Below are 288,358 nucleotides of genomic sequence, written 5' to 3' on the forward strand. Positions count from 1 at the left end.
GGAATAAGAAAAGCCATCGCAAAAACTTAACAACTAACTTTCTTTTTGCATCATCTATGAGGGAAATTCAAAACTTTATGGACAGATCTACGGCATACAAATGAAAACATTTGCAGCATTGTGCAAATAACAATATTTAACTGACTATCCTTCGCCGAAATATTGGTGTTGCGCGTTACTTCAGCTAATTTCAGAGCGCGCCCAAAAGTACGCAATATAAAAATTGAGCAGCAGCGAAGTAGAAAGCGACAAAGGCTTCAAAGTTTCCAACGTTCGAGACGGAAATCATCTGATGATGGTAATTTATAAACTGAAACGTTTCCGCTGAGCAATAAATCGTTTGTGAGCAATTTTCGCTCTTCAAGTATTATATGTACATATGTATGTACGTTGCAACGTCATTTGTATTTCTTCAGATAGTGCACAGTGATGTCATCTCATAAATATTTAATGTTTAGACAGGTGCTCCAAATTGATATAAATCTGGCATATGATGTTTTATATGACATTCATTTTATTTCCTCTCAAAATCTGTGTATAGAGAGCCACTCTTTATTATAAGTTATGGTGCCTCCCTTTTTAATAATCCAGAACTACGATCAAGGAATTGAACCCAGCAGTAAACTGCGCGCCAAATTAAATGTAAAAAGTAACATAGCGACTTATATTACTTATAGGAATTTGGTTTTTGGTATTTACAGATATTTACATGCCAAAATCCGACTCCAAAAAATCGCAGAGAATTGCGAGAAGCTCGACCGCTAAATCCAAAATACTGAAATGCATTAATGAGGGTTCACATTTTTTAACTATTTTTCGAAAATTAACAAATTTTGATGTTGGTAGTACCACCCAGCTCAAAGGCAATACAATATCTCCGATTTTGAGAATAACTCACGAAAAGCGGAGAAATCACTCTTTTCACCTTCGGACTTATGTTTTATACAATATATAGTGTCCCACAGTGCAACGTAAAAAACTTTTGCTGTCTTAACTCTCTTCTTCTTGAAACTTCATCACAAATGACTTTCTTATTATTATGATTTTTCATAATGATCGAAATCAGAAAAAGTTTTTCCTCATTGAAAAGTCACTACTCATATCCATGGTAGCGGAACGCAGTGCACTTCATAGTAAAAGCTTTTGTACTATATTACAGTGTGCATCATAATTAGATAATGAACGAACAATTAGCTAGCGAATTTTCGGCGCCAAAAATGAGCATATTTTTGACTTTTTCAACTTTTGTGAGTGTACTCGAAAGTTTATACTCTGTCTCAACTGGATCTTCTGTAGTTTTGTAGTAAAAGGCGAAGGTTAAACTGGATTCCAACATTTCAGTATTTAAAGTGGAATATAATAGGAAATATTAATTTGAATGAGGAAATATTTAATTAGTTTGCATATGAAATCTGGGCATCAGTACAAAGTAATTATCATGTATTCGCATGAAATGGTGGGACGCTTACTTATGCTGTTAGTAGAAACAAAGCTGAAGAAAGTTTCGTGGAGCTTAAACCTTGACAGAGGAGCCACTTTTTATTGAACACGTTTTCGTAACAAAGCTCTAATCAAAAAAAGTGCACACTAAAGATATTGAGACAATTGCGACTACACCAGTTCAAATATACAGTAGTTTTGGTCTCCTAACAGTTGTTTGTGAAGCCTGAAACCAATTGAGATAGTTATAGAGTATATAAATTATATTATTATTATAGATATAAATGAACTCAAATTCGTAATCAGGACACATCAAATACCCCTCAACATCTTAGCCCATTTAGTCGCAAATTTTCCTTCAAGATTTGTTGGACAGTGTAATTATTTCAAACAGATACCGAATATGGTTCTCCAGTGCCTCTTGCTTTACTTTTTACGGAAAATATCCGGTCCAATAGGACTCTTATGATATTTTATAAAGAGTTAGCCTAGTAAAGCCCAACTAGCTAGAGATGAAGGTCGTAAGGGGAACCAAATGGAAAAAAATATCAAAAAGCAACAACAAAAGTGACTGCAACGTGCCAATTGCAGATAACAGTGGCTCAGTAGCTAGGCGGAAGTTCAGATTTCTGGACGCTCTTTGCACAGATGAACTCCAACTCTTCGAAGAGCATGCGCGGGGCGATGACGATGTGATCTTCTATAGTTGCTCTCAAAGAAGAGCGTCCACTGCGTTTTATTGCACGTGTCCATAGAAACCCGCCAACAACAACTCCTTCAAAGGCAGGATCAGCTGCACGAAGGCGGTCGACACCAGGAGGGCCAGAGATCAGGTAATGGGTAGAAAGGGAGTGCAAAAAGGAGACGACGAGGTGTCGAAAGTGCGGACCTCCAGATGCAACGGACAAAGATAACGCTTCAAGACCTCCGAGTTCTAAGAAGGGCTAAAGGGAGGACAACGTTTCGCTCTCCATATCCCCACAGAAGGTGACGAGTCCAACACCAAATACTAGGATGCCTTATGGATGGCGGTACTGCCCCACAAGTACCTGGCGAAGATTTTGGGGTCAGAGGAGCTTACTGCGCTACTAGGACAGCATCATGGAGGAGATATACAGGGGTGCAGGCCACGCCGGCTCATTCCATGGTGCCTACTTCCGAATCAGGTCGCTCTAGTTGACTGCAAGGTTGAAAATACTGACTTACTGACTCCTAAGCTGTGGAATGATGGAAGGCACCAGTCCCTATGCGTGAAGAGGGATGAAGAGATACCTTTCCACGAGTAGGTAGACCATACGAGTTCACTTGGTTTAATTAAAAAATAAAACGAGGGCATCAGTTTCTCGGCTGGCAGGGTAGTTGAGAGTAGCGTTGAGGACGCTGGTTGGAGACTCAACATCACAATTGAAGATGGATCTTACAAATTCATCCGCCAGCAGGAACTTCGGCTGAACTATAGATTCAGCACCCATCCACGATTCACTGATTGACTAGCTACTGCCAAAAAAACCAGTCCCCAATCACATTGAGATGCGATGCTAAGGGGGCATCATACGGAATGGGGCAACACAGACACAACGCAGGCGTTGAGTCTCTGCTTGGTATAATAAGAAGCAATTTAAACATCGAGAATGTGAGCTGTGAACCCACCTTCGTAACCAATATACGTAGAAGGCCCTGGCATAACCTTATGCAATGAACACATGACCGATCTGATCTCACTGGTATCCCTTAATGCCAAGATACAAGATCACGGGCACTGCACTGAAGGTGAAGGTCAGAGATTGACCGCCGATTCGTATCCCAAATACGAATTGGAATGTCTTTAAGGCACTAGGGCTAAATATGGTAAGTGAGACCGGTAGTTAGAGATGCCACCGCAGCTGGATTGGAAACAGGCGGGCTGTGTCAATACACAGTTCATAATGTACGCTTATCATGCGCCTGTCCACTAAAGTTGACCAGCAGGATACAAACTTGTTCATGGTGGTCTAGTAAACTTTCGGTGCTTAGGCAATCGTTTCGCCGGCTTTTCAACAAAGCCAAAACGCTCGAGCAAATGGAAGGAATACAAGCAGCTCCTAACAACTTATAATAAGAAAATTAAGTCCGCGAAGGTTAACAGTTTTAGAAAATTCTCTCGCAACGTCTCCTCGGCCCCAGAAACAACCAGACTGCATAAGTTTTTGCCAAGAAGCATTAGAATAATCGATCGGATTGGACAGCTGCAAGGAAGTTGTTCACCGCAGAGTCAATCAAGAGGGCACTGGCCTCCTTCTCGATTCTATAAATATCTATATACATATCTATAAATCAGCAGGGGCGGACGGCATCTGGCTAACACATTTGAGACATAGTGTACAGGATCTCTTGCAACATTTTATGAGCCTTGCGATGTCGTATATCCCAGATCCGTATACAATAAGAAAGGCAATATACTGCCCATTTGTTAGTCTTACTTCCTTCTTGCTAAATAACACTGCTCTTTGCCAACTTACGGATAAACTCCAGAATTCGCTGGAAAATGAATCTGGGCGAAATTGCGATGCGCCTTTTTTGATATCTAAGGTGCTTTTGAGAAAAGGAACGTGGCGACTGCAGTATATAGATGGATAGAGGCTGTACTGCATACTAGGATTGCTGAAACCACTACGGGGGAGAGAAAGATTCGTGTTGGTGGTGAAGTTATATTCCCTCTATTATGAAGTCTAGTGGTAGACAAGCTCCCAAAGAATGGGATGCGGTGTCAGGGGTGCGCCGATGACATTGTCATAATGGCACGAGGTAAATTTGAGAATACTATCTGTGACATATTCCAAATAGGCTTAAGTCTAGCTAAGGGATGGTTCAATATGGTTGGATAAACATCAACGCGTTAAAAACAACCGCCGTCCCTCCCACGTAACGAAGATCTCTTCCGGGCTTGAGGTCCCTCACACTTGTTGGCAGTGTGTTGAAGGTGTCTAAAGATGTCAAATTCCTAGGTCTCACAATAGACTCTACCTCACCGTGGAATAGGCAATTGGAATTACCATTGTCCAGAGCCACCAAAGCACTCATAGTCCAGTCATTTAAGCTTAAATTAGATAAAAATCTCGGAATTCGATATACCCATTTATATGTCTGTAAATACTTGTAGGTATACACTACCATATGTAGGTTTTGAGACAACTTTAGGGTGTCAATATACAAGTATTTACAGACACATAAATGGGTATATCGAATTCAGAGGTGAACTTACTACATATAATGACTGGATTTCATTAATCATGCGACTTTTTCTCCCGCAACTAATCGCAGTGCAACACCACACATAACCCACAGTACAGTACCTCATAACATCACGCAATGCAACACACCATATCACCCAACAAACGCAACCATAACACGTCATACAGCTAACCAACCACACTAGACACCCACACTTCAACCATTTGTTTTTTGTTTCACCACCCAACCGATCAAAAAGGATCATTAAGGACGATATGGACATCTTTTTTCAATCTCTACATTCGCGTAAGCTATTTTCGACGCGTGTGTGTGTTAAGGAGGGTTAAAACAAAGTGAAATATTGCTAAAACTCAAAGTAAATTACGGATTGTAAATTGAAAAATAAAAGAAAACCAAAAGATTAAAAAAAATGTGAATCTTTAATTTTTGTCTTCAACCTCAGGGTGAAAAGAAAATTAGCGAAACAAACCGATGGCCCTTCGAGCCTCTTTGAAAAGCACCTAAAGAGAAACAATTCAACATATGTACATACATAAGTAATACAACAGATAATCCAGGTGGAGGGAATTTTTTCAATAGTCTTGTCAAGCATGTCAAGCTGTCATGTTACATGTTTTTCAGTATTGTTTGGCATTTCATCGTGGAAAGGCTTACAGGTCAACATAATCGGCCTATTAGCAACACCATCACCCATCTAGAGACCCAGCATTCATTATTGGATAATATTCAACTGAACAGACTACGTTCAGCGCGCAGTCGTAATGGAGAGTCGATTCGCCGCCGTTCGCAGAAAGTCGGATTGACGTATGGAACGACTTGGCGCATTTTACGTTGAACTCTTAAATTGAGAGCATACCAAATACAACGTGTGCAAGAAAAACGCCACTCGACTTTCCCAAGCGCTTTCGCTTCGCTTTATGGGCTCCTGAAAATTCCAAGAAGATCCGTCGTTTTCGAGCCAAATTTTGTTCAGTGATGAAGCCCATTTCTGGATCAATGGGTATGTAAATAAGCATTTGACTGTAGCATTTGACTGTAGAATTTGACTGTAGCATTTGAGGCGAAGAGCAACCGGTGGGGCCGGTGCATTCATCGGTCCATATTTTTTAAAAAATTATGCCGGTGAGAGCATTATCGTCAATGGCGACAGTTATCGCATCATGATAACCGACCATTTTATGCCTGAAATTGAAGCAGGTGATCTCGGTAAATTTTACTTTACGGCGCCATTCCCACACATCTCATCAATCAATAGATTTATTGAGAAAACACTTCGGTGTGCAGATAATTTCACGTTTTGGGCCAGTCGATTGACCACCAAGATCTTTGCCTTGGAACAAAACATCATGCATGTCATTCGCCAGTTACCAGTCGAAATGCACGAAAATTAAACGATGACTCGAAAATTAAATTCAACGGATGGACCATCTGAAACGTAGCCGCGACCAACATTTGAAAGAGATAATCTTTAAAAAATAAAATCCAAAGAATTTTCTTCCGAATGATAATAAGCATTCCCATTGCGTTTCTGTTTTTTTCTTTAAAAAGTTCCCTACTCTTTAAAATTCGAATTGGCCACCCTATAAATTTTTAACCGACATATTCGGTATAAGGTAATGTTAGAAAAGCGAAAATCAATATAAGTATGTTGTATGTTGGGTTAGTATCGACCCGATTTTATCTATTGACTATTATCATGCCACACACTAACCAAAATAATGTTCCCTGGATTTCGTTAAGGCACCACACATATAATCTGTAAAGTAAAGTCACCCGGAAGTTCGAAAATCTTAATATTAGGTATATGGGACCTCAGGGAAGTACTGATCTGATTCAAACTATTTTAACATACAGACATACCATTGTCAGAGAAGTACTATCCCTGAATTTGAATTATACATATATCTATATAAATATTCGGTACCTAGGGGATTTAACAGTTTTTGTTGGATTTGATTAATTATTGATCGTAAGGTGGCGCACACTAAAGGCATTATTCGTCCAAAGTTTAATCCCGTTATATCAATTGCTTTTTGATTTGTGTACTGGAAACTGAACGAACTAAAATTGTGCTATGTGGGAAGTAGGCGTGGTTATTGTCCGATTTCGCTCATTTCCACAACGTGACATAGGAAAGAATGCCATGTATTAAATTCTGTCGAAATCGGTTGATCGGGTCCCCAGATAAGGAATTTCATCAAAAAGGGGGCGGTGCCACGCCCATCTTCCAATTTTCACGCCAGCTCCCATAAAACTCTCTTATACCATCTCAATGGTAAAATTTAATGTCTCCGGCATATTTAGTTATAGATTTATAGCGCTTTTAGTAGTTTTTAAAAGTAGCGTTATATGGGGAGTGTGTCGGGTTATCCTCCGATCTCATTCACACACTGTCGGTAGAAGTTCTTAGAATATTTGCAGTCAGCAAATTTGGTTGTTGTAGCTTAAGTGGCTTAGCAGATACACAAGTATACATACATAAAACTTATTAGAGGGCGGGGTCGAGCACTTTTTCAAAATTTATTGCCAACAGGTGCTTCTTGATACTGCGACCCTTTGTGTCAAATTAGAGTTTTATATCTTAGTTTAGTGCTTATTTATGGCACTTTCAGTGATGACGGCATACCAAGATATCTAAATTTTTACTCAAGATACAGCTTGCGCTGACGGACAGACAGACACTCACCAGGATTTCTCTTCATCCTGATCATTTATATATATAATGTATAACTCTATATCTATCTCGATTAGTTTTAGGTGATACGTACAACCGTTAGGTGAACAAAACTATAATACTCTGTAGCAACTGGTTGCAGTAGTATAAAAACAGTAAGTAACAATAAGTTATTCATGTATTTACCGAGATAACAGAAAAACACGCGGTACCTGTCTTTGTGCTTATTGTGTGTCTCTAAACACAACGTAACAATTATCAAAAAAAATTCAAAGTGGAGTTTCTTGGTTTCTATTTTTCCGGCGATACCAGGCTTTGTATCACTTGTAGCCTTGTGTTTTTGATAAAACTGAATCACCGTAAGCCCTTTCCAAATCGCAACACCCTACTGAGGTTTTCGACTTAAGCAGGACAGTCCTAACAACTTGCCAAAATACAGTTTTTTGAAATAACATTTACCCGGGGAATTTGAATTACAATTTCGTGGTAAGTTTTTATCAAAATGTACAAGTTGTTATATCCGCGGCTGAATAAGATATCATGTGCTTTAATTGTAATGTTTTACTATATACATATATTCAGTCACTATTCTCTATGAGTTACTATTCTGTATAAGTGAGCACTCTTTGTAAGTTTACACTTACTCTTTGAGCTATGTAAGTTCTTGGAAAATATATTGAATGAAATAAAAATTGAAATAGCCATAAGGGCCATTTAAATAAAAGAAAAAACATTACTAATAAATAAAGACAATGTGTTTCCCAGACCCCAATGACAAAGGAACTTAACAACAAAAAGAGACAAAATGCATTAATAGTATTTATAACAAGTCTCAATTTTTCTAAATTTTCACTAGCTCCGCCAGATTTGTCAAATGCATTAGCAAACGCTCAAGAAATGGAGTCTAACACCCTTCGAACTAATTTCGCTCTACAATTCACTAGGAATGAAAAAGAAAATAATACAAGAAAAATATGTAATATACGATTCAATTAAACAATCCTCAAATGGTGTACTAAACCCCAACACAAATTTCCATCATGGTTTCCATAGAACTCCCAATATGAACTTTAATAGGCCCGAACCTTTAGATAGTTTATGGAAAACTCTGAAATATTATAATATTAAGGACACACGACGACTGACAAATTTAGTAATTAACATTGCAGGAATTTCCCATAACAAAAATTTTCGAAAATATAGATTCATTCTTATATTTAATAACTTTGGCAAGCCAATATCCTTAACTTCTCTACACTGACTAGACAAAAATACAATAATAAATACTTAACACCAAGCCTACCGACAATTCTTATATACTTACGTATTCCTATCGCACGCGGTCAATGTAGATAATTGTTGATTTACCGTGCGATTCTGTAACTTGAGACAGTCTCAAGTCTCTAAATTTGAGATTTTAAGTTAGAGACAATTTTTGAGACTTGAGATGATATTGCTATTCTGTAAGTGGCAGTCACAAAATCTATTACATTTCATTATTCAGAGATGTTTTTACACTTGAATGAAAATAAATATGTCGATAACAAATATTACATTTTCTATAACATAGTCAAAAAACATAATTATCAATGAAAATAAAAATATATGTTGACTTTGTATCATAATATTTACGAAATTTATGTAAAATTTATTTATTTTTAACCTTTTCGTGTTTGAGTTGCTTACAAAATATAAAGAAACGACAATCGATTAATATCTATGATGATCTCTATTCAGTATATTCAGAATGGCAAACAAGAGTTCTTTCTAGTTTTGTGACCTGCTAACTATCAGGCCTGAAATATGTGTCAATATTTTGAGACTAACGCTAGAGAATGTTTAGTGAATAGTAACTAATCACAAATTGAGACTTTACCTCAAATTGTCTCAAATAGTGACTAGAGACTGCTTACAGAATTCCGCTGATAATGTTTATCGGTATAAGTCACTCTTCTCTACAACTTACCACACTCTGTGTAAGCCCTAACAAAAATCAACACCCTCACTAAAGCGAGGTTTTTGTTACTTCTGGGGTTTTCCGTATGCTGACGTGATTTCAAAAGCTCAAATGCTCACAATTACCTCAGAAATTTGTGATGTGTGAAAGCAAACAACAACCGACCAGATATTCACCATGCGCCAAATCTTGGAAAAGACCCGTGAAAGGAGAATCGACACACACCACCTCTTCGTCGATTTCAAAGCTGCTTTCGACAGCACGAAAAGGAGCTGCCTTTATGCCGTGGTGTCTGAATTTGGTATCCCCGCAAAACTAATACGGCTGTGTAAACTGACGTTGAGCAACACGAAAAGCTCCGTCAGGATCGGGAAGGACCTCTCCGAGCCGCCCGATACCAAACGAGGTTTCAAACAAGGCGACTCCCTATCGCGACTTCTTCAACCTGCTTCTGGAGAAAATAGTTCGAGCTGCAGAACTAAATAGAGAAGGTACCATCTTCTATAAGAGTGTACAGCTGCTGGCGTATGCCGATGATATTGATATCATTGGCCTCAACACCTGCGCCGTTAGTTCTGCTTTCTCCAGACTAGACATGGAATGCAAAGGGGTCTGGCAGTGAACGAGGGCAAAGACGAAATATCTCCTGTCATCAAACAAGCAGTCGTCGCACTCGCGACTTGGCTCTAATGTCACTGTTGACAGTCATAACTTTAAAAGCCGTAGATAATTTCGTCTTTCAGGAACCAGCATTAACACCACACCAACAATGTCAGCCTGGAAATCCAACGCAGGATTGCTCTTGCCAACAGGTGCTAGTTCGGACTGAGTAGGCAATTGAAAAGTAAAGTCCTCTCTCGACGAACAAAAGCTAAACTCTATAAGTCGCTCATAATTCCCGTCCTGCTATATGGTGCAGAGGCTTGAGGTTTTCGAGAGAAAAATTCTGCGAAAGAATTATGGTCCTTTCCGCATTGGCCACGGCGAATATCGCATTCGATGGAACGATGAGCTGTACGAGATATACGACGACATTGACATAGTTCAGCGAATTAAAAGGCAGCGGCTACGCTGGCTAGGTCATGTTGTCCGGATGGATGAAAAAACTCCAGCTCTGAAAGTATTCGACGCACTACCCGCCGGGGGAGGCAGAGGAAGAAGAAGACCTCCACTCCGTTGGAAGGACCAAGTGGAGAAGGACCTGGCTTCGCTTGGAATATCCAACTGGCGCCACGTAGCGAAAAGAAGAAACGACTGGCGCGCTGTTGTTAACTCGGCTATAATCGCGTAAGCGGTGTCTACGCCAATTAAGAAGAAGAAGAAAGCAAACCTCACAAAATAAAATCGGTTGTTGTTGTTTTGATAAATTCAATATTATTTGCAATTATTTTATTGAAATGGAACTATTCTTCCTAAGGCATTATCTGTATATATAAAAATTACATGTCACGTTGTTTGTCCGCGATGAACTCCTAAACTACTGAACCGATTTGAGCAAAATTTAGCACACTGTGTCCAGTTCAAACCAGTTTAGATGATAGGCTAGTAAAAACAATTCATAAATAAATAATACAGTTAAAGCTCTATTAAATGGACGCTCTATTAAGAGGACATCTCCATTAACAATGCACATTGGCCGGTCCCACAATTTGTTGGTGTTTATTAAGTACAATCAAAGTGTGCGAGGATATCTTATTAACTGGACAGAAAAGCTGGTAACCAGACATTTAGAAAGCAGTCTTAAATTCGTTATTCGTTCCTCAAACGTTTTCGCCTTTATTCGTAAATATAATTTGTACTATATTATTAGTTTATTATATGTATGTACATTAGGGTGGCCCTTATTTTCCAAAGTATTCCGATTCTCGATCGCACCCCCTAGAAATATGAGAATAGCCAAAAAACTAGTATATACAAAGTTTTAGGTCAATCAAAAAAGATTTAGAGTTGCGCAAGGAGCTTGAAATCCTGAAAAATTACGAAATTTTTCCTTTTTCTTAAATTTAGTCTACCCTACTTCATTTGTTATGTGCGAAAGGTAATTTAACTCTCAATAATAAAAAAAATAATATTATTTATTATGATCTAATTAAAGATGATTTAATATGTGAATCAAATTGTTTTTTATAATCAGTTACAACTTGTAATAAAAATTGTTTTTCTTGTTCGTCATTTGTTAGTATTCTATTATATTCTTCCATAAGTTTTACTCCACGTTCTGCTGTGTCGTTAACCACTTTTATATTTATAACAATATCCTTAGCTTTTTGATAGGTTTCTGTATCCTTCCAATAAAGTGGATCTACCTGCAGAAATTGAGGTAAAATCCCAAACCGTAAAAAAAATCAATTGTATTTGCTGTTAGAAAATCATGTAGTTCTTTTCTTATAAATTCATTGATTTCACTAGATCTTACGTGTACCCTCTTTACATTTTCCGTTTCCTTGTCGCAGTTTTCGATGTTTTTAATTTTTTCCACAAAATTTTGTTTCATGGCATAAGAAACGTCATCGTCGAATAATGTCAATGCAATACATTCTTCAGACAGGTACCAGAGGTGTTTACAAAATTTTTTTATTGCAATTTCAGAGATTATTTTATTAACATTTCTATACTCGTGAATTTCTTTAATAAAAGATAAGTCTTGAAGAGGTGCTTTAGATGGATTGGTGCAGTTAAACCAAAGCTTAACGTAGAATCTTATAATAAATGCGCATATACTTGCTAACGAATTCTCTTCATATTCCGTTAGTTTGAACTGTTCACGAAATAAATAGATCTTTAAGCAATATAATGCCTTAGCCATCCACCGCGCATGATGAGTTGGACCTGGTACACGAAATTTTACGCCGTTATTTGCTCCTAGACATATAGACGTCAATTCCAATAATTCCCTATAGTCATCTCTAACTATTTTCTTTTTCATCTCTTCCTTACAAAAATTTAAAATAGTATCTACGTTATCATTCAAACGTAAATTTAATTCATTGTTTTGTAACAAGTCTTTAAAATTGTGTTTATCAATATTTTCCCAATTCTCTTGAAACCGGCGAAACAATTGGACGTCTTTACTTGTATTTACGGGAAAATATCACTCGAAAACCCCTCTCAACAATATTTCATATATATGATGCCGACAAGGTAGATACAAAAGCTTTCGCTCAAGTTTTTTTCTAACAACGTTGCAGCTCCTTTTATTACGCCCGTGTTAGTCGATGTCGTATCAAAACAACAGGCCACAATATGATCCTTCAAGTCCCATTCAAATATCAGTTCGTACAGCGTATCAGCTATTTCTGAACCCGTTGCAGCATATAGTTTTGGAGCCCCTATTAAATGTTCGCCATTCCTGTCAGTAACAACAACTGGAAGTCGTTCCACCTTTTCTCGACCTGTTATTTCCGGAAGGAGTTTTCCATCCCAATGCAAAGAGCCACAGTGTATCTATTTAAAAAAAATTTACCATTCAAAATTTGTTCATTCAAGTGCTATATAGATGTAATATATATTTTTTTAATTAACAAATTTCAAGGGATATACATATGTAAGAAAATTTGTTTGAGAGTTTTATTACCCGAATACCGCGATTCAATGATCTAATCCGTACCCGACTTACCTTGAGGTTTTCTTTGTTGTTTTCTGATTTTTTTAACCGATTTAAATGCCTTTGGCGCTGCAATGACGTACAGTTTATTATGAGTTCATTTGTATTATGTCCGAGTGCTTCAGCAACGGCAGTGACAATATGCATTGCTGAACGATCACTAATTTTGCATTTATCTAGGGCAGATACGACTCTTTCAGTGAAGACGTACTTCGTTCCTCGATTTTTGATGGAAGTGGAGCATGATGGATGAGAATATTCTTCCATCCCACTTTCCAAACTTGTATGCACATCATCACTGTCTGAAGACAATTCTCCTGCTACAAGTACATAAATGTCACCCCATTCAAATTACAGTTTCATTCAAATACATACCTGTGTTAATTGCCTCAATTTCGTTTTCCATATTGTCTACCACTCGTATCTTTCTTCTCATTTGTTCTTCTAAAATCGCTGCCTTTCTTTTCTCTTTTTGGCCAGTTTTGGTATCAACAACACCAAAACATCGTGGTCGCCCCTTTTTTCGTTGATTTATCAAAAACTTTTTGTCGGTGTCAATTTTAATTAGTTATAATGCATTAGCATGAGCAATATCAAATAAATCATCTAACATTTCACTAAATTGGTTTACTTTTTGTTTTTGCTTTTCACTAGACCGATTTTTACTTTTTCCAATAGCTTGCCATTCTCTATGCATATTTTCCAACTTGTCAATGCAGTGTTTTTCTTCTCTAATTGGTATTCTTGCTTTTTCCCAAAATACGGACACTTCTTTTATAGTCAATCTAGCACTCTTACGAATTGATAATTTCACTATGTTATGATTATGAAAAAAACTGATAATACTTGTTGCACCAAGATGATGGTAGTTTTGCACCAAGAATTTGAGAGCTTGACGTTCCAATTAAGTAAATTTTCGACCGAAAATTATATTCACTCATTTTTATAATATTTTGCAAATTAAATTGTGTACACGCCACGATTTCTCTGTACTCACTTTTGCGACTACGTTAGCACACTAGCTTTTAGCAATACAGAATATAAATTTTTATGACATTAGAACCGTTATAACGGTTTATCACGAGCATGCGACGCTTGAGAATGCACGTGCAACACATTTAATTTACTTTCATATTTGTATTTCTGTAACTTTATCATCAATCAACCGATTTTTAAGATTGTGGTAATTTTAGAAAGGTAATAAAATGCAGATCTTATTCCGGTATGGAAAACCAGCAAGGGATAGTGTGGCTTTGAAATATGGAAGTCTGAGACATAAAAATGGCAAAAATTCTTAATTTTTCAGGATTTCAAGCTCCTTGCGCAACCTCTAAACCTTTTTTGATTGACCCAAAACTTTGTATATACTAATTTTTGGGCTATTCGCATATTTCTAGGTGCGATCGAGAATCCAGAAACTTTTTTTTATCCTCCATACAACTAAGGGCCACCCTAATGTGCATATGTATAAAATGTATACCACCGCAACGCGTGGCCGGATCCACTAGTCTATTATAAATATAAGTATTTGTCTAATACAATAGGGGTATTCGCTTGCTCTTGCAAGATTGCAGATTGCAAAAATACTATACCGAAATACACAAGGGCACGGGAGCACCCATTTCAGAATCTAGTGTTATATGAAGGGCTGATTCAGTCAATTTATTGTGAATTACTATTGTGCATGGCTATTGTGAATTGGCGCACCTTCTGCATACTTTTTTCACAAAAAAAACTGTAACAAATCTTTATAATTTAAATAGAAATTATAAAATGTATTTAAAACTTACCTTCCTCAACAATTTAACGACGTAATATGTCTTTATGTAAAATTACAGCTAAAACAGGGTTGCAATTATATTTTTGCGTGACATTGAAAGAAAATAAACGTGGGTTTTGGTCTGACATATTTTACAGCCATTTCAAATAATTTTCTGTTGTGCCGTTGCACCAAGAGGAAATATATGCAATTCTTGCACCGGGCAAGGGTTTTGCAAGAGCAAGAGAACCCCTAATATGTAACTACACCGTAAGGTCCCAGGATTAAATAATTCAGACAAAATGTTATGTGTAAATATTTATGTATATATTTAATGCAAGTGCGGATAAAAAGATATTTATGTTGAAATGAGCTGCAGCTCCCCCTGAGTTGTTCCTTCACATTTTGAAAACCTAAAAAGAAATGAATTTATTATTGTATGCACCAAATTTAATAGATTTGCAGAATTACTCACTGTTCTTGGTTGTCCATTTCTTTATTTTGTTTTGTTTGTTTTTGTAAAAAAAAAGTTAAGAAACAAATTAAAATTTTAAGTGTGCTTAAATCGGCTGTTAATAGCAGCAAAATGAATTTCCAACAGGATACCGACCCAAAATACACATTGTATCTTGTACGTGCAGGGTTGTTATGGAAATAAAAATAACTACATAGGTCCCGCAATCACTAGACATTAATCTTATTCAAAATATCTGGAACTTTTTGAAAAACCGTATTCGAGAACATCGAATTTCTTCAAAATAAGGCCAACAAACTGGATCATCGACTTAGTGGGTCAAAATATCCCGAAATAATACTAGAAATCGAGTGGGGAGCATTCGTCGACGTCCAGGGATAATAATAGCAACAAAATGTAGGTCAAAAACCGCTAAAACTATTGTAACTACTTTTGATTTATATAAATAATCATTGGTGTAGGTAAACTTTTTTGATTTTTTTGTAATTTTTTTTATTTTTGTAAAAAAAAAATATTTTGATATGCTATATTTAATGTTAAATATACATTTCTTGAAATGGATAGAAAAACTACAAAATCTATTAATTTTAAAACAAATAAACGTGTCGTAATTAATAGAACTAGGCGTATGTAAACTTTATTGGTCCACTGTATATAGGGTTTAGCATTTTAAGAACAATTGTAGTAGTTGTTACTCAACTCTCGTATAAATATGGACGTGTTGTCAAGCAATTTTTCTTAGCTCGATAAAAACTAACTTGTATTTTCTTTATAAGGATATTCCAGCCTGTACACAAGTGCCGCATGTGGGTATTTTCATTTTTCGAATAGATTTTAAAATTCTGTTATTGCGCTACATGCTATTGGAGCATTGAAATAAGCCGTTTTATGCTTAACTTGATAGCTAAATGCTTTGTCATTGCTGCTGCTCGCTGGTATCTACGTACATTTTGTTCAATATTCTCTTCAACATCGTTGGTATTTCCTTATCCTTCCCCTCTAAAAAGTCATCGCGCATCCGAAAATATTTTTTATTTATTCAAAATATTCACGTGCGAATATACTTGCATATCTGAGGCATGTGTGTGAGTCATTTCTTTTCGTTTTCTTCTTCTTCTTAAATCGTATTTAAATGCGGCATTAGTCTTTCGCTTTGATTGTGTTGTAATTCCGTTGTGTACTCTGGGTACTTTGCGTGCCGCAACATCCCCACCCCGTTCAAGTGCGGGAGCATTTCGATATTTGCCTGTTATAGCAATTTGTTTGTGGAATCATAAAAATAGAGAGTTTCAAATATTTTTTTTCACACGTCTTCACAAATCAATTTGGCTCTTCAGATGCTGCTTGCTTGCACATCCACCCTTCCTCTTCATGGTTCTTTAACTGGGCTTATGAGCTGCTTTGTCCTCTTCATAACTTGCACACGCCTTGTCGATTGTGTGTTTTGAATAAAAACGTGGGACGCCTATTTCCAATGCTTTGATTGTCATTCCTTTGATTTCGAAGAATTGCTGTGATCGCCTTCTAAATAGCCTTTTGTGTCGTGGCGAAAAGATACAGTTGAGTGTGGATATTAAAATTGGGAACGGCACAATGGATCTGGTATTTGTTATCAAGGGTATTTGTGTATGAACAGTTTTGATTCGATTATGAAGCAAGAAAAAGATTTCTTGGTTGTACTGAAGGTGTTATAATGAGTGAAACGGAAGAAAGATTAGTGTTTCATTGTTCGCATATTACTAATGTACCTTCATATGTATACAACCACACTATAAACATACTTGTACATATACATATGTATGTTTCAGGTGTGGATAAAGCTATTTTGACAAATTTTTGTACTTGTATTCTTTAACATTCTGAAGTTGGTGCGGAGAGTTTTGACAAGTGAACGTGGCATTATTAGCAAACAAAGCCATACCAAACAAACTTAGCTTAGCCATTAACAAAAATACTGAAACGAAATTTATCACAAATCATCTTACTTCCCTTAGGTCTATATTTTCTTTAGGATCTGTGTCCTTACTTTTACCCAATATAATGAAAATACGCAAAATTGTGCATTTTAACGCCATTTCAACTCTAGTCTAAAGTTGTTATATCGATTGTCGATGTCTGCCAAACCTATATTATCCCTTTCACCAAATGCAATCGCAAAGAAAAAGTAATTGCGTCTAAACGAAGTGTGCCACCCTATAACCAAAATTTGTTCAAATCGGACCAAAACTATTCAAGCTTTTAGGTACCAAATATGTTTACCCCAGTTCCTATTGCGAAAAGACAGGCCAATCTGTGAGATATTTGGTTGTCAAATATCTCCCTTCCGCCTTTTTGTCTTTTGAATTTCGCGGCTATGTATAAAGCGCTACAGAGCTTGTATCTGGCAATACTACACATCTTTGAAAGGTCTTGACATAACCTAAAAATTACGCTATGCATGATTAGTTTGGATATTGTGTTCAATAGTTATAGACATGTAAACATGGACAACGCCGAAATTCGCGCTATTTTAAAGTTTTCCTTCGTTAAAGGCAAATCCGCTAAAGAAACGTGCCGTGAGATTAATGGTGTTTTGAGGGGATGGTACTCTATCACTTCGAACTGCGGAGGAATAATTTCGACGATTCGATGCGGGTGAAAACGACACCATGACGACGAATACCGATCAAATCATGGAAAACATCGACTTAGACTGGCATGTGGCATCTCGTAACATCGCCCAGAAGATGGGAGTTAGTCACCAAACCATTTTAAACCATCTGCAGAAAACTGGTTACACAAAAAAGCTTGAAGCTTGGGTGCCGCATGCTTTGACGCAAAAAAACCTTCTGGACCGAAACAACGCCTGCGATATGCTGCTGAAACGGAACGAACTCGACCCATTTTCGAAGCGGATGGTGAATGGCGACGAAAAATGGATCACATGGTGGGATTGGAAAGAAATCATTCACTATGAAATGCTCCCATATGGCCAGACGCTTAATTCTACCATCTACTGCGAACAACTGGACCGCTTGAAGCAGGCGATCGACCAGAAGCGTCCAGAATTGGCCAACAGGAAGGGTGTAGTGTTCCACCAGGACAACGCCACATCACACACTTCGTTGATGACTCGTCAGAAGCTACGGGAGCTCGGATGGGAGGTTCTATCACATCCACCATATAGCTCGGACATAGCGCCAAGTGATTACCACAAGTTCCTGTCCATGGTGAACACCCTTTTTGGTGTAAAGTTGAACTCAAAAGAGGCTTGTGAAAAGTGGCTGTCCGAGTTCTTCGCAAATAAAGAGGGGGGCTTCTACGAGGAGGGTATTATGAAGTTGCCGTCTTGATGGAAACCGATTATCGAACGAAACGGCGCGTATCTGAACTAAATCCGATCACCATAACACCTTTTATAAAGCATTGAATAAAGAGCAAAAAAGCGGAAGGGAGATATTTAACAACCTTATATTATAGAAACTCAGAGTTAATTCTTATCTAATAATTGTTTGCCCGTGTGTCAAAAATGGGTTGAATAGGAACTTCCGGCTGAATACTAATAAAAGAGAGTGAGCGTGTTTTTCTAATAACGGTGCGTCTTTGTGCCCAAAATTAATAAAATACGGTGAAAACTTGCCCTTGCACCCACATAACTACATAATATAAAGATTTTCCAACATCTGGTCGACATTATCCCGCATATAGTGCTTATGGTATGTGAGGTATCTTAATGAAACCCAGATATCATCTTTTTCTGTTAATAAAAACGGAAAAGGGTAAAAATAGATAAAAGCGCTTCATACTCTAACATAAAATTTTCAAACCTCCGGTGGGCTTTATACCTAAGTATATACATATACATATGTCGGTCTTAACAAAATTAACCAAAGGTAAAATATTGGATATACTTGTACTATAGAAATGTACGAGATACTGCGTTACGTATTACCCCATATAATGGTTTACGGTATTCTAACAAATCCCATACTGAATATGTCGGCTAGCGTATTAGTTATATACAATATTATAAAATTGCTTGAAAATATGTTCTTGAATATAACTGAGCAATGTTGAAAGTAAATCATCTTTCTCTGCCCCCAATATATTCTATGGTATAATGATTTCCGTCTTTCCAACTCACTTAACGACTTTTAATGAAATTAAACGGACAAATTGAAAATAATGTGGTTTACCACTAAATATGAAAGGAATTGGTCTAAACCTCATATCTCTAATATAAACATTTTCGATTCTCTGTGTTGAGTCAAGCAACCTAAAACTAAATTTAAGAAAATGAAATGTAAAAATATTAGAAATTGAATTTATAAATATTGAATTGTAAAACACAATACTTTCCTTAATAATACATTTACATTACCTTAATTTATTACTTACCTTAATTTAATATATTACAATATATAACGAAAGTTCGAAAAATAATTATACTTACCCCTTTTAATACGTATCGAGGCTCCCCACTCCAACATAGAAACTTTAAATAATTTAATGGGAAATCTTTATCGTCATTCGAAAGAAGGTTCTTTGGCATTTATTTTTTTAAGATTATTGATTTCAAATGTTGGCCGAAGCTAGGCCTCAGATCGTCCATTCGTGTAGTCCAATTTTCAATTACCCGTTCGAGCATTTTGACTGGTAACTGGCGAATGACACGCGTGGTGTTGTTTTGCTCCAAAACCTGAATGGCCGCATAGACTGTAAACTTCACATATTCCCACAGAGAAAAGTCTAACGGTGTGATGTCACTCGATGTTAATAGCCAATCGACCGGTACAAAACGTGAAATTATCTGCTCACCCAAGTGTTCTTTCGATAAAATACTTGATTGAAGCGATGTGTGGCTAGTAACGCCGCCTTGTTTAATTCAGTTTCAGATATCAAATAGTCGGGCGATAACGGTCGCCATTGATGGTTACGTTCTCACCGGCATCATTTTTGAAGATATAGTCACCGATGATTCCACCGTTCTATAAACCACATCAAACCGTTGTTTTTCTGGATGAATGGCAGCTCTTGAATCTTTTGAAGTTGCTTTTCATCCCAAATACGCCAATTTTGCTTGTTTACATACCCATTGATCTAGAAATGGGCCCCATCGCTGAACAAACTTTGTCTCGTAAATTGAATCTTCTTTCCAAGAGCCCATAGGGCGAATCGATGTCGCTTGGAAGGTGGAGCGGCTTCAGTTCTTGTACAAACTTTTTTTGTATTTCAATTTAATTTCTCAACGTATCTTATTTGAGGCTCAAAAAAATTTGAGGGTAATTCTACGAAGTAAAGTATATTTATGAATTTAAGTGATTTTATAACCTATAATATGTGTTAGTAAATAAGATATCACATATTAATGTAATTCTTTCATTCTTCCTTCGAATAATGAATGTTACCTAATTTATTTTTATTTCGCAACATGTCGTAACAGAGTATTATAGTTTTGGTCACCTAACGGTTGTTTTAACACCGAAAAGTAATCGAGAGTGATATAGGGTTATATATGTAAGTATATACAAATTAAACTGTAATTTGGAGAGGAGATCACATTATCAAGGGGCCACCTGTGAACACTAAATTTTGAAAAAGTAGGAGTGGACCCGCTCTCTTTTAGGTTTAATACACATACATATCTCTTAAACTACTAAAGCTACAACAGCCAATATAAGAACTCCTACCGACAGTGTGAAAATCGGAAGATAACCCCACTCACTCCCCATATAACGGTACTGTTAAAAACTACTAAAAACGCAATAAATCAATAATTAATTACGCCAGAGACATTAAATTTTACCTTTTAGATCAGTCTTTCCCAAAGTGGGCGATAACGCCCCCTTGTGGGCGCTGCAGGTGTCAAGGGGGGCGGTAAGAGACCCAGAAAGAAAATGGGGGCGTTTTTTAGAGGCAACGACTGCATGAGCTCTCGACTCTCAACAACAACTTGTGAATATCAACTAATATGAATTAAAAGATTGCTCAAACTCGGTTCTATATTTCTCTCCGCGTAGTTCATATATCTGTCCTATTTAACACTTTCGCATTTTAATAGTTATTAGTACTCGTAGATATCTATCATGTTTTAACAAGTTTCTGTTAAATAACTCAAATTGTGCATTCCTGTATCAATCGGCTGGTTCATTGAATACTTGTTCGGACTTGTTGTGTACGATTGAGCGTCGAATGAGATAAACGAGTTTATGCATGTTTGTTTTATTCCTGTCGGTGCGTGCTGCTTAAGCATTCCTATATAAACAATGTAATATTTATTTTATTTTCATTTGTGGTTTTGCGCGCAATATACATATGAGCAGTACTTACGCCTCCTTTACACTACTCGCGAAGTTGAACGTATTTCTCAAAGCAAAACAATGTCGGAAGTAAAAAAGAAGAGACGGCAATACTGTGCGGAATATATTAAATTCGGATTCATTGAAAATTCCACAAATCCATCGCCGCCTTTGTATCTTCTATGTCTAAAAACATTTTCGAATGAAGCAATGAAGTCGTCAAGACTGCAAGATCATTTGAATAAAATGCATCTAGATAAGAGAGACAAGAATGTAGCAGATTTTCAAGACCTAGAGAAGAAGCATAATACTCAGCCAAGTGTGGCAAAACTATTTTCGGCGGCTGCTAAGCAAGATGACGACGGACTTCGAGCTTCGTACAATATCTCTTTGTTAATTGCTCAAAAAGGCAAACCACATAACATCAGAGAAGAGTTAATATTGCCAGCAATAAATGAAGAAATAACTAATGTGTTTCATAAACCAGCCGCAGATATTATCCGAAAAATTCCTTTGAGTAATAATTCTGTGAAAAGACGAATTGATGAAATGGCTGAAAACATTGAAGAATCATTGTACGATCACCTGAGGTCAAGTCAATTTTCAATTCAGCTCGATGAGTCCACTTTACCAACTAATGAAGCATTGTTGTTGTCTTACGTGAGTTTTATTAAAGAAGAGAAAATATGTGAAGAACTATTATTTGATAGAAATTTAGAGACCGATACAAAAGGCGAAACCATATTCAATATATTGGAAAAGTTTTGCGATGAGAAAGAGATTCCTTTGAAAAATATTGTTTCAGTTGCTACGGATGGCGCTCCGGCTATAACAGGGTGCCATAAAGGCTTCATAGCGTACTTAAAAAATACAAGTAAGGAAGGGCTAAGTTCGGGTGTCACCGAACATTTTATACTCTCGCATGATAAAGTGATAATCGAGTTTTCATTATACGTCATTTACATATTTTTCAAATACCGTATTTTTGTAAAGTTTTATTCCGCTATCATCATTGGTTCCTAATGTACTAAGGCATCAGATGGAATTCAAAATAGCGTTATATTGGAAGAAGGCGTGGTTGTGAACCGATTTCACCTATATTTCGTACATGTCATCAGGGTGTTAAGAAAATATTATATACCGAATATCATTGAAATCGGTCTAGTAGTTCCTGAGATATGGTTTTTGGTCCATAAGTGGGCGAGGCCACGCCTATTTTCAATTTTTAAAAAAAGCCTGGGTGCAGCTTCCTTCTGCAATTTCTTCCGTAAAATTTAGTGTTTCTGACGTTTTTTGTTAGTCGGTTAACGCACTTTTAGTGATTTTCAACATAACCTTTGTATGGGAGGTGGGCGTGGTTAATATCTGATTTCTTACATTTTTGAACTGTATATGGAAATGCCTGAAGAAAACGACTCTGTAGAGTTTGGTTGGCATAGCTATAGTAGTTTCCGAGATACGTACAAAAAACTTAGTAGGGGGCGGGGCAACGCCCACTTTTCCAAAAAAATTACGTCCAAATATGCCCCTCCCTAATGCGATCCCTTGTGCCCAATTTCACTTTAATATCTTTATTTATGGCTTAGTTATGACACTTTATAGGTTTTCGGTTTCCGCCATTTTGTGGGCGTGGCAGTAGGCCGATTTTGCCCATCTTCGAACTTAACCTTCTTATGGAGCCAAGGAATTAAATGCGTGTACCAAGTTTCATCATGATATCTCAATTTTTACTCAAGTTACAGCTTGCACGGACGGACGGACAGACGGACGGACGGACAGACAGACATCCGGATTTCGACTCTACTCGTCACCCTGATCACTTTGGTATATATAACCCTATATCTGACTCTTTTAGTTTTAGGACTTACAAACAACCGTTATGTGAACAAAACTATAATACTCTCCTTAGCAACATTGTTGCGAGAGTATAAAAATTCCAGATGTCATTGGTGTACATTGCGTTATTCATAGACAACTTTTAGTTGCTAGAAACTTAAGTGAAAAACTATTTCAATCACTGCAATATGTCATCAAAGCAGTCAATAAAATCCAGCTTTGTGTTACTAATGACGAGGATTTCAATCGTTTGTTGTTTCATACTGAAGTTCGTTGGCTATCAAGAGGCAATTGTCTGACACGATTCTACAACCTGTTTGACTCTGTTATAGAGTTCTTGGAAACTAAAGATACAGAATTTCAAGACAAGCTCATAACATCAAAGAATGATATAGCTTACATGACAGACCTGTATAAATTGTTCAACGACATGAATCTCCAACTGCAAGGCGATAAACTAAATTTAATTAAAACAAAAAACGTCGAAGCGAAACTGCTTCTACACAAAAAGAATCTGGGCAGACGTGAGTTTCACAATTTTCCGAATTTATCAGTACCATTCAGTATCGACGAATTGTTTGCCTACTGCCAACATTTGGAAAACCTCCACATTGACTTCACCGAACGATACCAGGACATTTTGAACTTGGAAATACCAGACTGGATGTTGGATCCGTTTTCAAATGTCAACACAGCAATGTCACCTCAGCTGGAAGAAGAACTTATAGAATTGACAACAAACGAAGAAATAACAAGTAAGGAAGGGCTAAGTTCGGGTGTCACCGAACATTTTATACTCTCGCATGGTAAAGTGATAATCGAGATTTCATTATTCGTCATTTAAATATTTTTCAAATACCGTATTTTTGTAAAGTTTTATTCCGCTATCATCATTGGTTCCTAATGTTTATACTCGTATTATACAGAGAAGGCATCAGATGGAATTCAAAATAGCTTTATATTAGAAGAAGGCGTGGTTGTGAACCGATTTCAGCCATATTTCGTACATGTCATCAGGGTGTTAAGAAAACATTATATACCGAATTTCATTGAAATCGGTCGAGTAGTTCCTGAGATATGGTTATTGGTCCATAAGTGGGCGGCGCCACGCCCATTTTCAATTTTAAAAAAAAGCCTGGATGCAGCTTCCTTCTGCCACTTCTTCCGTAAAATTTAGTGTTTCTGACGTTTTTTATGAGTCGGTTAACGCACTTTTAGTGATTTTCAACATAACCTTTGTATGGGAGGTGGGCGTGGTGGTTATTATCCGATTTCTTCCATTTTTGAACTGTATATGGAAATGCCTTAAAAAAACGGCTCTGTAGAGTTTGGTTGACATAGCTATAGTAGTTTCCGAGATATGTACAAAAAACTTAGTAGGGGGCGGGGCCACGCCCACTTTTCCAAAACAATTGGGTCCAAATATGCCCCTCCCTAATGCGATCCTTTGTGCCAAATTTCACCTTAATATCTTTATTTATGGCTTAGTTTTGACACTTTATAGGTTTTCGGTTTCCGCCATTTTGTGGGCGTGGCAGTGGGTCGATTTGGCCCATCTTCGAACTTAACCTTCTTATGGAGCCAAGGAATACGTGTACCAAGTTTCATCATGATATCTCAATTTTTACTCAAGTTACAGCTTGCACGAACGGACGGACAGACGGACGGACAGACGGACAGACAGACATCCGGATTTCGACTCTACTCGTGACGATCACTTTGGTATATATAACCCTATATCTGACTCTTTTAGTTTTAGGACTTACAAACAACCGTTATGTGAACAAAACTATAATACTCTCGTTAGCAACATTGTTGCGAGAGTATAAAAATTAAGTTCAAAAATGGTTACCAAGAATTTTGGCTACAAAAACCGATCCCGCAATTGTACCCTGGATTGTGGTCAATCGTTCAACAATTCTTGATAGCATTCCCATCGTTATATTTATGCGGACGTGGATTTAGTGCTGTGACAACACTGCTTACTAAAAAGAGAAATCATTTGCTTGTTACCGAACGTGGCGACATTCGACTGTTCTTGAATAAATTGGAACCTGATATTAACAAACTTATTAAACAGCATCATATTCATCCTTCACATTGGTTTTTATAAAAGGATCGATTATTTTAGTTTTATTTTTAACTAGCTGACCCCGCAGCCGTTGTCCTGCGCGAAATTATGTCTTTTGAATTGAAAAGACAAAAATTCATATTGCGTTGATTATCATTTATTTGAGATTTTTGTACATTTTTTTTCAATGTAACGCAGCTTGATAAACAACAATTTTTGGTTTCTGTTCCGGTGTACAGAAAAGATGGTTTTCCAACTCCAACGATTCCAACGATTGTCATTTCAAATGCAATTTTCCCTGGAAACGGAATACGTTTGAACTCAAATGGCAAATCGTTAGAACTCAAAAGAAATCCGTAGAATCAAGCACTCTGCCCCATGTATTTGATAGGTGCGTCACAATCATATTGCGAAACATAATAACGACAGATCCAACTTTGAGATGCAAATGATGCGGTGGCATACCAAGCCTCTCCAAAGAATTTATTTAGAAATTCCACTGGATAAATCATGGTGTTGTCTTCATTGTCAAGACGATCGATCGATTTGTATGACCGCAAGTCTCCCGGATTTCGACTTTGAATCTTCCAGTTTAAGTCAACAACATCGGTATTTTTGCCAGCTAACATTGCGCATGCATTTAAGGAATCGTACTAACGATAATTTGTCCAATGTTCGTATAAACATTCCTGATGAGTCCATCTTTCGTGAATTGATAAACGGCATATAGAATTGATATCAAACCACCGGAAGTATCAACCGGTATTGACCCATTCCCAATTCTTAGCGTAAACGATGTAAAATGTCTTCGACAATGTAATTTTTTGTCGTATCCCATAATTTGAAGGCTGATCATCGCGAAAAGTGTGTGAACTTCATTCCAGTGATTATCATGTTCCAGCAATTGTAATTGTAATTGTATGTATAATATCAAGGTATTTCCGAATAGAGCAACTTCTCGCAAACGGTTCACTGACGAAAGTTGAGAAAAAACTCGTAAATGTCAATTTTGTTGCCCTGTCTCTGTGTTGAAATAGACTATCTGGTCATTCTCCAAATTAACTGCGAGACGCACAAAGTCGGAAAACGTTCATGAATCGCAAAAGTAAATATCATACAAAGCGCTTTATTGCAGTTCATGTATCGACCGTATCGTTCAAGACCAGTAACCGCCATGTTGCTTCCTTTGGTGACGTATTTACACACGTATTTTATCGATTACACCAAACTGCAATACGCAACATTGACATGACTGTGACATGTGAATTAGACAACAGTGGCGAATATGGTGCGATCCATATGTTATCGACTTCGATATTCACGCCTCTAAATTGAATGCTAAATGTTCTGCCATTGTCATCTGGTGAGCAACGCTGATACATTGGATATCCAACATTTATAGTTTGTGTTTCCGAAAGCTCGTGGATAGTGTTTCGGGCATTTACTGTCAGACATACAAACCGAAGTGGAATTGTAAGGTTCGCAAGGTCCATTTACCATATTGGTTTCCATCACTTCTTATAATACTGAGTCTTTCTCTGCGTCAGGAATTTTCGCAGAAATGATTTCTTCAATTTGATCTGGTGTAACCACCATCCACCATCCAAAGAAGAATGTGTACGTGCGACAAACCTCTCTGTTGTCACTCAACAAAGTACATCTAGCATCTAACAGCACCACATATACCTACATTACTCCAAGATAAAGTCCATGAAACATCGTAACTGTTGTTTGAAAAGTCGTGCTGTGATATCGTGACGATCGCTTGCTGAATGACCGCGACCCATAATTCCGCACGTATGTCATCGCATTTTGGGTGTACTTCTTGCCTTGCCTTGCTTGGGCTGCCATACGTTGATGGCAAAAAGAACGCCGACCGATATTATGGCGACCTCTTTGTGGCTTCGTAACAAATTTCAATCTGCAACACACACAAAGTTTTCATTGAATAATTTTCAGTAATTTTTCTTTTAAAAAGCCGGAATAAAAAAGCAAGCGACCGAAATTGAACAATTTAAATAATTTACAAATCAAAATATTAGAAAACAAAACATCAATCGACATCTATGACATTAAAGAAATACATTAGGTATTTAAACGAGCTTCATGAAAAAACTTACCTTGCATCTCCTAAAGCCAAAATAACTGTGGAATTGTAGTAATAGTTTAGTCAACAGCATCTTCTGCTGCTGGGCCAACTTCTATATGACAACCATTTCAAACTTAAAAATTTATAAAAACTCTCTTGTAAAAAATTTAACTTATTACCTATAGCTTCTAACACTTTAGGGAAACCTAATGACTCAAAGCCATTTGAATACTCCCGCAATTGAATTTCGTTCATTGTTAAATGTAATCTAATCCCTTAAAATTTTCGGTCGGAACATGGTATTATCTCGGTCGGTCAGTATATGAGTTATATATATACATAGTATATGTATATATAAAATTGTTTGGATCCCGATCCTGGTTGACATTTTACCTTAAGGTATTTCCCTGGTTTCGATTCCTGCAAGTTTCAAGAATAAAATATTCGGTTGCACCGGAACTTAGTCTTTCCTTACTTGTTAAACAATAAATATGTATGTGTGGAGTGTTTGGCACATAAAGAGTCGCTACAATCTAGTATTCGTATGAATGTACGTTTTGAGTAAAATTAAATTTTGAAACGTTTTGCTCCTCTTCAATCATTTGAGTTTTATCCACTACGCACAAAAACGGTATTTATAATAAATATTTAAGACTTTCTTTACAAGTATAGACATCGTAGTTTGCGTCAGTTTAAAGTTAAAATGCGTTCTTGATAACTACCGACAGCAAGGAAACGGAGAGTTTGTAGTATTCTCCTTCATATTATTTAGATAAAAGATTCCTTTTTTAAACGAAAATATTTTATGAATCTGCAGCAAACCTTGGTGTTAGGGGTGATCACGAATATTTTTCTTATGCGTAGCACATCAGTTTTAGCCTCAAAATTTTTTTCATCGCCATATAAATCAAAACAAATGTTCATTTTAATATTAATCCATCATTTCGTAAGCAAATCATTTTACAATTTTCATCTGTTTAAATACCTGTCAAATCTTAACTTTCTAGATTGGCAATGAAACTTCAACAAAAAATAGTTGAAATTCTCAATACCAAAAAAAAAGTTGGGTTAATCTGAAGTTGTGTTATTTCAACTTGCCTAGGGCGGACGTGTGGAAAATTTCAGACGGACAAACTCAGCACCTCGGGCAGCTCATTTACATACGTCTATACCTTCTACTTTATAGGATCTCCGACGCTTCCTATGATCTATGAGAAATTATAACAAATTTGATTGTAAACTATTTCCGGATGTTGAATTTTCAATCAACGTATTTTAATATAAGATTTTGCAACATCTGAAAATATTTCGCCGTCTTCGAGCTTTGCAAATTGCGAGAGTAAAAATTGTTCGGTTATTATTTATTCTTAAAAATAGAATTCGAAATATTTCGTTTGCGAATTTGCTACGGACTAAAATTAAAAAAAACTTGTTCATTAAAAAAAAAGATAGAGCACACATAGTATATTATAGTATATAAAATATGTTAACAAGTTGGCCAATAAGTTTAGAAAATAAATGTGCTAGAATATTGCAATACTCGTAATAACGCTTACGAATTAAGTGTAATGAAGTGGAAATTCGTTTTTGCTCGCCAGACAAAAACTCATTATTTTAGCAAACTCTTGAAAATAATGAAAATTTTGCTTGGTTGATGTACATGCACCACACGCCATTCATCAGCTATGTATGTATGTCAGGTCGTCTATCTACCTACAAAGCACGAGTATAAGAACAACTCCACTGTTAAGGCTCACAATGAGAAGAATGGCGTGAAATGATGTTGCCATAGAAGGGCCTCAAGCGTTTTGTCTGCCTTGCACAGTGGGCAGAATTTGCACACATTTAGTTACTTTGTTACACTTGTGCAGCATGGCACAGTGCAAAATTCATTCTCTCATACAGAAGACGTATACATTATTAACACTTTTGGTGATAACTAATACATTTCTTCTTAATTAAGCTGTCAGTAGGGTATTTTTTTTCAAAAAAAAAATTTTTGCATTTTCTGTTCCCTATACCCTTAGAAATAATGTAGAAACCCACTTTACCATTGAAAGGTTTCGAAAAAGGTCCAAAAATAATAATACCGCTGGACGTTCGGAGCGCTCAGAGTGCACACCTCAAACTTTAAACGCGTTTTTCTCAAACACACACTTTTTTAAACTGGCGGACATGATTCCGGTCGAACTACTCAACCGATTTGCATAATTTTCTCTTTTTAAATGTTCACAAAACGCCTGGCTATCGTCCCTACTATACTCATAATTTTTTATAATTTATTGACAATGTTATGACAAAATGTATGTAAAAAAAACATGAGGAAAAATTAAAAATAAAGTTAATTATTTTTTTATTTATCAACATTTTTTCATGATTCTGGTAGGGACGATAACCATTCACGTACTTTTTAATAATAAATTGCGGTTTTGTGTTTCACGCAGCCATTTCTCCGACAGATGTCATCAAAAAATTCCAAAAAAAAATTTGTTTATACACTCCACGATATACTCGTACCTCATGATACGAAAAAAGTTCTATTGTAGAATACAAATTTCTATGGAAAATAATGTCAAAAAAACAGGCCGGTTTACCCTACTGGCCCCTTAAATAATTTGTATATTCTGAATTTCCAGATTCTCTGCTGAACTCTGATGTCTATATGGATATCAAACAAAAGAAAATTATTTTAATATATTGATAATCCACTTTAAAAGTATATTTAAAATGTCTGATGCCGTTTTTTCTTCGTTCAATAAATTAATTTAAAAATTGTGAAAAATCTCAGTTTTAATAAGTCTGAGTGCCTTGTACCACTATTGATTGGATTTAAAAATCATTCTAGGAGCTTTCTTTACTAGGCGTACATGCATACGTACATATATATGTATGTACAACTAAGTAGTACTGCGTCGCATAGTTGACAAGTCAATGTCGTTGCGATATTGGAAGCTTTGGAATTGAATTGAATAAATAGAAGCCAAACCACTAGGCAAAAAATCATAATTACAGCGTGTCCATGTTTAATAGCGGTTATTCAGATTCTTGGCTTCTTTTCAATACACCTAAAGACGAGCCTCTCATAGGTAAATTTCGTGCTCATTTTCCTACTTCCTGGATACGATGAAACCCATCTGATTTCTGAGCAAAGTGTACCGACCTTGTTGAGGTCCTATGATTCGGTGAGAGTTAATCAAGGTTAAAAATACGTAGATAAGGTACTTAGATAAGCCAAGACTTTTGTTTGTTTTCGTACGAATGGGGCGATTTTCGAGTAGTTTTTAATGTTATCTCTGTTAATATAATATGTTGATGAGATAGAGATGTATCTTACACCCATGTCGTCCCCCTCAAAGTAATGACCTTGGCCACAATTGTAACAACGTTCTTTCCAATCCCCAAAACAGTTGTTAAAGTCAATTTTCGGAATAGACTTCAATGCGGGTACGGATCATGTTAAACTCAATTGATTCAAAACGGTTTCCCCAGAGCAATCGGTTGAGTTTTCTGAATAGCCAGAAGTCACACGGAGCTAAATCAGGCAAATACGGTGGTTGCGACACGATATTGGTTTAAAATTAGCCAAAAAACTCACGAAGAATCAATAAAGTATTTGACGGTGCATTAGCGTGGTGCAAAAGCTATGGGTTGTCGGCCCATAATTCCGACTTGTTTTTACGAATAGCTTTGCGCAAACGACGCATAACACTCAAATAGTGTGCCTTGTTTGACAGTTTGGCCGGTCGGAAGGAGTTTGGAGTGCACCACATCTCGATAACCGAAGAAAACTTTCAACATTACCTTGACTTTTTGACATGCTTTATTATGGTTTTCGGCATCGGCTCACCTTTGCACCGATATTCGGCCGATTGATCCTCTGTTTCCGGGTCGTAAGCATAGATCCAAGACTCATCGCAGTCGGTTTTCGAAAAAATGTAGTGATTTCGGAACCAATCGTGCTTTTTTTCAAAAAGGTTTTCACAGACCCTTCCGATATTCCAACGATAACATTAAAATCTCTGACTGTTAATCTTCGATTCTCAAGCTCCAATTACTTTATTTTATTGACGTGTTGATCATCAGTTGATTATTTTGATGTGGCACTTGGCACAGATGTCACTGACAGTCATACCAACTTAGAAACAAAATTCTTTCATTTTACCGTATTTAAATCGAAAGCTAATCTCGTCATCAAAGTAAAACTTCATCCGAATAGTGTCTTTAAGACATGCTCTTTCACGTGTAATAATTGTATTATAACTACAGAAGATTACGAATTTGTAGACCCCAACGTATGCTCTTTTACCAAAACTTAAATCAGGTCAATACTCTCCTTGCCCCAAAAACCCAATTGAAAGATTTTCAAACTTCCTTTTGACTCGTATACATCGGTCATGTGAGCTATCTTAGAGAAATTCAGATGGTTGCTCCTCCTGACAAAAGTGTGTGTCCTTGTGTCTAGAGTGGCTAAAATGGGTGAATTCTTCCCTTAGTCCTCTTATACCTAATATACAGATTTTCAAACATTCAAACATTATATCCTATACCATGATACCAGTTTTTCCATTAAATCTCACAAAGTGTAATATGATGTATTTTTCCCGTAAATCTCGGCATCACTCTCCTTATGTAATAAAATCCTATAGACTAGAGCAAGTTTTCAACTTTGTTGATTTGGAAGTTACTACGGACCTTAACCTTAACTTGTTCACCTTACGGTTGAACGTATCACCTAAAACTATTCGATATACATAGATATAGGGTTATCCAGAAATCCGGGCCACTGTCTGCACGTCCGTCTGTGCATGCTGTAACTGGCGTAAAAATGGAAATATGTTGACGAAACTTGGCATGCGGGTTCCTTAGTACAAAAAAACCACGGGCCACTACCACGCCCACAAATTGCCATTCACCGAAAACCTATAAAGTGCCAAAAATATGCACTAAATTAAGATATAAAACTGTCATTTGGCACAGGGGATCGCAGCAGCAAGGGGCACCTGTGTATACAAAAATTTGAAAAAGGGGGCGTGGCTCCGCTTCCTAATACGTTTAATATGCATGTCTCCCAAACCACTAAAGCTACAACAACCAAATTCGCCCAGCACGAATGGTACAAGAACTTCTACTGATAATGTGAAATTGAATGAAAATTAAAATGGATGAAAACCCCGCTCACTCCCCATATTACGGTACTGTTCAAAACTACTAAAAGCGTGATGAATCAATAATTAAGTGCACCAGAAACGTAAAATTTTGTCGGAGGGATAGTATGACAATGCTTTATAGGGGCCGGGGTAAAAATTGTACGATGGGTGTGGCACCGCCCACTTTTTGGGGAAATCCCATAACTCGGGACACGTCCGACCGATTTCGACAAAATTTGGGAAGTGGCATTCTTTTCATATTCCTGTGCCACCCTGTGAAAATGAGTGAAATCGGACAATAAGCACGCCTACTTCTCATATAGCACAATTTTAAATTCCACCTGATACGTTCAGTTTCCAGTACACAAATGAATAAGCAATTAATATAATGGAATTTTTGCACAAATAATGCATTTAGTGTATGCCACCTTATGACCAGAAATTGTTCAAATCCAACCAAAACTGTTCAACACCCTAGGTACCGAATATATTGATCGAAAATATCGGTCAATGTGTGGGATATATAATTGATATTCAGGCATAATCCCTTTCTATCAATAGTTTGTCTGCATGTCAAAAATGGGTTGATCGGACTAATACTTCCCTTAGCCTCCATATACTTAATATAAAGAATTTCGAACGTCCGGTATACTGCATAAATCGGCCAATATGTGAGTTATCCCAATGAAAATAGGAGGGTGTGTTTTATTCATAACAGTGTATCTTTGTGCCTAAAATAGATAAATTCGAGCGAAAACTTGGCCTAGCCCCTATATGACTAATATCAGGATTTTCGAATATCCGGCTGAATTTACTCTATTTGATTGGTTTTACACTTTAAAGTATTTCCCTGGTTTTGATTCTTGCAAGTTGCAAGAGTATAAAATGTTCGGTTGCATCCTAACTTAGCCCTTCCTTACTTGTTATTCTTGGTAAGTATCTACACGGCGTTAATAATTAATAAGCTGGTTTGGAATTGCTTCGAAAAATATGCAGTAAAATTTAATAATGAAACTTTTTTCTGGGTTCTGAACATTTGTAACTAATATATTTATCAAATAAAAAACATTGCGAGGTGTGATTACTTATTTCAAAAACTGAAAATGGTTAAGGGCAACCATATAATTAATTTTTACACAGATTTGTTAAATAGTAAACAAGCGATATAAATATTCGCTGATAGTGACTCATATATTTCAGTAAAAGTCGTCAGCAACTAGCTGTTTACTATGGAATATCTGTACATCCATTAAATGTGCATTAGGTAGGGATCCAATATTTTCCATACTCTCTATGGGGCGGTCTAACGGAAAGCCGAGTGGTAGGTGATCCAAGCTCGTGCTGCTCATGCCCATACCGCAAACGTCGTGGTCCATATCTAGTTGGTGCACTGTAGGCCGCCAATCAGTTGTCACTGGTGTGATGATGACCAGCATTTGCATTGGCAATCCTTCGACTCGGCCGCGTGGCAATAATAAGCGATGTGGAAAGCGACAACTCTGTCCTTGCACTTGGTCCAATGTAATATCCGCATCACCTTCGAGTGCTTGCATTACACTCTTGTAGATTTCGGTAAATGGGGTCGTATCTCGTGCAGTCCAGGTAATGTCGTGAGATTTACGCGTGATTACATTGCGTCCGCTGTGAAGGTCCGCTATGAAAGTATCCAATAAAATAAAGTTTTGGCGTTGGCGGTTTAATTGTGTTCCCAGTTCATTAGTGTCTGTCTTCGGCCCAAGAAGTATACGGACGACTACACGTTTATTAAGATTTGCGGTAACATCAACGTTGATGGTGAATGTTTGATGATTGAGACGTTGTTGACGTGCGACAACCATACGTTGCGAAATACCTCTCAATTGGTTGGCTGACGTTGCGGCATTAATGAGGTCTACATCGTCAGTATCCACATATGTTCGTAACTTGTCAACACTCACGTCGTTGATGCTAACACCATTCGTTTGAAGCTCTTCTTTACTGTAGCTACCTAACTGTTGCTGACGTTGTAAATCAGCGATTTGAACAATACGACGAAGCAAGTGCAGTAAAATTGGATTTTCAGTGTCCATACTTATTTGATTTAGTGTTTGAAAGTTGGCGTTAATGTCCTCAGTTTGGAGTATAATTTCACTCAAGATATTCAAAAGATTCACACCTTGACCGATCGATCGCTTGCCCAATAGGATGTCACCGATCAATTGATCAATACCAACTGCATTACGAATATCGTTCCTTTGATCATTTTCAACTCCACGAAGTATTTCTTTTTCAATTATCGCATGTAAACGACTTTCAACATCTCTAATACGGTTAAGAAGTATTCTGCTTCGACGAGAGTTAAGACGTATCCTGTTTAAGCGAAGGGCTAAGCGTTGATCTGGAGAATTTGAAAGTCGTTCATTGGTAAAGCTATCTGCCGGAATTGTGTCATCCTGTATTTGAAGTATATCTTGAATACCCACTGAAATATGTTCCAAATTGATCCGTGCCATTAACTGTTGAAGGTTGTGCAAAAGCAACTCTCCATCACGTTTTTGATTCCAATAATGGTCACGGTTTACAACAAGCAGGCTGCGAGGAGATCGGTATCGCCCCATACCAGATCCTTCAACTTCAATATCGTGCACATTACCGTCGTGTTGGGAGGTGATATGAATAGGATCATTGTTCAACCGCCTTCGATTCATGTCAATCCTCAGTTGGGCGCTTGGGTTTATTTCATTTTGTCCATTGACTTCCTGTTCAGAGTGAATACCGATATTTCCCATTCCGCGTGCAACAGTTGTCCAAATTCTTGGGTCCTCCATGATTCTCTCTTTACTGATAACATCGTCGTTATTACTATGAATAAAGTTCAACCAGCTATGTCCTATTCTTGCATAGACATTTTTCCATTCCTCCTGATTTTTGTCGACATTACGCCTTTCCTCCAATATAGATTCCTGTTTCTGGTTTTCTTTTTCCCACTGGTTCATTTCACGACTACCGACGTGCTCTAGACCTTTATTGCTGATATCAACATCTTGAACCTGATTATTTGTTTGTACATAATCATTTGTGTGACCAATGTTTAGCGGTGAAGAACTGTCCACAACTGAGTTGTCAACTACATGGTTTTTCCTTTGACGATGCATTGCCATTTGTCTGTTCCAGTCCATTGGCATATCCACACCTAAATCGATACGTTGGGCTAATCCACGATGTTCGGTGTTAGCGGCATCATACCCACCAAAATGTTCGCCTTGAATTGAGATGTGACTGTTAATTTGGTTAACTCCTGATTGACCCCAACGGCCGTTCAAATCAATAGCCGTTTTAGGCTGTTCACCTCTGAAATACATCCGGTTGTTGACAACAGCTTGTTGGCTGTTATGATTGATGTGTAATAAACGTTCATCATCAGCCGTGGTTGTTGGCAGCGGAACGCCAACTTGGTTATTGTGCCAGCCTACTTGAGGGGTTTCCTTGAAATAATCATTAAACGGATTTCGCAAATAAATAGTGTTATCACTATGTTTCCAATGAAGGTTCGATGAATCATCGTTGCCAATCTCAACTCGTCGCACCTTCTTTTCACTTTCGCTATTAATGAACCGATCAGAAGGATCATCATTGCTCAAGATATTCCGATTCAAACCGGACCAAAGACGCCGACCAAAATAAATAAAACGATCTTTGTCTGTGTCTAAGTCTACTGCATGGATGCCTCTCATATTCTGACCTCGTATTTGTTCTTCTTTGCGCCGAATTTCACTCTCCAACATCGACCCTACGTTTCTTTCTAAACTAACTCGTCCTAGCACCGGTCGATTTACGTCCACTCTCATCTGTTGCTCATTTTGCAGCTCTGACTCGTGTTCACTTAAGCACAAATCATTGATCAAAGAATGCAGGAATGATTGGAAGCCAACGTCATTTGTAAATAATCGAACTTCCCTCTCCTTGCGCAAAACATTAGAGGACAATGTTACCGGTAAGACTATGCGACCATCATCGCGCATGTTAATATGCGTAGCATCGTTTGCAGCTCCAACTTTACGCCCTTGTACTTCCATACGCATTTCACGCCATGGCATCCACAGCTGTTCACGATCTAAAGTATTTATCGGATTAGTATTCCTATTCCACAGCTTATTTAACCTAATTATTTCGAGTATTCTCGGGCGTTTAGTTTGTCTACTGTACGTACTGGAACTACTCAATTGATTGAAATTAATTTCTTTGGCTCGGCGAAGTATGTCCGCATCTAGATAAAGCTTTGGTAAAATTTCGTGTATGCCTGGCACAACTAAGTTCTGAGTGTCATTTCGATCGCGTATAGCAAGCAACAATGAGTTCACTAGTAGAACGCCGTTAACGTGAACTCGGGCATATAGCAAATTCCGTTGTAGTGTATCCCAATCGCGTGAACGTACGAAGACGCGATAAAGCCCAATCATTTGACGAACATCATCGACATCGGCTATGGTATACATATTATCCTCAGCCAACAAACGTTGGTTACGACTTAGTTCTATCACACGAGCCATTTCATCGTCGATGCCCTAAAAGTGAACAAAAAATACAAAATAAAAATTTTAAAGACTGGAAAATTATATCGAAATACCCCAACGTAACGAGTCTGATCATCGACTAAATGTTCAGGTTGCAACTTTGACATCTGCAAGAGTTCTTCGTCGTTCACATTTGGTTCTTGCACGTGTTGAAGTATGTCCAATAGGAATTTCTGTCGCAAAAGATCTTCATGACTCATTTGAGAAATATGACGCGTGCCTAAATACGTTGAAATACATAAGTCCGATATTATGGAAAACGATTTGAAAAGTCCTTTACCGATATTTCCAACGGGTGCACCTCCTCTTCGGATGTCTACATTATCAATCACTGCGGCTGCTCCGAAGCTGATCAACCCGATCAGGGTAAAGATGAAAATCTTCATTTCACTGGAGCTGCTGAATTTGAGTGTTAAGGATTTAAACAAGTTAACTTCACTCTGAGATGTGTTGATTAAAGCAGTTAATCTGAGATCTTTTATACTAAATCAATTGGGTAATGTTTACCAGCCGCAGGCTTGGTGCATTTATCTTTCCGCCAAGTTGCAATTTTAAAGCGTAAACAATTCCAGCGGTTTTTTTTTTTTGATATTTTCGTTTCTGAATCTCATACTTCCTCAGACAATATGACAAATGTTAAAGGCATTGTCGATCGCAAATGATGTTATTTGTTAATGTGAAAGTTCTTATCTATGAACGCTATATGAAGCCCACATCAGAAATTATGCAATTTTCCTTCTTCTGTCGTCAGCTAAAGATCCCTATTCTGATATTTGCACAGAATATGTCTATTTCATCTGTATTTTAATTCATCAATCATAAGTAATAGTAAAATTATAATAAAATAACTATATAATATTAAGAGCTATTATGCTACATCAAAAATCGTCTCATTTTAAGAAAAAAATTTAAAGTCAGTAAAAAGATTTATATGATTTCTTTTGCACTCTTGGCCACGCAAAGCTTACCACTATTCTTTCTTAAATATTTTCCGGACTTTTTCGTTCGTTCCGGATTTTTTTCTTTGGTTTTTTTGTTTTTAGTAAGCGTAAGGAAACTAAATTATACTATCTAATTATAATTATAGTTTTTAATTTATTACGTTTAATGAGTAGAACACAATTTTGCTTTTCGGTGCTTAAGCAAAAACGGCCGATTTTATTGTTTTTAAAGTGATACACCTACTAAACTTCGTGTTTCAATTAAAAAAAAAAATAAAATAAAATATTACTTTCAAATAGTGTGTAAATGAAATTAAATTAAAAAAATTAAATATATCATTTTTTCATCGCATGTCAGTCTCTTACATTTCGAGCTCATTTTGGAAAGCTCACTAGCTTTCAATTGATTTATCTATGTACATACATACATATATCTGAATGTGTTTTGCTTTTAATTAATAATATTTTTGATTAATCTGTTATTAACTTATCAATAGAGTCAAATGTGCACAATGCTTCAAAATTTTGAGTGGTAAGGTTTGTATGTCCACGAGTGTAAACTTATTTACGTACACATATGTACCTATATATGTATGTGTATAAAAATGTCAAAAAAAAAAACAATTGCAATTAAAATGAAATTAATATTTTCAGCTAGGCTATTCCCCCACATCGTCTGATTGTATTTTGTTTATGAATAGATTTTGACAAGTGAACATTTGACCCTAAACTCGGGCATAGAATTCTCAAAGCATAGCTTCTATCAGAGATAAGATTTTTGCGAACTCTTCGGTAATAGGGATGTGTGTTTATGCGCACAACGTCAATGTACTTCAACCAGAGAATGTATATCGTCACCTGAAATGCAAAATAACGTAACACCATTTTCGGTAAATTACAATGGCGTGAATGAAACACGAAATAAAATGGAACATGAGTGAAAAAAAATTGTAATATTGGTTAAAACTGGTTTATATCTGAGTGCAGAACTTGAAAATGTTGAACACATGTAATATTATGTATGCAATTTGAAGTAGTGAAGCGTAATCAATAAGACACTCTATTTCGAATTTTTTGAAGATACGTTATTTTGCATTTCAGGTGACGATATATAGAATATATTCTCTGCTTCAACAGCGGCATTTTGTTATTCACGAAACTGTTCCCAGCACATTTTCAACCGATGCCTAAAAGTATGCAATATTTATTGACGGCAATTGCAGAAAATGCTAGTGAATTCTACCAAATGCCAAAATGTTTATAGTTCCGGTATCTCACGAGACACTCTACCAACTGGAGCGAAATTCGATGCTTCACATTCTCAAAATGCTGAAAGGGGTTCAAAATGATCCAGCAATTTGTTCCATTTCAATAATTATAATTCAGTTGAAGCTGGCTTTTCCATACGCGAGATGAAAAACGGAATCAGGATGAAGTTATGAAAATAGCATTGTCGGCAACATTTTAAATATAGTAGATTAATTATGAGCAATTTATCGAATACTTGAAAAGTGACCCACAGTCATCCAAAATAAAATACATACATATTTGCATTGAAATATTAGTCCAGAAAGTGCTTGCTTACACCGATATACGGTACATACCTGTATGTATGTATGTGCAACATACGCGATTTAGTTTTATACACAGTTATTTTACTGCTTTCATTAGAAGAATTAACTTATATCTGTCATATTGGCTTATTTTTAGTCACGGTATATATCTGATAATATTCGAAATTATGCAAACATAAATATTTCTATAATATAATATATTTGTTTTCTTTCGTAAAAAAGGACTAAAACTTACAGAACAGTGAGACAGTGTGGAAGCGCCTTGTGTAAAAAAAAATTCTTTCAACAGAAACATTGTTAACCGTCGTACAATATCATAGCAGAAACAGTCAAAAACGCTACTCCCTTCCTTAGCGAGCATGTGTTAAAAGTTGAGCCCGTGGTAAAAACGCAGAAATCAGCCATCTTTGTTTGTTTTCATTTGAACAGTGTTGCCATTGCTCAATACGCATATATAGTTTTGTACAAATCTATGTTTTCAATTACAATTTTTCATAATATAAAATATCAAAACTGAAAACAAACTACTAAAAATAGTTTATATATTTATAAATAATAGCAATCGACTCTGATTTTGAGTTATTTTAATACAATTTCAAACATATTGAAGACAACATTTATAATTACTACAGTATATAGAGATTGGCATCCCTGCGTTGTGAGAGAGCAATCAGCTGACACGTTTCCACGGCAAAAATCCAAATGCAGTGGATTTCTACGGCATTCTACGGCAAAGAGAGAAGGGAGTAGCGTTTTTCACTGTTCACTTACATTGCGCGCCCATAAGATAATGCGGATCAGCTGACACGGGCCACGATTCTACGTTTTTCACTGTTCCCACTATCAGTAATAACACGTAAGGAATGGCTAAGTTCGGGTTTAGCCAATAACCCAACTTGCCAAGATCAAAACCGTGGAAATACCTTCAGGTGCATATTATTATAAGTGTTGCGGGGTCTAGGGCAAGTTTTCACCCGATTTTATTCATTTAATAGCCTTGACAGACGGCAGCGTTAATCCGGATTAACTGCGCACTTAATCAGATCCAAATTTGTAGGTGACAGACGGCAGCTATGCGAGTTTGAAACTCTCATAAACAGCTCATTGTCCTTTTTATAATATTTTCAATGAAAATTGATAGAAGATAAACTTTACGGTTGTTAGACGACCAATTTTTACCAAACCATTTTTTATTACAAAAACATATCAACAAATTATTTTTAAAACTGCATCATAACATAGAAGTTTTATTGATATTATATTGAGAATTTGATAAACAGCTGTCAGGGTTGCTTGTATTTCATTCACAATAGATGAAAATTGGCCATTTTTAACAATGTTGCCAACGAAAATCTCACAAACTCTCTAAAATTTTGAGAGTTATTTTTGGATTCAGCAACGGACTTAGCTGTGGTAACTCCTGAATTAATCCCGAAAAATGCAATTAATCTGGTTTAACGCTGCCGTCTGTCAATGCTATAACACAAAGATACACCGTTATTAGAAAAACATACTCTTCACATTTTGTTAAAATAACTCACACATTTGCCAATATATGCGGTATAAAGTCAAATGGAAGTTCGAAAATCTTTCTATTAGATATACGACGGCAGCTAAAGAAATTATTGATCCAATTCAATCAAAGGATTCTCCGAATTTCCTCACAGACTAAACGATATTTTCAATAAAAAATTCGCAATTGGAACTTTGATTTCCATATTCAGTATCTGGGAACTTGAACAGTTTTGGTCCATTTGAACAAATTTTGGTCTGAGGGATTCTACTTTAAGCAAAGTTTTATGCTCATATATTGATTGGTGCTTCATTTGCATTTTGAAAAGTGAAAGAATCATATAGGATTTAAAATTGGGTTATATTAGAAGTAGGCGTGATTGTAGTTCGATTTCGTTTGTTTTCATACTGGAATAAAGGCATGTCAAGGTAACATTATATACTAAATTCGATCGATATCGATCAAGTAGATCCTGATATATGGATTTTCACCTAAATAGAGGCGGTGCCACAACCACGCCTACTTTCCATATAGCACAATTTTAATTTACACTTGATTCATTCAGCTTCCAGTACACAAATCAAGAAGCAATTAATATAACGGGATACAACTTTGCACGAATAATGACTTTATTGTATGCCACCTCATGATCAAAAATTGCTGCTGAAATCCAATAAAAACAGTTCAAGCCCCATAAGTACCGAATATTTAGTCCCCGTATTTGGTATTATGGGTAAATTGACTTCTGATGGAAAATGTCAGTAAATGTGTGATATATATGACTCAAATTAAGGGATAATCCTTCGCTTATAATGGTATGTCTGTATTTCAAAAATGGGTTGAATCGATCCAATACTTCCCTTAGCCCCCATATACCTAATATATGTAAAGATTTTCGAACTTCGGGGTGACTTTATGCTGCATATATCGGCCAATATGTTAGTTATCCCAATGAAAATAAGAGGGTGAGTTTTATTCATGACTGTGTATCTTTGTGCCTAAAATAGATAAATTTGAGCGAACTTGGCCTAGCTCCTAATTAACTAATATCAGGTTTTGGGAACATCCGGCTGACTTTACTGTATATGATTGGTTTTACACCTTAAAGTATTTCCCTGGTTTTGATTCTTGCAAGTTGCAACAGTTAAATATTTAAAACTTTTAATTTTAAATTAAACTATATATATTTTTTCTTAATCTAGAGAACTTCCTCTAACCGCACATAATCATTTTAACCCCGAATCAGGTGATGCTGTAATTAAATTTACCCCCAAATTTAACCAAATTTCGTGCTTAATATTATCTTAACATTCCTAGGTTACGGCGAAATCTGAATACATGCTCGCTCACTTCGCATGTAACGAAATTCTTAAATTCATCTAATTCTTTCACTTAACAGTCAAGTGTCGAAATCAGACCATAATTGTTCAACATTCCAAAAACCGCCCTTGATTCTTGAACATTCCCAGAATATAAAATGTTGGTTCTACCCGCACTTAACCATAAATTTCTCATTTAAATAAATTTTAATGAATATTTGAACAAAAAATTTTAATATTTTCTATAAGGTTTCTAAATTTTCCAATAATGCTCATACAAGTATAAACGCTGGCGTATTTCTTTCTGTCTTTAAAAGCTTTATTTATCGAATAAAAAATATTTTACATATCAGTATTAACGAAAAGAAATTGTGTTTTTAGCAGAAATACAATACAAAATTCAAAGTGTGAGAGTAATCAAAGTGAAAACCTGTTCATATAAGTGTTACAGCTTCGGCAAATGCAACTAGCAGTGAGTATCTCAAGCACTGCGGCGACTGTCATATTGGATAACAGTTTCGACCAACTGAATGTTGGGCACATCCAAACGTTGTCCATCAACAATTTGCCTATCCAGCGGGTAATTCAGCGGCAATTGGTCCACGCCGATAGCAGCGATTCCCAAACCACTGATTTGCCGTGCTTCAACATGTAACAACTCCTCTTGCTGGTTTAATGGGGTCACTGCAACCATAATCTGTACAGGCAAACCTCCATTAGCAGAGCCACGTGGTAATACAAGATTTCTTGGGAGCTGGCGAGTAACACCCGATTGTACATTGATTTGTCCAGTCATTATCTGACGGTAGATTTGGCTAATAGTGGAGACTTCCCTGTTGTATCCATTGAATTGGCGTGAATTGCGTTCGATATTGTTAACACCTGCCTGCAATTGTTGTACATAAGCATCGATGAGAATGAAGTTATTGCGATTTTGTGCCAAAGATACACGACGTCCAGTATTATCGATTTGAGGTGCGAGCAATATACGTATGGCAACTTCTTGTTGATGTTGAGATTCAATACCCAAAGAGATGGTGAATGGTTGATAATTTAAACGCTGTTGGCGAGCCACCACTTTTTGGCCAAGTTGTTGCAGATTGTTGGCGTTCGATTGCAAAAGCTGCTGATCGATCATATTGACAAGATCCACGTCCGCAACCTCAGTATAGGTGACCAAAGGATCGATTTGAACATTTTGAACTTTAATGTCACCATTGCCGCTCAGTTGGCTGCTGGTGTATGGTTGCAATTTCTGACGGTAATCATCGATCAGTTGGGCCAATGATAAAATGGTTTGTTGAGTTACTGGACTGCGTAAAGAGCCGAACAATAAAACAAGTGGAGTCACCTCATTCACTTGACCAACTTGATTTCCAACAATGCGTTGTATTTGTTGTTGCAGTTCTTGTAAAGTACGCTTCACAGCGATCGATAGTTGTTGTTGCTCGAGTACAATTCTACCACCAATAACATCTGCGACAACATATAGCGCCCGTTCGCTTCCTTCGCTAATACCAGCCTCTTCCCGAATTTGATCAACGAGTGCACGGATTTGTTGAATTATTTGATCTACTTCCTGCTGCACAAGCTGAATATCTTGTTGCTGGGAAATACTTCCTTCAAGGGTTTCCACAATGCGCTGAATGTTCAATCTGGCAGCCAATTCTTGTATACTTTGCAAAAGTATTTCACCGCGTCGAGCATAACTTAACTGCTGAGTGGTCTCAATACTACGAATAATACCCTCATGTAATCCTCCCAGTTCCCGATATTGTTCGGCATTGCGATAACTAACTCGTTTACCTTCATCGCTGCGATAACGTTTGCCACTTTGCCCACGATTGTGTGTGTCACGAACTACACGATCAATCACCACTTGGTCATCTCCAACATTGGCGTTAACCACTTCTTGCGGTCCATAGGGGAGCACACGATAGGTCTGCTGCTGTTGTTGACCTTGATATTGGTCTTGTTGTTGAATTCTTGGTTCATATTGGTATTCGTAGTTTTTGTAATAATATTGTTGGCTACCGTATGGATTATAATAAGTCGAGCTATATACTGGATAATTGTAACTGTACCTTGCTCCTTGATTTGGTTGACCACCATAATAATATTGCTGATCTGCGTAACCATATTGAGATCCCTGATACTGCTGACGACCATATGGTATACCATAGTACGAACCGTATTGAGATCCTTTCTGCTGTTCGCCATATGAGTTGTATCCATACTGAGATCCTTGATTTTGTTGACCATATGAGTTGTAACCATATTGGGATCCCTGATTCTGTTGACGACCATAGGAGTATTCATTGTCTTTGTATCCATACTGAGATCCTTGATTTTGTTGACCGTATGATTTGTAACCATATTGGGATCCCTGATTCTGTTGACGACCATAGGAGTATTCATTGTCTTTGTATCCATACTGAGATCCTTGATTTTGTTGACCATATGAGTTGTAACCATATTGGGATCCCTGATTCTGTTGACGACCATAGGAGTATTCATTGTCTTTGTATCCATACTGCGATCCTTGATTTTGTTGACCATATGAGTTGTAACCATATTGGGATCCCTGATTCTGTTGGCGACCGTAGGAGTATTCGTTGTCTTTGTATCCATACTGAGATCCTTGATTTTGTTGACCATATGAGTTGTAACCATATTGGGATCCCTGATTCTGTTGACGACCATAGGAGTATTCATTGTCTTTGTATGCCTGATTCTGTTGATCATATTGAGATCCCTGATTCTGTTGACGAGCATAGTAGTATTCTTTTCCTTTGTAGCCATACAGAGGTCCCTGTTTCTGTTGACGCCCGTAGGAATAATCATTTTCCTTGTAATTATATTGACCTGCTTGGTTTTGTTGACGATCGTAAGAATATTCCGGACCTGTGTAACCATATTGCGTTGTTTGATATTGTTGACGAGCATATTCTTGGTCGTTGTAACCGTATTGGTTTTGCTGACTGTAGAAAGGATTTACATATGCTGAATATCCACCGTTATCCACACGACGACGACGTCCAACAAACAGTAGACGTGGACTGCCTACATCAACTTGGGGTAATCCATTAGAACCGATTGCATTTTGCTGACCTCCCTCTATACTTTCAGTAACAGCTTGCACCAGCTGATCATTAACAATATGGTTCCACGCAACGTTCAGATCAACATCGTTTGTTAAATCAGTTCCGTCTCTTCCCTCTACCGGCACAACAATTTTTTCTTGTATATAACTGCTTTCTACAACGTATTCACCACCGTTTTCTTTACTGTTAACTGTACGTCCTTCAGGAGCAATTCCAAACCGGCCGAAACCATACCTCTGTGCGCTATATCTCTGTTGCAATGGATTGTAGTTACCGTAGTTGCCTAATTGAAACAATGAACCAATTCGGCGCAGACCGAAGATGTCGAATATACTTGATTTTATATTCGCCCGTGCTTCTTGTGAAATCAAACCACTATAATCAACATTTTGCGCATAGTTGAGTACATAGTTGTCATAATATAACTGTGGTAATATCTCATTCATTGGTGGTAACACCAGATCCTGAGTATCTGGACGGTCACGTATTGCCAGCGAGAGGGCATCCACGAACATAACTGCGTTGAAATAAAGACGCGCATAGACAACATTTCTTTGGAAAACGTTGAAGTCACGAGCGAGCACTAAGAAACGTTGAAGTCCAACTAATTGGCGTATATTTGAGATATCTACTGGGTTGTAGACGCCATTACGACCGATAACCTCCCGATTTTCGGCCTGTTGTAAGAACTGCTGTAAAATTTCATCGTTTGGCTAAATAAAAAAAAAAATATTAACCTGATGCATTCTGAAAATCAGAAGTCAGTTAGAAGCTCACCAGCAAATACATATTGGGATCCGTAACAAGTTCCTGACCCAGTTGGACGAGCTGATTGTTAACCAAGGGCTTCTGTACTTGGAGTAGTACATCGAGCAGAAATTCTTGATGCTGACGCTGATCCGCGCCCGCAGAAGTATAACCTTGATCCGGGTACACAGATAATAAAATATTATATTAACCAAATCTTTCGAAAGTGAATTCGCCTTGAGTGACTCACCCATTTGTCCAGTGCGTACATTGTTTAGGTGTAAGAGTTTCTGCGCCAAACCGTAGTGTCCTGCTGTGGCGCAGCAGACAAGGCAGCTTAATAGAAGTACGAAGGTCCTCATGTCGAAGATTAACAAATACTCTCGCCAAGTAATTGAATGGAAATGTATCCGCTGGGCTCTACCAATCAATGTCGGTAGACAACTGTATTAGACTCCAGCCCAGTATCGGCTTATATAGCGACAGGCCACGCTTTATCAATGGCTTGGTCCATTTCATTATCTCAATACAGTAAACTTGCGATACTTTTTTGGTAATTAATGCCATTGTTTTCGTTTCGTTTAACCCTCAACTTACTTACAAGTGCAAATCAATGAACTTTTTACAGGCGGTCGGTCTTATCGCCATGAAACGAAATGCATTTGTCCAATTCGCCGTTGTTGGTATGCATGTATGTTTGCAGCTTTGCACATATGAAGGTGACTTATCACCAAGAGACATATGTATGTACATATATATAACCTGTGAAGACGTGCGTGACTGACGTCCTTTATGGTTCATATTAACATTAAGACTCACTTGCTATTTTTGAATTGTAACTTGTGTATGAGAGATGTCGCATCATCTGTTTGCACTGGAGTATTAATAAAGCGGTCTTTGACTTCCCAGATGCTTAGCAACTGTTGATTTCGAACCTGCACTTTGAACATGTAATTAACAATAAGTTGAAGTTGTGGGGACAGAACTCGATGACAGGAAGTGAAGAGAAGTTGTCCAAGGAAGTTTTGTTCCTTGGTGGCACTTTGAGGCCCGAAGTTCTTCTGTTTTGATGCGTATTAGATCTCTTGATTAAAAATAAATATCCAGAAAAATGTATCAATGCAAGTGGTTTTATACAAATCCTCTGCTTGTCTTCAAATTGTGACCTTCGGTTTAGTATTACACTTTATTAGTAGATATGTAATTTTTAATTTTTTATTTATTCACTAAGCACATAGTGGCTATTTGTCCATCCATCCTTCCGCTTAACAGTATATTACAAGTACATACGTATATAAAGTCTAATGTTTTAAATAAAAATAGGTCGTTAATTTACTAATAAGAATTGTTTGCAATTTTTTAGCTGATGAATTGAAGACCTAGTTCAAGAAATATGTACGTAGAAAATATTTATTTGGAGTAGATGACAGTACCATATCCATGCACAAATCGTTGCTTTGTTATAAAGCACGTACTTATAATCTATATTAATTACTGTTAACATACAGATTTTCCTTAAATTTAGTTTTAATCAGCCGATTTAGTATGTAGCCTTGAGCATAACTACTGAAGTATACATACATATGTTATGTTTTACGAATGAGATACATGATGCTTTTTGGTGTTCAAAACTTTAAAGCGTTTTCTCCATAACTACCGTTTGAAAAGTCGGTGCGCTTCATAACTTTAAACCTACTGCCGTGATCGTTTTCCATTTCCATTATTTCTGTACTTAATTGACGAGGTATCCCCCAAGAGTTATTTTCAATTTGGTTAATTATTTTTCTTTTACAATAACAAATTAGCCGACTTTCTTACAAAGAAATGCGTTTTCCCTTCAAACTTTTCCAAAATATGAAATACCCACTTCTCTCCCGGCGTTACTACTGTATTCTACTTTCCCTGAAACATTTTTATACTCTCGCAACAATGATGCTAAGGAGAGTATTATAGTTTTGTTCACATAAAGGTTGTTTGTAAGTCCTAAAACTAAAAGAGTCAGATATAGGGTTATATATACCAAAGTGACGAGTAGAGTCGAAATCCGGATGTCTGTCTGTCCGCCCGTCCGTCTGTCCGTCCGTGCAAGCTGTAACTTGAGTAAAAATTGAGATATCATGATGAAACTTGGTACACGTATTCCTTGGCTCGATAAGAAGGTTAAGTTCGAAGATGGGCAAAATCGGCCAACTGCCACGCCCACAAAATGGCGGAAACTGAAAACATATAAAGTGTCATAACTAAGCCATAAATGAAGATATTAAAGTGAAATTTGGCACAAAGGATCGCATTCTTCTTCTTAATTGGCGTAGACACCGCTTACGCGATTATAGCCGAGTTAACAACAGCGCGCCAGTCGTTTCTTCTTTTCGCTACGTGGCGCCAATTGGATATTCCAAGCGAAGCCAGGTCCTTCTCCACTTGGTCCTTCCAACGGAGTGGAGGTCTTCCTCTTCCTCTGCTTCCCCCGGCGGGTACTGCGTCGAATACTTTCTGAGCTGGAGTGTTTTCATCCATCCGGACAACATGACCTAGCCAGCGTAGCCCCTGTCTTTTAATTCGCTGAACTATGCCAATGTCGTCGTATATCTCGTACAGCTCATCGTTCCATCGGATGCGATATTCGCCGTGGCCAATGCGCAAAGGACCATAAATCTTTCGCAGAATTTTTCTCTCGAAAACTCGTAACGTCGACTCATCGGTTGCTGTCATCGCCCAAGCCTCTGCATCATATAGCAGGACGGGAATTATGTGGCCCCGCCCCCTACTAAGGTTTTTGTACGTATCTCGGAAACTACTATAGCTATGTCAACCAAACTCTACAGAGTCGTTTTCTTCAGGCACTTCTATATACAGTTCAAAAATGGAAAAAATCGGATAATAACCACGACCACCTCCCATACAACGGTTATGTTGAAAATCACTTAAAGTGCGTTAACGGACTAACAAAAAACGTCAGAAACACTAAATTTTACAGAAGAAATTGCAGAAGGAAGCTGCACCCAGGCTTTTTTTTTTAATTGAAAATGGGCGTGGCCTCGCCCACTTATGGACCAAAAAACAGCTAAATAAGGGTGTAACCGAACATTTTGTACTCTTGAAGCTTGCCAGGATCAAACCGGAGAACTATCTCCGAATTTCTATAATACGTCTCACAGACTGAACGATATTTTCAATAAAAAGTTCGCACTTGGAACTTTGATCCGCATATTCGGTATCTGGGGACTAGAACACTTTTGGTCGGATTTGGAAAAATTCTGGTCATGAGGTGGCCTACTTTCAGTACACTATCGGGTAAAGTTTTATCCTCATACTTTGACTGGTGCTTCGTTTGCATACTGGAAAGTGAAAAAATCAGATGGAACTTAAATTGGGTTATTTGGGAAGTAGACGTGGTTGCAACACGGTTTCGTTTGTTTTCGAACTGGAATATAGGCATATCAAGGTAACAGTATATACTAAATTCGGTCGATATCGGTCGAGTAGGTCCTGCGATATGGTTTTCTATAAAGTACTCTTGTATGATCCTATTTGCAAAATTCAATGCCTCTGATCTATCAATTTGCAGGAGTAGGCGGGTGAACCTCCCAATTTAATTCAGTTTTACAGTATCGGTTAGGGTGGTTACCTTGATTGGTTTAGGAAATATGTACATTCAACCTCGTAGAGGGCGGTACCCCTTACTACTGCTGTGTTTTGTATCTTAATTTGGTGCTTAGTTATGTCGGTTTATGCGTTTTTGATTAATAGCGTTTTGTCGTCGTGAAAGTGGACTGATGGTGTCCATCTACGAACTCATTCCCATTTGATATACGTATATCTCGACTAGTTTTAGGTGATACAAACAGCAGCTAGGCGAACAAAACTAGTATACTCTTTAGCAACATGTTGCAGGAGTATAAACTTGTTTTTAATGTTAAGCTTTTATGAACCTTTGGTTTTAACAAAGAAAAGCATATTTCTCTTTGCATGAACCAACCTAACCTTCCCACGCCCCTCTTTTACCAGAATATGGAATTCTGAAAAACAGTTATTTTTTTGCATGCACTGCGGTAACGTGAACTAAACTGTATGTAATATTAGGCCCGCAATCAAGATTAATTTTATAGTTCCTCGATTTTATATTTTTCCATTTTTTTACCTTGTTAGTTATCCCTATTTAATTACGTCTTCATTACTTTTCCATTAACACCAAACGCGTCAAACTTAATTATGATACCCAGCAACAATGCACACACACTTGTAGAACAAGAGCATACATACACATGATTTTCACACCTGAGCACAACGCCCGTGAGTAAATATGTTTATACGGCACACAATGCTCCGCTACCAGAAGCCATGTACATGTGTATGCTTCTTTACATAGCCAGCCCCAGGTTTGGAGTCTCCTCGATCCAAGGGTGACACTCGTTGGCTGCTGCATGTAAAGCATCAAATGTCAAATATAGACAAGTGCTTTTATTGTATTATTCACGGCGCAATGAATTGTTGTTCGTTGTGACAAATATGGTGGCACCATAACAGTAGCCACTTGCAGCAATAGCGGTAGTTGTTGGTATTAGCCTAGGGGAAATATAAAAAGAAGTTTAAACTTTCACAATTCCCGCGATTCTGTAAGTGAAAACAAGTGAAGAAACACCGATATACATATGTATGTATGTATAAAGTTGGGATACCTGCGGCAGAATTCGATTTGTTTCAAGAGGGTGGACTGAATGTTGTAAAGGAATGACTGTGAGGAGTAGAGTTTATTTCCACGCAAACAATATACAAATTATGGTGGTAAAACAAAGTACTAAAGAGGGTCATGAAAAGCTTCCACACACAACTAAATATCCAGTAAAACTTTTGGAACCCATGACAAATTATGAGACAATCGAAATAGTATACCATTTATTAAGATAAGGAATCTGGTCTTAATCTAGTTCAATCACGGGGCTTAAAAATAACTCGAAGTCAGATTAGAAATTCGTGCCACGAACACATTGAATAACGCCCTCAAAAAGGAGTTTAACTTGTTTTGAAGACATCGGTTTGCAAAACCTAAAAGTATTGTTTTAATTTAGGTGGAAAATCAATTTGGAAACAAACATTGACCAACTACTGATTATTTGTTGCATCACACCACATACATGTGTATATGTAAATGTATCTTCTCGCGGAAGATTTTTTGTCAAAAACGACATATGGAAAAGGAACACCCAGGAAAACAAAAGTCTGATCCATATCAATGTGTTCACTGAAAACCATAACAACAAACTTAATGCATTTTGTTGTTGTAGCGGTTAAAAACACAATTTTTCGTAAAAAATCTGAAGTTGCGAGCAGCTGAGCCAGGCAACGGGATGTTTCAACTCGATTGGACCATTTGAAACGTAGTGAAAAATTAGTAACTTTAGCCGTTGGCATTTTCAAAAAATCGATTTTTTATCTTTCCGGTGAATATTTTCGAAGTTGCACGCAAATGAATTGACCAATAATGGGTTGTATGAAATTTAAACCCATAAACGGCTGATATATTTCATATAAGAATGTTTTTATTATCAGAATGACCTTGCAGGTCAGACATTGTCATTTATGTATTTTTATTTTCTTATCCTAACCAAACATACAAGTCGATATTTTTTGCTCTATCCCGAAAAACTACCCAACAATTGATAAACAGAATATTTTAAGAAATATATTATTTTGACAGATTTTCAAATAAACGATATCTCAGTCTAGAATAGTAGCAAAGTTCCTCGTCAGATAATGAAACGTTTTGTTAAAAGGGAAAGAATAACTGTGATAGAAAATATGTACATATGTATGTATGTAGGGATATGCTACCGCCTGATGATTGGTAAAACAATATTTATGCATATATGTACATACATATTTACGTACCCGCAATTGCGTAAAAAAGTTTCAGTACCTGTGCGAATATCAACAAATAACAAAGAGCCAAACAAAACGCCGGTACCAAACAAGCGGAACAAAAAGAGAGAGGAAGAATACAAACGCTGTTTATCCGGCGGGGTCATGGAGATGCACAAGAGCAGTGCAGACAAAAAATAACAACCTCCGACGGCGTAATCATTAAAGGCAGCGAAGCGCACTTAATTGAAATGTGATTGAGGCAACAACTAAGAGACGAAACACAAACGGACTGGAGTACATACTCCAATGCAATGGGCCAATAGAAAACTATCTACATACATATACATATGTATGTATGGTAGATACAAAGTAAATGAAAAGGGACGAGTTGTAATACGAATTGTAAATAAATCGACTTAAAACATATCGTTATTGCAACAAAAAGAAAGTATAAATTAAACACATACGTTTATAACAAATGTATTGCTGTACATGCATGTATGTATGTATTTGTGCATAACAGAATGTAATAGCTGTGAATTATTCTTTCTAAATATGTACAGTAGACATCTGCATGTGCGCTTTGCTTTGGCATTTCTATCATAAAATGTTGGCTTGTTGGTGTTTCCTTAATTTTTATACTCTTGCAACATGTTGGTACAGAGTTTTGTACACCTAACGTTTGGTTGTATCACCTAAAACTAATTGAGTTAGATATAAGGTTATATAGTATATATGTATATAAATGATGGACGAAGAGTAAATCTGGGTAAATGTCTGTCTGTCCGTTCGTTCGTCCGTCTGTTCGTGCAAACTGTAAATTGAAACTTGGTACACCCCCGTCCACTCTCCATATAACGGCACTATTAAAAACTACTAAAAGCAGGATAAATCAATAACTAAATGCACCAGAGACGAAATTTAATGTCCACCCGAGATGGTACGAAAGTGCTTTATGGGAGTCGGTGTCAAATTTGGATGATTGGACGACCGATTCTCGACCGATTTCAACCAAATTATGTGGGTAATATTATCCTGATATTTTTAAGTAGGCGAAATCGGACTACAAATACGCCTACTTTCTTTTCCATCTTATATATGTATATATGTATATATTTTCCCGTAGTTCCTAGGTAGAACATACGACCTCCATCTTATAAGGATCCAATAAGTCTATGCGGTTGAAACATTGCAATAATTGTGCCTTTGAGATGTGCTACCTTATGGCCAAAAATGGTTCAAATCGGACCAAAACAATTTAAACTCCTAGATACCGAATATGTGGACCCTGCTTTCAATTGCGAGTTTTTATCGAAAAGCCCTTCCTTACTTGCTCAATGTGTGATATTGGAAGTAGGGCGTTGATTGCACTACTAATCCGTTTGATAGCAGATCTCTGCTGTCTGTTCCGAATTTTAGAGATTTAATAATTAAATAAGTTTATAAATAAAATTTATTTAGCTTCTCTTAGACTGAGCAATGGTTTCTTCTCAAAAAGGAAAACAACAGTATCATCTACATTTCCAGTTTCTCCATAATGGTCAGATCATCTCTTCACAAATTTACAACTCGTATTTATGTTGATACTTTGCAGTGTCTAATTATCCATTTGGACCATTAGGATGCTTCGTCAGAGAGGCTGCTTTAGAACGACGCACGACTCCCTTTTGTGCGACTTCTTTAATCTATTGCTGGAGAAAATAATACGGGCTGCAGAGCTTAAGGGGGTATTCTGGTTTAGAAGCCCGAATTTTAGGTAATTTTTTTGAGGCGATAAAAAAAAAATCAAAAATTATTTTGACTATCCCTTTTTTTACATCCTTTTTATTGATATTCTAAGAATACAAAACATAAATAATATAAGACAAAAAAATTCAATTTAAAAAAACTGCAGGTCGGCAAAGTAGAGACTGATGAAACAATGGCTTGTCCTGGTGTGCAGGATATATAGTAAATCCTTTCCGTGAAAGTGTAGTTATCGCACTACGAAACGTTTTTGAAAAAAAAAAACTGTGAATCGGTTGAGTAGAACTTGAGATATCATGCACGCCGTTTCTAGAAAAGTAGTTATGAGAAAAACGAGTTTAAAGTTTGAGAACAAGTCGCGCGCAGTCGGAGTCGGAGTCACAAAATGAGCTATAACTCGGAAAATAATTTGAATTTCGAAAAATCCTCTTAGGGACATTTTCTTGAAGGGTTATCTATAAAAATATGCAAAAAAAAAAAAATTTCGAATTTCTAAACCAGAATACCCCCTTAATTGAGCAGATACAATCTTCTATAAGAGTGTACAGCTGCTGGCGTACGCTGACGATATTGATATCATTAGCCTCAAATGGGTCTGGTAGTGAACGAGGGCAAGACGAAATATCTCCAGCTCTTACGTCACTGTTGGCAGTCATAACTTTGAAGTCGCAGATAATTTCGTCTATCTTGAAACTAGTATGAACCCCACCAAGAATGTCAGCCTCGAAATCCAACGCAGAATAACTCTGGTCAACAGGTGCTACTTCGGACTGAGTAGGCAATTGATAAGTAAAGTCCACTCTCGATGAACGAAAACCAAATTCTGTAAGTCACTCATTATTCCCTTCCCGCTATATGGTGGAGAGGCATGGACGACGGCAACATCTGATAAGTCGACGTTACAAGTTTTCGAGAGAAAAGTTTTGCGGAAGATTTTTGGTCTTTTGTGCATTGTCCACGCCGAATACTGTATTCGATGGAACGATGAGCTGTATGAGATATACGACGACATTGACAAAGTTCAGCGAATTAAAAGACAGCGGCTATACTGACTAGGTCATGTTGTCCGAATGGGCGAAAACACTCCGGCTCTGAAAGTACCCGCCGGGGGAAGCAGAGGTAGAGAAAGGCCTCCACTTCGTTGGAAAGACCAGGTGTAGAAGGACCTGGCTTCACTTAGCTTCTCCAATTGGCTGTAACCGCGAAAACGGTGTCTACGCCATTAAAGAAGAAGAAGGAGTGTGTCTTCATGTGAAACTTACGTCTTCTGATACTTAGCTATATCCGTCGCGCTCAGCGACAGCCGAGCTGTGTTAAAAGTAGCGATTAGATGCTTTGCCACACCAAAATTCTGGACAGCAGTTTCTGAAAATGGGATAAAACAAAAGCAAATAGAGAAGCGCCAACGCAGCGAACGTGTGGTTATTAAAACTTTATGACTGTGCTAATTACCATTTATGTAAATGAAACCAGAAATAGAAACATTCACACGTGCACATCTTCTACTATAGTCGATGAAACAGACAAACAAACCTACAATGTAGTATCAATGCAGACAAATTGTCTGGCGGTGCTTGAACCTCAGCGCTATCCGACTACAACAGCCAGACAGTCAGGAAGTCTAAACTCATAATACAAATCGGCGTTGAAAGTTGGAGGTCAGGTAAGGTGAATGCTTATGTACTTTCTTATGCAATTAGCATATGCGTATGTGCGTACACACGTATGGATGTAAAGATGTTCATATGTTCGCAATAAACATACGTACAAGAGTGGTCCCATGAATTTTTAGCTTCTAAAAGAAAGCGAAAATGTTGGGAAAACTTAGAGTTATTTTTCGACATACATAATTTCCTTTTAAGTCCGATACACTTGACACAGTGATTCTACAACTTTTCAAAACCATCTAAAAAATTTGGGATTTAAGGTCACTAAAATGGTGTCATGTTGGAAGAGCGCTTTCTTGTCGACAAATGGTTGGTTTTTCTTTAATTTAGCATCGAATAAGCTCAATAAATTCAGTCGGCACATTGTCGGCACATCAAGAACCCCCGTGCGACCAAGTAGAAACTTTAAAAGTTCCTTGATTTCACCTTCCAAAAACTACATGTGATATTTTTCTTGGAGTGTTTTTTTGTCACTTTCCGGTTCCGACTCTAACACGACTTTAGGTGTCTATCAAGAAGTAGTTCCCAAAAACAATTTTCGTGTTTAACTATTTTATATTCTCAGTCGATAAATTATAGTTTGTTAAAGTAAATTTGATGTATTGGGCATTCATAAAACTAATTATAACAAGAGCTTAAGCTTACAAACAGTACTCAAATGGCACTTTAATACATAACTATGTATAATCTCACAATAAAACAATATGCTCATAATTCGTAAAGCCGCTTTCGGCGCAACTTAAATATAAATCTCTTCAATAATTTAATAGATAGCAAATTATCCATTTTTTTGGTAAATTGTGTTTTTGAATATTTCGTTGTACAAACAAAAACGGTATTTTTATAGAAATTGTAAAAAGTAAGCTTAAAAATTACACAAATAATTACCGGTTACGTAAAATGCGTGTATGCAAATAAACAACTACAAATATGGTTCCTATCATACACATACTTAAATTACTTAATTGTAATTAATTACACTTGTAGGTGTACTGATAGCGTAAAAGGGACGTTTCTTGAAAAGTCTCCGGTTCGGATTCATCGTCGCTCGACGACGGTGGCGTCTCCAAGATGGGCATGGACAGATCCAAGTACTCCTCATTAGTGGCATGATTTGATGCCAACTGGAGTATTTTGTCCAAATTCTCTACAATCTCGCCAAATGTCGGGCGTACGTTGGCGTCAAAATGCCAGCACTGTCGCATTAGCATATATATATTCAGTGAACAACGTGCTGGTTTCTCCATTCGCTGACCAGTAATTAGATAGCTGTAGAGCTCCTCTGCAGACATTATACTGGGATAAGGCTGATCACCAAATGTCATAATCTCCCACAATAGTACACCGAAAGACCACACGTCCGACTGCGAATCGTAAAACTTGTCTTGTAGTGACTCTGGTGCCATCCACTTGATGGGTAAACGGCCATTTGTATTCTTTCTGTAGTACTCTGTGTCTTGTATGTCACGAGCCAGACCGAAATCGGCTATCTTCATGACATAGTCATCACTCACAAGCACATTACGAGCTGCCAAATCACGGTGAATGCACTGTGAGAATATTAATGAAATAAATTATAAAATTATTTTTAGTTTAGCTAATAAACGCCATAACTTACCCTACGCGAAGCGAGATATTCCATGCCACGTGCAATTTGAAATGCAAAGGATACCAAATTTTTCTCTGTAAGCTGAGGCATGTCTTCTAAGCCTTCACTGCTGCGTGGTAAGCTCGGACTGCCTACAAACAATGGCCTATTCTTTTTCAAAAAGTCCTTTAAATTTCCATGAGGCGCGAATTCCACAATGACCCATAGCGGACCATTTTGTGTACAACACCCCAGCAAATTAATGATGTTTATATGCTTGCCGATCATTTTCATTACTTCCATTTCCCTCACCAAGCTCGCCATATCGGCATCGGTGTGCTCATCTTTTACCATTTTCACGGCAACTATGCTCGCCGAATTGTTGGCGGTGCGTGGCAAGTTGCACGCTTCTGCCATTACTACACGTCCGAAGGCGCCCTCGCCCAGGGTCGAGCCTAGATTTAGTTGTGTACGTGGTATTTCCCAGTTGGAGTCGAGCGGAAATTCATACTCATTGAATGCTTGTGAGGGATCCAAATTCGATGCTTGAAAAGTGGTACGTTGTTTTTCAATTTTAATTACCGGCATTTGTAGATCGCAGGAGCTGCCTTCTGAAGAAGATGGTTTATATATAATTACTTTTTTTGTCCATTGATGAACAGTTTCGATACGATGTTTTAGCAACTTCTCATGTTTCAATTTACGTAAAACATAAATTATAAAGACGGAGCCAAAAAGGAAAAGCAACACAATCACTATGGCGGCTACTGTCGTCCAAGCGTAATGCGCACGCCACAGCATGTACACTTCACGACTGGGTAGTTTGTCGACAACATGCAGATACCCACTTTTCACGGCCTCGCCCAGAGCATTGCCCGCCACACATGTGTACCAGCCTTCGTCCGCGTGTGTAACATTTGTCAACCGCAGAATGTTCGGTCGATCGGGATCACCTTGGAGCTTGATGAAATCCTCTGAAGACGGCTGATGAACGTTGGTATTGGTATTGGCTTTATTGAAAATACGTTCTAAATTTTCAATTCTTTCGTTATTATGTTTATACTTTATCCAATATATATGTGGTTCCAGATCCGATACGATGCGGCATTCAAAATGTGTGCTACTGTTGGTTAGAACAGTTTGATTTTGTGGAAACTTATCACTGTGAATGGGGCGAGAACGTAGACGATCCATTATAGTCAATTTTGTCGTATGCTCTATGCAGCCCAAATTGTTGCAAACAGTGCATTTATAGACTCCTGAGTCTTCGGCAATGACTTCGTCCATTTGCATCGACCACTTTTTGTATGTGACTTTACCAATGTGACGCATAATTTCAGTGAAATTTGCATCCCCTGCCCTCCGTGTCCACGTTATGTTAGGCAATGGATTACCAATTGCGGGACAGAGCAGTTGTATTGTCGAGCCCGCTGGCTTATGCAAAGCTGGAAATAGTTTGTCGGCTTTTTTGAAGCGTGGCGGACTTTCCTCAACTGCCTCCGGATCATCATTAGTATCATTGACATCCCTATTGTTCACCAAAGAATCAATCGCCGTTACAAGTTTTTCATTTTCTTTCTTCGGTACCGCGTTCCCTGAGTCCTCCATAGAATGGGCTGCATGCATATCTGAAAATGCTAGTTTGGTTTTAAGTGTCACGGTAGCGCTTTTCTGCTCTAAGACTTCTAAATAAGCTGTGGCCATGGCGTTCCCAGCTTCATTCGTAGCTATGCAGGTGTAAAACCCTTCATCTTCCATCTTTGCTTGAAATATATTTAAAACGTTCGGATTGTCCACATTACTTGACAACTCAATTACATTCGGATTATTTGTAAAGTTTGCAATAAGCTCTTCCGTGTTAAGCCGTTTCTGGTGTTTGATCCAGCGGATCTGCACAGTGGTTGGAGACTCAACTTGACACTCGAACTGTGCGCTACCAGTGACCACAACCGTTTGATTGCTTGGCTTATTATTTTTTATGATTGGACTGGCTGATCGCAGTTGTGGCCTCAAAATCTGCAACCGTATATTATGCTCAATAGAACCGAATTTATTATTGATTTTACAGGTATATATGCCGGAGTCGGCTGTGGTTAGGTGATCAATAAAAAGTGACCACTTCTTTAATCTAAAACGCAATGGCGTGAGATTCATTCTTGTGGCATCATGAAACCAAGTAATGACCGGCAATGGATTGCCTAAAGCGGGACAGCTCAGTTGCACGAAACTTCCAATTGGCTGTTGTATACTATCCAGAAGTTTATCACTTTGTTGAAACTGAGGCGGACCCGGACTCGGAAGATGTATAATTTTCAATGCGGTGGAGTTGACATTTTTCGTGTCTTCCGACTGTAATTCGCCTTCAGCAATTTCTTCCGCAGAATCGGGCTCATTTCGATCTAATCGTAAACGCGCCTCCATATCATCTTCCACTTTGCTAAAGTCAGCTATATCTTCCTCCATTAGATTAGTAGATGTTGATGACTCCTGCTCACTGACACTCAATGCGACACTAACGTATTTAGGGCCAAGCGACACTTGTTCCGCCTGACAACTATATAAGCCGGCATCTTTCTTCTGTACCCCCCTCAACACCAGCAAACGATTACCGCTGACGAATTCATCATCTCTGTACCACTTAATGGCGCCCTTAAGTAAACACATTAGACGCACATCTTTGTTTGGCGAAACCATACTTTCGGTGTGTGTAACGCTGGGGCTAAGGGTGACATTGACCACCTCAGCGCTGCGTTTCACCTGCACTGCTTGGCTGTCAATTAAACTTTTGGCCATTGACAAATAAAGCGGAGAGGCAGAGATAGTGATCACGAACAGCAACCAACACAAATTAGGCGGCCTGCCAAATATTGCTTTCAGTCTGATTTTGGACATCTTTGGATCGTTGAATTTGGCGTTTTGAATGGCGGATTATATAAAGACCTGGCGAATACGCATTCCAATTCTCGTTGTGTCTGCGACTAACGAGCGTTCAGTATTTAGTGCACCTGCTGATTTACTTATGTTTATTTGAGCCAAGCTATAACTTTTCCTGTCCTTTGAGCACGCTTTTAATGATTAAAATTTATTGCACCAAAAGGCTTGCTGTTACTTATCATGTGTTCACTATTTTCTTAACTAAATATTGAATATTGCTGCTAAGTAATTAAACGTCGTTGTCTGTGTTATTCTCAATGCTCAAGTGGTGAGCGCTGAAAATTATTATTGGTGATAATTGCTGCAGCTCCCCCCAGCAATGCACATACACTGCTCCTTCAACAGTTTTAAATTCACTGTTTCAGTTTGAGCCATCGCTTGACCACTGACTTATTTACATACGGCTCTAAACGAGAGTATAAGCAGCGGAGAGACAGAGTTAGGCGATATGAAGTCACTACGCAAACTATGGGGAGCGCAACAGGCGAATCGAATTAAAAGGAAAAGATTGAAAATAAAAAACTATGTGCATTGATTTCATAATGAGTTTTCTCTTTTTTGCTTTGGTTTTTGTCTTTATAAAACGTTGTTTTTATTTTTCGTTTGAATATTTCAATCACGCGAGCACTTGCGCGACGCGTCGCCTAACTTGGTTAACAGCAATGGGCTATCATGCTAAGTACGCACATGTCTAGCGCGTACTTAAGTGTGTGTGCGCGTGTGTTGGTTAGCCGTGCGGACGGAAGATCCCACTTTAGCCACTGTGCGTAGTTAACTGCGCGAATCGAATCACACTGCTTGACGGAGTTTTTTACTTAAGCGCATAAGATTGGATTACGAAAGCGCCAAGAATAACAACAACAACAACACAAACGTATACAAAAATTTGAAGAATGCGAATCAAGTAACAGTTATAATCGCACTTATTTTCCAGTTGTTCTGTCCCTTTTTATTTTGAAGCTTTATTAAGGCCGAACTTGATCTAAAATATTCTCGTAGGCTCCCACCGAGGTAAAAAAAAAATATTTTGCATTTCGTAAAACGTCATTCTGCGTCTCTCAAAGTCAGAATACGGTTGTGTAATTTAATAAGGACACCATGTCGTTTTAAAACAATAACCACAATATATGTACATATGTATATTTTCAGAAATAATTTCTGGTCTTGCTCTTGCTCACCCAAAAACTTGAGAGCATATTGAAAATTCAGTCAAACTAAGAAGTTCATACAGAAAAGTAGCAAATTTACTTCAAGTTTCCAAAAAACGATTGAAGAAGCAGTTAAAAGAATTTCCCAGATTTAAATATGTGGCAGGAAGCCCAAAATAATACTGTCTTTCATTTATTTCTTCAAAACGAATTAAAGCTGATTTGAATATTAAAGTTTACCCATCAACTATCTGCAAAGTGCTTACAAAGGAAAATATCAAGACCCGAAGCTCAAGAAAAGTTGTCAGAAAAGTACACGTAGCGAAAGCTAAAGTTTTCTAAAACATTTACTCCAGCTTAAAGAGAAACGTGTGGCGAAATAAAATACATTTTTTTTTAACTCTGATGGAGGTTTTCATCAAGTATGAAGACCGCCAAATTCAACTTATAACCATAAATACACGAAAAAGACCGTTCAACATGCAGACAGAAACATAATGGTTTGCGTATCGTTTTCATACAACGCTCTGGAAACGCTCCATAGGATGCAGGGCGCTGGAAGACAACCAATACTTCAAAAATGTATCTTACAGTGGTAACTTATTCAGAATTCATGGAACACAGTTCCGCTTTGCTCTGTCAAAACTTATGTAGTTGATTCTATGGCGCAGTGGTCAGTTTTAAACAATCATGAATGTACCAAAAAGTAAAAGCTTCGTTAATTGTAGGCTACTGTCCTTATTATTTTTCACATGACTGTGTGTCAATTTTGTATTTCGCCCACATTTTCAATTTTTTCGAAGAACGAATAAAAAAAAAACGAATGTGCCTAACATCTCCTACAAGGTACATCCTCCTGTTGGTGTTGTTGTAAAGCACTTTATTATTTTTTCTCCTTCTACTTTTATAGAAATACATAAACGTACGTGTATAATTGGAGTCTATGCCGTATATAGAATTGCTGTTGTTGTTATTATTGCGCCTTTTTAAAACTTTGGTTGCTACTGATTTGATAGTAATTTTGTTGACTTGTTGAAGAATGTAAATGCTTCAAGCAGTTAATGAAATTTATATAAGAGAATAATTACTACAATGCAGTTTGAGACATGCCACCATAGCAGTGAGCGGCGAAATGGTGAAATGCTGGTAAGTGAAATGTGAGCTTTAGTGTAATGTGGTGACATTCACAGGTGCGCACAAATATATACAAATGTATATAATGTTTACAACTTTGACATGTGTGTATTGCAAATTTCACCTAATTCAAACTGTCAACTGTATTTCAATCATTTCCGCTTGACCATGAAGAATTTTCATTTTGTTTTAGTTTATTTGTAAGGGCAAAAAGTCATTTGTTTTTTGTGCGGAAGTGGTTAGCGCTTTATTGCTCTACAACAAGCTGTTTTGAATATTTTTCACTCTCTCTTACCAATTTAACGGTTCTGGTTCCAATTTCATACCGAAATTGTCAAAATATTTCATTCTTGACCACAACATTTTTCCGAATGGGCCTCTAATAAGCCGTTCTTATTATGTGTGGGCGTTTTTAGGAAAGGGCTAATGGTGAGGGAGTCGAACAGTTATACAGTTTGCAATATTTTCAGTTGATTGGGAGCGTTTTCGATTAAAATTTTTAGATATAGTAAACATAAAAAATTCAATTTGGACTAAATGAGTAAATCAATTCTGGTTCGGGTCCGATTCTTGTTTTTATATACACCTCAATTAAACTAATATAATAGCCAAAGATTCTAACGTCAAAAATTAAGTTGATTAATCAACAGTAGAATGGAGCCTTATGGACAAACCAATGGCTTAGTTTGATTGTACCTAATCTTTTGGAAGATTTTGCTTTCTTACAATGTAGCGAGAGTTCCAATATTCTAATAAAATTTTGCCCTTCCACTAAATTATTTTACTCATCAAAAGTGAAACAAGATAAGTGGAGAAGATAAATAAAGTGGTAACTTGCAAATTAGATAGAACATTCGAATCAGTAGCAGCCATGTCAAGCAGCGGGACACAACACATCGTACGGTATACTAATATATTGCAGTACAGTGGATCAAAGCAGGATCAATAGAAGGCATCAATCGGGTATATCTGAACAGATAAGTTGCCGGTTGAAACAAATTATTCAAAGAAAGTCATTTGTAAGAAGTGATATTTAATTTGCGAATAAACACCTTTTAATCCTATTATGAACCAAATTTTAACAGGAGTTATGTATCATACGTATAATATGAAACTCCACCTAAAGGAATCATAAAATGTGCAAAAAATAAATGCAAAACTGTTATGAAATATGTATTTGGCTGCATAGCTTTTCTGGATCACTTGTATATAACAAGGTACAATAGCTGTATACATAACGGAATATTGACAGTAAAATACAAAAAGTTCTGGTTTTCGGTGATCCTTGTTATTGCTTTCCACAAAAAAATATAAGTGTATGACATTTATTTCCTAAAAAGTATTTAACCTAAAAATTTTCCCAAAATTAGTTGAGTTCCACAAGGAAGTTGAGTTCCACATTCTATCAGCAATTTTAATTAGTTTTTTTTTAAATTAATCTTTGGTTTTTTATTTAATGGTAAGAGGAAAGCATTCTACAGAGTCAAGGTGCAACTAATAAAAACTATAAAAAAACAAAAGTTCATAATTGATCCAATTCCTTGAATTGACGAAAGAGTACATCCATTTCAGCCGATTCCAATATAGTAAAAAGCATGTGTTCCCTGACTCAGCAGCGAAATACATTTCGGTCAGATTTTTATTTATAATATCTAGTATATTTTTGTTCCAATGATATAAGATATACTCGTATAAGAGTATCAATGCAAATTTTCACAAAGTCCCGGTAAAAATATATTGGAAGACTTATTTCTGTTTTTATTTTAAGTTCGCACGCTGTTTAAAATTTTGTAGTGTTGTTATTGGATCACGTACGGTTTTAAATTTTTAACACGCTCTAAAGGATCTTAAAAAAATATTTATTTTATTTTTCTTTTTTATTTTGCAAAAGATCGTAAATCTTTGCCAAGCACATTTTATTGCCATTTCGCACACACAGGTTAAGAACACCCAAAAAATTCACGGATTATGGAATAGTGTCGTAAATATCACCAATATATTTTTTGTGTTATGGTCTACCGTCGAACAAAACACCGAATCAAACGTTCTCAGCCGCTTCCGCAAACAGTTTCCGCTTCACGAACGCGTACCACCCGTGGCGAAGGTGAGCGCCACGTCGTCAACTACACGTCATGTATATACTTATATACACATACCATAAGAACTAGCCAAGTACACACCCGAACCAAAAATTAATCACCGCTAACAATTCACCTTAACGATTAGTGAGCATTCGAATCGACAATTCGTGTCTGAACGTTGCTAGTGCTGAAACTCGACTGATCGCTCAATATGAGTTACAAGAGAGTTGAAACAACAAACGTTTGATATTCCTATAAATCGTATGAAACCCATTGTTGGAATAGCAAAAAAAGTAAAGAAAAATGCAATGCAACATCTAAAAACAGTAACCAAAAACAGAAATCCACGAACGCTTTTGGCAGCATAAAGCACTTGTTGTTGATAGTTATAAAATAACAACAAACGCTTCAATGGTGACGCTATTGGCTGTTACCACGCTTCAATACAACTACTCCCACAGCAGACGTCGTTCGCTCTCGGCCGGAAAAACTCACACAAACGCAAGTGCAAACATACGAGTGTGCGCTTAGATGCATTATGATCCTTAAGAATTTGTGATTCCAAGCACATACATACATATGTATGTATATTTTCGTCTGATTTGAAATATGTTGGCTCTGCGAGGATTTTATTATTCTTGTGCGTGTTATTTTTTTATTAAAGGGCGGCTGATGCTTGAGTGGATCTTTATTTCTAGTTCGGCTTGAGTATATGATCCGCCAAGGTAAACATAGTTCATTTCTTAATTCAGTTAATACTCTGCAACTTTGATTGAAATTAATTGCTGGGATTGTCTAATTTAGCTTTGCTTAGTTTTAACCTAAAACAGAATTGTAAACAATATTTTTTAATGTAATGCTGATCAAATTCGAAGATCTTTTCTTCACTTTTAAGAGTAATTTGTGAACACGAATGCAGAAACTCTGGAGCAAATGCTTCTGCAAGAAGGAATCGATCAATCCCTTAGCACGATCCTAGATGATATATTGTGAAGAGGTGAGAGCACAATAAGCCTCACTCCTAGTTCTAAGTGTGTATAATTATGCTTGCTAAAATAATAAATAATTAGTTTATTTACGAAAGTCATTGGAATCACCATTTCAAATTGTTAAATCCTTAAAATGACATAATTATAACTTGAATTCCGAAACACTCAATTGCCAATGCCGCCAATATGTATTAAGATGTTCAATTAAGCTCACAAGAAAAGAATTCGATTACTTTCTTCCAACTTCCAAAATAAATGATTAAAGTTAGACCTTTATAGGACTCTAGACTGGCCTCGGCTTTTAAGTAACATAAACTTTTGTGTTATTATACCATTGTAATGTTTCTATTTGAAAATTATGAGTATAAATAATGAAATGAATAATAGTAATGGAAAGGTTTGAAAATTTTACTAAATTAAAAATAAAATTTAACCTAAAACATTAATAAAGAGAAATTATGAGAACTTTTTAAACTTAATATAATTTTCGATATTTTGTTTCGTTTTAAGCCGATTAAAAAAGACTAATTCAAGCAGATTGAGGAGCTACCAAATTGGAAAGGTTTCGCTAACAGCGATATTATCACGAAGGTGCAGTTCAAAAACAATGAAAATACGTTTTACACAAAGCCATTATACTGCTGTACATACATATGTATGTATGTGTGAATATGCATCATCAAAATATTTGATATTTTCCGAACATTGCAAAGACAATAAATGTAAATTTTCATATGTACATATGTATGTACATATATACTTTATACGAGTACGTTGGCTGTGCTCTATGCAATTTGTAATTTTTTATGCTTTATCTCTGCTATCACTGCGCCTTTTGTCTTCTTAATGTCCGCTGTCAACTTAAGTTTGCTTCACACTCACAAACAATTGTGAATATGTACATACATACATACATATTTAAGTAGTATTCAAATGTCTGTTTGTATTGATTTCCTTCGTTTGCTCTTAGTCTTAATTTATGCGCATGCGCGTGCGCAACAAGCCAAGTGCAGGCCAAATAGTCGCCGCTTACAAGTACAACTATTACAAATACTAAGATGTGGAACGTATGGAATATGTTCGAGGGTGATACAAAGTTGTAGTTGGAACAGTCAAGACTTCTTTGATATTTCTCCTGGTGTGACCGACCACCGGTTATTTACATACTCATAGTACACCTTCAACACAAATACACACAAGCGCACCCACACCAACACCTCAATACACAATTATTGTATTTATTTTCGGTTACATTATGCTTCTTCAATACGTCTAGAATGAAACTTCCAATGACATTTTTATTGTGTGCATTGCCTTTCCATTTTAAATGTTTTCATTGCTGCTTTGTTTTTGCGCGATCGACCCAACAACTGCATACGCAGGTGAGTGCGCGTATGTGTGCGTATGCGCAAGTGCTATGCATGTGTGTGCGATTAATGCATACCAATTGGGAAATATCCGTTACGTGACTCGTGCATACCTTTCTTTTGTTCGATCGCTTTCGATAACAGTTCTTTCCGTTTTTTAGTTAAGTGTATTGGATACACATTCATGAATACGTACTTATGTTTTTATGTATAAACAGTACGTTGTACACATAACGCTATATTTTTCTCCTAGCACTTCTTGAAAATTTAGTGCTATTTTGCAGTTCTTTGAATATGTATGAGTGTGTGTGTATATGGTCTTATAGTGTAGCAGCATGCTCGCGTATCGCTATTAAATATGAAATTAAATCTCGCTTCGATGCTCAAATTTCTACACGATCATAGAAACATACTCAGCAGAAATCCTTTTGTCTGATAGTAGATGCTTTTCAAATTTATATTTTTGACGCATACATACATACATATGTACATATAGTATATCCATACATATGTATTTATGTGTATGCTTTATTATCTTTCAAAAATTGATATTAGGTGCTCCTCGATCACAAGTAAATTTTCCAAGTAATCAATGCTTTTTCGTTTATACGCTATCAGAATTTCTGCTCACGTATTTTTATTTCATCGTGATGTTTATGACGCTACTAGGAGATGTGCTTATGTGCATAATGAAAAAACATTTATAAATACATACACACATATGTATGCACGTATTCAATATGTATTATCTATCTACAGCAGAGTTCACTTTCTGGTTCTTGTTATTCAAAACGTGCACAGTGGTTAGTTTATAATTTTTTCCGCTTTTGAAAATAGGGCTAAATTAAGCCCGAAGGAACAATCCTAAAAAGGCACTGCCGAATACTTTGGAATGCAAACAACATCTTAATGCAATGATTTCAATGAGTAAAGTGGGATCTGGACGGTGATCTTACAATCATGATGCATTCAGCATAAAAGAGACTATCAACCGGCTTTAAGGGGGTATTCTAGTCTAGAAATGCTATTTAACGGCATTTTTTAAAGTCCAATAAAAAAAACTAAGAACATTTTTACGATCCAATTTTTTATCAGATATTTATTGGTATTTTAAGAATACAAAAAAAAATAAAAAAAAATTTTTGTGATAATTTGATTAATTGCGGCGTGGTGGCGTGGCGGGGGTTGAAAATAAGGGTGCGCCCTTCCTGACACGATTCCAACACTTTGGGTGATCTGAAAAAAAAAAATTTTAATCAGTACAAATGCCGCTATCGTCTGAACTAGGATAAATAAACAAAAAAAAATTTCAGTAAATGGCGACTGTTTGAATTTTTTGCACGTTTTTTGGCAAAGATCCAAATTTTTTAAAAATAGTAAAAATCAATTTTTTTAATAATCCTAGTTCCAACTATAGAGAGATATATAAAGAAGGTCCACACCAAATTTCAAGTTAATCGGTTCATTAGAACTTGAGAAATCATGTCAGAAGTGTTGAAAATAGTAGTTTCGAGAAAAACGCGATTAAAGATTTGAGTCTAACTGCAGGCAGTCTAATAAAATAGCTAAATGCGTCACTAAAATAGCTATAAGTCGGTAAATAATAAGAATTTTAAAAATTCCTTTTGGGAATATATTCTTAAAGGTCCAGTCTTTAAGAATATGCAAAAAAAAATCGATTTTTTTTCAAAATTCTAGACTAGAATACCCCTTTAAATGGTACCTTTTAAATTTTAAGAACTTTTATTAATAGAAAATTCGTGCCACATTTTGCTCGAAAAATATTGGTGGAATAAAGATACATATAATTGGCATTGTGAATAAATAAATAATACTTTCTTTATTTTGTGGTTTTGTTTTTTGGTTAGAGTTTCTTATAAATATGTTTGTATACAATTCTTTTATTTCTTGAAAACGAATTGGAGAAAAACTATCAACAACAGTGTTTGCTTACTGTACACAAACTGATTTGAGACGCGTGAAAAGCTTTCTTGAGACTTAATGAAAAATATGACATTTTACTTCAAATCCACTGACATTACGAGACAAGGTAGACTATCTTTTCTTGGAATAATGCTGAAGCCATTCTGCGATTCGAAGACGCCATCTGTATAATACGAATAAAACCATATTATTTTGGCAAAATACCCGCCAATTATATTACCCGAGTGATAGGGACCACTGGCTTTCGGTAAATAATATTTAAGTTACAGAAGTTGTTGCTGTGGCATAAAACAACAATCACATAGTTTTCTTTACACGATAAAAAGCCTCTCCCGGTCCAGTAGTGTAGAAAAGACCGTTATCGGAAGAGTAAAATATTAGTTTAATTTTATGGAGCTAATTTACGAAATATCTCCTGTCATCAAACAAACAGTCGTCGCACTCGCGACTTGGCACTCACGTCACTGTTGACAGTCATAACTTTGAAATTGTAGATAATTTCGTCTATTTAGGAACCAGCATTAACACCACCAACAATGTCAGCCTGGAAATCCAACGCAGGATTGCTCTTGCCAACAGGTGCTACTTCGGACTGAGTAGGCAATTGAAAAGTAAAGTCCTCTCTCGACGAACAAAAGCCAAACTCTATAAGTCGCTCATAATTCCCGTCCTGCTATATGGTGCAGAGGCTTGGACGATGTCAACAACTGATGAGTCGACGTTGCGAGTTTTCGAGAGAAAAGTTCTGCGAAAGATTTATGGTCCTTTGCGCGTTGGCCACGGCGAATATCGCATTTGATGGAACGATGAGCTGTACGAGATATACGAGATATACGACGACATTGACATAGTTCAGCGAATTAAAAGACAGCGGCTACGCTGGCTAGGTCATGTTGTCCGGATGGATGAAAACACTCCAGCTCTGAAAGTATTCGACGCAGTACCCGCCGGGGGAAGCAGAGGAAGAGGAGACCTCCACTCCGTTGGAAGGACCAAGTGGAGAAGGACCTGGCTACGCTTGGAATATCCAATTGGCGCCACGTAGCGAAAAGGAGAAACGACTGGCGCGCTGTTGTTAACTCGGCTATAATCGCGTAAGCGGTGTCTACGCCAATTAAGAAGAAGAATTAAAGGTCTAAGTAAAAATTTGTTTGTCTATTTAAAGTATATGTCAAAGCAGGCTTTAACAATTTTTTTTAATCGTTTAGTTATTTTATAAGAATTGTTTTATGGCTCCATAAAGACCAAGTCTAAACATGTTCACGGGTCAACGACGTCGGTCATATGTTCGCTAGTGATAAGAGAATTTTCAATAAAAACCATTGCATTATGATCAAAAGAGCTGTGAAATCCAAAGGAACTATTGAATTAACTTGAATTTTACAATAGAATAGAAGTGGAAATTTGCAATGGTTTGCACGTAAACTCTATAAAAATAATTATTCAAATTCGCAAAAGTTAGATCTTTTTTATCTCTCTTTACAACATCATTATTCTTCATCGTCGAATTGTCAAATTAGCTAATTATATGGCGAATGCATACGCGATCTTTCTTGGATCGCGTATTAAATAAAAATGCGTTATTTTTGTTAATCATTTAATAAATTTTAGCAACAACAGCTTTTTAGAAACTAGGATCAAAATTTACTAACGAATAATAATTTAATCCATGAGTGATAATTACGAGGTTTGACAATTAAGTAATGAGACTGATTTTATTGCCGCGCTTGTGGGAAACATGTGACCTTGAAATTCCCTTTCCCTTTTTCCGGCATCCCTCCCCTCTCCATTGATATATGTAGCATCGCTCGAGCTTGTTTAGTTCGCCTGCTGCATCAAGTTGAGTAGACGTGTGTTTGTAGTGCTCGTCACGAAAATGGAAAAACGAAATCAAGAGCAACGCGTCGCGATAAAATTTTGCGCCAGATTGGGCGAAACAGCTTCAGAAACGTACGCTAAAATTGTAAGAGTGTATGTATTAGTCGTGCCCAAAGCTCAATGGTTGTCTCCGCGCGCCCCCCGCCCCAAAAAAGCTCGCATGAGCAAGTCGAAGGTGAAAATGATGATTATTGCCTTTTTTGGTAGCCGTGGAATCGTCCACAAAGAATTCGTTCCACCGGGGAAAACTGTGAATCAAGTCTACTATTGCCAAGTACTCGAAAGATTGCGAAAACGAGTCAACAGGGTGCGCCCAGACATCGCTCGTAACTGGATCAAAGACAACGCGCCGTGCCACACCGCCCTCATCGTGTCCCAGTATTTGGCCGTGTTTCAACAGCCGCCTTATTCGCCCGACATGTGACCCTGTAACTTTTTTTTGTTTCCTAAAACAAAATCGGTGGTCAAAGGAACCCATTTTGAGTCGATTACGGACATCCAGGCGGCCGCGACGAGGGTACTCGCGGATATCCCAGTCGAAGCGTTCCAGAAATGTTGCGAAGCATGGAAAACGCGCTGGAATCGCTGTATAGCTGCCCAAAGGGACTACTTTGAAGGGGATGGCAGAGTTGTAGAATAATTTTCAAATATACGGTTTTTATGGAATCAGTTCCATTACTTAATTGTCATACCTCCTATGCATTATGCTTTCCGAAAGGAACCCACATTGGCAGCATAGAAGTGGCACTTGTAATAAAGTCGCCAATGCTAAATCCTTTAGTATCATATGTACTAATTGCCGTGTACCGGAAAATATGTTATCGGTGTTCTTAGTTGTCATCATGGTAGTGAAAGAAAAAAAAGAAAATATATATACACTCCACTTTAATTTGTACATATATATGTATAACAAACTGACTTTCAACAAGAATTTCAAATTCCTTTATAATTCAGCGGTAAACCACATAACATTTTAGCAAACTTGTACATTGAATCTCACTCAAATATCATATTTAAGATAGAAATCATTGTATGGAGTATGTTGGTGAGAGAAGGGACGCCCTGATTGCAACCATTTGGACCTTTCTCAGGTATTAAGAACCTATTTTTAACATAAAACTTGTTAGAAAAATTAAAAACAGTATATATATCACAATATGGGAGGTAGAATCGACCCGATTTAATCTATTTTTGCCAATACCACATACTACTAACATGCCAAATACTAATAAAATGCTCCCTAAATTTCATTAAAATATCTCAGTAAAGAGTAAAGTTAGCCAAAAGTTCGAAAAGCCTGATATTAGTTATATGGGGCCAGTCAAGTTTTCACCCAATTTATGCACAAAGATACACTGTTATTAGTAAAACTCCCTCATTTTCGTTGAGATAACTCTCAAGTCTCCATATTAATGATCAGTAAACAACTCTCTCCGAATTTCAATTATATATGTACATATGTACATATCTCACACATTGATCGATGTTTTCGGTAAAAAGTCAACTATAGGCCCGGGGATTGAACAATTCTGGTGTGCCCTATTCGGGGTAAGTTTTATTCCGCTATATTAATTAGTGATTGATTGAAATACTGGAATATGAAAGGATCAGTTGGGAATTAAAGCTTTCCTATTTGAGAAGTAAGCGTGGTTGTAATCCGATTTCCCCATTTTCGGACTGAGGCATAGGATATCAGAAGAATGTTATGTACCGAGTCTGGTTGAAATCCTGTGGTATACGATTTAAGGGGGTATTCTTGTCCAGGATTTTGAAAAAATCGATTTGTTTTTTTGCATATCTTGAGAGTTTAGACTTTCAAAAATATGACCTTGGAAGGATTTTTCAAAATTCGATTTATTTTCGGAGATACAGCCGATTTTGTGACGTGGCGTCCGTGTTCACTAGAATTGCCTTCTAAACTTTAAACGCGTTTTTCTCAACACTGACTTTTTCGGAACGATACCCACGATTTCTCAGGTTCTACTGGACCGATTAACTTGAAATTTTTATAGAGTCTTCTTTATAGGCTTGTCTTTGGTTGGAACTAGCCCCATCCCGAAATTTTCATTTTTATTATTTTTAAAAAATTCGAAATAGTCAGAAAAAGTGATACAAAAAAACTTTTTTTTCAGGCAGTCGCCATTTTGTGAAAAAAATTGTTTCCCACTTTTCCGTAGTTCCGGCCATTGCGACATTATTCTAGATTAATAATCTTTTTTTTCGTCTCGGATAACTAGGAGGGTTGAAATCATGGGTATGGCCACGTTGAAATTTTTAGAGACCCCCCACTTCCTCAGCTCATAATTTTTGAAATTTTTTACTTTTTGTAGTTTTTAATTTTTTTCTGTACTCTTCTAAAATTAACAAATAGCTAATAAAAAAAATGGATGGTAAAAATATTAATTGCCTTTTTTTACGACACTTTAAAAATTACCTGAAATTCATGCTTCTAGACCAGAATACCCCCTTAACCTAAATGACACCATTACCTATAAAACCAACATCATGCACAGCAACATTCTATAATTCAAAGCTGTGTTGCTCGTAGTTGTATTTGTCCCAGTGCTTTTAAAACTGTACACAACATAGTTTTTTCAAACTGTTTGGTTTTGTACTTGGATTAACAATTGATATTTTAATTGCTTTCGATTTTAAGTGTACACTCAGTCCTTTTTTTACGCGACCTCGTTTTACGCTATTTCACTTTAACGCGGTTATTTTTGCAGCGCAAATTTCTTTTTTTACGCGAATTTCTCACTTTAACGCGATTGCTTTTTTTCGTTTTTTGCTTGGTCTTAAACTTGCAGCAGAACGTGCACGAATTTTTCAAAAAGAATTGAGTGTATGCATGTTAAGATATAAAGAACTACATCGGAATTTATTGGGTCTAAAAAGAAGCATTCAAACAAAATTAACTGAGTTTATGGTGCAAACTCAGTCGGAGACGCTAAGTCAATCAGAACATCATTCCATAGTTCTTACTAGTGATTCTGATACAAATTCTAGTGATATCAGTGCCGGCCATCAAAATAAGCGGCTAAAAATAATTTAAACTACGGATAATGACAGTGATTAAACAGCATTCAACGGTTTTTTTCAATAAATCTACCTATTTTCTACTTTCTTCTCTTTTATATATGGTTTTTGTTTTGTATTTTTTATTTTGTTATGAATGAATAAATCCTAAGTCTGAAATTTGAAACTTATTGTATTGCTTTTGAATATTTTTTTGCGCGTATATTTTGTTATACGCGATATTTTTTATATTCGGATCCAATTCGTCAGTTAATATTGGAAAACTAACCATTTTTACGCGATTTTTTTTTTACGCGATTAGTGGCAGAACCGAAAATCGCGTAAAAAAAGGACTGAGTGTAATTACTTTCATTACTATTATATTATTACACTAATTGCAATTATTTATATAGTAATTTTTCATTTTCTTATTGTTTTTATTTAATCTTCTTTTAATATTTCGTACCGTTGTTTTGTTATGTCGTGTAAATTCGCCAATTGTAATATTAAAGGCAAGTCACGTCGTTATCTGCCGTTCTTAAATAAAAGCGACAAATTACTATTAAAAATTTCACATGTCCAGAGATTTTCTATGGCGCATGCCTAAATAAACGCGGCGGCAACGATGAGCGTTTAAAAAGTTGTATTTAGGCAGCGCAGTTGCCTGCAGACAACGAAAAAATTTTAATTTTTCTGAAAATTCTCAGATTCTATTCATGACGGTGAGAAATGAAGTTGATCTATTTAAACTTTATAAGCAGACGAGCAATAACTTTAATAAAATCGTCGGGATCTTGTAACCCGAAAAATATAGGCACTACGAACAATTGGAAAAATCTTTTAAATGCCTAAATAATTCTAACAAGTCCTTCAAGTTCGCCCCTATGCGTAAAAGTCTTTCTGATGAAGTAATATGTACATAGTTCTTCCGTACAGAAGAGTACTTCTCCCCCAATTGACCCTATAAATCTCTCTTCAACTTGCCCTCAAGGTGATGAAGCGTCAACATCCAAATAGCTCAATTCCCCAAAAGCTCTTCCCCACGGTAATAAGCGGCTAAGTGTTCAAGGGGCTATTATTAAAAACTTACCAGCATCTGCTAAAAATTTGGTGATAATACCACCTAAAAAATTAACACTTATTTCTAGATTTGCCAAAAATACCTCGGTAAAGGACATAAAGTCTTATATTTCATCGCGTTCAAGAATTGATGATAACCATATCCGTAAAAAGATTTTAGATTTAGCTCATTCTGGCCACCCGGGCTTTTGAACGTGAATTTGTGCCGAAACTTAGAAATTCTACTGAGAAACAAATTATTTAAATTCCACGGGAATAAAAAATTGAGTGCTAGAAATTCGCTGAGTATTTATTATCACAATGTTAGAGATATTAATACCAAATTAACCGATTTGTACTTAAATAGTACAAATTCTATTGTTATTATAACTGGATTTACAGAAACATTTTCAAAACCTCACATTTGTGATCGACTGAACAGAATCGGAGGAGGGGTTCTATTTACCACACATAGAGCAGAACAGAAAAACAGAGTTTGTTTTAATATTTGCTTTATTTATTTAACCCTATCTCATATACCCCTTCAATCCAACTTATCCCTATATATTCATAGTGTTATCTCGATGGGAAATAATTCAAATTCAATAATCATCTTGTCTTTGTCACGGGTCTTTTCCAAGATTTGACGCATGGTGAATATCTGGTCGGTTGTTGATTTTACAGGTCTTAAGCCACACTGATAAGGTCCAATCAGTTTGTTGACGGTGGGCTTTAATCTTTCACACAATACGCTCGATAGAACCTTATATGCGATGTTGAGGAGGCTAATCCCACGGTAGTTGGCGCAGATTGTGGGGTCTTCTTTTTTATGGATTGGGCATAACACACTTGAATTCCAATCGTTGGGCATGCTCTCGTCCGACCATATTTTACAAAGAGCTGATGCATGCTCCTTATCAGTTCTTCGCCGCCGTGTTTGAATAACTCGGCGGGCAATCCGTCGGCCCCTGCCGCTTTGTTGTTCTTCAGGCGGGCAATTGCTATTCGAACTTCTTCATGGTCGGGCAATGGAACGTCTGCTCCATCGTCATCGATTGGGGAATCGGGCTCGCCTTCTCCTGGTGTTGTGCGTTCAATGCCATTCAGCAGGCTGGAGAAGTGTTCCCTCCATAATTTAAGTATACTCTGGGCATCGGTCACTAGATCACCTTTGGGGGTTCTACAAGAATATGCTCCGATCTTGAAACCTTCTGTAAGCCGCCGCATTTATTCGTAGAATTTTCGAGCATTACCCCTTCGTACTCACGCATTTCGGCCTCTTTCTTCTTCTGTCAGAAAATGCGTTTTGCTTCCCTCTTCAACTCTCGGTATCTATCCCATCCGGCACGTGTAGTGGTCGATCGTAACGTTGCGAGGTAGGCAGCCTGTTTTCTCTCCGCTGCGACACAACACTCCTCGTCGTACCAGCTGTTCTTTTGCACTTTCCGAAAACCAATGGTTTCGGCTGCAGCTGTACGTAAGGAGTTCGAAATGCCGTCCCACAGTTCCCTTATACCGAGTTGTTGACGAGTGCTCTCAGAGAGCAGGAGTGCAAGCCGAGTTAAAAATCGTTCGGCTGCCTGTTGTGATTGCAGCTTCTCGACGTCGAAACTTCCTTTTGTTTGGTGGCGTGCGTTTTTTGCTGCACAGAGGCGGGTGCGAACCTTGGCTACAACAAGATAGTGATCCGAGTCGACACATCTAAAACACTGGAGTCGTGTCTTCCGTCTATCACAACATGATCGATCTGGTTGGTAGTTTTTCGATCCGGAGACAGCCAGGTAGCTTGATGAATCTTCTTATGCTGGAATCTAGTACTACAGATAACCATATTTCGGGCCCCGGCGAAGTCAATCAGCCTCAACCCATTTGGGAATGTTCCGTCGTGGAGGCTGAATTTACCGACCGTAGTGCCAAAGATACCTTCTTAGCCCACCCTGGCGTTAAAGTCGCCAAGCACGATTTTGACATCGTGGCAGGGGCAGCTCTCATAAGCGCGCTCCAAGTGCTCATAGAAGGCATCTTTGGTCACATCGTCCTTCTCTTCCGTCGGGGCGTGGGCGCAAATCAGCGATATGTTGAAGAACCTCGCTTTGATGCGGATTGTGGCTAGACGCTCATTCACCGGAGTGAATGATTGTACTCGGCGACGGAGTCTCTTTCCCACCACGAATCCAACACCAAACTTGCGCTCCTTTATATGGCCACTGTAGTAAATGTCACAGGGACCTACTCGTGTCTGTCCTTGTCCCGTCCATCGCATTTCTTGGACGGCGGTGATGTCAGCCTTTATTTTCGCGAGGACATAAAGCAGCTGGGCAGCGGCACCGTCCCAATTAAGGGTCCGGACATTCCAGGTGCATGCCCTCAAATCGTAGTCCTTATTTCGTTTGCCATGGTCGTCATCAAAAGGGGGGTCTCTCATCCGAGGCTGATTGTTAATTTTCATTGGTGAGATTTTTTACGTGGCGGGTCCGAAACCCAGCGCACAACCCTGCGGAGGGGATGTTTCGCCTTCTCATTCTTAGGCTACCCAGAGGATACTTGGTCAAAGACCGGAACTACGCGAAATTATTTGAGAAGTATGTCTAAAGTAATTGTTAATAAAAGCAAAAGTACAAATTCGAGGTTCTCGAATTATATATAGTATAAATTGAAAATCAGAAAAACTCAAACTTTTAAACTTGAAAAAACAAAAGTAAAATGTTTTGAAATAGATATACTTAAGTAAGGTAAAAAAATGATGTTGTACATAATCTAAAATTATTTTTTAATTCCAAAATTCCCGAAATGTTTGCAAAATTTTTCAAGTCAAACTACTGTACTAATTATCATAAAAATTTTTCCTACCAACACTTCTATTAACGCTCCACCTTAACCACCTTTTAATTACAGTTCAGATTTAATACCCTTATGCTTCCAGAAAAATAATTTCAAATATATTTTAATTAACAAATCTTTCGTTAAAGTAAGTTTTTCGACTCTCGTACATTAACTTGATCTCTCAGCTTTCAGCAATACCCTTTCTTCAATGATTATCTTCTTATCTTTATAATAGAACACGAGTGATATTTAAGGATACTTTTTGGATTGAGTTAATGTATATTTAGGTGTTCCTCAAGGTAGTCATCTTAACTCGATTCTGTTCTTGTTATTTATTAACGATATCTCTTCTGTAATGAAATTCTCAATAAATTTTTTATATGCCAACGACGTAAAGATTTTTAAATCATATACTTCAACAAATGAAAGGTGTCCGTTGCAAACAAACTTAAACAATTTGGTTGCTTGGTGCGAAAAATGATTCGCCATTGAATCTTGAATTGTAAGGCGAGGTGCTTTTCTCGTAGATCAGGGGTGCCCAGATCCTTATGTAATAAAATACTACAGAACAAGTTTTTAACTTTATTAATTTGGGAGTTACTATGGACCCTAATTGACAAAATAAACTTGAAAGCAAAATGTGTTATCAGTTTTGGTAAACGTTGGTCTGGCGCAAAAGAAACAGGACTGTTAAAAAAAACAACAAAAAATTAATATTTTTCAAAAGTCATATTTTTTTATTCAAAGTAGTTTCCTTGTGCTTCGATACAGCGTTTAGCCCGGTCAATAAGCATTTCAAATGAGTGTTTAAGGTCATTTTTCGGAATGCTCTTGATAATAGCGGTCGTCGCCTTTTGGATAGCTGAAATGTCCTGAAACCAGTGTCCTTTCATGGGCAAATGAAGTTTTCCAAATAGGTAAAAATCACCGGGTGCCATATCAGGTAAGTAGGGTGAATGATTAATGGTTAATATGGAATTTTTTGTCAAAAAATCAGTGACAAGCGTCGACCGATGACACGGCGCATTATGGTGCAACAGGGTTAAGTTGAGCGTTTGGTTCTCCACATGTACTGACTTAATAATGCACCCGGGATCAACTTTCAAGCTAAATATGTATTTTTAAAACTATTTGTTAGCTCTGAGAGCAAGCCTATCAAGACCCAAAATTTTTCTAAAAAGAAAAACTCGTTTTATAAACGCATATAGAGCAAATATTGTTATCCAATATATAGTATATACTGTATGCAGGGCATACATGTCCATATAAGCAAGTTAGGGTGCAAGAATTTTAGAGCGGTATTTTCGCTATCTTTCTTTACACATTTTGTTTGTATAAAATGTAAAAAATTTACGAAATTACTTTATTTATTTCAAACAAAAAATCCAATCCATACATATTACAAAAGTCAGCGGAAGTATTGTTAATTTTTTTATTAATAGCAAACAATGATTGTGGTTATATAATGTACGTTGCTATGCGAATATTTTGTTGATTTGTACACAAAATATCACATATTATGAAAAAACTAAAAAGAGAGTTCAATTATGAGTGAAGATGAGCCAACTCGCGATGATAAACAAAATTCATTTCGATTTTGCCATTACTGATACCGCAATGTCGTCAATCGATGAAAGATGCGCTCAGTTGGAACAAGTAACTAAAACTTTTGGATTTTTATTAATATTGATCAGCTGAAAACTTTTACTTACACAGCCATTTTTAGAATTGTGATTAACTCACATTAGATTGACGTATGTATGTATATAAGTGGATGCAACTGATTAACGCAACCCAGTACAAGCTATTGGCAGAAAAATTGCTCATAAAAATACAACGCTGGATTACGAAAATAATGTATATTTCCTCAAACAAATTAAAAGATATCGCTCTAAATTTATTTACGGTAATGTGTGAAGAAAGACTGACAAGCTTGGAAACATTATCATCATTTGAAAATAAAATGGCAGAAACTTAGATGTGAATGTGTTTTAGGTTTGGCCAAGTGAATGCTTAAAGCAGTTCACATTCATATTTTTGTACAAAATAAGTTTGCTTTCATTTTAAGTCTTAATTAAAACTTTATTCGAAGTAGAAATAAAGTTTCCAAAATAAAATTCTGCAAACCAGAAATCTTATGGGTTCATTTTACTAAAAAAACATAGTTTCCTAATACTGTATACTTAAAGCGTATATATGTATATATGTATATACAGTCAACAACAGTAGCAGAAGAAAAGGTGTTTAAGGGGTATTCTGGTTTAGAAGCATGAACTTCAGATAATTTTTAAAGTGTCGTAAAAAAAGGCAATTAATATTTTTACTATACATTTTTTTAGTAGTTATTTGTTAATTTTAGAAGAGTACAGAAAAAAATTAATAACTAAAAAAAGTAAAAAATTTCAAAAATTATAAGCTGAAAAAAAAATTATGGTCCTCGTGACCATACCCATGATTTCAAACCTCCTAGTTATCCGAGACCAACAGGTGCTACTTCGGACTGAGTAGGCAATCGAGAAGCAAAGTCCTCTCTCGACAAACAAAAACCAAACTCTATAAGTCACTCATAATTCCCGTCCTGCTATATGGTGCAGAGTCTTGGACGATGTCAACAACGGATGAGTCGACGTTGCGAGTTTTCGAGAGAAAAGTTCTGCGAAAGATTTATGGTCCTTTGCGCATTGGCCACGGCGAATATCGCATTCGATGGAACGATGAGCTGTACGAGATATACGACGACATTGACATAGTTCAGCGAATTAAAAGACAGTGGCTACGCTGGCTAGGTCATGTTGTCCGGATGGATGAAAACACTCCAGCTCTGAAAATATTCGACGCAGTACCCGCCGGGGGAAGCAGAGGAAGAGGAAGACCTCCACTCCGTTGGAAGGACCAAGTGGAGAAGGACCTGGCTTCGCTTGGAATATCCACTTGGCGCCACGTAGCGAAAAGAAGAAACGACTGGCGCGCTGTTGTTAACTCGGCTATAATCGCGTAAGCGGTGTCTACGCCAATTAAGAAGAAGAAGAAGTTATCCGAGACGAAAAAAAAAGATAATTAATCTGGAATAATGTCGCAATGGCCGGAACTACGGAAAAGTGGGAAAATGGCGACTGCCTGAAAAAAAAGTTTTTTTGGATCACTTTTTCTGACTATTTCGAATTTTTTAAAAATAATAAACATAAAAATTTGGGGATGGGGCTAGTTCCAACCATAGACAAGCCTATAAAGAAGACTCTATAAAAATTTCAAGTAAATCGGTCCAGTAGAACCTGTGAAATCGTGGGTATCGTTCCGAAAAAGTCAGTTTTGAGAAAACGCGTTTAAAGTTTCGCGTAAAGTCTTTTGTTCGATTAGTTCCGGCCGAACCAGTTTGGATGCCGGGTCAGCAAAATGCCTATAGCTCCGAAAATAATTTGAATTTTGAAAAATCCTCTTGTACACATATTCTTGAATAGTTGAACTTTGAAAATATAAAAAAAAATTTCGATTTTTTAAATTTCTAGACCAGAATACCCCCTTAATTTTTAAGTCAAGCAAGAAAAAGTACGTAGGTTGCCTTTTATATTTCGGGATTTGCCAATCTGGAAACTCGCAATTTTATTTGTTATCTTATATTGTATATGGCATACATTGACCGATACTTTCAGTCAAAAATCAACCAAATACTGGAATCCAAATATCCGGCAGGGGCTTGAACAGTTTCATTTTTAGATTTGGCCAATTTATGTTCATAAGATGGCATATGCTAAAGGCATTATTTGCGCAAAGTTTTATTCCGCTATATTAATTGCTTCTTTATTTGTATACTGGAAAGGAAAGAATCAGATGGAATTAAAAATTGTATTATATGGGAAGTGAGCGTGGCTTTAGTCCGATTTCTTAGTTTCTATTTCTGAGATAAAAATGTTAGAAGAATGTCACGAATTTGGTTGAAATCAGTCGAACAGGTCCTGAGTTATATGATTTTACCTAAAAGTGGGCGGTGTTAAGAAAAGCGAATCAAGCCCTATCACATCATCTGTCGGTAATAGTTCATATAAGAACTAAGCGAATTTGACTTTGTAATTTTGGGGGTCTACGAGATAGAACATATGTACATTAAAGCTATTAGAAGGCTTGGCGCTGCCCACTTTTCTTTTTTAGTTTTTTTGCCTACAGATGCTTCTTTCTACTGCAATCCTTTGTGCCAAATTTATTTTATATCTTATTTTAGTACTTAGTTATGGAACTTTGTTGACAGTGGTCCGATTACACACATCATCATACTTTTTTGCCATGCAACACGTATACCAAGTTTCATACAGATATCTTAATTGAAGGATCGGAATCAAGTCCTTGTAAGGAACCTTTTGTATTTGTGAAGGTGCAACCGAAGTTAAAATGTTTCTTGTTTTATTTTCTTAGTGTTTGCAAATTTAGATTACGTTGATGGCCTCGTATTAAAACTTTAGTTTGTACTGGCTTCCATGTAGTTATATTTTTAACACCGCGACCAGCTAGCTTCATAAATTCAATATTAAAATTTACAATTTTGGCATTTGTGAAACTGTTAGTAATAAATCACTAAACTTAGCACCGAGATGCCACTTTACAAAGTTAATTTCGGCGAAAAATGTACTGTCATTCTCTAACTGCCTTTAATTATCCACTCTCACTCAGATTTTTGTTCGTTGCACATACGAATCTGGAAAAGTATAGCTCTTCTCTAGAAATCCCAATGATTTTGGAAATCTAAAACATCTCATATACATATATTCTTCCAGTAAAAGTGGATCTTCGGAATTTCGGAATTGCCAGTTGATATTAGAGAGAAATTAATAATATTGTTATGTTCACTGGTATTAAACAACACTTACCTTTCTTTATTAGCAAAAACTGGTAAAATAAAGTACAACGCTGCAATTTCTTTCTCCATTCTTATTTCTGTCTACTACTTTTATTTTCTGACTTATAACTGCAATTGCATTGCATTGAGTTTAACATAGATAGCTCTTTCCAAAATCGATTTGGCGTTTTCAATAAAATATTCTAGTATGGTTCATTCGAAAAGCGTTTTTAAGAACTTATTTTTTTAATAACACGTATGGAAGTTTCCACTGTTGAAATAAAAAATTAGAAAACAAGATAGATATACAAGTATACCATAAATTTGACAGCTGTAGGAACATTAGTTTGTGAATTACTACGAGTATATATCATTTTGAATGAAGCAACTTTTGTTGTTGTGAAAAAATGGAGTACCGCGTGTTGATAAAATATTGCTTTTTGAAAGGGAAAAATACAGTTGTAGCAAAAACTTGGCTTCATGGCGAGTTTCCGGACACTGCCTCAGAAAAATCAACCATCAAGGATTGGTATGCTAAGTTAAGAAGTGGTGAAAAGAGCGTCGAAGACGGTGAACGCAGTGGGCAGTCGTATCAAACGAGAATTTTCTTGAAGTGTTGAAAAAAGAAATTCGGGGAACCATAAAGAAGACATGGGTCGAACTCACGCAATTCAGCTTTTGCTTTTACCGACACACTCGGAGGATAGGAGTAGTTTTTCAAGACAAAACCAATATTAGAGAATGCATTTATTTATTTTATAATAGTCCTCGACGCTCTTGAATTTAGTATTGCCTTCAGGACTCATTTTCCAAATAATGAGTAAACACACTTTAAAACAAAAATTAAAATTTAATATTATTAATTTTTTTCATTTATTTGTCGAACAAAACGGATCAACGAAAAGAAGCATTACACAGTATGTATACAATCGTATATGGTAACGCACCACACCACTATTTAATTTGTTGTAAATATACCTACTGAATATAAAAATAAAATCCAATTTATATAAAATGGTAGCAACCATTGTTGTTGGTCGTACTAAAGACAGCTTCAACTATGCCAACGTGGCCCGCTTAGCCACAAAATCGCGTGCTCCTCCGCGCTCCTTGTTAGTAAATCGAGCGTAACTGTAAAAATAATAAAAAATAGCAATGATCACAACAGATATCTTCAATAAGACATAAGGAGGTGCTAAACTTGTGTGCAACCGAACATTTCATACTCTCGCAATTTGAAAAGATCAGAGGCGGGGAAATACTTTCAGGTGTTGCAAATTTGTTGTATCTTATTAACTTATGTATGTATGTATATACAAGGTGCGTTCCAAAGTAACAGGACTTTAAAAACAATCAGAACAAATGTTTTTTACGGCAAAATCAATTTATTTTATTCAAAATAGTCTCCTTCTGATTCAGTACAGCTTTTTGCACGGTCCAAAAGCATATCGAAGGAGTGTTTTAGCTCGTAGGCCGGTATGGCCGCCAGTATGCCGGTACAAGCCTTCTGATTGCCCTCAACGTCTGCATAACGCTTTCCTTTCATGGGCAAATGCATTTTTCCGAAAAGGAAGAAGTCGCACGTTGCCATATCAGGTGAACGTAGTTTTTTTTTTTTTTGTTAAACTACGTTTTTGCCAAAATGTTACAACTGTTACAACTAAGTGAAAAAACATCAAGATAAGGAAAAGGTCATAAAAAAAAACTGACACATACGAACGCCAAACCCTTTGAGGGTTTTACTATACTGATCTAGAACCATCACCCGGACTTGGAATTTCTTACCGCCCAGATTAGCTGTTATACTGTGTAATCGGTCACAAGCGTCGATCGAATGTTGGATTCTGAGCAATTTTTGGTCGTCAGTCAATTGGTGCGGAACAAACCGTGCACACACCTTTCGTAAGCCCAAATGTTCGGTCAAAATACGATACATCGATGTTTTGGAGATGTTCAATTCCATTTCCATGAATTTCAATGATGTTTTCGGCAGATTTTTGATAAATTTACGCATAGTTTCGAAGGAATTTCCGGTGATCACGAATTTTGATTGGCCCACATGTTGATCGTTATTTATGTCCTCAAACCACTTTGAAAACGTTGAAACCACTCGTGCACTCTGCTACGGGATAGGCAATCATCGCCATAAACTTGTTTCATCAATTGAAACGTTTCGGTAAAAGTTTTACCAATTTTAAAACAAATTTTAACATACTGACGCTTAAAACGCAATAACTTCACTTCCAATCTCACTGGACAATCGATAAAGATAGCAGATTCTAACGCCACAGTCGACATATTGATGGCGCCACCAGGGGGCGCTAGATTCAAAAAGTCCTATTTACTGTGGAATGCACCTTGTATATTATTCGTCGTAGACTCTTTTATAATCTAAAAGTCAGTGGACGGGACTGTATGTAGTTTACCAGAGTTGATATTTTGCTTCAATATTCTCATAAACCTACCTTGCCTGCCTACCTTGGAGCCATTAGGTCCCTACGATAATACAAGTTTCCAAAGAATTTTATCAAAACTACTGGTTAGTACAATGAATGCCGTTTTCTTAATTATTACCTTCTGATGGTTTGAAAAATTAAAAAAAAAAATCGAAAGTATTTAACAAATTCAAATTTCTTTAAATTCCGTATTTTTCAACTCCTTGGAGAAATCCTTTGGTCTCACTTGTTCAGGTCGCGAAATTATATACGGCTTTTGAACAGCTTCATGTCGTAAGATCTTTCGTTATCGTTCATGGAAGTTAAACTCATTTCTTTGTTCTGGATATTTAGTAACCATTTGTAAAAAGTTTTTGCCTATGTAGTATGTATATCCAAAAAATTTCTGGCACACAAAAGGTAAAAGCTGAGGAAATACGTTCGGCTGTCGCCAAAAAAGAGTTTTATAACTACATTTTACTTCCCGTCAGCGAAAATTATATTAAAATCATTCTCAAATAAAATATATGTATATGATTTAAGTACACTCAATCGAAGTGCTAAACAAACGATCGAAATTCATTATATTAGGAATATGAGGTTTATGTATATTAGTAAATTAGAACAAGGTCTGCACCACCTCCTTTCATATTCAGCGCTAAACCACATAATTTTTAGAAAACTTTTGAAATTAATTTCTTTAGAGTAAAATATTACACACTTTTATCAACATTTACAAGTCGGAAATCATTATAGAGGGTATATTGGGAACAGAAAAAGGTGTGGGCTGGTATATTTAAGAACAAATTTTCCAGCAATTTTAACTCAAACACCCACATATTCGGCATAAGGTTTGTTAGCATAAAGAAAATACTTAAATGTAGTATATGTGAGTCGAGATAATTTGTAGACCAATTTCACACATTTTCGTGGACCAGTGTAACACAGTTTTGTTAAAATACTTTCGAAACACTTATAATTTACGTACTTGTATTACCGTAGTGACGTCACAGCCACCTTCGCTGGACTTAGTGGTTCCCAATTTCATGTAAGGTAGGTTTGGTAGAACCTTTAAGTAAAATTTGGTAAAATACATGCAGTCTGCCGTTCACTGGCTCTTAGACAATTCATTTTATTACTACTTTTTGCATAAAATATTCAGGAGTGTTGTGAAAATCAAGACAGATTAAATCGGTTTCTATGACACCCAAACCGATACAATTTCTGTTTCGAACATCAAACCAATAATATCTGAATTAATGACACCTACTACATTTTTTATCGGTTTCAATTCCAATTCGGACAACTAACAAATTCCACAACACCCCTGATTACTATTAAGATCAGCCTAACTCAAATGACATATACCGTATATGTGGTATAACCTCAATCAAAGCTGAATTTCATACTTGGGATATAAGTATGAGGAAAACATCAACCAATGGATGAAAAGCCTCAATTATATACTGGATTAACGAAAATAATCATATAGTATATAGGAACTATATAATATCTTCGGCAAAATTATACTTTTACTTAATATATCTTACAGATTGACCATATATAAGATATAAAGTCAAGGGGATGTTAGAAAATGCGGATATGTGGCATAGAGGGACTAAGAGAAGTATTTACCTTGATTTCATCCGTATCAGGCAAGAGATTACACTATACTATTGACTGTTGATTTCAACTCGTTTGGTCAACCTGATCATTTATATACATATATGAATATAACTCTATATCTATCTCAATTATTTCTAGGTCTTATAAGCAAGCGTTAGGTGAACAAAACTATAATATTCTGTAGCGATATGTTGCGAGAGTATAAAAAGACATTATGTGAAGTTAAGAATGAATGTCTGCACGTGAAACTTACGTCTTCTGATACTTGGCAATATCCGCTGCGCTCAATGAGGGCCGAGTCGTGTTGAAAGCTTCGATTAGATGCTTTTGTCGTACCAAAATTCTAGACAACTGTTTCTGGAAATGGAATAAAATAAAAAAAACCTTGACTTATGTTAATTATCATTTATGTAAATAACAAAGAAAGTAAAAGACATTCACATGTGCATACCTTCTAATAGAGGATGGATGTATGTACATATAGTATAGTCGCAATAAACATTTGTATGCAAGTAAATTTAGAATTAGACTTAAGCTTTAAAGGTTACTTGAATTAGTATTTTGTCAATTTCACAAAAACACCCTTCGTGTTTTTATATTCTCTTAATAAATTTTGGTTTTCATAAAATAAATTTAATGTATTGTGCATTCATAAAACCAAATTCAAACAGAGCTTAAGCTAAAAATAGAGTTAAATGGCATTTTGTTACATAAATATGTATAAGCTGGCAATAAAAAATATACCTATAATTCACAGAGCTCCTTGCGACGCAACTTAAATATAAATTTCTTCAATAATTTAATTGATAGCAACTTATCCTTGGGTTTGGTAGATTGAATTTTTAAATACTTCATTGTACAAACCAAGTACAATATTTTTGTTGAACAAGCAAAAAACCATAAGGTTAACTAGTATGGAAGAACTATGTAGGTTCGACTGTAACCGAACATATTATACTCCTGCAATTAAGGGGTTATGTGGCTTTGAAAATGTCAAAAAATCGATTTTTCTGTCTTATTAAATAGCGCAATACACAAATATTCTCCCAAAACTTTAAATCGATCCGAGTAAAATTCTAAGAGACAGATACTTCGGAAATTCCATCCATTACGCCACGTCGGTGTAGTGCACCGCAGGTTTAATGCCTTTTTCTCAAAACTCCATTTTTGAAGTCGGTGGACACGATTTCGTGAAAAGTTATGGACCGATTCAATTCGAATTGTGTACACATCTTTAAAATAACGTTATCTAGTTATTGAATGAAGAATTTTTTTTGTATTACAACTTATATTTTAAGCCAATAAATGGTGAAAATGTGACCAAGAAATAAAATTTTTGGTTTTTTAATTTTAGATGAACCAATAATAAGTTATGCTGTCCACGGCGAGTGTACTTTTGTTGTGAGACACCCAGGGAGATGAGATCTTTTATGTCAACATTTCAGGAGCCATCGTTCAAATATGTATCTTTAACATGCCACATTTTATTTTTGAAATATATGATCATTTACATTTAAAAAATCGTAAAAATACCTTTTTTTTTGTACTTCTGAAACTTACCTAACCCCTTAACCAAATTATAGCCAATGAAATACCTTCAAGTGTTGGCAAAACTTTATACTGAACAAGTAAGGAAGGGCTAAGTTCGGGTTTATAACCCTATATTTAATCCGATTAGCTTTAGTTGATAAATATAAACAATCGTTAAGTAAACAAAACTATTATGCTTTGGAGCAATATGTTACCAACAATGAAGTTGAACCCTTTGACTACATTTTCATAGTCTTGCAACCTGTTGCCACAGAATATTATAGTTTTGTTCACCTAACGGTTGTACGTATCATCTAAAACTAATCGAGAAGATTTAGGGTTATATATACATATATGTATGTATAAATGATCAGGATGAAGAGAAAAGATGTAAACCGGTTGACTGTCTGTCTGTCCGTCCGTCCGTGTAACCTGTAACTTGAGTAAAATTTGAGATATATTGATGAAACATGGAATACGTGTTCCTTAGTACAAAAAAATTAATTGGACTACTCCCACGCCCATAAATCGCCACTAACCAGAAACATAGAAAGTGCCATAATTAAGCACTAAATTAAGATATAAAACTGTAATTTGGTAGAGAATTGCAGTAGCAAGTGCACCTGTGGGCAAAAAATTTTGAAAAAATGGCCGTGGCCCTCTAATAAGTTTAATGTACATATCTCCTACACCACTAAAGCTACAATAACCAAATTCGCCCAACACTAATACTATAAAAACTCCTACCGATAGTGCGAAAACGGATGAAATCGCATGATAACCCCGCTCACTCCCTATATAACGCTACTGTTAAAAACTACTAAAAGCGCGATAAATCAATAACTAAATACGCCAGAAACATTAAATTTTACCACCGAGATGGTATGAGGGCTTTATGTGAGCCGGTGTGAAAATTAGACGATGGGCGTGGCACCGCCTACTTTTTGGTAAAATCCCACCATTCTTCTGATATTCCTATATCACAGTACGAAAATGGACGAAACCAGTCTACAAAAACGCCTACTTCTCATATAACACAATTTTAAATTCTACTTTATTCTTACACTTTCCACATTAAGAAGCAATTAATATAATTGGATTAAACTTTGCACGAATAATGCGTTTAGTGTATGCCACCTTATGTTCAAGCTCCTGGGTACCGAATATTTGGACCACGGTATCTATAGTTTACTTTTGATCGAAATTTTGGTTACATCTGAAGGTATTTCCCAGGATTTAAAAAAAAAAAACTTTTTTTATTTATCATTTTTACTTATGTATGTAGTAAACTAATACAAACTTAACAAGTAAGGAAGGGCTTAGTACGGGTGAAACCGATCATTTCATACAATTGCAACTTGCCACGATCACCCGATTACGAAGTCGTCTTCGGTTTTACAGACAGGCAGACAGTCACTCGGATTTCAACTCATCCATCATCTTCATCATTTATATACCTCGTTTATTTTTAGGTGAACAAAACTATTATACTCTCTAGCAAAATGCCGCAAGAGTAGAAAAATAAGAAACAGATTTTTCCATAGAAATGTAGGTAGTTTATTATATTTTAATAGAACTACTAAGTTAAGAAATATTCTGATAATTAATATTAATTTCTTGGCTGTTAATTTCCAACTTTACAAGAAAATCTGGCTAAAAAATCTGGCTCTGAGGAGTGGTTTTGCGAAAAAGCTATCATGACGCCCAAAAACGAATTGGAAGAAAAAATTAATAACATAATATTAGAGCAAGTTCCTGGTGAGGTGAGGACCTACATCTCAATAGAAAGTGATGACTATACCCTATAGAGTTCTTAAATTCCCTCGAGCTGTCGGGGTTACCCTCCCACAAGTTGAAGCTCAAAGTTGGTGTGCCTACCATACTGATTCGTAGCCTGGACGCGGCCAGACTGTATAACGTCATTAGATTACATAGTACAAAGCTCAGACGGCACATCGAGAGGCCACCATTCTTACTGGAGGGCCACAGGAGAGAGGTATTGATACCCAGAATCTCTATAATACCTACAAACTTACCCTTTCAGTTCAAAAGCCTTCACGTACGACAACGTACCAAACTGTTCAAGCCTCCAGATACCGAATATATGGACCCCAGATCCAATTGCAATTTTTTTTATCGAGGATATAGATGAATCTGTGAGATATATTATAGACTCTCAGAGAGAAATGTTTTCTGATAACGATATGCTCGTGTGCAAAAAATCGGATCAATAATTCTTTTAGTCCCCATATACCTAATAGAAAAATTTTCGAACTGACTTTATGGCGCAAATATCGGTCAATATGTGAGTTATCTTAATGAAATTGAAAGAGCGTTCTAATAACAATGTACCTTTGTTCATAATATGGATACGAGCGAAATTGAAGTTTTGCCCTAGCCGCCAGACAACTAATAACAGAACTTTAAAACTTTAAATGTTGATGGTATTTGAGATACCTTAACAAAACTCAGAGAGCATCTACATAACCCTATTCCCCATATATGTTCAAAATATAAGAATTTCACGATTTAACTGAAATAATTTCTTCAGCTTTGAGCTTTGAAGTTGCAAGAGCATGAAATCCTCGGTTACACTCGAACTTAGCTCTTCCCTACTTGTTAAATTTATTTTCAGTTAAACTTATATAACAAATAATTATTTATAAAGCTTTAATGACAGCTGTGCCAAATGCAACAATATAGCGCAATTATTTTCGAATATAATTGCTAAATTGACAGATACTATTATAAAGAAAGGGAGGAACTATTTGCACTTGTGTGTGTACGAGGGCTGCTATATATATTCTGGCCTAGGGCAACACTAAGTGTTGCCAGGTGCAATCTGAATTTCCATTGGAAAGTTTGACATTTTTTAGCATAACATCACTCAGAACGTTTTGTCATTTAATCGTGAATTGTTTTATTTACAGGGAATTAAAAAATTCATCTCGGCCCAAAACTGGAATTAACTCGTGAACATTTTCGTGCGATCATTTTTCACAACTTTCGACGTGGATTATTACGACAAGAGTGCATCGATGAACTAAAATCTTTGTATGGCTATATAGCACTGTGTAAAACTGGTACAACGAATTCAATCGTGGCCGACGCTCGCTCAAAGACGAATTCCGTGAAGGTCGTCCAAAAACAGCCGTTGTGCCAGAAAACATCGATGCCGTACGTGAACTGATAATGCAAGACAGTCATGTAACATACCTTCAGATAGAGGCATGCCTATGCATTTCTCCCACCAGCATACATTCGATATTGCATGAACACCTGGCCGTAAAAAAGGTTTGTTCTCGTTGGATCCCGCACAATTTGACAATCGCTCAAAAAAAGGCTCGTGTGGATTGGTGTAAAGAAATGCTGAAAAAATACGATCGCGGTGCTTCAAAAGACGTTTATAAGATCGTCACAGGTGACGAATCATGGATCTATGCGTATGAGCCCGAAACAAAACAGCAATCGACAATAAAAAAAAAATAAAAATAAAAAAAAACCATTTTCGTTGATAAATATGCCTGTTTACATTATTAGGCCAGAAATATATATAGCAACCTACGTATGTATAATATGGTTGTAACGAATTAACTCAAAAACTACTTCGGCGATTTCAAAAATTCCTTCACCATTGAAAAGCTACATTCTCCCTGAGTAACTTAGGCTATAGTATTTATTGCTAGAAAAGATTAGGCAATCTTACTAAAACGTAACCTAAAGTGTACAAAAGTGTCATAAAACGTCATTCGTTTATATAATACAATAATTTACAAAAAAGGGATAAAAATGAAAAAAAACTGCGGCTGAAGAAAGAAAAGTTATTATGAATGCTTTAAAAAAATAAAACAATCAAAGAAATAAGTGAATTGGTTCAAAGACCTTAATAAGCAAGAAAAAATGTTGATAAATAAAAAAGTAATTAAGGTTTTTTTTTAATTTTTCCCCATGATTTTTTACATAAATTTTGTCATAACTTGTCAATAAATTATAAAAAATATAGGGACGATAGCCAGACGTTTTGTGAGCATTTTAAAAAAATTAAGCGAATTGGTTGAGTAGTTCGACCGGAATCATGTCCGCCAGTTTAAAAAAGTGTGTTTTGAGAAAAACGCGTTTAAAGTTTGAGATGTGCACTCCGAGCGCTCCGAAAGTCAAGCGGTATTATCATTTTTGGGCCTTTTTCGAATCCTTCCAATGGTAAATTGGGTTACTACATTAATTCTAAGGGTATAAGGGCACAGAAAATGCAAAAAAATTTTTTTTTTTTGAAAAAAGATTACCCTACTGTTGTGGTTTCAGAAAATTGGTACATTCAACAGATTGCAGGAAGTCATAAAGTCAAAAGTAAAACAAACTAAATATTAACAAGTAAGGAAGGGCTAAGGTCGGGTGTCACCGAACATTTTATACTCTCGCATGATAAAGTGATAATCGAGATTTCATTATACGTCATTTATATATTTTTCAAATACCGTATTTTTGTAAAGTTTTATTCCGCTATCATCATTGGTTCCTAATGTATACATATATTATACAGAGAAGGCATCAGATGGAATTCAAAATAGCGTTATATTGGAAGAAGGCGTGGTTGTGAACCGATTTCACCCATATTTCGTACGTGTCATCAGGGTGTTAAGAAAATATAATATACCGAATTTCATTGAAATCGGTTAAGTAGTTCCTGAGATATGGTTTATGGTCCATAAGTGGGCGAGGCCACGTCCATTTTCAATTTAAAAAAAAAGCCTGGGTGCAGCTTTCTTCTGCCATTTTTTCCGTAAAATTTAGTGTTTCTGACGTTTTTTGTTAGTCGGTTAACGGACTTTTAGTGATTTTCAACATAACCTTTGTATGGGAGGTGGGCGTGGTTATTATCCGATTTTTTTCATTTTTGAACTGTATATAGAAATGCCTAAAGAAAACGACTCTGTAGAGTTTGGTTGACATAGCTATAGTAGTTTCTGAGATATGTACAAAAAACTTAGTAGGGGGCGGGGCCACGCCCACTTTTCCAAAAAAACTGCGTCCAAATATGCCCCTCCCTAATGCGATCCTTTGTGCCAAATTTCACTTTAATATCTTTATTTATTGCTTAGTTATGACACTTTATAAGTTTTCGGTTTCCGCCATTTTGTGGGCGTGGCAGTGCGCCGATTTTGCCCATCTTCGAACTTAACCTTCTTATGGAGCCAAGGAATACGTGTACCAAGTTTCATCATGATATCTCAATTTTTACTCAAGTTACAGCTTGCACGGACGGACGGACAGACGGACGGACGGACAGACAGACATCCATTTCGACTCTACTCGTCACCCTGATCACTTTGGTATATATAACCCTATATCTGACTCTTTTAGTTTTAGGACTTACAAACAACCGTTATGTGAACAAAACTATAATACTCTCCTTAGCAACATTGTTGCGAGAGTATAAAAACTGATACATTAACATGCCACCATGTGGAATATTTTTAATATCACAACAGAAAATTGTATTGCGGCTATATTCAATTATAATTTTAGATGAGTGCAAAAATATTCTCAAACATTGCACCGAACAATGCAATATTTAAACGGCAACAATGAAGTTGGCATCCCGGACATTCTCCGATTTTCTTAAGCCAATGCGATTAATGAATATTTAAGCAATCGTTTTTATGGTGAAACACTTCAATTTACCATAAATATACGAAAAACTACAAATGAAAAAATAATAAAACTGCTTCTTTTATTATAGAAATGAAAATAACTCCATATGACCCGCAATCACCGGACATTAATTCTATTCAGCATTTCTAGAACTTATTGGAAAAACGAAAACATTGTATTTCATCAAAAAAGTGCCTAAAAACTGCCTTAAGGACCTAGTGAGTCAAAATATGCGGAAATAATACTATAAATTGAGTGGGAGGCATGGGTCGACGTCTGGGGGCAATAATTCCAACAAAATGAAGGCCAAAAAATAATAAATAAATATAAAACTGTTTTGAAGGATGGAGTCATGTGTAGAAATTCACGCATGTGAGGAAAGTTCTCTGATTGCCATTCACTTGGGAGTGGCCAGAAACGATTTTTTTACATATGGCTCAAGCAGCTCCCGACTTCCGGTCGTTGACCAAGTATCCTCTGGGTAGCCAGAAAACCTCCGTTCGAAGGCGAAACATCCCCTCTACAGGGTTGTACGCTGGGTTTGAGACCCGCCACGTAAAAAACACTATCAACCAGCCTTGAATAGGGCCCAGGTCTGAAAGTATTCGACGCAATATCCGCGGGGGAAGTAGAGAAAGAGGAAGACCTCCACTCCGTTGGAAAGACCAGGTGGCTTCGCCTGGCATTTCCAATTCGCGCCATGTTTCGGAAAGAAGAAACGACTAGCGCGCTGTTGTTAACTCGGCTATAATCACGTAAGCGGTATCTACGCCAGTAAAGAAGAAGAAAAAACGGTTCTGATTTATATAAATAATCATTAGTGCGGGTTTTTTTTTAAGCTTTCGTATACATTTTTTTTATTTGTGTAAAACAAAAATATTTTGATATTCTATGCTGTTTATTGTTAAATATATAATATGTTTATAATATCTTTTGAAATAAACATCAAAAAAAACAAAAAATATGTTCGTTTGGAAACAAATAAATATGTCGTAAGTGTAGGAAAACTTTATGGATTCACTATATATCCCACATGAGATAACTTATGTTGAATGTTGGTTCATCTATTATTATGCATGACTTGTTGCCTCAACGGCCCTTACATTCCTCCCGATTTTTTTTACCTTTCCTTGACACGGACCTTGTTATGGACTATTGGTTTGAAACCTGGCCTGGTGACCGAGGTATTCTGTCACCTGAGTATGAAGGAGTGACACCATGCAAAAATTGCTGATGGATTAATACCAAGGCTGCCTCTGTCCTATTAAAACCCGAAGGGTTACTAGGGGAACCCCGCACGTTTCCCACTGCTTTGGAGTTTAGTGGTTAGCATCCTGCTTAAGGGGGTATTCTACTCTAGAATTTTGAAAAATGCGATTTTTTTTATATATTTAAAGTTTAGACCCTTAAGAACATATCCTCCAAAGGATTTTTAAAAATTAAAATTATTTTAAGAGCTACAGTTACTTTAGTGACGCAGTACCTAGCCCGGTTCGGCCGTATCGAATTTTTTAAACGCGTTTTTCTCGAAACTACTTTTTTCCACACGGTACCGGCATTATCTCAAGTTCTATATAACCGATTTACTTGAAATTTTGTGTGAACCTTCTTTATATAATCCTTTATAGTTCCTATAAGCATCGTGTCATAATTTTTGTTTTTAATATTTTAAAAAATTCAGGAATTTCAAAAAAAAAGCGTAAAAAATGATTTTTATTTTCAGGCAGTCGCCATTTTTCAAAAAAATTTGTTTTCGTGGTCCCTGAGGTAGGGACTATAACATCATCCTTACTGATTAAGAATTTCTTTTGATTTTTTTTTCAGACCACCAGGAGAGTCAGGATCAATGTCACCAAGATGCGCCATTTTGTTTTACACCTGTCTATATATATTAATTGTCATTTTTTACGACACTTTAAAAATTACCTGAAATTCATGCTTCTAGAGTAGGATACCCCCTTAACGAACTTCAGGAACGAGGCTGCCGGGTAATAGCCTACGCTGACAATGTTGTTCTTATACTAAATGGAAAATTCCTAAATTCAGTCTACAAGAACAAGCATACGCCAGGAAGGATACCTGGTATCTTACTGTACGAACAGCAGCGGCTTAGCCGTCAATCCAAGTAAAAGAAAATTGGTTTTATTTACTAGGAGGCAAAAGATCTCAAACGTGCTTCTCCTTTTTTCGTCTTCAATCTGTTGACAAGGGTAAATACCTACATATGTAGGTCATATCCTTGATAGAAAATTTTCATGGATGCCAAATATTGTGGAGCCAGCTAAGAAGACATCGTTTGCCTTATATTAATGTAGAGGAGCTATAAGGAAAAGGTAGTGTCTTTCACCAAAGGTAGTATTCTGGCTCTACGAAACCGTAGTAAAGCCAATAATATTCTACGGTGTATTCGTCTGGTAGAAAGCGCTCGAAAGGGCAATTGTTTATCGCGAGCAAGTATTTTGGATTGGTAAAAATTATTCAAATAGCGTCGAGAACGCGTTGACGACGTCCGGGACGACCATCAACATCAACTGATGATGAGGACGTCAATAAAATAGAGAAATTAGTGCTTGAGAATTGACAATTACCAGTGAGAGATCTTACTGGCATCGTTGGAATATCGGATCAGTGAAAACCATCTTGAATGATCATTTGGGCCCAAAAAAGTGAACGCACGATTATTTCCAAACCGCTCAATTTTTTCGAAAAACCGTGTCGCAGTAACGTCTGTGAAACAATGCTTTCTGACTACCAGGATGTCATGAAACATATTATTACTAGCGACGAGTCTTGGGTCTATGCTTACGACCTGGAAGCAGAAGGTCAATCGGTAGAATATCATGGGAAAGGTGAGCCGAATAAATCGCAAATATTTACGCGCGATTATATTTTACAACTTTCAACATAGATTAACTCAGTGACAAAGCAGCGAAGAACCTTATTCAATTTCTGACGATGAAGTTATATCAAGGACCAGTGTAAATCTATATATACTAATTTAATTCATATTCCCACTTTAATCTAGGCTACTTTTGCATATTGGGGACAGAGGAAGTGATGGTATAATTGAATTAATTTACACATTGCTGAAGTATACTGTATACTAAGTACATATGCAGTATCAGGGAGTTGGGGTAATTTGTAGACTAAATTCATATAATTTCGGATTTAAACTATAGTAATCCAATTATAAACGTTCAGTTAATATATATAAGTTTGAAAATTTTATAATAGGTATATCAGTGAAAGGGGTAGTATAAATGCGACTATACCTATTTTTGGCAAAACAAAATACTATACTATTAACATAATGAAAAGATACATTAGTTTCATTGAGATACCTCACATAGCATCACCAATATGCAATATTAGTTATGGGGGGCTCAGTGGCGTAGCTACAACTTCGGGCACCCGGGGCCAAGGATGTAAAAATTAATATTTTTCATTGTTATTCAGATTATTACATTGTGAGTGTACAACTCTTTATCTTTTATAATAAATTTTGTAAAAAAATTATTCACAAAAATACTTTCTACCTGGTTGGATGTAAAATTTAATGTTAATGACGCATTATCACACTTCAAGCAGTTTTTAACAAAACCGTTATATCGGGAGTGGCCGGGGATATCATTCGACTTCCCCATTTTCACATAGTCCCAAGAGGAATTGAAAAGATTTGTTCTGTGCTGAGTCATATGACTTCAATCGTGGAGATATATATATATTATATGTTAAACATGTTAGGGGACGAGGTCAAGTCCACTTTTTAAAGATCTTCAAACCACAAGTACTCCCCTGTTGATTAGTTTTGGCAACTTATAGATTATCAACTAATGACGTTTTTGAACATGACAGTGGTCAAATTACGGCAATCTACAATACCAAACTTCTCATGTATCAAGTTCCATCAATATATCTTAATTTTTACTCAAGTTACAGCAGACCCGGATTTTAACTCGTCTCGTCATTCTGATTATTTATGTATACAAGGTCTGTCGCAAAAGAAACGAACTTTTTAAATATAACTGTTTCTGGTGGCGCCACCTATTGGTGAGTATATGAAATAAAAAGTTTGATCTCTTGTTGACATTTCGTAAAAATTTTAAGACAATTGGATAACTACAATCGATGTTATCGATCAAAGAGTGACAGCAGCTTTTGGTCATCGGTCGTAAAATGCATTTTGAACAAAGAGCAAATATTAAATTTTGTTTTAAACTTGAGAAAACGTTTACTGAAACATTTCAAATGATGAAAAAAGTTTATGGTGATCAGTGCCTATCTCATAGTAATATGCATGAGTGGTTTAATCGATTCCAAGAAGGTCGTGAGGACCTCTGTGACGATCAGAAGTCGGTCGTCTTCAGAAGTCAAAAATAAAGACAATGCTGATTTGTTTTTACGATTCCGAGAGTTCGTCCCACCTGGCCAAACGATTAATGCTGTGTTTTACCTTGGTGTTTCGCTTCTTTTGTCACGCATTTGTCGTGCTCGACCACAATACCGTGAGGCAGGGTCCTGGCGCCTGTTGCACGATAATGCGCCGTGTCATCGGTCGATGCTTGTCACTGATTTTTTGACAAAAAACTCCATATTAACCATTAATCACTCACCCTACTCACCTGATCTGGCACCCTGTGATTTTTACCTAATTGGAAAAAGGACACTTGAGCTATCCAAAAGGCGACGACCGATATTCTCAAGAAAAATGACCTTAAACACTCATTTGAAATGCTAATTGACCGGGCTAAACTCTGTATCGAAGCACAAGGAAACTACTTTGAATAAAAGAATATAACTTTTGAAAAATATTAATTTTTTGTTTTTTTTTTAAGAGTCCTGTTTCTTTTGTGGCAGACCTTGTATATACATACATATGTAACTCTATATCTATTTTGATTGGTTTTAGATGATACAAATAACCGTTATGTGAACAAAACTATAACAATTTGTAGCAGCATATTGCCAGAGTATTAAAAACTTCAAAGTATTTAAGAAACGAGTTGTGCATTTGTGAAAAGGAGGTCCGACTTTTATGAAGAAATTGGAAACGTACAGTTTCGGTCAAAATCTAAGTAGTGCTGAGCATTCTTTATATATTCATAAGTATATGATCAAACTTTTTACAAGGTGCATTCCAAAGTAAACAGGACTTTTTGAATCTAGCGAACCCTGGTGGCGCCATCTATATAGCGACTGGTGCGTTAGAATCTGCTATCTTTATCGATTGTCCAGTAAGATTTCATAACATTTCATGGATTGGAAGTGAAGTTATTGCGTATTAAGTGTCAGTATGTTTGTCTTATCGATGCGAAAATGAGCTTCGAACAAAGAGCCAACTTAAATTTTGTTTTAAAATTGGTAAAACTTTTACCGAAACGTTTCAATTGGTGAAACAAGCTTATGGCGATGATTGCCTATCCCGTAGCAGAGTGCAAGAGTGATTTCAACGTTTTCACGTGGTCGTGAGGACATAAATGACCATCAATATGTGGGCCAATCAAAATCCGTGATCACGGGAAATTCCATCTAAACTGTGCGTGTATTCATCAAAAATCACCCGAAATCATCATTGAAATTCTAGGAAACGGAATTGAACATCTCCAAAACATCGATTTATCACATTTTGACCGAACATTTAGGCATACGAAAGGTGAGTGCACGGTTTGTTCCGCACAAATTGACTGACGACCAAAAATTGCTCAGAATCCAACATTCGATCGACTTGTGACCGATTATTTGACCAAAAATCACATTTTAACCAATAACCCCCCGTTCCCCTGACATGGCACCGTGCGACTTCTTCCTGTTCGGAAAAATGCATTAGCCCATGAAAGGAAAGCGTTATGCAGACGTAGAGGCCATTCAAAAGGCTTGCACCGGCACACTGTCGGCCATACCGGCCAACGAGCTAAAACACTCGTTCGACATGCTTTTGGACCGTGCAATTTGATTTTGCCGAAAAAACCATTTGTTCTGTTTTTTTTTTAAGCCCTGTTTACTTTGGAATGCACCTTGTATATTATCAGAGTATCAGCTGAGCATCAGCAGCAAAGTATCAAGTTAGCACATATCAGAAGTATTGCAGTATTGCGGTAATTATTAAACAGCTCAAACAAACCCATTTCCACTAAACTGTGGGAAAATGGCGAAATCAGGCGCCTTACTGCCCATTCAACACAACTTCAACTAATACTTCCACCCACATACCTAAAGAAAGATTTTCGAACTTCAGGCTGACTTTATGTTTAAATTGCGTGAGTAATGTCAAAAATTTGTTTAATCTGCCCAAACCTTTTTTGCCCCCAATATACCCTATATAGTGATTTCCGACTTCGCATCTATCTTTAAATAAATTTCATATTGCAGTGAAATTAAATGGACAAGCTTTCTAAAAAATTATATCGTTTAGCACTTAATATGAATGGAATTGGGTTAGACCTTGTTCCAAACCTCATATCCCAAATGTAATAAATTCCCATCCTCTGGTTGACGTTTTGCACAACACCTTGGGTTTCACTTTAAAATTCGTTACCATCAGAAGCTCAGAAGTCGACATGAAAACAAACGATGGCTTGTCGGGACTTTTTATTTGCAAAGCTTTTTCGATTGGTAGTTTGTGAAAAAATGGTTTGAAAAATTAAAATTATCAGTAAATCTTTGTAAAATTTTAAAAATAAAGGTGAGAATCATTTAAGTATTCAATTAAAATTTATGTTTTTAAATTTTACATTTTACAAAACTTCATTTAACAGTCTCGAAAAATAAGAGTTGTATGTTCGAGAAGTACGTCCTGATAAGAAAATGATTTCTGGATTGATTGACTATTAGTTGCTCGCCCACAATGGTACATAATGCTATTTTAGGCACCAACCAAGTAATAAACACGTGAAAGGAAGCCAGCAATGTCAATAAGAGAAGTCAAATCATTGTCTGATACTCAAAGTAGTTTCCATATGCGGCTGCCACAGAGATAAAAGGACACCATTACCTTTTTAACTGGAAGTATAGAAAGTGCACGGCGGCGTTTGCGCGTTACGACCTGGTTGCTCGCAGTCTAAGAAAAGTGTCGTTATTGCCTAAAAAGCATTTTAAGCAAAGATTCCGATTCGCTGAAGAACATTTAAAATGTTCTTCGACACAATGCTGCAACATTTTATGGTTGGACCAATCGAAGATTGTTATGTACAACGCCCCCCCAATACAGAAACACCAACCGAAAAACATAACAAAAACGGTAACAGTACGGCAACGGTACATGGAAGTGTAAGATTCATGGTTTGAGCGTGCTATTCTGGGCAAGTTGGATGACTCATTTATTGTATGAAAGAAGAGATGACTGGTGACTCCTATGTCGATATATTTCCGCCCGTTGCCTGGGCGTTCCAACAGGACAATGATTCCAAAGGAAAAAGTTAAGTTACTAAAAGGTGGTTGGAGGAAAATAAATTTAACGAAATGGAATCACCGTCACAGTCCCTTGACATCGACCCTATCGAAAACTTCTGAACTGATTTCAAGAAGTCGGCAGCCCGATGTACAGGATTTGTCCGGAAAGCAATAAGACTGAGTCGATTTAAAAAAAATTTTTAAAAACTTTCAAAATAGGCACCTTTTGCGTCGATGCAGCGCTGCCAGCGCGATTTGAAGCATTGAATGCGTCCTTGAGAGCCGAGGTGTACACTGCTTGAATCTCCTCGGTCGTCTCAAAATGTTTGCCTTTCAGGCAAGGAAACAAAAAAGGTCCGGAGGGGCCACATCTGAGGTGTAGGGCGACTGCGGAAGCGTTGGGATGCCGGCCTTGTTTGTCGAAGTCGCAGGTCTTCCCGCACGGTCTTCATCAGCTACCTCTTCCCGGCCCTCCAAAAAGGCCTGATGCCACCGAAACACACCACTTCTTGCTAAAGCAACATCTGGGATCAAGCAGGCTTGATCATATCAAACGTCTCTGTCGCACATTTATCTAGTTTCAGACATAATTTAATCGAGTACCTCTGCTCTAACGAAAGCTGAAAATGTTTGTCCTGACTCTCCAGGTGCTCGGAGACAACTGACCGGTCGCTCGTTAATTAGCTAGGAACGCTTTCTACCGAATCCAGTCGGTGCACGCACGCTCTGAAGTACAGTCGCGGCGGAAGAAAATCAATTCTATTACTTTCCGGACAAACCCTGTAAGCCGACATCGGCCACGCAATTACTTGAGGTTCATTTGAAAAATATTTTTTAAAAACGCTATCCACACTTCGAAAAACGAAAACGTTATTTTTTGGAAGCACTGTACTTAAGACTTCCTCCAAACTTCGTATGCACAATAAAAGCGATCAAAGACGCTGACATTATGAGATAGGTAAGGGTATCTTTTCTCATGGTATTTCTGAACCAATGCTGCTGTTCGAAGACGTTATCTGTATAATCTAAAGGAATCATATTACTCTCGCAAAACACCCACAAATTAAAGTTTATTGTTTATTTTAATCCTTTTATTATAGCTGTTCGTAACTATTAGCTTTTACACAACCTTTGAACCTCTTTCCATGGTTGCAATTCTCATAATAGGTTTGTTCAAAAACTATCGCGTCAGCAGTGACATTATCATGGTGCAGAAGCCTATTTTTTTTTCCACAAATCGCGAGTTTGTAGCGGATTGATTTGCGCAAATTGCGCATAACTTGCAGGTCATATTCTTTGTTGACCGTTAGCTACGATTGTACGACGATTGGCCAATACTATTTTCCTTACTTCGTATGCCACAGTCAACATTCGGAATACGGATAAAAATCCAGGTCCGTTCCGGTTACGTAGACCCGACTGTCGTTTGAACGGTATGGTGTTCTCACATTTTTCTTACAAGGAATTACCATGAATGTAGTAAAACAATATTTTGAATACCCGCTAGTAATGTTTTCAATGTCAATCTTATGACGGCAATTTTTTAATATATCGTAGAAGTATCAAACGCTAATTAAATATTTTTTCTCTTTCTCACAAACATTAATGAATTAATTACAATTCTTGTTTTAAATAAAATTATATTCGAATTAGATCACTTGTGGTTAAAAGAAATAATTATAAACGCATCTTAATATTTTTATGTAAATATAAAAACAAATACATCAAGTTGGAGAAACTGGTCTAAGTATTGGCTGCAATGCATTGCTATTTATTATAGGAATAGTGGCCTCTGTAGTCATCCAACTTGTGAATGCCAAGATATTGCCTGGCAATCAGTAAAGGAATTGTAATAGTACACAATTACCGGAAAACTGATAACTTTCATACAGTTGTGTTCATGAAAATACTTAGTAGTGAAACAGCTTCTTATATTTAAAGATCTTTCCTAACATTATCTGACTTGCCAAGCCAACAAGAGTGATTATTTTGAAAGTATAAACATTTGCCTCCGCTACCTTTTCTATGACGCATTTTTATATTTTCTAAAAAAGCAAATTTTTCATTAAAATACATAGTAGTGCCTCTCGTTAGGGACCAATAAATGAAAAAAATTATTAGATAATTGTTATAAACAAATCTATTTAAGTGATTTACAAATTTTGTGATGAAATTTTTTGAAGAGCCATTTCTCTTTTATTTTTAGTAGATAGAGGAAGAAATTGTTCTTTTGAGAAATTAGAATTGATAATAAAGTTAAGGAAACCAGACAGAACCTAGAAGGAATCGAAAATATAGTAAACTACAGCTCCATAATGACATACTTGTACAATGCTATAAAATACAACGATAAAGCAGAAAAAAGAAGGAAGATGGACAAAAATCGATATTATAGTACAGACAGATTATACGATTTTTAAAATCAAGTACTAACCATACACAAATATTATAAAAAAAAAAATTTAAATAGTCGTTTACTACCCTTAGAAAACGTTGGAGACTAGCAATTTGAAAATAAAAAGTTTCCTGAAAGTAACTCTTTTAACGAAGAAACATGTAGCTGCAAGAATAATGTTCGCAAAAGAACATTTCAATTGGCCATCTACAAAATGGCAGAAACTGATGTGACCAATGAAAACAAAATTGCTTAGTTTTGGTGGAGCCAGCTTAGTTTTGGAGAAAGTATGTCCGTCCACTACCAAACACATAACATCATTTCAGGCACACTACCAAAATTTTTAAACATGGTGGTCGGAGCATTACGGTATGGACCCTATTTACCTACTATGGTGTTAGTGCTACATATTTTATATATAGCATCATAAACTAAACTTGGAATGTAAAACTGTTGAAGGAGGTTATGTTCTCATTTGTCAGCAAGGAAATGTCTATAAAAAAGACGTTTAAACAAGATAATCACCCAAAACATACGACCAAACTAACTAAAGAGCGGTTTGCATCAGAAAGGATCGATGTAATGTCCCGGCCAGAGCAAACAGTGGACCTGAATTCAAACAAAATTTTTTTAGGGGAAATCTTAAACGTGTTGCTAATCCATCAAATTGAACACAACTTTGGCTAGCGTCAAGGATGCATATGGACAAATCCTTATAAGACGATGCACAGTGGTCGGTCTTGTATGGAATCAGCGGCCAAAAATACTTCCACTGCATTTGTAAAAGTGAAACTTTTGCCAAAGCTTTTTAAAATCTCCATCTCCCGTTTCCCACTCTGCCACCCCCCGATGGTAACAAATTTTAATTAATTATATTAAATTAAAAAAATTGATAAACGAAAAAAGGAATTTTTGAATATTATTCAACTAAATCAAAAATCTTTGACTGGTGATGAAAGGATCTAAGCTCAAAAGCAATCGGTTTAGCAAGTACTGATTTGTAGCGATCCGTTAGTTCTTTCATGTATGATGGAGTCGATACATCTTAACGTCCTAATTGCTTGACTCAGCAAATTCTTATGAGAGCTCTACAATTGAAACTGGTGCATAGTAAATAACATCAGGAGCGTGAATTGAAATTTTACGAACTGACGAAGGAAGATAATACCAGAAATATTTTGAAGTTAATTCTTTTGCAGGATCTAGCGCAAATCTAGTGCATTTAGGGTTTATTAAACTAATTCCTTTTGAAATTGAATTCGAACAGAACGGCAATAGCGGGTGGACGAAGGTCCAGAGTTTTTCCAAATTTGATGTGCTCTTCATCATTTTGCGATTTTATTATCAGTTATACAGGTAAAATTAAAATTTTGATCTAGATTTTTTATATTTTTCCTTTCACAAAATGGGCACTACTATTTTCAAGAACAGGAACATTTCTTAATTTTGTTTTTGAATAATTCTTGTTAGCATAATATACAATTATATTAAAAAGTAAAACTGTGTATATACATAGAAATAGATAGAAATTACTTTTTAGAGATGTAAAATTCATAGTTTGTATTTTTAACTTGAATTTTGTGTTTTATAGTTAGAACCCACCGGCACTACTATTTCTATGAACACAGCTGTATATGTACATGCGTTTTCTACTATAATATATAACATTGACTTACCTCATGTGCATATTGGGATAAAGCCTCCTTGACCGAAATCATGTTAGCCGAGGTTAGTATGCTCTGTATATCAGCGCCGGTGTAGTTTTGAGTACGACTGGCGAAATAATCAAAATCAACGGAGTCATCTAAATTCAGAGAAGCTGATAGTGCTTCGAAAATGCGCACACGTGCCAAAGCGTCGGGAAGACCACATTCAACTAAACGATCGATACGTCCTGAGCGTAGTAGCGCTGGGTCAAGGAGTTCAGGACGTGAAGTGGCAGCAATTACAGTAACGCCTTGCAGACTCTCAACACCGTCTAGTTCTGTCAGCAGTTGATTTACTACACGATCTGTAACACCTGTTGAATCGTGACCACGTTTCGGTGCCAAGCTATCAAACTCGTCAAAAAACAGTACACAAGGTTTGGCGCTGCGGGCACTGAAAAGAAAAAAACACAAAATGCATAAATATATGTATTGTATAGTGTAATCAAAACAAACATTTAACAATTTTATGCTTCACTTGGTCAACGACGTGTGTGAATGAAAACGCACCATCGGTTTTATCGTCCCTGATGTGGATATTTGCGCTAATTGGATTTTTTCCGTAGAAACGAATTCGCTCTCCTAAAAGCAGAGTTGCTAGTTTCGATAATTTGTGGTAATTAAAAAAATAAACTTGAAGATATTTCAAACATTGCTCAAATGTGATCAAGAGACAGCAAAAACAACTACGGAAGGGCGGCACGTCGGTGACCAAATAAAGCATAATACTCTCGCAACATGTTGGCACAGGCATACGGCTATGCAGGGAAACTTTTTAGACATTTACCTTTACATTTCATTAATTTCAAAGCATTCGCTTGTGCTTTCTTTTGAATAAAACAAAAAAGGGGCTATTTGTGCGACGTTTCTTAGAAAATATCGTAAATCTAGCGAACTGGACGCAAACCAAATGGAAATATGGAATGATTTCTGACGAGGCGATGTTTAAACTTATTGGACCTGATGGTTATCAATCAGTTCGTGGCAGAGGTGGTGAACGATTTGCAGAAAATTGCACTCTTAATACTGTAAAACATTCTTCCTATATAATGGTATAGGAAGGGGTTTCCAAATACAAATCGTTATTAATTTTAATATTGTATTAGAGGGCTCAGTGAACGCTTAGAATTATAAAAATATTTTATTGGAGGGAACGGTATCAAGCTTGGTGCCCCTAAACGAAAATGATTCAAGCCCTATGTTTTCGAATAATCTTGCTATCGCGCTAGTTCGGTAAGTTAGACAATGAAGATTTTTCACCACCATCATTTTTTTTTTTTAATTTAAATGGTTAATTTTGACATTTAGGATTGGAAAATTAAAGGAAAATTTGGGTATTACTTCATTGGATTAGCCATTAAGCGTCCAGATCTCAATCCAATAGAGAACGTAAAGATCCTAAACGCTAAAATGTGCAAAATTAAACCAAAAACAATGGTTGAATTGAGCCAAACAATAGAAGAAGTGGGATTCAAAGCAGTAGTCGCCGAATATGTAAGCGCCTAATACAAATTCATCACAAAAAAGAGATAAAAATGTCATAAACGCTAAAGCTGACACAACAATTTAATAAAGAGATATGAGCAAAAGAAATTTTTTGTTTCAAAATTTAATATGTGCATTAATTAATTTAAAATGAAGTATTGCTACAAAAAATTATAATATAAAAATAGTTTATAGTAAGCATTAATGTCGTCACTTAAAGTCTGAAAAAAGTCAACTATTTTTGAAGGAACTAAATTCAATACTGTATGCAAAATCATGAAGCATATATAATATTAAATTGTATTATTATTATTATAATGCACCGCAAAACACTTTAAAAATAAATTTATGGGGTTATTAGAACTTTTAGTGGATATTTTTCAAGTTTTTACATCAAAATTACAAAACATTTTGAGTGCGGCTTTTTTGTATTACTTTGGGTACATACATATATGTTAAAAAACAGGAAACAAGTTGAAGTCTGTCCGTCTGTCTGTGCAAGTGACAATTTGAGAACTTGTACACGTGTTCCTTGACACAATTGCATATGAGCGTAACAGACCCTTGTCACGCCCATAAAATGACATTAAATAAAGACCTATATAGTTTCATAACTAAGCTTCAAAGTAAAATACAAAATTGAAAATTCCAGGGATGGACTGTTTTTAATAGCACCTTTTTAGGTTTAATGTATATATCTCACAAAGCACTAGAGTTATAATAATAAATTTGCTCGAGAAAAACAGTTTCGACACCTCCAGTGACTTTGCACAAATAGTACACTCAAGCTATGACATCTAATGTTCAAAGATAGTCGAAATAACATCATATCTTATCAAGTCCTCAGATGTGGTCTACACATGGTCTACACCATGAATGATATCTCATATCCCTAATATAAATATTTCCGAACCTCTGGTCAATGATTTCTTCATATTTATCTGAGTTAAATAGGGTGATCTTTATACTTATATTAAGGGCATGCATGGGAGCCTACGACTTTTAATATACCACAGCTAGTAAGATAGAAAATTTGATTGTATTATATTCAGTTTCTTCTTATTATCTACGTTGAAATGTTTCGCAAAATTTTTTAACAAAAAGTTTTCAACACCTTATTGTATTTTCTCGCCTTTGTGTGTTTTTTTTCAAACTTCGAGGTTATAAAATGTTCAGTTACACCGAACTTAACATTTCCTTACATGTTTAATAATGGGTTGTCAAAAAAGTCTTGCGGTATTTTTATTGAATTTTTTTCGTTTTTATTGAAATAGAAATGAATTTTTGGTGACTCATGCCCAGCTCTTGACCGATGGTACGGCTGCTACTATGCCGGTCTCTTTCGACCAATTCAGCGATTTTATCGCAATTTTCGACGACATTCCTTCCGGAGCGTGGCGCATCTTCGACCACCTCTACACCAGAACGAAAACGTTGAAACCATCGTTGTGCGGTGGAAAGTGCATAAATTTTATTGGCGGCTTGAGATGCATTTTTGCCTTTATCGTAGTAGTAGTAGTTATGTTTGCGACGCTATAACTCATGAACGACTTAAAAGAAACGACAATCAAACACGTGTTAGCGCGTGAAATGAGCTTTCCAGAAAGGTATAGCATGACCCGATGCGACGAATAAAACTAGAACTACGCGCTTTCAGACAACCTATTATAAACTTAAGGGACACTTTAAAGTATTTTCCTGCCTTCGATCTTTGCAAATTGCACAAAGAAGGTTCGGTTACACCGAACTTAGCCCTTCCTTACTTGTTATATTATAATTGTATATTGGTTTCGAGTTATTATTTGACAATGACTTTTAACTAAGAAACATTTAAATCAGAAAGCTTATATTTTTTAATGTATTTTTCTATAACGCTCGTAGTTTTTCCGGAAACTGAAATCAACAATTTTTGATCCTTCAAGACGAAAGCATTAACAAAGTAAGAAAACAGTATTGGCCAATCGTCATACAATCGTAGCTAATGGTCATGCGGCCAATAAAAAATATGACCTGCAAGTTACGCGCAATTTGCGCGAATTAAATCGAAACAAATGCGCGAATCCAATCGAAACAAATTCGCGATTTGTGGAAGAACAAAAATTGGCTTTCACACCACGATAACGCCCCTGCTCAAGCATATTTGCTTGTGCGCGAATATTTGGCCAAAAACACATTCCCCAGAGCTGGCCTCCTGTGACTTTTTTTGTTCTCAAAATCGAAGGAGATGCTAAATACTACAAAAATATACTTTTCAAGTGCTTTGAGGATTGGAAAAAAATCATGCAAAGTTACTTATTTTGCTTACTCTGAAGGAGGCAAATATATATTCATAAGAAATCTAAAAATCGCAATAATTTTTGAACAAACCCCGTATATATATATATGTATATATGTTTAAGATATGCCATCTCACGTCTAAAAACTGTGAAAATCGGACCATAACTTGTTAAGCCCCATACATTGAATATGTGGCCTTGAGTGTTTATGGCTGACTTATTACCGAAAATAGAGGTCAATCTGTGAAATATAACAAAGAAACTAAGAGAACTTATTTTTCTGGTGATAATATATCCTGATATATCCTGATCCTGATGAGTCAACTTGGTTTAAAGCTTCCCATTGCCCCCATATACTTAATGTATATAACGTCAACCAGAGGATCGGAATATATATATATACATATACATATATATGGTATAAAGTTAACAGGAACTTCAAAAATTCTCATATACATATATATACATATGTACGTATATATAACAAATCTTATGCAGAATTGGTCGGTCAGTGTATGTGTTATATAGAGTACATGTACTTATGTATACACATATCGCTTAAATTCCGATCCTCTGGTTGACGGTTTACAGCTTAAGGTGTTTCCCTGCAAGTTGCAAGAGTTAAAATTTTTCACATGTCCTTCTATCCCCACGAAGGTGCTCACTTGTCGGAACCGCCGATATCGGACCACTGCACACAAGTATAACTACCATACAAACTGTACAATCAAAATAATGCCCTTGATTGAAAAATTTTTTATTTAACGAAATAATTCTATGAAATTTAACGCTTTTGCCAACACCAGAAAGCATTTCCTGTGTTCAGAGCCTTGTAAACTGCGAGAGTACTAAATGTTCGATTACAGCCGAACTTAGCCTTTCCTTATGCTATAAATGTTTTTGTGGCCAAATTCAGTTTTAGTACCTCATTATTCAAGAAAGTTATTTTTCATATATACTGTATCTGATAATTACCTATCGCATAAATGTATGTATATATCTCATTAAATTTTTAAGGATTAATTAATAGTAATATATTATGTTTTGGTATAATATTTCTTTAAACATTACGTAATAACAAGACATATTCACCAATTGATTATAAATAATTTTTTTTAAATATAATACACATTTAAAAGTAGGATTCATTATTAAAAAAAAATACTAACGGCATAAAGTGAAATAATAATAAAATTTTATTTTAACATCAAATTCCTTTATTCACATAAAAAAATATTTTATTAATTGCTAGCTATTTTAAAATTTAATTGAAATCGTTTGAATTGAAATGACATATCAGTTGGAACCACAGGGATACGCGGTATTAAAAAAAATTGGCAACTTTTTCACTGCCAAGAGAAACATGTTGCAAGAGTATAAAAACCAAAAAATGTCATTTAAAATGTCGAATTGTATTGTCCCTCAATTGACTCAAACAAAGCTTCGACGTTTGAGATGTCCCATGAAATATTATATATTATACATACTAGAGAACTCGTACACGCTATACTGTGGCTGATACATAGATGGTACTACTAATACAATCTATATGATTTCTAGTCAGCCCCTACCTTTAAAAGATGCATATGCAAATTTGGCAACTGAGGAACTATTAGTTAATGAGGTAAAGCATTTTGTGTGAAGCAACTCGTATTAGTTTACAAAAAATCTATCAAAAAGCATTTGTTGTGTTAATAATGCATTGCCTTGTTAAATTTAGGCTCAGCTTCAGGAAAGTCAACCGTTGAAAAGAGATTTGCTAAGTTGGAAAGAGGCGGAATGAGCACCGAGGACAATGAAGGCAGTGGACACCCTAAAGAGGCGAAAACTCTGTGCAAAGTGGGTGCCGCGCAAGTTCATAATCCAACAAAAACAACGAATTGCTGATTCTGAGGAGTGTATCAGTGCTTTTTAATCGTAATAAAACCGAATTTTTGCATCGGTTTGTGACAATAAAAACTTGGCTCCATCATTTCACACTGGAGTCCAATCGATAGTCAGTCTATTAGACTGCACATAATGAACCAGTCCTCAAGCTTGGAAAGACGAAAAGGTCGGCTGGCAAGGTTATGGCATCAGGCACTTGGGATGCACGTGGGATAATATTCACCCACTGATTATTGAGCCAATTTTCAACCAAATTGGTTCAGCCGCTCTTGAGTTATATAGTGTAACTAACACGACTTTTTTTTATATGTGTAAATAGTATATATGTAGATAGTATCTATATTGAATTCATTTGTTACATAAAATGTGATAAATGAGAAACCGTTCATCCGATTTTGTGCAAACTTCAACTAAACCATCTACTAAATAATAGTCCGACCAAAGCCTAAAGCTTGGGTTAAGATAGGTTGATAGCTTAAGTTCTTAAATTATAATATTACAACGAAAAGTGGCATTACTTTACAGAAAAAATGTAATTATTTACGACATCACATTAAACACCTCAAATTTAATAGTATATCTCCACTATTTAATGGATTTTATTATACATCTAAACCATCAATTCAATCACTCTATCTATTAAAAAAAACCGCATCAAAATCCGTTGCGTAGTTTTAAAGATTTAAGCATACATAGGGACATAGGGACAGAGAAAACGTAAAAATCTGCCATTGAAAACAAATTAACTAACGAGAATCAACTAATACGCTGAAAGAGAAAATATGTGAAAGTCTCGGCAAAAATTCTCGCCAGGAATGATTAAATACTATTCTTTCAAAACAAAAAAATATTAGCATATACATATAAAAATATCAAATAAATGATTTAAACAGAATGAATTAAAAAAATTACCGATTAAATAGGTTGCGTACGTTCTCTTCACTTTGTCCAATATATTTAGCCAACAGTTCGGGACCCTTAACGGATATTGTGCGTAAATTCCATGAACGTGCAATTTTAGATACAAGAAACGTTTTACCAGTCCCAGGCGGACCATACAGTAAAACGCCAGCCTGATTGCGAAGCGGAGAATTTTGGAAAATGCTTGGGAACTACAAATAAAAATAGTGATTATGAAAATTTATTGATTGTAGGGATATAAAAGGACTTGAACTTACTCGAGATGGCCACATCAACACTTCCTCTAATACAGAAACAACTGGCTCTAAGCCCGGCACTTCTTCAACCGCCAATTCCTCGAGATTGTCATCGTCATTAACCTTTTGATGGTTCTCAATACCTTGAAGGCAATAAGAATTCGTATTCGCCAGTGAATCGATTAGGAGTTCATTTGTAAGAATCGGATGCGTTTTACCTGTTCACAAACACATATGAAAGAAGTTTAAGTGTGTATACAGTTAATAAAAAATATATTATAACAATGAATTAACTTATTCTATATGCGTAAAATATAGCACGTTCAACCAACTGTACTAGATCTCCTTTATTGTAGCCTTCAGTTAGGTTTGCAAATTTGCACAAATCTAATTTGTCCGTTTCGATATGACTGCAAAGCTCTTGAAGTATCAATTCTCGTCCCTCACGTTCCAGGCTAGGTAATTTAGTTACATTTTGAAAAAGATGGCGTCCTCGGGGCGAATATAAACGTTTATTCAAAGCTTGAAGCTCACTTACTGTCGCGATTACCGAAATGGGATTGTTACTAGTATATTGCACAATTAATTGGTGTACAGTATCGGCGATTCGGTTGTAATATTCGCCATCCTGTGTTGTTTGATCGCCTGCAAAATGAGCTAGTACATCGAGGTTTTCCAGCACGACAATGGAAGGTGAATTTTGCAAGCAGGTTGTAAATATACTACGCAGGTCTTTTTGTATTGATTCAGCCTGTAAGTGCGAAAATTTTACTAACAACACATTCACAATTTTCTCATTTAAAAAGTCAAACCTTTCTTCCTTTACTCCTCGAACAGTAAAATATATCGAAAAAACAAAAATAAGGCTTCTTCACCAACTCATCTAATATTCTCTCCACCACTACAGTTTTTCCCGTACCAGTTGCACCTGTGGAATAAGAACTCTAAACTAAATCTATCTAAATGAGTTTGTTGCCAATTAACCTGCGATAAGAATATTTCCTTGTCTCAGTATTGCATTCTTTGAATCCAAGCACAAGTTCATTTTTAATTCATCAACCAAATTAACAACGATTTCATCAAATGCTGGCAGTTTTATCAAATCTTTAACACTTAACGGCGAGTTCTCTTGGGGTTGTACTTCAAGCATCTCGTCAACTTTGCGAACCAAATCGGCAGCATAAATTTTCGACTCTTTCAAAAATTGCGAATCTATAACGCAATACCGAAAATGTTCAGGCAAAATGCCGATGGTCACAATTAGATTATCCTCTAAGCGTACAACTTCATCCTGATTTAAGAGCATTGGTGATTTATTGGTTCTCTCTATTACATAACGTTTAAAGGCATTTTCAATAATTTTATAATGCGTTTTCTTTTGTGCGAACAGTTCTATTTTCTCTACAAAATTTACAACAGCCGCCTTTTGCTTAAGTACTACTTTCTCCATTTCTTTTAAATTCAATTTCTTCATAAGATTCAAATTAACCTGAATGCTAGTGTGGGCAGTGTACTGTTGTTCATCGTCGGCCAACACACATACTTTTACATAATATTCCTGCTCACTTGGTGTTTTCATAGAGTATACGTTGTTCAATTCCAAAAATTCAGGCCAATTACTTTTACTCAGATATACGTCAGAAATTTGGGAATTTTCCTTCCATTCACCACTAATAGCGCGAAATTCAAAAGTATGTGTACTTTCCCGACGCAAATCCTTTTTCAAACGAATAATTTTATCATTGCGACTCGATTTCGCTATTGACTCTGAGCGAGATAACTTTTTAATATTAGTAGTTGTTGTCGAACGTACCAAATGGGGATCGGAGTTTTCTTCAGTCAAGTTGCGAATCCGAGCGCTGGTGCGGCTTCGACTCAATTGACCTAGTTCATTTATGTTTGAATCGTTGGTGTCCGACGAAGCACCATTACTGCTACCATTCGTAATATCCTTATACAGATTCGGTGCTATCACCAACTCTGTGTTGTGATCAATCCGGCCATACGAAACAATTGGTCGTACACGATCTGTAAATATTTCAAAAACGTTATTTCGAGACACTCAGTATTATTTTTTTTACCTTTTACTTACCTACTGTTAAGGCCACTTGCATTGATTTGTTTATCCATATTATAAGAATTTGTGTAGAATTTACAATGCGAATTTGTTCCAAAACACTATTCGAAATCTTTTCACCGCTTAATTCCTAGTGAATAAAAAATGCAGAAAGCCACATTAGACTAGTGCAGAAGCCTTTGAAAATGATTGAAACCCATCGGAAACGAAAGATAAAATGACAAACATTAAAGGAAAAATAATTTACCGATAATCTGTGGTCGGGAAAAGGAAGAGGAGGGTCGTACGTCCAGCAAAACTACGACTCCTTAAGAAAAAAGTTATATGGCAATGTTATAGTGAAATCGTCATTAAATTTAGAAAAGAATATAGTATGTTTGGGACATAAGGTATGTTTTCACCAAATTCGGTGAAAGGAATACAACTTTTAAAGAATATAAATAAAAAAAATTTGATTTTTTAGCTTTTTTCTTAACTTTTGAGGTTATGTGAAGAAGTCGCCACAAAAATTTCTTTTCCTGACTTAAGTTCATCCTTATCGCCTGTTATTTTATCTTTTGTTTCTGATGGATTGCATCCTACTATGATTTTTTTTCAGTTTTCAAAAATTATCTACCATAGTCTATATAGTATAATAAACGAAATGATATAAATATACATATGTATGTATGTATCTATATTTAGAATTGAAAATATTTTATTTTATTTCAAACTCATAATACTTCATACAGAATTTAGGGTTAAATTCAGTCATAATAAAAACGTAATAAAAATAAAAAAACGACTTGATTCTGATCGTTCAGTTTGAATGGTAGCTATACCTATAGTGATCCGATCTGTAAAAATTCTTCGGTGATCGTTTCTGATTTTGATCGTTCAGTTTGTTTAGCAGCTATATGCTATAGTAAATCGATATCGGGCGTTCCAACGAATGAGCAGCTTCTTAGAGAGATATAGGCGTATGCAAAATTTCAGACCGACATCTCCAAAACTGAGGGGCTAGTTCGCTAATATAAAGACATATGGACAGGCGAGCAGGCAGACGGACACGGATAAATCAACTTAGCTTATGCTGATCATTTATATCTACACTTGATCACCATTTTGCACAGTTAACTGGGAGAGTAAATTACCCGTGCAAAAAACAGATTTTCATATAAAACTGAGCAATTTACCCGAAAAATCCGTCAAAAAAAAATAAATCTTATTTTTGAGGATTTACACAATTAAAACACAAAACATTATTCGCATAATAATATTCGGTTTGCTGTATCGGGATAGTCGTAAGTCGTCGACTATTCGATCAATCGCTCATTTTCGACTATTTGGTTAACCGTTCGTTGTCGACTATTTGAATAGTAAGCGTTCAACTTCTACAAATTTTTTTACGTATATGTTTATAAAAACATTGCAGTATACTTAGCAAAAACCAAAGGTTGCTTGAATTTCAAACAATTTTAATTTATTCAAATACTTGCAGAGTAACTAATCGAATAGTTGCAGCAGAACGAGAACATCTTGATCGTTCCATCAATTTCGGTATTTGCCGTTGCCAATGCGCAAAGGACCATAAAATTTTCTCAAAAACCTTTCTCTCGAACACTCCTATGGCCGACTCATCAGATGATGCCATATTTCATGCCTCTGCGCCATATAGCAGGACGGGGGTGATGAGAACCTTGTAGAGTTTGATCTTTGTTCGTCGAGAGAGGACTTTACTTTTCAATTAAAGGGTGATGGACGAAATCATCTACGACTTCAAAGTTATGACTATCAACAGTAACCTGTGAGCTAAGTCGAGAATGCGATGACTGTTTGTTTGATAACAGGAGATATTTCGTCTTATCCTCGTTCACAACTAGATACGTATGCTTCGCTTTCTTATAAAGTGAGAAGCAGAACTAAGGACCACTGATATTAATATCATCGGCGTACAGCTGTAAGAGTGTACATTCTACGAAATCACACGATATAGTATCTTTGTCTGAGACCTCGGTTGGTATCAAACGGCTCGGAGAGGTCCATCCGATCCTCACGGAGATTTTATTGTTGGTTAACGTCAGCTCACAGAGCCGTATTAGCTTTGCGGGAATACCAAGGTCAGACAGTTCCTTTTCAGCAGAGGTGGTGTATGTCAATCTTCCTTTCACGGGTCTTTTCCAAGATCGACGGTATCGCACTAAAGGGAAAGTGGGGTTGGGTTTGTATGGCATAAGTTGAGTATGTTGAGGTCTATTCTGGGTAGATAGGACTTTAACCCAGAACGAAGCTGAACTAGGATCGCTCTTTTTCACGCAGCAGTCTCTTGTTCTTCGATTGGTTGTGTTTGGACCCCAAGTACGCTATTCACTGGGAGGGAGTCAGTGAAGATGGTAATAGCTCCACTGTGAACAGCGTTCAATGCCTGTTGAGAATTAGTTATATATCGTCGTTATTCTTTAAACAGGTGGCAGTGGTGCGGCGTAGTTAATAACCGTTACTGGGACAGTTCTCTCCCAAGGCGGTTTTTGGTTGAGGCGTGGCTTTTTGGGCGTTTATGACGCTAAATGCTATGGTAGTACTGTACACTTTACGGAATCTGTGCTGGTTTTTGGCTAGGCTCAGCCGGTGGGTGAAGGTCGGGAGTAGCAAAGCCTCAAGTGTTTTCACTGCTGGGAAAAGGATAGTTATCGGACGTTAATACTCCCGTGAATTGACAGGCTTCACAAGTTTCAGTAGTAGTACCACCCTTCTGATTGTGGTCAATGACAGATTGAGCACCTTGAAGAGGTAATTTGTTGACGGCACTCAAAACCTCCTAATAGTCTTTTAACATTTTGCGCAACACATTTTTTCGCTTTATCCACCGAAGGGTGCAGTATAAATTGTCGGCTAAAGTAGCTCGCCCACTTCTTCGGGTCCGAAGAAGTTTGACCGTCGAATTGGATTTCGACACGATTATCTTCATGTCTCTTCGGATTGGGCAAAGATTTGCCCGTATTCCAAAGTTTGCTCACTCCGGCGGAGAGATTGCACGGAAGTCAACTTTACCCATATCATCCGCTTACGTTGATTTACCAGTTGTCAAATCTCAAAGTTGAGATCCCTAAAGAGTCGGGCTTGCTTGCTAAGACTGCTGCTTCAGCTCGGAAATTGGGATGTGTATATTAAATATTCCGTGCTCGACATCGCCTGACCTTTTAGCTATACCCTGACGTTCTAGGGTAGTATCCCTGCGGTCGATGTCGTCGTCGATAAGATGATACTGCACGGTGCGGTGCTAAATAAAGGCTAAGCCACCACCACTATCTCTATCGAGATATCTATGTACAACGTTGAAACCTGCACATCTCAGAAGTTTTTAGCGGCTGTTTAGCTTGGTTTCTTGGACCGCAGCTATCGATGTGACTTCAACAATCTCTTCGATCTTGCAATTCAGTTGTAGAAGTCGAGTATGACGCGTTAAGTTTGTAGTGATCCTGGGAGTGAGGGAGTTGTGTACAAATGATGGTTTTTGCATCTGCATGACTCGCAAGAGCGATTGTCGCACTTGGGTGTGGTTTGGCGACGCCATTGATGGTTGTTCCGGAGAAGACTTTCCGAGCAAGGGGCAACGCATTACATACTCCACTCACGTGTGGTGCGAAGACCGGAACACTTTGGGAAGTGACACCAGAAAATTTCCTCCGGTCCCAGGTTGGACTCAATGCCAGCACAGAAGGATACGGAGCAACCCTGCCGCTAGGTGTTGCTCTAATGATGTCACTATTGATTCAAACGAGTTCATTTATTTAATTGGCGTTGAAATCTTGCAGACCATTCTATGTTTAGGTCCAAGTTAAGGAAATGGTTTTCTAGTTCCGTTGCCATTTTTAAACTCGCATTATGATAACATGTTCTAAAATTAACCTGTATTTACGTAGGGAATTTTGATTTTATTGCAAAAAATACAATTAAATGAAAAACACGTGCAAAAAAGTAAAGCCGTTTTAAAAATGTAACTAAGGGGTGTACAAAAAATAACGTCGTACAAAAATATTCGTGCAAAAAGGAGATCAAATGTGTATATTTTTTAGGTCTCCCTTCTGGGTGTTATAAACTTCGTGGCAAATTTAATATACCCTGTTCAAGGTATAAATATAACAATTATTAAAATTTTGTATCTATAGATAGATATATAGATAGACTGCATCCCAACCTTAGGTGTATTGTGCCCTTTAGTACACATGTCATTTATCTCAAAACAATCATTTAATTTAGCTTTCAGCACATGCTGTAACATATGTAAATGCCAACATACAACTAACAACTCATTTAATCTTGCCACATTTAAAATACAGTTGAACTTTCATATCTCGTAGTTCTCCATAGCTCGAGCTCTTGAATTGGAATAAAAGTAAAATTCTACACAAATATCTCGAGTTAGGAAAGTTCAACTGTTCTTTTATAGCAACAAATAAATATGTTGTTGTTGTAGCGGCAGAAAACATTTCTGAAGTAATTTCGAGACATGGTGCCGAGTTGACTGTTCTGGGCCAGATGAAAATCCATTCTGGTTACTTAGACCCGATTGTCGCAGGAACGCCGACTAAATATGTAAATATGTACATTTGCCCACTCTTAAAAATTCTATAAACAAAAATGTTTATTTTCATTCATAAATGTTGGCAATAGTCTATTGCGTTGTGCTCTATTTGCAGTCAATTATTGTATGTTGTCTTTTTAATGTTTATATTATAAATAACTTTCACTCACAATTATTTCCCAGTCCTTGGCCGACACCGGTGTAACAAAAACACTTCTCAAAGTCAAAACGTCAGCTATGAGTGAACACTTCACTAGATCATTTTCACTCAAACCTAGTGAATGTGAATGATCATAATTATTAATAAATATTAAAATATTTATAGAATCACACAACATTTTTGTGGGCTTAAGATCTAAAAATAATTCATATCACTTTTTTCATTATTTTTTCTTAAATTAATCATATAAAATTAAATTAGAAGTATACATACAAATTGGTTGGTCATACATTTTAGAATTAATTACTCTTAATATTTTGAAAGTTAGTTTGTACAAAAAATGTCTTCTTTTGAAATACTATGTTATTGTTATTAAAAAATTTTTTTTTTAATGCTATGGTATTAGTTGCTGAATTATTGTTAAACCAAACCTGATTTTAAAATCAATGAGTTAAACTTCGTTACTCCAAAATGATGTCTTCTAGAAATAACTACTACACATTCCTTCTGTTTAAGAAATCTAAAAAATGTGTAGGGTAAAAGACAATGATCCCAAACAACCAAAATCAATAAACCCCGAACGAGTTCAAAGTATGAGATCGGTTGCTTCTGGACCGCCCTAGCAAAAAGTGATACTCTAAAAATGTAATTTGTTGGCAAAATCTTCAATGGTTATGAATGAGAATGTATTCGTTGTTTTATACGATGGACGTATAATGTGTAATTAATGTAATTAATGATAAATACATTTTTCGATATTCCTTTTGCGTTTAATTTATTACCAATTTCTTTTGCCACCCTGGCATTGATCCCAATTTCAGTATCTTTCACGGCGCCAGCATGTGGCGCCCACGATGCGTAATGTGTGTGCCCGCTGTATTGCAAACTCAAACAGCCAGTATCCTAAATTATATTAGATGTCGACGATGTGTGCATGTAAAAGGAATATTTATTTTTATCTCTTAAAATAAATTATTGAAAAACAAACAAGCGTAATCTTATCTGTTCACTCACATATGTTGATACCACGTTGTAATAATTTTCAGGCAGCATTAAGAAATTGCTTTTAGTTGGTCTAAAAACTAATTTAAATGTACGTTTAAACATTTTTTTATTTCGTGTACTTGAGCATGCATCAAAAATATATGTAGGTTATTCTGCGGACTTCTTTTCACATTATTCGCTGTAAACGTTTCGAATTTGTATTTTAAATAAAATTTGTATTTAGAAAAGGTTAATCTTGTAAATATCAGAAAAAAATACTATTATATTCTATTCAGTGGATGAAATTTGAACTTTTGTACTTCTTAGGATTGCATTCATTCTTTACCACATTTAACCCTATTAAAGAGTTGCCACAGGGCGCGGTCACCGAAATAATAATAAAATTATGGTTTTAATATGTGATATTAAACATTACTTAAATTCAATAGGACAAATACTGGATATAGATAGAGATCATATATTTTATATAGATATTTTATCAATTTATTATTATTATTATTTATTAAAATTTGATTGAAAAAATATAACAATTTAATACACATTTAGGTAGGTACGTATTCTAAATTTGTTTTCAACTCTTGTAGCCGAGAACTTAATCTTTAAACTAACGATATTAATAATAATACGGCAAGACTTGTGATGTTATTATATTAATAAAACAAAATCAGCTGAAAGAAGCGGAGCCAAAACAAAAATCATAATATTCATATTTTTGTTTTGATCCCTCAATTCATAATTTAAATCTGGCGTTGCCAAGTGAAATTTTTAATATAAATTTTACGTAATTCGAAAATAGTTGAATACCGATCGGTAATGGACGATGCACATTAAATTTTAATTGCTTTATTTGACAGTTCAGACTACAACAGCAAGCAAAGAAAGCAATGGGTATGTCAGAACTACACTTTGCTTTCCGTGCGGCTCGGAACGTAAAAAATACTTTTTATGTGAATGTCTTAATACAAAATAGAGGAAAAGCAAAGTCAAAATTTTACGTGAGTTGGTCTTAAGACGTTTGAGTAAAAAAGGGATGAACGATCACGCGTACACATTAGTTTCAGTTAGAATTCTACATATAGCTTTAAAAAAACTCATAGAGCTTAGCCGCTCCCACAACAGTTGGTTCTAAGTAACCGGAACAGTCCCGGGTTTTAGTCTTGCCAAGGACTGTCAACTCTGCATCATGCCTCGAAATTACTTTAAAACAACAACAAAAACAAGCTTATAGAAAAATTAACAGAAGTCTCTGCTTGCGCTGTTGCGCGATAGTTAGCTTGAAGGATCCCTATGAACTTTATGCATTAAATTCGAAATTCGCTATTTCAATTCATTAAGAAAATTCTGTTTCCTGCATTTTGGCGAAGATGAATTCTTCATCTTACAAATGTTTGTTTCAGTGTAGAGTTTTACATACATATAATATATAAGTGTGTACATATGTATATAACCCACTTGCATACAATTTGTAATTATATTAAGCTTATCTTTTTATAAACAGTGCACATACAAATATTCATGTACATACATACATATATATAAGATATGTATGTAAATTATACATTAGTTGACCTTGTGCATTAATTTTTGAAAGAACAAAAGCTGGAAACATTCATTGGTAGGTATGAACTCACTACTTGTTGATAAAGGATCATAGTATAATCGTATTAAATATCAATCTATGTATGTATACTACTTTAAATCATACTTCTACGAATTAATTTTTAATTTCTGTATTTTCGTTATTTATCAAACGTGTCAAATTAGAGAATTATTAGCGAAGTTATGAAAAAATCCATTTTAAATAAACAAAAGGTCCACACGTACATACTTACAGATCACTTTAGACATTTCCATTATATTTGAAACAAATCATACTAATAATGATAATTTTAATTGAACGTATAAAATCTATTTATTAAAGTACATCATACTTATCTAGTTATATGTATATATGGTAATTATATAAAGCAAATATTTAATCAATATCAGTTTTCCACTTCTCACGTGCTTCAACTTTGGCGTCAGGTACAAGAGAGCTTTTGACTCCGCCCAATATGTTGGTTGTAGCCTGAGTGGCCAAAACTGCTGGACAAACAACTAATTGTGGTAACTGTCTCATCACAGCTCCTACTGCCCCAGTATATCCCTTCTGGTCGTGCTCTGCAGCGGCTGTTTCTATAAGTGTGGCGGCAGATTCATTAATTCCCTCCTTCAATATCAGGTACGCATTTGTTACACCTTCACGCATGTCTTTTGGTCTATTAGATCGCCTTTTCCTATCTCTACGATGTCTGCGAATAGTTCTTATAGATGGACCAGAGGACACCATGTCGAATGCTGTCTCAGCTGTAAATTGTAAAATCTGAATAACACGTGAAGTTATTTCTAGAGCAGCTAACGCTGTTCTTGCTGTAAAACTTTGTGCGCCCAGTTGAATTCCACGAATTAAACGTCCATCCCGTTGATATTGTTCAATTGGCAAACGGAATAAGTCAATTACACCTTGTATAAATTGCACGAAGGAATAAGTTGGCCCGACACCCTTCAAAATTTTTGGTAGTTGATTCCTCTTAATGTCCTTTAACCATTCCCTGCATAAGTATGCTACAAGTTTGTCTACACCTAAGAAGCCACGACGGTAAATTATTTTCTTTAATTTAATTTCAGAGCATTGCAGTTGTCCTAGGCCCATTAGAAGCCCTGCTATGGGACCCCTAGAAAGCTCCACTCGACGACCGTGATAGTCGAAACGTATTGATACATCTGGACCAAATATTACTTCACGGAAATATATTGGAGATGATTTTTCTATCTCCTCACTTTGTTTTTCAGTTTTGTCGATTACCTCATTTTCTAGTAACTCAAGATTTGTCGATATGAGGTTCCGCGCTTGCAAATCCTCTTCATCTTCCGTTAGTTCTACATCCATTATAGGAGCGTGTGCTTCAGCCGGTTGATTATTGTCCGATAAGTTCGTCTCTTTCATTTTACTTCCAATATTTGTGAAATAATCTGCTAAGAAAATAAGTGTATCTTGATCGATGTTAAGCCGCATTGGCAAAAGTGATATCCTTAATGAGCACTCTTGTGCCGAACTAATTATCGGCTTTGGTCTAACATGCAAAGCCTTTACTACAAGCATTTGCTGTGGACATTTCTGTGATGTAGTTTTAAAATTAGGATTATACAAAAATTTATTTATTTCCGACGATTTTAATCTATCTCTGATTTCTATGTCGTGAATTACAAGTACTTGTCGCGAAGCTTGTGTTATATGAGTTGGATAAATTTCATGTGACAATCGTACTTTGGTCAGTTGAATTTCAACAAGTATATCATGATTTCGCTGCACACCTCCAATTGTTTTCCACGACAGATCTTTTGATTTTTTAGAACCGGAAACACTATTGCTTCCCTTTGAATATGACACACCATGTTTGTAGGCATCAGACATCCGAAAGTGACCTGGATCATCTTTGGCACTAATATCATCTGTTGTCGTAAGAAAGTCTTTTCCACCATATAGATGCCATGTGAATGTCATCTCACAAAGTGTGTATCGAGATACAGGCATTGGAAAATCATCCGGAGGTTTAAGTAAATCTAACTTATTAGAAGGTAAGCAAAAGTGGTTGTCAACTATTCGTATAGGGTCTTCACATAATTTCAGTTCGAGTACTCCACATTGCGACACTTTTCGTCGTTCATCTTCGGATATCACGCAATATTCGTCCTCACGTGGATGACGTCTATGCATACTATATAAGCGTTCATTATTAATATCGCCCAAATCGGATTTAATCTGTGGTAACACGTCCACATTTGGTTCTGCTGGACAATACGACGAAGACATAACGTGATGTTCAAAATTTACAATTGCAGACAAATTATCTCCACAATCATAATCGTCGTCCAATATACCAGGTTGTTGCTCATCTGGGAAGTAGAAGGGCTCAATTCCATGTCCAGCAAGTTTTGAATTTTTTGATGTTGAGGGCACTGCACTCAAAGTGATTGTTTCTCTGAGGGCTTCTGCCATCATTATATTTACTCGTTCTTGTTGCCAATCTTGCTGCTCAGTTAAACTTTCTTTTCTCTTATGTTCAACCAAAGTAGGTGTTTCGTTGATTTCTAATCTAGATTGCTGCAATGTTGTTGTACTTGAAATATTTTGTTCAGGTTCAACGGTGTCACCATCATTTGCCAGATGTTCTATAAGTTGGGCTAGTGCTTTTCCCGAATCGCTGCATGTTCGCAAATGTGCATCATGCACAGAACATCGTAAATCGAATTTCGGATACTTTTCCGAGTTTTCATTTAGCCTAAGTGATATGTCGACTAACCCGATGTCAAGTACTGGCACCAAATACTTTGAATCAATTGGGATTTTGTTAGAGTTTTGGCTTTTTGTGTTTTCTTTATTTTGTGCGATATATAAAACAAAATCTTCCACTATGAAACGCAAATTGCAGCCTGCTACAGAAGAAATAACATTACTACTTATTGTAAAAGCACCCAATTCGACAATCGCCCGATAATCGAAGTTTGTCGGACGATAGTCTATTGCACAATTCCATAAATGCAGCTGCATTTCTGTTATAATTCCAAATGGTACATACCCTTCTATAGGGTAATCGACCACATCAAGAAAATCTATAAGCTGATTTAGCCAAAACTGATTTGTTATAGAGGGATGGTACCCCAATGTTGCCTGCTGAATACCGGTAGTCACCACAATTCGTTTGACCCTTTGTTCCGGTACACGTTTAGTTTCGATCACCAAAGAAATCATTTCTCGTTCTATAATTGGTGGTTGATTAGATTTCAACAAACCTCTCGGAGTTTTATAGAAAGTTTTTTGCATATTTCGCTCATTTTCATTTATAAGCTTTGTGGAAATTTCGTGCAATAGTCCACAATGGTCCATTTTAATATCATCAATTTCAATGCACAGATAGCATACATTTTTATTAGAATTGTACCCATTCACAGAAAATATGTTGAGTTCATTAACATTGATATCTATTTTGCCCATATCTTCAGGCATAATTTGATTCTCTGTATCTCTTATAGGAACAAATAGTTCAACTAATCCATTTCGTATTGAAACATTAATGGAGAATTGACTTTTTTTTATGTTAATCTCTTCTCTATAGATATCTTCTGTGTTGTGCGAGTCAAGTGTCGAAAAATATATACTCTCTGTCATAGAAATACCTTTCAAATTTATATTCTGTTCTGCGAATGAGCCGCTTTCTTCAGATTCAGATAAATCAAATTCATTAAAACGGCTATATTGAGGCTCGGAAGAACTAGGTATATTGTATATACTTTGCTTGTTTTCGACACATATCGTATTAATAGAATTTAAAATAGGTGAGCTGGGTTCCCACATAAAAAGGTCCGTGTTGAAGCGGTTATAAATAACTTCGTAAAACTTCTTTGATTCTAATATAATGTGTAAATTGGGTACTGTCACTTCTACCTGTATCCTTGAAGTGCGCATTGTAGTCCTTCGAAATTCAGCTAGCTCTATCGTTTCACCTGGCAGCAATATAGTTTCTGACTCCATATTTTCACTTTTGTTATGTATTGTATCACTTTCTCTGCAAAAACGTTTTGCACTAAATGGTAAACTATCTGCATCTGTTGGTTTTATATTGTCATTAAAATTGCCAACTAAGAAATTATCTTTTATACTCGTCCAATAATACTCATCTGGTATTGTTACAGAGATTTTCACATAATCAATAACCTCAGAGTTAACTTTCATTGAATTGGTTTTAAGTATCCAAACTTTATCGTCTCTTTCTTTATCTACGTAGTAAGCATTTAATTCATTTGTTAATATGTCAAATTTTCCGCCAACAAACTTCATGCAAGCATGGTCAAGTGAAATTATCATATAATCAGGTCGAATATTTTTTTGCCACCATGGAACGCGATTTGGATCGTGAATAGGTCTAGCGTCATATATTGGAAAGCGCAAAATCAATTCCATAGCCGTGGATGTTAAATTTGTAATAAACGTTAATTTCGATGATTCTTGCTTCACGAATTGAGAACCATGTTCCGAAGAATAGGCAGCAAAAGGTGAGGGTGCCAAAATGGCACTAAGACGATCATATATAGATATATCAAGTTCTATTCGACAGTTTTGCAGAGCGATATTTACACTTTTTGAAGTAACATCCGATTCCACATGTACCGCTACATCAGGTGTGTTGTAGTTTTCGGTTCGATCAAATGTTATCAACTCAGACGGTTCTCCATTTAATACTTCATAAAGATCGATCTTTTGTGCTGCGAAATTTATTTTCGACAATATCATTTGTTTGATCCTGTGCTGACTTCCTCCACTAGTTATTGGCGATATAGAAATAAACAAATGGTTTTTACCACACGTTAACGCGGCTGAGTCAATTTTTTTATCAAAAAGTTGATGAACATGATCAAAAAATTCTTTTGCGAAATCTATCATATTCTGTTCGCTTGTTTTGTTAAGAGGACTTATATTATTCGATTCGGTTTCTACCAGCACGTCTTCCAAAAGTACTATTGATACAAACGCTGATACTTTGACAGAAAAGCTTAAAATATCACCGGAATACTCCAAACTTGATGTTTTACGTTGCCACTTTGACAAGCCAGTCAATGTGGTGCTAGAGCTAATAGAGCTACTAGGTGGCGAATATCCTCTCGATAAGTCTTTTAATTTATCCAAATTTATTCGCGGTAATGGATTTACAACAGAGGGACCTGTTTCACAATCAATCCAGTTACCCAATTCAACCGTTTCATTGCTTTTGTGATACGAATAATTATCATTGTGTTGCTTTTCTTCGTAATAATCGGCTTCCTGTTTATCGCAAGCATCATTTTGAAAAGCATCTATTAGTTGTAAAATCAAGTGTATTTGTCTTGGAGTAATAAGAGTATAAATCGAACCGATTTCGGATTCAATAATTATTTTAGGTCCGTTTATATTTTCCGATTGTTTCATTTTGATTCGAAAATGTATTTCTTCTCTTATTTCCATAATAGGAATAGCGCATGATTGAGAAAAATCTTTATTCTCGTATAATAAGCTTTCACTCATTGTCTTCAACTCTTCAGTACTTACAGTTAAACCACATATACTTATATTATGTTTCGCAAACATAGGTAACAGATATTTATTTTCCTCGGTTTCTTCCAAATTGTTGGTTTGGACCCTAGGAGAGTTTTCATGGCGCTGTTCTTGCATACAGCCAGTAACATTTTCGTATATTAACTCATTTATATTAAAGCGCAGAGATATGGCTTTTGAACTATCTGATGATTGATATTCAAGTTGTATAAAAGTATTTTTAAATGTTGCTTTTATTCTGTTTAATATGTTGTCTATAGTTTCCGCGAATTTCTCTAGGCCCGGAATTGATTTTGCATCTACTTGATTGCTTTCTTCAGTATCGTCATCATGCTGCTTCATACATTCTTCTGCTAACTGCATAGAATTGCTTGCTGACGACCACATTGATTCTAACATGGATGTTCCATTCGTTTTCCTTTGAACAGGTCTTACCGAAATAACTACGTCTTCAACATCAATACAGCTGCATTGCGACATTAATGCATTCCATGGGACAGTAGCCGTTAGAACTCCTATACGGCCACTTATAATTTCTATAGCCCATCCTTGAGCTTCTAATATAGCGTTCAACGCTGTCACATTTAATGATACATTTTTCACAGTAGCTTTACCATTGTATAAATCAACTTTTAATTGCTTTAAGTCTATTGTTTCGTCTATAAATTGTCCCAAATACCGTTGCAATAGATATCTGCATGTTTTAGTTTTAATGGCAGTCCAAACATTGAACCAAGACATCCTTCTTAATCAATCGCTCACAAACTAATATTTTTCAAAAGTACCTTTGTTTCTTTCCACTTTTGCGTCGAATAACTTCGCTTCAGTAAATATTTGCTTTACATCTGTGACCAGTGTTACCCAATCAACGAAATCAGTAGCCCAATGTAAATTACATGTGTTCGATTTTATTGGTAATAAAGAGTGGTGAATTTTTTATGCTATATACTTTTGAAAATATTTAAATAATAAAATTACCAGAACTAAGTAGATAATCTTTGGAATTCATACTTTAGTATTTACTATTATTGTATAGGCTAGGACCAAAGCAGAAAGTAGTTCAACGCGAAAGAATTCTGAATACCCCGGTGTTGGATCGACCAGGTTTTTTCAATTATTTTTTTATTGAGATAATTTTCCTTTTTTCAACTTCCGCCGTTTTAAAAATATTTTAATAATTTTTAGTCCATTTTTCAGAAAAGTTACTGAACTAGAAATTTACCAAAGATGCAGTATATTCTATTACTGTAGAATAATATACTGAATAAATTTAAATTTTAATTTTAATTCATACCCCTATATTGTATCGAATTCATGATATTTATAACTGTGTTGTATTTGTCTCTATTTTCTCAAGGTTGAAAAATATTTACATGTGTACAATGAACCCTACTTTATTGTATTAATCGATGTTTTTATGGGCATCACTGTTCCTGAACGGAACCAGCTGAGATGCGAATCGTGGGCTATACCAGAGAACGTCAAGTACTACAAGAATTAACATATCATTTGTTTTGTTTCTCATTCGTATCAATCTTCACAGTGGTGCCAGATCAAAGCAGAATGACCTCAATAAATAGGACAAATTTTGAACTTTAGTATTGTTCTTAAGTTTTTTTTGATATAATGAGTTATGGATTACTTTGCGTTAAATTTAGGTTCAAGGCATTATATAATTTTTTAATCGTCTTATTTTGCCGCAAAGATCGGTCGTGATCGGAAAGTCAATTTTTTTTAAATCATTTATTATTAAATCCGCTATTTCTGTAAAAAATTTAGTGTTTGGCTTGATGAGCCAATGTAAGGCTAAATTTAAATTTATATGCAAATGGTATTTCTACTGTGAAAATGAGAGGAACTGTATTGCAATACCTGGATATCTATTAAAAAAAATAATTAATAATAAAAAGTCATGTAAGTGGTGTTTATGATTATATATTTCTTTTTATTAATGGTCACTTTGCATGAATGAGATCGTAGTGACATGTACTCAATTATCTTTAATATTACCAGTTTGATACATTATTTTAACAAATTAGTTTTACTACAACAGACGTAATCAACTAAATTTGGACAAGCAAATTATTAATAAAATATTGCGAATAGTATCATTTTAAATACCGAAGGCTCCACATTAGAGTAGATAATCAATTATGGTTTAAAAAAATTATGATATTCACCATGAGTTACCTCAAACAATTCTACTTTGACGATAGTGAAAACAAATAAGTTGCATACATGTTTATTCATTATATTAATTTAAAATTCGCTTATATAAATTTACGTAAGTTGGAGAATTGAAACAAATATATTTTATAATTCATCAGTATATTATCTAAAAAGCTCGTTAAATTGCAATCGGTCTAAGACCATCATCTAATATAAAATAAATTTTTAAATTCTATTCTATATAAATCTAATTAATTTATGCATAAATGAGTACAAAGTATAATATTAATACATATGTATACGCATGAATGTTGCTGTGTATTTATTAGTAATTTTATATAACTTTAAAACTGTATAAAAAGCTTAGGTATGAGTATATACAATTAATTACTACAAATGTGTTCCGTATTCGTATATTTAAAAGCAATTGCGTATATTTTATATAATTAAGATACGCCCGTATATGCATATGCTCATACACATAAATAAACATGTATTCTCTATATGCTATACCTAAAAATTCCCTTTTGTAAATGCTATAATGGGACTGTAATGCCCAATATTTATTTTTAGACGAAATATTTTGGAAATATTATTTTTGGAAATATTATTTCCAAAATATTTCGTCTAAAAATAAATATTGGGCATTATAGTACTTTTGTAATATCAGCTTTGAGTCTGTTTTCTCATATTACATCCTTTTAACTTATTGCATGAATATAGTATCTTCAGATATACTTATGTATGATTATCGTATTTGCTCGTATTAGTGTAGGACAACTAAATAAAATAAAACTTGTAATTGGAAAACCTATTTGTTAGGATATTTAAAAGATTGTTCACAGTATGATTCTCTATTATTTAAATATATTTTGCACAAGAATTTTGTTTGCATTTTGTATATATTTTGCAAAAGCTATGACACATTTTCAATTTACGTTCGGAAAAAAGTTTCCCAAGATTTAATTAACTTAACTTAACGACTCCCGCATTCGTTGAATGAATTAAGCCCATAAATACCACTCTGCCGCCGCTGGATATAAATTTATAAGAAATTACTCTCGGGGAGCAATAATGCTAGAATTATTTATAGCTGAACGGTGCGCATGCTCGAACATACAATTTCATAGCATACAAAATATTTTCATGAGCTATCTGAAATCAATATCAAATTAATATTTTGATTTTATATACTTGCACATAATATGTTTCCTATATAAATATCTATTTGCATTCGATAAAAATAGTCTAATTTTGAAATGCAAATATACATTTTTAGACATTTACATAAAATAAAATACATTTTTGCTTAAGGTTAAACATGGATTTCGTTTTTAGGTAAATTAAGAAGACAACGGCCGTCCCAGCTGAGTGTGTTTGTCATAAGTTGGTACCTGCCAGCAGATTAACCGTCGTGTGTTCTAAACTAACTTCCTAGCAGGTAGAAACCAAACTGGTTTGAAGTGCTGGGTCGTTTTTCGACATCTAACTTTCTATACATGTGTATCCGTTTTTGCATTCCGCAAAGGAGATTATTTTGAAGGTAGATGTGTAGAAATAATGAAACAACAGCTAAGTTGCCTGCAAATACACAACGTACATAAGTATGCGGGGAAAGAAATGCTGGAGCATGACCTTCACAAACATTGAAACAATACAAATCTGTGAAGTTTAATGACACAAAACTCATTAAAGGTTTTTCGATACAACCAGCCAAAGAAAAAATTGTTATATAAAGAAGAAAAATTTAAATAAATTGTTTTTGTATTTATTAAATAATTTAAATATGAAAACATAAACCTGTATATATGTATACAATTTTTGTATGTTTATACAAATTCCCTTAGGAAATAAAACAAATATATATAAATGTCTGAATATATTTCGCTGATTCAAGCGTTAATCATTTAAAATTTGCAATTAGCTAAACATATTTATCGGCTTTTAAAACGAAAAATCGTTGGAATTTATATGTGCGCTTTGCAATTAACGTTTATTATTTGCACGAATTGGTGGTGAAATACTTCCCACTAGTATTTATTATGTTTTAGACGTACGTACTATACATTAAAAATCATCCACATCACTAAATATTAAGCTTAACCTTTTACAATCAACAATTTCAATCCGCTCGAATGTATTAAATTTTTGCGATATATTTACAGATCATAGAAAATTAGTTAACAATAAAATATATACGAAAATATATACAAATATTAAAAAAAATACAAATAAAGACAATTTGTGTGTGTACAATATCAAATAAAGATATACATTTTTCAGAACGAAATTTTATAAACACATTTATATATATACATATGTATATATGTGGATATGCATACATGCAGCAGTTAGAGATTCTTAAAAATTCTTTTAAATGCTCATTCATATATTTATATAATGCTGACTGTTAAATTTCTTTTATTCGAACATTTCATACAATGATTCAATGGTGCAAATACTACTTAACACTCCACAAGCCAACGCCTGCTTTTTTGTATTACAAATTTTGATAACAAAGAAAGGAATGTACTTGAGAAGAAATGAGTAACGTTTTTAAATTTGCAAGTATTACTATTTTTTGGGAATATAATAATATATATTGTATATGTGATTATAATTATACAAATGTAGTTCTAAATTGTGCCAAATCAGACATAATCTAAGTATTATATATATGTAAATTACTTATGTATTCGAGTATGGCGATTCTATGCCTACGTTTGTATATGAAGTATGAAAAATGTATACAAAATTCTAGTGTTTTCTTGGCATTTTATGCTATTGTAGAAAATGCAATATAATTTCTTGCTTATAAAACATTAAATGTATATAATGGTACTTGGCGTACATTATCTTATAATTTTTGTATATTATTTTTCTAGTTTTCGTAAAATTTTTCGTCTTTCGCTTTAGACATCTAATTCTTCGAGTGTACGTGATAAACGATTGTTATCGATGCGCCTGCGTTGACTGCGTCGCACTGCATCGGCCCGCCGGTAGGGTTCGCTCTTCAGCCCGAGCAGTATGTCCTCTAGAGCACCGTTATAAACCTCATCCTGCTGCAGTAATTTTTTCTCCCGAACCGAATTCGCTTTGCTCTTCAGCTCGTTAATGACAGCGTCCTGTAAGGAGTAGCCACAACCGGACATCTGTTATTAGTTCAATGTAATATGGTAAAAATTTTGAATATTGGTGTATCACATTCAAACGAAAGCAGCAAACAAAAGGAAAATAAACATCACCACAGTGAACCAGTAAGCGCATGAGCATTTAGGATGCATGAAAATAGGAGAAAGAATAAATACAAATTTAGTTAGTTTGGACCGTCACCAGAAATTCATACATACATAATAAATATGTACTAAATGTAGTTTTCAAGCTTATTTAATCTAAATTAAAGTCGGTTAATACTTTACAGAAGCTTATTCAAAATATGTTGCATGACTCTGGAAATGTTTAGTATTTGAAATGTTATTCAAATTCACAAATTTTGCATAAGTCAACAAAATAGAAAGGTATTTGGTTGAAATTTTTTGAGAAATTAGTAATATTTTATTTTGTAGTGACAATTACTATCTTTCCCATATAATATTCGGAAAGCGTATAATTAACAATTATTCCATGTCAAACATACGGAATTACACTTTATTCATTGGTAATTTTTTAGTATTGATGCATATCAATGGCTGTGGCACTCTCTCTTCCGAGTAATGTCTCCTTCAGACATAGTATACGATTCAAATCATACAACTTGCACTTGGTATAATTTAGCTTCTTCCATTGACCAACCAACTATATCCTTTTCACCAGCTCAATTGCAAATGTAATTATACAGGTTTGTGTTCGGGAGACATTTTTTGGCGGTTTTGTATGAAATAGGGACTAAGTAACAAAGGAATAATTTATAGTGTTATAATAACAATTTTGAAACTTGAGAGCATACAATAAAGGCATTGATATTAAAAATAAACGCTTCAGAATTTTAGATTCTTAATAATGCACCGTAGTGCTAGATTGGAAATGGAGCCCCTCACCTCAATCTGAATCTCCTATTTCCCTTTCGCGTTGTGATACTGTTAACTCCAATTGTCATGGAAGCTATAAGTAAGCCTCGGATAAATAACTCCCAACGACGACGACTGGGCAAACGTATTAAGGACAAAGATATAAAGTTATACACACACATAAAATTTGCGAAACTCATACCAAACCATGGCTCTACTACAACTAGCAGAAGCAGTAGAACACTACAAAACAGGCATCGTGGTCCAAGAAGCCTATATGTTTGGATTAGATTTTGTAGTCTGTGTTAAAATTAAGCAACAGCATTTTTGTTTTGAGGGTATAAGTTAAGAATGGGTATAATCGTACAAATACGCTTAAAGTTTTCTAATATTAGCATTATTAATGTGCATGCGCCTATTGAGAATAGTGCGACAGAAGAAAGAGAAAATTTCAATGACACCTTGACACAATGGTGAAAAGCTAAACAACTCTGCCGCCTCGAAAAACGAAGAATAGGTAGCACAATGTTCGACCAAAAAAATATACAGCTAGGGGACCCAAACGTCGAGAAGTCCAAAAGAAAATCGCCAAATAGAGGTGGGGCCATAAAACATTAACGAGCCGTCAGCAGAAGTACTAGAATTAATGGAGCTAGAGGAGGCCATTACGCGCTTACGATGATGTTTCCCTTCGCCATATGTTTTACATGATTCAGCAAGCGTGTAACTAGAAAGCATGAGAAACAACAATCAGAAACCGCAATTCAAACAAGTTCGTTGCTCAAAAAAGAAAATAAATTGAGAAAACTAAAGATCACTGTCACTGCTAAATAATATAACAGATATTTATAAGACAAATGCTTACAAAGCTAAGGGAAGTAAAGGCCTTATATGATTATATGAGTTTGGTATATCCAATACAATAAAAAATATCACTAAAACCATAATGGAATGAATGTATTTAAAGAAACGGCCTTTGATAAGGATTGATAATTGATAATTGATTTTCATATTTGCAATTCAATCTTGAAAATGTGACAAGAAATTTGTACCAAAGGCACAATTTTTGAAATCGACTCACATTTGGCGATGATATAGATATCGATAGACATTTAAAGACTATTTGACCTTTAAATAAATGGAAAAGCTGCAAATATTATGGGTCTTGCAAGAAATAAAGGAAAACCTAAAGTATTAATATCCTGTCAAAGGTCGTCAGTGCAACACAGTGTCGGATAAAAATTAAACTACAAACAATGTGAACAACATATCGGCAGAATAATAGCCGAAAACTATCGTCCTAAACAAATTCTACTTCGCAGGTGCAGAAATAGCAAACTCAGATTGATGGTGTGGACCAGAATGCTGAAGCGCTAGAACCATGATGCTGCAAACTCAAGCAAGGAACAGAAAGAATTGGAGCCGCATCGAGAATAATGCAAGCTATTCCTTTAAATTTAAAATATTTCCACCTACATTTAAATGTGTTGGAGTTTAGCGAACTTTGAGTACTATTTGTTAGTTTCACATAAAATTTGTTATATGTTACACATATACATATATACATAATTCTAAAATTTGTTTAGCCTTTAATATTAAATGTTACTTTAAGGGTGAGTAGAAAGAATTCATAAATTAATAAACAATATTAAATCAACAAAATGGAACACAAATCGTATAATGAACAAATAGACAAACAAATTGAGAACACACAAAAAGGACAACGTAAACAAATATAAATACGTATTGTATGTTACATAGTTGTATGCATTTTTGAAAGCTATTGCTAAATGTAAGTATAAATTTCTCTACGAAGCAACTGAAGTTTTGGTTTCCGATATAACTTACTCATTATTAATCCTATAAACGGACGGCAAGAAGGAATGACTTAAGCCAGATCTTTAATTTATCTTTTATGTGTTACCAAATGTGAGCTCCTTATCGCTTATCAGGAAGAATGGTAATTGTGGTTGTGATGGTGGTGGTAGTGGTGTTTGTGATGATCTTAGTGATCGTAGGATCGATGCGAATATAGTAATGGTTGTAGTGGTGACGATTATTGTGATGATGATGGTAAATATTAATAGACTTTAAGGCACTTCCTTCTTATTCTATTTGGCTAATTTTGGTTTCATTATCAAATTATGTAAACTAAGCAGTATTTTTTGTGTACATGTATGTAAGTGAATTTTATTGTGCTAAGATGTTGTGTAGATGTATGTACGTCGTTGTGTAGTGGTACTAAGCTTGTTCTATGGTCGCATATGAATATAGTTAGGCAGCGGATATATTGATATGTATGTACATTTATTAAAAAATATTGGCATCACAATATGAGTAAAATGTCTTACGCGATATTTGTTACGCTCGTATCCTCGACTTGGACTTTGTGTAATGCATTTTTGCTGCAATAGCACACCAACACCAAACAACATACAATTTTTACGGTTATTATTCAATTTAACTTAAGCCAAACACCTGTTGCATCTAATTTAATAATATTATTTTTGCAAAACATTCCACACGCCACGTTACAAATTACATTAACATAACGATTACGACTATGCACAATTCATATCTTTTGCTTAACTGTACATTATTTTGTATTTTTCTAATCCTTTAAAATTCCGATTTTTATTTATCAGCGACAATTGCGCTTTGTCTTTTCACGCAGAATTAATAAGCGCTTTGTGTAGTAAACTGCTTTCCATAGTCACGCAACCCAGTTTCTGTATGTGGATGAATTAATGAAGAAAAAAAAACAATAACAACTGCAACCAACACTATTACCAAACAAATGATCAATTATGAAGCGCCTTAGCCAAAAAATGCAAATCATTTCGAAATTTTCTTTAATACATTTAAGAAGCCTTAGTGTTGATAAGAAATAGTTGATTTTAAAAGAAGAAAATCAGAAATTTTCCAGTGCACGCTTTTACCTGTTGTTTCTTCTGGTTCATTTTGTTGCGCATTAACACTTGGTCGCTTTCCTTTTTGTTGGCGGCCTGGGCTGCCGCTTGCTCCAAGCGGCGGCGTTGCTCGTTTTCTTGATCGTGAATCTAAGAATGGAGATTTGTTTACCAAACAACAAGTTAGCAAAGTTGATAAGTATGTATATTGGATCAATAATATAATTAACACTAAATAATATCTTTCAGTAAAACTAGAACAAAGCTGTATAATTATACTTTGTTATGAAAGCACTTCTTGAAATTAAACGAAAGTTATAATGCTGCATCTAAAGAATTTGGATTTTGCAAGTCCATGCCCATTTCACACCATGTACATATATGCCTTTTATTTTAACTTTTCTATTTTACCATTCAGTGTCATTTACACTGGTTACTACAGGCTGAAGAACAGATTTTCAGCATGGGTATAGCCTCTTGTGCAAACTGCCAAATAGTGACGCAATGTTGTTATTTACTATTTGAAATTTACTTACTTTGAAAGCTCGAGTGAAACGCACAATTAGCGCAAAGAAAGCAGCTGCATCAGCGTTACGAGACGATTCACCGAAATACTCAACACATTCTTTGAATGCATCTTGAGCATTCTTTAAATCCATTTTAATCTTCTTTAATTTATCCTCAGAATTATTGAGAAAATCGCGTAAAATATGCGTTTGTGTACCTTTTACACGCTGTTCTGCTTCCTTCTTTACCAGTTCCATGCCCTTTTCTAGGTCATGCACGTCTGTCACTATATTTTCTAGCGACACTTGAGACGCTTTATCAGTGCAATACAACTCTGTGTCGAAATTAAGCAGATCTGGAAACTTTTGCCTGATGGTAGCCACAATATAGTGCAATAGCGATGAGCGTTTGTCGGTTGACTTTGTATCGATTAGGGTATCAAGCGACTGCAATTTAAATCCATAAGCCGGACCTCGTTTACTGCTGTTGAGATAATTGCCAAATGCGAGAACTATTTCCAGCACAGCTTTGAATTTCACCGATTTCTTAAGCGAGTTCGAAGCTGTTGTTATAGCTTGTATTTGCTGTTAGTGAAATTAATTTTTATAAATATTTTTAAAACATGTTTAAAAACTCACTGGACTGATTAGATGAAGGCAATCAAAGAAGTTCCCCATGTAATTCATTATTGAAAGCTTTGATGATATGCGTTCAACCCGCGATAACTGCAACATGAATTTGTCTTCTTCGGTGAGTAGGTTTTGATCTTTACGTTCGGCTATATATTCTTTGTAAGATTTGACCTCAACATCTGTGGGCACCATCTTTTGAAGCAGTTCCACATTTTCAAGAGACAGTTTCTTCAAATCTAAACTATGTATGGCAGCGATTACCTCATCGATGGGCATATCCAATTTGCGTCGAGATATTGCTGTTGAAGATACAAATTCATAAATATGTCACATACACATACGCTACCATGAACAAAAAATAGTAAGACTTTGTTCATAATTTATTATTTTTTAAATTTATTCTTCAAAATATATGTCGTTGCTCTCAAAGTAATCTCCCTTGGCCGCAATACACTTGTGCCAACGTATTTTCCAATCCTAAAAATTGTTGTTAAAGTCAATTTCCGAAATAGTCTTCAGTGAGGGTACCGATTCATGTTTAATATCTTCAATTGGCTCAGAAGGGTTTCCCCGAAGCGGTCGTTTGGGTTTGCTGAATGATCAGGAGTTACACTTAGCTAAATCATTGAGGAATCAATGTAGTATGCGACGGTGCATTATCGCACAAAAACTACCGAGTTGCTGGCCCATAATTCCGGCCTTTTTCTCACGAATAGCTTCGCGCAAATAATGTTCCATCTTGATAATTTGGGCGGTCGGAAGGAATTCGGAGTGCACCACACCCTGATAAGCGAAGAAAATTGTCAACATAATATTGATTTTCGATCTTCTTTGGTGTGTTTTTTCAGCTTCGGCTCAGTTTTGCCACGATATTTACGTACTTCAGAAAGACAAACGTATACTAAACACTAATAATTATTTTGACAAGACATTTGGCACAGATGCCACTGGCAGTTATTCCAACCCAGAAAAAAAAACTATTTCGACGAATAATTTCTTGCTGTTTTAGCTAACATAGTACGCATGCATAATTAAAAAAGAAATCGGTGCCTTACCAATGTTTCGTAATCTCGTGTGTTCCAATAAAGACACATTGTCTGGTTTCTTGAAGCGCCTACTGGGATACGAGTGTAGACCATCCACTTCAGTGTTACTACCATTTGTCAATGAGCCGCCAATGCCAATTTTGAAGCGCTCCTCGAACTCGTTGAAATCAATGTGTTTAAAGATCTTTTCGTCATCCAACTCGTTGAAAATTGTTCCTCGAACCTGGGCAATAAATCTTGATTAAATATCAACTATTAAGAAATTGTCATCAACTCACCTGGTTTGGCTTTAAAGCTATCCAGTTAAGCGTGGGCAGTTTGTATTTGGTCGGCACTTTTCGTTTGATTGTCATGGCACCGTCTGGAGCGGGCATGAAACCGGCCACAGGTGGAGGTGGCGGTTGGAACGCACATATCATAGGTCCACCATTTGGACCAGAGCCATATGGCGGTGAACGTGATCCTATCGAGCCGCCGTTTGTCGACATTGTAGGTGATAATGTACCGCCATTACTCATGGAACCGCCGTGCGTTAGGGGCGGTGGTGGCGGAGCAGGTGGTGCGGGCGGAGGTGGCGGTGGAGGCGCCGAACTGGCAGGTGACATGGCAGACGGCAGTGGTGGTGGCGGAGGTGGCAGTGGAGGTGACATGCATTTATCTGGCGACGCCCCACCATTTTGTAGGGATGTTTCACTATTTGAACCAGACCGTGGTAATGAACGAGTCAACGTTTGTAATTCGAGGTTTTTGCTTTGAAGTAGAGATTCACGTTTCTTCAGTTCTTGTTCATTTTGTTTGAGTATGCGACGCAACGTTGTGACCTCTTCGTCAAATTTCAGTTTTGTCGTCATTAAATCCTCTCGTTCTGCTTTCAATACAGCAACTTCTGTCTCGAGCTCAGCCAATTTATACATGAATTCTGAGTTCCGATCTACTTCTCGTTCCAACTGATCTTCAAGCTCCTGCACACGTTCTAACGCTGCAGTCTTCGTTTCAGAATCCTCCATTAGTCCCGCCACGTCGAATACGTTGTCCAAATATGCAGAAATTTGCACCTTTAGCTCTTCTGATTCAGTCATACGTAGTTTTTCCAGATATTTGTCAAGACCAAGAGCTGTGAATTCGTATTGCAGATGGACGCGATAATTCATATCTTCCACAGAGTGAACCACAATGTTCATGAACTGCATGCACGCAACCATAAAGTCAATGTTGAAGGCTTCAAAATTCATGAAGTATTCCATGAGTGTTTGAAAGCGTCGCTTCTCCTGACACACGTCCTTAAAGTTGTCGAACGAGGACAAAATGATCTCGTGGCCACCCTTCACCAGACAAATGGCAGCTAAAAGCTCCAGCACTAGCGCTTTGGTACGCAGCGACTTGTGTATCAAACTCAACGCAATGCAATTAATGGCCTCACGATGTTGTATTACCATGTTAAATCCGTATTTGTTGTTCATTATGGCGCGCAAGCACATTATACACACATGTATATCATCTGTAGATGCGCCCATATTCAATTTCGCTATATGCCTGGAGCGTCTTCTAATGCTGGGACTGTCAAGCACCTCGGCCAGCGAGGGACGCAAAAAACCATTAAGACTGCCGCCCGAGTGACCCACGTGTGAATGTTGGTGATGTCGCATACCATCCATGTTGATGCTACCACTCAGTGGTGAACTAACTCCCACCGATGTGCTGCAAAGACCATCCGCTGAACCCGAACCGGTGCCGCCACCTCCCACCGTCTGACTACTCGTCATGTTTAGACGCTCATCGGAATCGGAGAGTGCTTCTTCGACACGCTGTTCATGTCGCATCATCTGCAGTCGAAAACTTAGGTAATCAACGAGTGCGTCGAGACCCTGATTCGTGTCATCAAGAAACTCCTTTACCCACTCAATGTGGTTGGTGCGCAGCGAGATCTCAAGATCACGCAGCACCTGCGTCGATGTGGATTCACCGACCATTTTGCGTTTCTGACAAAGAAAGTAGAGGAAAAATAGCTGTAAGTGTAAAAATTGTCCCGGACAGGAGAGGAGGGGAGCAAGGTAAAAGTGTGACGAAGGAAAGGGGTTGGGATCAGAGACATTGGGAAATTATCCGTAATTAGGAGTAATGATGATTACGAACACACACACAACAGAAGGAGTTTGTTAGGATATACAGGGTGTTTCAGGTATATTTGTATATGTATTTTTGGGACAGGTGAGGTGTGCACAAAAGCGAACCGAAAACAAACAAAAAAATTCATATTACGTCAACAAGTGAGTGATGAAAGTATAAGATGTGTGGGAATTGGTGACGTTGAAAAGTGTAGGAAGTCAATCATGTTGTAAGTTAAGAAGCATGAAAAGAAATTAAAAACAAAATAACAAAAAAGAATTGTAGTGTAAGTGTGTGAGTGTATAAATAGAGAAAACGAAAAGTTTGCATTAATTTTCAGTATTTTTAAGAGAAATTTAATTTGACTACATACAAGGTAAAGAAGTTTCATCTAAACCGCAAAAGTATAGATAGTAGCAGGTAAGTCGATTAGAGCGCAAGCCAAGATGCTTTTATTACTCTTCAATACTTATAGATCATATCCAAAGTACCACAAACATCAAAACAGTCTACGGAGAATAGTTCGGTGAATATTTTGGTATTCTTTACATTTCTAGTGGCGTTCAGGTATCATATCTTAGTCAATGCAATAAAACAAAAATTAGTCTAAACTAGTAAAGAAGGGCAAGGTTTAGGTGTAACCGAACATTTTATACTCACGAAGTTTACAAAGGTGAAAGGCGGGAAATACTTTCAGGTGTTACAAAACTTTCTATTCAAAAATGTTGCCTAAAAACTCAATATGCATTGTTTAAAGAAACGAATGGATTACAATTAGTTCTGGAATTAACTTATTCCGTATTATTAATCATGAACTCACTTAGTTTAATTACTACATTTTGCTTTGAACTATTTATATAAAAATCTAGCGTATTCACCCAAATGAGATATATGGTATGTGACCTAAACTTAACCAATTATGGGGTGAGAACCAGAGGATGGCTGACTTCAGCATATTAGGAATGTAGAAGTGTAGACCAAGTTTTTGACCAATTTTGGTCATATTCAGCGCTACACTACATTATTAAAAAAAAAATTTCACTTAATTTCATTAAAATAGCATAAATATTGACCAACATAAACACTTTAAAGTCAGATAGAAAGCCAAAATGAATGGAAATCCACTATATGATGTATAATGAGGCTCGCGGCTCTGGACTGATGTCATTTACTATATATTCGGAAACCCTTTTTTAATTTTAGGACGACAATGCTTCTGGGTTAGCAGTTACAGTCGTATGACTATATCCAATTCTCACTCTTTCATCCTCGCCGCGCACCCTGCAAACGTCAGAAACGCTTGTGTAAGATGCGGGAGCCAACCCACGACTAAAAGAGAGAAAGCTTCAGCGGAGCCACTCCGATATATTCTGTTTAAGCGTTTGCGGCTGCGAGCGGGCGTCACTCTTGAAGCATGCGGCCCGCTAAATAAATGTGTACAAAACTTTATACTACTCGGCAAGCGAGGTTGTGCGCTGGGTTTGAGACCAATCATATAAAAACAACCCCAATGAAAAGGAAACAACAGCCTTGGATGAAAGACCCCACAATTGATGATGACCATAGACAACGTAATGAGAATTAGATTTAAGGGCATGTAAATGGTCCCTAAATTGGGAGGACGCCGATGTTCAGCTGGTTGATGTCCTCGTAAAAGTAAAGACGACATCACCGCCTTCCCAAGAAGTGTAATGGACGGGACCACACACCGACGAAAGAGAAGGGCGATATGCCCAAACATACATATTATTAGTGGATGGAGCGTGATTATAAAAACTGCCCCCGCCACGACGTAAAAATTGTGCTTGGCGATTTTATCGCCAGAGTGGGCAAAGAAGGCATCTTTGGTACAACAGTTGGAAAAATCAGTCTCCATGGTGAGAGCTCTCCAAATAGGTTGAGGCTCGACTTCGTAAGAGCCCGAAATATGGTTGTTTGTAGTATTAGATTCCATCACAAGAAAACTCATCAAGCCAAGTAGGCTGTTTCCGGATCGAAAAGTTCGCAACCAAAACCATCATTTTGTGATAGATAGACGACATATCTCCAGTGTCCTCGATGTGCGTACGACCTAACATCGACACCATAAGATACCCCCACGCCTCTGTACAGCAAAGCACACCCGTCAACAAATATTGGGAAGATACGACGTCGAGCAGCTACTATCACAACCGACATCAAAACAGTTTTCTACTCGACTTGCACTCCTGCTCTCTGAGAGCCCTCATCAGCGACTTGGTATAAGGAAATTGTAGGATGGCATTTCAAGCTCCTTACGTAAAGCTGCATGCCCAACTATTGGTTTTCGTAAAGGTCGAAAGAACAGCTGGTACGATGAGGACTGCCGTGTCAGACAAAAAAGAAAGAGACCGAATGCGTGAGTATGAAAGGCTTGAGAAGATAGCCCACAGGGGTAATTCTCGAAGATTCTACGAAAAGATACGGTGACTAACGGAAAGATTCAAGACGGCAGCGTACCCTTGTATGACCCAAAGTGGTAATCTAGTGGCTGATGATTAGAGCTACTGTAGTAGTTATTGAAACACTTCTCCAGCCTGCTGAACGGCACTGAAAGTATAAAATCTGGATATGGCGAACCTGTTTCCCCAATCGATGATGATGCGATGATACCTGTTCCTTTGCCCGACTATGATAAGCGGCTGACGCCAATGGATTACCGGCCAAGCTATTCGAATATGGCAGCGAAGAACTGACAAGGCCCATGTATCTGCTTCTTTGCAAGAAATGGTCGTATGAAAGCATGCCCGACGATTAGAACCTAAGTGTGCTCTGCCCAATTCACAAAGAGAGAGACCCCACAATCTGCGCCAATTATCATGAGATAAGCCTCCTTAATATCACATATAAGGTCTTATTGAGGTAGTGTGTGAAATACTGAAGTCCGCCGTTGATAACTGATTGGGTCATATGAGTGTGGCTTTAGACCTGGAAAACCTACTATCGACCAGTCTGAACTTGGTAGCCCCGCAAAGCTAATACGACTGTGTAAGCTGACGTTGAACAATATCAAAGCTCCCTCAGGATCAGGAAGGTCCTTTTCGAGCCGTTCGATACAAGCGAGGTTTCGAGCAAGGAGACTACCTATGGTGTGACCTCTTCAATTTATTGCTGGAGAAAGTAATACGAGCTGCACAGCTAAATAGAGAAGGTACAATCTTCTAACTGAGTGTACAGCTGCTGGCGTACTCCGATGATATTGATATCATTGGCCTCAACAACCGCGCCTTTAGATGTGCTTTCTCCAGACTGGACACGGAAGCGAAGCAAATGAGTCTGGTAGTGAACGATGGCAAGACGAAATATCTCCTGTCATCAAACAAATAGCCGTCGTACTCGTGACTTGGCTCGCACGACACCGTTGACAGTTCATAACTTCGAAGTCATATATAATTTTGTATAGCTTTGAACTAGTATTAACACCAACCACATTGTCAGCCTCGAAATCCAACGCAGAATAACTCTTACCAACAGGTGTACTTCGGACTGAGAAGGCAATTAAGAAGTAAAGCCCTTTCTCGACGAACAAAGATCAAACTCTATAGGTCACTCATTATTCCAGTCCTGCTATATAGTGCAGAGGCATGGACAATGACATCTGATAAGTCTGTATCCGACACTCCGTTCGAGAGAAAGGTTTTGCGGAAGATTTATGGTCCTTTGCACATTGGCAACGGCGAATGCCGCAATTGATGGCACGATGAGCTGTACGAGATATACGGCGACATTGACATAGATCAGCGAATCAAGAAACAGCTGATGCGCTGGTTAGATGATGTTGTCCGGATGGAAGAGAACACTTCAGCTTTGACGTTTTTCGATTCAATACCCGATGTAGAAGCAGAGGAAGAGGAAGACATTCACTGCGTTAGAGAGATAAAGTGGAGATGGACCTAGCTGCACCTGGTTTCTCGAATTGACGCCAAAGAGCGAAAAGAAGAAACGACTGGAACGTTGTTGCTATGACCGCGTAAACGTTGTCTATGTTTAAATATACAATTGGAATTTTAATAATTTTTAAGAAATATTGTAATTATAATTGAAATTATTTTTTTTAGTTTTAATTTTCATTATTAGTAATTATTATTAAACGACGAGCTGACTTGTCTTGGATTATTTCATACATAAGAATATTAATTTATAATATTAATAATTTGTACCTTGGGTGAATGTCGGTCTTTAATTTTTTCCTACATTTAACCGATAATTTTGTCTGATCTGTATATGATCATTTCAGTAGAAACATCTAGTTGAATAAATGTATGTATAAATTGATATACATATATGACAAACATAAAAGTAACAAATTTTCGCCTGAAAGTTTCTTAATGAAATATATATATACTGTACATATATATATATTCCTAAAATACACTATAATCTACAGAAAGGTTTTGGTGAGTATAATTAAAACAGTTAAGCTCTCTATATACTGAATTCTACAGACGACGGAAAGATACCCAAAAGCCATTATAAAACATAAAGAATTATTCGCAAGTTTATATTCTATTTAAGAATAAAAATAAAAATTTACAAAAATTACAAAAATTAAGAAACGCAAGCCAAACAACGCAAAAGTGAAACAAGAAATGAGAAATGCTACTAAACTACAAACTTGGGACAATTACTCGTTCAACCAACTGCAACTACAATACATTTACGATAGAAAACATTACAAATACTACGAATATGTACCATACATATGTACATATGAAGATGAGCTCTAAAAACAAACTTACCCGATGACTGCGAGATGCCTTTGGGTCCAGATATGTACGCAATTTATTCAAATAATGAGAGGGCGGATCCTTCGCTTGCACCATATCCTGCAATTAATAAAAAAAAATAATAAAAATTTTAATTTTAATAGATAATATTATTAGTATTTTAGTAATTTTTGGGATAACACTAAGAATATTTTCAAAGAAAGATTTTAAGTAGTTCTGCATATAAACCTTAAGATAGACATAACTCCATTAGTATCAATCATTCCATACGAAGAATGTTTTACGAAATTATAACAATAATAAACAAAAACAAAAAAAACGTTAACTTAGACTTGCTTCACCGAAGCTAATATACCCTTCACAGAAGCATTTCTTTTTCTATGGAAGCTATATGCTATGGTAATCCGATGTGAGCAATTTCTTCGAAGATTATATTATTACCTTAAACAGTAATCCATGTCAAATTTCGTGAAGATACCACGTCAAATGCAAAAGTTTTCCATACAAAAACTTGATTCCGATCGTTCGGTTTGTATGGCAGCTGTATGCTATAGTGAGCCGATCAGAAAAATTTCTTCCGATATTACATTATTTCTATGAACAATAACACATACCAAATTTCGTGAGAATATATCGTCAAATGAGGAAGTTTCCCATTCATGCATTTGATTCCGATCATTCAGTTTGTATGGTAGCTATATGCTATAGTTAACCGATCTGAACAATTTCTTCAGAGATCACATTGTTGCTTTAGAAAATAACCTGTGCCAACTTTTGTGAAGATACATTGTCAAATGTGAAAGTTTTCCATACAAGAACTTGATTCCGATCGTTCAGTTTGCATGGCAGCTATATGTTATAGTGGTCCGATATCGGCAGTTCCGACAAATGAGCAGCTTCTTGAAGAGAAAATTACGTTTGCAAAATTGCAAAAAGATATCTTAAAAAGTGAGGGACTAGTTCGTATATATACAGACAGACAGACGGACAACGTCCGGTGTGTTTTACGTGGGCACCTGCTGACGACAGCCTTACTCCACGGAGCTCAAAAGCACAGCGGATCAAATCAATGCGTTGATCAGCGCCCTGAGAATGCAAAGCATTTTCAGTACCAATTGGCAGTGCAATGCAACTCCACATTCAACTGACAAAGTCAGTTCTTCCCGCGATTTGGGTTTTAACCACAACCACCACGATACTCCCCGAGGGGCCAGTCCGCACGAGCAGGTTGGAGCGAACTCCAAGGGCTCCTGCTCCCCGTGGTACCAGAATTAAGTCTCCGGTAGACAGACGGACAGTCAGACACACGGACGGACATGGCTAAATCGACTCAGCTCAACATACTGATCATTTATACATATATACTTTATAGGGTTTCCGACGCTTCCTTCTGGGTGTTACAAACTTCGTGACAAACTTAATATACCCTGTTCAGGTTATAAAAATTACAAGTGTTATATTATTAAAACAATGGCTTATTTCAAATACTTCCTATCGAAGATATATACATAAGTCTTGATTCTTGGATTCTTCGAATCAAAATATTGTAGATACATACGAAAAACACAAATCATAAAACTATAACTAGCAGAAAAAAAATTTAAAAATTTTTTTGATATCTCGTTGTTTCAGTATATTAACAACCGCAGCAACAGTAATAACAAGTAAGATAGGACTGAATTCGGGCGTAACCAAATATTTTATACACTCGGAACTTGCAAAACAGTACCTTGCCGGGAGAATACATTCAGGTATTGCTATAAAAGCATGATATCTCAAAAACTGAGTGACTAGTTCGTATATATACAAACTGACGAGAAGATAGACGAATATGGCTAAATCGACATAGCTGACTTTTCATTTTAGTTAAGGAATAAAATAATCATAAAATAATAAAAAATTTATAAATAATTTCATTGGAAATAAATCCTTATGTTAGAATTTCTCATGTCTATTTCAAATAAGTTTATATTAAATATATGTACAAACAATTGTATCTATATCTATCTACATATATACGCACAAACATGCATACAACTTTTATCCGACGGATATGCAGAAAGGCAATAATTGTACTGCTGTACACCCACACAAACACAAAGCAAAGTGCGCGAAGTGAGTGAAAAACACCATCTTAGCATATTGAAAGATATGGTCCATTGTGCAGCGACAAAGAGTCGCCTATCAGAGCAGTGAGTGCAATAAACTCTTTTCGCATTTAAAGTTCTACTTTAAAATGGAAATTGATAAAGATAAGAAAATAGCACATTAAGTTCCCGTCGAGATCTGTTTTATGAACTTTTGTGGAAATATTCAAGCATTTATTTACAAATGTATATATATAATATAGAAATGTATATGTATTTATGTTATAAAATGTGTTGTGCGGTTGGTTACTTTAAGGAACAATGGCACATGTTTTGTTCCAATGGTTTATTGCTTACGCTCAGTAAATCCAATAAAGTCTATGAAAACACGTTTCATCATAAATTTATCACAATGATGACCAAATGGATACATAGGAAATGATTGTACATACTTACAAATATTTTTATATAAGGAAATATTTCGAAATTTTCTAAATGAATAAACAACTTTGATCAACTATCGTTCATCATTACAATCGTACCCTGAACAGAGTATATTAAGTTTGCCACGATCCGAAAGTCTTAAACCCTACAAAGAACCCTATAAAGAAAAAATATATATAAAATATCATAATGAGAAGCTGAGTCGCTTTAGCCATGTTCAATGTGCCAATAACGCCGGCATCGGACTACAATAGCATATAGCTGCTACTTAAATTGACCGATCAAAATCAAATAAAGATTTTTATAAAATATCTTTTTTCCTTATTAAGTAACCCTTCTTCGACTTGAAGGTGTTTCTATATATAAGCTAGCACACCGATTTCCATTGGATGCTAAACCCTGGCCGGTTACGTTTTCAAATTTAGTTGTACATATATTTGCGGAAGAGTCAATTGACGGCAGCTATGTGTATTGTAGTTTTGTCGTCGTTGTCGCTGTTTGTGTTACTTAAATTCGATTTGAATATTTGATTTTTGGTTCAATTACTGTTTCCGTATGATTCATAATATGTTCACCCTATTTATTGCCGACGTTAATGTTGTAATTGTTTTTATGGTATTACCGGCTAAGCGACACGGCGCATGAGTTTACGTTGCTTTCAATAATAGTCGGCATGAACTAATTTTCATTTTTTTTTCTTTTTACACCCTTAACAGAGTATATTAGATCTTCAGTTTTTGAGATATCGATCTGTAATTTTTTATGCATCAATTTCTCCCCGTCGATATCAGACCAATGTAGTATATGTATATGAAGCTACCATACAAAGTGAACGATCGAAATCAAGATATTATAAGGAATCGTTTGTAATGGGTTGTCAAGAAAGTCTTGCGGTATTTTTATTGATTTTTTTTGTTTATTGAAATTGAAATGAATTTTTGATGACTCATGCCCAGCTCTTGACCGATGCTACGGCTGCTACTATGCCGGTCTCTTTCGACCAATTCAGCAATTTTATAGCAATTTTCGACGACAGGCCTTCCGGAGCGTGGCGCATCTTCGACCACCTCTACACCAGAAGGAAAAAGTTGAAACCATCGTTGTGCGGTGGAAATGGAAACTGCACAAATTTTATTGGCGGCTTGAGATGCATTTTTGCCTTTATCGTAGTAGTACTGTAAAATATGCCGTATTTTCTCTTTATTTTGCTCCATGATTGCGACGCTATAACTCATGAACGACTTAAAAGAAACGAAAATCAATCAAACACGTGTTAGCGCGTGAAATGAGCTTTCCAAAAAGGTATAGCATGACCCGATGCGATGAAAAACTAGAACTACGCGCTTTCAGCGCCAACCAGCGAAAATATCTTTTTTGACAACCTATTACATATGTATATGTGAAGGGTATTGCAGCTTCGGTGCAACCGAAGTTAACGTTTTTTCTTGTTTGTTGTTGTCATTGGCCTGATACTATTACAAATTACCGCATTGCCATACATCTCTTTTCGCCATTGGTGTTGCTGGTTGAGTTGAAGTTAATATTTTGGTTGGTGCTTGTTTTTCGGCGCAAGTTTGTTTCTTGTCTAACAATCGTTGAGTTCATTACAACAACTCAACGGTTTGTGATTTTGCTGCTGCCAATTATTACCGAATATCTGTTGTTTTTGATTGTTGCATTTCATGTATCGCTATTACGTTTTGTTTCCACTTTCGTAATAAGCGTTAAGTCATTGGTTTTTTACTTTTCGGCTACGTTTTATTGCGTTGAAGTTTTGATGGCATAATAATTAATCACAATGCTCAACAAATCTGAAGGAAAAATTTGCGACTAATGTGGTAAGCGGTCTGTGGCGTATTTGAGGTGCCCTGAGTTTAAACATTTTCCATCTCCAACCGCTGTTTTTGTCATTTTAGTAAATGGTCGTGGTTTGACCTCACACCCCTAGACTATAGCGCGTTAGAAAATTTTTACCATTTTTTCGGTTTTAGCAAATCAAAATAACTAAGAAACAGCCCTACATATTTCGTAAGGTTTTGGTTATTTTAAATACTATTAAGTATAATAGTAAACTAAAATGATATAATTTACTTACAACTACGCATAATAAGGTCTATTAATATTTATAGACAAAATTCCATATAAGTCCTTCGTCGTTCGTAAGGAAATAGTCGAGCCCATATTACCTTAATTAGGAAAACCCACGTGACTACCTAAAAGTTGGTTGCTAGGATGGAAATAGGTAAGGGATTTTTATTAGGTGTAACAAGCACTCTGCTTTTCAAATTCATGGCTCTGAAATTGCTTTTTCTTTCTCCAAATAGGACATTTCACTTGTTAAGGCGAGAAATAGTTCTCATTGGTCAGAAAACTTTGCTTTAGGAATCAGATATATAAGTAGTAGTAGTAGTTAGCCGCTCGAGGGTCTGTCTGACGCTATTCTGAAAGACGGGGACGGTCGCTCGGCAGTCGCATATGTGTTAATTGCACCTACACTGAAAACAAATTTTAATCATACTTTGAAATTCGCAGTGATTTTACTGACGGACGATATCTTGTAAGTTCTCGCTCTGTTCTGTGTGATTAGCGCCGTTTTTTCGATATGATTATTAATGAATTGCTTAGATTTGAGGTGCTGACAATATTATTAAATGTTTTTATGCTTTTATACTAATATTAATTATGGCGCACTCTGTATATTATAAGACCACTACAATTAGTATTCTTCACCAAGAAATAGTTTAACAAACTTGAGGTTTAACGAACCAAGAGAGTGACTAGTCCCAGAAGATGGAGTTTTCAAGTCCCGATCAAGTCAGGTGGGCAATGTAACCCATCGGACGTATTTCTCAAATGACAAACAGCAAAAATGCAACTTTTATGGACTTCCATTTGTTCAAAAACATCAAATCATAAAGGAGCACCTCAGTTTTAAGCGAAAAATAATATACTAGCAATAAAAATAATAATTTTAAAAATAAATTCTTATAAATTTACTTTCACCTCAAACAAATAAGAAATAATAAATGTTTGATAACTTAAAAACGGAATATGGCGAAACGAAAATATTTCACAGCTAGACTATAAGCATACAGATATACATACTAATTTACATATGTACATACGAATATCTGAATTTTGCCCTTAGTTTATATATGAATAAGAGCAAAAAAATAGTCTTGTGCATGACCCTGTCACTTAACCTTAAATTTGTTCTTCTGTTTGTGCAAGTTATTATTTAACCCACTTAAGGTTGCTTATAACCTGCACTGTGCACCTTGCTTCTTGACTCCTGATGTTATTCAGTCATGATCTGACAAGTAATTTAATTTTCATCTTTTTAATTTATCTATTTGAGGTGTTGTTATTGTAATGATGAATTTTACAAGCTTATAAATATTCTACCTTTGTTTGTTCAACGGTTTTATTTTCATTGTGGGGTTTCATAATCTTGAAATAATTGAATGTTTAAAATTTAGAGCGATCTTTTGTTTTTTTTTATACCCTGAGGTATAGGTTATACCTATGTATTAAGTATATCACGAAATTTGTAACACCTAGAAGAAAACGTCAGATATCCTATAAAATTTGTACTTATATAAATGATCGACGTGACGAACTGAGTTGATTTAGCCATGTTCTCTCAGTTTTTCAAATATCCATATGAAATTCTGAACTTCTCCCCAAGAAGCTGCTTCCTTGTCGAAACCGCCGATATCGGACCACTGGCTAGCTGTGTGGATCACTTTTTCATATTTCAAAGCTAAATCTCTAATAATAGTATCTTATATAGTTGAGGAAATCACTTAAAAATTTGATGCGGCTGCCGAAAATATTCTTTAAAAATTATGTTCTAAAATCTTACATTGAGGCCACTGATTAAAGGAGTGCGAGTGAATAAATGAAATCGTTCACTAAATATTGAGAACCACTCTAATGTACATACATATAACTTTTGACTGTCTTATGTCTGTCAAAATGTAACTTTTTGGATGTAGTATTAATAAAATTGTAATGATAAATAACAAAACGCATTTAGGCGCTTTTTATGTACATACATATGACCGTACAATATCCATGTGCTTTTTTGTATTGCCAACAATTTGTTGATGTTATGATAAGGTAAACTCGTTTGTCCTGTTTGCTTTGTTGCCTACCTCTGCGACTTTGTTCTCACCTGTAGGTGTAGAATACAATCGCAATCAAAAGCTCTGAACAGCTTGCCAGATCGCGTTATTGCAGTTTTACAATTTGTACATATGTATGTACATACGTACTTTTGTATATACATATGTACTTATATATGCAAAAGTAAATATTTGGAATGCACATTCCCTCGGTTGGCGATCGCTTTGATGTTTGTGTTTCTGATAAATAGATTACACTACTAATATTAAATCCATATGATTTTTGTGAGCCCCTACCAATATTATAAGGACTTCGGGTATGAACATTGGCGATTACCTAAATAATCAGTGCTTTGCAGTATTTGGATATAGTCAGCAACTGTCTATCCACCCGTTTGTTCATGCAATCGATTACTTGAGTAAAAATTGTGTCATTTCCATGAAACTTGCTACATACTACTATGAGAAAAAAATTGTAAGACTCTAGTTCAAAATTCTTAATTTTGGTGTTTACATAGATTTTGCTCGAAACTTCCTTTCAGAAAAATTAAATAAAACATTACATGTTGCAGTAAACAATTTCGTGGGATTATTTTTCAAAACTTTTGAAATATTCGCATCATGGTAGGGACTGCAAAAGAGTTTTTGGCAAATCGGAACACCGAATTGATCAGGCTATAACGTTTTTGCTCCCTCACTTCTAGAACAAACTATTAGTATATGATCGACGATTTTCAATTTAAGCAGAAATGATTGAGATATTTGAAACTTATATTCGAAGTTGTTTCGGTAATTGTTTAAAATCAATACAAAGGTTATTTGATTATTATTAAGAATAAATAAATCAATTTCATAAAGATTCAATAAAATATCATTGCTAATCGAGAATACCTCAGAAAAGCTCTACAATGACTACCAAACTTACCACAAAAATATTTCGATGTCGTTTTGGACATGGTTTGATTGAAGTCTTATTTATAGGCTTTAAGCATTCACTAATTAAATGATTCATTACACACCTAAAATGGAAACTAACGGCAAACTAGGAGGATTGGTGTTGCACTGATGTGGGTAATCTATCGAAAATCAGTGGAAATACTCATTTAACCGGTTTTGGCGTAATCAAATTTTCGGCCACTGAAGTTTGACGACAAATGGAAAAGAATGCTATGTAAAGCAAAATAACAAAAGACATGCATTTTGGAGACGATCGACAACTATAAAAACAACACATGAGTATGGGCACAAATACATGTTTATATGTACACAATTACTTATGCACATATGCGGAGCAATGCATGAATGACTTTTGTCGTGCCAGATCATTTCGTAGTCATATAAAGAATTTTGGGTTTGCACTCCTCCATCTCTACGCTATGCATAATAAATACTTATTGATTTTCTACATACATATGTTTATAAGTATGTACATATGAGTGAGTCTGTGCTTATTTGTTAAGATTCGTTTGATAGCACAGCATCATCGCTTACAGCATTTCCAGCCGTAGAAGGTCATTACGAATTAAAAGCCTGCTAGTGATGAGACTGATGCACGCGGTCGTAAATTAACGCTGCACCGAAGGCAATCATTTATTTAAATTATTCACACACAAATGTATGAGTCAAAAATGTATGATTTAGTAAATTTGCTTCCAGTTGGAAAAGCAGAGTTTCAAATTTAGCTTTGGTGCGGATAGTACGAAATACAATTGTATTATTATTAGGGTTAAAGAATGTATAAATGTTAAACTCAATACTCCTATTACAAAGGAATTTTAGTTCTAAGTACATCTGCGTTTGATACTATATCAGGATGCCAGTGTACTTGAAATCGCAGACAAAAACTCTTAGAGTTTACATTTTTGGAAAACACTCCTAAAATTATTTGGCAGCACTACTCAAATTTTGTACATAAATCGTAAAATTAAACAATATACATATGTATATATTAATATAATATAATATATACATATATGAGAACAAATGAAAAACAATGGGATTCATTAGAATTTTAAGGCATTTTATTCAGTAGAATTAAACCAACCTGATCGTGAAATTAATTTTGTACGTTGGTTGAGTTTTACGGATTGATTATTACAATTTTACCTGTACATAATCTGAACAATTATTTACCACGTATCAAATTATTAAAACACAGCGTTACACACGAATAGACAATGCAAATTATTAAAAAAACTACAACATTTCTCTACAAAAAGATTTGAAAATGTTTAAAGATGTTTAATGAGAAACGATATTTTTAATACACATAAAATGGTGGTCTCCCGACACATTTGCTACCACAGTCTTCAAGAAATTAGAAGTATTATGGAAATGTAAAACAAACAAGTAAGGAAGAGCTAAGTTCGGGTGCAACCGTACATTTTCCACTCTTGCAACTTACAAGAATCAAAGCCAGGAAAATACTTTGTGGTGTAAAACGTCAACCAGAGAATCGAAATCCAGCCATTTTATAAACATATACTATATATAACTCCTATACTGACATACACATAAGGTTTGTTAGAAAAACGAAAACCATTATATGTGTAGCTGGGGTAGTATCGACCACATTTTATCTATTTTTCTCAATACCACATACTACTAACATGCCACATAACTAATCATATGGAGTAAAGTCAGCCGGATACTCGAAAATCTTGATGTTATTTATATGAGGGTAAGTCAAGTTTTCGCTCAATTTTATTTATTTTAGGCACAAAGACACACTCTTCTGAGTAAAATATGTTCTCTCATTTTCGTTAAGATAACTCACATATTGGCTGATATATGCGGTACAAAATAACCGAAAGTTCGAAAATCTTTATATTAGGTATACAAGGAGCGTTCCAAAGTAAAAAAGACATAAAAAAAACAGAACAAATGGTTTTTTCGGCAAAATCAATTTATTTTATTCAAAATATTCTCCTTCTGCTTCAATACAGCTTTTTGCACGGTCCAAAAGCATGTCGAACGAGCGTTTTAGTTCGTTGGTCGGTATGGCCGCCAGTATGCCGGTGCAAGCCTTTTCAATGGCCTCTACGTCTGCATCACGCTTTCCTTTCATGGGCAAATGCTTTTTCCCAAAAAATAAGAAGTCGCACGGTGCCATATCAGGTGAATACGGGGAGTGATTATTGGTTAAATGTGTTTTTTGGTCAAATAATCGGTCACAAGCGTCGATCGATGAGACGGCGCAATATCGTGCAATAAACGCCAACTTTCTTCTTCGCGATATTCGGACCGAACACGTCAAATACGGCGCATCAAATGCGATAAATCGATGTTTTGGAGATGTTCAATTCCATTTCCATGAATTTCAATGATGATGATGATAGGCTGATTTTTGATGAATTCACGCACAGTTTCATGAATTTCCGGTGATCACGGATTTTGATTGGCCCACATGTTAATCGTCATTTATGTCCTGACGACCACTTTGGAAACGTTGAAACCACTCGTGCAATCTGCTACGGGATGATCGCTATAAACTTGTTTCATCAATTGAAACGTTTCGGCAAAAGTTTTACCAATTTTAAAACAAAATTTAAGTTGGCTTTTTGTTCGAAGCTCATTTTCGCACCGATAACACAAACATACTGACACTTAAAACGCAATAACTTCACTTCCAATCAATGAAATGTCATGAAATCTTACTGGACAATCGATAAAGATAGCAGATTTTAACGCACCAGTCGACATATAGATGGCGCCACCAGGGAGCTGTTTACTTTGGAACGCACCTTGTATGGGGGCTAAGGGAAGTATTGGTCTAATTCAACAAATTTTTGACATACAGACATATCATTGTCAGAGAAGGATTATACCTTAATTTCAGTTATATACATACATATATCACACATTGACCGAAGTTTTTTTCAAAACTCAACTATAGGTATCGATACCTAGGGACTTGAGCAGTTTTTGTTGGATTTAAACAATTTTTGGTCATAAGGTGGCACACACTAAATACAGTATTCCTGCAAAATTGTATCCCGTTATATTAATTGCTTCTTGATTTGTGTACTGGAAACTGAACGAATCAAGTGGAATTTAAAATTGTGCTATATGGGAAGTAGGCGTGGTAGCTGTCCGATTTCGTTCATTTTCACAGTATTTTGTCGAAATCGTTTTGTCTTGTCCCGAGATATGGGATTTCACCAAAAATTGGACGGTGCTTCGCCCATTGCCCAATTTATACACCGGCCCCTATAAACTCTTGTCAAACCATTCCGGCGGCATTTAGTTACGTCTCTGGCGCATTTAGTTATTGATTTATCACGCTTCTAGTAGTTTTGTACAGTATCATTAGACTAAGTTTTATATCCTTATTTTCTGCTTAGTTAAGGCAATTTATAGATGTATTCTGCAATTTTAGATTAATGGACATTGGTGGGTGTGGCACGCCTATCTGCAATACCAAACTTTTTATGGTACCAAGGAACATGAATATCAAGTTTCATCAAGATATCTTAGTTTTTACTCAAGTTACAGCTTGCACAGACAGACTTCGAACTCGTCTCGTCATCCTGATCATTTCTATTAGTTATAGGTGATACAAACAACCGTTTATGGTTTCGGTCCAAATTTTTGGTACATGTTTGGGTTTTTGTTTAGCATATTCAATAGCATCTCACACACTTTACACAACATTTATGTGGAACCCAGGATTTATCTTTATTCCTCACACGAAATCCAAAATCTAGTCTTAATAGCACTGTTCAATTAACAAAGCGAAACCACGACGTTGAGATTTATAAGTTAAATCTCCACACACATAACAAAACTGCCGGAGTGGTTAGAACACTTTCGGGGCATGATGTGAATTCTATACTCAGTGTTAATTATATGGATAAAATTTCTCAGGAATATGTCATCCTACTATTGTTGCTTTTAACTATATTTGATGATAATTTTAAAATCCGCTGTGTAGGCAATTACTCATAACATTTATTCTGTATTTTGCGGTTTGCGTTTTAAAGGAAATATATGTTATCATGTGTTCCACTGGCCTTGAATTTTGCGGTGCGATATTATTATATTTTTACAGTGGTAAAAAAATTTGGTTATGTTCAAAAGAGGAAGCACAAAAAATACAAGTATATTAAAGCAAACGACTTAATAAAAATCTCAAGGCAAAGTAACCCGTTAAAAACTGTGGAAAATATAAATATATTTAACATGATTAATAGAAAATTCTGTTAGAACTTACTTTGCTTTTTCCCCATGATTTTATACTCTTGCAACCTTTTGCTAGAGTATACTAATCTTGTTCGCCTATCGGTTGTATGTAAGGCCTAAAGGCAATCGTGATAGATATAGAGCAACCATTATACCTTATTCTTATATTCACCTAACAGTTGTATGTATCATCTAAAACTAATCGACAGATAAAGGATTATATATACATTTAAATGATGAAGATGACGAAACGAGTTGAATTCCGGGTGACTTTCTGTTCGTCCGCCCATGCAAGTTGTAACTTGAGTAAAAATTAAGAAATTTCGGTGAAACGCCAAACACGTATTCTGTAAGAAGGTCATATTGTAGACGGGCTGAATCAAACTAAATGGACGCCTACAAGTCGGTCTTATTGAAAAACAAGAAAAAACGTTAACTTCGGCTGCACCGAAGCTAATATACCATTCACAGGTGTATTTCTTTTAGTAACTATGTGTCCAGGTGTATGGAAGCTATATGCTATAGTAATCCGATCTGAACAATTTTTTCGGAGATTATGTTATTACCTTAAGCAGTAATCCATATCAAATTTTGTGGAGATACCACATCAAATGCGAAAGTTTTCCATACAAGCCCTAGATTCCTATCGTTCGGTTTGTATAACAGCTATATGCTATAGTGGTCCGATATCGGCAGTTCCGACAAATGAGCAGCTTCTTGAAGAGAAAATGACGTTAGCAGAATTTCAAAACGATATCTTAAAAACTCAGGGACTAGTTCGTATATATACAGAAAGACTGACGGACGGACATGGCTAAATCGACTCAGCTCAACATACTGATCATTTATCCGACGCTTCCTTCTGGGTGTTACAAACTTCGTGACAAACTTAATATACCCTGTTCAGGAGCGTAGCTATTCTCTAAAGTTTAATGTAGCAGATAAATTGACACATAGGCGGCGCTACTAGATTTAAATCCATAAAATTTTTAGTTAGCACTAACCTTCAAACGTCGTGTCGGATCATTAGTTTGTGAATTATATCATTTTCAGTGAAGCAACTTTTGTTATTTTGAAAAAATGGTTAAAATGGAATTCCGCGTGTTGATAAAAATTGCTTTTTTAAAGGGAAAAATGCAGTTGAAGCAAAAGCTTGGCTTGACGACGAGTTTCCAGACACTGCCCCAGAAAAATCAACCATCAAGGACTAGTATGCTAAGTTTTGACGTGGTGAATTGAGCATCGAAGACGGTGAACGCAGTGGACGCCCAAAAGAGGTTTTTTGGTGGACGAGGTGGTTGGAGGTGGACGAAACCATCATCAAGATCACTTTTGACCAAAAAAAAGATGATTGACATAAGTATTGTTATTTGGAGCAGTGTCTGGATATATTCAAGCGTAATAAATCTGTGTTTTTGCGTCGATATGTGACAATCGACAGTCAACCGAAAAGATTTCACACGATGAACCCGCTCCAACAATCGGCTGGCAAGGTTATGGCGTCTGAATTACAGGATGCGCATGGCATAGTTTTTATTGACTATCTTGAAATAGAAGGCGCCATCAACAGCGACTGTGCCCAAAAAATAAGGTGACATTTGAATTTAAACTGCGCGCGTCGAAGGATTTGGAGAATTATTTTGTTTTTTGGGTTGGTAGTACTGTCAGTCGCATTTATGTCAAATTTCATGTCAAAATATTCATTAGTGTTTGAGATATATACGTGTCGTTTTGTGAGCTGCTAAAAGTGAGTTTTTCGTTTTTTGCGATGTCGAAATTTGTTGATCAAAGAATTTGCAGTAAATTTTGTTTACGGAATCAATTTTCTGCTGCGGATACGTTGAGGATGGTGCAGAAAGCCTTTGGTGATGAGGCTATGTCAAAAAAAATTTTTATAAGTGGTATAGTGAGTTCCAAGCCGGCCGTGAACGTGTTGAAGACGAAGAGCGTCCAGGGCGACCATCAACATATACCGACGAAGCTCACGTTCAACAAATCAAAGATTTGGTGTTGAAAAACCGTTGATTAACAATTAGAGACCTTGTTGATCAAGTTGGCATATCGAAAGACTCAGCCAATACCATTTTGAAGGATGTTTTGGACCTCAAGCGCGTCAAATCTCGACTGGTACCCAAAACATTGAATTTTTTGGAAAAAAGGCGTCGTGTTGAAGTGTGTGAAACGATGCTTTCCGACTACCAGGGTATCATGAAATGCATTATAACTGGCAATGAGACTTGGATCTATGCTTACGACCCCGAAACAACCGATCAATCGAGCGAATATCGTGTCAAAAGAGAGCCGAGGCCAAAAAAATCGCGCCAAAGTCACTCAAAAATCAAGGTCATGTTAACTGTTTTCTTCGATTATCGTGGTGTTGTGCATTATGAATTCCCTCCAACCGGTCCAACAGTCAACAAGGAATACTATTTGAACGTTATGCGTCGTTTGCGTAACGCTATCCGCCTAAAAAGGCCGGACTTGTGGAAAGACAATTCTTGGTTTTTACACCACGATAATGCAGCATCCCATACTGCCCTCGTAATTCGTGATCATTTTGCCAAAAACTCAACCCATATCGTTCCGCAACCACCGTATTCATCTGATCTGGCGCCGTGCGACTTCTGGCTGTTCACCAAGCTCAAAAGACCGCTCCGAGGACACAGTTTTTATACGATAGAGTAGATTCAAGCCGCAGCGAAGACGGAACTGAAGGCCATCCCGGAAAGTGACTACAACCAGTGTTTCGAACATTGGAAAATCCGTTGGCAAAAGTGCATTGCATAGGGAGGGGATGAAATTGATTTGGAAGAATAAATAAAGAATTTTCAAAATAAATACAATGTCACCTTATTTTTTGGGCACAGTAGTATATTGATGTTGTTATTCGAATGTTCGAAGGGCGCAATCGAGGAAAGAGGTCGCACTTGAAAAAAAAATGTGTTGTTTCACTAAGACAATGCACCGTGCCACAAGTCAATGAAAACTATGGCAAATATCCATGCATTGGTCTTTGAATTGCCTCCGCATCCAAAGTATTCTCCTGATCTGACCCCCGTGATCTCTTCCAACAGTGGGAACATCGGAATACGCCCTCTTCTAGTTTCCATATATAACAATTTTAAATTCTATATATTTCTATAATATATACATAAATCCAAAATCAATGACGTTATTCAAATAAGACTAGTGAATTTATTACAATCAAATTTGGATTCACTTAGTTTTATTACTACATTTAACTACCCGTTGCCGAAAATTATGCTAAAATCATCGGTTACGGAGACATACTTGAGAACCTATTCTCAAGAAATTTTACAAATACAAAGTGCGTTCAAAGTAAACAGGACTTTAAAAAAACAGAACAAATGGTTTTTTCGGCAAAATCGATTTATTTTATTAAAAATAGTCTCCTTCTGCTTCAATACAGCTTTTTGCACGGTCCAAAAGGATGTCGAAGAAGGGTTTTAACTCGTTGGCCGCTATGGCCGCCAGTATGTCGGTGCAAGCCTTTGAATGGCCTCTACGTCTGCATAACGCTTTCCTTTCATGGGCAAATGCATTTTTCCGAAAAGGAAGAAGTCGCACGGTGCCATATGAGGTGAATACAGGGAGTGGTTAATGGTTAAAATGTGATTTATGGTCAAATGATCGCCCTTCAAATGTTGGAATCTGAAAGACTTTTGGTCGTCAGTCAATTTGTGCGGAACAAACCATGCACACACCTTTCGTAAGCCCAAATGTTCGGTTAAAATGCCATAAATCGATGCTTTAGAAATGTTCAATTCCATTTCCATGAATTTCAATGATGATTTCGCTTGATTTTTGATGAGTTCACATGTCATTCATTTCGTCATTTATGTCCTCACGACCACTTTGAAAATGTTGAAACCACTCGTGCACTCTGCTACGGAATAGGCAATCATCGCCATAAACTTGTTTCATCAATTGAAACGTTTCGGCAAAAGTTTTACCAATTTTAAAACAAAATTTAAGTTGGCTCTTTGTTCGAAGCTCATTTTCGCACCGATAACACAAACATACTGACAATTAAAACGCAATAACTTCACGGAAACCAATTTTATCGGTTTTGCTATCAGCAACAAAGCAAGAAAATTTTCGCTCACTGACTTGAAATGTTAGTTAAGAAGTATTCATTTGCAAGTCTTGTCACATTAGTAAACAGCTGATTCGAATATTGGTTTTGCGTATGTTCGAAAAGACGAAAACCCAAAGAGATTCTGTGACACCATTGAAAATCATAATTGGTTTGCAATTCTGTCTTAGATTCCACAACCGCCTGATTATAACGAATAGATAAACAGAAAACAATATGCTGCTAAATAAAGAAACATGACTTAATGCCGAAAGAAGGTAGTACTAGCATAGCAAATTGCGAAATAAGTGATTAATCAACATGGTATTTTTGGATCCTTTTTGAAGAAAGACTCATATGAAAACGCACGTATTTCGTTTTGGAGAATATGAGAACTGCAAATATCAAACTTAGAACTTCAACTCAAACACATTTATTTTTTCAAGAATGAATTAAGTCCTGACATAAGTAGAAACATACAAATACATATGTATATAGATATGTATAAAAGATATATAACCAAATCCTGGAGCAATATTCATACAGCTAAATGAATAAAGATGTTTCTTTATATTAAAATCCTGAAATTAAATCAGAGAATTGCATCGCAAATCTCCATAATATCGAATTAATATCGAATAGACATCGAATATTACATAACCGTGTTGTTAATTTTTCATTAAGCTTTTGTGAGACTCATAGTTTACGCATACCACTGCAAAGCTATTTTAAAACACAGTGTAAATTTGTTTGCCAGCAGATAAGGGTCATAGTAAGTGTTCAATGAATACTATATTAATATTCCCGCGTTTTTTACAAACCGTTGTAATTACAAATACTAACAGATAAGTAATGTCGAACCATTCAAAGCCGCTGGTAGTATGGCGGGTAAGAAAAATATATATGTATAGCAATTCTCGAAATGCCTAGGTATCGACATAAGTATGTAAGTATGTATTTAGAGTTGTTTACGTTCTTAGTAATTTACAGTATGGTCGAAGCTTTCTACACCAAGCTGGCATGTGGCTGTTGCAAGAGTTTATGCAATTGCTGATTGCCACGATCGATCTAGGGTGACTAATGTGCGCCACCGCAGCGATGTGTGTTCGCAATGGCGACGATGTCGCTGCCAACAAGTTGCTTTATTTGATTTATTCCACCATGCGTCTTTGCTTCGCTTATGCTACTGTTTGCATTGTATTTTTATCAAGAAAATTGCCGTCGATGGAGCGCTATTTGTAAAAGTAAATGCATAAATGTGTGCGCGAAGCACGTTCAATCAGAATAGGTAGCACTGGGAGCCGAGTGTAGTTCAATTATTTGCCACTGCATTCAAATTTGTGATTCAGCTCATTCACTTGAGGCTGAATACAACGCTTCAAAGAAGTTTGTGTTACACATTTAACTGCTTATACCGCTTCATAGACGTTCAGCAGAAAGTGAGTTGCTAACTGAACCATTCCATATATAAATATTAAGAGTATTGCATAAAGAGCGCTTCGACCAAAAGATGCGATCATGTTCTCCTAAGTACGTGATACACTTACAATGTTAGAAGTACAACAACTATGGAGTTGACTTTGGGATAGCTCAAAAGCAACTAAGTGAAGTTTATTAGGAAGAAAACTTTAAAAGGGAAACCTTTTCAACTAAGCTTTCAAAAATAAATTAAAAATTAAAAACCGACGTGTTGAACTATTTGTAAAAATAGTCAGAGAAAAAGAATATAATTTACAGATTTTAATATAAGGCCTTTTATGCTTATGCACTATTATTCTAGCTTCATGGCTCGTAGTTAAGGGTTTTGTCCTCTCTTCAAAAACGGTTTGAATGCATGAATTTTTCGGATTGGAACCATTGTGGGCATCTCAAAACGATGTTCTGCAAAAGTTTTACTTCTCCATGAACATGTAACACCATTATTCCTCGAAATAGTGAACTACTGTATTGCGGTCTTCCACAACTAGAGTCTCACCTCTGCTTCTCACCAAAAATATATTCATTTAAATATTCAATCAACTACTGGTGTCAATTTTATTAATAACCTATTATGTATTTTCGTAATTTTTACAAGGATATTTTCTGGATAAGCAGTTTTTTTTCTAAGAGAATGCCAGGATTACCTTCTAATATATAGCCCATAATCGAACCAAACTGACATAAGAGTAAAAATTATCAACTTTTTCAATTAAACATTTATTGAAAATTTATAACTAAAATAAACTTTATATTTAAAAATTTTTAAAAACTATTGAGCACATTTTCACTAACCTGATCACATATTATATCCCATTTCTTTTCATCATCATAATTCTTGAGCAACTTCGCTTTGTCCGGAGGTAGGTCCATTGAAGCCTGAAGAAAAAGAAAAAAAATTATATTTTTGTTAAAAACATGTACATATGTATATACAATAATCAAGGGACTTTCAAGGTTTTTGTGAAGCTCAAAGCATAATATTTTACCTTAAGGGGGTAGTAAGGTATTTTTTTTTTTTTGCATTTTTATTCTTTTTATTTTATATTAATGTACAATATCTTAAGATTATTCTGTGAAAATTTGAAAGCAATTAAAGCAAAATTGACAGAGATATACATTTGTAAGTCTCCACCCTCCGATTTGATTGTGAGCGGCTGTGAAACTTTAAACGCGTTTTTCTCACACTTCACTTTTCCGAAGCCGGTGAACTCTGTAGCTCAAAATCTACTGAACCGATCCTTTTGAAATTTTGCACAGTCTTTCTTTACATAAACTGTGAGGTAACGCTGTCGAGTTTTTTTAATTTTAACTTATTTTTAAATTTATTTTTTGGTGAAAAATCAGTATTTTGAGTTCCGAGCGCTGTAAAAAATTGAAAAATCATTAAAAAAAATGGACAGCGTTACCTGAGGAAACTTATCAACTAATTAAATCAATTTGGTATTTTAATTTCAAATGATCCAGTCATGAGTTATGCGGTTCACCGCGAATCAATTTTTTTTGGAAGGTCTGCGAAGAGAATCACCGGCTCATTTTTTAATATTTTTCTATGAAACTTTCACAGAATATTCTTTAAATATCGTATAATTATGCTATATTTATACAAATAAATAAATATTGATTGTATCTTAAAAAAAAGTTATTGAAAATATGCTTTTTTTCGCTCGAATTAACCTTACTATCCCCAAAAGAAAGTGTAAACCCATATTTTTAAGAAAATATAGTGGTTCCAAATTACAATACATATATAAAATATATAGTAGATAATAAAAGTAAAAATGTGTAAAAGTTGACACTTCGCTTAAATTTAGGATTTAAAAAAAAAAGATACTACATATTTACTTTGGCCACACTCTCGTCTATACTCGCATGCATTACATTTTTTAAGCCTGAATCCGTATTGTAGAAAATATGTAGACAGGAATAATTAAATGGACAACTACATAAGAATTATAAATTTGTATGGCTATAAAATATTCTTTGTAAACAGCATGTTATTACTTAGCATAATTACCAATACAGAGTAGTCATTTCAGCAGCTTTAAGCTTAGAAAGAAATATTCATTTAACAAGATTTGCATATTCAACCAATAGTACCGTAAGGAATTTTACATATTAGTATGCAAAAATATATATTTCCCGTTATGCAAACAAAGTATTAATGTTTATTACGCCGACAATTTTTATTACATTGAAGTGAGTGTTTCTTAAGACTACTTATGCAGTAGTAGTAAACGACTTTGAATACTCTAACGACATGTTATACAGCTTGTAGATAATAGTTGCTAGAAAAACAAGTATCAATACCTCATGAAGTTTATAAAAACTAAAATGACGAAGAAAAACGGTTAGTCAAATATTTGACGGTGAATGATCATTCGCATACGGCTTGACTGTGATTATCAATTTTGATTAATCTATTAGTCAAATGTTTTTGTAATGAAAGGGATTAAGAATTTTTTTTGGAAAAAACAACTTAAATCGACAATTGTTCTGTAGGCCGGTTGGAATTTTTAATTCTGCACATTGTTAAATGTGTGAAAGATCTAATGTGCTAAAAAGGAAGTTGAATTCAAATAATTCAAATGTCTTTTTATGAATAAGTAAAGCTAAATTTATTAAAAATTTATGTGAATAAAAAAAGTGTTAGTAATAGCATTTATAACTAACCTATATGCTAACCTATTTAAATGATGATACATTTCATGAAATCGGGTAACAGCACTCAATATTTAGTTAGATCGACTAATAGTTTTTATGAGAAGATTTCCCTTTTCCCTTTTCGAGCTATTGGCTTGAACATAAAAATCCGATCGCAACATTACTTTATTTGTTTGACATCTTTCGAAATCAGTGGACATTTTCGTTTATGTATGACCGCGTAGTTTGCGTTCTCAAATCGAATTGTTTCATGTCAAATTAGATTAGACGGAGTGCAAACAATATCTCATGTGTAAAATTCCCACTTATCTGACATCCCTTACTCTAGCACGCCCTGAACATTGCAGTGTTAACACAGCAATTGATGGAGACAACTTTAGGCGGCATACGTATGTATGTATGTACATATGTATATCTATTAACTTATTTAACATATTTACACGTCTGGAGTCGCCAGTCGGTGTCTCCTCGCTTATTTCTTTTAGCCAGTTCTTAATTTCAGGTTATGACAATATTATTTTGTTTGCAAGTACAGTACAATCTCCAACAACCGGACATTGACGGTTCCACAATTTTTGTCCGCTTATAGGGGGTGTCCGCTTAAAGGAGTGAACGAATAAAAACTTTATTAAAATACATATTTCTGAAAGATATTGTAGGTATTTTATTTTTGTTTTTTGTGATGTATGTATGTATGTCATCGTTAAATAAATTCGTTTGTGGTAATACATTTTTCAAAATTTTTTTGACCATATCCTTGATCCTCCTTAATCCTGTTTTATAAAACCGTTTTCAAGATAACTTTTTCATTTGACCAACATTCTGAGCACATACATACATACATATGTATGTACTTCATTTAGGTCTTCGGTTTCTCTTTCAGATAATTCCCCACTAATATTTTCTTTAGACATATTGACAAAGTCAATATTATTGTCTTCTTATTCTTCTTCACTGGCGTAGAAACAGCTTACGCGGTTATAGCCGAGTTACCAGCCGTTTCTTCTTTTCGCATGGTGGCGCCAATTGGAGATTCCAAGCGAAGCCAGGTCTTTCTCCACCTGTTCCTTCAACGGAGTGGAGGTCTTCCTCTTCCTCTGCTTCCTCTGGCGTTTACTGCGTCGAATATTTAGTCAGGATTGTAGGATGGAGTCATGTGTAGAAGTTCACGCAAGTGAGGAAAGTTTTCTGATCGCCTTTCACTTGATAGTGGCTAGAAACGATTCTTTTACGTATGGTTGAAGCAGCTCACGACTTCCGGTCTTTTTGACCAAGTATTAATGTTTATTACGACGAAAATTTTTATTACATTTAAGTGAGTTTGAAGGCGAGCAAAAGTGAGAAGGCGAAACATCCCCTACATAGGGTTGTGCGCTGAGTTTGGGACACGCCACGAAAAAAACACCCCCAATGAAAAATAACAACCAGCCTTTACTTTTTACTAACTTTATATTATTAAGTTTAATATCTCGAGGGTGACTTAAATTGCAAACGTTTTGCAAAGATGCTGCGCGGCTTGTTTCTCTACTTTTACTTAATTATTGATCTTCGTTGTCCGCATTTTAGACGTTTTTTTATTGTTTTCTTTACTTTTTCTTTCAGTAATTTAATTTTTTTTTGACTAAAATAAAAAGTAGTAAAAATAGTGTCCTCGTTCGGTCATAAGAGTGTTCGGTTGTTAGAGTGCAAATTGTGTAAAAAGAAAAAACTTGGTTCCTCAATTTTTGTCCGGTTAAGAGAGATGTCCGCAAGTAGAGGTTTCATTGTAGTAGTGTTCCACATTGTCGAGGTTGTTTGATTTTCTGATTATGTAAATATGTCGAATGTGACAGACACGACTAAAGTGAACAAACTCATAGACGAAAATAAATGAGTAGATAAGTATGTATTTTAGAAGCTTCTGAATGCAGTATAATAATTACTTATTGACGAGATTATTTTAAATGAAATAGGAAAACAATTTAACTTCGCTTGCATCTATAGATTCACGAATAAGAAAGTTTCTATACAAGAATTGGATTTTAATTGTTCAGTTTGTATGGCAGCTACATTCGTTCTTTTACAGTATCGCGAATGTTTTTAATAAATAATAAAAGTGTGAGCTTTTCTAAAGTGAGCTTAAAGTAAATACTGAAGTTACAATTCATTGGTAAAAAAATATTGATCAAAATGTGAAATCTATGGTGTAATAAGCTGGACACATTAATGACACAAACTGGTAAAAGAGGGACAGTTTAGTTCCAATTGAATTTTTATTAATTTTGGTCCTTACAAATACTTTTATTGTTAATACTTTGTGCTGTAGCTTTGTTATTGATGATTGCTTCACACCTGCGACCTTTACTTTCTTAGAGATTTTGTCACTTATCTTTAGATATAGCAGACCTGAGATTACCCATATTTTTATAATTAACCTCCACAGTTTTAGCCTTGACTTCATTCCTTTGGCTTTCAATTTCAAGTCAGGATTTGGCACTGGGCAATTCCAAATATCGACTTTCTATTCAGAAAATCAATTTTATCTAACTTCGAGGCGTGTTTAGGTTCGTTATCATGCATAAATTTCCATTTGATTGGCATAGAACCGAAAGCATATGTTGTACAAATACTGAAACTTGCCCATTTGTCCATTGATTCTCACGATCGGGACGATACCATTACAAGAAAATGCCACCAAACAATGATACTTCAGCCACCGTCTTTTATCGTCTTCTCGATATATTTAGTTTTATATTCTTGACACTTAGTACGATGGACTAATATTCTGCCATATGGTCCTATATTATTAACCTTTGTTTCGGCACTGCAAAATACATTTTTCCTCGAAACGGGTCCGAAAAACTTTGCCTGATTCAAACGCTTTCTGATAAGTCTAGGTGATATCTTTAGCCCTAAAGACTGATTAATATCGACTGCTACCTGCCGCGATGATTTAAATGGATCATTTTTTACCATTATTAGTAGCTGCATCCGTTTCGCAATACATGGGATTATCCACGCAGGAATGGGTTGCGTTGTATACTAAAGTCAGCATAGACTAAGCATTATTAACAAAAAAAAACATAACGGAATATTTGAACAGTACCGTACAGCATCTGCTTCAAATTGAATGCAAAGTTTTTTTCATTTTCTCTTCTTCTTTATTGGCGTAGACACAGCTTACGCGATTATAGCCGAGTTAACAACAGCGCGCCAGTCGTTTCTTCTTTTCGCTATGTGGTGCCAATTGGATAATCCAAGCGAAACCAGGTCCTTCTCCACTTGGTCCGCGGGAGCGGTGCGTCGAATACTTTCAGTGTTTACTAGAGTATTTTCGTCCATTCGGACAACATAACCTCCCCAGCGTAGCCGCTGTCTTTAGATTCGCTGAACCATGTCAATTTCGTCATACATACATATATCTCATATAGCTCATCGTTCCATCGAATGCGATATTCGCCGTGGCCAACGCGCAAAGGACCATAAATCTTTCGTCGAACTTTTTTCTCGAAAACTCGCAACGTCGACTCATCGGTTGTTGTCATCGTCCAAGCCTCTGTACCAGATAGCAGGACGGGAATTATGAGTGACTTATAGAGTTTGGTTTTTGCTTGTCGAGAAAGGACTTTGCTTCTCAATTGCCTGTTGGCAAGAGTGATCTCGCGTTGGATTTCCAGGCTGACATTGTTGGTGGTGCTTACACTTACACTATGTTGAAGAACTTCGCTCTGATGCGGATTGTAGCTAAACGTTCATCCACCGGGGTGAATGATAGTACCCAGCGACGGAGTCTCTCTCCCACCACGAATCCCACACCAAATTTGCGGTCCTTTATATGGAAACTGTAGTAAATGCCACAAGGACCTACTCGTCTCAGTCCTAGTCCCGTCCATCGCTTTTCTTGAACGGCGGGTGATGTCAGCCTTCACTCTAATGAGGACATTAACCCTTTAAATTAGATCTAAATTTGTACCATGCATACATATGTATATGTACATACTTAGATATGTATATGCATGTATATTCGTACCTGTATATCCTGTGGCGATACCTGTACGATATCGGCGGTTCTGAAAAATGAGTAGCTTGTGGGGAAGAAAAGATCGTGTGTAAAAATTCGAAGTGTTATTTCCAAAGCTGAGGGACTTGCTCGCGTATATACAGACAAAACAATCATACTGATCATTTACGTAAATATATAATTTATACGATCTCCCACGTTACCTTTTGAGTGTTACAAACTTCGTGATGAACATAATATTCCCTCTTTAGTCCGAAACTCCAGACCATAACATCATAAATTATCAAATACATTTCTACGACGTTTCTACGAGATAACTTTCTCGGCCTAACCTCACTAGAAGCACAAGGTTTGATTTTTTTTCAAAAGCCTGTACCGTCGCTAGTCTCTTCTTTAAAATTTTAACAAATATTTTCTTCTTTTCAATATTTTATCACCAAATTTATTTTTTTGATCCATAACTTTGTTGTTCTACTATACATAAGTTAAATATTATTAAGTTTTTGTTTAGTGATTAGAAAGAAGATTGAAATGAAACTGCATCAACTCATTTTTTTAGAATTATTTTACTTTCAGAACTAAGAAAACTGGAGGTGTACGTAAACTTTCGTCCGCAACTGTAAGCAAATCCGTCCGTTGAATCACGTCATCAGTATGATTGTTTAAGCTTTCTCTTCCTCCACTCTTCCAAGCAACGCATAAATACATACATGCACAGACAACAAAGTTCTACTGCATATTACAACAAAAAATCAGAACTTCCACAAAGCTCATCGCTGAAAAGCCGAAAAAGGCAAATACGGCTTACTCATCATACTGCTTTTCGACTTTTTATTTGTTTTGACAATTATTTATTGCGTTTATCATATAAGTATGTAGAGTAGTAAAAGCTTTTAGCGATGCGTCATTATGCTTTTGTTTTCTGATTATTTAGCTTTTTTGTTTTTACACACTTTTCGTTGTTTGCATTTATATTTTTTGTTTATAAACAAATGTGTTGTTTCACTCGCACCCACATACATATCTCTCTCCGTCTGTGTATAGTTTCACGTATACAATTACAAATATTCATACGAATGATCGAAAGCCTAAGCAAACTCATTTTATTCAAAAGTAAATGCATCGCGATTTTAATATGATTACTCTCCGTGCACATATTACATACATACTCATGCACCATATGTTTTAATGGTTCTATGTAAATTCATAATTTTATGGGTAATTTATGATTGTAGCGGATGTACTTTACCAAAGCTTTCGTGTAAATATGTACATACATACATGTGTCTGCATGAATAAGTGCACTGGTATTCAGATAATTGAGCATGAATCTGAATACCATTAAGCTCTGTCCCATTTTTATGTTACCCAAGTAACTAAACATATTCGTCTCGTCATACATACATACATACTTATATATATAAGTAGGTATATAAGTATTCTCTGATATACATATGTACATACATATGTTTTGTAGATACGTAAAAATCAGGGAATCAACATACGTAAGTAAGTAAGTGAAAAGTGGATGAGTCTCCCCGTCTTAAAATTTTCCTCTATAGGTATCTAAACCAAACTCGAAGGATATTTTGCATTTTATTACTTTATGCTACTTTTTTTTTGTAGTACGAATTACAATTTAATTCAAAATACACTTCAGTATAGAGAATAGATCTCATAATAAAGACACCATAACTCTGCCTATTGGCTGTTGCATCCTTTTTCGCTCTGAATTGAGTTCATCGCGTGTTGTTCGCTCGTATGGCGCGATGTTCCGAGTAAAATTATAGTTCATGTTTCAACCATTGTCCCATATCAAATTTTCCATAACTTAATAACTCTGAATAGATTCAGACACTGCTCAGAATCATTACCGTGCTGTTTTTATTGGTTAAAGCCTGCGGTTCCGACTTTGAACAATGCTTTCGCAACCCAAATATTCATAAACAATAGCTTATCTACTCGTATTATATACGAAGTTCATCGTTATCCTGGAAAGAAAAAGATGTAGTTATCATCTCCCACTTGCAATTGGAAATGTTCACCATAACAGAAAGATTATATCTTTATTAAAATACTGTGAAATACCCCACTACGGACAGTGCTCATAGCTGGACATCTCCCATAACTGGACAAATTTCATGAACACAGTGTTTTCATTATTATTTTTATACAAAAGCAATTCCAATAACAGGGCATGAATACGTTTCACTGACTTCGACGGACACTATTTTGGTAATATTTCGTTCAAATTATCTCTGATAAACGGACAAGATTTCATTAAATTTGTCGAGTACAATTCATGGTTGCCGCCTTTTTTAATTCTTATTAATTTTTGTGTTTTGAGGCAAACGAACAAATTGTCTTGCTCTGGTGCCGTCTGGTTCGCAGTGTCGTTACGGAAACTAGCGCGATAATTGTCATTCATTCACTCTTATTTCAGTAGGAATATAGTTTTGAGTTGCATTTTTTGACATAAAATAATATTCATTTTGAGATAATGGAAAAACGTCAAACAACTTTAACGCTTCATTCATTTTTTAGGAAACTCTTGGAGTTACAATTTAATGCATTATTTTTTTAAGCAAGTTAAGTTTTAAACCATATCCAATTCAAGGCACATTATATTGGTCTCCAAACCAAAACAACTTAAATCATTGCAACATAAATTTGATGTTTTAGAAACCTGTTTAAAAACCCTTGACGTGTTAAATAATGTGGCCTATATAATAAAACAAACAATTGGTCTCGCAAAGACAAGGCACTGCCTCTTTTATAAGAAATAAATATGTAATGTAATATAATACAAATAAATTTTTACAATACTAACAAGACTGAATATAGTAATTATTTCAATCTGTAACATGAAGTTCATTCCTTGACACCAATAAAGAGCTCGAATAAATTGAGTTATCAACAAAAATGGAAAGTAATAGGTGTATGTTGCTTCATATTCGCCTTCATCACATCGCGATGTTTTTATTACGTTTCTCTGAGAAAAAAACAGACAACTGGTTCTACAAATGAGTACGGGCAGTGCCGGAAAATGACAGACTTCCATACACATACATACTTATAAATATGTGCATATCTATGTATGTGTATATGCTGATTAATGCACATGTTGATAATGCAATTGAGCGAAGAGCAAATAAGGGAACGAATAAAAGTCAAAAGTGGGAAATTAAAGCCTTTTGTTTCAAGCAGATGCTTGTCGCACCAAGTTCTCTCGCATCATTCATCTCAATTATTGGCATCTGATGCAATTAGATGCACTGCATCGCAATCTTTTGTGCGTGTAAAACTTTTAAATTTCTTTTCGCATGCTATAATACTTATTGTATATAAGAGTCTCTAGTGTTTATATCGTGAGCTAGAACTTCTCAAGGTTTTTGGCAGCTGAAACATGCGCGTATTTTATTTCACTTCCCTTACATAGTTCATACATACTTATATACTTTGTCTTCATTATGTCAGAAAAGAATGTTGATAAGCAAGTTAACGAGAAAATCTACAAACGCCACTTAATTGACATAAAAAGGCAAAAAAGGCACACTCTATATACAAATATAATAAAGGCGAAGTTCCATGCGTCAACTTCATCGAGAAGAATTTTCATTTCAACAGTTTGCCGACTCTACCGACGTAAAACTTCTACATACAAGTACATACATATATGTATGTACATTAATGTGTCAACATGCTGTCTTACCTAACTTTAACAATGGATAGGTATGCCACCGAATCCCTTAACACTTGTGCATCTCTTCCGGCAGTTTTAAAGCTACAAACGTAAAAATGTAAGTTTATATATTATGTGCTTTTCCTTTCATTTTTCTTTGTTCATTTTTCATATTATCTCACAAATACATACATATGTATGTATTGTCTTTCGAAGTCTTTAACTTCAGTTAGCATTAGCTTACGATGTGTGACGCGAAGCATAGTTGGCTAAATACTTCGGATACAAATACACATCTAATAATGACTAAAACGAAGTAATTTTTAACGGTTTATAAAAAGTGTTACAAAGATTTATTAAAAATTTCAACGATTTGTTGGAATAATGGATTCTCGCAGTATGATCAAGTACAAGGTGCGTTCCAAAATAAACAGGACTTCAAAAAAAAAACAGAACAAATGGTTTTTTCGGCAAAATCAATTTATTTTATTCAAAATAGTCTCCTTCTGCTTCAATACTGCGTTTGCACGGTCCAAAAGCATGTCGAACGAGTGTTTTAGCTCGTTGGCCGGTATGGCCGACAGTGTGCCGGTGCAAGCCTTTTAAATGGCCTCTACGTCTGCATCACGCTTTCCTTTCATGGGCAAAAGCATTTTTCCGAAAAGGAAGAAGTCGCACGGTGCCATATCAGGTGAATACGGGGAGTGGTTAATGGTTAAATTTTGATCTTTGGTCAAATAATCGTCCTTCGAATGTTGGATTCTGAGCAATTTTTGGTCGTCAGTCAATTTGTGAGGAACAAACCGTGCACACACCTTTCGTAAGCCCAAATGTTCGGTCAAAATGCGATAAATCGATGTTCAATTCCGTTTCCATGAGTTTCAATGATTATTTCGGCTGATTTTTGATGAATTCACGTACAGTTTCGATGGAATTTCTGGTGATAACTGATTTTGATTGGCCCACATGTTGATCGTCATTTATGTCCTCACGACCACTTTGAAAACGTTGAAACCACTCGTTCACTCTGCTACGGGATAGGCAATCACCGCCATAAACTTGTTTCATCAATTGAAACGTTTCGGCAAAAGTTTTACCAATTTTAAAACAAAATTTATTGTTGGCTCTTTGTTCGAAGCTCATTTTCGCACCGATAACACAAACATACTGACACTTAAAACGCAATACTTCACTTCCAATCAATGAAATGTCATGAAGTTCTCACTGGACAATCGATAAAGATAGCTGATTCTAACGCACCAGTCGACATATATGTATATAGCGCCACCAGGCGGCGCTAGATTCTATCCTGTCGCTAGTCCTGTTTACTTTGGAACGCACCTTGTACATAAGTATAAGTATGTAGACTCATTGACATTGTAATTTTTGCACAAAAAATAATTTCCTGTTGGTTTTTTATTTATTTTGTTGGTATTGGATATTTATAGATAAAAATGCCGTTTTGGGGGACTTCAGCTCGAACACACACTTTATAAACTTGTATTCAATATTTTACAGTTTTTGTGAAAACCTTTTTGTAGTTATAAACTATCGCAAACTTTGTGTGATTGAGCTTTTATTGTCAAGCTGCTTTTGTTGATTTGTCCCCCTTTTTAAGTATGAAAAACGCGACTACAACCCATAACCTGTTTGCATACACACGTACATACATACATATAAGTATACACACAAATACGTAATTATTACTTATAACCCCACGCATTAAAGCCAAACAGGAGTGTTGTGTATAAATTTGCGAACAAAAACAAAAAATGAGTAATAACAACAAAGCCTAACAATGACAACATGCATACAAACCCACCGGACGTGTCCATTTGAATTTATTGAATAAAGGAACGAATGGCATAGAAATAAATTAAATAATTTCAATACACATACATACATACGAGTATATGCACACGATTATTCTATCTACTCTCGGTGGGCAAAAAACGCTTGTATGTATAGTTTTTTGTAACTGGGGTTATGTGAGTGGAACGTTGGAAGTTGATGAAAATGACAGATATAGAGAATAGGGGAACGCAATTGTTAGGCATCGGGTGTTTCACGTTTAGCGGTGAGTCAGCGGTGTTTTATTGATGTTAAAAATTACCACAATATACAGAGAGTTCTTCAGTTTTTCAAAATAGTCAGCGTAAAAGTTTGCTAAAGTTTTAAAACGAAAATATACTTACATATATTATATGTATGTACATATCAGAGAGCTGCAACGAGTATAATTAAATCAGAACAAACACTCGTGCCAAAAACACAATCAAATCAATTCTGTTCAGCATAGACAACATTGTTGATCAATTCGAGTACCCGCCAGCGTCAACTGACCTGATGCAACACGAACAATCTGTTCTTCGGCAATCACGATTGAATAAACGGTATGGCTGGCTTCGGTATTTTCGATGCGAAAAAATGGAAAAATGGAAATTCCATCGAGTACGTACATACATACATATATACATATATTTTTTATATGTATGTACTCGGTGGAATTTCCATTATACATATAAATTCCATGTACATATATACATACATACATATGTATTTGAAATAGAACAAAAGTGCACGAGTAAATCAATATTTAGGGGATGATATACAAACCGAAGTCTGTAGATCATTTCAATCATTGAAGCATCAGTATGTATCACTTCGGGTATTTTCTACTAATGCGAACGTTCATAAACACATCAAGTATAAGCTGATCGCTAGTGATTCAAAGTTGTTCTCTATCGCTGATTTGAAGATAAACGGTTCAATTCGTGTACATGAACCGAACTGACAGAATCAGACAGAGTAACGGATCAATACCCGATTATGAACAAAAATTTATGACTCGTTGCAGTTCTCTGGTGCATATGTATGTATTTACATATAATGTAATATGTTAGAACGTATTATTTCTGTAAGGATTAATTGGCAAGAAGTAAGAAAAGGCTAAGTTCAGGTGCAACCGAACATTTTATACTCTTGCAACTTGCAAGAACCAAGGCCAGGAAAATACCTTTAAAAAATCATTATACGTAGTATACGGGAGTTGGAGTAGTATCGACCCGATTCTATCTATTAACTATTATCATGTCACATACTAAAAACATGTTCCCTGGGTTTCATTAAGGTACCTCACATTCAATCACATGGAGTAAAGTCAGCCGGACTTTTGAAAATCCTGGTAATAGTTATATGGGGGCTAGATCAAGTTTTCGCCCAGAGGAATACTTTGTGAGTAAAATATGTTCTGTAATTTTCATTGAGGTAACTCAAATATTGGGCGATATATCCAGCATAAAATCATCTGGAAGTTCGAAAATCTCTATATTTGGTATATGGGGGCTCAGGGAAGTATTGACGGACTGAACCCATTTTTGATATACAGAAATACTATAATTTAAAGATTTAAATAAAACATTTAATTTTGTGTTTCAGGATGTTTAGAGAACAGGTTCTGCTGTTTGTAAGCAACAATGTTGCTTTGACTAATAAGGCGCAAATAAAATATTCACTACTTTAAGGGGCTATACCAGTGTGACGCATGAAAAATTAGGCGATTTTCGTGAATTTTTTTAAAAGAAAGTACTAGATTGAATGTTTCGACGTTCTATGGACGTAATAAAGTATATTTTTAGCTATATTAAAAAAAAAAAATTTTACAAAAATATTGAAAAATATCGGAGTAATGTGCTGTCTGCGGAAGTGCCAAAAAAAAAGAGCCTCAACTGCTGGCATGATTCCGGTCGATTGAGTAGCTGAAACAAAAAAATTCAAAATGTTTATTAAACTTAAATATATTTGAAAAATATCAAAAATTAAGAAAATGGCGCCATTTTGAAAAAAAAAATCGTTTTTTTACGAAAAAATGGTCGCTTTTTAATGCCAAATTGACAATTTTCAACCAATCAAAAAGATCGTAGTCCATTGTATAGCAAATGTATTCAACTATACCCAGTTTTAATTTGAAGTCGATCGGTCAATTTCTCGTTGAGTTATGATGTCAACAATTTTGAAAAATGTCAATTCGAGAAAAACGCGTTTGAAGTTTCACTTATATATGTTTGCACCTCTGAGCGGTCGCTATTTAGAACGCTGCCATTCAAAAACTATTTAAAATACGACCTCGCCGATTTCACAGGATATTTTTGAATATATGTATAAGCTATCGAAAAAAGCAAAAAAAACAAATTTTTTTTTGAAAGTGTCACACTGGTATAGCCCCTTAAAGATTTAAATAAAATATTTAATTTTGTGTTTCAGGATGTTTAAGAGAACAGGTTCTGCTGTTTGTAAGCAACAATGTTGCTTTTACTAATAAGGCGCAAATAAAATGTTCACTACTTTAAAGCATGTTTAAATACTTTCGTTTAACTTAGAGAACTCCGAGAAGTTAGTGAGCTAATGCGAAAACAAAAAAAGCTTATTAAGGCGTTAAAGTCGATGGTATATTCAGTAAATGTTGGTTGAGTATGCATTGGCAAAAAAGAGTATCTGATTTTATTTGGGGTTATTTTCGAAATAGGTAAAAATATGACTAATATTACTACCAAGAATCCAAAAAATATTTTTATGACTCTTTTTAAAATATCATGTTTTTGAAAATCAAAATTCAAAATATCTATTACTATAATATACAAATAAACAACAAAATATATACATAATTCTGATATTTGTAAGTCTCAAACAATAAGCGTTAATGACAAGAAACTAGTGTGTAACCTTTCCATAACATTCAGTCAAATTAGTGCAACAGATACTAAATGAACTTGTGGTCTACTTCTTTTATGAAATTCACCACCAAAAGCTTAAAATATATTATACATACATACTTATGTACATATATATCGATCATTTATTGTTGTAAACATACGGCTAAACTTAACGACAAAGCCAAACAACCGAAATTAACCTCAAAATTTTTTTTCAATTTTTTCACACATATTCGACGAAAATGGTCATAATACACATAAAACTACGAGTATATGTACATGCATATTTACTTATATGAAAACATATTGAGTAATGAAGATAACACAAAACTAATAGCAGAACAAAAATCATAAAGCTCTTACAACAAAATAATATGTTTTCCACTCACGTACATACATATGTATGTATGTACAAATCATCAACATCTGCAAATCAACCAAGCGAGTGAAAAAGTGCAAACTCCACCACTACCAATCAAAATAGCAGTCATACTCAGATGTATGTACATACATATGTTTAAGTCTGTATCTGTTTGAATGTATGAATTTATAATTTTATGGTTTATGTTTTTCACTGTAATCAGTGCATAACCCTCTACTGCTACGCTTTTGCAACCACACCAATGAATGCAGACAGCGGTCCATGTTTTGAACTCAACATGTGTTTCAATGCCTTTCCAGATAAACAATAAAATTCATTATTTTACCATCGTCAGAACCATAGCGCCCCGTTTTCACTAGATGTGCTTTGTATTGATGTTCATGCTTTTGTATGGACATATGTACATATATGTATGTACATATTTACTCAAATGTATCTCTAACAGTGCACAAAGAAGGTTGAACCAAATGAAGTTTTTATTTATCTACATACATATATACATAAGTATATGCATATGTATGTAACTAATTATATGTTTTAATAATTTAATTCTAATTTCTCTTCATGAAAATACCACTTTTCATCAACATACAAAATGTCATCAGTTCTCATCCGAAATTTTAGTTTAAATTTAAACAAAGCAATACCCTAACCGCTAGCCGAGTTATTAGTTTTATTCCGACGTCAAACGACTGATAAATTTTAATGACATGTTTTTTATGGTATATTTGGTATAACAAGAACCATTCGTTATTAAGTTTCGATAAAGCCTGTCAATGTAAATATTGTGAAAATTTGCTTTTGTTGAGATTAGATGGCGATCAATAGGGTAGTTTTCACATGCTCATTTCATACGGCCGAGAAATTGATCTTAGAAAGGCGGGACATTCAAGAAGAAGGGGTTGAGATGATCATACTTCGTTTACTTGCAAACAACTTCCACAACTAGATCTATTGGATTTGTTAGAAACCAGAAGGCCAGAAGCATTCGCAGCGAAATTCACACGAAATTTAGTGAATTAGTTTTCTTTGTATAATATTATATTTTTTCACTGCAACCGCTTTTTCCTCAAATCGGCCGAAAAATTTAACCTTCTTTGGCAAGTCCATCAAAAATTTATATTTTAATATTATATTGAAAACTTTAATACTTCACCAGCAAGATAATTTTTTAAAATATCCGTCCCCTGATGAACCTTTTATAAAAGATGATTCCAAAGATTAGCCCCAGCAGCCTCAACTTGGTCTAAAAATGTCTATATACAATTTTGTACACATTCAAACACAAAAATACAGTCTCAAAGAGAGAATTTCGATACATTTTCAGTTACTCTCAGAATTAATAGTCAACATTAGGCTTTTTAAGACCAATTAAAATTGTCCAATAAATTTTTTTTAATCATCAATCAATGAAATCATATACATACATATGTCCATATTATTTACACAACTTCGTTGTTACCGTCCTAAAACTGAAATTTAAACATTTTTTTCTGCAAAAATAAGCAAATAGGTCGTGCCATTTGTTTTATATTGTCAATTGTTATTACAAGTGATATACTAAAGCTAATTTATGCATCTGGTGGTAAATTAAAGTTAGACTTGTTACAGCTTTAAATAATTTCACATATTAGTGGCAACATTAATTTAGCGACAACGACAACTGCAAGAAAATTTATAGCAGAACTAATTTTATCACCTCACAATCACCAGAGTGTAACCTCATCGATCATATACAGGAACACGTGCACATACAAATTAGAAAAAGAACAACAACAGTAAGAACATGCTCAAAGATGTTGTTGCAGAATGACCAACAATTTACCGGAAGTAACAGAAAATCTTCTCAATTCAATGCCGCGTCGTTTTCAAGTCATAATTAGAACAAAAGCTATGGACATGAGGAATTTTTGACAGTAATTTACCGCTGCCGCTTTTATTCAGGGACGCCAGTAAATACTTTCCTGTTGCTTTACCATGTTATTGACCTAGCCCACGTGTGCTTAAAATACAGCCTTGTAATTTGAGACGGTCATAATGGTGATACAAGAAAGCAGACTGCTGTAAAGCATGTTCATATGTATGTATATAACACAACACATCCAAGGATTTCGTACAATGAATCCTTAAAATTGCAAACTATCACAGCTGAAGAGGGTCATTGCATTCATTTTCAACAGAAGGCAGCGCGCCAAACGGCAGTACTAATAACAACAGCAATATTTTAACATATCAGCCGTAAAACGTCAACGGCTCTGTTAATGACAGACACTGTTAGAAAATTGTAATGGGAACAAAACTTGGTACATATGTACATATGTATGTATGTGTATAAGGGCGATTGTAAGAGCATTTGGCATGCACACATGAAAATGCGTATGTGAACAAACATGCCTTTATACACTCGCGAGCCGAATTGCCTGAATCGTAAGAATTTCTAACACATTGGAGCACACATGTTTTTTGCCTTATGCTTTCTGTGTGCTGTAATAATCCTTATGGCCAATTCACATTGAATTTTTGTTTCGCTTTTCCGTAAGACATTTGAATTGACGGAAAAGTTAGAAGTGTTTTGTATGAGTACTCTCAACACTGAAAGCAAAGCGTTAATGGGGCAACACATTTGCCGTTTTGGTCATTACTTTGTGAAATTGTCAATTTTGAATGCAATGCTTAAAGAAATTTACTTTGTCCAATAAATGAACAGTGCTTTCTCATTATCGCTACAATCATATTCAGTGGCAACGTTGCTAAATAGTTTCACGATCGTTCTCCAAGTTATCGAATCTCAATTTCGCATGTTTAGGCTGAGTAAAGGAGACTGAACGTTCCATAAAGAAAGGAGTAGGGCAAACAGATTTCGGAGATTGTGGTTCCGTTGATATTATTTTTGTTTTGAAATGCATACTTTTAATATGTTTAGTATGACAGAAGCACATACACATGAAGAGCATCTCATATTTGTTTTGTGGGCAGAAAACTCTAATACTTTTTTCGTTTAGTACTTACTCTGAACTCTTTATTGTAAAGCAAAAGTCCTCCGCCTTACAGTTTTCTATTGAACCCCTGAACTGGGTATATTAAGTTTGCAACTATAATTGTAACACTCAAAAGGAACAGTCGGCTTGACGAGCCGATTGGATATAGCCGTTTCCGTCTGTCTGTCCATCCGTTCGTTTGTATGTTTTACTCAAGAGTATATCTTTGTGCTTAAATTAGCCGAAAACTTCACCTAGCCCTAACTAATACTAGGATTTTAGAACGTCCGACTGACTTTCGTCCATATAAGTATGTATATTGGTAATTATACGAGGTACCCTTAATGAAACCCTGGGAACATTTTATTGGTCTGTGGCATGTTGACGACTTTGTAGCAACATGTTGCGAAAGTATAAAAATCGCGAACCGGCGAATAATCTTCACTTCCGATATAAAGTTTAAAACGTATACTTACACATACATATGTACATGCTTATAAACAGTTCGGTTTATATTGTCTGCAATGGCTTTCTGAATCTAGCAAATCTAAAAATACACAATGCAGGCACTTGTAATAGCAAATAATGTACGCGTGCGGTGTTTAAATTCCCTAACAAATGATAGCCACATATGTATGTATGTATGTAAGTCTTTATGATAATTTCCTATTTATTCTTCATAATTATTTGCAAATGCCACCTTTTCCGCGCTTGCCCGTCATCACACTGCTCCAACTCGGCTGTGTCCATCAATTAAATGATTGACTATTTGACTGCCCGGCTCCAGACTGGTGGGATGCATTGTTGTATGGACTACCTACTTAATTGGAGAACAATTGCTAAGTTTTGCATTTTTTATTGAAACCAGTTTCGTAGCAGCCCTTCGTTATGCCACACATTATGTGCAAAACGCTACGACGACATTAAATTTTATCAAAATTGTAAACTTAAAGCTTTAAGAAAACAACCTGCTTACGTCGCACAGGAAACAATTCATTTTAAAGGAAAATAATGGAAATAATTTAGTGATTATCATTGTTCAAGCGCAAGTAGTACATATGTACATATGTACATACTACTATGAGCAAAAAAAGAAAGAATTTGTTCATAATTTTAAAATTCCTAATTTATTCTTCAAAAACTGTGTCGTCCCACTCATGTTTAATGTCTTCAATTGACTCAAAATGGTTTCCCCGAAGCCGTCATTTGAGTTTGTTGAATAGTCAGAACTCACACAGAGCTAAATTAGACGGAGATTGCGGCACGATATTGGTTAAAAATTTGTCTAAAAACTCACAAAGAATCAATGCAGTATGCGACGGTGCATTATCGTGTAAAAACTAAGAGTTGTTGACCCATAATTCCGATCTCTTTTTACGAATAGCTTCGCTCAAACGACGCATAACACTCAAAAAATATTCCTTGTTGACAGTTTGGTCAGAATAAATTCGAAGTACAAAACACCTCGATAATCGAAGAAAACTATCAACATAGCCTTGATTTTTTTACCTGCTTTGACGTGGTTTTTTCGGCTTCGGCTCACCTTTGCCACGATATTGGGCCGATTGATATGTTTAGCATAGATCTGAGGCTCATCGCTATTTCAGCATGGCCGTCGGACAGCATTGTTTCACAGACGTTACTGCGACACGGTTTTTCGAAAAAATTTAGTGACAAACCATTATCGCAGAAGGACTTTTCCAACATTCTGCACGTTTCGGCACCAAAAAATTAATTCCACACAGGAAATTTAATGGAGCTTCTTTGTAGAATAATTTCACTCATCGTAAAAATCGCCGAATGCACTTTATGTACTTCTCGGGTAGAAACGCAAGATTTCATCGGATATTCCTTTCTTTTGACCTAATAGCCACCTAACACGAAATAAAATAAAAGCATACACGAAAGAAAACATATGTATATGTATATATACATATGTACAAACTTACATATATACATTAATCAATTTTACATTGGGGTGATTAGAAATAATATGATTTCGATATAACAAATTTCATTTATAACTCAGAATTTGACCCGCCTGAGATAAAGACGGCATCGAAGGAGGAGCTGAAGAAGATAAAAAAAATGATTTTTTGAAGTGCTTCGAAGATTGGAAAAACCGTTGGCACGAGTGTATAATATCTCATGGAGATTACTTTGAAGGGGACAAAATAGATATTCATGAATAAATAAATAATTTTTGAAAAAACACAAAATTCGCGATACTTTTTGAACACACCTCGTACATTAATTATAAACTATTCAATACGGACAATTTGTTTTTTTTTTAATAAACACGAAAACGTTATTTGCGGTGTAAGAATCCACAAAGTTAAAACTTGAACATTACTACTAAATTTGAAAATGATAATTTTCGAAGTTTGTTAGTTGATAACATTTGAGATAAGGAAATAAAGGAGATCATTCCTAATTTTTAACAATAATATTTATATTTAACTTTATTCGTGTCGTACAGCATCACTGAAAACGTGGCAAGAGGACCATTTCTCCATTAAATTTTTCAGTCAAAATGGTTGTTTCAATAATATTTCCTGTAATCTTTTTGATAAGCAAACGTGTACCGTTGCATAATTGGGATGGATTAAAATTATGCTGAATAATAAGAGGTGAACCAATTTCAATCGAAGATTATGCAATGTCATTTCGGGTATGCCCACATAATCTACGCTTTCATTTTCATCAACAACAGTTGATTAAAACTTCATCTAATGGCCAGGTAACAACTATTTTATCATGAAATTAATTTCGTCAACATCTATTCATCACTTTTGGCTTCTAATGGAGCCAGATTACTGAACCAGTTATAATTCAAACAATTAAATCTTACTTTCAAGAATTAATCTCAATCAAACAATTTTTGTCGGGACAGGATTACAGAAATTGCCTGGACTGCGTGTTTTGTTGCATTCTACCATTCTCAATATATAGCAACTGTATTATTTATGAGGGTGAATCAGTTTGAGGTTATTTTGTGGTCTTTCAATGTTTCGAGAATATTTGTAAATTAAGATATCTTGATAAAACTTAAAACTCATGTTCCTTGTCACCATAAAAAGTTTGGTATGTAGATGGACGTGATCGGACCACTGCCACGCCCTCAATACACCATTGATCGAAAACGTATAAAGTGCCTTAGTTATGCCCTAAGGTACAGAACTAAACATTTGAAAATCGGAGAGAATCTTTTCCTGATAATAGTATGCCTGGGTGTTAAAAATGGGTTGAATCGGGCCCTCGTACATTCCTGCAGATAAATAACAAATCCGTCCGAAAAAACACTAAGGCCCAAGTAAATTCGATTCTTGACTAAAACGAACTAGCGTGAATCACTAAATCTCTCAAAATGAACTACAGTAGATACAAATTTAACAGACCTTGATCATTAAAAAAATTATGTATTTACAATGTAATTGAAAGCTTTAATACAATTGAAGAACTGCTACTTAAATTTATTTTTTATTGATAGCCATTGAATCTATCATATAGACCTGGATAGATAATTTTTTAAAACAAATCAAATCATATCATCGGAAACGCAAAAACAGACCAACCAAAGAGCTGAAAACGATTCAAAACCCACTGTATTTTCTATACTTTTTCACATACATACATATCGTCACCTAAAATGTAAAAGGGCGTAACTAACATTTTTAGTATTTTACAGGAGAAGCAAAAAACGTTATAGATTAAAGACTACTTAAAGCTAAATATCCAAATTGTAGATTTAAGCTTAGAAAACAAAGACGGATTTGTTTCTGAAAACCAAATTAATGCGAAAAAGCAGTTTTTAAGAAATGTTAGTTACGGCCTTTTGCACTCTGTTTTTCTGAAACATAGATCTATCTAAGGACTAGTAGGTCTACGTATTGCGTGACAGCCGGCCAGTATAACTTAACCTGTCTATCCTAATGAAAGTTGTGTTTGCATTAACTCACGTATCTATTAAATTTTACAAAATTTTCCATAGGAGTGTATCCTCACCCGCTAGTTCTCTGTGAACCCATAATTAGGCGAATTTTTGAGTTTTGCAAATATAAACATCATAAATACAACAATAAACAGTTCGTTGGAAAATTCTATCACACAATACAATTACCCGAATTATACTTAAATAAACCATTATTGTTTACCTAGTTTTGCCGATTGCTCTTATTTTTTAATCTAAACCAATTTTTGACCGTTTAGAACTTTTATGAGACTGATGTGTAAAGATATCACTTTTTTGTGGAAAAAGATAGTAGGCTGACTCGTGCGTAGTAGTAGCGATTCATACCAGCTATCAGGCAGTTTACTTGTTCATTTAACTACTAGGAATGTAGAAACAAATGCATACATACATACATACATATGTATTTCAGAACATATACGATTTTTACTTTTCGTAATGAAAAGATAAGGGAAAGGACAAACATAGCAGCAATACTCGTATCAACTACAAAACCAGCGCAGTTTATTGCACACAGGCATGTCAAGACACAGGGACAAAATGCGTGCATACTTAGGTACCGAGTAGGACAGGCATTTAAACGGGTAAATAAAGGAAATCTACGGAATGCCTGAACAAACATTGAAACGGTCTAACACACTTTAAGATGCAAAAATATGCATCTACAAGTATGTACATATGTTTGTATGTTTTCAACGATCTACTGCTGTGCCACCCGCTTGATTTTCTTGCCGCCTTTCTTTGACACGCCTATGAAATGTCTATACACCACTGAAATTTCTTTCTTTTTAAATTTCCTTGCAGCTACAGAACAAAAGGTTTTAAGCGTCTTTTCAGAACTCCGAAAACTAATCCATACATATCTTTACATTTGGTTCGTCTTTTCTGCATCCTCGAGTAGTTTCCTAGTTTTTGTGCTCAATTGTGTACATACCTGCCGCCTATCTGCTTTTCTTTCGCCTTATGACAAATGTATTGTTTTCTTCTTGCATGCATTTCCTTGGCCTGTCTTTTGCAAATCATACATGAAGCAGAACTTATTCATGTGCGTGCACATTTGCGGCATGCGCTAATCAACATACTCACTTCAGGTACTGTATGTATGTATATGCTCTCACTTATGATGTGCATGCATCCAAGATAAATTCTTTAGTTTGTTGGTATTGTATGTTGAATGTTGAGGATGTGATAATAAGTGGAAGTTATGAATTGCCACGTTCCTCATATTTGTGCTGTACATACATACATACATATGTACATAGGAATACAGTATATGGGTGAATGAATCCTATAATTTGGAAGAATAAGAGAACTTGAGTAACTGTACGTTTCTTCAGCAATACGTGTATCAGATACCGTTTTTTGTTCTTTAGTCTAAATATAAACTTGATTACATTGACCAATAACGAATCCTTTCATGGAGGTGTCGTCTAATGAACTGAAACAGTTTTGTCATACTCTCCCAACATGTAAATGATCAGGATGACGAAATAGGTTCAAATCCGGGTGACTGTCTGTCCGTCCTTTCAAGGGATAACATGAGCAAAAATGAAGATATTGCAATGAAGCATACGTGGTACACATATTCATAGGCACCTGAACTCCGTCGCTATTACAGATAGAAATCGGATGACAAACACACCTATTTTCCATAGAACAAACCTTTAAATTCCATCTGATTCTTTTGTTTTACAGTATATAAATGAAACATCAATGAAGGTGTCAGAGTAAAACTTTGCACAAATAGTACCCTCAAGGAGCTTATTCTTAGGCCCTAAAATTGTTTACATCAGACTAAAACTAAAACAGAAATTTTAATGAAATTCAGAAAAATCTCTGTCTACTTTGTCTAGTAATAGTGCATATTCTTGGCTGTGATTGTAAATTATGGATGCAATACTTTCTTTTAATTAAAGTATATACGAAAATCCCATATTTCACTTTAACAAAACGTAGCAGTTCCTTACTTGTGTTTAATTCAATATACATTTAAGTATACTATTCAATATACATACATATACATATGTATATTAGACATTATAGATGTTCCAATTCAGTGTTCCTAAACTTGCTATCGATCAAATCCGCAAGTCAATGTTTTACTATCTTGCGGCTCTTAACTCACTTTTTTTGCGAATATTTATGAACTTTATGAGCAATACACCCTACCTACTAAATGGAAATGGGATATATGAAGATTTTAAGTCGCTGTAATTTGAGAAAACCACTGCGAATTGACAGCAACTACACTTAAGAAAAAGAGTACCGCCGTTTTGGTCGATCACTTCTCTTTACCACATTTAAGGCAAGCAAGCTATACTTAACAAGTAGGGAAGGGCTCAGTTCGGGTGCAACCGAACATTTTATACTGTTGCAACTTGCAAGAATCAAAGCCAGGGAAATACTTTAAGGTGTAAAACCAATCATGTAGAGTAAGGTTAGCCGGATGTTCGAAAATTCTGATATTAGTTACATAAGGGCTAGGCCAAGTTTTCGCTCAAATGCATCTATTTTAGGTGTCCAATCTCTCAATAGAATATGAAACTGCTTCAACTTTAAATTACAATGATATGATATGTGATTTTGCAGCGATCAAAGCTAGAAAAGTGCATTTTTAAGTTCTATCACTACTTTTAAGAAAGATATAAGACAAATTCAAAGACGGAAGAGTATTCGAGTAAAAATTTATATTTTTTATTGTTATTAAGATTATTGCATTGTGAGTGTACAACTCTTTATCATTTATAATAAATTTTGTAAAAAAATTTGTTGAAGTATTTTTCTGAATATCAAAAAACAGCGAAGATCGTTTTGCCGCCCCCAAGACGTTGCGCCCGGGGCGCCGAAATCATTGAAATTCATGGAAATGGTATTAAACATCTCCAAAACATCGATTTATCCCGAACATTTGGGCTTACGAAAGGTGTGTGCACGGTTTGTTCCGCACAAATTGACTGACGACCAAAAATTTTCAGAGTCTAACATTTGAAGGACGATTATTTGACCAAAAATCACATTTTAACCATTAACCCTCCCCGTATTCACCTGATATGGCACCGTGCGACTTCTTCCTTTTCGGAAAAATGCATTTGCCCATGAAAGGAAAGCGTTATGCAGACGTAAAGGCCATTCAAAGGCTTGCACCGGTATACTGGCGGCCATACCGGCCAATGAGCTAAAACACTCGTTCGACATGAGTTTGGACCGTGCAAAAAGCAAAAGGAGACTATTTTGAATAAAATAAATTGATTTTGCCGAAAAAACCATTTGTTCTGTTTTGTTTTTAAAAGTCCTTTTTACTTTGGAACACACCTGGTATATCACATATTGACCGACATTTTCGATCAAAAGTCAACTATGGGTACCGGGGTCTAAATATTCGGTACTTAGAGGCTTGAACAGTTTTTATTGAATTTCAGCAAATTTAAAGTCATTATTCGTGCAAAGTTTTATCCCGTTATATTAATGGCTTCTTGATTTGTGTACTGGAAACTAAACGAGTCAAGTGAAATTTAAAATTGTGCTATATGGGAAGTAGGCGTGGTTGTGGTCCGATTTCGTCCATTTTCACACTGTCGGTAGAAGTTCTTATAAGATTTGCACTCAGTAAATTTGTAAGGGGCTACGCCCACTTTTTAAAAAAATTGTGTCCACAGGTGCCCCTTACCACTTGGATCCTCTGTACCAAATTACAGCTTTGTATCTTAATTTAGCGCTTAGTTATGGCACTTTATAGGTTTTCGGTTGATGACGTTTTGTGGGCGTGGCAGTGGTCCTTTGCGCCCATCGACGAACTCGAATTTTTTTTGTACTAAAGAACCTGCATTTACCAAGTTTCATCAAAATATCTCAATTTCTACTTAAGTTACAGCTTGCACGGACGGACGGACGGACTATATCTATCTCATTTAGTTTTATGTGATACGTACAACCGTTAGGTGAACAAAACTGTAATACTCTGCAGCAACTGGTTGCAAGAGTATAAAAATCGTAAAAATAATCAGGTCCATTTAAATGAGATGCACAATATTAGTTAAAAGGCGATGGTTTTATTACTCTTTGAAGCCATTTAAGTGCCTACTTTCACTTCAATCAAGTTTATATAATATCAAATTAAATTTCTCAAAACACAAACACTACGTAATGATGACAGATCACGCAGTTAATGAGCTATCAATTAACTACTAATGCTGCATACCGGCAAATACTTAAAATATGTTGACGAAACAACAACAAAATCAAATATTGAAATTGGTCTCGGTCGGTAGTTTTAATTGACAAAGTGAAAAAATATTGTTGCTTATATCTCTTCGCACGAAACATAGAACAGGGTGTCTACACCAAAATATTAAAAAATGTATTTGTGAGCGAATAAGTAGTCGTTGACACACTGTTCCTAGATATATTCACACAAAGGTATATAAGTATTTCACACCTATAACTAATTATATATAATTTCTCAGGTTATTAAAAATTTCATTATTTATTAGTATTGAATATAAAAAAAGTTATAAGATGTCGTTTGTTATATCAGAGCTATGAAAAGCAATTTTTCTAGTGATGATTTGGAACAAAGGAATACATATGTATGTATTCATTTCTTATAATTATTTTTACTCGTAGCTTCGCTCGCATTGAATCCCTTCAATAAATATGAGAGATCATAACATTTTAATAAAAATTAGTATTGGAAAATTACTACATATGTATGTTTGTAGTCAAATATACGTTCTCTGCATACACTAAATTGTAATATTCTTGTTATCATATACATAAACCATTGTAAATTATAGCACCCTACGACGCACTGTGGCATTTCCGTCGGGTTCCAACAAATTAAATTTCGATTCATCAGAAAAAATTATATTTCCCCAATCTGATGTAGTCCAAGTTATGTGTAATTTTGCCCACTCTAGTCGTTGTTTCTTCATTCGCGTAAGTATACACCAAAAATTTATTTGCAATAGCTTGAAAAAGGCAGAGCTGCTGTTCGGTTTTATATTAAAATCCTTCAAAAAAAAATTTACTCCGAAAATCCAAAACAATTTATGTATCATATACAGTAATTTAAAAACATAAATTCGTGCCCCGGCACGTGAAAAGCGTCAGGACCAACCAAGCCAATTGGAAAAAATTGTTTCTGAAATAGATTCATTAAAAGCGAAGCTGAAGTCAAAAACCAAATGCTTAAAGAACAAAATAAGAGCACACTAATGACTAATGGCAGAAAAGCACATTACGAAATTGATGAAGAAGACTTGGCTCAGGAAACTGAGTGGATTTTAAAGAAAAGCTAAAGTTCCGAATCCCAGACAGCTAAAAATCATAAACCAAAGTATGAACTGTGTCCTCTGTCCATTATGGTTTCTACTATACCTAGTTATTTAGAGTTAAACGACAGCCGGTTCTACGCACCGGAATTGACTCGGATTTCATCCGACCAAGGGCTGTTTTTTCGGCGATCTAACCCCGTTTGGATCGGTAAGTGTTAATTTGTGTTTGTCGTCACTGGAGCAATGCCTTGCAGAAGGGTTGCTCTGTATCCTCCTGACTCGTGCTGGCATTGAGTCCGACCCGGGCCCGGAGGAATTTTTCTGCTGCGTCTCCATCCCAACTCCACCTCGGTCAGGTGTAATACATGCAATGGATGGAGCCATCTTAAGACCTGCTCAGGCCTTAAGACTTATAGGGAGTGGACCACGCGTTACGTGGCACCATGTTGCCTGCGCAATACTGCGACACAAGCCTCTATGGCTGAGCAATCCGCACATAGTTCGCGCGCCGCGCCGCCACTCAATCCGAGTGGTCAACAGAGGACCTCCACGGTCCCTAGGAGCTCAATCAGGCAACATAGCTCACCTTCTGGCAACATAGCTCCCCTTCTACATCTCGAAACTCCCACAACCACCAGAGGGAGTTTCCATAACCTCGTACGCTGATGACTGCACGATATTGGCGTCGGGCAATGGAATCGATGGCATGTGTACGAAGGTAAACAGCTACCTCTCCGACCTTTTTCGTTTCCTCACTGCACGAAATCTCACACTTTCCCCACCAAATCCACAGCGACCATATTCACAAACTGGACGAAGGTGTATAGACTTGAGCTTAATATTGCAGTCGACGGCGTCAAAATCCCGACTGTCAATAATCCTAAGATTTTAGGTGTAACATTCGACAGTCTATGCTCCTTCTCTCCTCATACGACCGCGATTATCGCCAAGGTACAGAGCCGCAACAAAATCCTCAAGTCGCTAGCCGGCAGCACATGGGGAAAAGACAAAGAAACGTTGTTGGCAACATACAAGCCAATCGGCCGTCCGGTCCTCAATTACGCAGCACCCATATGGTCGCCTGGATGCAGTGGCACGCAGATGAGGAAACTTCAGACCTGTCAAAACACTGCACTCCGGACCACTATGGGATGTCTTTTGATGTCTCCCGTTGAACACCTCCACAGTGAGACGCTTATGCTCCCACGTAAGGAGCATAATGATCTCCTCTCCAGTCAGTTCCTGCTGGGATGCTTTCGTAGAAATCACCCCTGCAGCCATCTGCTTGGAGCTCCTAGGAGCATCAAAAGGTCATTCCTGGACTACGTCGACGACGTCGTACAGTACGCCGACCGGACTTCGGACGCAACTAACTTTCGACAGGTACTGACCGCCATTCACAGCGGAGCCATCAACACCTTCACCGACTCCCTTCCCGTGAATGGCGTTCTTGGAGTCAAACCACCACCCATAGCAGACGAACAGCTCCAGCTGCCGCGAGAAACGCGTGTGACCCTTGCGCAACTTCGTTCTGGATACTGTAGCAGGTTAAACTTCTACTTATCCAGAATAGACCCTGACATACCGAATGTATGTCCTGCATGCAACGAGTCTCCGCAAGACACTGACCACCTCTTTGCATGCCCTACGAACCCTACTCATTTAACACCCTCCTCCCTTTGATCCGACCCCGTCGAAACAGCACGTTTCCTGGGCCTACCGTTGGATGACATCGACGACAACACAAACGACATTCTCCATCCCAACGCGGATTCCATCAGCGAACCAATGTTGTGCTACACGAACTGATAGAGCTTCGTCTCCGTAAACTTCACAAATTTCATTGGTGGCTTCCGTGGCATTCTTCCCTTTTTTATACAAAAATTTCAAAATTTAGCGAATTTCTTCTTTATTTTCACTCATTTTTGAACAGCTGTAACTTTTTTTCAACTTCCACGAAATTAATTTTTTTTTGGTTAAATAAAGTTTAAAATCTCAGTTTTCCAACACTATATGCTATGATACGACATCTATTGACAAAATACGAAAATACCTTTTCGACTACCCGATACTAATGAAGACGTCAAGAAAATTTATGAAATTCAACACATACTTCACCCCATAATTACCATTGAGCCTCTGAGGGATTCTAAACTTCTCTCTCGATGTAAAAATTGCCAGGCATTTGGACATACCAAGAATTTTTGCGGGAAAATGTAATGCGTTAAATGCAGTGGTAAGCACAAAACTATCGACTCCTGAAACCGACTACCGAAAAACCAAAATGCTGTAACAGTGGCGGAAGCCATCTAGCAAACTACAGGGAATGTATTGTCACCAAAGAGCTTCAAAGTATTTGTTACAAAACTTTGAAGAAACAAAAAGGATCCATATATTGCCCAACATATAAAATAATGAACCCACTTTCAATAAAAATAATGACAACAGCCCGCAACGAGTGTCTACAGAAAAGTAAGCTCACTTTTTCCGAAGTTGTGAAAAGTAACTCAAAGATAATGAAAACAAGAAGTTGATTGAAGACTTATTGACTCAAATTCTTGAGATGTTAAATAAACATGAAAAATTAAATCTCGATCTTTATTGCCGTTTACATAACCTCGCAAAAAATACAAATAAAACAAAATCTAAGGCACGAATGCTACTCTTGGTTTTAATTTTTGAAACACACTTTATGAAGCACAGCCATATTATTATCAAAAACCATAATATTTTATTTACCATACAATTCACCTTAGCAATTGTGCTAGGGGAGGCACTATTATTATTAAAAACAATATTAAACACTAGCTGTCTTTCATTCTCCAAGTGTTACTCTGCAATGAATCGAACAAACTACCTGTAATCAACTCCCTAGTCTAATACACACGTAAATGGAGAATTAAACTAAACGGTGGCAAATCGGTTCATGAGAATTTTACGATGGAACTAAGGAAATCCAATTGGACTGTTACTACTTGTACGTAACTGTAATACTAATAAGTATTTCAGCATACTAAACTTTGGTATGGTGAACCAAGCTAATATTCTAACAAAAATATATTTCTGATTGTTTTCTTATTAGATGATTTAATTTTTAGTATGGTGAAAATGGATCTGCCAACAAAGCCAGGGTTTGTTGAACTTTTATTTATACCATGTTCCAACCAAAAATTTTAGATCACGTTTAACGGCAGTCAGTTAGAGTTTTAAAAACATCTGCTTTGGCATTAAAAAATTCATATTGTTTAATATTTATTAAAAACAAACATTGTAATGTTGTATGTACTTTATTATAAAAGTCGAAGTAGATGAGGTAAACTACTCAACAGCCTTAATCTCATGATTAAGTGTCATTCGACACATGATATAAAAAAGCTTTTCTTATTTGAATTGAATTGTTAGTGCCTTTCTCACCATTTTAACTCCGTTTATACTTCCGAATTAAATGAACTTACCTGCAATGAAAGGAAAAAAATATTAGTAATAATTAAATAAATTATATTTAAATATATTTAGTTTAATTATTTTTGATTCAAACTATTTACTAACCTTTTACTCTACTTAAACAAAATATACATATTATGATGAAATTTATTTGGCAAGAATAATTTGTTTTTTATACCCTGAACAGGGAATATTAACCCTCATCGAGACCCTTGGGTTTGGCCAGGCATATTTTGTTTTTAAATTTTATTTAATTATATTTAGATTTATTTATTTTTTATTTATTTTATTTTTAGATTGTAGCAAACGACTTGCGCTTCCAGGTAGCTTCCTAGAATTTTATTGTCTATAGGATTCCCAAAAAAATATTCAAGGATATCGTATCGAAAAGGACGAAAAAAGGATATTATAATATTACACCTTAGCGTGAACAAGGCAGTCAATTTGATTTCAACCAAATCGAGAGGTAAGAAATTCCAAAAATGTATTTATATTTTACATATACATATGGGCATTTTCACAGTAACGGACTTTAAGTGCGTCCAAAACAAAGAAGACAAAGGAAAAGTTTATATATATTGACATTGTTTTGAAGGGATGACGCAGTACTAGATTTTAATATATACGGGAAGGTTCTACTACAAATAAGTACGTAGTTATAAGCAATTATAAAGTGATACGGACGCGACAAAAAATAGAAGTTTTTTTTAGGCGCATTCAGAAATATACAAAATTCAGCAAACTAAGGATTTATATATATATAAAAATATATATATTAATAAATGCGAACAGATGTCTGTTTTTCGTAGGTTTATGAAATATGTTAATTTTCCCTTAGTTTTTTTTAATTGAGTATAGAAGAAATACGGACGCGACATAACGGACGCGACAAAATCTTCCAAGAACAAAGAAATACAATTTTTTCATTATAACACTTCAATTTTATTGAAAATTAAGCAAAACAATAACGTAAATTAAAAATTCAAGTAACATTTTAGTAAAAATGACTTAAAAAATTAAGAAGAAAGTTATTAGTTTTTAGTATGGTCTATTTTAATTATTTTCTTTAATGAATAGGCGGTCCGAGCAACTTCAATAAATTTACTGTCGAAATATGAAAACCAATGCAAACTCTTAACTCCTTTGATATTTGGAATATTTTGCCATAACTCTCACAGTTGATTACAAAAACTATCAATTTGTGTTCCAGAGATATACAAAATGTTAACTCCATGAATGTTGTTCTTAGCACATTCATAGAAGCATGAAGCATCACCGAGAACAATATTTTTTGCTTTAACGATTTGCCAGACTTTTCGTTTAACTACGGCACCTATTCCGCCTACAGCACCTTTGCCATGTGAAGTGGCAAAAAAATTCCACTCTGAGATTCCGCAATTAAATTCAGCTGCAAGTCTTGGAATACTAGAAAGAATAAATTTATTTTTGAATTGGGAAGTGCTTCCATCAGAGAAAATATAAATGCTGGTAACTCCTTTGTACTGGTTTTGTAATATATTGATAATTTTGGAAATAAAGCAATAAACGTCGAATTTACTGTGGGTCAATCTATCACTGATAACAGCAAAAGACTTGGTTTCACCAAGAACCCAAGCTACGCACGTAAACACTGTTACTTGGCTATAACTAAAGTGGGCATCTTGAACTTCGTTTTGGAATGTCAAGCGATCATTTTCAGCAAAATCAACTTGCATAACAATTTCATTAGCTGCTACATTTTTTTTTTTAGTTTCAAAGTAATTGTGTTGGTGACGTTTAACAAAAAAATGCATTTTAAAAGCTGGTAGCTGAATCTCTATATCATGAATTAAGTCGATTAATGGACCAATAGTGTAGTTTAAAGTTATGCGATCATCTACTTTTCTCCACTGTTTCCATTTGATTTGCGTATTAAATTTATTAATAAACTGTATTGGAACTAGATCGTCTTTAATATCGCGTACACAGCTGTCACAATTATTAACCATGCACTTTTCATTCATAACGTCGCAGCAAACTGATGTAAGAAGTAATTCAGCTTTGGCAGGAATCTGCGGTATAATCTTTGCACAGCCTTCTAGTAGAAAAATAAAATTTGCATGGTACTTACAGACACACATATTGTGTCGTAAATTATTGATTAACTGAATGTAAGTTGGCTTAGAACGAATAAAAATAGTTTTGCAGACTTTTTCTTCGGTATATTCGGCTTTGAAAAGTTGATATGCTTCTGTTAAGGTCATAAGCATAAAACGTTTTGAGGCTACTTTCCCATTGATTATCATTGTATCCTTTCTCCCAGGAGCTTGAACGCTGATTCCATCTTGCAAAAAGAATTGTTCAATTAATTTTTCGCGCATCTGGCTTTTTGATGACTTGGTTGTATTTTCATTCATCGTTTCTGTTGGCTTAATATATTTATTGCATAAAGATTTGAGGATAGCTATTTTTCTATTCAGGTTTTTAGGTAGCGCAGCCTCAACTTTTTTAATTGCTTTTCCCATCGTTTGTTTACAGCTGTAAATTTCGCAATTCAAATTGTCAATATTATTTATGCTCTTTTTTTGCCGCAAAACTTGCTGTCTAACACGGTCCTTTTCTTTCTTCTTTTCTAATAAATTGCTATCACTTTTCATTTTTTGCGATAATCTTTTTCGGTACTCTTGCTTTCGTTTTGCTTCTTTCTTCTTGTATTCCTGCCATTTCTCGACGTTTTCTTTCATTTTCTCTCTATACTTCATTGTTATTGCTTTTCTTGTTTCTTTTGCCGTTTTTGCCATCAATAAAATTTTAATTTTATGCAATTTCTACAACTTTATTTAATATTTAAGGTTTACGGTAACGGACGCGACGAATTTCAAACACCAATAAATTTTTTTAATCGTTTTTGCCGAGAGCCAATTATTACTTTTTTTAAGTGAAATGATGTATCTGCTTTTAGTCTGAAAGCAATTTACACTTCAACACTTTGTTCACTAATGAGAACAATAAATGATGTTTTTCGGTAACGGACGCGACATACGAATATAAGCAGAAGCAAACACAAAAAACTACCGTTATTCGATCTCCACTCAGTCTGTCTGCTTGTTGAACATTATGTTACTATCAGCAGAAGATTTTTAAATTATAAAAACATCATAGTATTACTTTGAATTAGGGAATATAACAAGGAAAAACGTTGGTATATTTGGTCAAAAAAGTCAGATTTTTGTAAATTTTGTGTATTCGTTGTATATTTCGGCTCAAAATTAGAAGAAAATAAAAATTCCTTTATATTTATAAAATAAACACATTTGAGATTTATTATTCATCAACAGAAAGTTTTCAGGAACTGTTTGAATTTTGCACGCGTGGTGGACCTTTTTGTGAAAATGCCCATATGTATGAGCGTAAATACAACACGTATTTCCACACAAATGTATGTAAACACCACTTGGCCTAGCCAAGCACCATTGGTCTCGACTAAGTGTATCAGACCGTAGGTCTCGACCAGGGTTAAGTTTGTCACGAAGTTTGTAACACCCAGAAGGAAGCGTCGGAGACCCTATAAAGTACTTATGTACATACATATATACATATACATAAATGATCAGTATGTTGAGCTGAGTCGATTTAGCCATGTCCGTCTGTCTGAAATTATGCAAACGTCATTTTCTCTTCAAGAAGCTGCTCATTTGTCGGAACTGCCGATATCGGAACACTATAACATATAGCTGCCATACAAACTGAACAATCGGAATCAAGTTCTTGTATGGAAAACTTTTGCATTTGACGTGGTATCTTCACGAAATTTGGTATAGATTATTTTCTAAGGCAACAATGTAATCTCCAAAGAAATTGCTCAGATCGGTTAACTATGGCATATAGCTGCCATACAAACTGAATGATCGGAATAAAATGCTTGCATGGAAAACTTCCTCATTTGACGATATATCTTAACGAAATTAGGTATGAGTTATTGTTCATAGAAATAATGTAATATTGGAAGAAATTGTTTAGATCGGCTAACTATAGCATATAGCTGCCATACAAACCGAACGATAGGAATTAAGGGCTTGTATGCAAAACTTTTGCATTTGACGTGGTATCTTCACGAAATTTGACATGGATTACTGCTTAAGGAAAAAATTGTTCAAATCGGATTACTATAGCATATAAGTAGCTTGCATACAAATTGGACACATAGTTATTAAAAGAAATGCACCTGTGAAGGGTATATTAGCTTCGGTGCAGCCGAAGTTAACGTTTTTTCTTGTTTTTAATTTTTTGATTAATAGTGGCCTTAGACCTGCAGACTTTATTAATTACTAACACCATTCCTAGTAGATAAGTTTAACTAAATACTAAATTGCCATTACATAAGTATGTACATATGAAGGCATGTTCAATAAATATCTTAATTAGAAACTCATAAATTTAAAATAAAAATCGATGGTTTTTAACTGAAATCACTTTATTTGCATTGTAATATTAAGAAAACAGTTGAAAAATACTTCGAGAATCAAAGTACATTGGAATAAATACTATTTAAATGTACGAACGCCGTTTTATTTTTGCTTTCTGTACTACTTAGTATGTGAGTATGCATTTGTAAATGCCTCCATTACGCGCCGACCTTCAAAACAAGTTCAAATGAATGTCCAACAGCGATCTTCATACGTTTAAAATTCGTTTTACCCTGTTGCTTTATTATTTTTCCACAATTGCGCAATTTCTTTTTTATTGCTGAATTCCGCTCGTATACAAATGTATTATGAATTAGTTACACTTTGTTGCAAAATTTTGTTAGCAAATTTATAATACAAATAAAGCGAGAGCGAAACGAGAAGGAAAAGGAAAACGCAGAGAAACCTAAAATGTTCGAAAAGTGTTGAATGTTATTTAATTGTGTTTATATTGCATGGAATGGTACAAAATTGTGGTATCTGCTTGTGTCACAACGTAAACAAATCAACTTTAATCTTAATAGTATATAACAAGCAATAATAACGAACAAAGTAAATGTCAAGTTCAAGTTTGTTTTTTGTGGATTCGCATGCGAGCTCATGGATTTAATAGCACAAAATTTGAAATTGTTCTCACTGCATTGTTCTGTTTATGAAAATGTCAAACCCAGAAAGAGGTTAGAAGCAAGATTTCAAACAACAATATCGTTTCAACAATAAACGAATTCCTCAGCTGTAAGCAAACCTACTTACATATAATAAAATAAAATAGGCCTAAATAAGTGTTTACCTTAGATTCTGATATAAGTATGTATGTATGTATGCTTGTAGGCAAAAATATAAACAAAAGGAATATATTATCTGCAAACAAATTCAAAGTAATCACGTTTTTGTTTGTTATTCATAGAATTAAGCTGTTTTAAAAATTACAACCGCTAAGTTCTACAGATATATGTATGTACATTTGTATGTAAGTAATTATATATGTAAATGAATTTCATGAGTACGTAATCAACTTTGTGTCTAAATATAGAATATATATGTACATATACTTTGAATGACTCATTAAAACTATCGGAAGCCTTTTTACAAGCTGAACCGGCCTTATTAAGTTTGCCACGATGTTTGTAACACTCAAAGGGGAAACACCTTAGACTCTATCACCATGCCCATCTGTTTTTTTTTTTTTCTTTTTTTTTTTTTACGAGGAGGAAGCATCGAAAGCCTGGACCCCATGTCAGTGTGGAACTTGGAACTTTAATCCGAACTAAACCTCCTACCGTCCTGTACCGTTCCCCCCGGTACCACCGTCAAGTATTACGTCGGGAGGATGGTTGAGTCATGCGTACGTAATGGTCAAAATGCATTCAGTTACAAGTTGCATTTACTTGGCCCCACCTCTGTTGGTCTAACAACCCCCCCTGTACATTGTTCGTCGCCAACCCTTCCCGTCACGTCAATGTTTGTGCGTTTGGGTCGTAGTTGTTCGTTACATTTAACGGCTCTCTTCTCCGCCGCTGTTCGCTAGCACGTTGGGATTTCATAACCTTGGCTGCCACTTCGCAAGCAGCTTTCCACTTCTCTACTGATTCGACCATTTGGTTTACCAAGTTATCAGGAGTTGGGTGCGTTCACCGAACGCATTTTTTAAGTGTTGCCTCTCATGATTATATTTCGGGCAATAAAAGAATGTGTGTTCTACATTTTCGACGGTATCGCCTCCGCAATAATCGCATGTGTCGTTACTTTCGTGTCCGAATCGTTTCAGATATGCTTTGAAGCAGCCAAGTCCTGAGAGAATTTGAGTTAGGTGGAAATCTACCTCACCGTGCGGTCTGTTTAGCCATGGTTCAACGTTGGGGATCAGTCGGAATGTCCACCGCCCATTTTCGCTTTCCTGCCAGCGTTTTTGCCAGTGATTCACCGTCTCTGCCCTTGCAATTTCTTTCCGTGTATTATGGGGTAACCTGTTATTTGTAAGACATTGAATTTCTTTGGCCAAGAGACCTAAAGGGTGTAGGCCCGAGATTATTAGGGCAGCATCTTCCGATACTGTGCGGAACGCAGAGCATGCCTATCTGTGTGTTCGTCTAAATATGTAGGTATGTATGTATATATATACGAACTAGTCACTCACTATTTTTGAGATATTTTTCTGAAATTTTGAACCCGTCCTTTGCACACCAAGAAGCGGGTCATTAGTAGGAACGGCCTACATCGGACCACTGCAGCATATAGCTGCTAAACTGAACAATCGAAATCACCTTTGTATGAAGATTTTTTAATTTGACAAGATATCTACGCGAAATTTGGCATGCTCCGAATATCCAAGAATTTGTTCAGATCGAGTCACTATATATTTTCAGAACATATAAACGTGAAATTATTATTCGTCTGAGCGTCAAAATATGGGCTTAACAGCGTGATGAGATAGACACGCGGAGGCAATTTTTGCGGTACCAAGAGACATCCGCTGATAGAAAATAATCCTGAAAATCGCCCATACAATTCATATTTAACCAGTTTCCTGTGGTCCTTCTTATTGGAAATATAGTTTTACACCAATCTTATAGGTCTTTGACAGCGCCATCTATTTGTGATATTCATAACGCTTTAGTTTCCCATTACCTACTGTATAATTATTTTGTCTATACATTTCATTGTATGGTATTCTTCTTATTGGTCTTACATAGCCAAAAATATAGACAAGATATGAAAACAGAAAAAAGTGTTGTGTTTATTGTTTTAGCGGCAGAAAACATTCCTGAAGTAATTTCGTTGAATAATGCCGAGTTGACAGTCCTTGGCCGGATGAAAATCCCGGTCCGTTCCGTCTACTTAGACCCGACTATCGTGGGAACGGTGTTATTATGCCATCCAACATAAATTTCTGAAAGCACCTATTAGTAGGGAGACATGTATCCGTTTTGATAATAAGAATATTCTGCTTATTAAAGTCAAGAAGAAGATGACCAGTGAGACCTAGATAATGATAATAATCATTGGACCCCAATATCATAATTCCTCTGAGGCAGATATCGATTATGCTGCGGAAGTCCACATACAGAAGTACTCTGCTGTGTTCCTTGATGTCCGCCAAGCATTTGACAAAGTATGTTTTATTTAAATTAACGGAAAAACTACCAATGCCTTATTATTTGCTGCTAAAGTCTTACTTGCACAATCGGGCATTCTACGATAGATGCCGTTATGCTGAGTCGGATTTGAGACCTGTTCGTGCTGGCGTGTTCCAAGGCAGTCTACTCGGTCCTGTGCTCTACATTCTTTACAGACCTTCCAGTATTTCTACACTGACTACACAATGACGGCAACCTATGCTGATGAAACTGTACTGCTAGCATCAAGTGGCAACCTTAATATTGCTTCCAAAAAACTGCAGATGCAACTCAATGCTCTAGAACCGCGGCTTTATGGTCATATGGTCAGTTGTTGCCAACAAACACATGCGCAAAATGTTTGGGAATTACAACTGATAAGAGGCGCTCTTGGAAAGATCATGTAAAAATAAAAAGAACTCAGCTAGGATTAAAGTTGGCGCTGCTACACCTGCTCCTTAGGCCAAGATCTCGCCTCAGTCTGAAGAATAAGTGGCTAATTGGTAAGGTAATAATTAGACCCATCTGGATTGCCATACAAATCTGAGGTAGTGCAGCGAATTCAAAGTTAAAAGTAACGCAAAGTTCTGCACACCATAGTGGGGGCTCCTTTCTATGTGAGAAACGATATCCTCCACCGGGGTTGTTTTCTCTAAAGGATACACTCGAAAAATTTACCAGACCTTACCTCTTCCGTTTGGAGAATCATGAAAATATGTTTGCGATTCAACTGCTGGACAATACTTTACAACGCAGAAGATTGAAAAGATACCACTCGCCACTTACCACTTAAACAACAATCAAAATTATATCTGAACTCCTCCGACAGTGTCAAAATGGATGAAATTGGATGATATCCTCGCTCACCCCTCTTACTCGTATAATGGTACTGTTAAAGCTACTTAAAGCGCAATAAATCAATAACTAAATACGCCAGAGACGTAAAAATATACCTCCGAGAGGTATGAGAAAACTTTATGGGAGCCGGGGTAAAAATTGGACGATGGGCATTGCACCGCCCGCTCTTTAGTGAAATCCCGTATCTCAGGACCCGACCGACCGATTTCGACTAAATTTAGTACCTGACATTCCTCTCATATTTCTTTGTCACAGTGCGAAAATGGGCGAATGCTTCCCATATAACACAGTTTTAAATTAAAGTCTACTTATATTGGTTAAATATATCGGTTGGGCGAAAACTTGACCTAGCCACCATATAACTAATATCAGGATCTTCGAACATCCGGCTGACTTTATTCCATATGATTGGAATTGAGGTGCCTTAATGAAACCCAGAGAATTTTTTGTGTGGTATGATAATAGTTAATACCCCAACTACCATATACTACATACAAATGTATAAAGATTTTCGTTTTTCAAACAAACCTTATGCCGACTATGTCAGTCAGTGTATGATATGTACTTTATAGTATATGTATATTTAAAATTGCGTGGGTTCCGATCCTCTAGACGATATTTTACACCTTAAAGTATTTCCCTGGCTTGGTTCCTACAAGTTGCAAGAGTATAAAATGTTCAGTTGCACCCGATCTTAGCTCTTCCTTACTTCTTTTTAATTTTTTGTATGTGCAATCCAGATGGAGAAGTTAAATGGCGTTAAACAACCAAATCTAACAGAGAAGCCAATAACTTCAAATTCTCTATCAATTACGCTTATCAAATGTGTATGTATAAAGAAACAAGGCAATAAGTATCATTAAGGGGTTACATGGGCTTAAGCGTTTCAAATAATCGAGTTTTTTTATTGTTTTATCTATTTTTATTTATTTGTCTCTTGAATATTGCTTTAAATATTCAAGTTGAGTAATAGTTTCGGGGACACAGCCTTGAGAACATTTCATTTTTTTTGTAAAAATGTCTGCCAAAAATTCAATTTTCAGTTTTTTCTTTGTCCAAGTTCTAAGTTATGATTTTAACTAAAACACGTATTTTTTCACTTTAGAAGAGTTTAAAATTATTTTTTCCAAAAATTTCAGAATTTCTTTGTTAATAGTGTATATTTGTAATAATAAAAAATCTAATAAAACATTTAATTTTCTAATGAGAAAATCTTTGAAGAAAAGGCTGTTTATTACCCGAGGAAACCGTTTGACCGTTCTTCGCAAGGCAGATCATAGGCGTTGTGAAAGTAATGCAATACATTAGCTTTCTAGTAAACTATTATCAATCCTTCTTTTCGCCTAATATCCAAATATTATTAAAAAACAGATTATGCCTTTAATACTTTTTTCTACCTATATGTACATATACTTATGTATCTATATACTATGTACATACTTATGTATGTACATATACATATAAAAGCAAATATGTTCTACAAATGACTCATAAGTTATGAAAACTTCTGTGCACTTATATTGTCGAAACCAACTGCCAGCGCTGAACTCCCGAACATACCAAACGTCATCTTTCGCATTTCCACTAACAACAAGAATAAAAAGCAAATGAAAAAATGCTTGCCGTTTCTGGTTTTTATCCTGTTCGAGTATTTATTTTATTTATTTACACACATATTGTACAATTTTATGCGCAGACATGAGCACGCACCCATACATAAGTATATAAGTACGTACAAGAAAATGAGTGTATGCAATAATGCAGTTTCATTTGTTCTTGTTCTCCATCGTTTGCAACTCGGTAAATATTTCCTCGTCGTCGCCTAGCATTTTGTGACTTTTGTCTTGGCAATGGGCTTTGCCTTCGTCTTCGCTGTCAGTCTGAGGTTCTTCATCATCATCGTCCACTCCGCCAGCTCTTGCAAGTGCACCAACAGACGCTTTCTGGCAGCCTGTTATGCACGCAGCATCAATGTTGCATGTGTTGGTTTGCGACATATGTTGCTGCTGTTCGGAGTGTTCTGCAAATGTTGCAAGTTTATTTACCGTTCGTTGCCGCTCTTTGCTGTTCTTCATAGTGATTCAAGCACAACGAATTAGCTGTTTACACTTGCTGTTTCATACCTTTGCTGTAAGTCCGAGGAAACTTAATTCAGTGATGTGATTCTTTCCGCACAGTCTTGGTTCGGCATTATTGGCAATGTTCTAAAAACTCCTTATTATACTGACTGAATACTGAAGTGGAACTGTATAGTAAAACATTGAATTTTGAAAGTACTTATTTTTATCAAATTTCCGCTTCTTACACAACATGTACTTTCCAAAAAAAAAATATTGTAAATGTACAAGACTCAGTTATACTCATTATACCTATTCGTTACTAGTTTTAAAGATATAAAATCGAATTACATACATATGTACATACATACATATATCAGCTGTTATTAAATTTGATATAATTATAAAAATCCATTTTAAGCTCGGTTAAGAATGCTGTCGTTGGAAAATATGAGAATATGTTAAAATATTGTTTTTAATTTGCTCCATTTGACAAGATATTCAGTACTAATGCTATGTTTAAATAATTTCACTCCACTGCGACGTAACGTAACGTACATAGCACCCAGCTTCTACAAAATGTATTTTTATTACAAAAACTATATGCTTAAACTGTGGGCAATGAACAGCACGATAGTGATTGAACTTGACAATCACACACCAGCCGACCAGCAGATCACTCAAAGGCAAGTGTCCGCCCTCAACAACAACAATATCTACATTCTAGCTGGTAGCATAAACACCCTCACATCATTTCCGTCGTCTGTCATTCATCGATAATGCTGCACCACACCTAGTACGTTAGTAAAAGGGAAATAAGCAAAATATGTTGCATATGTATGTATGTATGTACATGTACATGTATAAGTCTGTACATACAAACTTGCAGCAGGGCTTTCTCCATTGACTCCTTTACACTACGCGATGCAACGCTCTCAACGCCTTTTTGTTTTCTTATTTGTTGCGTTTCAATGGCCGCCGTTGCCGTTGTTGTTGTTGTAATTGCTGTTTTTGTTTTTATCATTATTTCAGTTTAGTTGTTGTGGAGTATTTTTAAAATTTTATGTTATTTTTATTATGTTCCACGACAAGGTCTATTCTGAGTAGTTGTTGTTGATGTTGTAACCAGTCCGCTGTGCATTGGAGTTTTCATTTCAATTTTACTTACGTTTTGTGCTGATTCCTTATTTCACTCTATCGCATGCATGTTCTTTATGATGCCCTTGCCCTTGTAACCGAACTACTACTTGTAGAGTCGACATTGCAGCACTTTGTAACGCAAAACACTGGAACTTGAGAGATCGGACGGCGGAGTGGGAGAGAAAACGCTTGCATTTGTTTGGCTTGAGACGTGACTGTCATCCTTTAATAGATTCCTGTGTTGGTACGACAGAGCTGAGTACGATTTCCGAACTGTCATACTCGTAAAATCTTTGTAGACAATGTTTAAGCTGACGCCAACATTGGAACTAAGCCCAACTGTGGAATGTCTTTGCCGATTCATCTACATACATTGGCTTTTAAATCAACTAAGTGCGTCTTCAGTGGTGGTTGTTGTGGGAAACCACTACAACGCAGTTGAAGACTTCGTACGTGGGTTGGCTTTTATGTTTCGGGATTTGCAATCCTAGTGTTACAATCTGGCTACACACATCGTCAGCGTGAAGTTTGATATTGTTATAGCCCTGACAGACGAGCAAAATTAATACGCATTAAGCAACGCTAATGCGCATTGAAATTTTATGGTGACAGACGGCAGACTTGTGCATTTAGACAGCTAATTGAAATTTGTTTTTTTATTTAAAAAAAGTGAAATAAAAATTAATAAAAGAAATTATTAATAGAAATTTTGGTATTTTTGGAAAATAAATATTAATTTGACGTTTATTATTAACTACGTTAAAAGATAATAGAGTGAAATTAAAAGCAATAATTGATTGTAATGCGAAAAATGTGTGCGAAAAAGTTAAGAATATTGGAAAAATGGATGGCAAACTGTGCGTTGTTTACTCTCTGCCATCTAAAAATATTATCATTTGTTTTTGTTAATATACTTGCACATAATTTAATTAGCAATATAAAACTGATTATCTCTGATGCTGTAAACGCAAAGGACGCAGCAGACTTCAAAAGACATCTGTCAAAAAATAGCAAAAGTCGGCCATTTTTGAGCATTAACATGGTTCAAATGCGCAAGTAAATGTAAATTAAGCCCGCTAATGTAAATTAGCGCTGTTGTCTGTCAGGGCTATAACTCAGCAACTCAGTATGGTGGATTCAATCGAGGACGTAGATCATAAAAAGACAAATTTCGTGAAGGTCGTTCAAAACCTGTTACTGTCCCGTAAAGTGCTGTGCGCAAACTGATATCATTATTTGACCGATCGTGCGCCTAGGACAACTAAGCATTAGTGGGATCAGCATACATTCAATATTGCATGAGCATTTTACTAAAAACAAAAAATTTTCTGGTTGGATATCATACAATTTGACAATCGTTCAAAATAGGCTCGTAACGATTGATCGAGAGTTAACAAAATACGATAGCGGAGCATCGAAACACGTCTATGATATCGCGACAGATGATGAAAGTGAATTTACGCGTATGAGCCCGAAAGTAAAAAAGCAGTGACACTTCCAAGTACTGGGTTTTGGAAAACCTTGGCATGTCGGAGCCATACCACTAGAACAAAACAAATCAGTAAATTCCGAGTGGTACACAAACATTTCTTTGCCAGTTTTCGTTTAAGAAATCACGAAAACCAACCACCGAAGACTGATCACTCTTCACTATGACAATGCGAGCTCTCACATATCGACGGAAACAACTGCATTTTTATGCACTCAAATGCAGATTTGATGCGTCGTCCACCGTATAGCCCTGCCTTGTAAGCGAATCATGTATTTTTATTCCCGTACTTAAAAAATAAACTTAGAGGTCGCCATTTTTCGACATTTGAAGAGACGGTTGATACGCGCACAACGCATGTTTTGGAGATACCTCAATCAGAGCGGGAAAGTGCTTCGACCCATGTAAACCTTAATGGAGATTATTTCGAAAAATAATAAAGCGGTTTACGATGATTAATATTTGTCTTTGTTCTCTGATCCCGAAATATAAAAAGCGACCTACGTAAGTATTGTAAAAACCACTTGGTATTGCGTCGTAGCCGAGTGAGTAAGACACGATGAGTAAAATGCCGCAAGAAGCAGCCATGTATGACAGTTTCAAGTGGAAGGCGCCTTCTGAGATTGACAATTCGCATATGAATATGTCCACTTACTACTATACACATACATACTTATGTACGAATGTGCATCTAAACATTCGTAGTCATAATGTAACTTTTAAAGTTGCGAAACAAAACACCCACGAACACAAAATGTCATCTTCATATGCTATACTATATGTAAGTTATTCACTTTATATTATACCAACAAAGTTTGTAATATACAAATCTTTCCAACTCAAGCACAACAAAACTCTAATACCTAGCATTATATAAACGATTACATAATTAAAGTTTGGAGAAACATAAGTCAATTGAATTTCAAGATTACTACGAAGTATGATTCAATTATATAAGGCGGTGTCGATACGGGGCGTTCTTCTTCTTGCGGTAGAAGTGTTTGTATCCATAATTTCAAAATCAGTTGCTTTTTGTATATATGTAAATTTTTTTTTACTATTGATGATTTTGTGTTATTTACGATCTATTCCTATTCAGTTATCACTCAAAAAACCCGTTTTCATTACTTAAGATGTTTGGAAGATTTATTTCGGAATCATAAAAACATTTATGGATCCGTTCACTTTTGACATATTGTTGTTTTTGGTCTATCGGCAATATACATGTGTATATCGAATAAATGTAATGTCGAGAAAGAATTCCAATGATTTTTTAAATTACAAAACACTTTATCGGATTTGACACAGCAGTTACACTTTAAATATACATATATTCGTATATATCCTGCGGAGTGGGATATTGTATAGTTTAATGAACAAAAAACTTTATTTTATTCAGTATATAATTAGTCGTTTCGAAAATTCCTAAAAAAAAATACACTCTAAATTTGACAAGCCATTTGGGATAGCATTGTGTTGTGTTGTCAATAAATAGCTGTAATATGAATTCTATTTATAAGGATTCAAAAACAGTTGGCAGATTTTATTCAATACTATAAGTACTTTTACATCGTCATCCAGTTTCAAAACTAATAACGTAAATTATTTTTCCCTTCATGTTTGTTATTTTATCTCTCGTTTTCCATGAGTTTCAATCCACTTGGAATTTTTTTCACAGAAATTATGTGCCCTAGTCTATAGACACTGAGCAACCACACAAAAGTAAAAGTCAGAATAAACGAAATCAGCTGTGCACGCAAGCTTCAAAAATATCGTTGTTTTTTATCGCGGTTACCCCGGAAAAGGCAACCCCACAATTTAACATCAAAGAATATGTTTAGGAATAACTAGTTTGAACACATGTGGAAGGAAGCATACATATGTATAAATATATATGTACATACATATTCATATAAACAAGTAGGGAAGAGTAAGTTCGGGTATAACGGAATAATATGTATATACTCTCTAGGAGAAAACTTGGACGGATTGATTTATAATAATCTTACAGTTTAACCGATATTTTCGGTAAAAAAAACCATGACAACGGGTTCCACATATTCGGCGTCTGGAAAAGTTAAGATCCAGTTTTGAAATAATTTTCAATTTGTATGCTGTAAAATTAAAGAATTAGATGGAATATATTTTCAGTACTTAAAATAAGAAAACAGAAGTAATGTTATGCAATGTTATCGTTATCAGGACAGGTTTTCACCGATATGTGGTCGGTGCCATGCTTGATGCTTCTGACGTTTTTGTTTAGTGATTTATCGCACTTTCAGTACTTTTCTAATTAACCGTTATATGTTCAAACTGTTAGGAGAATAGAACTATAATACTCTGTAGCACCATGTCGCGAGAGTATGAAAAAAAATATATATAGATACATACATGAGTGTACATGGATATTTATATTACTAAGAGTATGAGGCAATCACCACATGTTAAGGAATCCTCCACCTATTCCTAAATTTCTAAGTGGTGTAAAATAAGGGAAAACCGAAATGAGAACAAAGTGAAAAGGAAGTGTGTTAATTGGTAAATTTCTTCTAAAAGATAAAAATGTGCCTACTGCTGCCACAATTCCCCCACTAAGCAGAGAAATGGTAATGATTTTTTTTATGAAGACATAACGAACTTACTTTAGTAATTAACGGTATCTTCAATGATAAAACAATCAAATTATTAAAAAATTTTGTATATGTTTAAGAAGATCAAAACTGTTTAAATATAAACGTGATGTTTGACATGAGAAGAATAACATATACAAACATATGAACATTGGGGTGTTTTTTTTTTGTTGAACTATTAATTTTTTCAGTCCCGTCACGAAATTTCCTTGGAAATACCCTAAAAAAAAATCCCTACAAATTTTAGCCCTTAATATTAACATTAAGAACTGGACCAAGGCCTGTAAAATTTTTCCATAGAAAATACACTACAATCGTGAGTTTTTATCTTTAAATTCCTACAGATCAGAGGTATTTTATAGCATCGCTTCGACTTTAGACGCACATTTCTCAGAATTGTTCACTCTTCAAAAGTGCCCAGTTCAACAAAGCCGTAACTCACACCGGCGAGGTAGTACGGGGCTCTAAGCCTGATTTTTCCATGAAATTCGCAATTTCTTGTATTTATCTCGTAAATGATTGCAGACAAATATTCAATAGTTTCAAAAAATAGATATGTGAACATAAATTGTTTAGCATTTATGTATATACACAGTTAAATAACTAAGTATTTTTACCAAATATCAGTATTTTCATGTTCGGTTTTCGTTACGTCAAATTCATTAATTCCCCAAAATTAAAATTCACCGATCATTGTGATTTTGTATGATTTCTTTCCCCACAAATTGTACTATTGCAAAATTTAGCGTAATTGCATTGGACACCGAGAAAACTCCTGTGAAAGATATTTCTAATTTAGAATTTTATAGCGGGATTCTGTAACCAGTCTCTATTTGAGACATTTTGTGGTAAAATCTCAATTAGTGACTAGTTACTATTCACTAAACAGTCTCTAGCGTTAGTCTCAAAATATTGACTCAAACTTGAGACCTGGTAATTAGCAGGTCACAAAACCAAAAAGAACTCTTGTCTGCCATTTTGAATATACTGAATAGAGATCATCACAGATATTAATCGATTGTAGTTATTTTCTATTTTGTAAGCAACTCAAACACGAAAAGGTTAAAAATAAATCAATTTTACATAAATTTCGTAAATATTATGAAACAAAGTTAACATATATTTTTACTTTTATTGATAATTATGTTTTTTGACTATGTTATAGAAAATTTAATATTTGTTATCGACAAATTTATTTTCATTCAAGTTTAAAAACATCTCTGAATAATGAAATGTAATAGATTTTGTGACTGTCACTTACAGAATAGCAAAATCGTCTCAAGTCTCAAAAATTGTCTCTAACTCAAAATCTCAAATTTAGAGACTTGAGACAGTATCACAGTACAGAATCGCACGGTTAGTTATATTACCATTTAACGGTTTTGATTTAAATACCAGCGCCATCTGTCATGCATATTTATGCTGTGAAGAATTTCTCTGAAATGAATCGGTAAATACTGACGTAAGAATATCTTGTCCCTAATGCCACAAAAAGGTGGACATCATTTTACAATCAAAAATATATTGAGTGGAAGAGGGTGTGCAAATAATTTAATGAAATGTTTCTCATATGCTTCACTTTAAAAATTACTTATACTTGAGCATTTAATTCAACATATACTATAAACTAAAATTGTAGATTTTTTAATTCCCGATCATGGGATCATGTTTATGCTAATAAGTAGAAAACAGTGACTACTCGAACTTGTTATGCTTAAGCTGCATCCCAAAACTGTTTATAATGCACATACATGCAAACATACAAACATGTGTGTGAAACTGGTATGTGACCCACTTAATTGGTGGTTCAACACCCACCCAACAGCATGTTTGGTTTTTTTTTTCTAATGAAAAATACAAAGAGAAATTTACATTACAAACGAAAACTACAAAATGCACACGAGAATAAATATCAAAACACAAAATAAAGCGGATAACTGAGGAGTTAAAAATATGTCATAGAGACCAAAATACAAGTATTGCTTTAATTAGCTTGACTGTCAAAAAAATGAAGTTAATAAGGTGGATAGTAATTTCTTGCTCTTTCACACTGACATTAAGACGTTGATAAACCGTGCTTTAGGCTAGTGCATTCTGTGCTCCATATGCTTTTGAGCGCATGTAAACGTACATCTACAAAATCTATTACAAATACATATTTTATATATGTAAGTAAATATATTTTATGCGCTGCAAACAACGGCGTGCCTTTTTTGGACACAAACTGGTCCACCTCTGGTTACTCTAACGCCTATCGTCGCCACACGCTTATACATTCAATTAATAGATTCAATTCTAAAGCTTGGTTTAATGCACCGAAGCAACAGCAATGTCGGCATCAGTGTCAACGCCAACACCAGTTATAGACCTGACACAAGCAACAGGAATCCACATAAACAGCACCAACAAAAACGATAAGCAAATACTTAGTGGCCACCTTCGTTTTTCCCCCCCAAAGCAATAGCGGTTGTCTGCAACACGACGATTGAGTAGTGAGCAAAGTTTGAATTTTGTTGAAATTTGTAATGTAAAGCGCTAAAGCAACAATATCAACAAACAGCTTCGAGCTGACAAAAGACTGTGTGTGGAAGCTGGATTTCGTAGTAGAAAAATCTGAGAGACGTGGTTTTCGGATTTCATCTTACCGCAACCACACAAATACACTTTCTAGCAACAACATATCAGAGTAAGCATTTTTTTACAAATCAACGTGTGGTTTTTGTTGCCGTTTGTGCAGTTGGTTGATTGGAGTATTGACTAGAGCTGACTGGTTGGTTAGGTTTCATAGATTCCGAGTTGCATTTGAAAAACTGGTCCCGTTTATGCTTAGCTCATGGTGAGCTCACGTAATCTAATGCGGGTTGATCACGGTGGCTACTAATGCTTCTTATGTGTTGCCTTTTCTGCCACATAGTTGTCCGACATTTGCGTCTAATTTACAAATTAAATAGCGACTAATTTCCTGATAATTGCATGCATTCAAGCGTTAGTTGAACGCCAATCATATCAAATTTGTTTGAGTTTTGAAAGCGCGTCTCTAACCACCGCTACTATTGTCTCTCTTTTTTTGTTCTTTCCAGTAGTTTCATAATCGCGGAGTGCATTCTGCAAAGCAACGGCGTCAAATACCCGCCATTTACGCATTTTTCAACCAGATGGAAAAACTTAAATTAAATATACAAAAATATCCTAGAATAATACTTTTTTTTTTTGTAAAATGTGCAACAAATCATGTTTTCGTTTGTGAAAATTCATTATATTTATTTTTTAAATTCTCTTATTTATTAAAATGTAACGATCTCTGATATTTATGTATTTTATTTAACAATGCGATGAAAGATTTTCAACCGATTTTATCCATTCACATATATCACATTCTCGCCTTTTCACTACGATAGTCCACATATTCGCCCATATATGCGGTATAGTCAACCTGAAGTTCAAAAATCTTTGTATTAAGTATATGGCGGCTGAGAGAGTCCTTCATCTGATTCAAGTATACTGTGATCAGTAAAGGATTTTCGCCGAATTTCAAAACCTCACAGATTGACTGATATTATCGATAAAATGTTCGTTGTAGGGACTGGAGCCCACACATTCGGTATCCGGGGGCTTCAACGGTTGTAGTGTGATAGCTGTAACTCAGACCTATATTTCTACTGAATTAATAAATTCAAACCAATGACGGCCTGCAGTGGCGGCAGGTGCTAAAACATAATAATATTTCAACTAATCAAGGTTAAAAAAAATTAAAATTTAAAAACAAAAAAAATTAAGATTTAAATTTTTTTTGAAGACTTTAAAAAGAAAAACTCGGATCTTGCGAAAAGATCGACTAATTTGTTGTTGTACAAAAAAATATTAACAATTTTGAAGATGAGTTTTCGAATTGCTCTCGTAAATTATGTACAGAAAGAGCATTCAAAAATTCAAAACGATCAGTGCAGTAGTTTTTAAGTTATGAAGGGCACAAGCTTTGAAAACGTGTATATTTGAAAAATTCTTTAAAGTTTTGAGCAATAAAAAACCTGATGTAAACATTAAAGTCTATAATAAAACCAAATGCTATCATTTTTAATACCTTTGAACAGCCGGTCACATTTCAAAATAAGTCTCAACTCCATATATACCACACAACGAACCATGTATGATGTAAAACCATTAAATATATTTAAAAAAAAACTTAACAAAACGTCCGACGATAAACAACACACAGTAAGTTAACCTATAACACTCTGTACCAACATTGCAAGAGTAAGAGTATAAAAACTTAGGAGTGATTTTGCCTTCTGCGAAAGCGGCTCAGCTTAACAGTGCTTTTAAATTTGCATTCAAAATATTCGATTGACAATTAGTCATACACATAAAGAGCGAAATTAAATGAAATTGCCTTACACAACATATCTTTACCAATATAACAAATTAGCTTAGGTTGAGTTATGTTAATGTAGATAATTTCAGCTTTTCGACCCACTTTTTTGAGATCAGATGATCTTATGTTTTGTGTTAAACAATACCTTAGAATCTGTAGTTAAGCTGGCTAACCATGTTTGGATTGGAAGTAGTAAGATAACTTTATGTCTTTGCGTTTGAGTCCAACCCGGATCCGGAGGAATTTTTCTGCTGCATTTACGCGAAAAGGCTTCATTCAAACCTCACTTCGGCTAGGTTTAATAAACGCAGTAGGACACGTTTCCAAGAAGCTAAAATAAGCAGCATGACTCTTAGTCTGAACAGTAACAAAGCCCCACCAGAATTATGGGACCCTGTAATAGCTCTTCTAATATTACTATCATACATAGAAGTGATCTGATAAATAGAATAACCTGTCGTCCGTTAGCATAGATCGCATCAGACCCTCTCCTCATAATCAACTTGGTCAATAAACCTCCCTCTTGTGGACAACCGCACTTTTCTTAACTTTATCAAAGGTAGACGTTTGGGAAAAATTATCAATAACGGTAAAGCAACATTCTCGCAATATTAAGATTTTTTTTATTATATACGATTTTTATACTATATTATTATAATTCGATTTTCTTTAACTCACCCAAAATCAATGCAATATATGTACATACATATGTATGTATCGTAAGCTAGCTGTATTCATTGTACACTTTATACCAGACATATTTAATCTACTTTAGCTAACTGTTTTATTCTGTTCAGCTGGAAGTTATCAACTTTTGATAGGGATTAGCGACTAATCATTTATTTCATTCATATTCTCTGCTGAAACCTAACACAAATTTTCTTTGTAAACATATATGTTTTTTTTCATTATTGATGCCGAAGCTGCCTCCCAGTGTTTCTTATCGCATCGCAAATACACAAGTTTGCAAATATACATATATTAGTTTTTCAAATTTACGAAATCTACAAATTGCTCGGCCGGCTTCATTAATCTACTGAATAAGCGTGTAAGTCTGGAAGACGATGATGTCAGCGTTTATTTTTATATGCTGACTGAGTACTTAGCACTTAAAACCACACAAATTTTTTAGATATTTAGTACACATACGTATTCGAATTTATTTTTAAATAATCTTAACAAGTACTTAAAGGCAGTTTTGAAAACTGAGGCAAGATGAAAATAGAAATTAATAACAGTTAAGCAAATTACAAATGGTTTTACATTTTTATATATTTTATTATAAATGTTACTTGAAACTTTGAAATGCAAACGATCATAAAAATTATGCCCACAATTAAGTTTTTCCCAATAAACAACGCTAAAGAAATTAACTAGTCGCGCACAAATATTTCTGTTACAATATTTGATTTATTCGTTTACAATATTCGAAATCTACAATATTTTAATATAATAGAAAAATTCTATGCGCTAATTCCTCTTTCGATCCCAGACAAACACGGGCAACGACCTAATCTGTCAAACGTAAATATTGTCATGCGGGACAAGCCCATGTAAAAAAGTTTCAATACACACAAATATAGAACGTTCATGTCGTTTGTGGGTATACATTACTATAGGTAAATCTAATTTGAAAAAGTACGATGAGGAAAGAGGAGTTCTAATATATTAGCGACAAAAATCGAGTTCATAAGCGCGTTTGAAAATCCACAGAGCATTTTGGGCAATTAGTGACTGCAGTATGTACGTGCTTAAATGTACACTATAAACGATATGTGTAAATAGATAGACTACTGGCATGTAGTTTTATATACATATGCACATATATACAGTGATGGTCAGAGAAATAGTACACTTTGACAATGTAATAAAATGATGTGTATTTTCGATATAAACAGAAAACAGATTTAATTTGTTCATTAGCATCACATTAAGTAAGAAATAAGTGAGTTATTTACAAAAAATTAAAAAGTTTTATTCAATAGTTCATTAAAAAAAATGATTGAGTTTCCCCATTGCGTGTTTAGGTGTGGACACAGAAATAGTACAGTAGGCCGATTCTGCGGAAATTAAATAAATTTATTAGAAATCTAATAAGTATTATAGCATTTAAGCACTTACAACGTTAATATTTTGTTGTGTGCCCACAATTTTTTAAAATTACTTGGCATCGTTTGGGCACCTCGTTTGGGGGATTGCGTACCTCCTTGCATTCAGTACAAAGTTCTCCCGAATTTTTAAAATTTTTCTTGGCAATCTGTATCTTAAAGTCGTTCCATAAATTTTCCATTGAGTTTGCATCGGGGCTTTGGGCTGCCACCTCGGGACGTTAATACTTTCTTCAGTGAGCCAGTGCTTCATACTTTAAGCTGCGTGCTTTGGACTATTGTCATGCATAAAAATCCAATTCCCTAGCATTGATTCCAAATCGAATGGTTCTATGGTATTTTTAAGAATGTTTATGTATGCAAATTGGAACATTCTACCTTATTCTTATACGCCTGACTTCTGGGACGATGGAGAAATGGTTTTCCATCCTATCTGATAGGGTTCACCTTAGTTTCATCGCTTCACAGAGCCCTTATCCAAAATTAGACGTCCTTTTCTAAATGTTCTTTAGCAAAGTCCAGCCGTGCTCTTATGTTTTTTTTGCCAGGTGTGGTTTTTTTCGACTCATTCGTCCAAACAACAGATCATCATATAGACGTCTTCGCACAAATCTACTGGATACGTTAAGCCCAAATTCCTTGTTTATTTCCGCCATAATCTCTCGGGATGATTTAAAAGGATAACCCTAGCTTTTTCTAATGAAGGCTGTATCGACAAGTTCCGTTGTTTTACACCCAGCAGCTTTGTGAATTTTTTTTTATTTTTGAGCAAATTTGGATCCCTTTTATCAAAACTGATGGCGTTGTATACCATTTTCCTCGAACAACTCATAATTTCGGCAATCTGAGTTGGACTTTTGCCTTTTTGCAAGGACCAAATATTATTATCTCTTTTTCCAGAGTACAATGCATATTTCTGCCCATTTTGAAAATATGTTAATTTTTTTTGTAGTTATAGTTAAAACAGCGTATTTTTTTGCACGATTGCTAATTAATAATGAGTATTTGTACAAATAACTAAAAGTGTGCTATTTCTCCATCCATGACTGTATATATAATATATATATATATATATATATGTACATATATATGTATGTATGTATATGTAAATATAAATTATTAGATTAGCCTCACACTTATAAAAACATTATAACAACTAGAAATTATTCTGATTTAGATAACAAAGACTCGAGGATAGAAAAGCAGCTTTCGGCAAGCTTTCTGAAAGAAATATTTTCTTTCTAAATTTTGTATCAGAAATCCTTATATTCCTAACTCCTTGTTATTATTGGTTTTAAATGTGCCGCATTGCTTGTATCAACCTTTATATATAAACAACAAATTTATATGACTTATGACTTACCAAAACTTTTGCGAAACGCCTATCCAATTCATCTGTGGTTGGCATGGGTTGCTGACTTCGACTGCGAACGCTTGGTTGACGTACATGATGATACTGAGAACTCGAACCGATATCATAATGCAAATCTTGTTTTTGCAGAAAACCACCAGTAGCTGTGGTTATGCCATTTTTGTGTGAAATTGAACAATTTCCATTGCCATGATCATGATTATTACTTCCACCGCCTTCCTCTACCAACGTATCACTGGTAGAGATATGGCGTGAACTAACTGCGCCCATAATGGATGCTAAGCGGCCAACGCCCACACCGCCACCTGGTCCTGGTCCGGATACGCCGGAGCCACCACTGCTATCCGCCGATGATGTTACTGCACCACCCCCACCACCGCCAAGCGCTACGTTTAATGAGGATACAACGGCTCCCCACACTGTCGACTGGACAGTGCGGCACAGCGCACGAGTTTTCTCGGGGCAACTTGATAGTTGCTCTTTTAGTTCGTTGAACAGATCCAAAATTTATCGTTTAAAAGAGCAGATTTTGAAATATTATTTTGTTTATTGTTCCTGCGATCTTAAACAATGTCAGTTAAATATAATTTAAATAATCTTTCGTTATTAATATGGATTGAATCGTCAAAACTGCAAGCTGCAAACATGTGTTATTTTAATACGTCAGAATACCGATTGTATATGTAATTTTAGCAATACATATTAGGATAAAGAATTATAAATAGTGAAATTTTATTGTTTCTAGACACTTCTTTAAAGAAGAAACACAATCCAATTAGCTTTGTAGTATCGTCTCTAGAAATTGGTACACCTTTATTAATTACTTTTAAAAATATAAATACACATTTGCCATTATTTCACGAGTTATGCTTTTATAGATTTTAATTCACAGATGATTTTGAAAAACAAACGTTCTCCAATTTATATAGGTTGACATGCAATAATAATTTCAATTTGATTTATTAAATTTTTTTAAAGCAAGAGTTGAAAACTGGATATCCAACCATAAAATAAATGAAAAAAAACTTTTAATATTCATATCTGCTTTCAAAATCTATTGAATTTCAGCGTAATATACACCAACAATTTTTCGTCCAAAATTTTGATGCCAAGAATACCCAACTGATGTGCAGCGAATGTTATGTACATTCCCCTTTAATGTTAAAACGCCGGTCGTTGCACACACCATTACTAGACAGCAGACTATGAGTTATAAGTATATTGAATACATCGCCTTTATGTATCTCGCGAAACCGCTGTCTGGCTTTTTGTGCTGATGAGCATCAGCTAAACGCAGTAAAATACATGCACATATATGTTAAATAAGGAATTACCGAATTCGTTAGACCGATGAACTCGGTTTACTCACGCACATAAAATTTTCACAACCACTCAAAAATATGTACCACTAAATTAAACACACTTAATTCACTATTATTTTCAACCAAATATACTTCGAATGCAATTCGTTATTGTCGTTGAGCATATTTTGCAATTTGCAATTCTCATAAATTAATGCATATTTATTGAATGCTTATTTCAGCATATCTTTGCATAAAACAGAACGCGTCTAGGCACTTATTCCAACTTGATTCCTTTTTTTATTATCTTTTGTTTTCCTATGGACACCAACAACAAACATAACCATTATTCACCGCTATTCCACGAAAATAAGTTACTTCAACACTCCGACACAAAACATCATTGTATAAACCTACAAGTAACCAATCCTTCATTTTTCACTAACACATACGCAAAAATCTACTACAAATTAGGCACTTGGTACGGGTTGCCCTTAAATATTCTACTACAAATTAGGCACTTGGTTCGGGTTGCCCCCAAATATTCTGCTAATAATTAGTCACTTGGTACGGGTTGCCCCCAAATAGTCTACTACTAAAACGTTCAAATGCCTCAAAACTGCTATAGTGTGTTGCCGTGTTAGGTTTTAAAATTTATAACATTAACAATATTTTTATAAAATATTCAAATATTTTGCGATTATTTAAATTCCTAAATATTAAATTTAATCAGTTTTGTCCAAAATATTAATTATTGTATCAATATATTATTAAATGTTTCCAATTGTATGAAAAATATTTATATAATATTTGTGTAAAAACTATGTATTTCGTGCAACCGTGTAATGTGTCAAGTCATTTTAACGGACATTTTTTTAAGCTTAAGAAGCTCCAGGTTATTATATACATATGTATATTATTATTATAGTTATTTTAAGTTTGTGTTTAGTGAAAATTAAATTATCGGTTAAAGAGATATTCAGCGTATGTAAGTATAGTAACATTAATTAATTCAATTTGTTAATATTTGTTGTTTGATTTTGTATAAGATGCCTTGCAGAAAGTGTATTGCTGGTTGCAGTTTGGTGGTGCCGCTGTATCCCTTCCCATCAGAAGGGGAAATGTCCAGGTGAGTTTTATGTATAAAAATAATATAATTATGAACATAATATTATCGTACATATGTATATAAATATGTACATAATATTATCGTAAGTAAATAAATATGTAAAGTTAGTGCAAAAAAGTGAACAAGTGAATAGGGTCGTCCTAAATCGTGATTTTATAAAAAAGTGAAGTTTCAAAATCGTGTTGTTAAATGTTAAAAAATGTGAAATTAATGTGAAGTTTTAAAATCGTGTGTTAAATATTAAAAAATGTGAAATTAATGTGAAGTTTTAAAATCGTGTGTTAAATGTTAAAAAAATTAATTTAAAAGTATTTGTTAAATTAAATTAATAGTTTTGTTTCTAATATTGTATTGTCGTTGTGATATTTTTGATGCAACTGTTTATTTTTAAATTGTTAGTTTACTAGTTTAGTTAATGTACGTGATTTTTGTTTAATTTCAATTAGGCGGCACGAATGGATCAAGCTGTTGGACGTAAAAAATCCAACGGCTAAATATTTATTTGCGTGCCAAAGACATTTTTCATTAAAGATGAGGAAGGGACGGCTTATCTCCAGATCAGCTACACCGGATTTAAATTTAAAAGTATTATCACCTGCAGTTAGAGTAGATAAGGCAATAGGTTGTAGTGGACAAGTAGGTAGTGTATTTGACCAACACGAACAAGACATTATAGAATTAGGTAGTGCAGATTTTAACCCGATGCATCTTAGCTCTTCTCCAATTAGAACTGTCTCGACTTCAAACACTAATATGTTTGAAGTTGAGACTTTGGGTAAATCCCTTCAACCCCTATATAATGAAGATCATACATATTCTTCCTCTTTAGGTAACTCTCAAATAGTTAGCACTTGGGCTAATTGATTGATTGTTTTGACATATATTGTTAATGTTATATTTTTAATGTAATTAATATTCATAAATTGTACCTGATTTTATATATTTATTTTTGTCTAGTCACATTTTTTATAATAAGTAGATTGATTTAAAACTGTAAATATAAAAAGGGTGAAAATAGGCCTCCTGGGGAACCGAACACCCAAAAAAGATCGGTAGCGCGCCTACATTGCAACCTCAGAGGTGGTGAGGAAGAGCAATAAATATCCAAAAAACTTTTGTTTCAAAAATATTCTTGAAAGTTTTCATTAATGTTTTCCGTTACAAATACTTTTTCACAAAAAAGTTGATCTAGTACATTTCTTTTAATTACATCTCTGTGCCTAAAAAAGGCAGATTTCGATCAGGTGATCTCAGCTGTGAAAAATTCTTGGAAAACAGCTGATTCTTTGGTTACTTGTAGGGTTATACAATGCAAAACATGCACTGACAATTGGATAAGAAAAATTCAATTGAAATTTCTTTCGTTTCATGTGGTGAACACATAGGCGGCGACAGACTGCAAACTACATCTGTCAAATATTAAAATACACACGTTCTTAAGGGCAGTGTTATTTTGACAGCTGCACGACTACACGACTGCAGGCCGACAGTTGTCGTTCTCGCTAACTTCAATATCCTCCTATTTTTGCCAACGACAGTAGGACGAGTAGAGTTGACAGTAGAATGGAAGATAGAAAGAGGAGGTAGAGTGGTGATGCCACTAATATGTAAAATGTAAAATTATTCACAGCTCTAACAAAATTGACGTTATTTTACAAATAAAAGCATAAAATAGCTATATTATAGCTCTATTATATTATTTGTAATAACAATTGATAATTTAAAGCAAAAATATTGACCTGCTTTACTTATTTTTTGCATAAAAAATTTCACTTTGAACAAAATATTAAAATTTCATTGAAGTGAAAGGAATTAGTATGGCCACAACGAAATTGTGTACATACAAAATGGACAACTGCGTTGTTTTGTGTACATGCCGGCCATTGTGTTGTTGTTGCTTCTCAAAATGTACATGTAGTAAGATGAACAACGACGTTTTCAGTTCACTGTCGTGCTGCTGCAGTCTGTCGCAGTCATTGTGTTTACACTTTCACAACTGTCAACCCTTTGTTAGTTTGTGGTGGATTAGTTGTCATTTTGTCGTCTTTGAGCTGTTTGACCACATGTTATTGTGAATAAATATTTCATTTTGAACTTTCAAAATAACATAAACAGTCAAGTTTACATTATAGGAGCCAAATACAAATAGGGAAAACTTTACAAAAGCATCCATAAATGCGGAATTGAACGGGTATGAGCATATAGAGGAGGTTCTTCGGATTTAGAATATAGTGTGACGTCAGCAACGTAGCAGTTATGTACTGCACACATAGAGAGCGACATCTCTCAAATATTAAAATACACACGCTCTTAAGGACACTATTATTTAGACAGCTGCAAAACCACATAACTGTGTCCAAAAAAAAATTGTGTATTTTAATATTAACAGATGTCACTTGAAGTCTATCGCTGTCTATGTGTTCAGCACATTAATCCAAATTACTGAATGTGATTTTTCTTTTGCGTGAAATAGTAGTAAGCAAGTATTTTAACCTTTTATACTGCACCGTGAATGGTAACTAACGTAATTTTTTGGTAGCTGGTATAACGTGAAGAAAATTTAACGCCAGCTTGAATTTGATTGAGTGTGTTCTTGTTTTTTGAGTAGGGGTTTCTGCTGTCTTAAAGCTAGAGACTAATCTAAAGAAGAAAAATTATAATTATTAATTAAAATTGTGGTTTGTTTTAACAAACAAAACTTTTTCACTATCTCAGCGATACGGTAACTCTTTTCTTGTTTACGTTCTATTTTAAACACTGCAACTCTGGGAAAATTTTCTTCCATGTTCTTCATTCATAAAGTTTATATTTGACTTCTTCACTTTTGTTGCCATTGTTTTTTAAAGCTCTTTCATTACACACATATTCGCGCGTGTAATATTTATCATTGAAATTTGTCAATTAAAATTTTTATTACTATATAGTGTAAAATATATAATGTCCCGAAATTATACATCTCCCTATGCTAAGCCACTACATCAATATCCTTCTCAATCAGAGGATTACATATCACTAGAAATTGGCGGCCCAGGTACATGTTCCACACCCGCACGACCGCATTACAACAACCTGAATACTAAAGGCAGCGGCGGAAACTTTTATCAGAATAAGCAAAGAGGTCGTGGAGGTCAACAAAATCGGTTTTCGGGTGGATGGCAAAGTAATCGGCACAGCACTAGCGGCTATGGAATGCAATGGCAACAGACACCACGAAACTGTGACCCTACGGAGCGGCAATGGCGTGGTGGTGGACACAAACAACGGAACAGTGGACACAAACAACGTTAGTAACAAATAATTAAAAATAATAATAATAAAAATACTTATTTTTATTCTAATCACATTTTTATGTTTAGAGACAATCTTTTAATTGCAAAGTGAAGGATGTATCGGCGTACGTGCATAATTCTATGCTGGAAGATCCATGGAAGGACTTAATGGAAAGAAGAGATGCGATCAAAAGAAGCGAGATAAACCTGCCAACTCCTGCCCAGCAAAATGATCAAATTCCAACATTCGCAAGCACAGAAGAAAGCGACAGCGAGGATATAGAAGCTGATATGTATAACGCTGTTAATGAAGGTGATATTGTTACAGGGAGTCCGTAGCACCAATGAATTCTATATTATATGCTTACAAAAGAAGCGAGATTATTATAAAATATAATATTTGTAAAATATTAATTTATGCAATTTACATTTGAAACTTTAACAGACGTGACTACTGTCGTTATAATCCATACTTCCTTTGTTTAATTGAAACATTAAAAATTAAATATTTCTAGAGCAAGTTACTTTACTATTATGGCGAAAATATGTGCATAAGTATATCATTTTAATTCCCTAACACACATTCCATTCAATTATTTAAAACCAAATCATAGGTTTAAGACAATCATTTTTAATTAAAATTATCTTGAATGGTTCTTAACATTTTGTATTGTTATATTTAACAATAATTATTTATCTTTTACTAGCAATTACATTTACATTAATATAAGTAACACAAAATGCACTATACAACTGCTACTGGCTCAAATTCTGCTCGGTATGATCAGCGAAGTTTCGCGTTTGAATTGAAGAAATTCATCAGAATTTTATGCTCGGAAGTTAATTTGTTAAATTGTACTAAATTGTTGTTATGCCTTTTTAAATTTGTATCTTCTTGTGTTCCATGCAAAACGTTTAGAATTATTTTTTTTATATTTATGTCATGACGTGAGGTGCGTTATTAGCAACTTAAGGCTAAATCACTAAATTATTTCGAAGATTACTAGTAGAAAAATATGAAATAGGCGTGTTGCTTTTATAATTCAAGTCACTTTAATTCTATTTATGGTGATTATGTTGTTGTTTTTGAACATATTTTTCCCAATCTCCACTTAAACAGTTATAAATTTTCATAGCAGCACGTGCGTCCTCCACGGAATTGTGCTCTCCTATTTGTATTTCCATGCCTAAAATTGCTTGGCTCAAAAGTTTAAGGCTCGGAGTTCGTCCGTTCGAAACTAGACGGCATAAAGGCTTATAACGGGCAGTGTCTCGTATATTTTTATATGGATGCTTTATGTGTAATACAGCCAAATCGTTGCGTATAGCATGACCAACAAGAATTTTACCCTGAAGCAATTCAACAACTTCATCCTGAACCAAATGAAAATCTTCGCCATTTTCGATGTCCTTTGGTCTGATACCAGATACACTTGTTCTATAATCAGTTACCTTGATCCACGGTTTAACAAATTTATCTAACAAAACTTCACCCTGTTTATTTACGATAGAAACTCGTGCCAACATGTCGTCTTGACCATTGTGACCCACACCAACCATCTCACAATCAATAGCTACATATTTATTTCTTTGAGCAGCTTTACGTTTTTGACGTAATCGTGCAGATTTGCTTAGCGGTCGATTGTTTTCAGAATTGGGGTGCTGGTCGTGTGCTTCGTGATGATCACATTTCTGTTCCTGATTCAATGAATTACGACGAGAACACCTTTGTGAACCCGCATTATTTCGATGTTGACAGTTGTGCTGTTTTTCATTAATCTCAGTACATGATAAAATTGATTGCATTTGTTGTTGCAGTTGATCCATGCATGTAATTGACTCCTTATGTTTTAATTGGTTGAATGCCCCAGTTGTTGCTTGCAGTGGGCTTTTTGACTTTAATAGTTGGCACTTTGAGTGATCAAGCTCATGTTTTTGTTTTACTGATCCTCCATCGCCTGAACCCTTTACTTCAAAAAGTTTTGTTTTAAGATTTTGTTGGTCTAATTTTTGTCTTGCAACTCCATTTTTCTTATTGTTGTCTGCACATACGGGTTCATTACTTTTTTGTTGTGGATTAGGATATTGTTGGGACATTGTTCGCACCTGTGTACCCCACGACACTGCTTTCCTTTCTCAAATGTTTTTTTGGTTTTTTAATTTTGATGTTTTTTCTTGGGCACTTTAGAAATTTTAGTAATAGCTATTTTGAAAGTTTTTTTTAGTTTTCAGTTTTTTTCTTTTTTATAAAAGTTAAACTAAAAAACTAAGGCTGAACTGAAAATATATGAAATTTGACAACTCAATCAAAACACATATGCATCGGACCATGCACATATGCTTACAAATTTTATATCTACGATAAAAAAGCAATAATGTTGCCACATAGCAGAATACGGGAACATAAAGCGGATATCTTTATTTGTTTTTATAAAGCTTTAATTCAAATATAATATAAATAAAATATGCAGAATTAAATAAAAGCGTATCTTTATAACTTTTTTAAGTTAACTTGTATAATATACAAAATAAATTTAAAAATATTCAATAAAATACAGTGGCTTTCAAAATGTGCTAAATGCAATTAAAATGATAGACATTCCTTTCGAATAGTTTAGGCAGAGATCGTATATCAGGCGCTGAACACATACAGAGCGACAGACCAGTGAACGTGTACGAGTATTATTAATATTTCAGAATTATGTGCCATAATCAAAGATACAGATTTTTGTAGTTTGTTAAAAATAAAAATATAATATGGTACACAAGCGACCGCGGATACTTAAACGAGTCGTTCTTAAAACAATAATTTCTATGTGTTTTAAAAAACAAACCGTGAGATGCAGCAAGATATAGTATAGGCTGTTAAGAGTGATGAGGGAGGGATTTGATTTTCATTTAAGCGGAGTACTACTTAACCGGGATTAACTGTACACATTAATCAGAGGAATATTGAATATTTTCTTTGAAAAATGTTTGAAATTGAAAATCGACAAATAAACTATGTTGTCAATTTTATTTTAATATATTTTCATACTTATATTTGCGGGTTTGTCACTTTTTATATCTCATATATTTTCAGAAATATATTCAATTTGTGAATTTTAGCTTTTGCCTTCGTCGCCAAAAGCCGCTTGTAGGCAAGGCATGCTCGGGGAGATGTAATGGCGTCTGCTTTTATGAATGAATCGAATATGCTTTTTGAAAGTACGTTTGCGTTCATGAATGAAAATTTTGTTGTTGGGTAATTTACTATAAAGTTTGACGTCGGCAATTTAGCTGCCATATTGGTTTCTGATGCTTTCTCAAACGATTGTTGGTTTTGTAAACCAATATTTGTAATTTTTGCGGGTGACATATCCACATGTGAACGCATATGAGTATGTATGTTGTGTATGCATTGTTTGTGTGGGAATGTCTATATGGGACTATTGTTTTTTTCCAGAAGAATGTTTGTATTTTTTGATTTACATGCGTACGCATATATTATTTGTGTGAGAATGTCATACGCACATACTTACATACATTTGTTTGTACGTAAATATAGAGAAGCGCGCGCTTTTTATATTTCTGATAAATGATAATATCTTGATTTGAAATTGTTTTGTACTTGCATACATGCATACATACATATATGTATATCTGGAGGATAGATGCGTATGAAAGTTTTAAATGATAAGAGGTATGATTTCATACACATATGTATAATATATTATGTTTTTAGGATATTAAGATAATATTTCATATATACATACATACATATAGCATATGTATATACATACATATATACATGCATACGAAATTATATAATATTATCAAAGATAAGAAATATTTAAAAAGTAGCTTTTATTTAGACCTTAACTACAAATATTACCATGAAAATAGAATAATTTAATAATAATGTTATCAATTTTGCATGAATTCACAAAAATTCGCAAAATGATAGTCATATCAATTGATATGATTGCATGTAACGTATAAAAATATAAGCGAAAGGCCAACATGCGTCTGTAATAGCAATGTATATTTCTGAGCATAATTTTCAATCAATACTCAGCTCTGTTCACTCATTTCTGTTAAAATTTCTCCTTCTGAGCCAAAAGTGGTGAAATCCACTAATAGGATTTTGTTAGCTCTTGACAGTTCACACGCTTGTCCGCAGTTGAACCTTCTCTATATTATACGTTCTCTGTTTGGAGTCTCTCAATCCATCGCGTCAACTATCCTTCTGTGTTCCTGAATTGTAGAAGCCATTTTAATGCAGCATGATCCGTCCTGACTTGAAAACGATGGTCATAAAGGTTCTTATGAAAATGTTTGATGCACTTCACCAACGAAAGTAATTCTCTCCGAGTTACACAATAATTTCCACCACTTTCTCATGCCCGCCAATGATGTGTGAAATACGCCTCCTACTGCATGCCCACTAGCATTCATGTAAATTTTTAGGATTGGTCTTGCATATCGCCTTCGTGCATCCTGTGTTAATAAAATGTTTTCAACTTTGGTTCTTCCTTGCTTGGAATCAAATTTATCAAAAATGGTTGAGTTTCTAAGAAAGAGTTGTTCAGTCTTATTTTGATGATTGCCTCCTTGGTCCAAGCGTTAAATTCGCTCCATATGTCGTTTTTGCCAAAAGAATCTTTCTCAAAAGGTATTTCACAATTTATCACGGCCTCAGGGTTCTGACACTGACTTTAATATAGCTCCTTTGGAAAGTTTGACTAGTGACTTGAACTCATTAAGTACACCTAGTTGAACACGTTTATCTTGTCCTGTCATAACCAGAGTAGTGCCTATAAGGAACTAACTAACCCTAACTTTGTATTTGTTATCATATCCGAACATAAGCGGAACTTTCATATTTGTATAAGTCATTATCCTATTTTATATATCAATTTATATTCCTTGATTTGTTTGAAAGTCCACCCCAATTATGACTGTTTAAACGCACATTACGCACATTACTTCTCGAGAGACTTGAAAATCCTCTACTGTTGCAATACGCAACTTTGCCCCAGCTAATGATCTTATAGCATTGACAGACGGCAGCGTTAAACCAGATTAATTGCATTCTTCGGGATTAATTCAGGAGTTACCACAGCTAACTCCGTTGCTGAATCCAAAAATAACTCTCAACATTTTAAGGAGTTTGTGAGATTTTCGTTGGCAACATTGTTAAAAATGGCCAATTTTCATCTATTGTGAATGAAATACAAGCAACCCTGACAGCTGTTTATCAAATTCTCAATATAATATCAATAAAACTTCTGTGTTATGATGCAGTTTTAAAAATAATGTGTTGATATGCTTTTGTAATAAAAAATGGTTTGGTAAAAATTGGTCGGCTAACAACCGTAATGTTTATCTTCTATGAATTTTCATTGAAAATATTATAAAAAGGACAATGAGCTGTTTATGAAAGTTTCAAACTCGCATAGCTGCCGTCTGTCACCTACAAATTTGGATCTGATTAAGTGCGCAGTTAATCCGGATTAACGCTGCCGTCTGTCAAGGCTATTACTTCATTAATCAGATCAGATCGAATTATGGAATGTGACATGCCCGTATCCTCAGTCAGTATGCGCTTTTTAGCGTCTATACATCCCATAACGGTAACATTACTCGTATTCCTGCTTATTTGTGAAATGGAGATTACAGGGTATTCGCTTGCGGGAGCCAGCCCGTGGCTTTAGTTTAACGATTGGTTCTATTTGAAATATGTTTGATTTTCCTCAGCCTTTTTTTACGTCAAACTAAATTATTGTACTGATTATAGCTGCGTGCAATATGACCACTTTTTCAGCAATTGAAGCAATTAAACACATCATCATTTTCTTATTTTCTTATGCGCTTCTGTAGATTTTTCCAGTACTTTCTGCATCTTTTCTTCAACTTGTTTAAGTTGACTTACCAATCTTTGTAGAAAACTTCTGCAGGGACTCATTGGGTTTCTGGTGGTGATTTTGCAATTCGATTTGGAAGGTCTGATTCCTGTGCTCACTACCATATCGTCTTTCTAATGCACTCATCAACGATTCATAACTACTTGACTCGAAGATTGGAGATTGGTTTGTAATATATTCTACAGATACTTTTAATGCAATAAACAATAGGGGTAATCTCTTGCTCTTGCAAAACCCTTGCACGGTACACGAATCGCAGAATTTTCCTCTTGATGCAACGGCACAACAACAAACACACGCACAGAATTTGCAAAGGCTGAAAAATATGTCAGACCAAAACCCGTGTTTATTTTCGTGCAATGACAGGTAAAAATATAATTGCAACCCTGTTTTAGCTGTCATTTTACATTGAGACATATTACGCCGTTAAATTGTTGAGGAAGGTAAGTTTTAAATAGATTTTATAATTTCTACCTAAATTATAAAGATTTGTTACAGTTTTTTGTTAGGAATGAATACAGAATGTGCGCCAAATCACAATAGTCATTCTCAATAAATTGACAGAATCAGCCGATCATATATCACTAGATTCTACAATGGGTGCTCTCTTCGCCTTGCATATTTCGGTATAGGATTTTTGCAAATTGTGTCATCCTGCAATCTTGGTAGAGCAAGAGAATCCCCCCAATGTGTTCTATTTATTTGCTTCTCTGTTTGACGAAACCTGTGCTGAGAACTGCGTTGATAGCCACTCATCCAGAGAACTCAAAAAAAGAAAAGCATCACAAGTCAATATGGCAGCTAGGTCAGCACAGCTCGGACCGTAAGGCGAGGCGACAGCAGGGCAATGCCCGCGGGAATTCTATGCGAAAACCTAACAGGGGTATTATCTTGCTCTTGCAAAAGCCCTTACACGGTGCAAGAATTGGTGCACCGGCACAACAACAAACACACGCAGAAAATTATATACAATGGCTGTAAAATATGCCTTCGACCAAAACCCATTTTGTGCAATATCACATAAAAAATAATTGCAACCCTGTGCTTTTCTACTTAAATACATATTTTGACGCTAATTTCTTGATTAAGGTAAATTTTAAATAGATTTTATAATTTCTATTTAAATTATAAAGATTTGTTACAGTTTTTTTGGCCCAAATGTAGTAAATCTTAAAACAAAAACATTTTCATTTATAAACGCAGGCGCACATTCAACAAGCGACCTCGCTTCATTCATAAAAACAAACGATGGCAAAAGCTAAAAATCATAAATTGAACAACTTTCTGATATTTGTTCTAAGAAAGAAGTGAGAAAAGTGGCAACATAGCTGTTGTCGATTTATAATATTTGTCAATTCTAAAATATTTTTCCGTAGCTCGCAAAAATCTGCATCGATATGTATTCACGCTCATACGTATACATACATACATATTTACGCAGGTTTGTAGGCGAAGCTGTTACGGCGGCAAGGGAAGCGGTGACAATCGGCGTTCCTTCGTTTGTGTTTTTCGGCACAGCTCCGATTTTCTACCAACAACACAATGCTGTGACGCTTTGTCGTCGCGTCTGTGCTTCGACAATAGGTAAATAGGTTAATATTTTTGTTTTAAGTTATTAATTGTTATTACAAATTATATAATAGAGCTATTTTATGCTTTTATTTGTAAAATAACGTTAAGTTTGTTAGAGCTTTGAATAATTTTACATTTTACATATTAGTGGCATCACCACTCTACCTCATTTCTCTACTGTCAACTCTACTGTCGTCCTACTGCCGTTGGCAAATATAAGAATATATTGAAGTTAGCGAGAGCGACAACTGTCGGCCTGCAGTCATGTAGTCGTGCAGCTGTCAAAATAACTGTGTATATTTTAATATTTGACAGATGTCGTTTGCAGTCTGTCGCGCTCATTGTGTTCTTTGACAAAACGTGAGCTTTGGCCATTGGTTGCCCGTGACAACGGAGATGCGAAAAGATGCGTGTGGCACTTCCCTGCCAGCCATGGCTAACCACCATCGTAAAGGAGGCTCGTACAACAAGAAAGTAAGTAAATGAATTTTATGTGATTTTTTAACAATATTTTGAAAATAATTACTTTATTTATTTTTATAGCATTGAAAATCAAAACTGAATCGGAAGTAGCAGCAGCAGCTATATCATCAGAAGCGGCAAATATCAATTGTTAAGTAAGTATGTGAAAAAAGTGTGTGTACTTTGAAATTGGACTGCGCAGTTCAAAAAAAAAAAAAAATACATATATATGTAGATATGTATTTTATGCGTTTAAGGCGGCCTGCACAATCCAATATAATCTGTGGAAACAAATGTTTGTTTTATATTTTAAATGATCAAATAATTTTTATCTTTTCTTTCAGAGTAAATTTTATTTGTATTTAATATATTTTATTCTTTCAGATAATATTAATCTTTTTTTTTTCAGATATTATTATCATTTTATACAATTAATCTTTCTTTTTCTTTTAGATATTACAAATTCAATGTAATTATTATTTATTTTCAGGTATTAATACCTTTATTTTATTTCAGATATGAATTATTTTCTTAAATTACACGGATATACTTTTTTATATGGCACTGCTGAATGAGCGCAACAAAGATGTATGATCACATGTATACGTACGTGAGTGGGTAGAATATTCGCTCGGCCTATGGCAAACTACACATATTTACCCACATGATTACCCACAGGCTTACCTACTGATTATCTGGTTTTTTACCTGCTCAAGATTGGCAGGTTGAATAAATGAGTATGTGAAAATAAGTGGGTGTTGTTTGAAATTGGACTACGCAGTCCAATATAATACGCAAAAATAAATACATACATACATATGTATGTATTTTTCGCGTTTGAGGCGGCCTGCACAATCCAATATAATATGTGAAAATAAATGTTTGTTTTATATTTTAAATTATCAGATAATATTAATATTTCTTTCAGATATTATCATTATATCATTTTTATATAATTAATCTTTTCTTTCAGTGTTTATTACCATTTTATATAATTAATCTTTCTTTTTGTTTTATGTAATATATTTTATTCTTTCAGATAATATTTTTTTTTTTTTTTTATTTTATTTTATAAAAGCTTACATAATAATACAATTATTATACAAACTTAAGAAAATACGCAGCACTAGCATCATGGGCTATCGGCCGACTGGTTATGTTATATGCGTCGAAGAAGGTCGCTGTCTTTCAAAAAGTTGTAGATTTTCGAAATGTTGTTGCTTGAGGGATCCATCAATAAAAATTATTGGATCAGTATTATTGAAGTTTGACAGTCTATGAGTTTGAAGTGCTGGACAATGTTGCAGAAGATGCAATAGATTTAAATCTGAATCACAAAATGGGCATTGGTTGATCTGAGTGCCATTTAGTATGTGAGCGTGTGTGATAATGGAGTGGCCAATGCGAAGTCTGATATATGGAATGATATAATTAGATGAAAGCGATGACGGAAAGGATGGTTTGATACGATTTGAATTTATTCTAGAGTAGTGGTGTCTGTAATTCATCCAATCAAGCGCCAATTTAGTGGATCTTTGTTGAATAATAAGCCGTTTTATATCACTCTTAACAAACAAGGCAGATGTAGTTGTTGGAGTGATGCACACCTCCTTAGCCACCGAGTCCGCAAAAGTATTTCCAATGATTCCAGAGTGACCGGGTATCCACATTATTTTTAGTCTATGTGCTAACGAAAACAACAGCGATCTAATGCCAATAATGACGTCATTGTAGTTACTGCGGTTTTTTAAAGCTTGAAAACACGATAGACTATCTGTACAGATGATGAATTTACCAAGGTTTTGTTGGGCATACTGGACAGCTTTGAGAATACCCGTAGCTTCAGCGGTAAAAATTGAACAAAATGGAAATAATAAACCATACGATATTCTTTGTTGGTTATCATCAACTACAGCAAAAGATGTATGCGACGATTTGGAGCCATCAGTATATATAAACTGCCAACCAAAAGATTTGAAGCGCGCAGATAATTCCAAAAATCGAGATTTATACACAGTGCTTGGAGTGATGGATTTGCGAAGAAAAGTAAGATCACTAATGAAAGAAGATTCATTTACTTCTTCACGGTGGAATATATTTACTGCAAGGCAGCAATATTTTAAGCGGCAACTCATTGGTTTTAGCAAACAAAGCACTTTTAAAAATAGAAGACGGTATTTTAGGAGACCTCTTTCTGCAAAGTGATGATTGAAAGTCCTTTTTTATAGTAAAGTTCGTGCTGAGTATGAGTTTTGAATAAAGCTTATTTAAGCTATCTTCCACTGCATCTTTTAGAGAAGGTAGGCCAGCTTCCGTCAGTATGTTTTAATTGGCGATGTTGGAAACACTGAAGAGAACAACGAACTGAAGAATGATAGGCGCAGCAAGCATCTTTAGATGATTCTTAGAATGATGTCCATAAATTTCCAAGCCATAATTAATTACAGATGAGATGAGGGCTTTAGTGACGTTGACCAGTAAAGCCGAGCCGATGAGTGAGCGCTTACATGAGAGGTATTTAATAATATTTAAATTAACAAAAAGTCTTTTTCTTATATACTGACAATGTTTCTTAAATGTATACTTAGAGTCTAATACAATACCAAGGAACTTAATACTATCTGTACACAAAATGTTTGTATTATCAAATGTGAGCGTTGGGATAGTACATTGATGTTTTTTACAAATATGAAAAAGTTTCGATTTAGGAAAAGATATTGATGTGCCTGAAGTAGAGGACCAACGAGAAAGACGCAATAAAATTTCAGAGAAAGTAATTGTTACTGAAGTCAAATTTGAAGTTTTTGAGAATAAAATTAAATCATCAGCATAAATCTGATGCCCGGATAGTAACAAAATCTGATAGAATGGTACTGATTTCATCAAATGCAATAGTAAAGCCTAGGATCACCGAGAGCGGTGACCCTTGTGGGGTACCATTATCTAATGGTAGAACAGAGGATGAAACATTGGATATGATAACACTTAATTTACGGTTGGATAGGAAAGATTTGACAAAGTTAAAAATACGAGAACCCACTCTCCACCTACTAAGCTGTCTTAACACTACATGAATCCCAATCCTGTCAAATGCTTTTAGGAAATCTAAAGAAAGAATAGAAACATGATTTTTGTGGGACAGAGTATCAGAGATAAAGTGATCAAGGTGCAGGAGAGCATCCAACGTACCCTGCCCCCTCTTGAACGCAACTTGGTTGTGCGAAATGAGATTATTAGATTGAGCATACCAGGCGAGTCTAGTAGCAATAATCTTTTCAATCAATTTACCAAGGCAAGGAAGAAGGGAAATGGGACGATAACTGCTGACCACACCAGGAGGTTTACCAGGTTTTAAAATAGGAATAATCGCGCTAGTCTTCCAGAGGACAGGGTAGTTGCCACTGAGAAAAATACTATTGTAAAGTTTGACTAGACGGGATATAAGGAATGGAGGAAGGTGCTTGATGATAAGGTAAGAGATTTTATCAATGCCAGGAGTTTTGCCCTTGACTGACGAGAGGGCTAAATTAAAATCAAGTTCAGATATATCGGCATCTAAATATTCAGCTGATTGAGATAAGGTGGAAGGAGGAAGGTAAGGAGAGCAAAGAGAAGAAAGTTTACTAGAGGAAAAATCAGAAGAGAAATTGGAGTCCAAAGAAATATTGGAAAAGTGGGTGGCAAACTCTAAGGCTATATCTTTGGGATATAGTAGAGTGCCCCGAGGAGTATTTAAATAAGTGATAGGAGAAGAAGGTGATAAACCAGCCAGTCTTTTCATATCAGTCCAGATTTTTCTAGAATCCGAAGAAGAAGTGATATTATTCGTAAATTCTTGGAAACAATGAACCTTAGCAGCCTTAGCTTTATGGCGAAAAAGTGCATTGGATTTTTTGTAAGCTATTAAGTTTGCACTAGAACGTAAACGTTTAAATTGATGCCATGCGATCTGTTTCAGATTTCTTAGTGCAGAAAGCTCATTATTCCACCAAAGAGGAGCAAGCTTGACTGGTTTAGAAGAAGAAAGGGGAAAAGAATAGTTAGAAGCAGAACGTATAATTTTTTGGATTCTAGAAGCCTCTTGATTTATATTGGAAGAAAAGGGGAAATAACGTGAATGCGAAAAACAGGCTTCTTCAAACCTATCCCAATCAGCCGAATCAGTTTTAAACCGAATCCTGGGCTTAAAAAATGAATGAGGGCGAGAAGTAGATATTTTGGAAAGGATGGGACAATGATCACTGCCATGGAGATCATCAATACAACACCAGGATATTTTTGAGGAGAGGGAGGCAGAACATATGGAAAGATCAATATTAGTGAAGGTAGAGTGAGTGGAAAAATGGGTGGGGGAACCATCATTTAAAACAATGCAGTTGGATCTTAGTAAGGCATCCTCAATGCTACGTCCCTTGGAGTTAGCCGAAGCAGAGCCCCAAAGGGGACTCCAAGCATTGAAGTCACCACACAAGATAAAAGGATTTGAACCGGAAGGAATAAGATTTAAAAATTCAGTAGTAGAAAATGATTGATCAGGAGGGGAATAAGCACAGATGATTGAAATTTTATAGGGGGCGAGGATCTCAATAGCTACAGAAGAAAAAATTGAAAGGGGTATGGGAAGTAATACGTGAGGTAGATTTCTTTTAACTAGGATGGCAACTCCCTGCTTGTTGGTGGTGTTATGTGGGAGATTAATAAAATATCCCACATAAGCCCTAGGAGTAAAAGCTGAGGCATTATAAGATAGGTGAGTTTCATTCAACAGGATAATAGACGGATTGTACGATCCCATAAGTAACTCTAAGTTAATATAATTATTAACATAACCGTTAATGTTCCATTGAAGAAGTGTAATCATATCATATGTAAACTTATAAAAGAAAAAAGTTAAGCTACGAATATTTTATTTAAACTAAATGTCTTCATTGTAAGAAGGAAAATTGGAGTAATGCAAAAGAGGATCTTGCGAGCAGGAGAGGGTGGGGGAGGGTGTGATAGGACAGGAGGAAGGGATATTGTGAGGAGAGTCAGAGATGGATAAAGGGGAAAAGAGAGGGGAAGGAGAAGTGACAGAAGAGGAGGTAGGATGGGTTGGAAGGGATTGTTTAGATGAATTGATGTCTGTAGTTGTTGTTAGATTAGTTTTGGTAGGATTGTTGGATTTGTTATTAGGTGTTGTTTCATTATTGATTTGATTAGTATTGTTAGAAATTTTAGCTATAGAGACAAAAGAGTTTGCATTAGAAGTTGTATGAGAAAATTGAATTTTATACTTGGTAACAGCTTCACGCATACTACATTTATAAATAGTTTTAATTTTTAATATTTCTTTGGATTGTTGATATTTAGGGCAAGTATTAGATGATGCCGGGTGGTCGCCCGAGCAATTTGCACACATTATTCTCTTCTACATTCAGTAGGTGGGGTATGATCGGAAGGGAGGTTGCATGAGACACAAGAAGGTGAATTACGGCAGTATTTTGCTGTGTGGCCAATTAATTGGACATTGCTTACAACGCATAGGATTAGGGTAATACGGACGGACAGTGAGGTTCCTCCAGGCAACATCAATTCTTTCAGGAAGTTTGTATTTATCAAAAGTTAATAAAACTACACCCGTAGGATTACGGGAGCCGTCAGCAATTCGTGAAAACTTATGTACAGCAGAAACACCCTGCTCCTTAAGACCATCAACAATATCTTCTTCTGATAAGTTATTCAGGAATGGGGCGTATATGGTGCCTTTAACCGTATTCAAAGTATTATGAAGCTTGACATTGATATGACCTCCGCCAGGTAAAATTTTTGCAGAAAGAAATTTGCTAGCTGTTTTGTTGTTATTTACAAAGAGCAGTAGGCTACCATCACGTAGCTCAGTAACTTTACTTACTTCCTTACTGATTGCTTGAATACCTTTTATACGTAGCGAAGCATGATGACGAATTAAGTGGCTTGTTGTCGTCCAGCGATGACATGACCAAAAATTTTGGATCATCCGTGTTTGAGACTGGTAATTCTGGAAATTGGTCTAACAGGGATCAGATTTGGTTTTTTTCTTTTCTTTTTTCATTATTGGAGATAATAGGGAAAACCTATTATCCCCTAATTTGGTGGCCCCAGGGCCATAGTAAACGCGAATTTTAGTTTAACAAATTAAGAAATTAAGTGATTGAAAAGATATAAAACGATAAAAAATTAATTCACAAACAAAGCACGAGCGTAATATAAACGCAGAACAAACCGTTATACCGTTTTAACAAACTCAATAAGCACAGAGCGAAAAGCAACCGGTTACGATGACAGTTCGACGGTGAATGATTCTATTTAATTATATTTGCTTTCGTAATAGAAATTCTTGAGATACAAATGTAGATATGATAAGGATATGAATTCCTTACTTCAAGAATTGAATTTGCACCTTCTCTATGTTTTAAGTTCTCTGGGTAGGTGAGCGGTTCTCACAATTCCAATGACAGGAGAGTTGGGCAACTCTTTATCTCCGACACTTCAAAATATTTATGGAAACGACAACCCCTCTGGTAGTACATTGCCAGCAATGCGAGCAAGAAATATATTTAGAAATCAATTGCTAAATATTAGTAATGTGCAGTCTCCATTGGCAATATTGCTAGCAATCCAGATTTTTGGTAATCTTAAATTGCCTGTCGAGATGCCTCTTTAGGTATTCGTACTGAACCAACGAAAAAAATTAGGATCAACTTCTGCAGCTGAAGTTTGCTGAAATGTATAAAAAATTTAGTGGAAGAAAGTACCGAAAATTATTTTTCTTTCTGTTATGATAACTGACAGCGATTTTATTTTGGCGATTAAATTATATCCCGAGCTTTGTCATATTTATAAAGAAAATAGAGCTGATGCTGAAGAAAGGAATAAAGAGTTATGGTCGCAGTTTGCCCGAGACCATCAACTTAAAAATGGTGAGGGTGTAATGTAGATAATGCATTGGAATTTTAGAATTTGCTTCTTTTTTCGTGTAGGTACTGCAGCAAAGCTTAAGTGGTCTCAAATAATTTCGCAATATGTATCATTTCTGATGTATGGCACACCTTTCCATTTTGAAAGGGAAATGCAATTTATGCAGATGCCACTGCTAGGTGCTGGGTATGTCCCCAAAATAAAATCGTTACATGATTAATTAATTTTATAACAATTTTTTTCTAGACTGGAAGATAATCAATCTGACTCCGATATTGACGAGACAGAATTAAACAAGGTTTTAAAGACTTTTGAAGAGTTTCCAACTGATATTGGAAAACAACATATTAGGACTTCTGCTACAGACATAATAGTCTCAAAGAAGCGTGCCCTAGTCAAGGGGCAAGGAAATGAATTGAATGAAGCAGATTTTGTAAATACTGAAAAACATTATGAAACAGTTATATTGGACTCAAATAATTATAATAAAAACGAGAGCGAAGTAAAAGTTGAATTAGCAGTGAATAAACTAAGCAGTAAACAAAACGGATTGAACACTATGGTTAGCACGGAAGATATGTTAACGGATTTTACAGCAAGCACTCATGCACAGGCAGCTATTAAGTCTAGTGAAGACACTGCTGCTCCTGGGGGTTTCTCAAGCCTGACTTCACTGGAACTTATTTTTCTCGGTTATGCTAAAGTATTGCAGCGAATGCCATTACGACTGCAGCTGCAGACTAAACGTAAAATCGCAGACATTATGGATGAGGCAGAATTAAAATTGTTTGAAGACAAATGAAATGATTGAGAAAATAAAGTTTTTCTTTGAAAATGATTTCATTGTGATGTGCATTGGTTGAAATACCGCCTAATTTTGATTCCTTTCACATGAATGAAAGTTCAATGAATTTGGTTTGTATGTATTGTTTAGCTAAGCATTTTTTCTACTACGCCTGAAACTAATTCCTTCACTATGCGTTGTCTTAAGGGTAAAGTATATCTTCGACAATTAACACAAAACGACTTTTTAATTCACACATGAAATGATTCTAATAATTCTAAACTACAATTCGGCCTATGCCATGGTCATATTTACAGTTAGCAAATTTGGTGCTAAAAACAACCAGGAGGAGATCAAATTATTATTCGGTAGTATATGGTACCTCAAAGAAATCGAGCTATTCCATAAAATCATATGAAGATGTTCCTACATACAATGGAATTTTTTATAGCACATTTACCGATTGTTTTAAACGAAATGCTTTAGATTTTGTTCACATTTTGTTACAATTTTTCAATACAATTTAAATACTATTAACATTGTTTTTTTACATTGGCGACTCTAGTTCTTTCAATTCACTGATTACCGCAAATTTAGTTTTTAGCAATAAAATTTAATAATATTTATAACTTAAAATGGGAAAATTTTAAGGAACAATAACAGATAATGCATTTATATATTTTGAGATCATTGTTATAAAAAATATATAATAAACTTCAGAAACAAAAGCAATCCATATTATATACAATATTTCGACTTGTATATTTCAAAACTTGAACAAATGGCTTTATGTGCAAAGTGCCGGATTATTTTCTTAACTAAAGTAATTAACTGGGGGAAATTAAAGGTAGGTTTTTTAAATAACGTATATTTTTAACTAATTATGTGGGAGAACCAAATTCAATTAGGCCAAAAATTCTAGACGTATTTTGTGTGCTATATATCTTTGATCAGGTGATTCAAATAAGCGGGAAAATCAATTAACCGGGGGTCAATTAAGCGGCGGATACTACATTCTTTCTCTCCAAACATTTGTGAATTTATTAGTCATTGAAAGGCACACGGCGGTATGTACTAGCAAAGACCTCGAGATGACGTCGATGATACCTTGTAATTTGTGACAACACAATAGGTTCGTTACCAAGTTAATATTTATAATATTTATTACGTTGAATTAGGGATAATATACTTACCGTACTTATTTGGTTGTTTCAATTAGTGTAAGTCCCATACCAAAAGAAAGAACGTATATGTATTTATTTATACTATTTATATATATATATGTTTGCGTATTTATTTTTAAAGATAATTTACAGTTAATCAGCATAATTATATATTTTAGTGTATATGTATTTATTAGAAATGAATTAATTTTCTCACAAACACAGTGGTACAGTTATGGTGTTATCTTGGCTTCAATTCTTATCTAATTTAAAATATTTTACTTCATCATAAATTTATTATTATTATTGAAGTTATTGGTTGGTTTTGAGCCACAGATTGAAAGCACAATACCCAACTATTATAAACTAGTTGAGCTAAATATTAAAAACTATAAAGTTTTTTGATTAGGTATTAACTGTACATTTACAAATGTACAAATGTACAGTTACGTTCAGTGCTCATTTAGGAAAGAAAAAAGTGGTAGGTTTTCAAAAGGAAGATTATACAATTTTAATTCAACTTATTTTCGGATACTACTGTATTGACATATACAAACATATATAAGTTACAGAAATTATATTTCTTTCCGCACTTTCAACTAAGTTAATAACACTTCAAAGGTAGGTGAAAACGTGAGTCCCCAAAAAAAAAAAAAAAATGTGAAAAGTGAAACAATAAAATTCATTAAAAAATAAATTTTTTTATCGGTAACTAAATATAATAATTCAGTTAATATTTAGTCCAGTGAGCTTTGATCCGAATATGGACGGTACATTCTCCTATCAAGATGTCCATTGATCTCATGCAACTACTTTCCTGACTGATTGTCATTCTACTTTCATAAAAAGTTTTCAAAAGTCCATTTTTAAACTTACTAAATAATACCTCCTCTCACATGTTCGACAAGGTTCAAGTCATGAAATTAGTCATTCGTCAATTTTGTTGACTCTAAAATAATTATATGCAGACCTTAAGAAGAAGAAGAAGACCTCCTGGTATGCTTCGACTCATTCGTATTATTAAAATGACAATCTATACGAAAACTTTTCCCTTGTAGCCTGAAGCATAACCTATTCTAATAGTAAAATATATTTGAGACGGACCATGATGCATTAAATTGCATATTTAGCTCAAACTGCATCCTTCACGGTGATAATAGTATACGGAGACATGTTATACCACTTTACATTCATCAGTTTATGAAATATGGTATTTTGCCATTTGGCATACACATACATATGTATGTATATACATGACGAAATCGCCAGGCTGAGGAAGCTCTGTCACTCAGCTAGACGCCGCCTACAGCGTAACCAGGGAGGTGATAACGAAATCAGACTCAGAGAATCATTTAAATATCAAAAAAAGCTCCTGAAGTCAGGTATTATCCGTAGTAAGAGATCCTGTTTCGAAAAGCTCTGTGAAGAAGCGAACATAGACCCCCGGGGAACGGCATACAAAATTTGTATGTCGAAGTTTAAAAATAAGTCTCAGCAACCTAAGAACGCATCCTTTATGAAAAATGTTGTCGAAGCGTTATCCCCAACACATGCCTCAATTTCCTATATTAAACGAAACGAAGCTGCGGAGCCACCCCTATTAGTCACAGAAGCCGAATTATTGGCTATTGCGAAAAAAATCAAAAACTCTAAAGCGCCCGGAATAGATGGTATACCAAATAGAGCCCTTAAAGAAGCCATAACTCTAAGGCCCAGCCTATTTGTTAATATGTACAATGCGTGTATATTAGAAGAGGTGTTCCCTGATCCGTGGAAGATACAGCGTCTGGTTCTACTCCCAAAGCCAAAAAAGCCACCAGAAGAACCTTCATCTAATCGACCTCTTTGCATGCTCGACACAATTGGGAAAGTGTACGAAAGCATTGTAAGAAACCGCTGGGAGTTAGCAATCCAAAAAGGCAATAAGTTCAGTGATCCTGTATGCGGCTCCAATATGGATACAGGCGCTAGAAACAAAATCATATGCTAGACCAATTAACACAGTGCATAGGCTTTCAGCAATACGAGTGATAAGTGCTTTCCGAACCATTTCAAATGACGCTGCTGAGGTATTAGATAGTATGGCACCGATTGACATCCAGGGAGACGAATTCGCGCGAATATATAACTTATCAGAGACGTCTACCACAGCAAAAAGAGAAGAGAGAATAAAAAGCATTGCAATGTGGCAGCAGCGGTGGCAAACTTCATGCAAAGGACGGTGGACCTACCGACTGATTTCGGACATACACTCGAGGATAGGTAGACAACATGGAGACCTGGATTTCCACCTTACCCAAATACTCAGTGGACATGGTTGCTTCAGAAGCTATCTATTCAAATATCGTCATGACTTTAGTCAATACTGTCCGACGTGTACAGAGTGTATAGAAGACTCTGAACACGTGTTCTTTTATTGCCCTAGGTTTTCTAGTATAAGGGAAAAGCTGAAACCACCACTCTGTAAAGTGGAATGCTGTCAGCGAAGCGGCAAATCAAATTATGACAAAATTGAGACATTTAGAACAGATTAGGCGTCAGTCAGTCCGTGCAATAGAGGAGACTTAAACGTCTTCTTCTCTCCCATGAAGTAATACTTTGTCTAGTGGTCCCGTGGGAGAGACATGAGGTGGGAGTAGGTTAGGTTTAGCGGATTAAAGTCCCGCACTCCGGCTTTCGATGCTTCCTCCTACTATAAAAAAAAATACATATATATATGTATTTAAAAGTGGTAAATTTGCTTGGGTTGTTGGGTTTAAGAATGGAATCTAGCAAGTTTCATTTGTTTGTCACCGTATTTATATTATGTTTGAAGTTCTTCTGAGCGCTAATATTTGGGTTCCTTCTAAATATTTCAATAATTTTGCGGACAGTCTATTTTTATATATGTATTTATCTATTTTTCATTAATATAGAATTCGGTTCCTTAACTAAGCGTGGATTAATAGTGATTTTCTTAATTACTATATCTGTAAACACAATTTTAAGTGAAATTGTTATAAATGTAATGTAATGTAATTGTTGTAAATGGATCAGTTTTTGTTGGCACTGAAGCTAATATGAACATAACTGTACATAAATAGCAAAGTGTTGATGCATCAAGGGTATATTAGAACACATATTTTCGTATTTTTACATAATACTTATTTACTATGAAGTCATATGAGTTGAATCTTAGTCGTATTTCTTGTACTTCACTAGCAAAGTATAAAAATAAAACACAATAAAAAAAGGAATTTAATGTACTTTGTTAGTCGGCGATTAATTTTGATACCGTAGCCAATCTCCTGGACACCCTCTAAAAAAAAGGTGTCTGGCGGTGAGGAAGATTTTATTTAATATATTATTATGAAAACAGGTAATAATCGAAGGAGTAGTCAAAATGTGGATTTTTGGCGAAATGGTAGCTTCTAAAAAAAGTAGCTTTTGTGAAAATAATTACACTTTACAGTGCCTCAAATAAGCGAAATTTTATCAAAAATCATATTCCTTCGAACATTCTTCTTCTTCTTTACTGGCGTAGACACCGCTTATGCGATTATAGCCGAGTTAACAACAACGCGCCAGTCGTTTCTTCTTTTCGCTACGTGCCGCCTTCGAACATTACCAGACAAATATATCTTAGAAGAAAGTGTGATCTCTGGCCGTTTCGCAGCAATCTTCCTTCCGACTCTGAAAACAGCGTTTCGAGAAAAACTCGTTTAAAGTCGTCAATTCAAATGTTTTTGTCTCGCAATGGAGGAAAATCAAATTCGGTGGTACTGAAACTTGTAAAAAAATTACTAATTCTTAAACAAGTTATTTATGAACAGAAAAATTAGCAGATTCATGTAAGTTCATCAATATGTAAGTACAATAAGTCCTCATCATTTAATATTGTTTTACAATTTCCCTTAAAACGTCATTTTGTCACTTTTAAGTTACCAGTAAACTTTGAAAGTAAGTATATATCTTTTTATTCTTAATTAGACATTCTAAAAATATAAATCGATATAATACACATATTATATACATACTTATACATCATTCATGCGAATGTCGTATGTATTTTAGCATACTTTATTGGAAACTTAGAATAAAACATGATTACACTAATTTTGGGCCGTTTATTCAGCTAGTTAACAGGAGGAATACATCAAGACTCCCTAAATTTATATGTGTGCATTTGTTCAAATACATATGCCATAGCTATCTAAACGTAATTTAAATATGTATATTTACTTTCCAAACGTATGTATGTATATACACGTTCTTACATATGGATTATAATTATATATTTTTGAAGTGGCTCACCCTATACCAACACACATATTTATTAAATTGCTGGAATATTATATTATCTCATCTTTGCACCTATTTTGTTATTTATGTTAGCATTTCTAACGTGCAGCATCTAGGGCCGTTTCCTCAATGCCTGATTATCGAGGGAAGGAGTCTTGGTTAGGATAACCAAAACTGAATGACAGCTGGCTGCTAACCAGATATTGAGAAAACGGCCCTTATTACTCTATAGTTTTTTCAAGAAATAATGTTTACTTCATTCCCATATCAGTAAATATGTATGAATATAGTATTTATGTATAACAATATTACTTATGTGTTGTGTATATGTATATATTATATACTTACACCAGTATAAATGTTTAAGTTTAAATTTTGGAACAAAATTTGCATTTTGAAACCTTGTATCTTTTATATTTTCAGCAAAAGGCTTAGGTGGATTTTTGCATAATTTCATTTTTGTTTTGTTTCATGACCTCTACTAGTCAATCTATTTAAAATAGGTTTAATAGTGTGTAGCATAAATCTTTATACATACTTGTACATACATTTGTATGTATGTTAAAATGGACGCATAAGTTAATCTGTGAAGAATTTTTGCATGGCGGAATTATTTTTCATTAATATACCAACTTTAATAGCAATATTAAGTAGCAGTAATATAATAAGCAAATAAATTGATATAATTCATATGAGTAAAATTTGTTAGAAAAGCACGTTAAAGTTTTTGCATTTCAAAACTGGACCCATTTTCGCCTTTTTTGGAAGAATGCGTCAATAGTAGGATTGTAGGGCATAAAACTCGCTAAAATAATAATAAGATAACAAGATAATCTAATATTTCATCACATTCAATTCGTAAAGAATTATCGATCGAAAATTTTTATGCGATCATTGCTACCGTCGAAAACCTAAACTGTTTTATCAACATCGATGCGAAAAGAACAGGGTGTGTACACGATACATTTTTATCTGCGTTAGTTTTAATTGCTTGAACTCGCGTTAAATATCATGGTTAATGTAAATATGTAAACTTCATACCTTCTGAATTGCAAACTTTAAAACGGTTAAAACCAGTAAATGACCCGATAATAGAACCACGTGATTTTTCGTACCATCTTTCGTTTCGTTCCATCTTTATGAAAATCTCTTAAATATGTATGTACTCATTTATTTTTGTTGGAGTGTTTTTGTCTCATGTTTCTAAATTACACATTTAAACATTTCTAAGGGTATCTTCAGCGATTCCATCACATAAATTTTAAGAAATGACCCATTTTTCAAATTTCCGCAACTCATTCATCAACGGATAAATTTCGACAAAAATTCACGATTTTTCGGTTAATTAATTTCGAAATCAGCGCCATCTATCAGCCACGGAATGTATTTTTTCGAGTCGGTAAGTGAGTTCGACTTCATCGAAAATTTTCTTTTCGATATGGTTTCTTCGATTCCAACGCAATTTGTTTCGACAGATACTGGCAGAGATAAGAGATGTCCAACTTCTCTCTCATTGGAAGTGAGAGAACAATTGCTAAACGTGAAAACCTCCTAAACTCGAACAGCTGATCGAAAAACAACTGATCGAGTTCAGGAGGTTTTGACGTTTATCAATTGGAAATGAGCGATGTAAACGGAGGGATTTGTTGCATTGTTCAAGACCACTTATAAAAAATGTAAAACAATGAAAATTGAATGAAGTTGTAAAATTGAAATGCACTTGATGAAATATTTTGTAATATCAACCAACATACTATTATTTTCAATGAAAAATTATTAAAAACATTTATTGATTGAGAGCTAAAAAGCTTAAATCCTTTTATTAGGTATTGAAATGTCAAAAGTCAGTTGTTTTAACATACCATAAAAAAATTAAAATAGTTTCTTTATATATTAATTAACCACTATATAGTAATTTTTATTCGTACTAAATGTTGGGTGTTTTAATTTAAATGCCCAAAAATTCTTATTTTTTTCGATCTGGCCATTATGGAAAATGTTATAAAAACGCTTATATTGAGGCGCTCTCACACTGGAATAAGTTGGGCATCCCATTATCCCTGGTTCTCTGTATCATAAGTACATACGTTCTCTGATCTATAACTTTTTCCGTTAAGTGAGTACGAGTCAGGTACAGTAGAGCTTCGCTTAGAATTGTCAATTTTTAATTTAACGGAAATCTCTGGTATCACTGCTGGATATTTAACTGATAGGTGGTTTACAGGGAAGTTTTTAATTATTCACTTATTTTGCTCACTGTTCTTTACATTCACAATGTTTATCTACAGAAACGAAATAATTTAGAGGAACTCTCAGGCCACAACTTGGAATTGTGTCATTTTGGTGGTTTTGCAATTGCTTGACTGAATATACATACATACATATATGTATGAAATCGAGTGAGGAGTATTTGTCGACATATAGGGACAATAACTGAAACAAAATGTATGCCAAACACCGCTAAAACTTTTGTAATTACTTTTGAATTATTTAAATGGATAGAAAAAAAACTAAAAATTTATTCATTTTATAACAAATAAACGTGTCGAAATTTAATAGAACTAGGTGTATGTAAACTTTATTGCTTCACTGTACATATTTTTTGCTAATTTTCTCAAATGCCTCAAACTCCCAAGAAATACATTGACTCCTTGCGTTTATGTTGCTTTGTAGTACTTCAAAGAATGATGGATGACAAATTATGGAAAATTATGAATAAATTATGAAACACACATAATGAGGGTGCGGTAGGCGATTCTAAAGCAAGTACACATGAATGGGTGCTTAAGTTGACATACTCGTTGACATAACGGCAGTTACTCATGAAAAAAGCAAAAATACCGGCACGTGAATACACACATGCGCACATATTTGTACGCACACCTTTGTAGATTTTCGCTAATTGATGTATCGCTTTACAGAAACATGAACTCTAAGCGGAAAGGCTTTCAGAAAATGTCAAGTGATAAAAATAAAAAAGTCAATCCTTTTTTTTAAACACAATCCCATTTGAGTGTTTTTTTTTTAAATATTGTAAGAAAGCGTAAGAAATGCACAATTATTTGGTTAAGTGGCACTTTGTCACAGAGGTTGAGATGAAGGAAATGAGCCACGCTGACAATTATTGTTCAGTTCTTCGTTCATTTTTGTTGGAAAGGTAATGAATACAATCTTATTATAGAAGTAATTAGAATGAAATGCTTAGAATAAAATCTCATTATCTTTGGTTTTGTTTCCAGACTTTGATAGTTTAGTTTTTGATAATTTAAATTATCTTAGTTTCGTGCGTCTCAAGTAGAGAAATCCCTTATTGGAGTCTTTTGCAGTTAAATTCGCCGACGAAGTATTTTTCGTAGATACTTATGTATAGTTGGGTGTTTTTGGGTTTTGAATGCGGTAATAACCAATAATAACCTTGGGCAGTCCCAGAGTAAGAAGTCTCTCTGGGAATGGTTGTGAGAAAATAATTTTACAATGAGTGTTTTCATTGACTGATTTGCATAAAACTTTCCTCGAATTGCTTGAGAGTTGAAACTTTGACATCGAAGCGAAGCAAACATATGGTACGTCAGAATGACTCTGGTGGTGCTTCTGTCTGATATTTATTGTTTGGTGTTTTATTACACGTATTTTCATCTTAACAGATTTAGTAATTTTAACTTACAAACATATGACAAAAAAGCACCGGAAAAATGTAATTAAATTCCCCGGGAAAATGATATTTAAAAAAAAAAGGTAAGTTGGTAGGACTGTCCTCAATTACTTAGCCAAATATGCGCGCGATCTGTTAACCAGCTTGCTTATAGCAGCTGCTTAAGTCGGCGTTGCGGCTTAAGTAGTGCGTTGCGATTTTTACAATGGATAAAAATATCGAAAAAAGAATTTGCCTCAAATTTTGTATTTCTAACCTCGATTTGGACGACCTTCGAACTGATGAGAATATTAAAAAAGTGAAACACACTGCTTGAAAATAGTCAGACAAGTGTTAGAGAGATGGCAAAAGAGCTCGAGATCTCTCATGAGTCCGTTCCAATAATTTTGATGGATATTTTGGGTATGAAACACGTTCTTGCCCGACTCGTCCCGCTAAATTACAAAAATAGTACATTCATAGGGAGCATTGGAACCGCTGATGAGACATATGTAGGTTTGTGAGTTTGACAAGTAGTCAACAATCATCGCAATGAATTAAAGAAAATAGCCGAAGGAAGAACAATTCATTGATTTTACATCATTATAATGCAGCATCGCATCGAGCCACGATTGTGACCGATCAACATCGATCAACCACCGTATTCACCAGATTTGGCTCTCCGTGTGATGTTTTCTTGTTCCCCAAACTAAAATTTCTGCTCCGTGGAGCCTGTTTACAGTCGATCGAAGAGATAAAACAAAATTCGCTGAAGAAGCTGAAGGTCATTCCAAGAAGTGCTTATGAAAGTGGGGATTACTTTGAAAGCGACAAAATAAATATGATGAATAATTCAATATTTTGCGTTTTATTTCCAATCTCCGGGGACGTTTTTGTCACAATGTATTTCCAATCAATTGAAAAATAATAAATATCAAGGAAAAAGTAATAAAACGGCGTGAGCTTTTTAAAGATGAGTGTTCCTCATTTTTTTTGCTTCGCCTCGAAACCTTTTTATGTAAAAGTTCCCAGCCAAAGTTATAAATGTGTAATCCAGCTTTATGTGTTTTAGGCTGGGAAGATCCAGTGCCCGAAGTGTATAAGATACTGGTGAGGAGTGTTTTTTTTAAATAAATGAAATGTTGTTTTCGAGTATATGCGTGTAAAAGTATATAGAATGTAGGAAAAAAAACAATAATAAATATTAAATTCAAATGTAATTTTAAAAATCTAATGAATCTCTATAATAAATCGTGGTAAAAGAATGCACGTGAAATTAATTAAGATTCCACAATCATTGCAAAATGTTAAAAGCTTAATTAAAATATTAGTTTATTGAATTGAACAGTTGAAATAAAAACAATTAAGCAAATGTTAAAAATATAATTGCTTTACATTTAGCGTTTTTATAAAAGCTTCAGTGATGCACTAAGCCAGCAAAGCATTCCCTTCAAACTTAGAAATAAAGTTATACCAAAGAAATAGCATTGAGGCGAAAATAGAATCTTTTATCTTTTTCATAATAATAATTTGAAATATGTAGTATTTATTGGTTTCGGTAAGACTGACGCTTTTTCCGCCTTTTATACCCTTACAGACATATATATTTATGTATAATAAAATAATCCTAGCAAAGCCCTTCTCAAAGCATTTCTTCTTTAAATTGTACAGTAATATATTATGTAAGTGTGTATATTTAAATATTATATAGTCGCGTATATTACATTTAAAGTAACTTCAAATAGTGTGGCAAGTATATGCTTTAAAAAGTTCCTAGTGTGGGCGTATTTGAAAATTATGCAGTTGTATCTGCAATTATTACGTGGAATTATCGATTTTTTATACACAAACCAACGCGTCTTTGAATTTTACTATTTTTTAGTTCACAAACCTCTATGCATGTCTTATTTGTTATTTGATTGAAGTGTTTAGCCTTAAATGAAATTATTTAACAAAATGACGTCATTTCTAAGTTCATAAGTGCTTGATCCAGCCATTCCTATTCTTATGTACATATGTATTTGCTATACTCGTGCTCGGATACCTGATTTGTAAATACTTTTATACATATGTATATGTGTACATATATAAAATATATGTATATGCATATTATGTGTTAACGTTTTTATAGTACATGTATGTATATGTAAAAGCAACTGCACAAACATGCATGCATTAAAGGCGCTTACATCTTAGCGAATGAAGTGCCACATAGCTGTTGGTTTGCGCGCGTTATTTATCATGTCGTGCCAGTGCTGACACCCAGTACCAATCTCTTGTGGTCCGAGCCCGCAGCTGCCAATTTCCATGGCTTCTCCACCAGAACCAACAACGTAAATCTGCAATAAGAAAATTTGTTTGTCTCTTAACTTTAACGAATGTATGTATGTAAATTCATTTTAGAGCTCTCAGTTCAGCGGTAATATCTAATTAAATATATATTTGGGGTACTTACAACGTGTCATAAAGCATCGTAAAATCATAAATTTTTATAGTAGTTTAAAAAAATTGTTGTTGGATTGCATACTAAAATACGTTTACGCAAATACAACTCTGAACGCTCTGTTTTCAGATCGTTATAACATATAACTTTGTGAGACTATGTATGTGAAACCCTAATTATACCCTGAATAGGGTATATTAAGTTTGTCACGAAGTTTGTAACACCCACAAGGAATCGTCAGAGACCCTACAAAGTATATATGTACATACATATATAAAAGATCAGTATGTTGAGCTGAGTCAATTTAGCCATGTCCGTCTGTCTGTCTGTCCGTCTGTTTGTATATATACGAACTAGTCCTTCAGTTTTTAAGATATCGTTTTGAAATTTTGTAAACGTCATTTTCTCTTCAAGAAGCTGCTCATTTGTCGGAACGGCCGATATCGGACCACTATAGCATATAGCTGCCATACAAATTGATCGATCGGAATCAAATGCTTGTATGGAAAACTTTCACATTTGACAAGATATATTCACGAAAATTGGTATAAATTATTTTCTAAAGCAACAATGTAATCTCCGAAAAAATTGTTCATATCGGACCACTATAGCATATAGCTTCCATACAAACTGAACACATAGTTACTAAAAGAAATGCACCTGTGAAGGGTATATTAGCTTCGGTCCAGCCGAAGTTAACGTTTTTTCTTGTTATATTTTGCAATGTTGTCATGTGGTCTAATGCTTGTAATCAATGATTTCGAATAATAATAAAATTTAATTCGAATTTTACTCAGATTTTATTAATATATTCTTATTACTCTTATTTACGATTTGAACACAGCTCTGTTTGCATATCTCCATTCGTTGACGTCAATTTTCTATGACCTGGTACAACACTTCGGCTATAGTGCGCTGAATGTTGTCTGTCAGAGCACGTCATCCCTAATGGTAGATGCTGTACTTATATTACTGTAGTAGTCTAGTGACTGATGCCCAGACCATACTAAAGTTATGGAGAGAACACTCGATGACGATTGGCGGAGGCCAATGGATTGTTGGCCGAACTATTCAAATACAGCGGCGAAGAACTGATAAGGAGCATGTATCAGCTTCTTTGTAGAATATAGTCGGACGAAAGCACGCCCGACGATTGGAATTGAAGTGTGCTCGATTGAACCCTATCAGGGTGGCTTTAGGCCTGGAAAATCCATAACTGACTATGCGATAAACCTTTGAAAAGACCCTTGAAAATAGTATCGACACATCACCTCTTCGTCGATGTCAAAGCTGCTTTTGACAGTACGAAAAGGGGCTGCCTTTATGCCGCGATGTCTGAATTTGGTATCTCCGCAAAACTAATACGGCTGTGCAAATAGAGCAATACCAAAAGCTCCGTCAGGATCGGGACGGACCTCTCCGAGCCGTTCGATACCAAACGGGTTTCAGATAAGGCAACTCCCTATCTTGCGACTTCTTTAATCTACTGCTAGAGAAAATAATGCGAGCAACAGAGCTGAATCGAGAAGACAATCTTCTATAAGAGTGTACAGCTGCTGTTGTACGCCGATGATATTGATATCATTGGCTTCAACGTCCGCCCCGTTAGTTCTGCTTTTTCCAGACTGGATAAGGAACTGAAGCAAATGGGTCTGGTAGTGAACGAGGGCAATACCAAATATCTTCTGTCATCAAACAAGCAGTCGTTTGTTCCACAAAAGAACACTCGCGACTTGGCTTCCACGTCACTGTTGACAGTCAAAACTTCGAAGTCGTAGAAAATTTCGACTGTTTTCGAACCAGTATTAACACCAACAACAATGTCAGCCTGGAAATCCAACGTAGAATAACTCTTGTCAACAGGTGCTACTTCGGACTGAGTAGGCAATTGAGAAGTAACGTCCTCTCTCGACGAACAATAACCAAACTCTATAAGTCACTCATTATTCCCGTCCTCCTATATGTGCAGAGGCATTGGTGACGACAACATCTGATGAGTCGACGTTACGAGTTTTCGAGAGAAAAGTTCAGCGTAAAATTTATGGTCATTTGAGCATTGGCAACGGCAAGTGTCGCATTCGATGGAACGAAGAGTTGTTCGAGATATACAAGTACTTGTACTAGGGCATTGACATAGATCAACGAATTAAAAGACAACGGCTACGCTGTCTACGTCACGTCGTTTGAATGGACGAAAACACTCCAGCTCTGAAAGTATTCGACACTGTAATCACTGGGAGAAGCAGAGGAAGAGGAAGACCTTCACTCCGTTGGAAAGATCAACTGGAGAAAGACCTGGCTTCGCTTGGAATCTCCAATAAGCGCCACGTTGGCAAAAGAAGAAACGACTAACGCGCTATTGAAAATTCGGCTATTACCGCTTATGCGATAATGCCAATAAAGAAGAAGAAGAATATTCCATTGTCTTAAAAGTCGATAGATACCAAACATGGGTTAAAAAATTCACCTGTTTGTATATATACAAGTACGTATGGAAACAAATTGATGTACTGAATAATAAAATAGTGTTTGCACATGTCGGAGTAGTGATTATGTAGTGGTGTCTAAGTTAACTATTGTAAAGTTAAGCTATACGGACTTAAAAGGCTTCTCTTTATTTACGAAGGCGTTACAAAGAATCGTTAAGTGAGGAAAGCTATTATACTATAATACTTACGTTTAAACAAGTCACCGATATGGTAACACAGTTTTAAACTTTAATGCCGGCAAATGTAAAGGGATATGAACTTTTCAAGATATATGTGTGATTTATGGTCGTTTTTTGGATATCACTGAATATCATGTTGGTCCGCTTAACATTAAATTTGAGCTCAGAAGAGATACTTCGTGAAGAAGAATAAGAATGTCCGACTTATTTCGTTTGATGTTTAAAAACAGAAATTTTTAAAGTTTGAAAAGTGAACTTTCTGAATATGTGATGGTTATTTTCGAGAAATGAAAATTAGTTGGTGAAATTTTAGTTTGAATAAAAAATTCAAACTAATTCCTATGTTAAATGTATGGGAACCTAAAAAAATAGAGACCCCTTAGAGTTAAGCTACAGCGCCTGGCTTGAGGGAGGATTTTTTGTTTGTCAATCACTAACATTTGATGGGGCAAAAGTTGAAAAAAAATTCAAAAATTTTTTTTGAAGCACCCTACATATATCATTTAAACATACTAACCTCTACCGCCGCGTTATGCAGGTAGGCAGACTGCAGATTAAACGTAAATGCTTCGTTCCAGATGGGATTGGCGGGATCGTCAGATTTGCTAATGCTAGTCTTCTTCTTTTTTACGCGTTTACCGTTTTGAATTAAATAGATCTAAGAAACATATCAGAGTAGAAAGAGATTTGGGTCCATTTTCAACAAATGTTTTAAACACGCTCATACCTTTACATAGGGCTCCTGTATTGTGTCCAAGTTCTTTGCTTTCATGATGACCACTGTCAGTCGTTCGGCCTGAGGCAAGTAGTTTAGTGAGCATAAGAGCTCCGGTCGATTCTCTTGCGGTTTTTTGACACGTAGTAAATCGCCCCATATCTGGAGAAATGAGGCAAATCTTACTAGTTTTTTTCTTGATAATTACTTTATATGAATTCACCTCTACAGATTTTGAAAGATCCAATTCATCAACAGAGATACGTACTTCACCGATTATATCATTGTGGGAATAGCGATCATAGTCGAGAACCTGGAGTTTGAGCTCTTTGCCTTGTAGTTGATCACGTGAAACGGGGAATTTGAAATGTTGATCAAAATAAGGGTTTGTTTCTCCGCGATGTATGTGTGTTTGGCGTTTTCGGTTGTCCACCTCAGGTTCAAGCATCAAACGTACGTACGGGTCGCGAAAACCTCCCTCTTCAATCGGGCAAAGGTTGTGAGCTGCATCAGATAAACAATCGCAACTTTATTTATTTGTATTAAACAATCTTTATAGTAATAAAACACACCTTCAATCAGGTGCACGGTCAAATCGAAAAGATGATAGTCATATTTGACACGTAAATGCAATCGGCCCAAAGCTGGACTGGACTCAGGTGCTGTCAAATATATTGGACCATCTGGAACACGATATAGATCTGGCTGCAAAGCACCCAGCGGTGAAGCTGGTCCAATGGCGGGGTCGACTCCTGCAGGTGTTCGTGGCGGTATAAGTAGTGGAGAAAGGCAGCGACCGACTTTTGCGGAGTTTATGCTTATGTTCGTAACCACCGAACCACCGGCTATTGAGGCTAGGCTGCTTTGTGATGGACTGGGCGTACGCAAGTCACTGACGTCGGTGGATGCGGGGCTACCGCAACGGGCATCCAGTGAAATGGTGCGCATTGGACTTGGTGAGCGAGCCAACTATAATAGCATAAAAACAGGTTTCAAAAGTTTAACTGAAAGGAAATATAATTTAAAGTTACATGATGTGGAAAGCCGGGGTCGGCGGGTAATGAGCTTCGACCATCGGGTCCGAATGTACGAATCTGTGGCGAAGAGCCGCGGTGTCCCTTGAAGAAATAGTGAAAAATTATTAGTGTGATAAACGGTAAACCAGTAAGCAAAATGTTACTTACTGAATGTCTAGATGGTGCGCTGTCAATACTCGACTGACTGGAAATAGATGGCGTGCGCTGTAGACGCGGTGGAAAGGAACGACTCTGGTGATGCAAGTGCAATGGACTGTGGAGTACCTCCGCAGGGCCACGCAGAACGTCTGCATTTACCATATGCGCAGAATTACCAAAAGTCGATGGCGGTTGTATGGGTTGAGTCTCTTTGACTACGTTAACTTCCTAAAATAGAAGAACAAAAGTCAAAAACATATTTAATTTTAAAGTTATATGAAAGAGTAAACAGTGTGTTGAAACCTCAGAGTCCGTTGGCAAATCACAACTATCGCTGACGCTGCCCGCCCCACTACCAATACCACTCGTGGTCGATGTCACTGACGAAGCGGACGGAGGTGGCGTCATGGGCGGTGGTGGTGGAGTGGATGACGCGGATGTCGTCGCACCGATATTATCTTCGGAATTGCGATCAAGAGTTACGCGACGCACGGCTCCGACACGCTCCCTGGCGATACGCGACCACGATTCAATACGTTTGTGGGTAAGCCAGCAAGCGGCGGGTCCGAGACCGCTCATTTTCTCGAATAGGCTGATGGCGGATATTTTTTGTAAGCAGTGAATGTTGAAATTCCACTATATGTAGCGCTTTTTGATACACTAGCTTATTGACACGGAACACTTTCTTAAAATAGTCTCTCAAACTGCTGCACTGAATTGTTCTTTAAAAATATACAAATCTCGACTTAGATCATTCACTTTTCATTTCGATGTATAAAATGACTCTGTTTAATTTTTAAGTGTGTTTACTAAGTTGTAAAATTTCTCTGTTAGATCGGTCCATAAGTATATACCATATAATAAAAAATAGTACACAATTTTCAATGTTGTGTAACATTGATCCTGTTATTATTTCAAGACAAGTATAATTTGGTTCCTATTTATGCAATTACTTATTGCTAATATACAAGCGTAATGCACTACTCTAATATATTCTTAGATATACTATTACATATGTATGTATATGGCCCCATGAGTTTGGTTGTCATTTGGCCGCAAGTTCGTTAAGTCTATCACCTGGTGAGGGCGGGCTTAACGCCTAGAATGTGCTGTGAATATTCTATTTGACAGACATACACAGACTTTACGCTATGTATGAGCCACCCTGGTAAAACTACATACATACATAGAAACACGTAGACTGAAAACATTAATTAGCCTCATTCCGGAATAGTGGTTTTGCGTGCGAACACCTCCATATCAATCCCGTTGAGCTGAGTGCGATCGCCACGTGGAGTGCGGCAAAATGTTTGCGTACATACGTCATTTGTGTGTCACATGCAGGGATTAGCAGAGGATTACCGAAGGTAAATTTAAAGTCGACATTGCTGTACATTACTACACTAGCCGGAGTACACTTATTTTCAGCAAACATATGGACGCATAGACGACTTGTCACAGTTAGGTGTACGGCCAACAGAGATAACTGGACAATATCGAGGGTGTGTTGGCTTCACTTGCGTGGATTAATTAACAGGACTAACGATACTTGGATTCACATGACTTTATATGTGTGTGTGTATATATGAGTATGTCTCCATAGTCAGCACCGAAATGGCATTAATTATTTCGGGCTCAAGTGTAAAGGACCACTGCGCCACACATACCTTGGTTGGTAATTATGTATACGTATGTATATACTGTGTCGTTATGGAGGATATGAAGTGAAGAAATTATTAAGTACTTACATATGTACATACATATACGTAGTACATTCGTTGCAGCTATAAAGATGTGCTTATAAATCTATGCAATTGGATTTAACCTATTTAAATAATTGAGTCGATTAAACCAAAGACCTAGTTCAGCTTTCGATACCTTCAATTTTCTTAATAAAATCTTTGAAATTTGAAATAAGCAGAATGTCAAAGATAATAACTAATGACACTATAAGTTTGGACATATTCGTACATTAGGTACTCTAGCTAAATAAAGGAACCACGAGGATATTAAAAAGAAAAAGTTAACTTCGGATGCACCGAAGTTATTCGTTAAAGGAAAAAGTTGTCCATACAAGCTTTTGATTCTGATCCTTCAGTTCGCGTATATACAGTTGCACAGATGACATGGCTAAATCGACTCAGCTCGTCTTCTTCTTCTTTCTTTACTGGCGTAGAAACCATTTACGCGGTTATAGCCGAGTTAACAACAGCACGTCAGTCGTTTCTTCTTTTCGCAAGGTGGCGCCAATTTGAGATTCCAAGCGAAGCCAGATCCTTCTCCACCTGGTCTTTCCAACGGAGTGGAGGTTTTCCTCTTCCTATGCTTTCCCCGGCGGGTACTGCGTCGAATACTTTCAGAGCTGGAGTGTTTTCGTCCATTCGGACGACATGACCTAGCCAGCTGTCTTTTAATTCGCTGAACTGTGTTAATGTCGTCGTATATCTCATACAGCTCATAGTTCCATCGAAGGCGATATTCGCCGTGGCCAACGCGCAAAGAACCATAAATCTTCCGCAGAACCTTTCTCTCGAAAACTCGTAACGTCGACTCATCAGATGTTGCCATCGTTCATGCCTCTGCACCATATAGCAGGACGGGAATAATGAGTGACTTATAGAGTTTGGTTTTTGTTCGTCGAGAGAGGATTTTACTTCTCAATTTCCTACTTAGTCGGAAGTAGCACCTGTTGGCAAGAGATATTCTGCGTTTGATTTCGAGGCTGAGATTGTTGGTCTACGATCTCAAAGTAATGATTGTCAATATTGACGTGGGAGCCTAGCGAGTGCGACGACTGTTTGTTGACTCAGCTCGTCTTGCTGTTACCTTATGTATACTTGTATATTTTATATGGTCTCCGACGTTTTACTTTGTGTGTCACAAACTTAATATACCCTTTTTAGGGTACACAAATTTTTATATGGAACCTTAAATGAGTAACGAGAAATTAGTTTACTTCAAAGAATTGAATATGGGTATTATTGACACTTGAGTTGCATTATTCTGGTTTTGGCTAGATATGACAATTCCTAGCCAAATCTTTCTTTATCGTCACGGCAAGATCAATTGTCTATGTGCTAAATGGTTCAGTCCCTTTAGCTGCATCAGCGAATTCCGCTACTCCCTTCCTCACTTGCCGTCCGTAGCGAGCCAAATGTGTCCAAAGCTGAGCCTGTAGAAATCAGCCATCTTTGTTTGTTTTCATTTGAACAGTGTTGCCATTGCTCAGTACGCATATATAGTTTCGTACACATCTATGTTTTCAATTACAATTTTTCATAATATAAAATATCAAAACTGAAAACCAACTATTAAAAATAGTTTATATATTCATTAATAGTAGCATTCGGCTCTGATTTTGAGTTAGTCTAAGAAAATTTCAAACATATTGAAGACAATTTTTATAATTACTGTAGTATATCGAGACTGGCAACCCTGCGTTGTGAGAGAGCAATCAGCTGACACATTTCTACGGGAAAAATCCAAATCCGGTGTTGGCTGATCATTTATGAACATTGCACTCTCATAAGATAGGTCGTATCAGCTGATTCGGGCTGCGGTTTTGCGGAATTCGCTGATTGCGCTCTTACTTTCTCCTTTGATCTAAATACTTACTTGTAAAAACATCCTTCAAGAATAACGATATAAAAAGAAATCCACGAAACATCTTCTTAGGATTAAAACTTGAGAGTTAGAAGATATTGAGTGGAAAGATTTGAATGTCTCTTGTTTCGATCTAAATACTTTAATACTCGTATGATCTGTCTAAGATCAAGTACAAAGAAGTTATAAAAAAAACTATTTACAAATATGTTTGCTACTGTGTGACCATTATACTACATGTAAATTGAAATTTAACGCTAAATTGAAAATATTTAGGAAAGCTCTGAACTACTGAGAAATATGTAAGTATGTGATAGCACAGAAGAACGAGAAGAATGCAGAATAAGATGATCGAATACCGTTTACTTAAGCAATTACTTCCAATTGTCAGTTAAAAGTGGTTGACAATCAATTTTTATTTGATTTCCCCGTAGAGTTTTGAATTGGAGGAAATAAAATATAAAAACTTCTAATGGAGAAAAAAAGAAAATCACAAATAAAATAACAGATTGTACAGCGGCAATGCAGCGAGAGGGATGCACCAAAATACGCACATACGAATGCATGCGTAAAACGCATGAAGAAACTTTTTAGTAGGGAGAGAGCACATACTCTTTTATCTAGCCATATGAGTGAACATATACTAGACAAAGGTGCTAAGCGAAGCAAAGTAGCAACAAACAAAAACCAAAACCATTAACTGTCTATTCAGATTGCTACTTGTCGAAAGAGACACACACCACTCGATGTTAAGGCTCTCCTTAATGTAATCGAGGGTTGGTTTGCTGCATCGGCGCTTGATCGTGCTCGAAACACCCGGCCCAGCGCGGCGCTGGCAATTTCCGTCTTTCACCCATTTTATGTTTTGGCTTGCCGACCATTCGTTCCACGTGCTTTTATGCCTCACCTCATTTGCCACCAATTTGTCGTTTAGATTTAATTTATTTAATAGATGGTAAATTTCTTGTTGGTCTTTTTTGTATTCGCTCGTTTTCGAATTGTATTCTAGTGCGAGAATCATAGCCACACCAGATGTGGTGGTAGCTGCGCATGGGTTTGCTGTAGCTGGTATTTCGCAAGAGGCGTAACTGTTGCGAAATTAATTTTTATTTATAGGAAAAGTCTTCAAAAAAAATGACAAATTTTCTATGCTTTTCCCATTTGTTAAATGTTTCGGAAACTGTTTACCTGAGTGTTCACAGACAATATGACAAGGCCATTAAGATGCACTTCAGGGAAAATGAATGAAATAGAAATTAATCCAAAATATCTAATATACATATGTATATACTTTCACCCTAGAATCGTTTTTCAATTGAACACTTGAATATTCCTGAAGTGCGTTGAATATTGCATTGAAATCAGGGTTCGTTGAGTTTTGTTGAATCGAAGGGATTGGATTGATTTTTCGATTACTTTCCGATTACACCACAAGTAAAAACCGATAACATGTTAATTTGGATAAATATTTTAGGCAAATTTTCTACAATATTGAATGTATGATATGCTAGTCCCACTAATGCCTGTAATGCAATATCACTTTGCGCACAGCATCAATAGTTTCCGAAACAACAACTGATTTTGAACAACCTTTACGAAATTCGTTGAGGAGTGATTTACGACTTCGATTGAATTGGAGGTTCATCGCCCAGAATTAAGTTCATCTATGCGCTGTTGCTGAGATAATCCACGCCGAAAGTTGTAAAAAATAATCGGACGAAAATCTTCGCGATCTAATTTCATTTTTTGGCCGAGATGTATATTTTAAGTTACTATAAACAACAGAAATAACGCTCGAATATTAAAACATTCTGTGTATGTATAACATCAAAAATATTAAGCCTTACGATAAGGTTGTGAGTTACCAGATTGAAAAACTAGTGATAGTCAAATTCCGAAATATAAAAGGCAATCTAATTATGAAACTTTTTGATATTGGGTATATTTGTATTCGTATTTTGTCAATAGATGTCGTTACAGTCGTATATGGTATCTCCAGTGCTATTAATCACATTGTGTCCTACACTATAGTGTTGGATGTTGGGAAGGTGAGATTTTAAACTTTATTTAACCAAAAAAAAAAAAAATTCTGAGAAGTTAAAAAAAAGTTACAGCTGTTTTAAAATGAGTGAAAATATTGAAGAAATTCGCTATATTTTGAAATTTTTGTAGAAGAATGCCACACAAATCACCTATAAAATTTATGGAGTTTACGAACACTATGCTGTATCAGTTCGGCTAGTACAACATTGGTTCGCTCGCTTCCGTTCTGGAAATTTCGATTTACACTGATGGAATAATTTCTTTAGCAGAAAAATGCCAAAAAGTGGTCGATCCAAATGGTACATATTTGTTTAAGTATTAATTATTATATATATAAAAAAATAAGTTAAAGTTTGATTAGAAATACCAAAAGACTTTTTCGTCTATTCAATATATCAGGCCGCAAAAGTAGCAAGGCAGAAGAAATCTAATTAATTGTAATTGCTATTATACTCATCCGAGCTAAGTTTGCTTTAATATGGCAGGAAAAAAATTATAAAATATATAAGGAAGGTCTAAGTTCGGGAGCAAACGAACATTTTATGCTTTTGCAAGGATCAAAGCCTGCGAAAATTTTAGTTGTCAAAAGCTCTTAAAAGCTGTCTAATACCATCTCGGTGGTAAAATTTAATGTATATGGAGTTTTTGGTTATTGATTTATCTTGCTTTCAGTAGTTCTTAACAGTGCCTTTAAATGGGAGTGGACGGGGCTATGTTGCGTCTTTTCATTGGGGTGTTTTTTTTACGTGGCGGGTCCCGAACCAGGCGCACAACCCTATGTAGGGGATGTTTCGCCTTCTCACTTTAGCTCGCCTCCAAACGGATGTTCTTAGGCTACCCAGAGGATACTTGGTTAAAGACCGGAAGTCGTGAGCTGCTTGAGCTTCTGGCCACTACCAAGGGAATGGCGATCAGAGAACTTCTCTCACATGCGTGAACTTTACCCCATCGGCGCTATGATCCGATTTCATCCATTTGCACACTGTCAGTAGTGGCCTTATAGGATTTATCTTGAGCAAATTTGGATATTTTGGTTTGAACGGTTTAAGATATATGTACAATAAACTTATTTGAGGGCGGGTATCTAGTTGTGGCACTTTACATATTTTCCTTTAATAGCGTGGAAATGGTCTGATACACCCATCCAAATACTCCTTTTTTTGCCAAGGAACATACAAAAATAGCAAGATTCATTACGATATACGATATTTTTACTCAAGTTACAGCTTGCACGGACGGACGAACATTCATTCCGATTTCAACTCGTTTTATCATCCTGATCATTTATATACATACATATGTATTAATAACCCTATATCTAAGTCGAATATTTTTAGGTGATACATAAGTACAACCGTTAGGTGAACAAAACTATTACACTCACTGGCAACATTTGGCAAGAGTATAAAAATTTTGCGAAAGAAAGCATTACAATCATGCTTGGGGTTTTATTAACTTGTACATATTGCAGGTCTGAGACATATTTGGTGTCATTAATTTATATGGCTTCATATCCGAGATATTGGTAATAAATTAACTGAAATGAGAAATGTACATAAACAAATATGATATAAACTCATTTAAAGAGGCAATGAAACGAAAAAAAATAATGGAAGGACTGGGGTTTACAGCTTTGGTATCTGGGGGTTGAACAGTCATGGTTCGTCCGACACTATTTGTGCAAATTTTTATACGGTAGTACTCATTGTTGCTTGATTTGTGTACTGGAAAGTGAAATAATCATAGCGGACTTATGGGAAGTAGACGTGGTTGTAGTTCTATTGTTATAATCATCCATAAGGAATGTAATAAAATTGGTCAAGCAGTTCCTTGGGGGCCTGGGTGGTGCTGCTCCCAGCGTTCAATTTCTGTGTTAACGAATTATTTCAAACCGTGCCCATCAATAATGCGTTTCATTGCTCCAAAAAATAGTTTTGAATCTCTTATCTGTGGAGCTTAATTATGACATTTTAAAGGTTTTCGATTAGTGTCATTTTATGGGCGTGGCAATCGTCTGATCTCCTCATGGTGCCAAGAAATATGAGTACCAAGTTTAATCAAGATATTTAAAATTTTCTCAAGTTACAACTGCACAGACGGACGGATAGACAGTCACCGGGTTTCAAGTTGTCCCGTCATCTTAATAATTTTTATAAATATATAACTATTGTTATGAGGTTAGTTCAGTTTTACGTGATAAAAAACAACCGTTAGGTGAGCAAAACTCTTATACTTTGTGGCCACTTGTTGCGAGAGTATAAAAATACTTTGCTTTACCAAAAATACAACTGAAAATCGATTAAATTTAATCGAAAAAGTTTTAAGCCAATTAAAACGAGTAAAAAAACCGTTTTGTGTAAATAATAACTAATGCTGGTCCCCGCTATAAAAATCGTTAACACTAAATTTTAATGAGCAAAAATTTTAGCATTCTTATGTAGCTATGTGTGTAATGATATTTATATAATTATCTATAAGCGCATGATTTCCTGATTATATTTTATGGAGTAATTATTTAGCTTTCAACAATGTTGTCATCATATCTTTGCAATATACAAATATAAATATGGTGTTAAAGTAGAGAGATATCCATGATCATTAATAGCTAAGTACATCACACAGACACGCCTCCTCTCAGTGGAACTCTCACTTATTGAGGGATTATTTCGGTAACTCAAAAAAGAGCAATAATAATGAAACATTTGTTGTAGAAATAGTGGATATTCAAACAATGAGGGAAAGTAATACCACCGCTTCAAAAATAAGTGAATAAATGGGGAGGGGTGAATACTTAGGGTTGTTATTAGCAATTATATTTCTTCATCCTTACAAATATTGTCGACCACACTACTAACTTAGCTCAAATAATAAAAATAGCTGCATGGAATATATACACCCCTAAACTATTTGTTATATAATTGTTACTGGTCAGTACGATTAAATATAGTAGAGTTGATATGTCTCGACTTCTCGTCAACTGATTTCTTATATACTATTTATACTCTCAAAACACGTTGCTATAGGGTGTAATAGTTTTGTTCACCCAACGATTATTTGTATCACCTAAAACTAGTGGAGATTGATTTGGTGTTATATATACAAACATATATAAATGATGAGGATAAAGAAACGAGTTTTTATTAGATTTACTACAATTTAATTCTTTCATAGATTTAGCAGATATAAAGATTTTCGTTTTTCTAGCTGACCGAACATGTCAGTCAGTGTGAGGAGCGGCAATAATTAATAGTAGTCAACGTCATTAGTTAATGTAGTTATTTATTCAATTTAGATCTCTGCTATACGCGATATAGTAATTTTCATCCATTTTGATTTTTCATCTGACTATAAGGTGGTCATGTTGATATTTTATTGAAATTGCAGATCTTGCTCTAAACCTCGAATCCCTAATATAATGATTTCCGATTATTCAATAGGCTCTTTCCTCATATAGTCAATGTATTAAAGTTGGCCTTGGCAAATGTTGAGTTAATATCACATATGTGCATATGTATATCTTATATAACTTGCAATATTTTTTGAAAATAATTCGGTAAAGATACCACCGTTAAGAGAAGATATGAATAATATTGGCTTTCTGTCAAGATTTCGAATGGAAAAAGATATAAATGGTAAACAGTTTTCGCACTATATGAACAAGCATTTCAGGTTAAATCCGAATTTGGCGTCTTTGTGAACTTTATCAAATATTCAAAATGTGCACTGAACCTTCTGTATGTGTAGTATATAATATGCAATGTAATTTCTTTTATCCCGTACTTTTTGTTCATTTGTTTTATCCCATATTTTCTGTTCATTATATAGTTTAGAATGGTCGTAGATAAGACAGCTGTAATAAATGTGATGAGATCATGAATAAAAGTTTCAACATAAAAAACGAGTGTTTTTTCGCTTAGTACTCTGCAAAATTGGGTGATAGACACCTCCAAGAAAGGATCTCCAAGTATGAGCTTTTAATTGTAACGTGCTTTTGCTGTGGACGTGATGTACTTTTAGAATTAGGATTATACGAAAATTTATTTATTTCGGAAGATTTTAAACGATCTTTGATTGCGCACCTGTCGCGACGCTTGTGTTATATGAGTTAGATAAATTTCATATGAAAAATGAAGCGAAAAAAACATTCGTTTTCTTGACCCACTCTAATGTACACATTAATTATTTGATTGCATTGAAAGTATCAGAGTATTTGTTAGTAGTAAAATATACACACATACATATGTATATGCAGACCAAGTAACGGTAGGCTAGTTTGTTGAGGTTTTAATTCACTACGGAAGATGCCATTAAGGGGCTATACCAGTGTGACACTTTCAAACAAATTTTTTTTTTTTGCTTTTTCGATAGTTTATATATTCAAAAATATCCTGTGAAATCGGCAAGGTCGTATCTTGGATAGGTTTTGAATGGCAGCGTTCTAAACAGCGACCGCTCAGAGGTGCAAACATATATAAGTGAAACTTCAAACGCGTTTTTCTCGAAACGACATTTTTCAAAATTGCTGACATCATAACTCAGCGAGAAATTGACCGATCGACTTCAAATTAAAACTGGGTATAGTTGAATACATTTGCTATACAATGGACTACGATCTTTTTGATTGGTTGAAAATTGTCAATTTGGCATTAAAAAGCGACCATTTTTTTTCAAAAATACGCAATTTTCTTAATTTTTGATATTTTTCAAAGACCGTAGTTCATTGTATAGAAAATATATTTAGGTTTAATAAACATTTTGATTTTTTTTTGTTTCAGCTACTCATTCGACCGGAATCATGCCAGCGGTTGAGGCACTTTTTTTTCGGCACTTCCGTAGACAGCACATAACTTCGTTAGTTTTCAATATTTTTGTAAAAAAAAAAAATTAATATAGCTAAAAATATACTTTATTACGTCCATAGTACGTCGAAACATTCAATCTAGTACTTTCTTTTAAAAAAATTCACGAAAATCGCCTAATTTTTCATGCGTCACACTGGTATAGCCCCTTAATGCGTATATATACATACATACATATAATCATACATATGTATCTGAGCTATGTGAATATATGTATAACATATGTTATAATACCTCATAAGTATGTATATATGAAGGTGAGCGAGTATTCGACTTGTCACTTTTACTCGCTAAATTCCATGCACGAACATACATATGTACATATGTATCCTCAAATACCTGCACGTGGCATGTATGAATCTTTTTGTTGGTACTTTTAAATCCCGTCACACACACAAGGACGATAAAATAATAAATGCTTAAGGTTTAGGAAATTCTTATGTTTTCCGACTTTTGCCAGTATGCTTCTTCTCTGTGTTGTTGCAACATTTGCATAATCTTTGTTTGTTTATTTGTCTGTTGTCTGACTTGAGCCCAAAAGGTGATAGCTGCGTGTTTGACATTTCAATGGATTTCCTGCCAGACAGTTAACAGGTGTTGGTCATCTCACGCTTAACGGGATTCATGTTCGGGAAATGTTGTATAGTAAATGGACGTTGTTGTTGCATGCGCCAGATTAATTGTCAGCTGATTATTGAATTTAACAGCAAAGCCTTTGGGTTAATGGATCGTGCTGAAATAATAACTATAGGGAACAGCTGATACAGTGAATTTTCTGAACATCATTAACCAATTAAATCTTGTCGGCATAACCATATATAATAGCTGGTTAGCGTTGGTCTAGATTCTGGTAAGCTTTAATTCGTAAATTCACTTCTCATTTCTCAAATTTTACTTGTTTCAAATGTTATTAAGCAAATAATGACTATAATAGAGGTTATGAGGCTAGTAAATATGGATACAGTTATAATGTTAATGTTTTGGTACGTCACCAGCAAAATTTTTGAATTCAATTCGTGCTGAATTCCCAACAATGGGTTTAAAAAATGAAAATATAATTTTTAATCACAACATTTAAAAGTGTCATTTTTTAATCCCGATTGTTTTTATAATCTTGCAACATACTATACATTACAGAGTAAAATAATTTCTTTCTCCTAACGGTTGTTGCATCATCTTAAGCTATTCGAGATATATATAGGCTTATATACCATATACATATGTATAAATGATCAGGGGTGACGAGATGAGTTTAAATTCGGATGTCTGTCTGTCCACCCGTCTGTCTGTTTTTGCAAGCTGTAACTTGAGTAAAAATTTAGATCTCTTGATGAAACTTGGTATGCGCGTTCTTTGGCTAAAAAAAGAACGAGTTGGTATATGGGCGTAATCGGACCACTGCCACGCCCACAAAACGCCACTAAACGCAAATCTATAAAGTGAGGATAGGATGGAAGTAGCAAAAATTTTGAAGGAGTGGGAGCGGCTCCGCCTCTAATGAGTTTGTTGTACATATCCAATACCACTAAAGCTACAACAACCAAAATCGACCAGTACTAATATTACATATATGAACTCCTACCGACAATGTGAAAATGGATGAAATCTAAAAGCGTGATAAATCAATAAATAATTACGCCAGAGACATTCAATTTTACCTTCGAGATGATATGGGAGGGCCATATAGGAGCCGGTATGAAAATTGGACGATGAGCGTGGCACTGCCCACTTTTTGGTGAAATCACATATCTCGCGACTCGACCGATCGATTTCAACACATTTTGGTCTGAAAAGTGTAAAAATGGCCGAAATCGGATGCAGCCACGCTTACTTCCCAAATAACACAGTTTAAAATTCCATTCGATTCTTTCGCATTCCTATGCACGAATCAAGAAGAAATTAATATAACGGGATACAATTATGCACGATTTTCTACTAAAAATGTTTCTCTGATATTTGAGATTGCTTGACTCGTAGCGATTTTTCCCCTCAAAAATTTTGTATTTATACTCTCAAAGTTGCTAGAGTATGAAAATTAATTAAGATATTTATTGCGTACGTTCTAACAAAAATTAAGCACTCTGATTCTATATTATAGATTAAAAAAAATGAATTTCTCTATAATTGGCGAAAACTCCACATCTTGAAAGCTTGAAAAGCTGTTTAAGCAATTTTTTCTAAAATTATCGGTTACTCTCAGTTGGAATCGTGATTTCACAATAGCCAGTTTTTATACCCACCATACCCTGTTTGCCATAAAGTTAGAAAGTTAGAGGTATTATATAGTATATATGTACATACATATTTAAATGATCCGCATAACGAGTTAATTTAGCCATGTCGGCCCCCAAAGCTGTCATAGAAATTTACTGATCACACTCAAGTCCTTTTATGGAAAAATTTTTATTTGGCAACTTACGTTCGCGAAATTTTGCATATATTATTAACGATTACCACCCAAATTGTTCAGATCGGAGAATTACAGCATATAGCGGCCATACAAACTGGCTGATAAAAATAAAAATAAATACCTTTTTATACCTTTTATGCCGTAAAAAAATTTCTGTTAATGTTAACTTCCGTGCAGCTGAAGTTAACGTTTTTCGTGTTATTCCTGAAATGGCCGGAACAAAGCTTAAGTACTAAAAGTACCGCCTGTCTAAATTAAAACGTAATTTTTTTCCTAGTCTGAATGTTCCTACTCTATGCAAATAAAGATTCTCATTTCTTAGATTTATTTACTGTTTTCTTGGCCAACTTCCGGTATAGGCTCAGCATTTCTCGTTTTCCATTTATGCATTGCGTGTCGCTTTGAATTATTTTTAATAAGAATACTTGTCGAAGTAATGAAATAGAAGCAAGAGTAGCTTACCATATATAGATATTATATGATTTGATAAGTGAACATTAAGTAAGAAGAAATGAGATAAATGCATGTATGGAAGATGAATACGATATTGAAGGAAGAGTCTATGTATTCAAATGTGTCGGCTTAATATTGGAAATAATAGTATAATTATTTGAAAGTAGAACACATATACTCAAAGCTGTCAATTTTACTCTTTCCCGTCAAAATTATTTCGGTTCAGAAGAGTATTAGTATGCAAAAGGCAGGCCTGAATAACTATGAAATCTAGACCTAATTTTGTTGAGAAAACTATCAGGAAAAGGAAAACGAGAGGTATTAATGCAATTTAGATCTGTATGATGACGTTAAACCTATGGGTGGTGGACATGGTTATTGCTCTATTTTTCTATTGGATGATTTTTTATAGGGTGATGAAGAGCAAATTTTCGATTTACTTTTATAAAAATAGTTTTAGTAGCTTAGAGGGAATCTATCTAATCCCTTAAATCTAATAAAAGGCGGAACTACGTCCATTTAATAAATTTAAATTGCGCTGTGTGCTTATGCCGAATCAAAACTTTTTGGTCTAATTAGATATGTATATTACTTCAAACCTCCTGAAAACAACCGTGTCGTCATGCCGCTCATTTCGATATACATACATATGTGACCTGGTCTACGAAAAGGGAGCTAACGTGCGAAAACTAGTTTTCTGGGAAACAGCTGTTAAAAATAAACAACTCGTTTCGTCAGTTTCTCGTTATCTCATTAATTGTTCTCCTTTCCAGAGGCTTCAATGGCGTCCAGTAAGTGTTGTTTTTGGTCGGAATATTATTATAGTTCATCGTGTAAGTTGCTAGTGTGGAACATTTAAAAAAGTAACACCGAAGAAGTGACATTTACTCTAATACCGCGCAGCTGCTGTTGTCTTGTTTTCATTCGTCTCTCTACTTTTTACTCTTCTTTCTCTACATTTTTAGGGAACTTTCAAACAAGTTATGACTTTTTGGATTCTATCACGTGAAAAAGCATCTCATCTTCCATCTGAATCAACTAAAAAGTGAAAATTGATTTTTTGACACCTAAGCCCCCTTTCCGTAGACCAGGTCACATATATAGTAGGTACATACATAACATCTCCGATATTTTAAGGTACTGCCAAAAACCGTTAAGTGAACAAAACTCTAATTATCTTTGCTACAGCTTAGCAGAGTATGAACCGATAAAGAAAAACTTTATTTTCAACAAAAAAAGGTTTCTTAGAGAGAATTTTAAAGTGGTTACCTTCTCAGTTTATATGTATGTACGTAGCTCTTTTAATAACACAGAAATTAATTAATACATTTTTTTTTCGCCTACATAAAGCCGTTAAAGCACTACAAATCGTTGTATTGTTTTACGCCAACCGCCCTCTTGCTGACACATTTAAATTTCCAATTATTAAGTTTCCGTCTCATTTTGAAATTTCCGGCAAATACCTTTTAGATTAAATTTAAAATTGTTTCCGCTTTCGTTGCCACGACGAACGCGCGTCGACATACACTCACACATCTACATACATATGTTTATATGGACAAGTATAGTATACTATACAAATGCATATGCCCACGGCCAACAACAAATGATAGACCATTTTGCGTAAGCATAATACGAGTACATATGTATTTGCAGATGATACAGGGTGATTGAATACAAAAAATTAAGTAAATAGTTTCTTATTTTCATGAAAAATTTTTTTTTGTAAAAATATTTCATATTTTTCAACTATTCATGTTCACTTAATCTTAAAAAACTGCTCGGCACTACAAAAATATATATCTATGATATTGTCCTGGATATCACTGCAAATTTTGATCTGGGTTTTTAATACATATTCATGAAATGAAATGAACATATATTCATGAGAAATAAAATTAAGAATTAATTAAGAGCACATTTCTTGCTTTTATGATATTTGCATTTATTATATATTGATCATTTTAAGCAATAAAATTTATTTTTTCCTTCATGATTACTGTTCAGCACCTTTTGTTCGCGCACACAAATATCACGTGATCCCTATTCTAAGGCTCTTTAACGAAAATTTGCGAAAAGCTATGGGAAAAGTTTCAAGATTTAATTGTAATAAACCAATGTCTCCCTACTCGTTTCAAAAGTACTTCGAATGCCCTCAGAAACAATGATACCGCCGAATCCCCAGAAATCATTAAAACCCATGGGTGGAAGTGAAAGGGAGGGTGAAACATCTTCGCTAAAGCTATTTGTTCAAATTAACTCTAGGATTTAACACGTGATCAATTTAGGAATGATATAACAATTTGCCAAAGCTTTGGACTTGGAAGAATATTGTTTTTATTATATTTGTAGAAAATTTCCGATTAATGGCGTATAGTCATACTCCTCGGTTAGTAGTCGCAGTTGGAGGGCTATACCCTATTCCTACTCCTCCTCGCCGCGGGTGAGTACCTTTTTGGTAAGATGTGGTAGCCAACCCGTGTGGAGCCTGCGGTTATGGCTAAAATTAGCAAGGTTCAGCGGTGCCACTCCGACATTTTCGGTTTAAGGGTTATTTTCTCGGTTATAGCCGAGTTTACAACAGCGCGCCAGTCGTTTTCCTTTTCGTTGTTTGGCGTCAATTGGAGATTTCAAGTGTAGCCAGGTCCTTCCCTTTCCTACCGAGTGGAGGTCTTCCTTTCCACTGCTTATCCCGCCGTGTACTGCCTCGAATGCTTTCAGAGCTGGAGTGTTTTCACTCGGCATGACCTAGCCAGCGTAGCCGCTGTCTCTTAATTCGCTGAACTATGCCAATGTCGATTGCGATATTCACCATTGCCAATATGCAAAAGACCATAAATCTTCCGCAGAACCTTTCTCTCGAAAACTCGTAACACCGATTCGCCGATTCCTTGTCTGTAGACCATAAAGCAGGACGGGTATGATAAGTTCTCAATTGTCTACTTAGCCCGAAGTAGTCCCTGTAGGCAAGAGTTATTCTGCGTTGGATTTCGAGGCTGACTTTGTTGTTGTTGTTAATGCTGGTTCCAAGATAGACCCAATTACCTACGACTTGAAAGGTATGATTGTCAACAGTGATGACAGGAGATATTTCGTCTTGCCCTCGTTCACTAGTGAAAAGAAGAAACGACTGGCTCGCTGTTGTTAACTTGCGCGGTAAGCGGTGTCTACACCAGTGAAGAAGTAGAAAAAAAAGTAAAAAAAAAGTTCCAAAAGTAGGTATGGAAAAGTCGAAAGGTAGACTATTGTTGGTCTTCACGAAAGATACAGATTTTGTCAAGGCTATGACTGTTTTGGAGATTAAAGCTTGTAAATGTTCACGTCAATGTATTCTTAGTTATGACAAATTTAATTTTATAAATATATCTGTCCTTTCGTTTTATGTTTTCTAATTTTTGTAATGTAAAATTAAAATAAAGATTTAAAAATACACAAAATACAAATTTTACAAAATCATTGATAATGTCATAAATATATCCAAAATCAGGTCAGTGTTATTGAAAGATTCAACTCTATTGCGATTTTTTATGCGCTTGAGAATTGGTAAATATAAAAGAATGAAAATGGGGAGAGAAGAGAATAAATATATGAAAACATCTAGTTTTTTTTTTTTATTTTAGGTAATCAATTTCCATGTACATAAATCTGTGATAATATAGATAGTAATATCTTGGTAATAAAAAGTAAAAGAAGACTTCTACCATAAAACTTTATACTGTATACTATTTCTGATCATTATGACTTTTAGTTTTATAACTATTACTTTTTAACTCAGAAAACCGAAATAAATATTATTTTCTCTAGACTAGATACGGGTTTTAAAGGCTTTCAGGTACTTAATGACTTTCCATTCAACCATGATGTATGTAGCTACATTGCATTTGGCGATACAAAATTGATTAATTTTTTCCGTCTCTATAACACCATTTTGTCCGTCTCCATAAGTAAATATTATTGGAAATGTATCGTAAATTCCAAACCTACAAAAATTGTTAAAACTTTAGATTTAAATTATAGCTTGTAATAAGTTAATCACAATACAAGTTTATGATCGAATAATTGCTGTTACGACGCAACATTTAAAAAATATAAAACAATGCTTTTCATGCTATATTCTATTCAAACTGAAATATCAGGAAAATTAGTAGAAACCGATTAGTATACTTGTTGACAGCCACTTAAACTACGACGGATTTTGAAATTACAACTTTAGGAGGTCAAATTATTTAAGAGCACTGATTGGTCAAAATGTGGAGTCGATGCACGAGTAGGGCTTAGGGTGGTGGATGAAGAAATGAATAATTTGGTTGATAGACATCTCTTAGAAAGTCTCTTCAAGTATGCGCAATTAACTGTAGCGAGATGGTCCTCCGCCTACAATTTTATATTTTTTTCCTATTATCACATAAAAAGATTCATATCTCGTTTCCAACTACATGAAAAATATTTCCTTTCATACATTTTGTAGGAAATTGAACGCTCAACAACAAGGTCTCTTACGATTATTTCCTAAAACTAACCGTTTAAAAGATATTAACCGTCATTTACATATTTTTCAAATACCATATTTGGGTAAAGTTAATTTCCGCTATCATCATTGGTTCCTAATGTATATATTATACAGAGAAGGCATCAGATGGCATTCAAAATAGCGTTATATTGAAAGAAGGCGTGGTTGTAAACCGTTTTCACCCATATTTTGTACATGTCATCAGGGTGTTAAGAAAATATAATATGCCGAATTTCATTGAAATCGGTTAAGTAGTTCCTGAGATATGGTTTTTAGTCCATAAGTGGGCGACGCCACGCCCATTTTCAATTTTTAAAAAAAGCCTGGGGCAGCTTTCTTTTGCCATTTCTTCCGTAAAATTTAGTGTTTCTGACGTTTTTTGTTAGTCGGTTAACGCACTTTTAGTGATTTCCAACATAACCTTTGTCTGGGAGTTGGGCGTGGTTATTATCCGATTTCTTCCATTTTTGAACTGTATATGGAAATGCCTGAAGGAAACGACTCTATAGAGTTTGGTTGACATAGCTATAGCATTATCCGAGATATGTACAAAAAACTTAGTAGGGGGCGGGGCCACGCCCACTTTTCCAAAAAAATTACGTCCAAATATGCCCCTCCCTAATGCGATCCTTTGTGCCAAATTTCACTTTAATATCTTTATTTATGGCTTAGTTATGACACTTTATAGGTTTTCGGTTTTCGCCATTTTGTGGGCGTGGCAGAGGGCCGATTTTGCCCGTCTTCGAACATAGCCTTCTTATGGAGCCAAGAAATACGTGTACCAAGTTTCATCATGATATCTCAATTTTTACTCAAGTTACAGCTTGCACGGACGGACGGACAGACGGACGGACGGACAGACAGACATCCGGATTTCAACTCTACTCGTCACCCTGATCACTTTGGTATATATAACCCTATATCAGACTCTTTTAGTTTTAGGACTTACAAACAACCGTTATGTGAACAAAACTATAATACTCTCCTTAGCAACTTTGTTGCGAGAGTATAAAAATACATACGTTTACTGAAATAATTTTGGTTTATTATGTTTAGATAAATTCTGCAATATTAAAAAGATATAATCGATTAAATTTTGTTCTGTTAAAATTTAAAGTGTTCCTAAGTATTATATAATAAATAGCTGACGCTAGTATGAAAAAATACAAGTAACTAACGATAAAAGACATGTTTTTAATGACAGCATTTATGGTACGTGGCGTTTGCTACAATGTTTGACTATATGCGCTTGTATTTCCTGTAAATTTTTATAGCTTGCCTTTTAAAATTGGATCAGTGTGTAACGCGCACTACGAGTATTGCAACAATATATACTTTTAAACAACTATTTATATGTTATGTTGATGAAATATGTTGCACTTTATGCAGAATTTTTTTCTACAGACGGGTTGTGCATGAGAGAGCTTAATTGAATGTTAGGTACATATGTATGTATGTAAGTACGTAAGTAAATTCAAATATGAGTACACAAAGAGGGACTACGAAGACACATTATTACAAATTTTCATGAAACGAAATTGTGCGTAGGTAGCCGAAATATCCTTGTAGATAAATGAACTTATAATAAACTAATTTACTTCCAGGGAATTAAAACACTTGGCTCTTGAGCTTACAAATATGGATTCACGAAGAGAAGAATTTAAAATCAAATATAGAATTAATCAATAGTTAAATTTCGTTTAATATTATTAGCATAAGAATTGTATTTAAAAGGAATCTTGTGGAAAGGCTAATTTTTATAATGAAGATATAATAAAATAAGATTTATTTAGATTAAATAAAAACCTTTACATTGATCAAGGTTTGTATGTGTTATAAGTCTTATGGCGTTCTCTAGTGATTTTTCTCCCCTATGCTCGGGCTGCTGTCAAGATTTTGCGTTGCCTTTTAACTAGAAAAAAGTGCATAATTTTACAACTCAAGTGTGAGAGTTGTCCAGTTTATGTGCCTATGTTTATCTATCGTTTCTGATAGTTATTCTTCTAGATTATCTACTAATTATAATAGATATATGGAGTGATTTGGTTGGCATTTCTTTTGTGATGTAAAAAATGGAACATTTATGTTAAGTTGCTATATAATGAGGCAACATTTTCATCGAGAAAAGAAAACGCTATGAAGGAAGGAGCGCGGTTCCATAAAGAAGATCTACAAAAACGCCAGCTTATATTTGGAATTTTTGTTGGAAAATTGCTTACAGAAAGTACAAAAGCTTGAGTTTATAACTTTTAACAATTAAATAGAAGATTGCAGTACAGAAAATATCATTAAAGGAACATAAAATATCAGAAGTTTGAATTTTGCACAAAATGTGCAACTGACATAACTCTTTTATGGAAGAGACGATATGATATTCCTAGATATACTTATCGGATGAATAGAAAAAATATCCTCAAAAGTTTCATTGAAATCTTCAAATAATTATATAATTATGCACATACGCATCCAAATGTCTTTTCTAAAGTTCTAAATCAATAATAAACCCATTTACGAATGCAGTTTTCTAGTTTTATTAAGATTGTTATTAATAAAGCATACTTTGCTTTTCGTAAAAGATCGTCGCAGTTGCTTCACGCCAATCAAAACCAAGGAAAAAGTTAAACTTTGTTCGCTTTGCGTGACAGTTAATACTGAGTCAACGAAGCGAAGAAAACAAAGGTGCCACAATGTACGATTTGCTTTCAGTAGTTTTCTCTAAAATGGCGAGTGTTGCTTGACAAAGCCTAAAAAGATGAGAGTTGCCCAATATTTTGCTTGACTTCGCGTTGACTGTTTATGTGAACATAATCATACAAAAGCGTACATCGAACTTTTCTGTCAAAATAAATGTCTCACTTAAAATGAAGCAAAAGTTCTTAGTGACTTGACTTGATTGGTTAGTCCACACATGTGGAATAAAGGTAATGGTGAATTTAAATATAATAAATTTATATGTATATAGGATGTATAGGTAAAATAAGTAAGTAATTTGGAAGGGAAGGCGAAAAGGACTTTAATTGTTTTCAGCAAATTTGCAGTTTAGTAAAGAAAGCTTACGAATAAGATAATTGAGCGAGGCTTCGGTTTGTGTATTTTGTGAAGCATTACAATTGTGACCTCTGTAATTTAAAGATTTTTTTGTAAAAGTCTCTTTGAGTAGATTTAAAAAAAAATATCGAAAACTTCTGTCCACTAACGTTAACAAGACGGTTTTGGAGAACTTTTTCCTGAATTAGTTTGATGTTATAAACGTTTAAGCGTGTATAGACAACTCGCATGACTACTTTGTGTTTCGAAATACATCAAATTTGTTTCAAAATGCATTTGAATATTCATACTCGTACATATAAAATATGTAAATGAAATATACTTATGATGGTAAGAATATAATACATTTTTATGACATATTCGATGAAACTGAAGAAATTATTTTCAATGAAACTTAATGTGTTCTAGATATATGTCACTTAACATTGCACCGTTTTACAATGTTGTAAATGCTTCCGTCATACCGCATCGATACTTCGCAGTAGTACGTTTTCGAAGTCAGGCATGCCTACATATAGTATTTCTGACACTTAAGGGAGGCGTCAGGCCACTGCAACGACCATAAAACGCCATTTCACGAAAACCTATAAATATATGCCATAACTAACCACTAAATTAAGATATATGTATGTAAATGAAATTTGGTACATAGGATCAAAGTAACTAGGGCTCTTGATTTTATTGAAGTGGGCGTGATTTCTTTCTAATAACAATGTATCTTATTGCCTGTGATTGCTAATAATGGATGTAACACTTCGTACTTTTTTAATTAAAATATATGTATGTATGTATATGAATATGTAGTTCACTTTACCTTGCGAGAGGATAAAATGTTCTCTAGTTAATTTTTATACTCTTGCAACCAGTTGCAACAGAGTATTATAGTTTTGTTCAGCTAACGTTTAAATTTTTCTATCTGATAATAAGAAAAAATAGAAAACTGTATGTAGGAGGACCTTCCCGTTACAATTAAGAACTCATGCTTGGAGAGGCTTTCTTAGAGGTGTCTATGAACCTATTTTTCCGAGTACCAAACGAAAAAAAAAATTTTTTTTAAATCACCCTAATATATAGTATATAAATGATGAGGATGACGAGAAAAGTTGAAATCTGGTTGACTATCTGTCTGTCCGTCTGTCCGCCTGTGCAAGCTGTAACTTGAGTAAAAATTGAGATATCTCGATGAAACACAGGTTCCTTAGTAGAGAAAAATGGGCGTAATCGGACCACCACCACGCCCACAAATCACCATTAACCGAAAACGTATAAAAAGCCATAACTAAGAGCTAAATTAAGATATAAACTATAATTTGGTACAGAGGATCCTAGAAGCAAGGTGCACTTGTGAGCAAATTTCTTTGAAAAAGTGGGTGTGGTCACGCCCTATAGAAAGTTTAATATACCAAGAACCAAATTTGTTGAGTACAAATCTTATAAGAACTTCTACCGATAATGTGAAAATGGTTGAAATCGGAGGATAACCCCGCTCACTCCCCATATAACGGTACTGTTAAAAACTAATAAAAGCGCAATAACACAATAACTAAATATCCCAGAGACATTAAATTTTACCACCGAATTGGTGTAAGAGGGCTTTATGAGAGCCGGTGTAAAAATAGGACGATGGGTGTGGCACCGACCGCTTTTTTTGAAATCCTTTATCTCGCGACCCGATCAACCGATATCGACAAAATTTAGTACGTGGCATTCTCCTTACATTATTATGTGAAAATGGACGAAATCGGACAACAACCATGCCCACTTCCCATGTAGCACAATTTTAAATTACACTTGATTCGATCAGTTTCCAGTACACAAATCAAGAAGCAATTGATATAACAGAATAAAACTTTACATAAATAATGTCTTTAGTGTGTGCCACCTTTTGACAAACAATTGTCCCAATCCAATCCAAACTGTTCAAGATCCTAGGTACCGAATGTGTAGACCCCAATATCTATAGTTGACTTTTGACGGAAAATATCGGTATATCTGTAAGTCAAAAATGGGTTGAATCGGACCCTTAGCGCCCATATACTTAAAGAGTTCCGGGTGACTTTGTACCGCATATATCGACCAATGAAAATAAGAGCGCATATTTTATTCATAACAACGTATCTTTATGCCTAAAATAGATAGATTTTAGTTATAACTTGGCCTAGCCCTATAAAGCTAATATCAGGATTTTCAAGTATCCGGTTGACTTTACTCCATATAATTTGTTTTACACCTTAGAGTATTTCCCTGGCTTTAATGCTTGCAAGTTACAACAGTATAAAATGTTTTGTTGCACCCGAACTTAGCCCTTCCTTACTTGTTCTTTTTAATTTACTGTTTTTGCAATTATTTTTTCTTCAAAATATGAAAGTTAATGCGTAAAGAATAACAAAACTGTATTTTAGCTTCTATCTGACAATGTCGCTATAAGTAAACAATTATACATTGGCTCAGTGGTGACTTAGCGACGCATATTTGGCTCAAATTTTCACAGTGTCTGAGTTCATAGTGGGATCATATACTTAGATAAGACTGGCAATTACCTTCAAGAACACTGACAGTCGTCTGATAGGTAATAAGACTAACTGTATATCTATAAGTAGTGCTCGCTCTCTTTGCCTTTTGAACAGGAAGTCATCGTAGCTGAAAATTGTTCAGTAAAGAGCCTCTATTTTTGAAATAAAGTTTGAAGTATTTTGAATACAGTTTCTAACCTTTGGTCACAAAATATTGTCTCAAATTTGTCACCTGATAGTTAGCAGGTCACAAAACTAAAAAGAACTCTTTTCGCCATTTTGAATATACTGACACTTCACTTATAGAAATCATCATAGATATAAATCGATTGTCGCTTTTTATATTTTGTAAGCAACTCAAACACGAAAAAAGTTAAAAATATACAAATTTTTAATGAATTTCAGAACTAATCTGAATCAAAGTCAACATATGTTTTTATTTTTATTGGAAATTATGCTTTTTGACTGTGTTATGGAAAATTTAATAATAATAAATTTAATATCGGCACGTTTAATTTTATTTAAGTTTATATACAAAACATATATCTCGAAATAACGAAATGTAACAGTTGATTAGACCTGTTCATTTTCAATTGATGTATATATGTATATGTGTTGCAATGCAGTACGCAAAATCGTCTGAAGTCAAAACAAATATTTTCGCTAATTTAAAATCTCAAATTTAAAGACTTGTGACTGTAGCAAAGTACAAATCTATTTCAGCTGAAAATCATCTTAACATCTAAATTTAAAAGAAAATTAACTTGAAATATGTTCTTATTATTTCTTACAACTTATGTACCTTGTACGTACTTTTGACGTAAAAAAAATGTTTGTTTTAGTAAAACAGATAATATTGACAATCATTTGACTGTTTGTGGTGACAGTACTAAAGAATGCAGCCCTTACATACATTTTGACAAAAAGTACCCGGATATTGTAATTTAAACTCCCCTGGTAAATAATGTAGTTTTCTAAATGGGTAGGACTATCCTTTATTACTATGCCAATATTAGCGCGATCTGTCAACCAGTTCGGTACACCTCAGTAGTGCGTTGCGATTTTTTCGATAAATAAAAATATCGAACAAAGAATTTGTCTGAAATTTTGTATTTCTAACTAAATTTCGTATGCAGAATAATTGGGAATGTTGGAAAGCTTAAGGCAAATCAAGTTTATCAAAAACACAAGGCTACAAGTGGTACAAAGTCTTCACAGACGGTCGAGAGATCGTTGAAGATATGCCTCGTTCCGGGCGAGCAGGGCAAGTGTTAGAGACATGGCAAGAGATCTCGCCATCTCTCTCGATTCCGTTCGAATTATTTTTATTATTTCTTTAAGACCCTTGGAATTAAAACATGACATAATGTCTCTCTACCCTAAGAAAACGACGTTTTCATATAATGAAACAGTGACTAAAAATTAATTTATAAATCCTCCGCCTATCTTAGCGAAGGAACAAATGAACTTTAACATATATAATTTTTATACTATATACATATGTATGTACATTGTATATCTGTATTAATTCTTAAATTTACATAACTATACTTAGTTAAATATTTGTGATTTATACTTTGACATCGCCTGGCAAGTGACAATTTTGCAAACTTGGAATCGTTTTTGACAAGCTATTTTCAAAATGGGGTCGGCAAAGATGTTTTCTTCACTTTTTACTTAAAACTATAAACGAGTTTAGTGAATTCCTTATATTACTTGTTCGCACACAAAAGTCGCATTCAAATTCTTTTGGATATTTCTTTATAATTAAGGTATCAAAAATTGAGCTACTCAAAATATATAATGACAATGTTTGCGGTTAAGATCAAAAATAAGTACTCGGATCAACAACAAATAAAATTGAGAAAAGGAGGAAAATAATAAGTGATATTGTGCAGCTTCATTCAAAGGTGAATTATTTCGCGAATACAAACCGACTAAGCTGCCATGTCGGCGCGCTTCGCCAATGTGCAAAAACGATGCGCGATTTTTCAAGTCCATTCAGTGGTAATCGAATGTATTGACCTCCCGGCGGTTGGCACATCAATCGCGCTCCTAATCCGAGTGCAGAGAGGATGTTTGCCGCCACTTACAATAGCGGCATTTAACCCTTTTGTGCTCGGGGCCACATGCATCGATCGCTGCGCCTTGTGCAGTTCTATGCAGTCAATCAGTTAGTTTATTTGTTTGTGCCGCATTCTTTTGATTTCTTTGTTTGCTTATAGACATTGTTGTAGGGTTTGAAAAAATTGCAACAACGAAGGTACAACATGTATGTGTATTTGATCCGTTTTACTCGTTATCCTTTTATGTTGCATTATCCTTTAATTTGGGTGAATTATTTGTCATTCGCATTCTGTGCTTATGCCGCGAGCAAGCTATTATTTGCTATTGATATATTTCGCTGATGTGAAATGCACCTATGAAATTGATAATGGACATTTTCGAAAACGCTATATTCGCACAAGTATTGGAATGTTAAGGAATAAAGTACTTTGCCTCTAGTATTCGCAAACAAATGCCTGTAGGATTGGTTATGAGGAAGCGATGGGAAACTAGATGATCTGGGTAAAGCCCTGTTTGAAGCCGCGAAAATATTGTGTCCGCTTTATTCTTAGCTCAAGCAGAATTATATAATAAGAAGTGATTAGTTTATGAATAGGAGTTTGGAAACTCTCCCTTATAGAAGAAATTTCTAAATTTCGTAAATACAGACTTCTATTAAGTTTTGAAATCCTGAACATACATAGATGTAAATGCACTCGCCTAATATAAAACTCCTCGACTAATTAGTTGGATTCATATATGCCAAGCGTATTGTACAAATTAAGCAAAATGCTGGAAATAATAAGGCGCCACTCACTAATAGTTAACATTCTCACCAACATGTCGCTGCATAGGGATCATAGGTTTAATTAAAAATATTATTAGTGACCTTATAAATACCAAACTACCTTGGCCACAAGTAACTGAAGAAAACTGGCACTCCTGCATTTTTGTGCACTTCTTCGTAATTATGTAACGAGAGTTTCATTTCTGTAACAACTTAACGCACTTACTGAGCACAACTAACTTTCCCCAGTAGCGTGCACCCACGTCTTCTATAAGAGTTGTTCGCTTAGAAGCATTCTCATGCTGTAAACGTTTTATTTCTTCCGCTGAGTGTACGTTGACGTCAATTGCTCACACTCCTTTTACTTGCCTTTTACTTGCCTTTTATTCGTATCGCTGGAATACATTGACTTCTGAGGTTCAATACAGTGTTATCGTGGCTACAATTGAATTTATTACATAACATTATCAGAAGTTAGCGTAAAACTGCACAACTTCAGTAAAACATTTCCAAGTATTTTGAGAATATGAAATGCTTTAAAGAAATAAGGCTTAAGAAGAAAGGTATATTTACAGACGTCTTCGAAATAATAAGAACAACCAAAGTGAATATCGAAATCATTGAATAAAATTTTCTCAGTAATCACGGATGAAAGCATGCTCGGCGCAATCTACAAAAAGGGGGACCCCACAATCCGTTCCAACCAACGTGGGATAAGCCTTCTTAATATCGCAAATACGGTCTTATTGAGCGTAGTTTGTGAAAGACTAAAGCACACCGTCATCAAACCGATTGAACCTTAAGACCTGGAAAATATACTATCGACCAGACCGATGATACTGATATCATTCGTCTCAACAACCGCGCCGTTAGTTCTGCATTCTTCAGCCCGGATAAGGAAGCGAAGCGTATGGTTGTGAACGAGGACAAGACGAAATATCTCTTGTCATCAAACAAAAGTCGTAGTTAGTTTCGTCTATCTTGGAACCAACAAAAATATCAGCCTTGAATTCCCACATGGAATCACTCTTGTCACTTTGGACTCAGTAGGCAATTGAAAAGTAAAGTCCTCTCCCGACGAAGAAAGACCAAACTATACAAGTCCCTCATCATTACCTTCCTGCTATATGATGCGGAGGCATGGACATTTACATCATCTGATGAGTCGGCTTAAGGATTTTTCGGGAGAAAAGTTTTGCTGTACGAAGGTATTCATATCAGTAGCCCGCTGGTGGAAGCAGAGGAAGAGGAAGACTTCCAGAGAGATGAGATGGAGAAGGACCTGTCTGAACTTGGTATCTCGAATTAGCGGCAAATAGCGAAAAGAAAAAACGACTGACGCGCTGTTGTTAACTCGGATACAATCGCGTAAGAGCTGCCAAACCAATTTGGATTTAGGAAGGCAAGATCAACAATCGAAGCGGTGACCCTCGTGAAGACACTGGCGGAAAATACCATTAGTGGTAAAAGATGGAAAGGTGGCACCATCAAATATTGTGTGGTTGCAACCCTCGATGTCAAAAATGCCTTCGATACGGCATTTTGGCCAAGTATGCTAAGTGCGCTAAAAAACTTCTCGGTACCGGCACATCTCTACAACCTGATAGTCAGTTACTTCAACGAAAGGACCCTATGCTTCAACACAAACCAGGGCTACAAAAAAGACAAAATCTCCGGGGGAGTGCCACAGGGATCTGTACTCGGGCCCCTCCTCTGGAATATAATGTATGATGGAGTACTACGACTTAAAGTACCGGCAAACGTACATATAATTGGGTTTGCAGACGACATTGCCGTGGTGGTAATAGCTAAGCATATAGAGGAAATAGTTTCGGTAACCAACATACCAATTTCATAAATTAACAATTGGCTCGAAACTAATGGACTATCTCTGGCAGAGAGCAAAACCGAAGCCGTACTTATTACAGGCAGAAAGGTCCGAGAAGTTGCTACATTCTGTACGAAAGGTGTAAGCATAACCACACAGCCAGCTATAAAATATTTGGGAATCGTTCTCGAAGCAAGACTATCGTTTAAAGAACACGTGTCTTATACAAGTGAAAAAGCTACGAAAATATGCAGAGCTCTAACCCGGCTAATGCTCAATACCCGTGGACCAAAACAAAATAGGAGACGACTACTAGCCGGAGTATTAAAGTCAGTTGCTCTATTTGGTGCCCAAATATGGGAGAAAGCTCTTGAAGTCAAATCATACCGACGCGGCCTATTTTCCACGTACACCATACGTGCATTGAGAGTATGCTCCGCGTTTCGTACGGTATCCGAAGACGCTGCCCTAGTGATCGCGGGCTTACACCCGCTAGACCTCTTAGCCAAAGAGCTCACATACTGTTCAAATGAGATAGTAACGCCCAGAACCCAAAAAGAGGAAGCCAGAGCAGATACGGTGAAGCGCTGGCAAAAACGATGGGAAGACAGCCGAAATGGCCGCTGGACATTCCGACTAATCCCTAAATTGGAACTATGGCTTAATAGATTGCACGGAGAAGTAGATTTTTACCTCACTCAAGTTCTCACTGGACACGGCTGTTTCAAATCATATTTGAAGCGATTCAAACATGAAGACAACGATGTATGCGACTATTGCGGAGGCGAGATCATCGAGAATGTGGAGCACACAATTTTCCTATGTGCGAAATACGACGAAGAAAGGCAATCTTTGAGAAACGCATTCGGGGTAGAAACAACACCAGAAAATCTAGTGTCTCAAATGGTAGAATCACTAGATAAGTGGAAAGCCGTGTCCGAAGTGGCAGCAAAAATCATGAAACGCCAAAGAGCTGGAGAACAACAACGTAGAAGACTACTCCATATTCCAACGAACAACTAAGACGCGACATACAATCCATGACTGGAGCAGACAAGAAGGTTTTGGTGACAATCACTGTACTAGGGGGGTATAAGGCAAACCGAGGTAGGGCCAAGTAAATGCATCTTGTTACTGAATGCATTGGGACCATCACGTACGTATGAGTAATACTCAACCTTCCTCCCGACGGTGGTACCGGGGGGTTCGGTACAAGACAGTAGGAGGTTTAGTTCAGATTAAAGTTCCACACTGACATCTGACATGGGTTCAGGCTTTCGATGCTTCCTCCCCGTAAAAAAAAAAAACAAAAAACCATGGTGTGTTTTCGGAATGATTTGCACAATTTTTGATTTGGCATATAGACACATTTGTGTTGAGTGTCAATTATTCCATTTATCACGATTTTATTGGCATTATTTCACATTCACTTATAGAACCGATATATTAAAAGAAATTAATTCAATATTAGTTATTAACTTCCCAGATTTTCTTAGCATTCGGGAAAGCGGCATAGTATGTGTACATAAAAACAAAATTCTTTTCTTATATTTTGGAATGATTGGTATATTAAAAAGATATATGTAAAAAAATACTCTCCAGTAAATTTACTAAACTTGTAGAAACTATTCTTCACGGGAATACGAAGCGCTCTCTTACCCAATTAAAATTTGTATGCAAGTTAAATTAAAGCTCTTTGAAGGGACTTAAAGCAGATTCTTGTGCATTGGATTTTTTTTAGAATAATCTTCCACTGAACTAAGTAGTATTCACTTCCCATTGATTATGGTTACATAACAGAAATCTTTTTACCATGCACATGCTATTGATTTTGATCTTATCTCACAATATTATATTAAAATCCAATTCTACCCATTTACACAAAACGTCAAGGTTAAGTAATGCTATGTTTGATTATCGAATATAATATAGCTAAATACCTACATACATACATACAGGTATATGTACACATACAAATTTTCGCCTGGATCACTTTTTTACCACTCGTTTTCGACCTTATCCTGTTTTTGTATTATTTTATGAATATATCGCACCCAGATTTGTAAATATATATGTATGCTAAGGTGGAAGAGAAAACCGCATCGAGTATCCGTTTATTAAAAGGAAATATTTTTATACAAATGCACATAATGTAAACAAGAGCATCCATATGTATATTTTCTTTTCAATGGAAGTTTTCTATTTTCTTTCCTTTTAAAACTTCACTTGATGGTTTTTGATCCCGAATCGAATATTCTCTGACTCTTGCTGTAGAGTGGTTTCCTCAGTGATATCTTCACACCACACAGTTCTTTTGTTGTCATTTTATTGTGACTCGGACTAAATATGTATGTATGTATGTGTGAGATTTTTTCTAGTGTGGTCATATGCATATGTGAATCTGCGTATATACATACTTACATACATATGTACATATGTATCTTATTATATGAATGATGAACTATAAAATGAGTAAATGTTTTAATTCCTCCATCACATCATAGAGAAAGAAATGAAATGAGATCGGTTTTTGGTTAATATAAATTAAAACTAAAGTCATCGACCGATTCATAGACGATGTAGCTTGAGATAGAGTTGCAAGACAATCGTTTTTCTTAATTTCCTCGTAAAAACAAGATCTAATGATTACAGAGACCATAAAAATGGTAAGCTACCTATTTACCGTCTTCGATTCATCATTTCTCTACTCAAAATGTTTATTTTAGCTAATAAAATGACTAAGTTGTATTTAAAGTATGTTTATAGCCGACAAGAGTAGTATAACTACTTGTGATTTCAACTCTCTATTTCATTATACCAGTATATTGGACTTGTATCAAGTGCTGGTTCGTTTCACCACTTATACTAGCTTATAAATTATAAAAACTAAAACTCAAACGATATTTTTCGATGAAAAATAGAACCAATGTAATTTTGATTGATCGGTACAAAAGTAGGTCTTTATATTTAACTCACTCTTACTTATTAGCCTCGGTACAATCACCTGGACTGCTATCTCGGCCCTGAGAAAAATAATCCAAGGCCCACGGTTCATACCGCATTTTCAATCTTGATTAACTCAATAATTCCCCACGTTGCTTCCCACATTTAATATGAAACACAAACTTGTTTCTTCGACTTCGACTTTTCGCAAAGTGCTCTTCAGTAGTTTTACAGAATTGCCGCCGCTGATGTCAGTGCCAGCGAAGAGTTTTCAAACAAAAACACTCAAATGTAGCACATTCTTACTGCATAAGGGCTGCATACGCACCTATGGATGTGTGAAAAGATGCTTGCTTATATAAGTATGTTTATAAGCGCAACTCCTAGGCATCTCGACGTCGAGATATAAGAGGTCCTCCCGCGTTGTTCCCTCACTTTCTCTTCAACGTTGCCATGGCTTCGTCTCCATGACAGTAGTGCTGGTTAATAACTTAATAAATAGTGAAGTAGCAGTAGTGAGGTCTACTTATTTTTTCATGTGTTCCCATATTTATGGTAACATGTGTATGCATATTTAGAATGTGTTTCCAATTATGGTTTATGCGAAACCGCAATATTTGCACTGTATAAAGCACACACTCAGGGTTATTTGAAATGAATTATGGTAGTTGAAAATTTTCAAAGTAGACTTCATTTCATACTGATATTCAATTCATACATATATAGTAGCTATGGGAAGCATTGTCCTGGTGCAACTCATTCACTCATTCTTCATACAGACCTACTGTTGTTAGGAAAGAATTATTCCTGAATTTCAGTATTTTTTCTCACACATTGACATTGACACATAGGTTTTATTTTGATTTGGACAATTTTTGGTCACAAGGTGGCTTACTTCAAAGGCATTAGTCGTGCAAAGCTTTATGCCATTATATTAATTGCTTCTTGATTTGTACACGGGAAAGTGAAAGTATCAAATTTAATTTAAAACTGTGTTACACGGAAAATAAGGAATGGTTGAGGTAGATTTGACCCATTTTTGCAATGTGGGACAGGAATTTAAGAATAATGTTACGAACTAATTTTGTCATCCAATTTTCCACGGCTCGTATAAAGCTGTCTCACGCCATCTTAGAGGTAAAATTTTATGTCTTTGACATATTTAGTTATTGATTGATGACTTGTTAAATTGCTGACATTGTAATTGTAATGTTTATTCATAGATCTATATGTATGTATTCTATCTTATTCATTCAGAAAAAAAAGAACAAGTTCTTTTAGGAGTTTTTAAAAGTGGACGGTGTTATCTTCCGAAGTCATCCATTTTTACAGTATCGATAGGGATGCTTAAGGGACTTATTCTTAGCGAATTTGGTTATTGTAGCTTTAGTGGCTTAGAAGATATGTACAGTAAACCAATAAGATTTTTTTTTTCAAAATTTAGTCTACAGATACCTCTTAATACTGCGGTCTATCTTAATTTAGTTATGGCCCTTTATAAGTTTTTGCTTAGTGGCGTTTCGTTTTACAAACTCATCGTCAACTTTTTTGTCAAGGAACACGTACGCAAAGTTAGCACTTTCTCAACTCTCTAAATGACTTACAATTAAATTTGGTATTTTATTAATTTATATTACAGGCCGTAGCCTCACTTAGTGCTATTGCTATATTTATATTAACAGCATACATAAAACATATCTGACATAACCTAAATTTAATATTTGAGTAAATGTGAAATACTTCAACCAGAGTATCTGAATTTGTTACATCAAATATACATATAAGGTTTAGACCAAAACCTAGACCAATTTGGTTTGTTCATTTAGTTTTGTTAAAGTTTCGCACGCTTTATCAGTTGGAAAAGCAGAAAGTATAATATAGGCTATTGAATTAATTTTAAAATTTCTGAGACATACGTGAAAATTTTAAACCAATTTTATAAATAAATAACTCATACACTGGCCGACATATTGGCCACAAGGTTTTTTAGAACGAAAATAAATATATGTACATATGTATGTAGGTTTTTGGAGTTGTGGTAATTCGTAGACTCGGGATTCTGTAACCAGTCTCTAGACTCTATTGAGACATTTTGAGGTAAAATCTCAATTTGTGACTAGTTACTATTCACTAAACAGTCTCTACCGTTAGTCTCAAAATATTGCCTCAAATTTGAGACCTGGTAGTTAGCTAGTCACAAAACCAAAAAGAACTCTTGCCTGCCATTTTGAATATACTGAATATAGATCATCATAGATATTAATCGACTGTCGTTTTTTTATATTTTGTAAGCAACTCAAACACGAAAAAATTAAAAATAAATCAATTTTACATAAATTTCGTAAATATTATGAAACAAAGTCAACATATATTTTTATTTTTATTGGTAATTATGTTTTTTGACTATGTTATAGACAATTTAATATTTGTTATCGACATATTTATTTTCGTTAAAGTGTAATAACATCTCTGAATAATGAAATGTAATAGATTCTGTGACCGTCACTTACAGAAAAGCAAAATCGTCTCAAGTCTCAAAAATTGTTTCTAACTTAGAGTCTCAAATTTAGAGACTTGAGACTGTATCACAGTACAGAAAAGCACGGTGAATTCACATATTTTATGAATTCAATACATCCTTCAAATAATTTTGCAAAGATACCTTACATATTGCGTGATATACATATATGGAATAAGGCAATCGGAAGTTTGAAAATCTTATATTGGGTATATGAAAGATAGGCGTAGAATTGATTCGGTTTTATCTATTTTTGACAATACAACATTCTACTAACGGAATAAAAT

At 35.4% G+C, this 288,358-nt stretch overlaps 10 protein-coding genes across 19 annotated transcripts; 2 read left to right on the top strand and 8 right to left on the bottom strand.

Annotated features, from left to right (window-relative positions):
- Positions 1 to 33,642: 33,642 nt before the first annotated feature.
- LOC120778370 (fat-body protein 1) lies at positions 33,643 to 39,735 on the bottom strand. The gene is made up of 4 exons (XM_040110157.1): positions 39,660 to 39,735; positions 37,395 to 37,510; positions 37,168 to 37,334; positions 33,643 to 37,105 (listed from the first exon to the last, which is right to left on the bottom strand). The coding sequence occupies exons 1-4, from the start codon at positions 39,680 to 39,682 to the stop codon at positions 33,758 to 33,760; spliced, it is 3,654 nt and encodes a 1,217-aa protein (XP_039966091.1). The 5' UTR covers positions 39,683 to 39,735; the 3' UTR covers positions 33,643 to 33,757.
- Positions 39,736 to 42,817: 3,082 nt separating this feature from the next.
- LOC120778211 (fat-body protein 1-like) lies at positions 42,818 to 46,889 on the bottom strand. The gene is made up of 3 exons (XM_040109968.1): positions 46,563 to 46,889; positions 46,343 to 46,485; positions 42,818 to 46,278 (listed from the first exon to the last, which is right to left on the bottom strand). Exons 1-3 carry the CDS (start codon positions 46,672 to 46,674, stop codon positions 42,943 to 42,945), a joined length of 3,591 nt encoding a protein of 1,196 aa, XP_039965902.1. The 5' UTR covers positions 46,675 to 46,889; the 3' UTR covers positions 42,818 to 42,942.
- Positions 46,890 to 56,406: 9,517 nt separating this feature from the next.
- On the bottom strand, positions 56,407 to 64,616 carry LOC120778877 (fibroblast growth factor receptor homolog 1). The gene is made up of 3 exons (XM_040110921.1): positions 64,548 to 64,616; positions 57,206 to 60,384; positions 56,407 to 57,137 (listed from the first exon to the last, which is right to left on the bottom strand). The coding sequence occupies exons 2-3, from the start codon at positions 60,065 to 60,067 to the stop codon at positions 56,559 to 56,561; spliced, it is 3,441 nt and encodes a 1,146-aa protein (XP_039966855.1). The 5' UTR covers positions 60,068 to 60,384; positions 64,548 to 64,616; the 3' UTR covers positions 56,407 to 56,558.
- Positions 64,617 to 83,224: 18,608 nt separating this feature from the next.
- On the bottom strand, positions 83,225 to 120,011 carry LOC120777340 (peroxisome biogenesis factor 1). Of its 3 annotated transcripts, none has more exons than XM_040108590.1 (12): positions 119,729 to 120,011; positions 119,497 to 119,617; positions 118,725 to 118,828; positions 114,006 to 114,120; positions 112,898 to 113,941; positions 112,726 to 112,841; positions 112,208 to 112,664; positions 111,935 to 112,131; positions 111,669 to 111,868; positions 105,079 to 105,502; positions 86,690 to 86,820; positions 83,225 to 83,506 (listed from the first exon to the last, which is right to left on the bottom strand). In XM_040108590.1, the coding sequence occupies exons 1-12, from the start codon at positions 119,819 to 119,821 to the stop codon at positions 83,434 to 83,436; spliced, it is 3,075 nt and encodes a 1,024-aa protein (XP_039964524.1). In that variant the 5' UTR covers positions 119,822 to 120,011; the 3' UTR covers positions 83,225 to 83,433. The 3 variants fall into 3 exon arrangements, with proteins under 3 accessions (XP_039964524.1, XP_039964525.1, XP_039964526.1); XM_040108591.1 differs by having other exon boundaries at positions 86,690 to 86,793; positions 119,729 to 120,010; XM_040108592.1 differs by lacking the exons at positions 118,725 to 118,828; positions 119,729 to 120,011 and having other exon boundaries at positions 119,497 to 119,611.
- A 1,582-nt stretch (positions 120,012 to 121,593) lies between these two features.
- LOC120777118 (autophagy-related protein 2 homolog A) lies at positions 121,594 to 127,692 on the bottom strand. The gene has a single exon (XM_040108256.1). It carries the CDS (start codon positions 127,587 to 127,589, stop codon positions 121,695 to 121,697), a length of 5,895 nt encoding a protein of 1,964 aa, XP_039964190.1. The 5' UTR covers positions 127,590 to 127,692; the 3' UTR covers positions 121,594 to 121,694.
- Positions 127,693 to 130,883: 3,191 nt separating this feature from the next.
- Positions 130,884 to 218,766, bottom strand: LOC120777119 (formin-like protein). 8 transcript variants are annotated; one of them, XM_040108258.1, is made up of 10 exons: positions 218,446 to 218,766; positions 217,064 to 217,709; positions 163,176 to 163,259; positions 144,982 to 145,068; positions 138,397 to 140,124; positions 138,128 to 138,341; positions 137,079 to 137,371; positions 136,470 to 137,024; positions 135,964 to 136,083; positions 131,930 to 132,169 (listed from the first exon to the last, which is right to left on the bottom strand). In XM_040108258.1, the coding sequence occupies exons 2-10, from the start codon at positions 217,340 to 217,342 to the stop codon at positions 131,930 to 131,932; spliced, it is 3,600 nt and encodes a 1,199-aa protein (XP_039964192.1). In that variant the 5' UTR covers positions 217,343 to 217,709; positions 218,446 to 218,766. The 8 variants fall into 8 exon arrangements, 7 of the variants coding, with proteins under 7 accessions (XP_039964196.1, XP_039964194.1, XP_039964195.1 ...); XM_040108257.1 differs by having other exon boundaries at positions 218,407 to 218,766; XR_005705480.1 differs by lacking the exon at positions 218,446 to 218,766 and adding an exon at positions 135,620 to 135,753 and having other exon boundaries at positions 132,102 to 132,142; positions 217,064 to 217,806.
- A 3,522-nt stretch (positions 218,767 to 222,288) lies between these two features.
- Positions 222,289 to 223,179, top strand: LOC120778191. The gene is made up of 2 exons (XM_040109929.1): positions 222,289 to 222,772; positions 222,859 to 223,179. Exons 1-2 carry the CDS (start codon positions 222,440 to 222,442, stop codon positions 223,108 to 223,110), a joined length of 585 nt encoding a protein of 194 aa, XP_039965863.1. The 5' UTR covers positions 222,289 to 222,439; the 3' UTR covers positions 223,111 to 223,179.
- Positions 223,180 to 223,382: 203 nt separating this feature from the next.
- On the bottom strand, positions 223,383 to 225,047 carry LOC120778190 (RNA exonuclease 4). Its single transcript, XM_040109928.1, has one exon. The coding sequence runs from the start codon at positions 224,866 to 224,868 to the stop codon at positions 223,831 to 223,833; it is 1,038 nt and encodes a 345-aa protein (XP_039965862.1). The 5' UTR covers positions 224,869 to 225,047; the 3' UTR covers positions 223,383 to 223,830.
- Positions 225,048 to 237,381: 12,334 nt separating this feature from the next.
- Positions 237,382 to 238,488, top strand: LOC120777355. Its single transcript, XM_040108610.1, has 3 exons — positions 237,382 to 237,652; positions 237,713 to 237,836; positions 237,897 to 238,488. Exons 1-3 carry the CDS (start codon positions 237,511 to 237,513, stop codon positions 238,450 to 238,452), a joined length of 822 nt encoding a protein of 273 aa, XP_039964544.1. The 5' UTR covers positions 237,382 to 237,510; the 3' UTR covers positions 238,453 to 238,488.
- A 10,361-nt stretch (positions 238,489 to 248,849) lies between these two features.
- LOC120777931 (synaptotagmin-7) lies at positions 248,850 to 255,089 on the bottom strand. Its single transcript, XM_040109513.1, has 8 exons — positions 254,814 to 255,089; positions 254,520 to 254,738; positions 254,367 to 254,453; positions 253,908 to 254,304; positions 253,559 to 253,839; positions 253,348 to 253,497; positions 253,138 to 253,278; positions 248,850 to 249,848 (listed from the first exon to the last, which is right to left on the bottom strand). Exons 1-8 carry the CDS (start codon positions 255,087 to 255,089, stop codon positions 249,702 to 249,704), a joined length of 1,698 nt encoding a protein of 565 aa, XP_039965447.1. The 3' UTR covers positions 248,850 to 249,701.
- Positions 255,090 to 288,358: the final 33,269 nt, after the last annotated feature.

Source organism: Bactrocera tryoni, chromosome 5 (assembly GCF_016617805.1).
Source record: "Bactrocera tryoni isolate S06 chromosome 5, CSIRO_BtryS06_freeze2, whole genome shotgun sequence".
Classification (NCBI taxonomy): domain Eukaryota; kingdom Metazoa; phylum Arthropoda; class Insecta; order Diptera; family Tephritidae; genus Bactrocera; species Bactrocera tryoni.

Excerpts from the sequence above, each read along its gene's own strand:
- LOC120778877 (XM_040110921.1), bottom strand. The coding sequence starts at position 60,067 with ATGTCCAAAATCAGACTGAAAGCAATATTTGGCAGGCCGCCTAATTTG. Across the intron at positions 57,138-57,205 it reads AATATCTCGCTTCGCGTAGG|TGCATTCACCGTGATTTGGC; the intron begins GTAAGTTATGGC and ends ATATTCTCACAG.
- LOC120778211 (XM_040109968.1), bottom strand. The coding sequence starts at position 46,674 with ATGAGGACCTTCGTACTTCTATTAAGCTGCCTTGTCTGCTGCGCCACA. Across the intron at positions 46,486-46,562 it reads TGTACGCACTGGACAAATGG|GTTATACTTCTGCGGGCGCG; the intron begins GTGAGTCACTCA and ends ACCCGGATCAAG. Across the intron at positions 46,279-46,342 it reads ATCCCAATATGTATTTGCTG|CCAAACGATGAAATTTTACA; the intron begins GTGAGCTTCTAA and ends TTTTTTATTTAG.
- LOC120778191 (XM_040109929.1), top strand. The coding sequence starts at position 222,440 with ATGTCCCGAAATTATACATCTCCCTATGCTAAGCCACTACATCAATAT. Across the intron at positions 222,773-222,858 it reads GACACAAACAACGGAACAGT|AGACAATCTTTTAATTGCAA; the intron begins GGACACAAACAA and ends TTTTATGTTTAG.
- LOC120777355 (XM_040108610.1), top strand. The coding sequence starts at position 237,511 with ATGATAACTGACAGCGATTTTATTTTGGCGATTAAATTATATCCCGAG. Across the intron at positions 237,653-237,712 it reads AGACCATCAACTTAAAAATG|GTACTGCAGCAAAGCTTAAG; the intron begins GTGAGGGTGTAA and ends TTTTTCGTGTAG. Across the intron at positions 237,837-237,896 it reads ATGCCACTGCTAGGTGCTGG|ACTGGAAGATAATCAATCTG; the intron begins GTATGTCCCCAA and ends ATTTTTTTCTAG.
- LOC120777931 (XM_040109513.1), bottom strand. The coding sequence starts at position 255,089 with ATGAGCGGTCTCGGACCCGCCGCTTGCTGGCTTACCCACAAACGTATT. Across the intron at positions 254,305-254,366 it reads ACCCCGGCTTTCCACATCAT|TTGGCTCGCTCACCAAGTCC; the intron begins GTAACTTTAAAT and ends ATGCTATTATAG. Across the intron at positions 253,279-253,347 it reads TACAGGAGCCCTATGTAAAG|ATCTATTTAATTCAAAACGG; the intron begins GTATGAGCGTGT and ends TATGTTTCTTAG.
- LOC120777118 (XM_040108256.1), bottom strand. The coding sequence starts at position 127,589 with ATGTCTTGGTTCAATGTTTGGACTGCCATTAAAACTAAAACATGCAGA.
- LOC120777340 (XM_040108590.1), bottom strand. The coding sequence starts at position 119,821 with ATGTTTAAACGTACATTTAAATTAGTTTTTAGACCAACTAAAAGCAAT. Across the intron at positions 118,829-119,496 it reads CAGGGTGGCAAAAGAAATTG|GTTTGAGTGAAAATGATCTA; the intron begins GTAATAAATTAA and ends CACATTCACTAG. Across the intron at positions 113,942-114,005 it reads GCAAGTGGCCTTAACAGTAG|ATCGTGTACGACCAATTGTT; the intron begins GTAAGTAAAAGG and ends AAATATTTACAG.
- LOC120778190 (XM_040109928.1), bottom strand. The coding sequence starts at position 224,868 with ATGTCCCAACAATATCCTAATCCACAACAAAAAAGTAATGAACCCGTA.
- LOC120777119 (XM_040108259.1), bottom strand. The coding sequence starts at position 217,342 with ATGGGCGCAGTTAGTTCACGCCATATCTCTACCAGTGATACGTTGGTA. Across the intron at positions 137,372-138,127 it reads CACGAGATTACGAAACATTG|CAATATCTCGACGCAAATTG; the intron begins GTAAGGCACCGA and ends TATCTTCAACAG. Across the intron at positions 132,170-135,963 it reads TGAACCAGAAGAAACAACAG|ATGTCCGGTTGTGGCTACTC; the intron begins GTAAAAGCGTGC and ends AACTAATAACAG.
- LOC120778370 (XM_040110157.1), bottom strand. The coding sequence starts at position 39,682 with ATGTTGCACATACATACATACAG. Across the intron at positions 37,511-39,659 it reads TTGCACATACATACATACAG|CTCCAGTGAAATGAAGATTT; the intron begins GTATGTACCGTA and ends CAAATTCAGCAG. Across the intron at positions 37,106-37,167 it reads ATCAGACTCGTTACGTTGGG|GGCATCGACGATGAAATGGC; the intron begins GTATTTCGATAT and ends GTTCACTTTTAG.